At 37.3% G+C, this 288,358-nt stretch overlaps 4 protein-coding genes, 1 long non-coding RNA gene, 1 other non-coding gene and 1 pseudogene across 8 annotated transcripts; 3 read left to right on the top strand and 4 right to left on the bottom strand.

Annotated features, from left to right (window-relative positions):
• Window positions 1-70,451: 70,451 nt before the first annotated feature.
• On the top strand, window positions 70,452-145,935 carry LOC123238765 (serine/threonine-protein kinase Sgk3). Of its 2 annotated transcripts, XM_044665972.1 has the most exons (16): window positions 70,452-70,554; window positions 76,473-76,556; window positions 88,134-88,206; window positions 93,676-93,751; window positions 102,576-102,663; window positions 109,259-109,308; window positions 116,686-116,743; window positions 121,593-121,676; window positions 121,769-121,900; window positions 122,243-122,355; window positions 122,445-122,481; window positions 122,591-122,677; window positions 128,395-128,490; window positions 131,567-131,722; window positions 138,823-138,912; window positions 144,919-145,935. In XM_044665972.1, the coding sequence occupies exons 1-16, from the start codon at window positions 70,477-70,479 to the stop codon at window positions 145,087-145,089; spliced, it is 1,473 nt and encodes a 490-aa protein (XP_044521907.1). In that variant the 5' UTR covers window positions 70,452-70,476; the 3' UTR covers window positions 145,090-145,935. The 2 variants fall into 2 exon arrangements, with proteins under 2 accessions (XP_044521907.1, XP_044521916.1); XM_044665981.1 differs by lacking the exon at window positions 128,395-128,490.
• Window positions 145,936-152,867: 6,932 nt separating this feature from the next.
• MCMDC2 (minichromosome maintenance domain containing 2) lies at window positions 152,868-184,730 on the top strand. Its single transcript, XM_044657978.1, has 14 exons — window positions 152,868-152,961; window positions 153,062-153,192; window positions 153,259-153,318; window positions 153,550-153,745; window positions 155,525-155,647; window positions 155,776-155,880; window positions 156,762-156,890; window positions 168,986-169,223; window positions 171,901-172,106; window positions 176,540-176,700; window positions 178,650-178,829; window positions 180,598-180,740; window positions 182,364-182,473; window positions 183,660-184,730. The coding sequence occupies exons 1-14, from the start codon at window positions 152,868-152,870 to the stop codon at window positions 183,818-183,820; spliced, it is 2,037 nt and encodes a 678-aa protein (XP_044513913.1). The 3' UTR covers window positions 183,821-184,730.
• A 2,464-nt stretch (window positions 184,731-187,194) lies between these two features.
• On the bottom strand, window positions 187,195-193,087 carry LOC123231679. 2 transcript variants are annotated; one of them, XR_006505117.1, is made up of 6 exons: window positions 192,954-193,087; window positions 190,542-190,604; window positions 189,554-189,641; window positions 189,199-189,271; window positions 188,701-188,795; window positions 187,195-187,541 (listed from the first exon to the last, which is right to left on the bottom strand). It is a non-coding gene; the product is annotated as an uncharacterized LOC123231679 (long non-coding RNA). The 2 variants fall into 2 exon arrangements; XR_006505118.1 differs by having other exon boundaries at window positions 188,701-188,792.
• Window positions 189,346-189,435, bottom strand: LOC123232802. The gene has a single exon (XR_006505305.1). It is a non-coding gene; the product is annotated as a small nucleolar RNA SNORD87 (small nucleolar RNA).
• A 19,504-nt stretch (window positions 193,088-212,591) lies between the features above and the next one.
• TCF24 (transcription factor 24) lies at window positions 212,592-221,197 on the bottom strand. Its single transcript, XM_044682566.1, has 2 exons — window positions 220,808-221,197; window positions 212,592-212,766 (listed from the first exon to the last, which is right to left on the bottom strand). The coding sequence occupies exons 1-2, from the start codon at window positions 221,195-221,197 to the stop codon at window positions 212,653-212,655; spliced, it is 504 nt and encodes a 167-aa protein (XP_044538501.1). The 3' UTR covers window positions 212,592-212,652.
• An 8,920-nt stretch (window positions 221,198-230,117) lies between these two features.
• Window positions 230,118-272,602, bottom strand: PPP1R42 (protein phosphatase 1 regulatory subunit 42). Its single transcript, XM_044657977.1, has 8 exons — window positions 272,466-272,602; window positions 269,216-269,382; window positions 258,090-258,228; window positions 253,364-253,480; window positions 247,444-247,561; window positions 241,759-241,886; window positions 240,727-240,779; window positions 230,118-230,236 (listed from the first exon to the last, which is right to left on the bottom strand). The coding sequence occupies exons 1-7, from the start codon at window positions 272,592-272,594 to the stop codon at window positions 240,753-240,755; spliced, it is 825 nt and encodes a 274-aa protein (XP_044513912.1). The 5' UTR covers window positions 272,595-272,602; the 3' UTR covers window positions 230,118-230,236; window positions 240,727-240,752.
• A 2,705-nt stretch (window positions 272,603-275,307) lies between these two features.
• Window positions 275,308-276,093, top strand: LOC123253358 (annotated as a pseudogene).
• Window positions 276,094-288,358: the final 12,265 nt, after the last annotated feature.

Genomic DNA, 288,358 nt, shown 5'->3' with positions numbered 1-288,358 from the left:
CCGTAGGAGAGAGATGATGGGAGCTTGAATTAAGGTGGTAACTATGAGAATACAGAAAAGGAGTCAGTTTGGTATTGCAGAGATAGAAATGGCTAAAATTTGTCAACTAATTGGATTGTGGGGTGAGGAAGAGTAAGGAGTCAAGGATAATACCAAGTTATGAACCTGGGAGAATTTAAAAGTAGTGGTGCCTTGAACAGAAATAAGAGTTTGGGGGGAAAGATAATGGGTTCAATTTTGGACATGATGAATTTGAGGCATCTCCTGGACATCTAGTTTGAAATTTTCAACAGGTAATTGGTAACAATGTGGATTGAAATTCAGGTAAGAATGCTGGAATATATGTATGTGTGTGTGTGTGTGTATATTTCTATATGTATGTATGTAAACAATTATTTGTGAATCATCTGCATAAAGGTGATAAACTCCAAAGAGATATCAATCAATTAGTATTTATTAAACATCTATTATGTACAAAGAATTGTGCTAGGTATGGGAATTACAAGTACAAAAGGTGAAATGATCCCTACTCACAATGAACTTTATTCTAATAACAAGAGAAAAGAGAGCCTAGGACAGAACCCTCCAAACTCTCAAGATATTCTCTTCAGTGAAAATGACCTAGGCAACTTTTCCCAGCTTGTTTTCCCAGATGCTTAGACTTAAAGAACTCCAGGAATAAAGCCAGGATGGGGAACCTATACCAACTTCCTAGCTCATCCCTATCCATTGATTCTTTAAGTTTTCCACCCACGGACCTAATATTGGAAATAGTCAGTCAATAAGCATCTATTAAACACTTACTATGTGCCAGACACTGTACTAAGTGCTGCAATGAGGATACAAAGAAAGACAAAAGGTAGTCTCTAATATAAACCAGTGCCTGGGCAAAAGAGCTTCATACTAGACATTAATGCATTGCTGGTGGAGCTGTGAACTAATCCAACCATTCTGGCTGGCAATTTGGAATCATGCTCAAAGGACTATAAAAGAATGCCTGCCCTTTGATCCAGCCATACCACTGCTGGGTTTGTACTCCAAAGAGATCATAGATAAACAGACTTGTACGAAAATATTCATAGCTGCGCTTTTTGTGGTGGCAACAAATTGGAAAAAGAGGGTATGTCCTTCAATTGGGGAATGGCTGAACAAACTGTGGTATATGCGGGTGATGGAATACTACTGTGCTAAAAGGAATAATAAACTGGAGGAGTTCCAGGCGAACTGGAGAGACCTCCGGGAACTGATGCAGAGCGAAAGGAGCAGAGGCAGAAGAACTCTGTACACAGAGACTGATATACTGTGGTAAAATTGAATGTAATGGACCTCTGTACCAGCAGCAATACAATGACCCAGGACAATTCTGAGGGATTTATGGTAAAGAATGCTACCCACATTCAGAGGAAGGACTGCAGGAGAGGAAACATATAAGAAAAACAACTGCTTGAACGCATGGGTCCGGGTGGACATGATTGAGGGTGTGGACTCGAAACTACCACACCAATGCAACTACCAACAATTTGGAAATTGGTCTTGATCAAGGACATATGACAAAACTAGTGGAAATGTGCGTCGGCCATGGGTGGGGGGAATGCGGGGGGTAAAGGGGAAAGGAGGAGCATGAATCATGTAACCATGTTAAAAATGAATATTAATAAATGTTTGGAAAAAAAAAGAAAAAAAAGAGCTTCATACTTAAGAGCATTAATTAATTGAGGGGTTACTGTTACTGTATAGAATTGAGGGGAAAACTGAACACAAGAAAAAATAAATATATATATATGCTTTTTTTTAAAAACCCTTACCTTCCATCTTCGAATCAATACTGTGTATTGGTTCGAAGGCAGAAGAGTGGTAAGGGCTAGTCAATGCAGGTTAAGTGACTTGCCCAGAGTCACACCTCTAGGAAGTTTCTGAGGCTAAATTTGAACCTAGGACCTCATATCTCTAGGCCTAGTTCTCAATCTACTAAGCCACCTAGCTGCCCCCACAAGAATATTTGTAAAAGCACATATATTTGTATCCATTTCAATAAGACATTTCTGCTGCTCCTGTGTTCATTTCAAGTTGTCCATATTAAAATTGTAATGCTTTTTTAGAAAATCCTTTTCAAATGTGCATCTTAGGGTGTTAGCCTGATTTGTAGAGAAGTGAAATATTAAAGTTGTCTTATGCCACACTTTCCATGGTTTACAAGCAATAGAATTTGAGAAGAGATAAGTCAGTCAGCTGTAACTCTCATCATTGGTAAGGGAATGTTTTCCTGCTTATCCCTAGTCACATGGCTAGAAGCTATCCATTGTATACAGGAAGAGCGGTCCCTCTTTCTCTTCCTCCAACCCATCTTTTCTTCTCCAAATTTGTTCCCAAAGCCAACATGGCAATAAAGGGAGATGTTCAATAAAAAGCAACTCCAGTACCAAAAATATTATAACCCAAATCACTATAGAACATTTAATAAGCTTGATTGGAAGACTAGTATTTTCAAATGATATCTGGTGTGACAGAATTTAGGTTCTGGAGTTTTCTATGATAGGACTTGACCTAAAAATTCCTGATAAGGAGGTTAAGATCAGTGTTCTTACTCCTTAAACCATTTCTTTTTTCCTAGTCCTCAGAATATTTTGGTTTAATATGTGCTTTTGGTATCTATATTCACAGCTTGCCTTTCTTTCTACCTTCTCTGACTTTCTCATCAACAACTTTAAAGACTGCAGATTCATTCTGTGCAAATGACTTCATCCAAGCACTTAATATTAACTAATCAAGTTCAAACAAACACAATTGCCACAATCACTTTTAATTTAAAAATCAAGTGATTACCATGTGCTTATAATGTACAAGTCAGTCTCCAAGGTATTGGGGTTAGTTTTCACAAAGGAAAAAAAATAATCTGAATACTTCCAGTATGACTCTGTATCCCCAAATGTATGTTCTTTGGACAGGTAGCCTATGATTAGACAGGAAAATTAGACAAGTAGGGGTGTTATTGTGAAGGAAGGGAGAGGAGGGAGAATCAGAGTTAGGGAAGCATTTCCCATGAGATGTGTTATGTGGTATAAAAGTCTTAATGAAGCCTGAACATGAATCATCTCCTTGTCAAAGTTCTGCTTTGAGGGGGTGGAACAAAAATGCTTTTGAAACTTGCTTTGTTTCAGAAAACATTTTACCTCTGCTTCATCCAATCTACGTGTCTAAAAAAAATTTTCATATTGCTGCTGAAACTGCTGATTCATGAAATACAAGTTATATAACATATTGTTCCTGCCAGAAATTATCCCCCCACACACACCTCAGTTTCACACCCATTATTCTAAGTTGCTCATTGCTCATTTCTCCTTGACTTTTCTCTCCCAGACCATTCCTTCTTGTAAAGGACTTTGTTCTCCTATGTTTGACTTTTTTTAGTATATAATATAGAAGATAAAGGTAAATACCAAGTACAAGCAATGATGCACCTTTCACTCTAAAAAATAAATAGAAAATATACTTTTGTTAGGATTCTTTTTGTTTGTTTGTCTGTTTTTAAACCCTTACCTTTAATCTTAGAATCAATACTGTGTATTGGTTCTAAGGCAGAAGAGTAGAAAGGGCTAGACCAGTGATGGTGAACCTATGGCACATATGCCAAAGATAGCACTTAGAGTGCTCTTTGTGGGCATGTGGCCACCCTCCCCCACTCCTCAAGAGTTCATTACTAGAAAGGCAGAGGGTCTTGGATAGAGCTGCTCCCCTCCTCCTCTCCACAGCACCTGATGACATTTTTTTCACATCACCCACCCCTCTGCCCAGCAGCCAAATGGGAGTGCACAGGGGTAAGGTGGTTGGCTCACAGGTGGCAGAGCTGGAGGGGAGCAGAGTGCTTGGGTCACTCCCTACCCCCTCACTACATTCACCGAGGACATTTTTTCATCCACCTAGCAGCCCAGTGGGAGTTCTTTTTTCCTCCCCTCTGTGAAATAAAGGGTGGAGGGCAGGACTCGGTGGGAGGGGGGCCAGAGCACATGGTCTCTGGAGGGGTGGGCATGGCACTCAGCCTGGGGGGTGAGATGAGAGAGGAGCCCAGCACTCCATCTCTAAAAGATTTGCCATCACTGGGGTTAGGCAATGTGGGTTGTGACACACTCAGAGTCACAAAGCTAGGAAATGTCTGAGGCCACATTTGAAGCCAGAACCTCCTGTTTCTAGGCCTGGATCTCATTGCACTGAGACACCTAACTGCCCCTTGTTAGATTTCATTTTTAAGGAAGAAAATCTTGATGTCAAATGTCAAAGCCTTCATCTGATGGGTTCAGTGCAAAAATTCTTCCTTTCCTATACACAGAGCTGAGCTCAGATGAAAAAAGTAACTTCTAGAGGAATATAAAAAACATCTAGGATGCTGCCATGGTATGAGACTGCAGAATTCCTCTATGCCATGCAAGTGGAGAAGTATTGTAAACAGGTCTTTCTTTAATCCGTGTGGGAAAGTACATTGCCTGTAAACAATTAAAAAATGAAAAAAGTCTGTCTATTAGTATAGAAAATGTGCGAATAGAGTATCTCATTGTTTTTATTGTTAATTTGATGATTCTGAAGAAAATATATTTGAATTTCCAAGAAACTCATATTGAGAAAATACATATGAAAGCCTGGATTGGTAGGAAGGGCACTGTATTTTAGTGTGAGAACTTTTGGATTCTAGCCCTGTCTCCAATTCTTTCTCTTTGACTATGGGCAAATAGCTTGGTTTCTTTGAACCTCAGAGGTTTCTTCTTCAGTAAAATGTAAAGATGAAGCAAAGTAGACTTTCCATTTGCAGCTGCTAAGCAGTAGACTAGCCTACTTGACCCAGCCTGGTAGCAATTGCCCAGAGGAAAAGTAATCTGCCTGCCCAGTCCCAGAAGTAGCCAAACCTAGTGCCTGAGAAGGCTTCCCAGTCTAGCCTAAGAAATCTTCTTGGACCAAAATGATAACTCTTCAAATGAGACACCATGTCCATAAGGAGCAAGCCCAGCTGAACTGCTTTTCTGTTAGAGATGCAATGCACTTTGAGTAAATAGCAGCTGAGCAGGGTAGCAACCTGGCCATCACCAATACCACAGCTCACGATGAACTTCATGAGGAACTTCTGAGGGAAAAAAGGACATCATGGCCCTGAATTTCTGGAGCTGCAAATTGCCTTTGCCACTTGTGTCTTCCACATATATAGGGAAGCATTATGCTTTAAATTTGTGCTCATCTTCTACTCCTACCTCCATGGACTTTGTGAATGTGTGGGAGAGGGACCTCCCCATTTTGGAGAAAATATTTTGTAACTATTGTTCTTATTACTCCATTTGAGTAAATGCCTTTACTAAAGAGTTGAATCTGTATGTTAAACCCAGTGGAATTGCTCATTAGCTATGGGGGGAAGGGGTTAGTGTAATAGTGTTATAGGAAAGATGATTGACAGGGAGGTAGATTCCAGAACTTTGGTGGGAGACGGGCAAAGTGTCAGTTAGATTTTCCCTGATCCCCTTTATGGAGAGAGAGCTGTATTTCCCTCTGTGAGGATCCTGATTTACTTGGAAACCATCTACAATCAAGAGACCCTAGGAATGAGTTTGGTTGATTTGGAGGTTAGGGCTCAATGGCTGGATACTGGTCTAAATCCTCACTCCCTCTCCTAAATTGGATGTACTAGCAGATCATCTGGATTTCAGTGGAACTAGCATTTGAAGATCATCTAGCTTTGGACACATGCGTGAGAAACCCCATCCTATACAGCTGGATCTGTCTACCTTCCAGTTTCTGGATAGGTTAGACTCAAGGCAGCTGTTAGGGGTTAGTCTGTTAGTGTAGTTTTATCCTCCTGAACTTTGGGGAGGGGACCCTAGTACTATAAGGCAGATTTTCCCATTCCCTTCCCTACCTGACTCAATTGTTATTAAACCTTAAAATAACTACTAGTCTCTCCTTTTAAGTTCCTTTCCCAAATCAGGTGATTGGCACCTCATCACCAGAAAGGACCCACTGTGTAATCCCAGCAGATACCAACCCCACTGAGTTTATTTATTATTTCAGTCCTCCGGGAGTTCACTTTTACCACTTTCAGTTGGCACCCCATTTAAGGCATTTATACCCATCTAAACCAGTCCCTGAGTTAGCTATTTACTTCAGTAGGAGGGGAGGGAAAGAACACGAATCATGTAACCATGAAAAAATATTCTAAATCAATTAATTAAAAAAAAATTTTCAAATCTGATAAAGAGTTGAGTCTGCTGGCTGATTTTTAAATGGAAGTATACCAGTAGGGACTCCTGTGCTAGTATTAGGACAATATCTGTCCACAGGGTTATCCTTATAACTGAAAGCAGTAATAACTGCTCTTCTAGGGACCCAGTGCCAGTGCAAGGTGGAGGAGTGAGCACAGAAAGAGTGCACCATTATTTGTAAGTTGGTGCCAAAAATAAGTTCCTAATGATCAAATGAGTGAACATATGTATTTTGCAAACCTTAAAGCACCATATAAATGCTAACTACTTGTTATTATTCAGAAGATAGGAATGGTTAACCTACAGAAGAGAAAAGTTGGAGGTGATACAATAAATGTTTTTCAAGTGCATCAAGGTTGTAGTAGAAGACAATTAGACTTATTTTGACTGGTCCCAGATAGCGGAATAAGAAGAAATCATTACAAATAGCAGAAAGCAGATTTTGGCTTATATAAAGAAAAATTTCATAGTCCATAAAATTCCCCAAAAGGAATAGTGTGCTTTGAATTTATTTATTTAGACTTTTTTTTTCCCATGGTTACACGATTCATGTTCTTCCCCTTCCCCCTCCAAGAACTGACAAGTAATTCCACTGGGTTATACATGTCTGCTTTGAGAGGTAAAGAGCTTCCCTTTCCTTGAAGTCCAGGGGAGGCTAGTTGACCTTTTATTGGGGATGTTGTAATTCTGTTTCAGACAAGTTGAACTAAAAGGTTTCTAACATCGCCTCCAACATTGAGATTCTATTTTATAAAAGACTTGCTTACAAATGGGCCAACTGGTCTGAAATGATTATTGAATGAATGAATTGACTCACTGAAAGATCATGTACTCAAGCCCATTCATTTTGCAGAAGAAGAAACCATAGAGGTTTGCTCATAGTAGCTTACTCACACAGCTAGTCAAAGGAAGAGTCAAGATCATCACGTTGTTCTCCTGGAACCTCATTTTGTGCTCAGATAACTGAATTTCCCCAACACTGACTGGCTCTATTCTTTAGCACAATAGTCTTAAACCTGTGAGATAAGGACTGGTAGAGGAGTTGCAGTTAATGTGAGATATCTGAAAATCAGTATTGACCATTGAATAACACCTCTATGTAGAGTATTACTATTTTTCACATGTATGTAGATGCTGCCGTGATGAACAAAATACAAATTCATTTAAATATTAGAGAATTTGTAGGAGCTCTTTGTCATCATGTATTTTTCTTAATCAGTGTACACTAATTGTTGTTATAAGGAGGGTTTTCATGTTATAGAGTCCCTACATATAACCAAAGACTAAGAGCATTGAGCTAAAGAGATCAATTTCACGGGTTCCATTTCTTTGATCATTTGTTTTTTTCTCTACTCCAAGGCCATAGATTGTATTCTAATCTCCTAGCAAATGGTTTGGCAAACATATATCAATGGTCATAAAAAGAACTGGGTGATACAGAGTGGGTAAATTAAAAAACCTATCACTATTACTAAAAACAAAACAAAAAAACTCCTTAAAAATGTATGTTCTACTAATGGTTGGTCACTGAATCTTTGTAGAACAATAATGAACTTTATGTGATATTTGCAAAGGCTCTTTACATAAATGATCTCATTTGAGCCTTATGACAACCTTGTGAAGTAATTGGAGAACTCCTGGCATTATTTGGCTTCCTTTGCTTCTAGGACCTTCTTTAGGCAAAAAGCCTTTTAGAAACCCCAAAAGAAAGCCTCCTGTCATAAGAGGAAATCTACCTTATTTCTTTTAATACCCTCATTTTATAGCTGAGAAAGCTGAGACTTAGAGAAATTAAGCAACTTTTCCAAGGTAAGCCAGCTAGTAAGTATCAAAAGATTTCGAACCTGGTCTCCACTACAAATCTTTCACTCTATACCAGTGATGGTGAACTTTTTAGGGACTGAGTGCCATACTGGAACCCTCACATCTCATGTGAGCCCGCACTCCACTCACCTACCTTCCCCACAGGGGAGGGAGGAAGCACTCCCACTGGGCTGCTGGACAGAGGGGCAGATGATGTCCTCAGGCAAGTGTAGAGAGGGGAAGGGAGCAACCTCCTTCAGTATGCATGTCATAGGCTCGCTGACACAGCTCTATATATTATGCCACATATTACCTATTTTAATTTTTTTTATTTGAAAATATTTATCTAATTAATTAATTTAGAATATTTTTCCATAGTTACATGATTCATGTGCTTTTCCTCCCCTCCTTCTACTCCCCTTCCATAGCCAATGAGCAATTCCACTGGGTTTTATATGTGTCATTGATCAAGACCTATTTCCATGTTATTAATATTTACATTAGGGTGATAACTTAGAATCTACATCCCCAATCATATCTCCATTGACCCATGTGATCAAGCAATTATTTTTCTTCTGTGTTTGCTCCCACAGTTCTTTCTGGATGTGGATAGCGTTCTTTCTCATAAGTCCCTCAGAATTGTTCTGGGTCATTGCATTGCTATTAGTAGAGAAGTCCCATTACATTCAATTGTGCCACAGTGTATCCATCTCTGTGTATAAGGTTCTCCTGGTTCTGTTCCTTTCACTCTACATCAATTCCTGGAGGTCGTTCCAATTCACATAGAATTCCTCCATACTACCTATTTTATATACACATATACCATGAAATTAATTCTAATTGAAATATTTTTGAATGAATGAAAATATGCTTTTGAGATAGGCAATAAAATGTTTATTAAGTACTTTGTGTTAGGCACTGTGCTAAGATTACAAAATACAAGGAAGCCAGACAGCCCTATCCCTCAGGAAATTTATATTCTAGTGAAGAATAACAACATATAATGAGAAATGAGAAAGGAAAAATATCCGTTGTGACATAGTATGGGGTGGGAAGAAAAGGGGTATGGAGAAATACTCCCTGATCCCCACAAAAAAAAGCAAAAGTTGACAAATCAGAGCTGAGGATCTCAATGAGAAAAGGAAATAATGGTTCTACTAGAGGCTCCTTGACTGTAAGAGTACTTACTAAATGCCAAGTATCATGCCAAGCACTAGGAATACAAATAGAAAAAATGAGGTAGTCCTTGCCATCAAGGAACCTGTCCTTTTTTTTTTTAAACCCTTACCTTCCATCTTGGAATCAATACTGTGTATTGGTTCCAAGGCAGAAGAGTGGTAAGGGCTGGGCAATGGGAGTTAAATGACTTGCCTAGGGTCACATAGCTAGGAAGTGTCTGAGGTCAGATTTGAACCCAGGACCTCCCTCTCTGAACCTGGCTCTCAATCCACTGAGCCACCCAGCTATCCCCAAGAGAACTTGCCTTCTAAAAGGAGGAGTTAGATTAGTCTGGGGAATTAAGAGATAAGTTGAAATGTCCTTTCCAAAAAGGATGGAACTAGATAGAAGGATGGCCAAAGTGGCAACTGGATAGAGTAAATTATTTGAGAAGACAGCTAACTACCAAATGAGAGGAGCAAATATACCTGAAGTAGCTTCTAGTCCTAATAATCTAGGATAAGCAATTCCTTTCTGAGAAGCACACAATTACAAATGTTATTCAGTTGTTTTTTCAATTGTGTCTAACTCTTCTCAAAACCATTTGGGGTTTTCTTGGCAAAGATACTGGAGTGGTTTGCCAATTCCTTCTCCAAATTTACAAATATTCTATACCTAAAAACAGCCATTATGTATCTTTCATCACCACATTTTGGGGACACTTTCCTTCATTTCCATTAATTTACCAGACAGTAACCAAACAGTTTGTCACAAGAACTGACTGACTCAGTGTTTACTTTTTGGACCAGACCTGTGATTTCACTGTAAGAAGCTCTCAGTAAGGAACTTCCTCTATTCATGAAGATCTGTACCCTCTCATCTGAAAGGGCAGCTTGAAGCATAAAGTGGTTAAATAACTTTCCTAGGATTAGGGGATCACATTCTCCTGAGGCAGGGCCTAAACCTTGGACTTCCTGTCTCTGGAACAGGCTTGCTGACCATTATGCCACGTTGCCATCTTGACTCATTGTTTTCTAAGAATCAAAGATCTAAGGCTGAACAGGACTAAAAAGAAAGCTCAGAAGCTCTCTGGTCCAATCTCCACTTATTTTACAGATGAGGAAACTGAGTTCCTATGAAATTTGCCCCAAGATCTCACAGGTAGTAAATGATAAGAGGTGGGATTTTCTAACTCCAGAGCCACCTTTTCCCACTGTTCCACAAAGACTTACTTCTCTCTGAGAAAGATGGAATGTATGTTATGTCACTGCCCCAGCCCAACCCCATCAACCCCCACTTTTTTTCCTCTTTCACAACTCTTGGTTTAGCCAATTCCACCTCAGACAATTAGCTTCTCTGGCTTATTCAACAATCCTTCCTTTTCTTATTCTTGCCCAGTTAACTCAAGAATATCTCTTTCCCTTTCCCCTTATTTCCTGGCTTTTTAACTCCCATTAGTATTTTCACTTGGGCGTAAATGTGTGGGCACACACACACACACAATCCCTTTTCACAGTTGATAAACATATTACATCTAATCATAGACTGTTACCAATGAAAAGCAAAGGCTTAAGTTTTGAAGCAATCAATCAACCAGAAAGCTTGCTAAGTGCCAGGCATTGTGTTAGATACAAAGGAATTTTTTAAAAAATGAAATTGACCCTGAGAGATACATACACATAAAGATATGTACAAAAGAGGAACAAAGTGGTTTGGGTAGGAAAGAACTAGCGGCTCTGGGAAGGTGGGAATCAAGAAAGGTTTCATATGATAGAAGGTGGTGCTTGAGCTGAGCCTAGAAGGAAACTAGGGACTAGGGACTCTGGGAAGGGGAAGGGAGGAGAGAGACCTGGGAGAAATCAGGATTGTAAGATTATTCATGAGAAGTATAGTAAGAAGGCCAATTTGTATGAACAATGATGCCCATGTAGCAGATTAATGGATGTATAAGAAGACTGAAAAGGTGAGCAGGGTTGTGAAAGGCATTAAATGCCAAACAAGGAGTTTATATTTAATCTGAGAGGTAACAGTGAGCCACTGTCCTTTATTGAGAAAGGGAGTGATGGAGTCATTCCTGTGCTTTAGGAAAATAATTTTGGCAGTTTTATGGAGGAAGAACTGTGGTAGAGAGAGACTCAAGACTGGCAGACCAATTAGGAGGCTGTTGCATAGCCTGCACAAGAGGTGCCAAGATCCTGACTAGCATGGTGGCCATGTGAATAAACACAAAGGGAGCAATGAGAGCAATATTGAGAAGGTAGAAAAAACAGACTTGGATATTTGAGGGGTAAGTGAGAATAAGACGTTGAGGATAACTCTAGGGTTGCAAACCTGAATGACTAAAAGGAGATGGAGGCACCATCAAAAGAAATAGAAATGGGTTTTGGGAGGAAAGATAATGAGTTCTAGGGTTTGTTTTTGTTCTTTTGTCTGTCCCTACCAGCTACTATCCTTCTTCTCTCCTTTGGCATTGTTATCATGCTGATGGAACCCCTGATCACATCATGCTTAAATGATTGCAATGGCCTGCTGGTGGGTTTGCCATCTTTAATTCTACTTACTTGAGCCTATCCTCCACTTAGCTGTCAAACTGAATTTCCTAAAATGCAAATCTGACCCTATCATTCCCTTCTTTCATAAATTCCAGTGGCTCTCTATTGTTTCTAGGATCAAATATGAAATCTTATGGCATTCAAAATCCATTATAACTCAGCCCCTGCCTACCTTTCCAATCTTATTAAACCTTACTCTCTTCAAATACTCTTCAAGTGATCCAATGATATTGGCTTCTTTGTCTTTCCTTAAACACGATATTCCATCTTCTTACTGCTTATTTTCACTCACTATCCCTTATGCTTATAATTCTCTTCCTCCTCATCTCCATCTCCTAGTTTCTTTGGCTTCCTTTAAGTTTCAGCTAAAGTCTTACTTTTTACAAGAAGCCTTTCTCTATCCTCCTTAATCTTAATGCCTTCCCTCTAGGATTACTCCCAAAGTGTCCTGTTTTTATCTTGTTTGTACAGTCGTGTTCCTGTTGTCTCTAACTGAGAGCTCTCTGAGAGTCAGGATTGTTTCTTGCCTTTCTTGCTATCCTCAGTGCACAGTGTATAATAGAAGGTAATTAATAAATGCTAGTTGGCTGATTTCTATTTTGGATATGAGTTTGAGATTCCTATGGCATATCCAATATCAAATGTCCAGTTGGCAGTTTGAGATGCAGGACTGGAGTTCCAGAGAGAGACGTTTTGATATATAGATTTCATATTTGCTAGCCTAGAGATGATCATTACAACCATGGGAAATGATGAAGTAGCTGAAAGAGGGAAGAAAAGGCACTCAGGACAGAACCTTGGGGTATACTCTTTTTTTTTAAACTCTTATCTTCCATCTTGGAGTCAATACTGTGTATTGGCTCCTAGGCAGAAGAGTGGTAAGGGTAGGCAATGGGGGTCAAGTGACTTGCTCAGGGTCACGCAGCTGGGAAGTGTCTGAGGCCAGATTTAAACCTAGGACCTCCCATCTGTAGGCCTGGCTCTCAATCCACTGAGCTACCCAGCTACCCCCTATACTCTTAAATAAAGGACATGATACAGCAAATAACACTGAGGTAGACTAGTATGACAACAGACAATGGTGTCACAGACACCCAAAGGGGAGAAATTATCCAGGAAATTCCAGTGATCAATAGCCCCAAATGCTACCAAGAGAAAGATAACGAATGAGAAAAGGCTATTAGATCTGACAAATAAAAGATCAGTAATGACCTTTGAAAGATGAATTTCAGTTGAATTATGACGTGTAAGCCAGATTGCAAAAGATTGAGAAGTAAATGAGAGGGAAGCAAGTGGGGACAATAAGTGTCAACAACTTTTTTTAGGAGTTTAGCAGAGAAACTGAGGAAGAGATAATGGGATGATACCTTGAAGGTATGGTAGGATCAAGTTAGAGTTTTTTAAGGATGGAGGAGACTTGGGCATGTTTTTAAACTTTAAAGTCCTAAATCAGGCAAAGAACAAGTACATGTGGAAAGATGAAAGATTAGGAGGGAGGACAGGTCAGCAGGAGCAATATACTGGAGATTAGAGGGAATGGGATGACTTTTAGAGCTGAGGTTACTAAGAAAACCCTGAAACAAAACATGCCATCAAAGGATTTATATTCTAGCAGACATAATAAAACTAGCCCCCTCTAAGGCTCTTGAAACCATTTGGAAATCTTCATAATCTCCAGTTTTTATTTTAGCCAGGAAACAGCTTTTTTTAAAAAATAAATTTTGTTGATCTCTTCTGTTTCTTATATCATCATAGTTATCCCTAGTATCTTTCACTCTGCCCTTCCCAGAAAACCGTCCTATGTAGCAAATAGTATTTTTAAGAGAAAAAAAGTCAGCACAACCAATCAATATATTGAAAAAGTTAAAAAAAAAAGTGCAATACTTGTGGATCTCTGAGCTCCTTAAATGGGTGGGTTGGGGCTATTTTCTTATATCTCTTCATTAGAGTCATGCTTTATACTTTTGTTACTTTCACTTTTCAATTTTTGGTGTTCCCTCTCCCCCCCCCCCCCATTTTCACTAATGTAGTTACTTTGTATATTGTTTTCTTGGTTCTGCTTAACTTTAATTTACACCAATTCATATAAATCTTTACATGCTTTTCTGTATTCATCACAAACATTTAAGAGAGTAGTAATATTTCATTACATTCATGTACTGCCATTTCTTTAGTCATTCATTACTAATGGTTTGGCCTCTTTGTTTCTAATTCTTCGTTCTCACAAAGAGTGCTGCTCGAAATATTTTGGTGTATATTGAGGCTTTCTTTTTTTCAGTATTTTTCTTGGGGAATAAGTTCAAAGGATATGAACATATTAGCCAATTCATTTGCATGATTCCAAATTAGTTTCCAAAATGATTCTGCCACTAACTATGTATTAGCATGCTTATCATTCCACAATCTTTTCAGTACTGAATATTGCCATTTTTGACATCTTTGCCAGTTTTCAGAGTGTGAGGTAAAACCTCAAGGTTGTTCTGCAAGTTTCTTATTATTAGCAGTTTGGAGCATTCTTTTATGTAGTTATGAACATTATGCAATTCTTTATTTGAGAGTTGTTTGTTCTTTTCCTTTGGACATTTATTTATTGGGAATGGCTATTAGTTAAATGTAATTATTATTTGCTTACATATCTTGGATAATAAAACCATATCAGAGAAATTTGATACAAAGATATAAACCTAATAACCTAATTTCTGCCAGACAGCTTTCTCATTTTCTGAGCAGTTTTATCAAATCTGGAATCACCCCTCCAAGTAATTTTCTGTTTTCCATTTTATCAAGTATTAGGCTATCAAATTCTATTATTTTTCACCCTTAGATAAGCTGTTCCACTGAGCTATCTTTTCATTTTAAAAACAATACAGATAGTTTTTATGACTTTCATAAAACAGCTCAAGGTCTAGACATTCTATTCCCTTGCTTCATCTCTACTTCTTTTTGTCATTTCCCTTTGATTTTAGATTTTTTTAAAAAGAATTTTGTTACTATTTTATCAAGTGCTACAAAGTATCCTCTTAGTAATTTTATCAGCACAGTATTAAAAGTGTAATTTTGGAAGTATTGTTATTTTTATTTATTGTCATAACCTAGGTATGAACACTGTCTATTCCTTCAGATATTTAAATTGCCCATGTGTTTGCTTTGCTAAATAAATTCTCAAGCATTATATGTATTTTGTAGTTATTTGGAATGAGACTTTTCCTTTCAATTTTTGCTTCTTGGGTTTTGATATTATCATATGGAAATGCTGTTGATTTTTGAAAGTGTACTTGTAGCCTGAAACTTTACTGAAGCTATTGTCAAAATTAATATTTTTGCTCATTCCTTAGGAATATTCTGAATATATACTCCAAAATTTATTATTAGTAAATAGGGATATTTTTATCTCCTCTTTACCTGTCTTTATGTCCTTAATTTCTTTCTCTTGTCTTAATGCTGTTTCTAGCATTTCCAGAACTGTTTTAAATAGTAGGGAAAGTGGGCATCCTTGTTTTATCCTTGAATCTGATGTCTAATAGACATTCTAAACTCAAATAAGTCTAAAACCAAACTCATCATCTTTTCCCCTAAACCTTCCCTCCATTTTTCCCTATTACTGTAAAGGATGTACACCATCCTATTAGTCCTTCAGACTCTAAACCTAGAGCCATTCTGGACTACCCACTATCTCTCATCCCCATATTCAATCTGGTGCTAAGGCTTGTGGATTTCACCTTTGCAACATCTCTCAGCTGGGTTGCTCAGTGGATGGACTGACGAAAACTCCCTCACAGCAATGTCTTAATTTTGTTATTTTCAGTCATGTTCAACTTTTAGTGATCCCATTTGGGGTTTCTTGGCAGAAAGACTGGAGTGGTTGGTTTGCCATTTCCTTCTCCAGTTCATTTTACTGATAAGGAAATTGAGACAAACAGGATTAAATGACTTGACCAAAGTCACACAAATAGTAAGTGAAGCCAAATTTAATCTCAGAGAGATGAGTCTTTCTGATTCCAAGTCCACTGCTCTACCCACTGTGCCACCTAACTATCCAAATATCTGAACGCAAATCTGCTTTTGACATTAGAATGTACTCTCTATAAAAAGTAATTGATATAATATAAAATTGATATTTATACATGTACTATATATTGATATAATATGGAACTGATATGGGAATGAGATATTTCCTTTAACTTGTGAAGATATTGCTGTGAGGGAGTTTTGGTCAGTCATTCCTATAGTGGCATTTAATGTTTTCATCATTTTTATTTATATGATAGAAGAGGAACTATGTGTGTAAAAATTTATAAATTTTACCAAATTTGATGGAATGATTCTATTTAGTAATAAACTGGAAACCCAGCCTTTGATACTTCAGTTTTGTCCACTTCCTCTAATCCAACCTTCCCCAATCAACATTTGTATTTCCCTTCTCAGAGCTCATTTCAGGCTTTCTAAGACGGGTTCCATTGCTAGTCTAGGGTAGTGATTTAAGGAAGAAAACATATTATTAGTTTAAAACAAAAGAGTAACACCCTGAAGCTCTGACTAACCTTCTTTATCCAGACAAGGAATGCTACAGGCTTCTTTTCGCTTTTCTCTACCTCTTACACTCCCCAGGTTGCAATTTTGTGAATTTCTCTTGGAGACTCCCTTTTGCTAGAGGGAATTACTTAAGCAAAGAAGATAAAAGGGAGGAACAAAAACAAAAAAACAAGAGGAGCTACCCACTCCCACCACCAATCCAAATTCTCACAAACAAATCCTATAGTCTGTCCTAAAAGGTTTAGATGTGACTAGGAGCATGGTTTTTTTTTTGTTGTTGTTTTTTTAATCATGCAAAACCTACTTCCATATTGGTCATTGTTGTAGGAGCACACTCATAATTTTAAATTAAAAATAAAGTAAAATAATACTGTAAACACACTATTTAGGTAAAAAATAAAACCATAAATATAGTGATGTGAAGGATATAGTATGCTTTGATCAGCATCTATCAGTTCTTTCCAACAGTTCTTTCATCTCAGAGGATCACTACATTGCAGAGAGTAGCCAAGTTTTCCCAGTTGATCATTGTCCAGTATTGCTGTTACTGTGTATCTTCCAGTTCTACTTATTTTTCTCTGCATCAGTTCCCACAGATCTTTCCAGCTTTTTCTGAAATCATCTTATCATTTCTTATAGCACAATAGTATTCCATCACCAACATGTAGCACAGTTTGTTTAGCCATTCCCCACTTGTTGGGCATCCCTCAGTTCAGGATCATGTTTGAAAAAAAGTTATTCTAAGTGTATAGTTTTTAGTTCAGTATAAGATGCACAGGAGCTGAGGGAAGCAGGTGGTAGTTTCTTCTCTGCCACAAGGCCAACCAAGTCACCTGCAACAACTTCAAAGGGTTTCTGGGAAAATCAAAAGCTGCGAAATATTATTTTTAATTTTTTTAAATTATTTTGTTTATTTTATTATTTTTCTTTTTCAGATTACATATAGATACCATTTTAAATAATTGTTTTCTGATATTTTGTGATACATGTTCTCTTCCCCCCTCCCTCTCCTTCCCATTCCCCAAGATGGCAAATGATATGATACAGGCTATTCACTTGCAGTTGCAATGTATGTATGTAATGTATTCATGCAATACAGATTTCCATGTTCATCATGTTGTGAAAAAGACATGTCATTTACATGAGAAAAGAAAATAAAGTGAAGAATTGTACACTTCAGTCTGCAATCTAGGGGACAGCTAGGTGGTTCAGTGGATAGAGATGGGAGGTCTTGGGTTCAAAGCTGACCTCTGACCCTTTCTAGCAGTGTGACCCTGGGCAAGTCACTTAACCTTCATTGCCCAACCCTTCCCAAGATTGGAACCCATACACAGTATTGATTCTATGACAGAAGGCAAGAGTGGTTGGGTTTTGGGGGTTTCTTGGTTTGGTTTTTAAAATTTGCATTGACTCTACCCATCCCTTCTATGGCAGGGTGGATAGGCTTTTTTTTTTGGCTTGAGTCTCTTGAAGTTGCAGTAAAGTATCATTAAACATTTTAGGTTTCAGGTGTCTCCTTCACAAATTAGATTGCCTCCTTCAGGGCAGGAACTTTTTGCCTTTCTTTGATTTACAGTGCTTAGCACAACCCTGTGTCTGGCTCATAGTAGGTTCTTTTTTTTTTTTTTTTTTTAAACCCTTAACTTCTGTGTATTGCCTCCTTGGTGGAAGAGTGGTAAGGGCAGGCAATGGGGGTCAAGTGACTTGCCCAGGGTCACACAGCTGGGAAATGTCCGAGGCCAGATTTGAACCTATGACCTCCTGTCTCTAGGCCTGACTCTCAATCCACTGAGCTACCCAGCTGCCCCCTCCCATAATAGGATCTTAATAAATGCTTCTTGATTGACTAGAGTGAAAAAAAAACAAACCACTGGACTTGGAGATTGGACAGATGAGCTTCGTTTGCATATCCAATTCTTATTACAGCTTAAAAGTGCATTAAGATTTTTGGGACACCCTGTAATTTTAAGCACTTTATAATTCTACAAGCATGGAGCCAGTGTTGATGGGGATGGGGATGGAGATGATAAAGATAAAACTGAAATTTAAGTTACTTGCCCAAGGTTCCCCCACAGCCACTAAGTGACATTGCCAAGATCCAAACCCAGGTTACTTGATGCCATATGATGCTGTTATTTTTGTGAGTGGTTGGTTTTTTTGTTGTTGTTTTTTTGCTGTCTGGCTCCTAATGTCTTAAATTAATAAGGTTATATTACTCTTCTGTTAGCTTTATTATGCTTGAGGAATTCATTTCTTAGTCTTCATAAAAATAATTGATTTCAGTAAACATATTAATTACATAAAATCAATCTAAGAAATTAAAATTTCCAAAAATTTCAGTATATTTCAAATACATTTTTTCCTCTTAGCCTCCTGCTATAGTTTATTATTTAGCTTGTAAACTGTGTTATCTTGTGTAGAGCTTAGGTAAAAAGCTGACCATTATCAAAGCTACTTTGTCAAAGATAACAAGCCATTCTAAAACAGAAACATTCCATGCTCCCATGAGTGAGTAGTATAACTGCGTTTGGAAAGAGATTGGTTAAGATTTTGTATCTCTATTTTGTAAGCTAGAAAAGTTTAAAGAAACAAATGTATTCTTCTAGAAGACAGATGATTATGAACTTCAAAATAAAAGATTCTTTTGAATCACTAGTTTCTATGCTCTTTTGGTATCTTTTCCTTAATAGAAATTGATTTTACAGAATTGGAAATTGAGGAAGTGGTTAACTAGGTAGCATAGTATTTTGAGTACATATCTGAAGTCATGTTGTGAAAGAAGCTACATGTCACTTCTATGAGAAAACAAGAAGGAAATAAAGTGAAGAACTAAATTCTTCATATTTAAAGTTCAGATCTGAATTCAAATCTGGATTCAGAAACTGACTAGTGTGCGGCTCTAGCCAAGTCACTCAATCTGTTTGCCTCAGTTTCCTTAATTGTAAAATAGGTATAATAAAAGCACCCACCTCCCACTGTTCTTTTAATTAACCCTTGAAGTCCTAATAGCTAAAAGACTTGTTTTAGGCCTGGTTGTAAGCTTTTGGTCTTAATTTGATCTTGATCAGGTCAGGAAGTACTTAAATTGTAGTCTCAGGCTTAGGTATAAGTTTTTGGTCTTACTGTGTATTTGTTCTAAGTGGGCACACCATTGATTGCCCTGTCCTGGAGCTCTGCCCTGAGCTTTAGGCAAAAATATCCAGGTCTCCTTTAATACTATTAGCCACCTCAAACTGGGATCTCCATCCTCAATATAGGCCCAGACTGGGACTCCTGGGTTCATTCTGGACCCACATGGATCAGTCCATCTCAGCCCAGAATGCCCTGGGCTGGGACTCTGGACTTCTCCACAGGTTTGAAATTTCAAGGGGTGTGGGTTGGCTTGTACCTCTGTTTGCCCAGGCAGGGTTTCAGGATCAGAATGTTGGTTTGAGCTTGGGTTCCCAACCTGGGACAGCAGTTGTGGGGTGTGGGTGTGACTTGCTCTTCCCTCTTTGCTACAGCCTCTTGCTGACTCTGCTTCCCTCTTGCCCCAATGCCCCAGATGTTCTCTGCCTACCTTTTGGGTTTTTCTTTTTTTGAAAATTATTTCACTATGTCTCCTTATTGGCTCTTTCACTCCTTTATTTGTTTTGCAGGAGTATCTTAATATTGGTTGGAAAAGATTCTCATGGTGACTCAGAGCTTCTCTGCTCTACTCCTCCATCTTGCCTCTGCCCTTTCCCCCCTTCTTATGAGGGTCAAATTGCGCATAGACATTATAGAAATATGAAGTATTGGGATGATAATAATAATGAAATATCAGTTCACTGTATGGGGCAGTAACCCCAGAAGACCTGATTTCAAATCCCGAGTCTGACACTTTCTATCTGTGTGACCTCAGGTTAATTATTTTACCTTTAGAGCACTCCATTCCTCCTCTATAAAGTGGGATTGCACTAAATATCCCTTTTTTTTTTTTTTTTTTTATTGTAAGCAAAAATTAGTAGAGGTCCCTGTAGAGGGCAGATAGATGCTTATTTTTCATCCTCCCTCTGGAGTATAATTGACCATACATATCTTCACCCCCTAAGGGCCTATGACCTTCTCTGTCACCTGTGGGAAGGTGTGGGGGAGAGGAGCAGCAAAGGGGGTGGGATAGAGTCAGAGGGGAAAAGCCTACATCCCCTCCTCTCCTTCCCTGCTGCAAAGCAACCAATGTTCTTAAAAGATGAGATTAGTTAGCTCTAGAGAGTTTGGATCTAGGGCAAAAGTCTTGGTTTCACTTATCTTCCCTTCTCTACAAAGCTCAAAAAGTTGAACAGTGCAGACTGTAAATAAAATTCACAAATGCTCCAAGCCCTGTCAGTCTTTTCATTAAGAAGGTGGTCTCCCAGTCAACTGAAATTGATGAGATCGGTTTTCCATAGGGTTCACCTCCATCTTTATCATACTGTATAGCAAATACATAAATTCAGGATGCAATTTAATTTTTTAATTATTTAGTAAACTATTGTTTTAAAGGGGAAAAAAGTAAAGAACCAGTAAGCAAAATTCAAAATAGCAAAGAAATAGTTAAAATTATTAAAAATAAAACTGAGTAGAGTAAATTCCCTAGAACAGTAATGGCGAACCAATGGAAAGGGTGCCAAAGATGGCATGCAGAGAGCTCTCTTTCGGCATATGGCTATCACCCTCCCCAGAGCTCATTACTAGAAAGGCAGAGTAATTAGGGCTTCCTTTTCCCCCTCCACAGTGCCTGATGACATTTTTTCACATCCCCTGCCCCTCCGCCCAGCAGCCCAATGGAAGAACTTCCTCCCTCCCTGGTGTGGGGTAAGGGGGGGTGGCATGACATGTAGTCTGGGGGTGGCAGCATGGCACTTGGTCTTGGGGGTGGTGGCAGAGGTGGGGTCCTGCACTCCATCTCTGAAAGGTTTGCCATCACTGCCCTAGAACAAATGGTTCCAGTTCTTCCTCTAAAGAGGCATAATTCAATCACTCCCTGATAGAAAGAAAAAGGCTTTAAAAGCTCCAAGTCTGAGAGTCAGTCTCCTGGAAAGTGTCCTCCATCTGCCATTGCTGTAGTTCTCTGCCCAATTTTATCTCTACCACACTCTTTCCTCATGTCCCTTTCCAGAGAGATTGAAAATTGCCACTCAGTGGAAACTAGTTACTCTTTTTCCTGATCTGGGAATGATACAGCCCTCCAAGGGTCTTTATTAACTTGGTCCCAAAGTCTAGTCTAAGCAGTGCCAAAAAGACTATTGCATGACTAACTGTTTCAAGTTCTCTGTAAACCATTTAAGTTCAATTTGAATAAATATAATAGTCTGGACAATTGTGACTGGGCAAAGATTTTTGGAAAGAACTCAGTAAATTCAAATGATCAGGAAATTTAAAATAGCTGAAGAATTATCGTAAATAGAAAGTTAAATGTGATGATGAGATAATGAAAGTGGTTTAAAAAAATAACCAAATTGCTAAAGTGTTGATTGCTATCTCTACAGTAGCAACATCATGTGAGTTATGCAATATTACCAGAAAATTAGCTACTCTCTTATTGTCATTTGAATATTTTTATCTTGAAACATTTTCAGTGTGGGCCAGTACTGTTATGTGGCTCTCTCATGTCTTCTGCATTCAAATCTTTTGATCCCCATCAACTGAACCCGCAGGGGCCATACTTGGGAGGAGCTAAGTCATTGATTGGGCTCTTCTCTGCCATAATTCCAAATCTTCACCAAGTCTTTTTTTTTTTTTTTTTTGCCTCTCTGTCCCCTATACCACCCCTGGTCACTCCTCTCTTTCCATTTCTTGCTAGGAGAATTGTAATCAAATAAACACTCTTATACCTGGAAAGGGCATGTTAATGTGACACCCCTAAAGTTCCCCTCTCCATCTTTCTGACTTCCCAAATTAAAATTCCTTCCCTGACCATGGCACTTGTATATATTTGGTTCTGTGAGGGCAGGATCTGTCTGGCCATTTACTTCTGTGTCTTTAGCACTTAGCAAAGTGCCCAGTGTATGTTAAGTACTTTATAAATGCTTTTCATGATTGATTCATTCATTGACAAAAATATAGAGAGCCTGCTATTCAGATTTCTGATGAATTTAAAGCAAGATATAAATTGCCACAACATGAAGTAGTGCATTTCTCATTACCAAAAGTGTTCAGGGGCAGCTAAGTGGCTCAGTGGATAAAGAGCCAAGCCTGGAGATGGGAGGTTCTAGATTCAAATGTGGTCTCAGACACCTCCTAACTGTGTGACCCTGGGCAAGTCTTTAATAAACCCCAAATGCCTGGCCCTTTCCATTTTTTTGCCTTGGAACCAATATTTGGTATCATTTCTATAAATAGTATCTCATCTGATCCCCACAACAACCTTAAGATGCAGGTGCTATTCATATCCATATTTTTCAAAAGAGGAAACTGAGGTAAACTGAGGTTAAGTGACTTGCCAGGCCACACAGCTAGTGTTTGATGCTGGATTTGAATTCAGGTCTTCTGGACTCCAGGGCCAATACTATGCTATCTCACTGCCTAAAAATGAACAAAGGTAATGCTGAATTAGAATTTATTTGGTAACAACACTGGAAAGACAAACACCTTTGAAAGACTGAAAGACCATGATCAAGGGGCAGCTAGGTGGCCCGGAGATGAGAGGTTCTAGGTTCAAATCTGACCTTATATACTTTCTAGCTGAGTCACTTACCCCCAGTTGCCTAGCCTGTTCCACTCTTCTGCCTTAGAACCAATACACATTATTTATTCTAAGACAGAAAAGTGAGCTTTAAAAAAAAAAAAAACTGATCAATCACAATTCTAGAAGACCAGTGATAAACCATGTTCTCCATCTTCTGTCAGAGAGGTGAATTTAGGAGTACATATACTTTTTGGACATAGGCAGTATAGGAATTTGTTTTGCTTGGCTATCTATATTTGTTACAGGGATTTAGTTATTGGGTTTTTTTCCCCAATCAAGTAGAGAGAGGTAGCAAAGAGAGAAAAATTAATTAATTTTAAAAAAAGAAAGGAAAGGCCCTAGCATTTAGGGTGATTCTCTGTGGTGCCTTTGTGGGAGGATATGGTATTAATAGATTGTGATCAGAATCATTGGCATGAACTCCCAAAAGAATGAAATCAAAGATTCATTTGAGTATTTTTCAGTTACCTTAAGCAAATCACTTATCTTCTTGGGCTTCAGTTTCCTTATATGAAAAATAAAAGGGTTGTAGGAGATTGTCACTAACTCTAAAATTCTTTGATTTTATGAAACACATAGGGAAAAAATCTTTTAAATAAAGATTATCCTTTTGATAGGGATGTGGATTTTTTAAAAATTTCATCATTTCAAGTAGGCTTCATGAATAGGATTCTTTATAGAATTATCCAAAGCCAAGCATTGATTTATTTGAAAACAAAGGGTTTCTTTTGAGTGTAGTTTAGCCTGGCAATGCCATGAATCCAAGAATTATTCTACATTAATTAGAGAACAGTCATGCAGTTGTGCCTACATTTAGAGCCCCAAATAAGCTTTTCACCCGAGATTCAATCTGGGGAAAGAAGTACTTCTAATTTAACGCACAAAAGCTCCAAAGCTTTCTGAGGTTTTTCCTTCCTGGAATCAGTGTGAAAAGTAGATGTGAAATATGATCTAGAGGATACCAAGCTATTAGAGAAACAGGCTGATTTTTGAAATATCAGCTTTCATATCTGCATCCCACTGATTGTGAGTTGAAAACTGATTTAAATTTTAGATCATGCCTTATAGCTTGAATTTAATCCAAATATTTATTAAGTATCCACTATGTCAAACGCAATATTACATTTACCCACTTACGTGTTTTATGTGTTGTAAGATCACCAAAATTATAGTGGGAGATCTGAATGTCAAAGGAATGAATAAATCATTTAACTGTGTGATCATTGGTCAATCATATCCTGGCAATTAGGTAGCTCAGTGTATAGCGCACTGGGCCTGGAGTCTGAGATTTGAGTTCAAATTTAGCCTCAGACAGCTATTAGCTGTGTGACCCTGGACAAGTCACTTATCTTCTATCTGCCTCAGTTTCCTCAACTATAAAATGAAGATCATAGTAGTAGCTACTTCCCAGGACTGTGTAAGGATCAAATGAGATAATATTTGTAAAACCCTTTGTACAGTTCCTGGCGTATAATAAGGGTTTGATAAACGCTTATCCCCTTTCTGTTCTCTGTTATATAACATATATTGGCTTAAAGTTTTCTGAGATCAAGAGGGAAGTCTAAATTTCCTGGTTCCCTCCCCAATCATTTTATTTTTTTTTTAATTTTTAAAAACATGTATTAATATTTATTTTTTAGAAAAGTTAACATGGTTATATAATTCATGCTCTTACTTTCCCCTTCACCCCCCCATGGCTGATGCATATTTCCACTGGTTTTAACATGTGTCATTGATCAAGACCTATTTCCAAATTGTTGATAGTTTATTGGTGTGGTAGTTTTGAGTCTACATCCCCAATCATGTCCACCTCAACCCATGTGTTCAAGCAGTTGTTTTTCTTCTGTTTCCACTCCTGTAGTTCTTCCTCTGAATGTGGGTAGCGTTCTTTTCCATAAGTCCCTCAGAATTGTCCTGGATCATTGCATTGCTGCTAGTACAGAAGTCCATTACATTCTATTTTACCACAGTGTATTGGTCTCTGTGTACATTGTTCTTCTGGCTCTGCTCCTTTCACTCTGCATCAATTCCTGGAGGTCTTTCCAGTTCACATGAAATTCCTCCAGTTTATTATTCCTTTGAGCACAATAGTATTCCATCACCAGCATATACCACTATTTGTTCAGCCATTCCCCAATTGAAGGACATACCCTCATTTTCCAGTTTTTTGCCATCACAAAAAGTGCGGCTATAAATATTTTGGTACAATTCTGTTTATCTATGATCTCTTTGGGGTACAAACCCAACAATGCTATGGCTGGATCAAAGGGCAGGCATTCTTTTATAGCCCTTTGAGCATAGTTCCAAATTGCCAGCCAGAATAGTTGGATCAGTTCACAACTCCACCAGCAATGCATTAATGTCCCAGTTTTGCCACATCCCCTCCAGCATTCATTACTCTCCCCTTCTTTCATTTTAGCCAATCTACTAGGTGTGAGGTGATACCTCAGAGTTGTTTTGATTTGCATTTCTCTAATTATTAGAGATTTAGAACACTTTCTCATGTGCTTATTAATACTTTTGATTTCTTTATCTGAAAATTGCCTATTCATGTCTCTTGCCCATTTATCAATTGGGGAATGGTTTGATTTTTATACAAATGGTTTAACTCCTTGTATATTTGAGTAATTAGATCCCTGTCAGAGTTTTTTGTTATAAAGATTTTTTCCCAATTTGTTGTTTCCCTTCTGATTTTGGCTACATTGTTTTTGTTTGTACAAAAGCTTTTTAGTTTGATATAATCAAAATCATTTATTTTACATTTTGTAATTTTCTCTAACTCTTGCTTGGTTTTAAAATCTTTCCTTTCCCAGAGATCTGACAAGTAAACTATTCTATGTTCACTTAACTTATTTATAGTTTCCCTCTTTATATTTAAGTCATTCACCCATTCTGAATTTATCTTGGTGTAGGGTGTGAGATGTTGATTTAAACCTAATATCTCCCATATTGTTTTCCAAATTTCCCAACAGTTTTTGTCAAATAGTGGATTTTTTTGTCCCAAAAGTTGCTGATGTCACTTACCCCAAGTCTATTCCACTGATCCTCCCTTCTGTCTCTTAGCTAGTACCATAACGTTTTGATGACTGCTGCTTTATAGTACAGTTTAATATTTGGTACTACTAGGCCACCTTCTTTCACATTGATATTCTTGATCTTTTGTTATTCCAGATGAACTTTGTTATAGTTTTTCCTAATTCAGTAAAAAAGTTTTTTGGTAGATTGATAGGTATGGTGCTAAATAGGTAAATTAATTTGGGTAGAATGGTCATTTTTATTATGTTAGCTCGTCCTACCCATGAGCAATCAATGTTTTTCCAGTTGTTTAGATTTAATTTTAATTGTTTGGGAAGTGTTTTGTAGTTGTTTTCGTATAATTCCTGTGTTTGTTTTGGTAGATAGATTCCTAAGTATTTTATATTGTCTAGCGTGATTTTAAATGGTGTTTCTCTTTCTACCTCTTGCTGCTGTGATGTGTTGGAAATATATAGAAATGCTGATGATTTATGTGCATTTATTTTGTATCCTGCAACTTTGTTAAAGTTGTCGATTATTTCTACAAGCTTCTTAGTTGATTCTCTAGGATTTTTTAAGTAGACCATCATATCATCTGCAAAGAGTGATAGCTTAGTCTCCTCATTGCTTATTTTGATACCTTCAATTTCTTTTTCTTCTCTAATTGTTACTGCTAGTGTTTCTAGTACAATGTTAAATAATAGAGGTGATAATGGGCATCCTTGTTTCACTCCTGATCTTATTAGAAAGGCTTCTAATTTATCCCCATTGCATATGATGCTTGTTGATGGTTTTAGGAATATGCTGTTTATTATTTTTAGGAAAGGTCCTTCTATTCCTATACTTTCCAGGGTTTTCAATAGGAATGGGTGCTGTATTTTGTCAAAGGCTTTTTCAGCATCTATTGAGATAATCATGTGATTTTTGTTTGTTATATTGTTGATTCCCCCTTCATTTTAAACCAGATTATTAATGTCCTTTTAGCACAGTTCTGGGTAGTTCTTATTAAATTTCAGTTTTAGAAGAAGGGAAAAGTGGAAAACATGTTGCGAAACACCAATTTAGGTAATAGATGGTGTCTATGAGTCATTATGGTTTCTTATGTGAATAGAAGTCATACTCAAGCCTGAACACTTCTCAAAAATGACAGATTCCCCAAATCCTCAGTGGAAAAAAATCTCTTTACTGTAATATCTTTGCCTCATATATATTTTCTATAACTCAATCTTTATCATTTCTAGTTGATCTGCTCATCTTAAGTTTCTAATGACTTATCTTAATTTAAAGTCATATTTTTTAAAAAATCTTAATTTTAAGTAAAGAGAAATATAGATCATCTTTTTTTTTATGGGCATTGAAATGGAATAACAGGAAAATAAAGCTTGTGAAGAAGATCACCAGGATAGTCCTCATGGACTAGAGAAACTTTCTTTTCTTTTCTTTTCTTTTTTTTTTTAAACGTTTATCTTCTTGTCTTATATCAGTTCCAAGGTAGAAGGATGGTAAGGGCTAGGCAATTGGGGCTATGTGACTTGCCCAGTGTTTGCCCAGGGTCACACAACTAGAAAGTATGCCAGGACAGAATTGAACTCAGGAAGAGATGCCTTGCTGACTTCAGGTCTGGTGTGCCTTCTGGCTGCCTTGATGTAAAGACAACCCCCAAATTTAAAATTATAATCAGCCACCCAGGGAAGTTAATAGGTTCCCCATCCCTGGAAGTGTTTAAGCAGAGCCTGGGTGATCACTTATTGTCATAGAGAGGATCCTTGGACAGGGAAGGAATGGACTAGGAGACTTCAAATGTCTCTTCCACATCTGGAATTTCATGAAATGGAACATGTGTGCTACCTTCTTTTAGGTTCAGTTAATTATTCATTTACCAGCAGCCCACCTTAGTAGATTGCTGATGGTTTTGACTGGCATTCTTTTGAAATAACTTTCCTGACCCTCTGGTCACAATAGAAGACTTTATATAAAAGATAAGTTTTCTTAAGGGACTAACATGGGTGCTAGGGAGGTGCCATGGACCTGTGCCAATCTAAGAGCAGTATTTACTACCATGTCATTATCTACTTCACTCAGTTTCCTCTCTGATTTCTAAGACTTGGTTTATCTTTAGAAATTGTCGACAGGATAATGGAGCAATAGCTATGATTTCTCATTTGGACACTGGCATGGGGAACTACTAAGAGACTAGGTCCTTTTCACACATTCAATTGATAGCTACAGGAACAACTCTATTAGTTTGTGTTGGAACCTGAAAGTCCAATTCTTCTCACAGACCTATAATTATATTCTGATTTGTTTTGATTTGTTAATGTCAAAATAATTCCTTAGTTTGTAAAATTTATCTGGAGTCACTATCTAAAAAAACTGGTTTCATGCGGATAGTGTGACGTGCTTTAAAATGAAGGTTTCAGGGGGCAACTGGGTAGCTCAGTGGATTGAGGGCCAGGCCTAGAGATGGGAAGTCCTAGGTTCAAATCTGGCCTCAGACACTTCCCAGCTGTGTGACCCTGGGCAAGTCACTTGACCCCCATTGCCTACCCTTACCACTCTTCTGCCTTGGAGTCAATACACAGTATTAACTCCAAGATGGAAGGTAAGGGTTTAAAAATTAAAATTAAAATTTAAAATTAAAATTAAAAAAAATTAAAAAAAGATTTCAGAGATTCTAAGAATAAGTCATTGGGGAAAGGCCACCAAGGGGCAGAGCTCAAGAGTCTTAGATCTATTTCAAGTTTAGGAACTAACATGTTCTCAGCTGATGTGCTTAATGACCTTCCCCTTTCTCTTTTTCAGTTTGATGGTGACCTATTTTATAGGACTTTTACACAGATTCATTACTCTTAAGGCACTTCTTTAATATGACACACTATATATAACAGTGTGTGGATAACAGTGTTAATGAGCATAAGTGGTATTAGTGATTCATATCAAACTCTTGCCTAGAGATATAAAGGTCAAGAAAACTATGAAACAATGAAAAGAGGTTTATGTAAGTTTTTTTTCTTGTTTCTTTGATTTATTTCCTAGAGGTAAAAAAAAAACACTTTTAAAATCCTCAAAACAAGTATTATCTTCTTCGGATATTTCCATCTTCTCTTCTTTTATCCTCCACCTCTTAGGCCTTCATATCATCATTGTTAATAAATGGGAATGGTCCTTGTAGATAAGTGCCATGAGGAGGGTGATCTGAGCAGGTCTGAATTTTGATATATTGCTATAGAATACATTATAATGTTTTCTTCAAAGTCCATTCTGAGATGTCATTCTAAGGATGAGATTGGAGATGTCTTTTTAGAACGGTAAATGTTTTCATGTGAAACACAGATTAAATCTGTTGATAACATTTAAGAAAGGACAGACAATTTACTTAAAGAGACAAAGTATATACATGTTGAAAGTGCTAGAGGAAAAGTATATAGCATAGTTAGTTACAATCTATGTTATTTAGCATCTTACTAGAAAGTTTAGGAACTAGCATTTCAAGTATCTCCATCTGAAATTTAATTGTTAAATATATTATAAATATTGTCATCTTTATTTTACCATTAGAGAATAATAAACCAATCAACCAAGGCACTTGCCAAGTGCCTTCTTATATATACCAGAAACTAGGGAATAGAAGGACAAAAAATGAAATAATCCCCACTCCCAAGGAGAATGGAGCTTCAATTCCATAGACAGTATATAGTCATTTAGTATAATCAGTCAATAAACAACTAGATGATTCAATGGATTAGAGCATTGGCCCTAGAGTCAGAAAGACCCAAGTTCAAATACAACCTCAGACAGGTGTATGATCTTGGGCAAGTCACTTAACCTCTGTTTGTTTCAATTTCCTCAGCTATAAAATTAGAATAATAATAAGTTACCTCACAGGGTTGCTAAGATGATCAAATGAGATATTTGTAAAGTGCTTAGCTCAACATCCAACACATAGTAGACATTTAATGCATGTTACTCCCTTTCCACTATGTGATAGGTACTGTACACATATAAATGTGGGATAGGGACTAGAAGTGATTTAATCAGTAAAGGAAACTGTAGGGTGAGAAAATGCCTTCTACCAATACAGGCGTACATCTACCTTGTAATTTAGAGTCATCTGCAGTTGCTTAGAGCTAAACTTGTCCAGAGTCACACAGCTAGTATGTAATTGGGGCAGTACTTGATCCCAGGTTCTCCCAGTTTTAAGGTGAGGTTTCCATACCCTATACCATTGTTGCCTCTCAATATCATCAAAATAAATTCAAGATAATTTGGAGGGAAGACACCAGCTTGGAAGAGATGAGGTGGTGGTAATCAGGAAAAGTCTTATGTGGTAGATGATTTGAACTGAGCTTTGAAAGAAAGTAGGGATTCTAAGAGGGTAGCCAGGGGTGCCCCTTCTTTGGGGAATGGCTGAACAAGCTATCATATATGGTTGTAATGAATATTATTGAACCATAATAAATGATGAACAGGATGAGTTCAGAACTGATGCAAAGTGATGTTTGCAGAACCAGAAGAACAGTGTATGCAGTAACAGAAGAGATGTACAATGATGTACAAATGATGTATATTCAAAGAAGGAACTGTTGGAATCTGATTGCAGATCAAAGTATGCTAACTCTCACTTTATTTCCTTGATGAGTTTTTTTTTAATGTATGTCTGATATCTGTCTTCTGTCACAACATGGGGAATATGGAAATATATATTGCATGAAAGCATTGGTATATCCTATTTCAGATATATTTACTGCCTTGAGAATGTGGGAGGGTCAGGGAAGAATCTGAATTGAAAAATGTCAGTGGTTGCAGCTAAGTGACTCAATGGATTGAGAGCCAAACCTAGAGAAGGGAGATCCTGGGTTCAAATCAAGTCACTTATCCCCCATTGCCTAGCCCTTACCACTCGTTTGCCTTGGAACCAATACTCAGTATTGATTCTAAGATGGAAGGTAAGGGTTTAAAGAAAATATTGTCAAAAATTATTTCTTCGTGTAGTCAAGAAAAAAATTTTAACAGTTTAAAAAAATTGAAAATTAAAAAGAGGGTAGTTATGTAGTACAATATTACTTAAATTAGTGCTGACTTAAAATCAGAAAAATGAGCTTCATGAATTCAAATCTAGCTTCAGACATTTACTAGTGCTGTTACCCTGTACAACTAGTGCTGTTGCCTCTGTTTCTTCATATGTAAAATGAGCTGGAGAAGGAATGGCAAACCTCTCCAACACCTTTGCCAAGAAAATCCCAAATGGGGAGAGAAAGAGTTGGAAATGACACAACAACACAGGGATTCTAAGAGGTCAAGTTGCTTAGGGAAAGTATGTTCTAGGCTCAGGGTACAGACTGTCTAAAGGATGTGAGCCTCCTTTTGGAGAAATAGCAGCAAGTTCATCATCTAGGAACATTCAGAAAAAGCTCCTTATGGTTGAGTAGTTAGAGAAAAGGATTGTTTGAGTCTTTGCTGTGCTGATGTCCTCATCGAGTGTTTTGGAACTAAAGAAGAAGTTGCTGGAAATATGGGCACAATTTAACCTTCAGGACTAGTTGCTGCAGTTCCCACAGTGGCAGCTTGTGATGAAATGCCCCTGGGGAGGATGGAAACAGTTTTCCCTACTAAACTCCACTACTTTACACATGAAGTAATTACAAAGACAGTTTCCATCCATAATTTAAAAAAAAAAATCATTTCATCACTTGGGCTCCACCCCTGAAGCAATCCTCTTAAGCAAGCCAGTTAACTTTTAGTTAACCAGAATAGCTGGCAACCAGTCATTTCCCACTCTCCTAAGGAGTGGTAGCATGATTTAGTGAATAGAGCCCAGATTAGGAAATCCTGAAGACCTCACTGGGTTTAAATCCAGCCTCTAACATTCAGTGAAAGCATATAATCCTAGTCAAAAATACTTAATGTTTCTGTGCCCTAGGTGATTCTCCAAAACTATAGGCTACAGAGTAGGCAATGGTCTGCATTGGCTTACGGACTTTTCTTTAGGAAATCAAAGGTCCCTTTCCTTCTACCCTCAAACCCCCTACAAGCCATATAAAAAACAATTTTTTTTGTTTTTGCTATTTATTTACTCTATCTGTGTTTTAAAAGTACAGAGCAACAGATTGTCAGAGTGGAAGTATCTAATTGAATATTGGAAAAATACCTGTGGAAAAAAGCATTGTGGTACAGGAAGTACCAGGCTTTGAGTCGATAGAGCTGGGTTTCATCTGGCCCTAATATTTATTTTTTTTAAATAATTTTTATTTTTTAGAAAAGTTATCCATGGTTACATGATTCATGCTCTTACTTTCCCCTTCACCCCACCCCCACCCCCATAGCTGATGCACATTTCCACTGGTCCTAATATTTAACACTCTCCACCTTCTAAAAGTTTTCCACCTCTGCTTCAAGAGTCCTCCTTAGCAAGACCAGCACTCCTGTAGTTGCTTCCTCTGATTGGTTCCTCCCTGGAACCTCCATTTGCAAAAGCACCCACAACAACCATACCAGTCTTGCATTCTTGTATTCTAATTATATGCTTCAAACCTAGCCCATCTAAAGACTTCTTACACTACATACTTCTTCACCTTGTTCTTGTGTGGGTACCTTGCCTACCACAACCATATCTTTTTTTCTGTTCCCATTTGTGTGTTATCTTCCTCCATTAGAATGTAAGCCCTTTGAGGGCAGAGGGTATCATTCATTTTTTGGTTGTATTTGTATCCAGTGCTTAATACAGTGCCAGGTATATAGTAAGTGTTTAAGAATGCTTTATCAGTTTTAATGACTGCATAATCATAGACCAAAAACTCTGAACCCTATTCTAAATTTGAAGATGATAATGCTAGTGACTAAGATTTATATAGTTGGCCCTCATAATAATTGTATGAGATAGGTACTATTATTAGCTTCACTTTGAAGGCTAGGAAACTGAGACAGGGAGGTTAAATGACTTGTTCATAATCATACAACTCTTGTCTGAGGAAGGCTTTGAACCCAGGTTTTGCTGACCTCAGGCCTAGTCCTCTATATACTATATCTTATCTAGCAGTACACTTGCACCACCTGCCTCACATTATTGTGAGGAAAAAACATCTTGTAGCCTTTAAAGCATGGTATTAAATGTAATTTGTTTTTATTAATGACAGAAAAGAGATGGAGTATTTCATTCACAGAAAAGAGAAGGGAATTATCTTTTATTAAGAGTCTGCTATGTGCCAGGCACTCAGCTAAGCACTTTTTACAAATATTATCTTATTTGGTCTTCACAATAGCCCTAGTAGACTGGTGCTATTATTATCCCCATTTTACAGTGAGGGCCTCATTGAAGTTGTGTAGCATAAATTTGTAGTGGATCCATTTGGAACAGTTGGGTAATTTTTCGACACAGTAGCATGTATGTAGGAGCAAAGGAAGTGGATGGTGAGAATGATCAAAGGCTGAAGCACAACCAGCAAAGTAATGGGGTTAGAGATTCAAAAGAAGAGGACAAAGTATAGTCGAATTCATTCACCAAGGGATCAAGGTGGAAAAAAAAGAAGGGAGCAGTTAATGCAGGGGAACTGGTCAGGGAGAGAATTGAGGGGTCAAAAAATTGAAGACCATGGTGTGGATGAAGATTTGGTAAGGGAAGACAAAGAGAAAGGTGTAATATCAGTAGACAGATTATGGTCAAATAAGGATTTATCTGAATTCTTGAATATGGAATGGAGATAGTACATTTGTAGGTGACAGCAAGATAAAGAGTATGACCATCTTTGTGTGTGGCTGAGCTGAGATGGAGGAATAAATCATGGAAAGTCAGTTCATAAAGGAACTAAGTGGTTAGGGTGTTTAATGGAGAGTTAATATGTATATTTAAGTCCCCTAACGTGAGGGCAGGAGTTAAAGAGGAGAGAAAAATTGTAAGAGATGTCCCAAACATTGAAAAAGAAGAGAGTAAGCTCTCAAGACCCATAGATACTAACCATCAGGATTTTGATTGCGCAGTAGAGATCAACCTCAAAGGAGGAAAGGTGACTGACTGATGAAGATAGGGAGAGAACCTGGAAGTGGCTATGGAGATCAAGGAGTATTCTAACTTCCCTGCCTCAATTGGTGAGCTAAATTAGTAAAGGTGCAGCAGTACTGGAAAGACTGTCCAGGGAGGATGTATCAGATACAAAGGAGCCCAAGTGGTAACTAGAGGATGGAAGGAATGAGAGAGGAAAAGGTTTAGAATAAAAGGGAAGTTTGTTTAGGCATTTCAGAGGGCACAATGGAAGGACAAGGTGTATTTAGTTTGAACTTTGGAGTAGAAAGGTTGAAGAGGGTGGGACTAAGGAATCGGGCAATGGGAATAGGGAATGGGTTTTGGATGGTGACTTACATCAGAATCACTAGGTTGCATAGGGTTATGACCTAGATTACCAACATTGATGGAATAACAGACTAGCCTGGAGGAATGGTGTTTTACTGTGCCAAGCAAGCAGGATAGTCACTCCTTATTTGCTTCAACTCCTAAGTAAGAGGCAGTAATCCTTTTAGCCAACTCCCTCAGCTTCTACCCTTAGGTATGACTTTCTCTAAAGCCACTCCCTTGGCTTCTCTTCTCCTGGAGAGGGATTTTCCTTTCATACTGGCCCAGGATAGTAGCCAAGCCTCCTTGCTTCCTGGTACTAGCCAGCAAGTCACAGCATTCCTTAGCCAAATTGCCAACTCATTCGCCTAGAAATACATGAGTCCAAGTTTTTCTCTTTGCCCTTAGGAATTGTACACATAAACCACTAACTATATATACAGCTTGAGCACCCCAACCAGAGTAATTATTCTGCCTAAGTACTGTTATGAAAATCTAGGGAGTTGTGATGGAACTAATTAGAAATGGTTGAGATAATAATTAAGGGATATAAGATCCTAATGGGTCACCTAGATAGAGTAGTGATCCCAAAAGGTCAACCCCAAATATAGTTGGTACTGTAGGAGAATGTGTGGAATCTCCTTACTCCAATCCCAAGATATCAAAACAGTAAACGCAATCTGAACTGAGGAATTAGCTGACTGGGGAACACAACTGACTCTTGTTCTTAACTGACCCTAATAAGTTGATGAAAATGGCTATAAGCTAATAGACCTGGATGTTAGGTCTATCAAGACTAATTAGTTAATCAACTTGTTCTGATTGCGGATTAAACCTTAAATCTTGATTGAAGGAAATACTGAAAGTAAAACCCTTTCCCTGGCTGTCAGAGGCCTCTGACAACTGAAGCCTCCCACTGGAACTTTGAGAATAGTAGGCAAGCAAAGCTGGCTTCTTGAAAGATGATTTAATTGTTGTAGAGTTTAGGGAAAAGGGAAACTGGGTAGATAATGGAAAGTGGGAAATGGGATTTCCTATGTTAATCTAAGTTGATAGCTAGTTGTTGGATCTTTAGATGATGATATTAATCAAGGATCTTTGTATGGCTTGGCCAGGCCTGAGTGGCCCAGCACTAGGTCAAGGCTTAGTCCTGCTGATGATGGATTTTCTTTGTGTAGATATTCTTATTGATAATAAGTCAGAGAACTGAGGTTGATGAATACAGTTGGATGAGTCTGTAGTTGAAGTTGGTTTGTGGGTAATGAGAGAATTAGCTCTGCCTAAGTCCCTATTCCTCCTTTGCCCAATAGCTCCAGACTGGAACCCAGAGTAGTTCAGGTCTATTCCTTATATAGGCAATTTCCAACTGCCCCTGGCTCATGCCAGGTTTACGCCACCTCAGTTCATTCTGCATTCTAAGCAGGTAACTGGCTATTACTCCTGACCTAACATGGCTGCCATTAAATTTCTTTACAGAACTGGAACTATAACTATTTATGTCTCTTTGAGCATATTCTTATGGCCATTTTGGAGGCATTTGTTCAAGGATACACAGAGACTGGCAATGCAGTAGTTAACTATGTTTGTTATATTTAAAAGACAAAGTAAACTGAAAGAAACATTCCTAAGAAATGGAAATTCATGGATCAGGTACTGCAGCTTTGTGGGGAAAGAGAGGAAGAAACAGAGAGAAAGACAGAGACAGAGGGTCAAAGAAGAATTTTTCTGAATTATATTTAGATTTATTTTTATATATGGAAGGAGGGAGGAAGAGAGAGACAGAGACAGAGACAGAGACAGAGAAAGAGAAAGAGAGAGAGAGAGAGAGAGAGAGAGAGAGAGAGAGAGAGAGAGAGAGAGAGAGAATGGAAAATTGCAGAAATCATTGATGAAACTGTAGATTGAGTAATGAAGGAGTTCAGCAATATAGCCTCCATCCCCAATATACATCCTGTTCCATTTACCCAGTTTCAAACGTGGATCTTAGCACTGAATATCTCATGGCTACATCAGCTTCCTTGCAACTTCTTCAAACCTGGTTGTTGGTACAGAACCCAGTTAAGTTAGCAGCCCCTCCACTGCATCTACTGTAAATCACAGGTTCAGGTTTGCTCCCTAAGGTATCCAGGTATGGTAGGAGCAATATCTTAACCCTTCCCCTCATATAATTTTGGCCCATTTTCCCTTAAAAGTTATTGAAACATTCTCCTAAATAAGTTTCTTTGACTCAGAGGACCTAGAGCTTATTGACATCACTTTCTCATAACCTGATTACGTAGTAGCCAGGAGAAGCTAGTGTAGCAATCAAATGCCTGGCTGGTGAACTGCCCAGCTGAATCAACTTAAGAGGGTTTGAATGCCTTCCTTGTTGAATAGCTTTCTCCTGCTATGGCTAAGTAGATATTTTTTGTTAACTTTAAGTGACTTAGGAGTGTCTCCTTTGATTCCAGTATTGAACCTGAACTAATAGAGGGCTAGCCTAAATTAGGCTTAGCCTAGAGCACTAGTATAGAACCACTAGGTGATTTCTTTCCTGATCAGCTGGTATTCATATCTCATTAGCAACACAAAGGGGTACTACAATAGAATCATCATATATATGTCCTCTGAATAGATACATGTGCATCTATTCAGAGGCCATTTTATAAAAGAAGAAACTGATGCCCAGGGAATTTTTAGTGACTTGCCCAAGGTTACACAAGTAAAATGATAAACAGGATTTGAACCCAGGCCCTCTAACTTACACAATTCCTCATGTCTTATTTTAAAATTTAGATTGTAAACATTTTGCGGATAGCAATAGTAATATTGCTTTTATGACTGCTCATTGTCGTTCGGCTACTTAAGTCATGTCCAACCTGTGATTCTGGGGTTTTCTTTGCAAAGACACTAGAATAGTTTGCCATTTCCCTCTCTAGATTATTTTACAGATGAGGAAACTGTGGCAAACAGGGTTAAGTGACTTGTTTAGGGTCACATAGCTTGGAAGTGTCTGAGGCCAAGATTTGAACTCAAGTTTTCTTGATTCCAGATCCAGTGCTCTATCCACTGCAATGCCTAGCTGCCCAGTTTTATGCACATAATCCTATATGTTGGAATTAAACAAATTCTTGTTACTTGCTTGAGGACTTACCTGAAGCAAATTTTATCTTTATAATTCTAGAGTTGAACACAAAATACAGATTTTTTTTTTCATTATTACTAAGTGAAAATGTCACTGTATTTTTAAAAATAGATATCTGTATTATGGCCGAGCAGGACAAAAACTAAAGGTGATTTATACCTTCCCACAAATGATGGAATTATTCCTTTCACTGAATCAAAGCAAATAATTTCATATTCTAGACTTCTCCTCCTTCTTTCTCTCTCTCTGAATTTAACATAATACATAGTAGGACTCTTATCACTCTCATGCTGGCAGTTGGGATTATAAATGTTGCCTATTTAAATAAATTAATGCTGCTCAAGTCAAATTAAATCTGGAATTCATATAATTCTCAGGGGAAAACATCAGTGTGAGTAAAAATGTCCCTTCACTGATTCATCCAGCTTCATATTTAGCAGCACACTGGGTTTTTTATTTTATTTATGAGATTTAATTTTGTGAAGCAAAAATCAAATCCAGAACACAACTCAATCAAATTGAATCTATTCAGAGAGAGGTACAGTGTCAAACAGAGAGGTGTGTTTTCCCAACTCTAAGATGAGAAAACTAGAAATATTTCTGATAACCAAAATATGTAAGGAAATAACACATATGTAAAAGCAAGAACTGTTCCCCAGTGGAAAACTGGCTAACAGATATGATCAGGCACTTATGAAAAGGATTGAAAATTATTAACAACCATATGAAAATGTTCCTAAAGCATTAATAATAAGAGAAATTCAAATCAAAACAACCTTAAGGTTTTACCTCATTCCCAGCAAGTTTGCAAAGACAAAAGATGGAAATGGCTGTTGTTAAAGGGGTGTATAAGGACTAGCCCACTAATGCAATGTTGGAGCTATGAATTGGTCCAGCTATTCTGGAAAGCAATTTGGAATTGTGCTAAGGAAGTGACTAAAATTTCCCTATCCTTTGATCTAAAGATTCCACTGTTGGACAATTATTCCAAGAAGGTCAAATATAAATATATATATACATAGATAGATAGATAGATAGATATGTCTCAGATATGCCAAGATATTTATAGCAAAAGAAAGAAGTGGAAACAAAATAGATGTTCATCAACTTAGGAATAACTTAAACTCTTGCATGTGAATGTAACAGATTATTATTGCACCATAAGAAATCAAACTAGAAGTTTCAGAGTAGTTGCTTATCTTTCATTGTTAGAGGGAGTTTTCTCACTGAGAGTTCATTGTACCAATGAAATCACAGTCCCTCAAAAAAAATTGAAATCAATTGGACATTAGGAAAACATGTGTTAAATTTCTGCTATGTGCCTCCAAGGTACCATGCTAGGTACTAGAGAAACAAAGACAAACATGATGCAACCTAAGAGAGAAGCATGGGGAGACTAATGTGAATTGATGCCATGTGAAGTAATGAGAACCAGGAAGAGAACATATACACAATAAAAATGAAGAAAGTAACAACATCCCATTCCCCAAAGGGAATGCCAAGTAATTATAATGGCCAACCAATTATAACGATCCACAAAAATGTGAGAAAAGGCTCCTCTCACTGTTCTTTGCAGAGAACTGGGGAGCGTGGTGGGAGAACTTTGTTAAGCCCTATCAAACTAGATTGATGTGTTGGGTAGCTTTGCTGAACCATTTTTCCACTCTCTTTCCCAGGGTCTATTCCTTCTTGCTGAGAATGGCTTTCTAGAAGGAGGAGGGAGGAATATATTTGGAAAGGAAGGTGATAGAAAAGCAAAAGCTATAAAAATTATTATTTTTTTAAATGAATAGTTTGTACTAAATGATTGCTAACATCACAGTTCTGAAATGATCCCCTGCCAACCTCAAACCCATCAAAATCATGCTTATTGTTCAAAGTCAAGTTGAGATCTTGCTATCTTCATGAAGCCTTCTCTGATCATTCTAACTCAATGGAATTATCTTCCTTTGGATTCAGTTTGTATTTATTGTCTTGACACTTTATTTTCCCCATTTTTGTGTACTCTATATTATACTAGATGATAATAATAATAAAAGATAACATTCATATATAAACTACTATATTGCCGGCCACTAAACTAAATGCTTTATAATTGCTATCTCAGTTGATCCTCAGTACAATGAGAAGGCACAAAACAAAATCAGCTCCATTGGGAATTAGCCTTTACTATTAACCATTTCAAAAGTAATTCTCCTTCTAGCTGAAAGAAATTTTAAGAGATCATCTACTCCAGTGGTTCCATTTAGGGGTTTCTCAATGATGCTCCAGGGGATTCATGCTTAAAAAAATTTTAAGGGCGCCTTAAGCAATAAACAATTGGAGAACATTATAAGTTTTATATTCAGTAAGCATGAGAATTCACAACACATTTTTTGATTATTGTTACAAAGGGATTTGCCAAACAAAAAACACTGGGAATTACTAATCTAATTCACTCTCCTCTTCTCAAAGATGAAGAAACTAAGGCCCAGAAAATTAAATAAATTACTCTTCAGTGGCAGGACTGGAACTAGAACTCAAATTTCTTGACTCTCAGTTCCATACTTCTGTTACTATTCTCATGCTGTTTCCCTCAAAACCAGTATATAGATAATAGAGAAAATCATCAGTAAGTGTTTAATTAATAATGTTTTTAGGTCCCTTTGGATGATCTAAGTTACCAAGATTGGAATTTAAGTATTTTTATATGCTTAAGTTAAATAATTTAAAGTCAAAAGAACTGGGTTCCTTTTCTTTCTCTTCATTCTCCTCCCCTTTGTGATAAAATATCATCTACTTATAATTATTACTCTGTTTATGGAAGGAGAGGACTTCATAAGTTGCAAATTCTGCCTGAATAACTAGCATTAAAAATTATTCCTATTGTCCTGATTACAAAGGAGAACTGAAATGTTTTAAAATTAGATAACTGAACCAAAAGTCAAATATTAAGAAAGACATTGTTATGAACCAACATATTAATGCTGAACCCGTGACCCAAAGTAAAAAGATTGTACGTATTTATGACGTTGTAGTTCTTTGTTTTACAAAAACATACTGGCAAATTCTCAAAGCTCTTAATACGTTAGACAAATGTGGTATGTTTACATTTGTACTCTTAAAGTGTACATTAGTGTAACTTGAATAGGTACTATTCTAATTTGAGTAAGATTAGCTGTGGATAAAAAATTACTTTTGTTGTTCAGTTGTTTTTGGTCATGTCTGACTCTTTCTGACTCCATTTGGGGTTTTCTTGGCAGACACTAGTTTGCCACTTCCTTCTTTAGCTGATTTTACACATGAGGAAAACAGAGACAAACAGGATTAAATGACTTGCCCAGGGTCACACAGCTAGTAAATGTCTGAAGCCAGCTTTGAATTTAAAAAGATGCATTCCTGACTCCAGGCCCAGCACTTTACCTAGCTGCCCCTCCAAAATTGCGTAGCCTGCCATATACATCTTTATAGCATCATAAAACTCAAAGGCTGTGTTGTTTGGGTTTTTTGAGGGCAAAATCTTTTTAATTCCATGTAATCTGAAGTGTTCATTTAACCTTCTCTGATTTGCTCTATCTCATGTTCAGTCATGAACTCTTCCCCAAGCCATAGGTTGAGGTGTTATTTTTTTTTTTTTTTAAACCCTTAACTTCTGTGTATTGACTTATAGGTGGAAGATTGGCAAGGGTAGGCAATGGGGGTCAAGTGACTTGCCCAGGGTCACACAGCTGGGAAGTGTCTGAGGCCGGATTTGAACCTAGGACCTCGTGTCTCTAGGCCTGGCTCTCAATCCACTGAGCTACCCAGCTGTCCCCCCAAGCCATAGGTTGAAAAGTTAATTTCTTCTTTGCTCCTGTAATTTCCCGATGTTTCTTTTTCCTTTCTTCTTCCCTCCCTCCCTTCCTTTCTTTCTTTCCTCATATCTTTCATTTTGGAACCAATTCACACAAAAGAGCAGTAAGGGTTAAGCAATGGAGGTTAAGTGACCAGGATCACACAGCTATGAAGTGTCCAAGGTCACATTTGAACCCAGGACCTCCTGTTCCTAGGCTTGGCTCTCCTCTACTTATTTTCAATGTCTTTTTTTTTTTTCCAAAGTATTTTAGCATTAGAATGTGAGGTCCTTGAGGATAGGGACTGTTTTTTTACTTTTTCTTTGAGTCTTCAATGCTTAGCACAGAATCTGGTCCAATGTAAATGCTTAGTAAACGTTTGCAGTTTGATTAATTACCAGAACGTTGTCATTTTCTTTTCATATGTTTCTTTTCACATGTTTTTTTTTTAAATCCTTAACTTCTGTGTATTGGCTCCTAGGTGTCTTTTCGTATGTTTTTTAATTAAATTAGAACCTAGAAGACTTCTATTGTAGTCTCTGTTGTCATTTTTCTTTTACAAATCATTAAAACTTTCTGCAAAATCAAGATAGCACTTGTTTTTTCTAATTTTACAGGATTGTGAGGATCAAATGAAAAAAGCATGTAAAAATATTTTGCAAACTGATAAATATTACACAAATTTAAAGTGCCTTTTAAAAAAATATTGCATATTAGGGTCAAATATCCTCTTACCTCTTCAAAAAAAGCCCAGTCAAAACAACCACAGCTTCAATTTTACAATGAGAAGGGGAAGAAGACAACATCAATTTATGTTACAGAAATTCACTTTTTATTTATATGTACATTTTCATGGCATCAATTCCCAAAAATGACAGATGTCTATTTACTAATAGTAATAGACAGATGTCTATTTAATAAAATAATACTTTTCTTCATGTAACACTTGACAGTTTTAAGTTACTTTTACATACACTATAATTTGAACCTTACAGCAGTTCTATAAGATTGGTACAGCAAGTGGGTGTTTGTTGTTTTGCTGAGGAGGAAATTGAAGCTTAAAACATTAAGTGATTTATTTGTCTAAGGTCACTCAACTCTCAAGTGGTAGAAGTCAGAAGACTTTATCTGGAAGGGACTTTATTACCTAAACCAGTGTTTACAAACTCAAATAGAAATGAGCCGCCAAATTGTAGATACAGATCCCTGTGGGTTGCATACTGACTTAGTTTTGAAATGTAATATCTATGTTTTATTGTATTTTTATTTATTTTGCTAAATAGTTCCCAATTTCATTTTAATATGATTTAGGAGCCCTCAGGAAATGTTGTGGGCCCATTATGGCTTTGGAGTTTGATATCTCTAATGTAAACCAATTCCTCATTTAGATAGGAGAAAACTGAGGCCCAGATGGTTAAACATGGTACCCAAGGGCATACTAGTTAGGAGCAAGACCAGAATGAGAGACCAGGTTTAGGCAGCTCTCTGATTCTCTCTTGAGATTTTTGAAGAGCAGTCATGGGAAAGAGGGATTGGACTTCTGCTTTGCCTGGTAACAGAGAGCAGAACTGAGAGCAAAGGGTGGAAGTTGAAAGGGTCTGATAGAGAAAGCTTCCTAAAAATTAGAACTATCCATATGTGGTATGGGCTGCTTTGAGAGGTCTTGGGTTCCCCCTTACTAAAGGTCTTTTAAAAAATTGTTATTAAAGTTCTTCAAAACATAGGTTGAATGACCCCTCCAGAAGAGAATTTTGTTCAAGAATGGGTCAGGCTAAATGACCTTTGAGAGCACTTTCTATTGTACTTTCCTTAAGTCCCAGGTCTCAGTTCGTTGCTCTTTCCAGTATACTGTGATATTTCTATGATCTTGTCACTTTCTTCTGTAGGTTTTGTGGTTAGAGTTTTGAGAGATGGTTTCAACCAAAACTTCAAAGAATTGTGGAGCTCTCTTAAAGTACAAGAGAAAGTTCATTGGTGGGTCTATTAGGTGGGATTCTACTATTACTGATACCTTAAACTGAATTTATAATGGGCCAATTGTTTCTAGGTATAGCAAATTGTAAGAATGTCCTAAATTTGCCTTATAGCACTAATGGTATTATAGGATATTTTTTAAAGTGAAGAGACTCAATGAATTATTTACCCAGGAACTTTTTTTTTTTTTTTAAACCTTCCTGTTTGTGGTCTGGTTCAGTTTACTGAGAACTTATCTGAATAACAGTGAGGAAAGTCCCATTGTCACTTATATGACTGTATTAAGCATGAAAAAGATCATTATTTTAAATGAAGCAAGGAGGAAAAGTATTTTTAAAAGCTGAAAATGAGGGTCAGTGGTGGCAAAAAGCCTGTAAAACTAATGACTCCTGTTCTGGACTGTTTGCAAACTTTAAAGTACTATATAAATGTTACTACTGTTATTACTAAATATATATGGCTTCAAGACCCAACTAAAATTCCTCTTCCTATAGGAAGTCTTCTCCAGCTTTTCTTGATTCCAGGGCTTTCCTCTTTATTATGTCCTACTTATCTTGTATATAGTTTATGTTGTATGTATTTGATTTCGTGTTGTCTGTCTGACAGATCATGAGTTCTTTGAGGGCAGGAAATGTCTGTTGCCTCTTTTTTTTTTTTTTTTTAATACTAATAGTGCTTAACACAGAGTCTACTAAATAATAGGCTCTTAATAAATGTTTATTGAATTGAAATTATAACATGCGTTAAAATACAGAATTTTAACAGGGACTATAATATATTGTCATAGATAATAATATTCAATTATTACTAATAATTATCCTTTTTTCTACACTTTCTTCTGTGATTGGTGCACATGGAAACTTGAAGCATTGGGTGACTGGTTTTCTAGCTTCTTTTTATGCCATATCTTCCTCCTTTAGATTGTCAGCTTCTTGAGGGCAGGGAAGGTCGTTAGCCATTTTTTTTTTTTTTTTTTTTTTTTTTTGCATCCCCAAGCTCTGGTTTTTAAAAAGCGTTTGCTTACAGACTGGTGAACAATTACAAACAAATGATAAGATTTATTTTTGAGGGTTTTTTCTATAGTCTTTAAGTTAAGGCTTAGGCTTCCACTTCCTCTTGACTCTCTTCCTTTTGCCCCTGTGCTTGCCCCCCTCCCTCCGCCCCTTTATTTACTTGGTTGCTCTTCAGGTTGTACCCGGCCCGGGCCCCTCTCCTGGGCCGGGCTGCGGGGAAGTAGCAAGCTGGGGGAGGGGAGGTAAGGAGTGGGCGGGGAGATAATAAAGCCTCTCCCTCTGGGCGGGTGGGGCATGCCACCAAAAGCCTCTACTGATTGGTCCAGGGTCGCGCATTGGTAGGCGTGTCCCTCATCGGGCCCCACCCCGCCCGGATGGGGCGGCTGGCTGGAGCGCTGCTGGGGGCGAAGGGCGCGCGGTGGGACCGCAGCGCAGCCGGCCTTGGGCTGGTTATGCTCAGGTGCCGCAATTCTGCTATCCTGGGACTGGAGTGGGAAGCAGCGCTGCTGCCTCAGGCGCCCGCAGGTACGTGTCTGGAGCCGGGCCCAGCCTCTGAGCCTCCCCGACAGGCGGGGCTGGGGAGGGAGTTCTGAAAAGAGGCAAAGCGGGTCGGGGCTACAGGTGGCCGCTGTCCGAGCGCTGCGCAGCGGAGTGGACGGGAGGGAGAGTTCAGAGAGAGCGCTGTCCTTTCGCGCTGCTTGGGAAGCTCCCCTGCCGTGCTCGCAAACTTTGGCGCCACAGCTGCGGACTGTGGAGTAGAGGGAGGCAAGAAGCCCCAGCGGACCGGTCCGGGCGGAGCCGGGGCGGGGTCTGCAGCCCCCACCTCCCCGATGGGGAGGAGAGGGAAGGAGAGAGTGAGTAGCTGCTGAGGCGGGGTTAGGGACACCGGGAGAAGTAACTGCTCGAGCGTCCTCGGCTCTAACTCTTGTCCCCGGGCACCCAGTAGCACGGATTCTACTGTAAATTCATATGCAAGAGACCCTCCTGATGGATGAAACATTAGGTTTGATCCAGAAATCTTTTCTTTAGAGCTTTTTTCTTAAAATGAAACGTCTTTTTTTTTTTTTTTTTTTTTTTTTTTTTTTTTTTTTGTCACATTCATTTCCAAATATATCATTCAATACCTACTCCCATACCCAGCCTTTCATCCCCGAGTCAACTAAAATGTCAAAGTGATATATCTTTGGAACCTGGAGTCAGAAAGTCCTAAATTCAAGTCTGTCCACCTTGGACATGTCACTTAACTATTTTCTGCCTCATTCTCATCTGTAAAATGATATCTATCTCCTACCTCCCAGGGTAGTTGTGATTATAAAATGAAAATATATTCATAAAGCATTTGGCAAACATTATAATATATTATACAATATATAGTCTATTACACAAATTTAAATACATAACTATACACATTTATCTGTAAAAATGCATGTATTTATTATATGTTGCAAACAATATTATACAGATGCTTTAAAAAAGGCTTCTCTGCCTTTTAGATCAAGGGAGAGTAATGATACTACTACTAATAAAAGCAACAATCCGATCTTAACACTGTGGACTTTACCCATTCCACCTCTTCAAAGACATAATTTTCCTTAGTTTGTGATCCGGGGATGCAGAAAAAGATCTATGCAGAATTTGCAGTACGTTGTTGTCTATTTCCAGGCTGTAAAAGAGATTTTATTTTCTCTTTGACTTTTTTAAAAAGACAAACATATTTCTAATAGGATAAAGGATCCTTGTTTTGGAAGTGTCACCTTGGCAGAATACACATGTTTTTGGGAGTTATGCTGACCAAGAATTCTACAAATATTTTCATGAAGAGCTACCTTCTCTCTATCCTACTTTCCTCTCCCCCCTTGTCCACTGAGAAAAAAAGGGAAGAAAACCAAAACCCATTACAGACTTGTATAAACAGAACAAATTCCTGTATCTGGCCCCCCACCCCCCACCCCCAAATGCCTGAATCTGCATTCTTGAGTCTTATCACTTACTATCAGGAGATGAGTAGCATATTTCATTATGAGTCCTCAGGAATTGTGGTTGGTCGATGTGTGGTTCAAAGGTCCTACATTATTCAAAGTTGTTGTTATTAAATGAATTGTTCTTGGGGTTCTTCTGCTCCCCTTTGCTTCACTTCAATTCATATGTCTTCCCAAGTTTCTTGAAAACCATCCCCTTCATCATTTCTTACAGTATGATAGGATTCTGTCACATTCTTATACATTAACTTGTCTAGCCTTTTCCCTTTTGATCACCCTCTCAGAATCCAATTCTTTGTGTCCCCCCCCCCAAAAAAAAGATGAGCAAGCATTTATTAAGCACCTTCTGTGTTCCAGGCACTGTGCCTGGGATTCAGAAAAAGGAAAAAAAACAATCAACCAACTAGGAGCACGAGGAGTTCAGTTCTAATGGGTGAGATAACATTCAAACATCTATGTAAATATAAGATACATATAGGAGTGTGAGTGTGTTGAGGAATCATCTAAGATATTTATAATTCAGGGCTCAATATAGTGGTACATAGTAGGTGCTGTTTATTGTATGGAATTGAATTGAATTATTTGGACAGTGTCTAAGAGCCTTGTTGACTGGCATAAATACTCCCTTACTAGCGTGGAATCCCAACTTTTTTTTTTAATTTTTATTTAATTTATTAATTTATAACATTTCTCCATGGTTATAGGATTCATGTTCTATCCCTTCCCTCCTCCCACCCCCTCCCATAGCCCACACGCAATTCCACTGGGTTTTATATGTGTCATTGATCAAGACCAATTTCTATATTATTGATATTTGCATTGGAGTGTTCATTTTGAGTCAATATCCCTGATTATATCCCCATCCACCCATATGATCAAGCAGTTGTTTTTCTTCTGTGTTTCTACTTCCACAGTTCTTCCTCTGAATGCAAATAGCATTCTTTCTCATAATTCCCTCACAGTGGCCCTGGATTATTGCATTACTGCTAGTAGAGAAGTACATTATATTTGATTTTTACCACAGTGTATCCATCTCTGTGTACAAGGTTCTCCTGGTTCTGCTCCTTTCGCTCTGCATCAATTCCTGGAGGTTATTCCAATTCACATGAAATTCCTCCAGTTCATTATGGAATCCCAACTTTTAAGAGAAATCTGAGGTTTTAAACCTTTCTAATGGGCTTCTAGAGCAGGAAGTTCTAAAACTTATGCCAATGGGCCTCTGGTAGTCTGAAGAAGCCTCTGGATCCCATCTCTAAATATTATTTTTTAAATGTATAAAATACTTAAGACTAAGAAGGAGAACCATTGTCAAAATATTTCAAAGTTCTCTAAGCCCAGATTAAAAGCCCTTGTTTTCTGATTGTAAGCAATTGGTTACAATTCTACATTAAAGTTGAAAAATCACAACAGATTAAAAAATTTTTTAATAGATTCATGAAGATTGATTTATAGTGTTAGACAGATCAGTAAGATATAGTGGCCAATCTATTTCAGAGATGTTTCTGTTACTAAAAACAGGAAATTTCTCTATTAGAATTGCCCTTAGATCCAGACTGAGTTATGAAGAAACATCCCTGGATGATTGGAAACAGCCTACCTGGATTTTCAAAATCTAAATCTTTCTGGATTTTTCCTTTTGACACTCCTTCCTTTAGATTGATTTTTAAAGTTTTACTAGCGAATTAAGGAGAAAAATAAAATAAGACAAGACAAAAAGCATGACTTGTCTTTATTTACAATCTTCATTTGTTAGTTAGTATTAAATACCTACTATGTGCTGTACTTGTGCCTTAAGGGGGCGGGGATTGCAAAGAAAGATCAAACAAACAAAAGCAAATCTTAGTCCCTGTTCTTAAAGAGTTTACAGTTTAATTTGATTTGAGAGTTTCCCCCCTACTGTATCCCTTAAATAGTTTCTAATGCCTGAAACTCCTATCAGATGTAGTAGCTACTACTTTAGAAATCTAGTCTAGTTTGCTAATTTTACAGAAGAGAAAACTGAATGCCTAAGAGATGTGACTGATTAAGTCAATAAACAATTATAGAAACCGGTCTAGACCTCTGGTCTTTAGCAGCAAATATCTTGTAAAAGAAGATTTTGATCTGCCCTTAATTTTAAAGATAATACTATTTTTAATTACGACAGTCTTAGGGTGCTGTGAATGATTTTCTTCTCAGCCACATCCTGCTTGGTAACTTAATTATATGATTCATAATTATTCTTCAACATCTATGATTTAAATCACAACTCCAAAAAATTGCCACATAATAATTACTTTGAGAACAAGATAAGTCTTTTTTCTAGTTTTATAGAACCACAGCGACTCGGTTATGCTATTATCAAATTACAACCTTTTTTATACCTTGTAGAGAATTATGAGCACCTGACAAATTAAATGATATTAGAAACTATTTGGTCATCATTGGGTTATCTGTGTTCAGTTTTTATTCTTTAATATTTTGCAAATTTTGCAATATTTAACATTTTGCAATTTTGCAAATTTGTGATCAAGTTAGAAGAAACAATTTTCCTAAGTTGCTACAACCTCAGTAGCATAATGTGTGTTCTCATTGGTTATTAAAACTTATTAAAATAAGATTTGGAGCACTTGGGTTCAAATCCTCACTCTTATTTAATAGTTGTGTTGATAGTAGGCAAATCAGTGCTCTGTTCCTCATTTTTCCTCTTTTTAAAATGAGGGGGTTGAACTAGATGTTTCCTCCAGTTCCAAATCTATGATCCTCTGTACCTATTTTTGTCTCCATTTTGTTTTCCCAATCCATTATCCTGTCTTTTGCCTCTCACCTTTCTTAGAGTCTTGATATTGTTGTTTGGGAGTATCAGACTCTATGACCCCATTTAGGGTTTTCATGGCAAAGATGTTGAAATAGTTTGCCATTTCCTTTCCAGTGAATTAAGGCAAGGTTGTGCAGCTAGTGAGTGTGAAGATGGATTTGAACTCTGGTCTTCCTGACTGGAAAGCCCTGTGTCCACTAAGCCACCTAGCTCTAGCCTCAGTCTTGATTTTATAGTTATCCATTTCAACTTTATGCTGCCCTCTACTCTAAAATTCTTTGTTTTTCTTGTCTTATCAGTGCTCATTCCCTTCCAAACCTTACACAGTGGATTGCATCCATCATTTGCCTTCTCTACAGATTTGGCATCTATTTTCAGTAGAACCTCACTGATGAATGGCAATACTATTACTATTCCCTGATTGACTTTCTATCTAAACTACTCCTTATCTGACTCCAGCAGAGTACTTTGATTCATACTTTACAGAGAACATTGAGATCATCCATCAGGAGTTTTCACCAGTTCCACACGTCAGAGATCCTCAATATCTTTTCCTATGCTCCTTTCCTTTGTTCCAGTCTTAGAAGAAAAGGTGGTTCTTCTTCCAGCCAAGTACTCTTGATCTCATCTCTTCTCTCTGTAATTTTCAATTTCTTCTTATCCACTCTTCTTTACTGCTTACAAAGGTGCCTGGTCCTCCCCTATCCTTAAAAATCCTTCACTTGAGTCTGCCATACCTTCAAAGCCAAACTCCTAGGGAAAAAAATATCTACTGTTGGTGCCTCTATTGCTTACACCCTACCAAATTCCCAAGCTCTTGAATCCCAGAAACCATTCCTTCCCTTGTCTTTGGCAATAGCAATTTCAGGCACCATCTTTAATTGTTACAACTAATGGCGGTTTTCCCATTTATCCTTCTTGACCTTTTTTCTAACTCTTGAAAAAAATGGCCATTTACTATTCTTGGATACTCTCTTTTTCTTGGATTTTTCTGGCATTGCTCTCTTCCTGTTCTCTTCCTGTGTCTTGAATGTTCATCGTCCATGTCTTCCCTTTTACATTTGAGTATATCCTGTGACTGACTCTTGTGCTCTTTTTTCCCCCCGCTACTTTCAGTCTTATCAACTTTCATGGGTTCATTTATCATGGTATACTTAATAGTTGTGTAACAGAACTATAGATAATTCTCAAATCTGTATTCCCCATCTCCTTCCAGAGGTCAGTCCTGCTGTGCATCTCAAATTCAACATGCCACAAATTGAAACCAGGGTTTTTCCTCAAAATCCACCCTTTTTCCCTAGCTTCTCTATTTTTATTTTATTTTAATTTTTTTAAACCAATTACATGTAATAACAAATTTCCATACAAGTTTTCCTAAGTTATATGATTGAACTTATCTCCCTCCCTCTTCCTGGTGCTGACAGGCGATTTGGTCTGGTTTATACATGTATTATCAAGCAAAACACATTTCCATATTTTTCATTTTTGTGAGTAATCTAATAAAACCAGGACCCCAAAACATAAACCCAAATAAACAATTGAAAGATTGTATGCTTTTATCTGCATTCTGACTCCAACAGTTCTTTTTCTGGAGGTGGGTAGCATTTTTTGTCATAAGTCCCTCAGAATTGTCCTGGATCCATTGTATTGATGATAATTAGCTTCTCTGTTTTTGTTGAGTCAGATTAACAGGAATTTATTAATAAGTGTGCTATGTGCACCATCCTCCTAGTTGTTGAGGTCTTCAACTTTAAAGCCATCCTCCAGCTCTTCCCTCTCTCCCTACCATATGGAAGTAGTTGCTAGGTTCTTCTTCATCAATATCTCTTGAAGCTATCCCCATCTCTTTACTCATAAAACCACCTCTCAACTGCCTTTTAATGGATCTTTACCCTCCCACCCTGTCTTTTCTCTACCCAGCTGCCACATTGATATTCCTAAAGTTCAGGTCACTCCTCTCTTCAAGAAGCTTAATTGTCTCCCTTTTGCCTCTAGAATAAAATTTAAACTCCTCTGTTTGGCATTTAGTCCTTTCCTGTCTGCTTCTGATTCAATGTTGATTTCATCTTCTTCCTATGAACTTGCTGTTCCAAACAAGTTGACCTATTTCAGCATACATAGCATACCATTTTCCACCATTCTTTTGTAGTAGCTGTCCTCCATGCCCGAATGCTTTCCTTCCTTATTTGCACCTTTTAGATTGTCTACTCTGGCTCCTTCACAATTCAGCTGCAGTCCTACCTTTTAAAGGATGCTTTTTCCCAGACCCTTAGTACTACCCATCCCCCTCAATTCACCCAGTACATATTTTGCCTACTTGCGTTATTAGTTTCCCTTTCAGTAAAATGTAAGTTTCTGGAAAGTAAAGACTATTTAATTAACCAGTAAATATTTATTAAATGACATCTATGGGCCAAGTATTGTGCTAGGAACTAAGGATATAAATTTTGTCCTTGTATCCCCAGTGTCTGTGACACAAAGTAAGGGTTTAATAAGTAGTGGTTTATAGATCTAGAACTGGAAGGGACTTCAGGGGCCATCTAGCCCAACCTCTGCCTTTTATGGATGAAGAAACTGAGGCAGTACTAGAGAGGTGAAATAACTGCATAAGTGGTATAAATATCAGAGGCAAATTTTGCCTTTTGATTAGTTGTGTTTTTGGTAACATCTTAAAGATATCCTGGATAGGGATGAAGTTTCTTCTATTAGGGAAGAGCCAATAAAGTATATATGATGTTTTTATTTTTATTTTTATTTTTTAGAAAAAATTTTCCCATGGTTATATGATTCATGTTTTTTCTTTCTCTCCCTCCACCCCTCAATCCCCCACAGCCAACATGCATTTCCACTGGTTTCTTCAAGTGTCATCGATCAAGACCTATTTCCATATTATTAGTAATTGTTCTAGGGTGGTCATTTAGAGTCTATGTCCCAAATTGTGTCTGCATCAACCCATGTGTTCAAGCAGTTGATTTTCTTCTGTGTTTCCACTCCTGTAGTTCTTCCTTTGAATGTGGGTAGCGTTCTTTTCCATATATCCCTCAGAATTGTCCTGTGTCATTGCATTGCTGCTAGTACAGAAGTCCATTACATTCTATTTTACCACAGTGTGTCAGTCTCTGTATACAATGTTCTTCTGGCTCTGCTCCTTTCATTCTGCATCAGTTCCTGGAGGTCATTCCAGTTCACATGGAATTCCTCCAGTTCATTATAACTTTGAGCACAATAGTATTCCATCACCAGCATATACCACAATTTGTTCAGCTGTTCCCCAATTGACGGGCACACCCTCGTTTTCCAGTTTTTTGCCACCACAAAGAGCGCAGCTCTAAATATTTTTGTACATGAAAAAAAATGTGAAGGAAGGTGGCCTAGCAGTACCAGATATTAAACTATACTATAAAGTGGCGGTCATCAAAACAATATGGTACTGGCTAAGAGACAGATGGGAGGATCAGTGGAATAGACTTGGGGTAAGTGATGTCAGCAAGACTGTCTATGATAAATCCAAAGAGCCCAACTTTTGGAACAGAAATCCACTATTTGACAAAAACTGCTGTGAAAATTGGAAAACAATATGGGAGAGATTAGGTTTAGATCAACATCTCACACCCTACACCAAGATAAATTCAGAGTGCGTGAATGACTTGAATATAAAGAAGGAAATTATAAGAAAATTAGGCAAGCATAGAATAGTATACTTGTCAGTTCTCTGGGAAAGGAAAGATTTTAAAACCAAGCAAAAATTAGAAAAAATTACAAAATGTAAAATAAATCATTTTGATTACATTAAATTAAAATTTGTACAAACAAAAACAATGCAACTAAAATCAGAAGGGAAACAACAAACTGGGAGAAAATCTTTATAACAAAAAACTCAGGCAAAGGGCTAATTACTCAAATATACAAGGAGCTAAATCAATTGTACAAAAAATCAAGCCATTCTCCAGTCGATAAATGGGCAAGGGACATGAATAGGCAATTTTCAGATGTTTTTATTTTTAAAAAATTACAAGAACCTAGACTTTTTATTCTAATAGAATCAGAGGTGGTAAAATACAATGGTCTCTACATTTTTTTGATCCTACAGTCCTATCAGTAAAGCTTTTGAACATGCACCTTCAATATGTGTATGTTTATTTATAAAGTAGATACATGCTCTATTGTACTACTATATTGTGAACATTATAAAATTTATATAAAATAGGAATGAAAAGGATGAAATATGGGTAAAATAATATTTTAAAATATTTTAATTTATTTTAATTTCATTCTTTGGCAATGAGAATGAATATGCTAATTTAAATTTTAAAAATTTAAAAATCTGTGCATGTCTTGGGAGGATAGGGTAGACTTATAAATAACAATTAGGCAGAGTTGGGAAGCACTGCTTTGTTTCTGTCATTCATTATCATAGTTTCATTCTCGAGCAGTGATCCTAGTTAGTAATTAATCGCTGAGTTAATTTGGTCAATACATTTAGTCATTTTATTTAAGATAGGCACAACAATTAAATAAGTCATAGTTAATATAACAGCTTTTCAGCATGAGTCATGTTTCTCTATGATTAGTATTTACCTCATGCAAAGCAAAAACAACCGGGAAAAGTAAATTTACTTTGATTCCAACTCATCAGAAAATTTTTGATATTCCATTCTTCTGAATTTAGGGGACTTTTTGGTACCTAACAAAAGATGCTATTTTTATGGTATTCTAATGTTTATAAAATGCTATAATACATTATATAATACATATCAGAGTACCCAAAGAACTACCATGTGGGATCATCCCAGTCATTGGTGATACTTGTAAAATTAGGACAGGAGAAAGATACTATAGAACTGGTGAAAAACATATCTTAATTTTCAGAGAGGAACTGGGGGAGGAATCTTCAAAGTATAGGTCTGTGAGTTTGACTTCAATTTCTGGCAAAATTCTAACATATGTAATTAAAGGATGGTTAGAGACCATTTTAGGGGCAGCAAGGCAACACATTGGATAGAGCCCTGGGCCTGGATTCAGGAAGACCTGAATTCAAAAAACAGCCTTAGACATTTAAAGCTGTTGTGACCCTGGGCAAGTCAACTAACCCTGTTTGCCTCAGTTTTCTCAATTGTAAAATGAGTTGGAGAAGGAAGTGGTAGACTCCAGTATCTTGCCTAGAAAACACCAGATGGGGTCATGAAGAATTGGACACAACTAAAATGACTTGGCAAGAATAGCAGCAACAAATAGAGATTATTTAGCAAGGAAACAATGATCACAAAAAGTCAGCATGACTTCATTGACTGACTTACCTCATTTCCATTCTTGACATTCTTTATCCACTGATAAATAGAAATACTCCATCTTTAGTTTTAGCCATGCATTTGCTAAAAAAGTTTCTCATTTTATTCTTGTGGAAAAAGTAGAGATAAGTGAACCTTCATCTTAACTGATGATTAAATAACAATATTCCCTGTGTAGTCAATAATATTTCATTGTCAGCTTGGAAGGAGGATCTGGTCTCTAGTGGAATGCCCTAGTGATCTTAGGCTTGTTCTGGTTAATATTTTTTATTAGCAATTTGGACAAAGACAGCCATTGGCATTGATATGTTCATTAAATTTACATGTGGCACAAAACTACTAAGTGTAGCAAATGCTTGGAATAACAATTAGTTTTTAAAAAGGTCTTGGCAGGCTATAGAATGTTGAACTGAATGCGAGGATGAAATTTAATAATGATGCATCTAGACTTATAGGTTCAAGAAATCAACTCCATAAGGTATAAGAAGAGAGAACAATTTGACTACACAAACATTTGTTAGAAAAATGTTCTGGGGATTTTAGTGAATGATATTCCTAATGAGTCAGTAGTATAAAATGGGAGCCAAAAAAGGAAATGTGATTTTGGGTACATTAAGATGTATAGCTTCTGAGAGCAAGCTGTTGGTAACCTGTACTGAGAGTCCTCTCTACTCTGCCTAGGTCAGAACTCATTTGGAATAATGTGTTCAGTTCAGGATGCCACATTGGAGGAAGGACATGATAATATGGAGAACATTCATAGGAAGGGGCTGACAGAGGGCTTTGAGATGATTTGAGCATCATTTGAGAAACTAAGTTTGTTTAGTCTGGAGAGGAATGGGGGTACAAGTAAGAGGGAATGATATCCAGTGTCAAGGGGAAGAGGGATTAGATTTGTTCTCTTTGGTCTCTGAGAAAAGAGAGAAGAAAGTGGCAAAGAGGCAGATTCGAATATGATATAAGGAGAAACTTCCTAATAAGTAGAACCACCCAGAAATTAGATGGGCTGCTCTGGCAAACCCCATTGGAAGTCTTCAATCAGTGGCTTAATGACCAGTTGTCCAGTATATTGCAGAATGGATCCTTGTTAAGCAATGGCTTGGAGTTAATAATCTTGGAGGTACCTTCTTCCTCTGAAGTGCTTTGGTTTTGTGAGTCAAGAACATGGGTTGGAATACCAGCTCAAATGCTAGTTGCCTGAGAATGGATGGGTCTTCATCTCTATGAGTCTCTTCCTTTATCTTTTAAATTCTGGATAATATTTGTTGTCTCATGGGTTATTAGGTAGAAGTACTTTGTTCACCTTAAAATGGTAATTTTGGTAATAATGGTAATACTAAGTTATTTCATGATACATATTTCAATTTAAATATATAATTCTCCTCTTAACCTATGCTCTGAAAAACTTTTTATGTTGTGTACCAACCTGTATGTTTTACTGACAGAAAAAAATCTTGTAAGAAAATATTTGTTTTGGAAGGATCCTTCCCTGCATTTATGACCTTCATATTTTAATAATTACATATTACAGAAGAGCAAAAACTGTATATATGTGTGTTTAACCTTCTGGGCTTTCCAGCACATGTTATCATGTACATTTTCCAGCTTTACCAGCTTATTTTAATAGAGTGATACCTGCATGGCAGAAATTACAACTTGGAAACATCTGAAGTACTCTCTCTTTGTAAATATTATTATTGCTTCTGGTTTTTAGACTTCATGAAAATTAGATGGTACTGAAATTTTCCAATCTACATGGGAAAGACTCATTTTTACAACCATTTGTCAGACTGGATTTAAAAAGCCAAATGTTATTTCTGAGTAATATTCAGTGGTACTGAAGGTTAGCATAGCATTTGCCCTCTTGCTTATTTTGTTGTGCCACTGGAAATGAAGGCAATCCTTATTTTCTTTTTTCAGTTCTTGTGATTGTATATTCCCACTTGATGAAATCTCAGGTCCTTGTAAGTATCAAAATAAAGAAGATAATTGAAAAAAAGATACAGTTCTAAGCATTCCATCTAAGTCTTTGTGATCAATCATCTTATAAAATTTTTTGGAGGAAAAGGAGCCTGCTATTTCTTCACTGATAAAAATGAATTAGAAAACAATATGCCTGATCTAAGAAGAATACTTTTCTATATTTGAGTGACAAGCTCCCTTACAATACCATTTAACCAGAATTTTCATATGCACTCCAGTAGTAGCTAAAAATTGTCACATGACTAAAAGTCTCATCCATTTTCTTCCTTCAATATAACAAATAAGGAACTGTGTATTTCATGGTTTTGGTTTTTTTTTTTTTCAAAATTAACCTTTTGACTAAAATTGCAGGTTTTTTTTTCTTTTGCTGTGTGACTAGCAGGAAGTTTCAAACCTAAAATTATTTTGGTTCTTTGGTAGCTTTGTGATTTCATTGGTGTTGTTGGATGACCACTCTCTTCACCTATCCAGATAAGATAGCAAACCCTGTCCTTGGTTTCTCACCATATAGAACTCTTTGTTCATGGCTTCTTGTAAATTCTTCCAATGCCCTAGAGCAGGGGTCGGCAACCTTTTTGGCCGTGAGAGCTGTAAATGCCACATTTTTTAAAATGTAACTTCATGAGAGCCGTATAGTGCTCACAGTGCGCGCTCCTGTAACAGCGCCTGAAAAAAAAATGGACTTTATGGCTCCTGCAGAAAGAGCCATACGTTGCCGACCCCTGTCCTAGAGCCTTTCCTCTTGTTATTTTAGTATCTTAGAGTGCCAGTATGCTACTTGAGCTGCCCATAAATATTTTGGTATTCATTCTCAATATGGTAACTTGCCAACTTACTTTTTTAGTGACGAGTATCCAAAGTATTATCTTTTATGCTACCAGGTATTTATTATAGCTCTAGAATTAAAAGGGAATAATCTAAGGGCCATCTAGTCCAACTTCTTCATTTGCAGATGAGGAAAACAAGGTCCAGAGAGACCGTATGACTAGCCCAGGATTTCAGCTAGTAAATGGCAAAGGTAGAATTTGAACTTAGATCCTTTATTCTCAGGCTGAATGCGTGCAGGTTATTGTTAGTAATATGCTACATCTATTTATGTATTTTTCCCATTGCCCTTTGGGTATTTGCAATTTTATATGGATAGGGATTAGACCAATGTTACCCTTGGCTTAGGGAACTCTCTGGTGAGAAAATTCCTTACCCCAATGCAGGTCATTACCTTCTGCAACTTAACAGTTTTAAGACAGTTGCCTAGAGCACTAGGGTCATACAGCCAGTATATATCAGAGGTGAGACTTGAAATCCAGGTCATCTGTTAAGCCATATTGCCTTTTGTGATTTTAATTATCCTTAAAACTTTTAATATAGTTAGAATCCGTCACCTTGGTAGAATGGAAAAAGTACTTAGTGGGAGAGACAATGTTTGAATCTACCTCTGATACTCTTTTGTTGCCTTTGAGCAAGTCACTTAACCTCAATTTCCTTATCTGTAAAATGGGCAGGTACCTGCTTCACAGGTAATGTGAGGATATGGTATGTATATAAGAAAGGGTTTTTACAAACTTTAAAACACTACAAATTTCAGTTATTTAGTTAAGGGTATACATTTAATTATGGATGCCAGGTGTCATTTCTCTGATTGGTAAATAACTGTCACTGTTGAAACAAAGGAAAGCATTGCCTTGTGGAGAAACTGAAAAGACCCCAGAGGCACAAATGAGATGATATTTGTAAGGTGCTTAGGATAGTGTCTGGCACATAGTTGGTGCTTCATAGAAGGTGCTCCTTTCCATATTAGAGAAATAAGAAATAAGGTAAAAATAATAAATTAAAAAGTAAATAATAATAACAACAGGTTATATTAATTTATATAGAAATGGTTTCTATAAAAATATTATAAATTATAATAAAATGAACACAAAAAGTAAATAATAAAAATAATTTGTAAAAAGGAATGCCAGAATATTCTGACCATGTTCTTCAGCTAAACTTAATTTGAGAATTTTTGTCTTGTCCCTTTCAGTTTTATTTTGGTATTTATTCCTAACCATAAAGCTTGCTCTTCTTTTAAGTGAATTCCATCATCTTCACTTGTGGGTTGTACTTGACTAAACTCAGTTTAGTCCATGCGTCTCTAAAGGATGCACCAGTTTAAGCCTGCAAGATTCTCATTACTGTGCAAAAGACCTATCTCCCCCCAATCCCCTCAGCTTCAGAGTTGTAAATCTCTGCTGTGGACACCCCCCTCCCACTGGTAAAGCCAGGAAGGTGGATGCCAATAGAGCTCAAATATGTTTCCTGGTCCCACCACTGACTCCACTGCTTTTCTCTGGTCACATCATGATTCTCACAGTGCCAGTAATCTGTTAGAACCCTGTCTTACAGCTTATTCATTACTTAAAAGATAGCATAGCATAGTATATGGTTCCCTCCCACAATAATGGAAGAGTTGTTTTATCACCCCACCTGTGGCTACTATAGTTATTATCATTCCCTGGTTCTCTGTGTGGAAGTCTTCTATCCTTTTTTTATTATGATCAACAGTAATTTTTTTCCAAAGCCTTTCCCACCGTTTTTTTAGATACTGTCCAATATTAATTTTTGTTGATGAAAATGGGGCAATTTCTTACTTGTATATTTTCTCCCTGACTTCTTTGAGAAGGTGCACCTTGAATATTGCTGGGGTTTTTTTAGGCATGTCAAGGAAGGGGAAAGGTTGGAGAATACTGCCTTAGGCTCTACTTTTTCTTACTATTATGTCCAAATCCCCATAACAAGCCTGGATTGCCTAGCAAAGGTATTGAGGACCTGGCGTTTGGATTCCACTGTAGACAGAAAATTGGGTGTTGGGTGAAGGGCACCTCACTGAGCAAAGTTCACTTGACAGAATCAGGGTAAAGACTTAATTATTGTTGCCATTCTTACCATTCCTACCTATGAATTTTGGAATTTGATGGGGGGGGGGAACCCTGTAATTAGTTGAGGTAAGTTTCGAGAAGCCATCCTTTGCATCCCAGGAAGTTTAAACCCTGATGTGGTGGAGAAAAAGCTACTATTATCTCATCCTCCCTAACCCAGTTCTCATATAATCTATAATAGGATGCATATGGGTGCAGGGAAATGCATTAGAAAGTTTTGATGCAGTTTTGTTAAGACTCCTAAATTCTAGGACATCAAATATTTATGATATTGTTAGTCTTACTTTAATGTAAAACATTTGTTGTATAAACTTATTTTTCTGGAATGATAAATTTGGAGCTAGAAGAAAAGTTAGAGGTAATTTAGTCTGAATGCTGGTTTGTTTTTTTTTGTTTTTTGTTTTTTGTTTTTTTACAGATAGGTAACTGAAGCCTGGAGAGACTAAGTAACTGGTTGCCTAAAGTGGTGACAGAGCCAGGATTTGATCTCAAGTCTTCTGACTCCAAATTCATACTCTTTCTATTCTTTTTGTGCTATCTATAATTCCTATAACCTTTTTCTTCTCTCCTTCCCTTCTCTCTCTTTGTCCCTTTCTTTCTCTTCCCTTCCTTTCCCTTCCCTTCCCTTCTCCTCAGAGTAAGGAATACTTGGGTTCTAATCCTGCTTCTGACCTGTTCCAGAAGACAGCTCCAGGACAAGATACTTTATCTCTTGGTCTCAAGCAAGTCTTAAAACTAAGTTGCAAAACATGTACTGACCTGCAGTGGTAAAAGGAATATTTTACCTGGGGTTCAAATGCATTTAAAGAAGACTTCTATTAACATTAAGTAGGAGAAAAAATGGTAACAGATTTAGGAGTGTTCTGGGATTACATTGACTTTGAGAGATCAGAGTACAGTGTGTATTGTTGGGGGGAGGGGGAAGGGCAGGGGAAGGAATTTAAGAGGAAGATGATAGTGAGAAAGGAAAAACAGGAAAAGTTGTTACTGATTCACCATGTGATATCCTGGAAAAACACACACACCACAGTTCATTATGTGTATCCTGCACTGGCAAGCCCGGTGAGGTTTTCTTGGCTCATTTTACAATGGAACTAATTTATAGATGTGACAGGGTATGCTTTGTTTCCTTTGAAAATGTTTTCCTTACTTAAGATGTTTCTTGGAGTACTTACACATGTGTACATAAAGAATTCAGCAAATCATATTATATTACAAGCATAAAGCAGTTTGTGTCACATACTGTTTCAACAAAAATCTATGCAGGTTTATTGGAATGTATGTAGAAGTACCCAGAGAGGGCCCTCTTGCCTTGATTAAGATGAGTCCCACCTCTAGCCAGTTACTTGCTTTGTGGCCTCTTGGAAAGATCACTAGTCAGAAAATCTTTGCTAGCTGTACAAGCCAAACTGGATCATTTAATCTGCTTCAGTTTCAGTTTCCCCTGGAATGATATTTTTAACATCTTGCTCAGAGGGAGGTTATGAAGAAATTGCTTTATAAACTACAGAGAATGGTATAAAGGTCAAATTATTGTCCTCAACTGCTTGGACCCTTATTCCCTGCCCTCTTTCCTTATGGGTGACGACAGCCTTTTTCTGCCTGCCTGAACAAGTTTCACTTCTCAAACCCAGCCTCACTTCTTTCCCTATACTCCTGTGCTCCTGCTTTTCATCATGGTAGTCTGATGGAGAAAACAGACCCAGAAAATGTCCCCAAATGCCTGTGATGAAAATTAGGCCTATTAGGACAAAGCAACAGTCCCTTGCTATAAAGACTAGAATATATGTAGTAATGCTGGAAAAAATATTGGCATATTCACCTTTTCATTGGCAAGAAAGGGGACCTTTTAAACATATTCTACTACTATTTTTTTCACTGTTAAAAGTATACATGTTTATCAAAATGGATAGTTTTAAGGTTTAAGAGTCATACCAAAGAAAAGTAAAGCAACTGCTAAAGATGTTTGCATGTGGCTAATGGGACCCATTGACAAGAATAAATACTAATTGTGAAAATCCTAACCTACATTCCTCCAGGTCTTCCTCCTATATTTTATAATTGGAATTCACTTATATAAAAATAATGGGAATCCAATAGCCACCACAGAGATGCACCCCAAAGTACAAGCATCTATAAATAATAATGCACTTTGCCTGTTGTGAATAGAGAAGATGATTTAGCCTGAGGTGCCTAAGAAGCACAGCCATTCGCATTATATATACAGTAATGGTAAAACTTTTATAGTCAGTTTTGTAGCCCAGGCATTGTCTTCTTGTTGCTCTCTCTGGGATGAAAGGAGCTCCATGTCATCCAATTCTTCAATCTATGACAAATTAGTTTTCTTGTGAAGAGGAGTTTTGACTTTTATCCAAATCACAAAAGAGAAAATGGAGTCATTCAGGCGGAAGACTTGAAACTGGTCTACTGTGAGGCATAGTAGATGCTTAATAAATATTGATCGATTGGTTGATGTGCTATGCCCCCTTCTAGTATGGATGCTTTCCTAGGTGCCTTTGAATCTGGTGTTCCTTGCTCTGGAATGTGTAAATCTTTTGAAAACCTATACATCCTTTTTTTTTTTTTTTTAAACCCTTAACTTCTATGTATTGGCTCCCAGGTGGAAGAGTGGTAAGGGTGGGCAGTGGGGGTCAAGTGACTTGCCCAGGGTCACACAGCTGAGAAGTGTCTGAGGCCAGATTTGAACCTAGGACCTCCCGTCTCTAGGTCTGGCTCTCAATCCACTGAGCTACCCAGCTGCCCCTATATATCCTTATTATAATACTTCTAAGAGTATTATAAGTGTGACTACTCAATAAAACCTTTCCTGCTTTCCCTACCAACTGCTATAGTCTTTCCCTTCCTTTGAAACCTTCATAGCACTTGAATGAATGGAACAAGCACTTAGTAAACACTCTAGATACTACAGTGCTTGGCATATGAACTAGAGTCAGCCAAATGTCTACATGGTGTCATGGTTTGGACATGTCTGGGAGGTACTGATCATCTGGTTCTGGGCAAGATACTATGAAAGCTTACTATTGGGATGTAATAATCTAGGAACAGTTTTGGGCTTCTGTGATTTGCCTTATTTTTCCCCTTGTATTATTATAGTTATTTATATATGATCTCTCCCTTATTAAGATCATAAACTCCTTGAGGTAAACCATCAGTCATCATTCCAACTCCCCCTTTCCACATAATTTCTTGCAAATGATTAGCAGTTGGCAAATATTTGCTCTTTTTAACTATAAATAAGAGTTTAGTGAGAAAGATTTTTATAAATATGTGCTAAGAAATTCAGCTTTATTTAGTTGGAGACAGCCACACAGTTTTTAAAGAATAACTTCTATCTGTAAAGGACAGCTTGGAGAGTCTGGTTACCAGGTTTTTATTGTAGACTGAGCAAGGCGATTAGGGACTGACTAAAGTAGTTACTGTGACATTGGAAAGAATTTTACAGTTACATAATGTAATTAAAAAATACTTCATTGCTGGTGTAACTTGTCCTTAAATGTTACTCTATGAAGCTGAAACTTAATGCAAGTGGGTAGGATTAGCAAGAAATTGATCTTTTCCTAGTAATTTGAAGGAGAGGGAATGATTTATGTTAATCTGAGAAAAAACTTTTAAAAGAATGCAGTAGAAAAACGAAGTTAGTTTTTTTAATGCAGTTAAGATGATTACATAAAATATTTGATATTTTTGTCAATGAAAAAATATCCTTTCACCCAATCATCAACTATTTTTTAAGTGTAAGATACTAGGACAAAAATAAAAGTCTATTATATAGTCTAATAGGAGGAGATGGCATGAACCTATACAAGGTAATTTCATGAAGGAGAAGATCAAGAAAGGCCTTAAATAGGAGGAATTTGTCCTAAGCTTTGTCAAAGGAAATGAGGGAAAGATGCAGAAGTAATGGGAATGAACCCTACCCTATCCATACTTCTTCCCTCTTTTCTCATTTTCTCTACAGTTGGATCAATGGAATAGTAAAAAGAACTCCAGAGTAGGGTTCAAGATTTAGGGAATGGGGTTTGGATCTTGACTCTACCACTTACAGATGGTATGACCTTGGGCAAGTCAATATACTTCCAGTGACTTATTTGATAATTAATCTTGAAGGTCTTCTTCAGGTCTAATATTCTGTGACTCTATGAATTAGATGATTTTTATTGTAGACATAAGATAGTTATCCATTTGCTATAGTAGCAATGCAACAATCCAGGACACTCCTGACAAACTAATTAGAAAGAATGCTATCCACATTAAGAGAAAGAACTGTGGGAGTAGAAAACACTAAAGAAAAATTTATGACTTATCACTTATCATATGTATATATGGGTATGTGATTTGGGGTTTAGGCTTTAAAGGATCGCCCTATAGCAAAGATGAATAATATGGAAATAGGTATCAAGTGATAACATTTGCACAAACCAGTGGAATTGCTTGTTGGCTCTGGGAGGGGAGGAAAGAAAGAAAATTAATCATATAAACATGGAAAAATATTTTTAAAATTATAAATAAAAATAGTTGTCCAGTAGTATTGTAGTTGACATTGCTCAAACAAGCATTTATTAAATATAACATATTATATTTAATAACATAAAGAGAAAAATAAGACAGTTTATATTTTTAATAGGAATCTAGATTATACCACATAAAGAGAGTATAATTTCCCAGTCTAGACTGTCAGAGAGATTATAAATAGAGTCATGAAGCAAGTAGATGGTCATATCCTTTCCAATAGCTATTGGTTTGATGATTAATCCCAAAACAAGAGGAAGAAAGGTTGGGACTAGGGATTGGTGGTATGTAGTGGAATAGCAGATGACAAGGGTACCCATGGTGAGTAAATCCTTGTAACTTGGATGGTGAATTAGTATGTGAGCCTTGATTGATCTGGTTCTGGACAAATATTGTGTTGGGTTATTTTTACTCAGACACTGGCCAGTCAATATAGCTCAGCCCCAAAGTGCAAGTCTTAGAATTGAGTGAATCATCTTACCCATTTGAGGTTAAGGTTTGGTCCTGGGAAAGCCCCTGTTCCTAAAGAGAAGAATTGGGACCAGTGATAAGGTAGATTTATTTTATTTTTACTTCTGTCTTTATTTTTAATTAGATATATCAAAATTCCCAATTAACTCCCATTCTCTCACCTTGTCCTAGAAAAAGCACCATTTGACAAAAAGATGTGTCTATATAAAACTGTGTTGCTGTTTCTCCTGTATCAGTTCTTTCACTGGAGTTGTTCATACACAAGTCATTCTTGAGACAGTATTTCTGTTGCTGTATATGTTCTTTTAGTTCTGCTTGTTTCACTTTCATGTAAGTCTTTCCATGTTTTTTAAAGATTACTCTGCTGGTTGTTTCTTTTTTTTAACTTTTTTTTTTTTAAATTATTTTAAACCCTTAACTTCTGTGTATTGACCTATAGGTGGAAGAGTGGTAAGGGTAGGCAATGGGGGTCAAGTGACTTGCCCAGGGTCACACAGCTGGGAAGTGTCTGAGGCCAGATTTGAACCTAGGACCTCCCGCCTCTGGTTGTTTCTTAATTCCAAATCAGTATGCCTTTTTTCCTGCATCCCCTCCAACATTTATTATTTTCATCTGATGAGTGTGAAATAGAATTTTAATTGCTTTCATCTGAATGTCTTCAACACCATCACAATCTTATACCACAACTTGTTCAGCCATTCCCCAACCGATGGGCATCCCCTCAATTTCCAGTTTTTTGCCACCACAAAGAGAGCTGCTATAAATATTTTAGAATATAGAGGTTTTTTCTTACTAATAAGCATTTGTTTTCTTTTTCCATTCCACAAACCTCTCCACAATTGAGCAATTACGAAATCTTTCATAACAAATATGCTTAGTCAGACCACATTCATTATCTCCAAACATTATCTTGTTCTACATTTTAATTCCATAATATTTCTGTTAGGAGGTGAGTAGGTAACATCTTCATTATCAGTCCTTTAAAAGTGTGGTTTGTCATTGCATTAATCAGTTCTAAACATTTTCAAAGTTGTTTTTCTTTATAATGAAATTTTATAAATTGTTCTAGTTCTCATTTCCATCTTCATAATTCATAGACATCTATAGTTTTCTCTGAAACTGCTCATTTTTTTCATCCTTATGGTATAATAGTGTTCTATTATACTCATGTACCATATTTATTTAGCCATTCTTCAATCTATATGGGTTCTTTTTCTTTGATCTGTTTTAGGATGTGGGCCTAGTTCTGGAATCACTAGAATAAAGGGCTATTTGCCACAGTTTCGTATAGTTTTAGATCTGGTATTGCTAGGCCTCCTTTCCCATTGTTTTTCATTACTTCTTTTGAAATTTTTAAACATTTTGTTCTTCCAGATGAATCTTCTTATTTATTCTGGGCGTCTAAAACAATCCTTTGGTAGTTTGATTGGTATGGCACTGAAATAAATAATTTATTTATTATAGTTAAAAATGCACATTTTTACTTGATTGGTTTAACCTACCCATGAAAGTTAATGTTTCCCCTGATGATTTAGGTCTCTTTCTATAAAGACTGTTTTTTAGTTGCATTGTTTCTGGGAATGTCTTAGTAGGTAGACTCCCAAACATTTTATACTTTCTGTAGTTATTTTGAATGGGATTTCTTTTTGTATCACTTTCTGTTGAGTTTTATTGCTAATATGTAGGAATGACAGTGATTTGTGTGGGTTTATTTTGAATCCTGGAACATACTTATAGTTTCAGTTAATGTTTTATTTAGCTCTAGTTTTCTATGTAAATTATAATATTTAGAAGAAAGATATAATTTTGTTTCTTCTTCACCTTTGCTGATTTTCCAGATTTCTCTTTCTTGTCTTATTGCTATAGCTAGCATTTCTAGTACTGTATTAAATAGTTCTGGTGATAATAGGCATCCTTGCTTGATCTTACTGGAAAGGCTTCTTGTTATATGTATTACATATGGATTACATATAAAATTTGCTCTTGATTTCAAATAAACATTATTTACTATCTTAAGAAAAAGTTCATTTATTACTGTGCTTTTTGTGTTTTTTTTTTAATATTTTCTTTTTTTCTAATTATATGCAAAAACAAATTTTAACATTCATTATTTAAATTTCAGTTCCAAATTCTCTCCTTCCCTCCATGACCTGTCCCCTTAATGAGAAGGCAAGTAATTTTGTAAAAATTAATGCATATGTAGCAGTCATACAAAATAAATTTCCATGTTAATCATGTTGTAAAAGAAAACACCAAAGTAGAGGAACTGAAAAAAAAAATCATATGTTTCCATCTTCATTCACATTTGTTTTTGTTGTTCTTTCTTTGGAGGCAGATAGCATTTTTCATTGTAAACCCTTCAGAATTGTCTTGAATCTTTGTTTTGCTGAGAAGAGCTAAATAATTCACAGTTGATCATTATACAGTATTGCAGTTGCTGTGTACAATGTTCTGGTTCTGCTCAGTTCACCTTGCTTCAGTTCATGTAAGTCGTTCCAGGTTTTTTTGAAAACATTCTGCTCATTCATCATTTCTTATAATACTATAGTTTTCCTTCACAATCCTACCACATCTTATTCAGCCATCCCTTAACTGATTGACATCTCTTCAATTTCTAGTTCTTTGCCACCACAAAAAGAATGTCTATAAATAATTTTGTATGTATTGGGTCCTTTTCCCTTCTCTCTCTCTTTTTTTTTTACTCTCTTTGCTACATAGACCTAGTAGTGGTATTGCTGAGTTAAATAGTATGCACAGTTTTTATGACTCTTTGGGCTGACTTCCAATTTGTTCACCAGAATAGTTGTTCAGTTCACAACTCCATCAGCAGTTCATTTGTATTCCAGTTTTGCCACAACCCCTTCGACATTCGTTGTTTTCCTTTTCTGTCATATTAGCTAATCTGATTAATGTGAAATGGTATTTCAGAGCTATTTTAATTTGCATTTTTCTAATCAGTAGTGATTTAGAGCATTTTTATATGATTATAGATAGTTTTGATTTCTGAAAACTGCGTGTTCATGTCCTTTGCCCTTTTATCAACTGGGTAATACTTGTATTCTCATAAATTTGACTCAGTTCTCTACAGATTTGAGAAATGAGGCCTTTGTCAAAGAAACTTGCTATAAAGTTATTTTTTTTTCCAGTTTTCTGCTTTCCTTTTAATCTTGGTTACACTGGTTTTGTTTGGGCAAAACCTTTTTAATTTGATGTAAAAATAATTACTCATTTTGCACTCGGATGCTCTCTCTCTCTCTCTCTCTCTCTCTCTCTCTCTCTCTCTCTTTCTCTCTCTCTCTCTCTCTCTTTCTCGTTTGGTCATAAATTCTTCCCTTATTCTTAGATCTAATTTGCTTAAGATATCACCCATTATGTTTAAGTCATGTACTTGATTTTCATAAGGTGTGAAATGTTGGTCTACACCTAGCTTCTGCCAGAGTGATTTCTAGTTTTACAGCAGTTGTCAAATGTGAATTCTTGTCCCAAAGGCTAAGATCTGTGGGTTAATCAAATTACTAGATTACTATGCTTATTACTATGTGTTGTGAACCTGATCTAGCCCACTGATCCACTACTCTATTTCTTAGGTAGTACCGGATTGTTTTTGATGATTATTATCTTATAATATAGTTTGAGATCTGGTACAACTAGGTCACCTTCCTTCATATTTTTTCCATTAATTTCCTTGATATTATTGACCTTTTGTTCTTTCAAATGAATTTTGTTATTTTTTCTAGCTTTATAAAAGAGTTTTTGATGGTTTGATTTGTATGGCACTGAATAAGCAAATTAAGTTAGATAGAACTGTCATTTTGATTCTATTCATTCAGCCTATCCATGAAGGATTAATATTTTTTTCAGGTGTTCAGATCTGACTTTATTAGTCTGAAAAGTGTTTTGTAATTGTATTCATATAATTCCTAGGTTTGTCTTGACTGCTAGACTCCAAGTGTTTTATGTTGTCTCCAGTTAATTTTCAGCGAAATTTCTCTTTCTGTCCCTTGTTGTTGGATTTCGTCAGCAATATATAGAAATGCTGATGATTTAGGTGGATTTATTTTATATCCTGCATCTTTGCTAAAGCCTTTTTTGTGTCTTTAAGAGAAAATGGAAGTTGGATCTTGTGAAAAGTCTCTAGTGTCTCTATAATCATGTGGTTTTTATTATTTGGGTCATTAATGTGGTTTATTGTGGTTACACTATTGAACCAGCTCTGCACTAAGCCAATATGTTACTGTAACCTATTTGCTAATACTTCATTAAATATTTTTGAATTGGTATTCATTAAGAATATTGGTCTATATACTTTTCATTTTGGCTGGGTTTTTTGTTTGTTTGTTTGATTGATTTTTCTTCTTTGTGTCTTATCAGGACAAATTTAACAAAGATTTATGCAATTCCTACTGTGGAAAGAACAACATGTAAGATAGGGGACAGAGTTTAGATAAGAAATAGTCCCCTCTTCTCCTGGAACTAGGGTAATAAGATGCCGAGATAACTATAATATACCACATGACTTGATAAGTGCCTTAACAAATCAAAGGGCTACATAAATACCAAGTAGGAATGTCAAAACCAAATGAAATGTCCAAGGGTTATTATTAACAGGTATAATTGATTTGTCAGCATAGGCTTGTGAGACATTCAAGCTTTAAGAACCTGATTTTTTTGAGTTATACAGGGGCAGAATTCATTGTCTTGGCCAAGAGTTTTTCTTCTTGTTTCTGTTTTGTAAGTTGGAATCAGCAATCCTTAGGGATTTAATTAGTCCTGAGCTTTCTTAACTTGGAGTTAGGTGAATCTCTGGCTGTATACCAGTTCTAGCTTGGGGATCATAGTGTACAATTTGTACTGCCACCTTGGAGAGTGCCCTAACTACAGAGCCCCCATATGGAGAGTAAGGTGCAGTAGTTTTCCCGATTATGTTGACAACCGTCATGATTAACTATGGTTTCATATTGATTTTTCAATCCAGGTACATTCACTTACCAATTAACCTGATGATATTTTTTTTCAGACTACTGAGGGATTTTGTTCCCTCACTAATTCTTCTTTTTCTTTCTCTCCCTCCCTACTGATTTATTCCCTTCAGTGCTCATATATGCCCAGATTTTGTCCCCATCTTAGAAAACTTTATATTGATCCTGTTGGCATAACTACTGTCCTATTTCTCTTCTTCACTACACAGTGGTACCTGCTGTTTACATAACCTTACTCTATTCTCTTTGGCAATCTGGCTTCCAAAATTTCTGTTGAATTGCAGTTTTAAAAGGCTGATGCCATGTTGATGTCTTATTTGAACTTGATTTCTTTGTTGTCTATATCATTTGGCACCCCCTTTTCAAAACTCTTGATTTCATTTTCTTGATGCATCTCTAACCATTTTATGTTAGCTTGATTTTCTGGTTCTTTTTTCCCCTCTATGTCCCATCTTTACCTAAAACTCAGTTCTTGGCTCTTTCTTCTTCTTACTCTATATTCATTCCTTTGGTTCAATAATTCTATCTCCTCTAACTAGATTTTAATAATTACTGTTCTATATTGATAGCTAAAATTGAGATTTTTCAAATCTCTGCTCCTGTGTTTTTCAACAGAGGATGTTTCTAATCGAGTGATGCAAAATCACATCAAACTCAGTGTAAGCAAACCCAAGTTATTCCCCAGTACCTTCCTCAACTATCAAAAAGATCCTAAGTGGACTATTTTCACTGATATACTTCTTCTAGTCTGCTCAGATTTGGGAATAATAGTCTTTCTTTGACTCTTCCCTCAAAACTATCTGTTTAACCAGTTGTCACGTTCTGTGGAAATATCTTTGGAATAGCTCTCTTATTTGTTCCTAACTTTCCCTTACATCTTTCATACCTGACTATTTCTTGCTTTTAGTCTCTTTCATCTCAAGACTCTTCTGCAGATTAAACCAATCTCAAAACCAATTTCATCAGGTTAATCCCTCCTTAGAAATAACTAATTGCTACAGAAAATCTATTAATTTCTCCACTTGGCATTGAAGGCTTTTTAATATGACCTCAGTCCAATTTCATGGTCCCCTAAAAGAACCTTACACACCTTTGGAAGACAGTATAAAAGTATTTTCTTTAATGTTGCTAAATTCTTTTTTTTTTCTTTTTGTTAAAGGTTGCATGATGGAATTTGAATGTTTTCCCAAGAGACTTTATGTTTTGGATCAGTATTATTGAATTTGTGTAATATTGGAAACCTCTTCAAACTCTTTTTTGTGGTTTCCATTTGAGACATTTAACCCAAAGAGGCTGTACCATGGACTGCAAAGAAAGCTGCCCAAGTGTTAGCATCCCAAGCTCTGATGAACACAGGGAGAAAAAAAAGAGGTTCACCGTAAGTATATATATTAACTTGAAGAATATGGGAAAAATTGAATGGAGAAAAGTTTGGAAAAGTATGGTTTTATAGTTCAAATATCATCTTTTTTTCAAGGAAATGATCCTTTCCTAATTTGTCTAATGGAACATAAAACACTGAATTCAGTCCCAGTAGTTCTCAGAATGTGCAGTGGAAATTTGATAGTATAAGCTAAAGGATGAAGCCTTTAAAAGTCATTCAAAGCTCAACTCCGTATATTTGTAGCTCCCTTGATAATAATAAAAATGGAACATCTCCCATTTTCCATTTCTGTTAAACAGGGATTTGCTAGGCAAAGTTGTAAGGTCAACAGTAGCTCTTTTCCCAGCCTGTCTTTTCCACTTCAGTGGTAATCTTGGGACTTGGAATAGACATTGTTCACATCTTCTCAGTTAAAATAAGAAAGTATCTGGGGGGTATTCATTCACTGATTTGTGGTTGGAAAATTTACACTTTCTTGTTTAACCAGCATTTGTTTTTGGCATCTTTTTTCTACTGTTGTTCTTCATTCTGAAACTTTATGTCATCTTCAGCTTGACCTTAGCTATCAAATCTTTTTTGTTTCTTCCTTGGCAGTGAGCCTGGCATCCATCATCTCCTTTCCTTTCATTCATAATGCTGTTATAAAATTTTTTTTCAAAGGATCCAAATCATAAAGACCCAGTCAGCTTTCTGGGCTAAGAGCTCTTTCTTGGAATCTGTCTGGGACTTTCACCCTGTTACTTCTTATTAAAACTACTTGATCTCAGTGGAGCTTTCTGGCTTTTGCTTGTGGATTCAGAGAACTGTCATGCCAGATTCCTAAAAACCTTCTTCAGTTTCTTCCCTTATATCCTTTTCCCTTTTTTATTTCTTTTTTCCATTCTGCCTTATTTCTAACTACTGCATTGTATAAGGGCTTACTATATGCAGCCACTGTGCTGCCATGGATACAAATAAGTTGCATTCTCTTATATTTTAATGAGGAGACAGTGTGTAAATAAGTAGTAATACATATGTTCCATAATGTATCCATGGGTAGTAATCTTACAAAGTAAGATGTCAGGAGGTGGGCAGACCAGGAAAGGCCCAAAGAAAGTGACTTTTGAGCTAAGTTTTGAAGGAAGAAGTGAGGGATTCTGAAAGGCATAGGTGAGAAGAGAGAGCTCCCTTGTAGCCTGTGTCCAGGCACAAAGGACAGCCAGTGCAAAGGGAGATGAAGGGAGAGATGGGAGCATTTGTGGGGGAATAGAAAATAGGCCAGTGGAGCTTACCAGTTTGTGAAGAACTTTATAAGGGAAAAGAAAATACGATTTCAGAAAAAGTAAGAAAGATGAGATATTTAGAATTGCTAATTTTTCTAGGCTTGGCCTGAGGGGCAACTCAACTTGTGCTAGCTTAATCCTTAACTTGAGCATGGCTGGCATAGCCTTGTTTATGATTCTCTTTAGGCTAATTACATCTGCTGACCTTTTGTCATAGAGGAGAATGTAATTTTTTCTTCAGATTTTTGTTTTACCTACTCCATTTCTTTGGATTGAGTTCACTGGCTGCTTCTTCCTATCCCTAACTCACTCTCAGACAATCAAAACAAAATCTCCTCATAATATGATTGGCTTGCTTGTGATGCTTCATCCATATGACTTAATATTTAGCTAACTAATTTTCCCCTCCCTGCTTCCGGGAGGAAACCAGGAAAATACCTACTAGGTATAGTGTATCCATCAGCTCAAAAGATCAGAAATCAGTTTGTAATTTCATAGACTAATTGGCCTCTCTTCCTCCATTCCTTCTCTCTGTAGCCACTTTCACACTGAGCAGAATCACAGAATTTGACTGCTATACAAAAACACATGAAGGGGAGAGGGGTGTAGAATCATCAGTGTTAAAAAAACACCAACAACTTGTATTTTCCAATAGCCTTGGCAGTTTTCATGGTCTCCACAGCTACAATCTGTGATTTTTATCTCCTCTTCCTCTTTTTTTCATGTAGCCAGATTCTGTGATTCTGCATCTCTGTGAAGGAAAGGCCCAAGTAGGGAGAAAATGGGAGGAAATGGACCAATTAGGAGACTATCCAGGACCATCTTTTGTAAACTTGGGGGTTGCCCTAGCCAAATAATTTGCTTGCTCTTCCCCTACTCTCTTCTGCCACAGCACATTTGTACATGGCATCCTGCACATCTCTGCCTGTTGAAATCCTTCTCTTTCAAGACCCAGATAAAGCGTAACTACTCCATAATGCCTTCTGTAACTGTCTCCACTCTTTCCCCCAGGTAGAGGCGATCTTTTTGCCTCTTGCAATCTCTCATGTCACTTTGTCCAGTCATTTAATCCTGCTCTAACTTGCATTATGATTATTTGTATTTATTTTATCTCCCCCATTACCCCCAACTAGATGATAAATTCTTAAATGTTATACTTTTTTGTGGCTCTGATGCTTAGCACAGTATAGTAGGTGCTGAGAAAGGGTTTTTTCAACTTAATTTATGAAAGGCTTTGTTTACAATGAAAGGAATTTTAGACATGAACAAGTAGGGAAGAGTTTTCTCCCAAAGGTACTTTGTCCAAGTCCAGATGCCCTCCTGCCCATGTTTTTGGAGGGATGTGTTTCTTCCTTATTGAGGAAGTTCATTATGGTGGAAAAAATGATGAAATTGGATTCAGAGGAGGTCGTGGCTTGAATTTCAGCTCTCACAGTAGTTTTATGACTGGCCAAATTTTTTAGCATCTCTGAACCAACCTTTATTTCTTCATCTACATAATAAGGTTATGAATATTGAGATGCCCACCTCATAAGAGTGTGAGAAAAACAATCTATAAGCATTGAAATGTTATATAAATGAGAATAGTAGTAGTTCTATTTCAGGATCCTAGAGTCCTTGCTGCTCTTAAATGTGTAGCTTGTATTTTAGGACACACGACATTATGGGTATACCCTAGATCTTCTTCTCCCTTTACACTTTCTCCCAAATGTTTTAATGATTATCTCTATGCTATTGAGTCTTAGAGCTATTTATCTAGCCCTACTCTCTCTCCTCAACTCAAGTTCTGCGCCACCAGCTAGCTGCCTTTTGGACATTTTGAATTGGCCTGTAAGAATCTCAAACTCAGCATGTCCCAAATTGAACTCGTTATCTTTTCCCCAAAACTTACCCATTTGCCCAACTTCCTTGTTTCTTTCTGGCCCTTCTGGTGACTTAGGTTTACAGCCTCTGTGTCAGTTTCAACTCCTCTTTATTACTTATTCCTTATTGTTGTTCATTAGTTGCTCAATCTTGTTGATTCTGTCTCTACACAGTTCTTGGTATCTCTCTCTGCTTGCTAGATTGTCAGCTCCTGGAAGGCAGGGACTAGTTCACCTGTGTCTTTATAGCCCCACCACCTAGAACTGGTACTGGAACTCAAGGCTGGCAGAGTAGTATGTTATTGCATGTTATATGTTATGGCATATTGTTATATGCTACATAATTATATCTTATGAGATATTATGTATTATAGTATATCATTAGAGGCAACTAGATGGCACAGTGGACACAGCACTAGATCTGGATTCAGGAAGATCTCAGTTCAAATTTGGCCTTAATACATTCTAGCTGTGTGAAGCTGTCTTAAAAGCTGAAGCTGCTTAACCTCTGTTTTCCTCAGTTTCCTCAACTGCAAAATGAATATAATGCCACCTGCTGCCCAGGGTTGGTTTGTTGTGAGGATAACATGAGATATACTTAGCACAGTACCTGGCAAGTAATAGGCACTATATAAATGCTACTGCTGTTTTTATTATTAAAATGTAATTGTATATAATTTTGAGTAGAACTCTTCCTGAGTCACCCAAAAACATTCCCAGAAAGGAAAAAGACCAAGAGTTTTGGATTCTAACTTCTTTTGGAGGCTGTATCATTTCCCCAAATATCTTAATTAATATCTGGTAATACTATGTGCTACATATAATGCAGTGAATTTGTGTTTATATGTGTTTTTGAATGTAAACTCTTTAAAGGCCTTGTCTTCTGCTTGTTGACATAGAATGGTTCCCTGGAGGATGTGGTGGTGGTGTTGGTGCTGATTTTTTTATGAAGTTGTTGATGATATTGGTGCATGGAGGAAATCAAGACATGTGGATTCCAGGGTTTCTACTTAATTAGCATCTGATCTTATGCACTTATCCTTTCTGAGCCTGGCTTTATAGACTATGGAAATAGTCTCATAAAGTCTAAGCATTTTTTGGGTATTATATGTATCTCTTTAATCTCAAAAAAATCTTAATAAAAATTTGTTGGATTGAACCATTGAATTATTCTTTATCTGTAGATATACTACTTACTTTATAGGGTAAGGATCAAATGAGATAATTAATGCATGCACATGTGCCTTGTAGATTATTACATATATGCAGATAGAAGATAACTATTATTAAGAAGGATATGGGGTATTTATTTCAACTTCAGCTCAAGAGGAGGTTTTATTTTATTTTATTTTTATTTTCATGGAAAACACTTTCATATTGGTCATTGTTGTAAGAGCACACTCATATAAAACCAAAACCCCAAAATAAAACCATGAATATACTAATGTGAAAGACAGTATGCTTTATCTATGTTCATCCGACTCCAACACTTTTTTCTCTGGAAATAATAGCACTTCCCATCATAATGGAGTTTTCCTTATAATTTTCCCATATCTATCAAGTCACACCATCCCCAAGTATCTTTACCCATTCTATAAAGTTTTGAGTGTAGGATTGCCAATATGAGGAGTGGAATAATGGAGATTTTTAGCCTTTCAGCTGGAGAGGACTAGGGTATTTAAGATGAAGTATCCTGGAAAACCCATCAGTCAAGATGGTTATTCTGAATTTTTATAGTGCTTTCATTGATGGTAAAGATTTACCAGAGATATGTCCAAGTCAGTTCTCCACCTTCCTTGATTTTCTGGGATTCTCATGTGATAGAGGAATGTAATCAATAATTCCCCCAACTCTTCCTTTCTGAAACTTTACTAATTACTCATTGAAGGAGTGGTGCTAACCTCCCCTCTACTGCTTAGGGATTAAAGCATAGTATTATAATATATACTGTTGACCTTCCTCTTCCAAACCTCAAACCTAGTCCCAGTCAAAACTTTGGAGAAGGGAAAAGTAGTTCCACTTTTTAAAAAAGCATTTGTAACCTTTTGCCTTGAAGATGATTTTGGGACAGCTAGGTGACTCAGTGGGTAGAGTGCCCGACCTGGAGATGACAAGTCCTAAGTTCAAATCAGTCCCTTCCTAGCTGAGTGGCCCTGGGCAAATCCCTTAACACCCATTGCCTAACTCTTACCGTTATTCTGCCTTGGAAACAATATTAAATATTGATTGTAAGACAAAAGGTCTTTTTAAAAAAAGAAGATAATTTTAATTTGTGCACAATCAGGTTTTTTTTATTTATTTGTTTGTTTGTTTTATAAAACCCTTACCTTCTGTCTTGGAGCCAATATTGTGTATTGGCTCCAAGGAAGAAGAGTGGTAAGGGTAGGCAATGGGGGGGTCAAGTGACTTGCCCAGGGTCACACAGCTAGGAAGTGTCTAAAGCCAGATTTGAACCTAGGACCTCCTGTCTCTAGGCCTGACTCTCAATCCACTGAGCTACCCAGCTGCCTCCCACAATCAGTTTTATTGAGAATACTTTTCTCTTGATTCACAAGTATCTTTTTAAAGTGAATAGTGTTACTGTATTTAAAACTTTGAGGTTTTTATAAACCTATATCCACTGCATTTTAAAGCTTATGAAAGTTTACTATTCTTATATCATTTTATTTGAATTTGTGCATAATTTTTAAAAAATTAAAGTGGTTTAATGTTTTTGTATCCTGATAAATCAGATATACTTGGCACTTTTTATTTGCAGTCAAATTTGATTTTCCTTTTATTTTTACAGGTTTATAAAGTATTAGTTTCAGTTGGAAGGAATGAATGGTTTGTCTTCAGGAGATATGCTGAATTTGATAAGCTTTATAACACAGTGAGTAAGATTCTGTCTACAAAATTCAATCAAATAAAAAATCATCCTAGAAAAATCCAACAACAAAGAGTATTTAATGTAATGATCATTAATCTCATTAATAAAAGACAGGTGCTTTATAAAAAATAGCATCTTGATAATTTTTTTAAAGCATGAATTATCCTGAATTAGTCACTACATCTTTTAAAGTATATTTCAGAAGCTTAAAACATTTAAAATACCCATCAGAGGCTTAAAGGGGACTGCATTCCATCTTCCTGGTAACTTTTACTAATGTTCCTTGGTGAATCCAACAGTTGTTTAGTTTTTATAGCCTGTTTAATGAGTCTAACCATCCTTTGTGAGGCCAGGTTTTCTTCTCTGAGACGACTTTTACAAGCACTTGCAGATATCTCATTTTCCCTAAGCATAAAGAATTCGACACATCTGAAATAAGTAGCTGACCCTTAGAAGTTCCCTTCCACCTCTGGTAATGAGGATTTTTGCTATTTAAACTCTGGAAATGTGTTTTTCTATGTTTATGTTCATTCAGAATTAATCATAACCCACCTGATTAACAGTTGCAGATATCTTTTAAAATGGGGTTCCAGAATATAACCTTACTAACACTAAAGGAATAACCCAAAAGATAAAGTTATTTTTATTTTTTCCTTTTAAATTGAAGGCTGGGATAAATGATTAAGCTTAACATTATGATTTGTCTGACAAGTCAGAGTTCTTGGTTTGGAATTTTTTTCATTCAAGGGTAAGAAAACAATCCTTATGTTTCTAGTCCTCAATTTTATTTCATTATAATTAAAATGCAGTGTGGTATGGAGGAAAGACCAATAGATTTACCCTCAGGAGATACTTGGGTTTTAAAGCCACATGGCATTTACTAATAACTAATAATACCTATCTACCATTGTAGTTACAAAGAAAAAATAAGATAATGTTTGTAAAGCACCTTGTAAATTTTAAAAGCACATCAGTGCCTGCTAGTATGGGGGGAGGGGGAGGTTTTATGGTTTGGTTTTGGTTTTTTGGTGACACCTTCAGATGGAAAGGCTTCTAGTATTGGCCTGGGAAAGGCTGCAGTCTACAAACGAACCAAGCTAAGTATAGACAGACTTAAAATCAGAAATTAAAAAATTGGATTATTTTATTCCTTAATGGTGAAGTTCTGAAACTGACAGAAATACCCTTAGTCTAATGAAACCCTCTTCTTACTTTTTATTAGAATTAGAGAAGGGACTCTGAATTTGTATACCAGCATATGGCACATAGTGGGGTGCTTAATAAATTTTTTTTTAATTTTAAACCCTTAACTTCTGTGTATTGACTTATAGGTGGAAGAGTGGTAAGGGTAGGCAATGGGGGTCAAGTGACTTGCCTAGGTCACACAGCTGGGAAGTGTCTGAGGCCGGATTTGAACCTAGGACCTCCCATCTCTAGGCCTGACTCTCAATCCACTGAGCTACCCAGCTGCCCTGCTTAATAAATTTTTATTGATTGATGGATTATTCTTAGAGAGAAGCTATCAAGAATCACAGTTTTTAGATTATTAAACATTAATTTAACTGATGGTACTCTTAATGTGCAATCTTTGGCCAAAAATTGATGAATTATATACATGGAGAGACCCTAAGCCATATCTGACCTAATAATCTTGATATAAATGAAACTGGAAAATATTTTGGAGCTAACTGGAAAGATGGCTCCCAGGTTCTCCTTGGAGAGGTGAATAAATAATTTGATAGAGTTGATCCTGTGCTTCCCAAAATGAGGGCTATAATTTTATGGAGCACTTGCTCTTTTCACTATACACATAATAGTCTAAACAACTCGACTACTCTGAAGACAGTGACAGTTTATATTTTTCAATCTGATGCAGAGGGTGATGAAGTAAAGGAATTCTATAAGGAACTTGAAAAGATACTAAGAAACAAATGACTTGATGATAACCTATTTATCCAACCAAGCACAGAGTGGGTGGGTACTGGGGAACACCAACAATATAGGACAGTACGATTCATTATCAAGAATATAAAGGGCTTTCTGTCTGCTTGGGTGACTCATGCTTATACATCATAAAGTCTTCAGGTGCAATTAGAATGTACCAGAAAGGTGCAGGCAGAAGAAAAAAGTTGTAGGGGATAGAGAAAAGATGAGTACCAGGTCTGAAGTCAGGAAAATCTGATTTCAAATCTAGCCTCAGACACTTACCAGCTGTATGACCCTGGGAAAAAGTCACTCAGACCCATTTGCCTCAGTTCCTCATCTGTAAAACGAATTGGAGAAGGAAATAGCAAACCACTCTTTGTCAACAAAGCCCCAAATGGGGTCATGAAACATTGTACTCAACTGACAAGATTCAGTAATAATACCTTTAAAGATAGGAATAACTGTTACAGACCTAGTACTGGCTTCAGAATTAGGTGGATGGTCAGATCATTGACTAGGTCAAGGATAAAGCCTAAATGGGAATAAAAGTTTATGTCCAGTTATAGCAGGTTCATTTCCCCTTTTTTAAAGTTGTTGATTCTAAAAATTAGTAATGGACAATTTATCTGATGCCATGTCTACTTACTGTAGTTGTCCCACAAGGTTCTGTCTTTGGCCCTCTTCTCTTTTCTCTCATCCTGTCTCACTTTTCTCTGTTCTTGTGGCTTCAGTTATCAATATCTAAATGATTCACAAATGTGTGTATCTGTCTATAGAGTCCCCAGTAGCAGTTTCTCTCCTGAACTCCTCTCCCATATCACCAACTTCCTGTTGGACATTTTATACCAGATATGCCATAGACATTCCAAACTCACATGTCCAAAATAGTACTCATTATCTCTCTTTCCCAACCTGCCTTTCTATGAACTTCCCTTCGAGGGTTCAAGGGTACCACCATCCATCCTCTCAGTTCACCTAGATTTCAAGCCTTGGGGTCATCCTTGGCTCTTCCCTGTCCCTGAACTTCATCCAGGCACAGGTGAGAATTGGGTGACAGGTGGATGAGCAGTCCTGAAAAGGGCTTGACAAGCCCTCTTCCTAGAGATCCTGAACACCTCCTCCACTCCTCTAAGAAGAGCAGGGCCTACCACACCACCAGCCCTGCTTCTAGTCCAGTGCTGCAGCGGTCACCTGGGGTATCAACCTTGCATAGATGTGATCTGGAAACTGTTTCTCCAGGTGCTGCAGCCTCTGCCTCCTTAGCATCCATAGATTCAGCTCATGGTTACTAAAGTCTTAGAAAAGAAAAAAGTTTACATCATGAAAGTCTTTTGCACATATTCTAATGATTCAGCATCAGTAGAGTGTAAGTAACATTAAAGAGGATACATCTGACTTGGCAGCTGAAATTTCCTGTGTGTGCTATCCTTTAGAGCAGGAGTTGTCTTGCTTTTTAATTAGGAAGTACTTAATAAATAACTTTGCACTCCTTTTTAGAATTCCTGGCTTCCTTCAGTAGCTCCAGCGCCACCTTCTAAAGCAGAAGCTTTTCCTGGGACTTTGACTTCTAGAACCTTCCCCCTCTCAGATTACCTTCTATCTATTCTATATGTGTTTTTTCTGTATATATACTGTATGCCTTTTTAGAATGAGAGCTCCTTTAGGACAGGGACTGCTTATGCCTTTCTTTGTGTCATCATTGCTTATCACAGTGCCTGGCGTGAAAATATGCTATTGATTGATATAAAAAAGTCATCATAGGGGGGCAGCTGGGTAGCTCAGTGGATTGAAAGCCAGGCCTAGAGACGGGAGGTCCTAGGTTCAAATCCGGCCTCAGACACTTCCCAGCTGTGTGACCCTGGGCAAGTCACTTGACCCCCATTGCTTACCCTTACCACTCTTCCACCTATAAGTCAATACACAGAAGTTAAGGGTTTAAAAATTAAAAAAAAAAAAAAAGTCATCATGAAAGAAGCTCAGAGACCAAAAGCTACCTTAGCCAGCAAGCCCTTCATCTTTTTGTCAGGTAAAAGAAGCACTATTTCCCCTCTCCTCATCACCCCCCAAGAGTAACATTGTTTATTATGCAATTTCCATTAAAAAAGAATGGATCTTTTTTCCAGCCTCCTTCCCTGAAATAGAGCCCTTGAGTGAGTCCTACCTCTTGCTTATAAAAAGAATTATCTTGATTGGCCTGACATTTTGACCTTAGCACCATCCCTGACAGTTTCCATTGGTGGATATTTCAAAAAATGGAGAACTTGGAGACCTCAACTCCTCCTCCTCTTATTTCATTACCAGGAAAACAGGTCTTTTTTCATACTAGGAAGATGCCAGCTCAAGCTTTCCCCTTTTGGAAACCATTTTACTTTTAAATGAATCAAAGTTCAATAGCTGGAGCTTGCCTACTTCCCTTACTGGGAAAAGGTCTTGTTTACTGATAAATAGGGAGCCAATCTCCACCCTGCCTTTAACAAAAGACAAAAGGATCCAACCCTATAAGACTGTAGGAGAAGCTGGCTGACCTTCAAAACCTGAGGTTTAAGCAAGGTTTCATATAGAAATATTACAATTCAACCTTAGTTTTCCTCATTCTCCCACTCTGATTCATTGGGAGAATCGTTCCATTATTCCAGATGTAACATCTCTCCATTTCAGGATTGGCTCACCAGGATATATAAAGACCTGAAGGTACATGGAGAGTGTTTAACTATGATGTATGGGCATTTTTTTAACATGATGTTAAAAAATGATTGATAAAAAGAGTTGACAGATTAGGGGGACAATCCTCTTTTTGGCACAAGGGTCTTACAAAGTAAAATAACAACACATAGGGAAAACATGAAAGGGATAGGTGACCCCACCCCCACTGTGCAGTCCATTATATCCAAGGACTCAGAGTCTCATGATGCAACAGTCTGATTCCTGGGGACGTCCAGTGCTGTCATCTTCCCCTTCTTAGGCTTTCTGGAATCGTGCTGGAACAGCACTATTTTCAGTTGTTGTAATTTACTATTTGACCTTTGCTCTCCCTGCACTGCATTGATCTGCCTGCACAGTATACATCTGATACCATGGACAGTGGTAATTCAAGTATGAACTCATTTGCCAAATATCACAGAAGAAATCTGAAAGCCTAAGCAAAGCTGCCTTAGAGAACTTCAAAAAGCAGTTGAGTAGTAATTATACAATCTAGTTTAAGCCAGAAATTGATATAATTTGTAGATGAAATGAAAAAGTGGAACAAGAAGAAAATGTGAAATAAAACAGATCCTTGGTATTTTAGAGTGGTTTACTTTTTTTTTTTTTTTTTAAACCCTTACCTTCTGACTTGGAGTCAATACTGTATATTGGCTCCAAGGCAGAAGAGTGGTAAGGGTAGGCAATGGGGGTCAAGTGACTTGCCCAGGGTCACACAGCTGGGAAGTGTCTGAGGCCAGATTTGAACCTAGGACCTCCCATCTCTAGGCCTGGCTCTCAATCCACTGAGCTACCCAGCTGCCCCCAGTGGTTTATTTTTAATGGCAATGAAAGTAGAACTTTACAATATTTGGACTCCAACATCTTTTCATACCTAACTTACTGTGAAGTGACAACATTTTAAAAGGTGAAAGGTAGAGCAGCTGAACCTGACCAAATACATACAGAAATAATCCATGCTAATGGACACAACAATTTTCAAAGTACTCAGGAATCACTTTGAAAGATAGCTTAAGGAAGATTACAAAATCATGGAAATTATCGTTATGTTTTAGCCACCCTCCCAGAAAAATAGTGTCCAAGAAGTCCCCTGCAATTATAAGCCCATATATCTGCTTTTTTATCTCTATAAAAGCTTTGTGATGGTGGTCTTGTGATGTGTCAGTAGTAACCTTAATGACAACATGAGAAGAGAATAGGCTTTTGCTGCTCTTTTTCTATAACAATTCAACATCATTACACATCCTGCTATGTTTGTTTATCAATGTTTTGTTTCCAAGCATATGACAGATTAGAACTAAATGCTGCCTTGAAAAGGCTTGCTTCAAATACAACATCTCAAATATTCATCAAAATTATACAAGATTCTAACAGGGTTATGAGGAGGCCTTTTGTTCAGTAATGTCTTGAGTATTGATATCAAACCAGGTATAAAACGAGGAGAAATAGATTTATCTTTGTGGTTTGTTAGTAAGGTATTCTGTGCAGTCAAATTAAAAGAAAGAGGGCTTACTACTTGCACGTGATATTGTATTGCTTACATAGCATACTAGAAAGTGAAATCTACAGCTTTAAAAAATGTATTCTAGGGATGCTATATGGTTGTCAGTTTTGGAACACCATGATGATCCTGGAAGAACCAGAATTACAAATAACCTAAAAGGGAATGGAATGATAAATGGCAGGTATAACATTTCATCTTGTTACTAATGATGATCTATGTTAGTGGCATAGAAAAACAAAAAAGTCACCTGACTGCAAAAGGAAGTGAGCTAGACATGTGAGAGAATATGAGAGAAGAGAGAGGTATTCCCAAAAAATATTAAAAAGATTAGCAGAAACTTACTTGCTTTGGGTTGGTCCTTTATGGTGGGACTTTTGGAAAAACTCAAAAGTACCAAAGTAAATATAATCATTGGCACTTGATTATTGGCATTAATTAGTAATTGGTACTAATCATTGGCACTTAATTATATGGGAAATAACACCTCTGCAGAGCAGCTAAGCTTGGTTGCAGAGAAAATATAATTTTTTTCTACCTTTTTTGTCTATAATTTTTAAAGAAAATTTTAGGGTAACTGTCTAAAATTTCTTAAATGGTATACTGGGAAGAGTGGCTCATGCCGATGTGATTAAGATACTTGCTTTTAATGAATGCAATTTTCCCACTTCTCAGTAATCCCAGCCACATAATCTTTTTTTTCTTTTTAAACCTTTACCTTCTTTCTTAGAATCAATATTAAGTATCCGTTCCAAGGCAAAAGGCTAGGTAGTTGGGGTTTAAGTGACTTGCCCAGGGTCACACAGTTTGGAAGTGTCTGAGATCAGATTTGATCTATCCACTGAGCCACCTAGCTGCCCTTCCTACAGTCTTTCTATCAAATCTATCATGGGTGAAACTGGAAAGTGAAAAAATAAATGTGGATACTTTGTTTGATGTTTACAGAGTATCTGTAGGTTTTGAGGGAAAATCCAAATGTGAATTTCCCTCAGGCCTCAGTGCAAGGATTCGCTTTTTAGTCTTTATGTATAAAAATAGATGATTTATTGTAAATATAAAAGGATATAAAAAATATAAGGATAAAAAGGATTACCATGCTACAGAGATCTTTCTCCACCTAAATCAACTGGATCCACAGGGAACCTCTTCTTTCCTGTTTTCACAGGCTACACTAGTCTCCTTGATATCTAAATAACCCTAAAATGTCCTTATTCTATACCTATCACTATATCCTTATAAATTATACACAGTAATTATAATTTATAAAGAGCAGAAATGTAAAATGGCTGAGCTTTGATGTTCATTCAGAGTCTGGAGCCAAACAGGATTTCTGTGGTCTTCTTAAGTTGAAACCAATAAACAGCCTCAGTTGATTTATAAGTAGATTTAATTCTAGTGTTTCCCTAGACTGGTAACAGGGAAACACCAAAATCTTTCAGGATCTATTTTCTTCTTCCTCCAACTCCAGGCAAAACCAGAAAAAGATCAGAAACAGCAGCAGGTCCCTTTGACTCAAGGGAACCAAGCCAAACTGTCCCTCTCAGTCAAGAAACAAACCAAACCTGTCCCTCTCACTCAAGGGAACAAGCCAAACTGTCACAGACTTAAGTTGGTCCTGTAAATATTCTCTCTCTCAGCATTCCAGAGAACCTTGGCTAGGATCTCTTCCAAAAATCTAATTTTTTTTTTTTTTTGCTGCAAAGATTTATTCTGCTCTTTACTCTGAAACTAATGCTATAAGATTTAATTTCTCAATATCATTCTTATAATTCCCTGCTTTGAGCATATGAAGAGATTTAAAGAATCTCTTCCATATGCTCGCTCATAATTATATGCTTTTTTTTTTTTAAGTCAATACTGTGTATTGGCTCCAAGGCAGAAGAGTGGTAAGGGTAGGCAATGGGGGTCAAGTGACTTGCCCAGGGTCACACAGCTGGGAAGTGTCTGAGGCCAGATTTGAACCCAGGACCTCCTGTCTCTAGGCCTGGCTCTCAATCCACTGAGTTACCCAGCTGACCCCTATAACTATATATTTCTAAAGCTATACCTAACCTTATTCTTAAATTTTCTCAAAATATCTTACCCTTACACTTATCTTACTCTAATCTTATTCTAAATCTTATCTACTCTAAGCTACACTAGGGATATCAATCAAAGAAAAACTTTAAAAACAGAAATAAAAAGCAAAGCAAAGAAAACATACTTGTATATATACAAGTGCAACCATTACAAATAAAGAAATCCAAAATGCCAAATGCAGACTTTTTGAAAAACAGTTACAGAGGGGCAGCTGGGTAGCTCAGTGGAGTGAGAGTCAGGCCTAGAGACAGGAGGTCCTAGGTTCAAATCCGGCCTCAGACACTTCCCAGCTGTGTGACCCTGGGCAAGTCACTTGACCCCCATTGCCCACCCTTACCACTCTTCCACCTATGAGACAATACACAGAAGTACAAGGGTTTTAAAAAAAAAACAGTTACAGAATACCAAAATAGCCTAAGCTTTACAAAAAACAAAGTCTATCTAAATAATAACTGCAAAATTCAGGCAAATTGCATCTTACAAATCCTATTTGAACAATTCAAACCAAAACTTTTTAACTATGCTAAAACGTTATCCTATCACTAATACAGAAAACCAAACTCTACATTAAACTCCAAATCAACCTGCTATACTAAGAAAATCAAAACCTTGGAACAATTTAACTATATCCCTATGTACACTTTTTTTTTTTTAAACCCTTACCTTCCGTCTTGGAGTCAATACTCTGTATTGGCTCCAAGGCAGAAGAGTGGTAAGGGTAGGCAATGGGGGTCAAGTGGCTTGCCCAGGGTCACATGGCTGGGAAGTGTCTGAGGCCAGATTTGAACCTAGGACCTCCTGTCTCTAGGCCTGACTCTCAATCCACTGAGCTAACCAGCTGCACCCCCCCATGTACACTTTTTACACACATTTACAAATATATACAAATCTGTACAAAATTTTACACTATATACACACTTTTTTTACATACTATGTATATGATATACATACATATATATATATATATATTATGTACAAATTGTATACAACTATTTACATTATGTATCAGGAAGATAAACTACCCCTTCACATTTGGACTTTCCTCAAAGGTCAGCCCCTAAAGATTCCCTCTCTGATAAGCTCCTTCTTGACAGGTGGTTACCCAAAGGGTCAATGCTGGTACCTACTCATATGAGTTTGGCCAGTTTTGTTTGGGACCAAATTCCAATTACTTAAGTTACCTTTTACAAAATTTTTATGAAAAGTTAATTGTTAGGTTAGTAAGTAATGTAGAATAGTTTGACTTGATGAAAAACAACAGGAGCAAAGATATTTTTTCCTGTTACTTAGACTATCAATAAAGCTATTTGAATTGGGGAATAAAAGTAAATATGTAGTGATTTAAATTTATAAAATATTTTCTGTTTTGTGGTTGTCAGGTGTCCCTTTCTTCAGATATAGATTACTGTGTACAGGAGGTCAGGGATTTAAAAACTGTCATGGCACAAAAAACATTCCAATAAATGTTGGAAGTTGGATCATGATTTACTATTGCTCTATGTTTTGCATATCTGTACTCCTCTCTACTTAGTTTTTGAAGGAGTTGGCTTATTTTTATTAAATTTAATAAAGTTCAAAAAGGTAAAATATGTGGTTCAAGCCACCTTCTTGAAACAACGGAAGGCGTGAAACAAATGGTCATATTTTCTGTACTTTTTAGTTCATTTAAATTAAACTTGAAATATATTTGCATATATTTGTTAGAGATTGTGTTTTTGCATGTATTCTCAGAACCTTTAAAGATTTAAAAAAATTTGTCTTCCCATTGGATATGAAACAGATTTGGAAGGGATAAGTCTCTAGGTTTTGTTTTCAGGAGAAAGAAATATAAGAATCCAAGAAATTAAAATTTAAAAATCTATAACAATTAAGCATTTTATATTTGTATACACACAACTATCTGCGTGCATGTGTAGATACACACATTTGAACCTGTGATTTCTTTGATGTAGAGAATTCTTGGTGTGGAAACATTCTCATATAGTAAAAAACATTTCATATATAGTACCAAGTTTTAAAGTGCTACCATTGAGGTTAAGTTATCTTATCTCTCATGTTTTAATTTATGAGAGGCAAGTTCATTGCTATTCATTACTCCTTTCCCTATCCCTCTTTTCTCCTTCCTTTGTGTATTTTTCTTGCTGTCTGCTCTTTTACATTTTTCTCTACCTTGCTTTCTTTTTAGCTCCTTCCCTCCCTTTACCCTTTGGATTTTTTCTTTCTTTAAGATGAGTTACAAAGAGGGGAAAATGAAAAAGTGACATCAAGGTAGTAGTCATTAGTGGGAAAAAAACAGGCCAAATCTGACCAAGATTTCCCTGAGCCAGAAAATAATGTTCAGAGGTGAAACAAAAGCTAAAAGTAAAAACGCCATATTCACATTTTAGTTGCCAACTGTAACTTAGTTCTCTTCCCTTCTTAAATTGTATGCTTAATCTCCTTTGTACTGCAAAAACTTTTATCTTTGCTTTACAACAGCTCATATTTACATAGAACTTTATAGTTTACTTAACAGTTAACATTCATGATACTTTATCTTTACAAGTAATATTATCCCCACTTTATAGATGAGGGAATTGAGACCAAAATTTGTGTTTCACTTCAGGATCATGCTCTCTATGCCTTGGTGAGATAAAAAATAACGTGATTTGATACATTTATAAATGTGCTAATGGGTGAGGAGGCAACCAAGATGAAAGACATCATAATTAGTCAGTAAATATTTATTAAGCATCACCTTGTGCCAAGCTGTACTAAGCACTGGAAAATGCTTCAATGGAAAGCCACTGTTATTTATATGAAGAAAACACAGGTGATATGTTTTTCTCAATGGATTAAAATGAATCATCATTAGTATCTACTAAAGTTTATACATATTCTAAAAACTATATGATTCCTAATACTGGTCCCATCCTCTTATCTGCCATTCAGTCACTGCAAAATTGAGAAGGCTCCAAATAAGACTGGTGTACCATTTTGTATTTTCCTTTGTTTTATGGATTGTTGTGGCCAAAGAAAACTTCCCCAAGTAGCAAGCCCAATTGTTCTTGTCAGCTCAGCTAGCTTTGTAAACTTCAGATAGCACCTTGGTCTGTTGTCAGGGCTCATAGTAGGACCTGATAGAACTAACATTCTGCTGGCACAGCCCTCAAGAATCCAGAGCCATCTCTATGTCAGTTTGAGGCATCAGAGAAGGACTTTAGTATTAATGCAAGTTAATACTGTATGCCGAATGATCATATGCAATCATCTGTATAAGAAAGGACATCTTAGGATGAAGCTTTTGAAAAATCAGATACTATATTTGGTTTCTGTGAATTAATATTTTATTTGTAAAACTGTTAGTGCATGTAATTTTATTTTTAAAATTTTAGCTAAAGAAACAGTTTCCTTCTATGACAATGAAGATTCCCGCCAAAAGAATATTTGGTGATAATTTTGATCCAGGTAAGTAGTAGCTTAATTAAAAATACTTTGCCAGAAGCAAGCTCAATTGTTAACTAATAATCGTATGTTCAAGGACTAGTTAATATAATCATACAGCATAATAATATTTTAACAATATAATCATATGACTTGTGAGAGAAACAATAGAAGAATTTTGTTATATTTCTGAGTACTAGAACCATACCAGAAACTTTAATGTGCATATCTTTCTTTACCTTTTTGGGTAAACATGTTGAATAGCACTAAATCAGCATTTTTTGAGATGCTTATTTTGTTTACATATGTGATTATATATATATGCACATATACATGTATGTAGATAATAGTTTTCTTTGTGAACTATAAGGCAAATTGGAAATAGACATCCTAATTATTAAACTACATGTTATATGCATATTAACAAATGGTATTTGTGATGCTGAGAGAGATAAACAGTGGAGTAATTATTTTAATAAAACTTTGGCTCCAAGAGTTGGAGGGACCACCAAAAAAAAAAAAAAAGACAGTAAATAGATAGGAAGAGGAAGAGATGAGTGATGTGTTTCTCCCTCCCTAAGATAAAAATCTATCGCTTTATGGAGCTAGATCTGACCTTAGTAGGGTTCATGATGAAACTAGATTAGGTTAGGAGTTTAGCCCTGTTTAGTTATTTTGAAAACTTAAGTTTATTTGTACCCTTTGTTTATAATGTTAAGTTCACCCTAGTAAAGTGTTTAGGAACTGAAGCCTTCCAGTATTGAAAACTGGGGGATAGATTAAGGATCTAAGTGGAGGTAAAAGCATTAAACTACTTGGTATTTTGACCAGATCAATAGAATTAAAGACAAGGAGTGAGTTAGGTCTGGTTATAACTCTGCCTCTTAGGAGCCAAGGATTCGGTTGGTTCTCCTGTGTTTTCTGAGGGCCTAAAGAAAATTTAAAAAATAATAAACCAATTGTTACTGTAAGCCTAATATCTTCTAGAAATATAAGACATAAAGAAAAGGTATTTGTGGTTTTTTTGTTTTTTTGTTTTTTTGTTTTGCTAGGTGGGATAGCTTTTGGTATAGGAAACTACCTCTGCCTTCAACTCTTCTTCAACTTAAGGTTTCAGAGTTGCTTATATATGTATGTGTGCTTCTGTATGCAAATATACATATTCAAACAATTAGATAACAATGTAAGACAATATATGATGAAATGTCAGAAAAAGTAATATAGGTAAACTCCATAAGAAATCAAAGAAAGGAGAGATCTGAATGGGCACATAGCTTGAAGGAAGGTTGAGGAAGTTGGATTTGAGCTGGACCCTGGAAAATCAATAGGATTGAAATGGATAGAGGAGGGAAGAAAAAGGTTTTGAAGAATAGATGGCAGCTTGAATTCAAAGACCTAGAGTTAGAAATGAACATTATTTATTAAGGCTGCAGAAAGGGTATTAATCTAGCCAGAAGGCAATGATTATATGAGGCATAGAAGGGAATAAGATTCAGTAGACCGAGTGATGCTGCATCATGAAAAGCTTTGAATATTTGTTTGAGGAGTTTGGATTTTATTCTGTAAGTATTGGGATTTTTGGAATATTTAAGTAGGGAAGTGTCATGACAAACTTGAGATTTGAGAAAGATCAGTCTGGAGGTGGTATGTAGGTTGGATTGGAGCAAAGAAGAAGGTGGCAAAGAGACTAGATAATAAAATGCAACAATTGTGTGATAAAGGTCTTTACTAGGGTGGTTTCAGTGGGAATAGAATAAAAGGGAGCAATTTGAAAATTTTCTAAGAAGAATTGACAGAATTTGGTATCTAAATATAGGTAATGCAGAGAAAAGAGTCAGATAATTAATTCTGAGTTTTGAAGTCTGTTGAAAGAAATAAAAAAGTTGTTTCAAGGAGAGAAAGGTTAATGAATATAATTTTGGAATACCAAATTTGAAGTAAAAGATCCCAAGATCAATGCCCTGTAAGAAATTTGAAATTCAGAAATTCCAAGGACTGGACTAAAGATAAAATATTTCATAGATCATAACACAGAGATGTTTAATCTGTGCCATGAGATCAGTTCACCAGAAAATGTAAAGAGACCATTGGCAATTATGCCTTTCCCTTTATTAATTACATCATATGTGAACTGTGTGCAACTTATTGTATTGAGTGCTGGAGAAGATATAAAATTGTGCCTATTCTCAGGGAGCTTACAGTCTAGTAGGGATAACATATACAAAGAAAACAAAAGTTAGAATATTATAAGAGCAGAAAGGAAATAAATGCTACAAGATCAAATAAGGGAAAGATCCTGCTTGGGCATTTTGTACTGGGATATCTCACTGGCATTTCAGATTCAACATATTGAAGCAGAACTCATCATTTTCCCCTAGAGTCCACTTTTCTTCTAAATTTCCTCATTATTGTTGAGAGTGTTACTGTCATCCTTCCTTTCAGTCAAGTTTGAAACATTGGTGTCTTCCTCAGCTCCTCTGTCTTTAAACCATTGCCAAGTCTTATCTTTTCTATCTCCACAGTATCTCTTGTATGCCTTCCTTCTTGTCACTCAAGACACTTCTCTAGTTCAGGTTCTCATCATGTTTTGCCTGGACTATTGCAGTAGCCTTCTAATTGATCCTGCCTCAAGGCTCATTCCAATCCATCCTCTACAGAGCTGCCAAAGTGATTTTCTTAAAGCCCAGAACTGAATACAGAGTGTCCCCAAAGTCTTCATGCAGTTGTAAGTCATTAAAACTTATGTGTAATTGAATCTTTATTTATTTTAAGCCCTTATCTTCCACCTTAGAATCAATACTATGTATTGGTTCTAAGGCAGAAGAGTGATAAGGGCTAGGCAATGGGGGTTAAGTGACTTGCCCAGGGTCACACAGCTAGGAAGTGTTTGAAGCCAGATTTGAACTCAGGACCTCTCATCTCTGTGCCTGACTCTTAGTCCACTGAGCCACCTCACCATGCCCTGTCTCTAAGACTGGTTCTCAATCCACTTAGCTATCTAGCTGCCCCTTAATTGAATTTTTATTGTATATACCCATGTATGTTTCCTTTTAAAATCTTATTTAGGGGTAAATTTGGGGACATCAGCCTAATTTCAGAGAAATACTGTTAAATAGCCATTTTGTATACTAATGGTCCCTCTTTTACCTGAGTCCTTAAGACATTAATAAATTCAGGATTGTTTACTACTAGAAAGTAGCATATACATCAGAACAAAAATGAACTGTGTTTTTCATCTGTAGCATTAAGCATTCTCTCCAATTTTATTTGAAGGCATGAATCATGGCAAGTACTGCATCTTTCATTTTTTTCAGACTCAGTTAAATAAATACTTAGTTATTAGGCAGTCAGTTAAAAAGTATTTATTAAGCACCTAAGTGCCAGGCACTAGAGATATACATTCAAAAAAATTAAACAATCCCTGCTTTAAAAGAGCTTACATTTTAATAGGAAGGACAAGAAGTTGTAAAAAGATAGACAAAATAAATAAAATATAGGCAAAGAAGGCAGAATCGGGGAAGGTCTTGGACTCAACTCTGGCCTGAGACACTTCTAGCTGTGTGACCCTGGGCAAGTCACTTAAACCCCCATTGCCTAGCTCTTACCCCTCTACTGCCTTGGAACCAGTATTCATATTGATTCTAAGACAGAAGTAAAAGTTTAAATCTAAAAAAGACAAGTTGGGCTCAGGTTGTTTAGGAGTTCATATTTTATTCTAGAGGCAACAGGAAGCCTTTGGTTAGAATGAGTGAGTGAGAAGTGAGAAATGACTTTGACAGTAGTGGGAAAGCCGGAGGCACTGGAGAGACAAGACACAGCTGAGCCTCGGAATGGGAGGCTGGTAACCTGGACAAGTGGGGAGAGGGTTGACTGTCCATGGGAAGTGGAGGCTGGATTTGATAGATGTGGTGAGAGTGGAAAGCGCAAGTTCTGGTAACTGCACAGATGTGGGCGAGGGAGAGCCTGTATAGGGTTAGAAATAAGAGAGAGGGGGGAAAGGGTGCTGTTGCCTTCTCTAGAGCCAGGCTGGGGGAAGAAAGGGAACATTCAGCCCAGGCCAGCTGGGCATGTCTGCAGGAAATGTGGGATGGGCGGTTGGTGGTGCAGGACAGAAGGTCCAGGGAGGACAGGGCCAGGCTGTCCCTGAGGCATGTGCAGAGATGATGGCAATCCCCCACCCCCGGGGGTTCATTAGATAGGCACTAGGGAGAAAAGAGAAGAGGGACCCAGGATGGAGTCTTTGAGAACAAGCAGCCCTGAAAGGCTTTAATAAGGAGGATGACACAGGAAAAGGGGTTGAGAAGCAAACAGAGAAGTAGGACATAAACCAAGAGAAGAGTGTCACAAAAACTCAGAGTGGTGAGGGTCCATGAAGATAAGTTGATTAACAGTGTCCAGTGCAGCAGAGCTGATAATTAAATGATTATTGTGACTTCTGGGTAATGTGACCAATAAGATAGAGGACTAGACATTTTTTCCAGTCCTCAAGAATTTTTAAAACTCCCTCAAAAAAGGATTCTCCACAAAAGCTATAGTAATTACAGCTGTCTCCTCAAGGAAAGACAGCAAGAACCCTAACAAGATAACATTCTAATGAATTAAAAAGCTAATCCAGCTGGGTGACCCATTGAATCACAATCTTGGCTTAGAGTCAGGAAGAACGGAGTTCAAATTTGACCACAGACTATTTTGTATGATTTCAAGCAAGCCACTTGACTTCTGTTTATCTTAGTTTACTTGTCAAGAAACTCCCAAAGGAAAAATACAGTCCTGGTCCTGATGGATTCACAGTAGAATTATTTTAAATAAACAATTAGTTTCCATGCTACATAAATTATTCTTTTAAAAAAAGACTTCTTTTATGAGATGAATCTGTTCCTTATACTTAAACCAAGGAAGGGTAAGGCACAGAAGAAGTAACACCACAAGTCAAGAAAAAATATCACAAGTGCAGACCAAAAACAAACTATTTCCTAAGGCAATCAACAAGAAGGAATGAGACAAATTTTTTATTAATTACTCAGTTTGATACAAATTTCAGTAATTACAATTATCTATTCTACATGTATTTTTTATTCATTGAACTTTTTAACTCTCATCACTATTAACATAAAGCCAATTCATGTTTAGGTGATCAACAGGCTATCAGAGGTTAGGAGGCAAGAAGTACAATGTCTCTCTTCTGAGAGGCAGCCTATTTTAGACTCTTACATGGTAATTTTGTGGAAATTAAATTTGAGGAACATATTCACATCAAGTATTGTATTTCACTATCTTAAAACATACATGTGTCTATGTGTATGTGTATATGTGGGGTGGAGGGGACTGGAGCTCCTCTTACATGCAAAATAACCTGATATAGCAACAAGAATTATATGTCATAACTTCCTAAACAGAATGTACTTATTGTTTGTCTTTGTCTTAATAATTCCAATTAAGATATCTATGATCTGACATGAATAATCCTACTAGCATCTGTCTCTTTTTTAACAGATTTTATTAAACAGAGAAGAGCAGGACTGAATGAATTCATTCAGAATTTAGTTAGACATCCAGATCTATGCAACCAGTAAGTAATTTTCTCTTGTGTTCTAAAAGATTTTATTAATAAAGACTTTTTGCATTTTATATACATTGTAGAACCAAATGTCATTAACTATCATTTTGGTGTGATTCTAATCCTGGTATGTATACCTCAGAGTAGAGTCTATTTAAGGAGGTGTTTTCTTTGATCACAAATAGCTATCACAAATCTAAGTTTATTTTTGTTTTAAATAGGACATTAGTAGGATTATAATCTTGTTTTCTCAATGTTTTTCCACACTATAACCATTCTTGCAACCATTTTAAATTCAAAGTATTACTTTTTCTTAACTAATTTTCAGAAAAAAAAACTTTCTAATATAAGAGAAAGTTAAATAAGAGAAAAATTTTGCTAGTCATTCAACCAGTAGAAAAAAAGCTTTTAGAACTTATCTTTAGAGCAACTTGAATTGATTGAAAAGTAAAATATTGGAGCCATTTTTTAATAATTCACTTAAAAAATCTTAAGAGAAAAACATTTCAAAAATTATTTCTCCATCTACAAATCAAACCTTTTAAAAACAATATTAGCTCTTCTCTGTATCTCTTTATTTTCCTTTACTCAAGAAATGTAAATGTATACTTAAATTTAAAAATCGTAGATCTATTTTAACTTCTAAGATTAAATTAGAGGATGACTTAGCAGCATGAATTTACAATTTCATCTACTTTTATCACTTTAGCCATTATATTTGAAGGTTGAGAATTTTCACACGTCTCAATTTTTATCCAACAACAAATGCTTTACATTATGGTCTTTTTAGATTAGTTACCTCTTAGGCAAAACAGTAAATGGAACCAATTATATGTTTTTACTTGGTAAGCAAAGCATTGAGGCAGCTATTCAAAATGGATCCAGGGTCAGACTGAGCTTAGAGTCAGGGAGACATGGGCTCAGATTCCTTCTCACTACTTCATGGTCGTGTGGACAGGGGCAAGTCACAGGCTCAGTGAACGTTACTTTTCTCATCAGTAAAATGGGACTAACAATACCTACCTCCTAGGGTTGTTAGGAGGTGTCAGAGAGATCATCCAGGAAAAGTGATTTGTAGCCTTTAGAATACTGTGTGAATGTCAGTTATTGCTGTTATTCAGAAATGTAACCAACGTAGAGGCCATGCTGATTATTTCAAAGAAAATTTACCATATAGCAATATTTAGAAAAATGAAATAGGTTTTACTTTTGACTATAATTTTGGTGGTAGAGGTTGTGAATGACCCAAGTCACTCATTGGTTGTGGCTTCTGGTAAATCAAATCTCTTAGCCTCTGTTTGTGCAGCTGTAGAATGGGAATAATACTACTTCCACAATGAGGATCAAATGAGGTATTTAAATAAAGCACTTTTAAACTGGGTAAGCTCCTATACAGATGTGAGTTAGTAGTGTTTGCTACATGGTAGTGACCATTGGCGCCCCACGCCTATATAATATTTATTTCCTAGTTATTTATATAGCTGGTTTACTAAAGTTATATAGCTGGTTTACTAAAGATAGGCATTATTTAAATTATACATTTAATATTATGAATAATTAATTAGAAAATTTTGTCCAAAGCTTTTTAATTCCTATTTTACGTTCCTAAAAAGTCTCCCAATAAAGTTGTAATAAGAGCCAGTTACATTTTTAGAAAATTTTCATATTATTTCATTTGATCCTCCCAACAGCTATTCATAGTAGATAGTGCAGTGGCCCTGCTCTTTTGTGGGTGTAGAATCTGAAGCTCAGGAGATTGACTTCCTCAGGGTGACCCAGATGGTGAGTGGCAAAGCTGGGACTTCAGCCCATGACTTCTGGCTGGGAGTTTTCTACCCTCTCTGCCATGCCGCCGTGCCACCGTGCCCAGGAGCGACAGGGATAAGTGCTGGCCCAGCTTTAGAGTGCTGACAAAATTATCATGGAGACAGACTTGAAGTTTTCCTGCCCCAAAATGGCCATGAATTGAGGTTCTTTGATGAGAGAGTGCAGAGTTTGCTTGAATCCCAGTTCAGCTGCTTTCTCCATGCTTGAGAGCAGAGGTAGAATTGGGTACCAGGAAACTCTGGTCCTATTTACGTCATACTCCCTTGCTTTAATTAAGTTAGGGAGTCTGCTCCTTCTGAGAGCTACTTCCTTCCTAGTCCATTACAGGTGATCTTGTAATTAGGAAGATTCTCCATCACCATCTTCTGCATATGTGCTGCTGCTTCTTACATCCAATTTACTTTATTACTTTTACCATGCTTAATGACAGTTCAGCTTGCCTTCCTTCTCGGCTATAGCATTTTGTGAAAAATATTGTCCATAAATTAGCAACTGTAATATTTTCTAAATTGGTTGAAGTAAAAAATTAATAAACTATGCTTTGAAGAAAATGTAATACAGAAATATTTGAAGTGGGACAACTAGGTGGCTCAGGCCTAGACATAAGTTCTGAGTTCAGATCTGGCCTTGGGCACTTCTTAACTGTGTGACCCTGGGCAAGTCACTTAACCATAATTACCTAGACTTGGTATTAATTCCAAGACAAAAGGTAAAAAGTTAAAAAGATTTTTTAAAAATGCTTCAAGCGTTAACATTGTTCAAAAGCAGGGCATTATTATAATTTCCCTAACCCAGTGATGGGCAAACTTTTTAAAGAGGGGGCCAAAGGAAAGAAATGCTCATCTGTTAGTCTGTTTCTAAGGCAACTCTTTCCAAGTTTCATTGTATTGTATCCTACTCCTTGTATTTGTCAGATTAGGAATAATGTCACACAGTGGGATAGAACATTTTAGGGGGCTTCATCTGGCCTGCCAGCTATAGTTTGCCCATCACTGCCCTAATCAATAATTAGAATAGAATAATTGGAAGAATCACTGGCATTCCAAAAGTTGAAGATATATTTTTGTAAGATGTTACTTTTTCAAGTTTCTTCTGTTGATTCTAATTGCCTTCTTTTTTCTTTGTTAATACAAGAATATGATTTTTTACATAAATTATACTTTTTCATTTTAGCACATTCTCGAAAAATGCATAATGCCTTAAAACTCATATTGCCAAAAATATGATATTTAAACTCATACATACAAAATTGCCATCTTTAGTTGGGTACACTTAACTGTAAATGTGTATTTTCCCTATCGTGTATTAATGAGAGGAACTCATATTGTTGTGTAAGAAAGATGAAAATATATGAACTGGTACGAAATGAAGTAAGTAGAAACGGGAATTTATTATGTGCAATGATTACAACAGTGTAATGGAAAAAGAATAGCAATATATTTGAAACTGAAACTATGAAATTACAGTATCCAAATTTGAATCTAAGAAAGGATATGAGAATGCATCTCATTTTGTTTTTTTCATTGGTGTAATGCTATGAATTTGGAATACTAAATGAAAGATATTAAATTTTAAAATCCTCAATCCTGTGAAGTCTCCATTTTTTTCCCCTTCATCATCAGCGGAAGAAGTAGGGCAGAAGATGTTCATTTTCCCAGTTTTAGGCTATATGTAAATGTTAACTGGTATTTTAAATGTGAACTCTTTGTTTATTGAAAACTGAGTCAACATACTAATGGAGTCATACATAATATAAATAAAACCAGAAGACCAAAGAGAAAGATAGCCAAATGGGAAAAAGAGCTTTTAGAAGCAAATGAAGGAGTTGATTTCACCTTGAAAACAAGAAGTCAGCTGGAAACATTCATGCTTTGGTCACCTTGTCTTTACAATGTTGTCATTGTGATGAAAAGGGCATAATGAAGACATTAGCTCAAGTGTCAAAGGCTGTCCTCTAAGAAGGTGTCTCCATGCTTGTGTCAAAATAAATGCAAGTTTCCTTTAAATATGTAATAAAAGATAACTGAGGATTTCTGATAAAGAGGACATGCAAGATTTAAAACAAGATGGAAATGTTTGCCAGTATCATGGAAGACATGGATTTGAAATCAAAGAGGGAATTTCCTACAGATGATGACATCTTTTTTGTCAAATGGAAAGATGTAGCCCCTAAGGGTAAGACCAATTTAGAATTAAAATAACAACTGCAAAATGTTACAAAGGAAGAGAATAAGTGCTCTGAAGCATTATTGCTGAAGAAAATAATACAGATTGGTTGAGGGGCAAACATCTATAGAAATATTGGTATGATACCCAACTAAGCCAGTTCATTTCAATTTATGGAAGAAACTGGAAGGAAAATAGCCCAGTCAGTTAATAAATGGAGCAGATTTGCCAACACTTCTTCATCATAGCTATTGTTTGAACTACCTCTTGGAGACAATAAAACAGAAATGGGAATCAAGAAAATGTAGTTAAAAGGAAAACTTGAATTGGATTGACAATGCACAGATGAAATCTGTGCTGGAAAGAACAAGTGTTTTTTAAATAATTTATTATTTTTTAGAAAAGTTATCCATGGTTACATGACTCATATTCTTACTTTCCCCTTCACCCCCCCCCCCCCGACCTTTCCACTGGTTTTAACATGTGTCATTGATCAAGACCTATTTCCAAATTGTTGATAGGATAGTTGCATTGGTGTGGTACTTTCAAGTCTACACCCCCAATCATGTCTACCTCAACCCATGTGTTCAAGCAGTTGTTTTTCTTCTGTGTTTCCACTCCTGTAGGAAAGAACATTTTTTAAAGCTTCATGAGAATGTCTTAAGATATCTTAAAGGTCAGGATCCAAAATGATTTGAAAAAAATCATAGATAGTAATATTACTTCCAAAATACAATTAAAAAGAGATCAGTATCTGTTGATAACACATCTTCTATTGTTTCTAAAAAATAATGATAATCATTGACACATGTATCAAATATGTCCTTGAAGAAAAAAAAGAAATAGAGAGAATAGAAAACACTCCTATACTGGATTGTAAAAAAAAGTATTTGACTCCATGGAGCAGAACCCAGCTCTCTTCTTCAACAAAATGCCTCCCATGCAGCAGCTGTCTAATAACAGTACTTCACAGCCCCAATTCAATCTATAAAAACACTCTGTTGACATTTAAAAATGGAAGAGACATTGGTTAATGATTATCCCCATTTCCTAAGACATTTCACTGATTATCCTAAGACATATATTATAAGACAAGTTTTCACAAATCGGAATTTTTGCATTTGTTAAGATATACAATTATATAAAAATAGGGAGCTGTATGTTTAATAAAGGTATCCATTCTGTCACAGAAAGTTATCCTGCACAGATTCCAAATTGAAATTGTCTGTAGATCAGTAGTTCCCAACTTTTTTGGCCTACCACCCCCTTTCCAGAAAAAATATTACTTAGCCCCCTGGAAATTAATTTTTTTTTAATTTTAATAGCAATTAATAGGAAAGATAAATGCACCTGTGGCCATCACTGCCTCCCTGGATCACTGCAGCACCCACCAGGGGGCGGTAGTGCCCACTTTGGGAATCACTGCTATAGATATTGAAGGCCTCCAGATGCTTCTATTCATAAATTATATTGTGCTGCTAGGTGGCACAGTGGATAGAACACTGGACCTGGAGTTGGGAAGACCCAAGTTCAGATGCAGCCTCAGACATTAGCTGTGTGACCTGGCTACTTAACTTGTGTTTAACCTCAGTTTCTTCTACTATAAAATGGAGATAATAGCGGATCAAATCATATAATATTTGTCAAGTGCTTAATGCAGTGCTAGGCACATAGTGTTAGTCTGTTAGTACATTTGTATTGGACAGTGTGTCGGACTAGTAGGGGAGAGCAGGCCACACTGTATTTTAACAAGTTTCTGAGTCCTCTCCAGGGTTCCAAACAGCCCCCTAAACCTGCTCCCTGTCTCCCCACCACAGCCATCCTTTTATCACCAGCATTCTGATCATCTCTTTCTATAAATCATGAAACATCATGATATCTAATGAATTAAAAATCAAGTTGCTCTAAAAAGCAACTAAGCAAGGAAGGATTTATAAAGAATATAAACAAGGAGCACCCAGGACAATAATCAGTCCCTGAGAGGCTGGTGATCCCTTTTAAAGAAAGGTATGTGCACATACATTTGCAGCACAAATACTTTATATTATTTCATTTGATTTTTCACAGAATTTGTTTTTGGGACCGCTAACTCTAGGCTGAATGAGAATACCCCCTCACTGTATTCCTAGTACATCATTTAGTCATTTGCTTCAAGACTTCTTTGTGAGGAATCCAGCTGCCTTCTTAAGGAGCCAAGTCTGCATTGGGGTTGCTCTAATTGATTGTGAGTCCACAAGCCTTTTAGTGAGGGCTTACTATATGTCAGGCACTGAGTGTAACAAAGAAACATGGCCTCGTGCTCAGGAAAGCTTTTTCCTTTTATTAGCCTACCTTATCTCTGCAATTTCCGCTTGTACCTCCTGTTCTTCCCTTTTGTTCTAAAGCAGAGCAAATCAAATCCCTTTTCCATGTGACTGCCCTTCATACCTTTAAAGACCATGACCTTCATCAGTCCTCTCTTCTCCAAGCTGAGTGTCCTCATAAGGTTTGACCTCAAGCCCCATCATCATCTTGGTGGTACCCCTGTCTGTGTCAGCCTGTCCCAGACACTATCTCAGTCTCCCTCCTAAATGCTGAACATTCTGTTCTGTGTATTGATTGACTCAGGCAAATAGAACAGCCTTCTCACATCCCTTGTTCTGGATGCTATTGGACTTTTCAGTGCAGCCTAAGATGATTTATAAACCTCTTTTGACTGCCATATTGCAGTGTTGTCTTTTGTTGTTTGTAGTACAATAAAACCACGGATTTACATTCAGATGAATTGCTGTCTAGCCATACTTCCCCTTATACTGATGGAAATATCTGAAGCTCAGAGAGCTCAAGTGGTTTGTCCAAGGTGACACATAGCTAGTGAGTAGCAAAGCTAGAGCCCCAAATGAATCCATATACTTTAAAATTCAGCGTTCTTTCTGTTGTACACTGAATTAATAAGTGTAAATATAGATATGACCTATACTTGTATAGCACTTACTGGTTCCTAAAGCACTCTCACATATTTGTATCTTTTTAATAGGAAGGTGTTAAGTAAGGTAGATATTGTATCATTTTTTTTTTCTGAAAACTGATTGGTGTAGTAGAAGTGACAAATACCTTGAGATAGAATGGCCATGCCATTTTAGAGTTTGTAATATAGGCAAGGAAAGGAAATCCCTGCATAGTTTGACAAGCACCCTAGACATTAGGGAAGCTGTTAAAAAATCCAGAGAAAAAATGGGTATGATCCTATCACTAAAGATTCTAAAAAGGGTAGATTATTCAAGAAAAATGAGGTTTTTTAAATTGAAATTTTTATATTACAATCCCATATATCCCAGTGGGAAGAAAATTTTCCAAAAATTATGCTGCCCAATGCAATGATTCAGGACAATTCTGAGAGATTTATGAGAAAGAACGCTATTGGGGGCAGGAGGGTAGCTCAGTGGATTTAGAGCCTGGAGGTCCTAGGTTTAAATCTGGCCTCAGATACTTCCCAGCTGTGTGACCCTGGGCAAGTCACTTTACCCCACTGCCTAGCCCTTACCACTCTTCTGCTTTGGAACCAATTCACAATATTGATTCCAGGGTGTAAGGTAAGGGTTTATTTTTTAAAGAAAGAAAAAATGTTATCCACATCCAGAGAAAGAAATGTGGGAGTGGAAACACAGAAGAAAAACATATGATTGATCACATGGTTCAATGGGGATATGATTGGGGATGTTGACTCTAAATGATCATTCTATTGCAAATAGTAATAATATGGAAATAGGTTTTGAACAATGATACATGTAAAAACCCGGTGGAATTGCTCCTTGGAGTGCGGAGGGAAAGGGGGAAAGAAAGAACATGAATCATGTGACCATGGAAAAATATTCTAAATTAATTAATTTAATTTAATTTTAAAAAATTATGCTTACTAGGGAGCCTTTTGGCAACCTCATTTTAAAAGTGTATTGTGCAAAAAATACTAAAGGAAACCTTAAAATAATTAACATAGCAGCATGACCACAAGCCTGCAAGAATAAGGTCAGGAAGTTTAAAGCCCAGAGCAAGCTATTGTTTGTGACAAATGCTAAGGATAATTTTTAAAGGATGTTTTTGAAGTATGTTCAGAAATAGAAGAAAAACAAGGTCAATTGCTTTTCACAGCTGGTATAATGTTTAACAGTCAATAACTACCCAGTTCTACCTTTTCCAAAAAGAAAGATGCTAAAACTGGAAAGAGTAGAATAAACAGGGTTTAGGAATTCAATCTGACATTAATTGAAGATAAAAGAGAGCATTTAGCTGCTTTAAGTGAGATAAGTTCTCTAGACCTCAGTTTCATGCCAGGGTAGTACTGTAAAGATTTACAGGTATGATTCCTGAACACTTGGTCAGTCATTCCTGAAAAAGATGTTATCTTTTATAAATATGTTACAGTCTAAAAAGATACCATGGTACAAGCTTTCTGCTAATTGAAAGGCAGCATGACATTACTATGTGCCGGGCACTATGCTAAACTCTTTACAATTATTATCTCATTGGGTCCTCACAATATCCCAACAAAGTAGGTGCTATTCTTATCCCCACTTTACAAATGAGGAAACTAAATTCTTATCCCACTAATAATGTATTTTTAAAAGTTTAAATGCAAATACAACTTATTTGTGATAGTAAATCACCACATTTTTCATTAAAATTATTTCATATAATTTTTCAGCTAGAAAATAAGATGATTTTTACACATTTGAACCACAAGTTTTGTCTCATGATAAAGATTAGTGCAACAGGTTATCATTTTATTATTATTAATTTTTATGTATAATTGGAAAAATAAAATATTAATAAAAATAAAACATAATGAAGCTGATTTTGTTTCTAGTCCAGATGTCAGAGCATTTCTTCAAATGGACAGCCCAAGACATCAGTCAGATCCATCTGAAGATGAAGATGAAAGAAGTATTCAGAAGGTAATAAAATGGACTAGTATTTGGGAAAGCCTTAACATATTTAGACAGCTGTCTTGGCCCCTGAAATACACCCAGCATATGTCAGTAGTTCTTACTTAATTGTAAAAATCAAGATCATCTGCCATGAGCACCCTCATTTCCCCTGTGCCTTAGAAACTCATCATCTCCACAGATCCTCTCTTCCTTTGTTTTAGTATCTAATGAGATTCTATTTCTTGCCAAAGCCATCCACTATACTGTGTCCTTGATTCCATTTCCTCAGTTATCTTGCCCCACTGCACATTCTACTTTGTCCCCAGCCCCTGTCTTTGTTATCTCTTTATTTTCTGGCTCCTTCCCTGTTGCCTGCTACAAACATGCTGTGATCCATAGTTCTTTCAAGCAAACAAGCCTGTTACTAGACATGACCTGGATCCCTTCATTGATATATCTAATGGCTTTTTCTCAGTTCTCATCACTTTTGATCTCTGATCACTTTTGAGGTCTTTTGGCTATCTCTCACTCAGCCTAGTTCCTGGTGTATCACAGGTGCTTGGTAAATGCCTGTTACATGACTGGATTAATTAAGCCTCTGTCTCTCTTCTCTTTTACCCAGTCTGCTAGAATGAGGGATCTGTACTTGGATTTAACATTTCCTTCTTATTCAGTCACTTGCAGTATGTCTTCAAAGCCCTTCTGCTCTATTGAAACCACTCTCCAACTATTAACAGGGTTCTCTGAACTGCTAAGTCCAGCCACCCTCTCTCAGCTTCCCAGATGCCCGACACCACTGGCAGCGGCCTTCCTCGTGGGCCCTCTGGTCTCCAGGCTTCTCTGGCGTCACTCTCTCTTGGCTTTGCCATGATCCAGGCTCTTCGTACCCCGTATACTTCCTGCTCCTTTGGCTGGAGTATTCCTCCGAGGTCTGTGATGGGCTCTCTTCTCTTCAGGGTACTCTGTGATTTGGAGATTAGCCCCGGTGGATAATCCTCATTTATACAGCCCTAATCTCTCTCTCCTGAGCCGCAGTCCTAGCCTTGCCTCCTGACGGCAGCACATTTTTAAAACAACCTGACTAACTCCCACACACACCTGTTGCTCCAGAGTTCTGTTTAGTCCCCACAGAGTCCTTCAGGCACGTGGCCGTTGATCACCTGCCAGGTCTTATTTATACTACGTTTATAACCTCTTTCCTGGCATTCGCCGTGCCTGGCGAGCGCCCTTTCCTCCTGGCCCTTACTGCTCTTCTCTGGACTCGGGAAATCTCTTCCCAGTTAGCATTCCCTTTTTCCTTTACTTCCCCATTTTAACCTCTCCTCTCTGCAGCTGCCAGAATAATATCTTCTTGCATCCCTGCTTTGGCTCTGTACTTCCTTCCTGGGAGTGCTCAGGGTTTCCCCATCATCTGCATAGAGGTGAAACTGCAGAATTCTCCGTCCAGCCTTAGAGCCCTCCTGGGGGTGGCTGTTGCAGGCTCTTTGTTCCCTTTCATTCATGCCTAAATGGAATATTCCCCAGGTACCCCCCCCCCCTTCTGCCTTCATGCACTGACTTAGAATTCCTTCTGCCTAAATGGGCCTCCTGCCCTTAGTTCTTTTTTATTCTAAGTGACTCTTCCTCCTTCAATCCTTTCTTGATTCTCACCACTCAAATTACCTGGTATTTGCATATATGTTATTGTTAAGTGTGTATATTATGTATTGGGGGCATCTAGGAGGTGCAGCAGATAAGAGTACCCAGGACAGGAGTCAAGAAGTCCTGAATTCAAATTCGGTCTCACACTTCCTTGTGAGATCGTCATGTAACCCTGTTTGCCTCAGTTTCCTCATCTGTAAAATGAGCCAGGAAAGCAAACGGCAAACCCCTCAGTATCTTTGTCAAGAAAACTCCAAATGGGGTCGTGAAGAGTTGGTTATGACTGAACTGACTAAACAACATATTGTGCACCCATATATTATTTACACATATATTTTATGTGTTTATTATAGCATATATATTGTATATATGTACATGTTATTTCACTCCATCTATTCCCCTGCCCCCAATCCAGTAGGATTAGTTTCATGAAGGCTGTTTTGGTTTTGTTTTGGTTTTGTATCCCCAGGGTCTAGTGCAGTGCCCTACACCTGTTAGACATTTACTTTGTTGAATTACATTAATGGGAAGATAATTGTGACAAAAATTTAAATTAATGTCAGCTTTAAAGGAATAGTAACTTAAAATTAAATAGTCAAATCATAGTCCATGAGCAAATTTCCTATCTTATGGTTTATTCCTGGGGAAACTTTTTAAACACTTACCTTCTATCTTAGAATCAATACTAAATATTGGTTCCAAGGCAGAAGAGCAGTAAGGGCTAGGCAGTTGGGGTTAAGTGACTTGCTCAGGTTCACCCAGCCAGGAAATGACTGAGGCCATATTTGAACTCAGTACCACCTGGGCTCCATGCTTTGAGCTACCTACTTGCCCTGTGGGAAATTTTTTTTAATTTTGGTTGATAACTATGGCTCATCTCAGTCTCCAACCCATGCTGAATTTTGAACTGTTCTTTTTAATAACAACCACAGCCCTGCTGCCAGGAAAGCCTCTTCAATAAAAAACCCTTCATTACTTCCTCCCTGGCCTTGCCAAGTAAGGTACAAATGAGGGACATAGCTAAGGAGCTCTGGTTTGAAAGTAACACTTATTTTCAGTCTTATAGATTTGCTATTTAATAAATTGTGCTAAAATGTCACAGAGGTGCCTACCACTCTGATAATACTAATTCTCTAGGTGAACATCAATTATTTTATTTAGTAGGAATAAGCTTTTAGTAACTTAGCTATAGATAGAAGCTTCTTTGAAAATTTACTTCTAAAAGTTTCAAGAAATAGTAACAAGTACTACCCTAAATATGCACTTTCCTAATTTTTTAAGGTAGTACTATTGTTGTTGGAATGACTTATTTATTTAATTTTTATAAAACTCCTGTATGAGAGTCATTGTAACATAGTGGATTGACTATCAAACCTAAACTTTGAAAGAAGTGGACTCCAATTCCACCCATCATACACCCTGGCTGTATAACCCTCTGCAAATCCTTTGATTTCTTAGTGCCCAGGACAGCTTTCAGAGACTATCCAGATCCCTTTTACAAGTGTACTGAGGAAATGTCTTTACCAAGAAGAGTTCACGCCATCACAGGTCTAGCTTCTCCCACCATGCCCCCCCAAAAATCCCTTCCCCAGGATAAGGAACAGGGCCAGTGGTGATCATAGCACATAGAGATGGCAGGCAGTGATAGAGCATCTGGATGGTCCTAGTTGAGGTAGAATAGTCTTTAGAATCCTAGAGGCTCAACTCTGCCACTAACTCTGGAACCATGAGCAAGTTGCCTGTCTTTGACAAAGAAGCCTGTTGATTGTAAAATCATCATTTTTTTCCTAAATTCTTTTATTCTATACTAATTTCAAAGTTGTCAAATATTCCAAGTAAGAATTACCTCATTAAATGAAGAGCTATGCTATTTTTTCTGTAATTTTATAGATGTTTTTACACATTTATTTCCATCCATATTACCTTACCCAAAAAACCATTTTTTGTAATAAGGATTGCAAAAGGGAACTACCAAACACATAGACCAAATCTGACATTTCTGATTCTACATATGTGTATACATATATTCATACACATATGTGTAAAGAAAATAATTCGCATGCATAGTTCCCCACAGCTCAGCTCTTCCTGAAGCTAAGTGTGGTGGTTATAATTACAAGCTCTACCTATTCTTCCAGGAACACTTTAATGTCATGATATTAGGCTACTAAACTAACTACAACTGGAAGAAACTTTATCAGTGATCTAGCCAAATCTTCCTTTTTTTTTTTTTAAAGCAGATGAGAAAACTTTAACCAGAGAGGTTAAGTGACACAATTTCATGTCACTCATTCATTTAATAAGTTACAACTTGACCTAACTTTACTAATGAGATGCATTCCTGAAAAGTTATAATAGCTTACTTTATATAGCTCCTTATGGTTCCAAAGGTACTTGTTAGGGCCTCACAATGTGCCTCGTGGTGGGTAGTATAAGTATTATCCCTGTTGTACAGGTGAAGAAACTAAGACTCAGAGAAATTGTGACTTGCCCAAGGTCAAGTGATATTGTTAATGGTGCGGTGACATGGGCAAACTGAAATTTTCTAATTTCCAACTCCAGTGTTCTTTCTAGGTCACCAGGAGTAGAGACAAAAGATGATGGATCTGATTTTATTTTCTAATTGATTTCCCTTGTAATTCTTTACAATTACAGAGATGTCTTCCTGTAGAACAAAATTCTCAAACAGCAGTAATAATAAATTACATTTAATCCTAAATTATAAGACTATGTTGCCTTTGTCATTATAAGAGCATGTAAAAGTCCTTGAGAACACAGACTATTTTTTTCCTGGATCCTTAGCCCAGTGCCTAGCACATAGTAGGTGTTTAATATACTGAACAGACTCTTCCATCAAGACAAAGCTGGTGTATTATAACACCTACAGAGAAGTCTTTCTCTGATTCCCACTGCCCCAACTGCTAGAACCCTGCTTTCCCAAGATACTTTGTATTTAACTACTTCATATTTATCTCTTTTTATTCTGCATATACTTCCATGTGGTACTGGACTCTCTTGTTAGAATATAAGTTTCTTATGTGTAGACACTGAAAATTTAATTGAATGTTTAATTCATTTTATTTGTATATTCAGTGCCTAGCACAAACGACTGCCAAATAATAGACAATTTATGTTTCTTGATTAATCACTTCATAGTCTAGGTCTGCTTATTTCTCCTATATAATTCAGTGGAGAAAAGTTAGATGAAGGAACAGTTGATTTATTAAGTCTCCACTTTGTCATTAAAAACACCGCCATATTAAAATAGGAAATGTACTCAATTGAGGCTTGTAGCTCCATTTCTGTAGCACTTCTGGGTTTCCAAAATACATCCTTCATATATTGTACAGGGTTTCTGATTTCCATTTTATGGATCAGCAAAGTGAACTTCAGCAATAAAGTGATTTGCCCAAGGTCTGTGAGAGCTGAGACTTAAACCCAAATTTCCAAAAGTCTATTGTGTGTTCTACCCCATCTCAGACTCTGTGGGACTTGAATGTTTAAAGCATAAAAAGATTATGCTGTTTCTTCAGGTATTCTTTAGAACTATAATACTATAGTGTTAATCACAGTCAACAAATATTTATTGTAACCCATTATGTGTATAATAACACATTGTGGGATACGTCAAAATGGAGATGAATACATTTGTCCAATTATTTTTTTACCTGAATTTTGTAGCATCACAAAAAATTTGTGATATATCACAAAATTGTGTTTTAGGCCAAAACAAATTCTGGGGATTTGGAATTTAAAAATATTTATTGGATTGGAAATTGAACGCTGTTAAAACCAGTTCTTTCTTTAAAAAAAAATTTTTTTTTTTAAACCCTTATCTTCCGTCTTAGAGTCAATACTGTGTATTGGCTCCAAGGCAGAAGAGTGGTAAGGGTAGGCAATGAGGATCAAGTGACTTGCCCAGGGTCACACAGCTGGGAAGTGTCTGAGGTCAGATTTGAACCCAGGACCTCCCATCTCTAGGCCTGGCTCTCAATCCACTGAGCTACCCAGCTTCTCCCTTTAAATTTTATTTATTTATTTTGTGTATTTGCCCATTGGTTACATGATTCATGATTTTTCCCTCCCCTCTTCCAGAGCTGACAAGCAATTCCACTGGGTTATACATATATTATTGTCCAAAATCCATTTCCATATAATTCATATTTGTAATAGAGTGATCTTTTAAAGCCCAAACCCCAAACATATCCCCATCAAACCACGAGGTCAATCACTGTTTTTCTTCTGTGCAAAACCTGTTCTTTCTTAAAAGGGAGCTCATTTAACAGTGAATAAAAAGGGTACTTGTCTCCTTTTACTTTAAAAATTAAAATCCCGTCATTTTCATTAGAACTTGAGCATAATAGACATTACATAAATACCCTCTAAGTAATTGTTTGGCCAAATATTTCTAGGAGCTAACAATTAATGACAAAGATGGGAGTTTTTGAAGTTTACTCTATTTCCGTAGGTTTTAATTTTTTATTTCCTTGTGCCTTTGAAAAAGCTCAGAATACAAACTGAATTACTGTTTTTATCTATTTGATATATAAAGAATTTGTAAATTCAGTATATTTGAAGCAAGATTGACCTTCTTTGGCTTCTTTAAGAGTCATTTCCCCAAAGCCTCATTTTGACTGCGTGTTAGTTTCCTACATATTTAGTGGACCAGAATTGTCAATTTCATAAACAAATCTGTACAATGTTGGTGAATCTTTTCAAAAATGTTTGACCTAAAAGAATGTTCTAAGTTATTACCAGAAACTTTTTTTACTATATTAACTCGTATCTACCTGCCTCTTGGAGAGAAAGTTATTTACCAGAAACTGAACTATTGAGTCAGCAATAAAAGATTTCTGACAGGCTGAGTCTTAGTAATGCCAGATTTATACCCAGGAAAGCATTTAAAATGTATTCTCTCAGTGAATAGTTATTGATTTGAAGCTTACTAATTTAAAATATTATTGTTCCCTCCCCCAAACAGCTACACTCTACCTCACAGAACATCAACCTGGGACCATCTGGAAATCCTCAGTAGGTTTAATTTATTTCATACTATCCTTTTATTGTTAATTGTGTGTGGGGAACATCTTAATTTTTAAATTATACAGTATTATACATATTTTATAACCACTAGTTGAACTGGAAATCTCAGAAATAATACTTGAGTGAGTATAGTGAATACTTAAGCATACATTGTTTTTGTACTCCATGAATTATTTAATGTTATGCCAAGTTTTAATCCCTGTAGTAATTTTATAGTCTTAACAAATTGGAATTAAACAGAATGTGATTGGCAACATTCTTGTTTCTCTATTTGGAATGGGATAAAATAGCTTAGACTATAATTACACTTTTAGGCTGAATAAAAAGTGCTTTTTCCCTAGGAAACAATGCTCCTCTCTTACCATGAAACTAATAGGTTCATGCTGGGATAATTGGTTGGTTACTTTGGAAGTATTTGTTTAAAAAATAATAAGAGATTTTAATTTTTTTAAACAGAATTTATTAAATTATTTTGGTTATATCGGGGGAAAGGAATAAGCAGTTCTATAGGACCTACTTTGTTCCAGGCAACATACTAAGCAACTTACAAATGTCTTATTTGATCCTCACAACCACCTTAGGAGAGAGGTGCTGTTGTTATCCCCTTTTACAGTTGAGAAAACTGAGGTAAGCAGAGATTAAATGATTTGCCCAGGGTCACAAAGCTAGTATCTGAGGCTATATTTGTACTCAGATCTTCCTGACTCCAGGCCCAGGGCCCTATGGACTATGGTACCACCTAGCTATCTTAGCAACACATTTCCGATTATGTACCTCTACCCTCCCTAAAATTTTTAAAGAAATGGGGGTAGAAAAGCAGACCAGCAAAACCAACTAGCAGATCAGTCATGTTTGACAATGTATCTGGTATCCATGCCCATGGTCCCCCATTTCAGTAACAAAAGGGAAAAATGGATATTCTCAATTCTCACTTGGAGCCAAAAAGTTTGGCCGTTATAATCATACAGTGTTTAGTTTGGTTCTATTGTTTTTTCCATTTACATTGTATTATAGCTATTGTGTATGTTTTTATGGTTCTGCTTACTTCAGTCTTCCTCAGTTCATGTCTCCCTTTCTCTTAATTTTCATTCTTTTTTAATTTCCTCTTTTAATCTACTAATATTTTATTTTTTAATCCAATTAAATGAAAAAACAATTTTTAACTTTTATTTTCTTTAAGTTTGAGCCAAATTGTCACCCTGCCCCCCAAGACTGCAAACTATCTGATATAGATTTTCATGGTTAATAATGTAAATCATCTTTCCATATTAGTCCTTTTTGTGAAAGAAAATTCATAGAAATGAAAGAAAAGAAATAAAATGAAATATACTAGGTCTTGGTTTGCATTCAAATTCCTTCAGTTCTTTCTCTGGAAGCAGATGGCATTTTTCATCATGAACCCTTGAGGATTTTCTTGGATCACCGTTGCTGGGTATAATGAAGTTATTCATATATGTTCATCACACATAATATTGCTGTGGTTGTGTCAGTGATCTCCTGGTTCTGTTCGCCTCACTTTGCTTCTGTTCCTGGAAGTCTTTCTAGGTCTTTCTTAAATTATCCTTCCCTTCATTTCTTATAGCACAGTAGTATTCCATTACATTCCTGTACCACAACTTGTTCAGCCATTCCCCAATTGATGGACATCCCCTCAAGTTTCCAGTTCTTTTCCACCACAAAAAGAGCTGCTATAGGTATTTTTACACAAACAGGTCCTTTCCCCTCTTTTTTAATCTTCTTAGGATTGTGTAAATAGAAATTAGCTCTATCCCATTAATAGTCAAAAATCTACTCAACCCAGGCGTGCTAATGATGTCACTCCCACCTCCCTTAGTGGGGAGGGGAGACGAGTTACCCACACGTGACAATAAGTAACAAATCAAGAATAAGGGACTGCCCTTTGGGCAGTCCAAATCAATGTAGAAACTGCCATTTGTCCATTTGAATTAGAGGTGGACCACAGGAAGTGATGAAAGACACATTCTCTTTAAGTAAGTGAGTGAACTTCCTGTGAGGGCAGTTGTCCTCTGGAACTAGAGGAAGAAGCATCTCCTGAGACCACAGACAGCTTATGCTCTGTATTGTCACGTGGGTAAGTTAGGCTGGCTTCCTTGGCCTAGCTGGGCCAATTCTAAACTCTGCCTATCCGGCTGTTGGGCCTTGCGGCTTACAGCTTCATTTATTTAGACCTCTAACCTCCCTCTTCTCTTTATCCCTACTTACCTTCCTGATTGTAATAAACTCTTCAACCCGATGCTGACTTGGGTCTGATTTAATTACGGAATCAACTTGAATTGTTGATTCCTGGCGGCCACATAATTTTAATATATAGCTAATAACTAAATTTTAATTCTTATTGCTGAGTCAATAGTTATGCATAGTTTTAGAGCTCTTTGGGCATAGTTCCAAATTGCCCTCCAGAATGGTTGGATCAGTTTACAACTCCACCAGCAATGCATTAATGTCCCAATTTTGTCACATCTTCTCCAACATTTTTTTTTTTCTGTCATATTAGCCAATCTGATTGGTGTGAGGTACCTCGGGGTTTTAATCTTCATTTCTCTAATCAAGAGCAATTTAGAGTATTTTTAATGTGATTATATATAGCCGTAATTTCTTCATCTCTTACTCCCTTTTAAAAAATAGTACAATACATTTATAGCCTGTTCTGTTATATAACACTATCATTTGGCATCTACATGGTTTCTGATATGTTGCTACCACAAAATGTACCACCATGAAGGTTTTATATGCCTGGTAGCAGGAGGGTCAAAGAGCATGGCAGTCTTGATGGGTAGAATGTACAGCTTTATCAGCAATGTATGAAAAGATGCTTGATGAGTTAAGTGAACTCCAGCATTACAGTTAAGGGCTTCTCAAATCTTTATTATTTTATTCATAACTATCTATATTACTTTACCCAGTAATGCTATATCATGCTGGGGTAAGAGGGAAGAGAGAAATTTAAAGGAAAAATATTATTTTAAATGGTCATTTTTGTCTGCATATTCATAATTAGATGTTTGAAGAATTACTGATGCATAAATGGTGGGAATTTCCATTCTATGAATTTCCTACACAGATGAAATCATAATTCTGCATCCTCCCAAAGGATTATGAGCCAAAAAAATTTTAAAGTATTATTTGTTTTTTTTTAAATAAATAATCAGTTTAAAGATGTATTCCTCATATCTTTCTTGGGGAACGTAGTTAAATTTTATCTGTCTTCACTTAGTTGTCAAATTGATCCATAAGCACTATGTCAGTCACACACACACACACACACACACACACACACACACACACACACACACCCTACCCATTCAGTAAACTCCAATAGTTCCCCATTATCTTCACAGCCAATTATAAAATTCTCTATTTGCCTTTTAAAGTGCTTCATAACCTGGTCTCTTCCTCACTTTCTAGTCTTCTTATGTCTTACTCTCCTACCACATATTCCATCGTCCAGTGATACTGGACATCTTCTTGTTTCTCGAACAAGATATTATATCTTTTGACTCTTTTTACTGGCTAGAATTTTCTCCCTCCTAATCGCCATCTCCTAGCTTTCTTGGCTTCCTTCAGGCCTCAGCTAAAGTCCCATCTTTTGTAAGAAGTGTTTCTCAGTCTTCTTTAATCTTAGTGCCTCCTTTCTGTCTTCAGTTTGTCTTGTAAATATCTTATTTGCACATAATTCTCCACAATATAGTAGAATTCTCCCTCCTTAGACTGTGAGTACCTTGAGAAAGAGAATTGTGTTTTTTGGGGTTTGGTCGTTTTTGTTTTTTTTTTTCTGTGTTTTTCCTCCGGATCCTGCATACTTAACATGGCTTGGTATACAGTAGGCACTAAATAAATTCTTGATTGATTGCCTTTTTATCTTGAAGTAAGCATCTTCCTAGTATAACTTCAGACCAGGAGGGCTTATAGTTTTGACATTATTCCGGACTCCTCTCTCTTCCTCATCCTATATATTCATTCAGTTGCTCAATTATTGCCATTTCTACCTTCACAATATTAATGGAATCTGATCTCTTCTTTCCACTTAACCAGATACTAGTCACCCAGACCCTCCTACATTGCTGGCAGATTCTCCTATTCATTCAACTACAGTGACTCCTCATTTTCTCTGGGATAAAATTAAAACTCTTCTGTTTAGCTATTTTTTCCATTTAAAATTTTTTTCACATTATTTAATTTTTTCTTTTAGAATATTTTCCATGGTTATGTGATTCATGTTCTCTCCCTCCTCTCTTCCCTTCCCTTCCCCATCCCAGAGCTGACAAGCAATTCCACTGGTTTATACATATCTTATTACTCAAAACCTATTTCCGTGTTATTCATATTTGTTATAAAGTAAACTTTTAAAAACCACAACCCCAAATCATATACCCATATAACCGAATGATAAATCACATATTTCTCTTATGCATTTATCCTCCCATAGTTCTTTGTCTAGATGTGGATAGCATTCTTTTTTCTAAGTTCCATGGGATGGTTCTTGATTATTGCATTGCTATTAGTAGCAGAGTCTGTTAACATCTGTTTAGCTTCCTATGCAGCCCTGTCACAACCTGTCTTTCCAGCCTCACAGGACCTTCTTCCTCATCCCACACTCATGAAGGAACCAGCTCTATGCAAGCGCCTTTCTGCTGGCCATTCTGCACATCTTAAATACATTGTTTTCTTCCTTCCTCTTCATAGGATCCTTCTCTCTCTCTCTCTCTCTCTCTCTCTCTCTCTCTCTNAATTTCCCCCCTCACATCCTCAACCCTATTCAGGTATTTCCAAAGAAATCTGATCTGACTGCGGATCTTGCAAAAGGGGTGGTTTATTGTATCAGGTTCAAGGAAGGGTTAGGATAATGGGATCAGGAAACCCTATTCTAACACACAGGAAGTTTGGAGTCTCTTTGGTCCAGCCAAGCCGATGGCTGTGGCTTCAAACATTCTTCTTTCTTCCTCTATTCTGACAACTAACCTAATCTAATGATGGGTTGCAAGTGTCTCTCTTTAGTAGGCAAAGGGAGGGAAAAATGTCTTCAGGCTGTCTCAGCGAGCTTTCTGGGTTGAAACCCCTCTAGCTGCTATAGATGTTTAGTCAGCCTCTTTGTGGTTATTTTTTTTTTTTAATTTTAAACCCTTAACTTCTGTGTATTGACTTATAGGTGGAAGAGTGGTAAGGGTAGGCAATGGAGGTCAAGTGACTTTCCCAGGGTCACACAGCTGGGAAGTGGCTGAGACCAGATTTGAACCTAGGACCTCCCGTCTCTAGGCCTGGTTCTCAATCCACTGAGCTACCCAGCTGCCCCCCTTCTCTCTTTTTAAGATCAGCTCAAGCACCATCTTCTACGTGATGCCTTTCCTGTCCTCCCTCTTAACTACCTTGTGTTTAACTACTTTGTATAATTACAGTTTTATGTATTAACTTTATATCTATTATATATGTGTTTCTGATGTATCTGCTATCTTTTGTATTAGAACATACGCTCCTTGCTTGTAAAGATTTCATTCTTTATACATGTATCCACTATCTGGTAGAGTGCCATACTATAGTACATAGTAAGTGTAGGCAAAGCTTGGCACAAGGAGGAGATTTTTGGAATGTTGCAAGGAAGCTTGAAGGGCAGGAGTGACAGTAGGAAGGAGCAACAGAAGCTTGTGGGAAATAAAACTGGAGGAGGGACTTGGTCTCTAGACTCGGTGCTAGATGGAGGACTTATAATCACCTCGGGATTTAATATTCGGATACCTGAGGCTTTCCCAGTCTTTCCCTTGTGCCTTGAAGACCTGAATGTGTTCCTGTTTTCTCCTCAATAACCACAAAGAGGGGGGCAGCTGGGTAGCTCAGTGGATTGAGAACCAGGCCTAGAGACGGGAGGTCCTAGGTTCAAATCTGGTCTCAGCCACTTCCCAGCTGTGTGACCCTGGGAAAGTCACTTGACCTCCATTGCCTACCCTTACCACTCTTCCACCTATAAGTCAATACACAGAAGTTAAGGGTTTAAAATTAAAAAAAAAAATAACCACAAAGAGGCTGACTAAACATCTATAGCAGCTAGAGGGGTTTCAACCCAGAAAGCTCGCTGAGACAGCCTGAAGACATTTTTCCCTCCCTTTGCCTACTAAAGAGAGACACTTGCAACCCATCATTAGATTAGGTTAGTTGTCAGAATAGAGGAAGAAAGAAGAATGTTTGAAGCCACAGCCATCGGCTTGGCTGGACCAAAGAGACTCCAAACTTCCTGTGTGTTAGAATAGGGTTTCCTGATCCCATTATCCTAACCCTTCCTTGAACCTGATACAATAAACCACCCCTTTTGCAAGATCCGCAGTCAGATCAGATTTCTTTGGAAATACCTGAATAGGGTTGAGGATGTGAGGGGGGAAATTTGGGGAGACAACCCTCATAAGCTTCGGTTAAGTCAAACCTGAAGCTGTCCACCATTATTGTCTCCCTGACAGTGAGCTGGGTTCAGTGGGGACTTTTAGGGGGCCAGGCCTTTCGTTAAGCCCCAGCAAACCATCTAATACCACACCCCTGAAAAGTCCTTTATCTGAATACTGTTCTTGTCCATCCCTGTTCTCAATACCATCACAGAGATAATCCCCTTGAAGTCCTCAGAGTAAAAGAGCAGGGTAACCCAACTAGTCTTAACACACAATAACATCTTTGTGGGTTCTCCCTCAATCATTTTTAACATAAGAAATACTTGATTAGAGGACTGGTTGGTATCTTTTCATTCTTCATGATATATTTTAAAATAAATGTAAATACATGTTTACTTTTTGTTTTGTTTTTATATCGCCTCAGTTTCTCTGTTTTCCTCTCTCCCTCACTCCCAGCCCAGAGTGCCATCTCTTGTATAACAAGGCAATTTTTTTAAAGATAGAGAAAAAAATTTTAGACAACAAATAAATGCACTGAAAAATTTTGGACAACAAATAAATGCACTGAAAAAATTTGGCATTACATGCAATGTTCTGTACTCATGTACCCTCATATCTCTGCAAAAAAAAGCAGGAGATGGGGGCATCTCTCCCCATATTCTTATTTGGGAACAGACTTTTTCTTTTTAACTTTACATTTGATTTCTATTGTTTTGTGGTTGTTCTTCCCATTTATGTCACGTAATAAAGTGAAATTTCACATTTTTCCAAGGGACAGGGCATTTTAGCAATTCTAAAATTTTCTGGGTTTTGTCAATTGAGAGACATTCTTACCTGTTTTATAAATAGTTGAAACCATTAAGCTGTAATATTCAGTGCTAGTATGCTACTCACAAAACAAAGAAACTAGAACAGTCTTAGCATTATTCTTAATGATATTAATAATCTAGTTTACCTGTGTCTTTATTTGTTTCAGTGCCAAACCAACAGATTTTGATTTCCTTAAAGTTATTGGAAAAGGCAGCTTTGGTAAGGTAAGTGTCTCTATTTTCTTAATCAGTACATTTATTTAACAAAAATTTAAATGAGTAACTTCTTGGTGTTGTTTTTTTTTAATTTTGTGGGACATGGAATTTTATAAGATACAGGTTGTTTGTTTTTTTTTTTCTTGCAAGATACAGTTTAATAGGAAAGATAAGATATAGGCCAATATCTCTGACATAAGGCACTGTGTCACTGTGCTATAGAACAGTAGAGGTTCTTAGAAAGAAAGTAAAAGAAAATACTTCTAACAAGGCTGATTAGGGGAAATCATTGCTGAAGAGGTACTCCTTGAAAAAAAGAAAAGTGGTTAAGACAAGCTTCAAATGACTACATGATTTAAACATAAAAGATGACATCATAGACAAACTAGAGAACATGGAAGAAATTACCTGTCAGATCTGCAGATTAGGAAGAGAACATAAAAAAGCATGAGCAAGAAAAAAATCAGGGCGACAGGAAGTAAAAGGTACAATCTTGATTACATAAAATTTTTAAAGTTCATGCTTAGGCAAAACCAATACATCTGATATTAGAAGAGAAATAAAATCAGGGGTGAAATCTTGCAGCAAGTTTCTCTGATAAAAGTCTCATTTTTTTAAGTCATATGGGGAAAAAATATTTAAAAGACATATGAAGAACTGACTCAAATTTATACAAATAAGAGTAGACCTAGAGACGGGAGGTCCTAGGTTCAAATCTGGCCTCAGACACTTTCTAGTGTGAACCTGAGCTAGTCACTTAACTAATGCCCATTGCCTAGCCCTTATCACTCTTCTCCCTTGGAGCCAATACACAATATTGACTCCAAGATGGAAGGTAAGGGTTTAAAAAAAAAAAATAAGAGCCATTCCCTAATGGATAAATAGTCAAAGAATGTTAGTAGACAGTTTTCAGAGAACAAAACCCAAGTTTTGAAAAGCCATATTAAAAAAAAAAAATTCTAAATCACTAATAATTCTTAAAATGCAAATGAAACAACTCTGAAGTACCACTTCACACTCATCATTGGCAAAGTTGACAGAAAGGGAAAATGACAAATGTTAAAGGGGCCGTGGGAAAACAGGTACATTAATGCATTGGCAGTAGAACTGTAAACTCGTCCAACTATTCTAAAGAGCAGTTTGGAAATATGCCCAACAGACTATTAAACTGTACATACTGCTTTGATCTAGCAATTCTGCCACTGGGTCTGTTCCCCTAAAGAGATCAAAGAAAGACAAAAAGGATCCATCTGAACAAAGATAATTATAGCAGTTCTTTTTGTAGTGGCAAAGGAATTGGAAATTGAGTTGGTGTCTGTCAATTGGGTAAAGACCAAACAAACTATAATATATGAATATATTGGAAAACTCTTGGGCCATAGGGAAATGATGAAGGGGATGGTTTCAGAAAAACTTAGGGAAATGTATCAACTGATATATTGAGTGAAGGGAGCATTATCAAGGGAACAATTTATACAATTACAATATTGTAAGGACAGATAGCTTTGAAAGACTTGGGAATGCTGATCAACACAAAGACTAGTCACAATTCCAGAGGACTCATAATGAAGTTTACTCCCTACCTCAGAGAGGTGATGAATTCCCAGTGCAGAGGCTTTTTTGTGGGGAGGAGACAAATATGACCAATGGAAGGGTTTGTTTTCCTTAAATCTATGAGGTTGTAAAAACAGTTTTGTTTTTCTTATTTTCCCATGCAGGGTAGGGTTAGGGAAAGAGGGAAAGAAGAGAATGTGGACCTGAAAATAAAACAAAATGAAGTTGAATTGAATTAAATTTAGATCAAATTTTTAAAAAAGATGAGTTTACATTAGAAAACCTGAATTTTCATTCCAGTTGTTAGTATCAACATAAAAATAAAATTTCATACATATATGTAGTATTCTACTTAAATATGTTTGAAACAAGATAAAATGGTCCTGGATCTCTGACATTTAGGATATTTATATACTAGACTGTACTACTGACAACATGCATATACAATTAGACACAATTGACCATATTTACCTTTGGCATTTGGATGGAACTTAAATTGAGAAGTGCTTAGAAACTAATGAAACGGAAGGAAAAAAATACTACCAAATGTGGATGAAAAGAAAACTATATAAAGAAAAACAAACACAAAAATAAAAGAATTTGGTTAAAGAACATAAAATAAAAATCTGAGTCATCATAATCTGATATTGAATAAGTAACAAAGTGTTAATTCTAAATTTTGCTTCATTGCTCAACTTGGCCAGTGAATATACACACATGCCTCAGTTTACTGACCAATTAATTCCTTTTGTAATTAGATGCATTCTACTTTCTGCTTCTAGTTCTATTGAATTTACTCATCCAATGAAGTTTTATTTTCATTCTTGTTCTTCTTGACACATCTGACATTGCAATTTATTCTTTCTTCTTTTTTGACTTTCATCACAAATACTATCCTGGTTCCTTTTCCTAGATCCTATTTCCTTTTTTACTATCTCCTTCCCTGGCTTCTGATTTTCATAAACAAAAAGTAAAGAGAACATAGTCTACAACTCCAGATAAATAAGTTTGACCCAAATTCCTGGCCACATTCTAAAAGGTATTACCAAAGAAATCAAGTAAAGGAAGTTGTAATCACAAAAAGTTAACTTGATTTCATCAAGACTCAGTTTGCTATGGACATCTTGGTTGCACAGTGGTTAGAATGCTAGGTCTAGAGTCAGAAAGACTTATCCCAACTCTGTGACCTTGGGCAAGTCACTTAACCCTGTTGCCCTCAGTTTTCTCATCTGGAAGATGAGCTAGAGAAGGAAATGACAAACCACTCTATTATCTTTGCCAGAAAAACCCCAAATGGGGTCACAAAGAGTTGGACATGACTAAACAGACAGGTATGCTTCTATTAAACCTTTTTTCCTAATTTCCTTATTTTCTTTTCTAAATTTTAGCAAAGCAGTTAATAAAGTCACTCATGTTTTCTTACAGAAAAGGAGAGGTTTAGGCTAATCATTAACAAGTTAGATGAATTTAGAAGTGGTCGAATGGCCAGATCCAGTATAGTTATTAAGAGTTTAATGTTAACTTGGAAGGAGGTCTCCATTAGCGTGCCTCAGGGATCTAAGGCTGGCACTGTTTTTTAACATTTTGATCAAAGACTTGGAAAAGGATTAAATTTTCAGATGTCACAAAACTAGATGCCCTAGAAGACAGAGTCAGAACTCAAAAATATCTTGGCGGGCTAGAACACTGGACCAAATTGAATGAGATGAAAGGTAATAACGAACTATATGTTTTTATGGCATAGCTTTGGAACATAACCATTATTTCTAGCATTGTTTTCATGGGGAAATTGGTTCCAAGTTCCAAAAACCCAACATGCAAATGAGCTTTTAAGATATTTTCTCTTTTTATTATCAATTTAACAAACATGAACTTTACCATGTATAAAGAACAGAAAAAGTGTGCCTGTGAAACTGAATTTTTATTATGTATGTGTTGGGGTTTTTTTATTTGTTTTTTTTTTCCTAGATTGTATCACCTACTATCCTGTTTGTTTGTATCTCTTTCTAAACTTCTTTCTGACCTCTTGGGGAGTTTAAAAATCTTCGTTGATGATCCTTCTTCCTTTTTTTTCCATTACTATTACTATGTCTCACTGCACTGCCACCATGAGAACTCTCTCTCCCCCAAAATAAAAGCCCTCATTTATATAAAGATATAATTTAGATATAATAAAGATATAATTTATATAAAGGTATAATCGAGCAAAAACAATTCACAGATTGGTCACATCTGAAAATGTTTATCTCAGTTTATACCTCTAGCCCAACACCATTCTGCCAAGAAGAGGGAAGTATGCTTTCCCCATCAGTCTTCTAGAGTCATATTTGGTCATTGCACTGATCAGAGCCCTTACAAATGAGCTTTTGAAGTATTCCAGGATTGATGGTAGAGGAAAGATCACTGTTCCCTTTACCACTAATTAGCTCTGTAACCTTATTCTCTAAGAGACAAAGGGCAAACTGAAAAACACATTTGTTCTCAAGGAGCTCACATAAAGGTGAATAAAAAACTGAAAAATAATAATTAGGGTTTATAGAAGGGGAAACTAAAACCCAGAGAGATTAGAAGTGGTTCATCTAATAAAGGTCACTTAGCTAGGCACCGGGGCAGAATTGGGGCTTGGGTTCCATCCTCTTCCTCGGTTGCCAGCATTCTCCCACAGGCCAGTGCTGCCTCTACTCCTCCTTTCTTTCTGTTTGCCTCTCTTTGCCCTCCTCCAGCCAAGGGTGTGTAGTGTGGTTAAATACTATGCTGTGCCACTACCTGCAGCAGAATGCTGCTCCTGGGTGAGGTGCTGAAGCCGCAAACGCAAGCTTGAAAGAAAAACCTTGTAAAAGATATGTTTATATCTTTTACATGTTCATCATCTCCCTCTCCATGTCTCTCAAATACAAATCCTCAATAAGGCTTTTAGAAGCTTCAGTATAGTTCTAAAAGGTGCTTTTAGGAATTCGCTAAAGGAAAGAATTTGCTAAATTTGCTAAAGGAAAGAAAAATTTTAGGTATTCTAAGTTCTAGTTAACTTTGTCATTTATTTTTAGTAAGTGAAGGTAAGATTGTGCTATATTTACAAATAGAAAAGTCATGTAGTCCCTGACCACTGACTAGGAGCTCACATTCTAATGGTGGAAACAACACATGGAAGATCTCAGTTGCCTGTCAAATACAAAAGGTCCAGACCATGGAACCTTAGGGTACATTGACAAAGCAGATATTAATGCCTCATGTCCACCAGTAAGATTAATTGTTATTAACAAAATATTAAATATTATAATTATTCTTTTATTTTGAAATGTGACAGGTTCTTCTTGCAAAAAGGAAACTAGATGGAAAATTTTATGCTGTCAAAGTGTTGCAGAAAAAAATTGTTCTGAAGAGGAAAGAGGTAAATTAAAAGACCAGGATGTTGTCATTTTCAACTAACTGAAATAGGTTTCTTCGTGTATGTTATAAGTTGATGCTTTCCATTTTTTCCAGCAAAAACATATTATGGCTGAACGTAATGTGCTCTTGAAAAATGTGAAGCATCCATTTTTGGTTGGATTACATTATTCATTCCAGACAACTGAAAAGCTTTATTTTGTTCTGGATTTTGTAAATGGAGGGGAGGTAAGTTTTGCATTTGTTCTTTACTCTTTTGGTAGCATTCCTAAACACTATGCTCTAAATAAAAAGTGTGTTTTTCTATGTATTATCTACATTCTTGTTTCTAGGTTATCTTTATCAATTATTATTATTAAGTTTGTAAAAAGAGAGAAAAACAGTTCAACAAAGCCAACCAACCATATCTACAAAGGGAGGGAGGAACGTTTTTTCGTATCTTCTTTCTGGAGCCAAGTTTGGCCAAGATAACTTTCTTGTAAAAATAATACCAATAGGCAGCCCTTGTAATTATAAAATGTATATTACTTTCCACTTTGATCTTAACATGGATTTTTTTTAAATTGACAGCTATTCTTTCACTTGCAAAGAGAACGGTCCTTTCCAGAACACAGAGCCAGATTTTATGCTGCAGAAATTGCCAGTGCTTTGGGCTACTTGCATTCTATAAAAATAGTATATAGGTAAATTTCATAAATGTTGCTAATAATTAATATCATTTGACATCTGATATCTTAGTTAACTTAAGGGTCTCCTTTATCTTTTGGTACAGAGACTTGAAACCAGAAAACATTCTTTTGGACTCAATAGTAAGGGTTTTTTTTTTATCTTCTCATAAGTAAATTTTCAAAATTCTGTTAAAATGTATTTGTGTTCTTTATATGTGCATCATTATAACTAATGTTCTATACTTGACAGGGACATGTTGTTTTAACAGATTTTGGGTTATGTAAAGAAGGGATTGCTATATCTGACACAACTACAACATTTTGTGGGACACCAGAGGTAAGAAAAATGTGTAGTGATATTTTAATCCTTAGTGTATAAAATGCTACTAATATGAAATCACAAGTTGCATATGAAAAACCCCATGTGAAAGAAATAAAATGTAGTAAAAACTATTTATCTGACTAGAAGTCGTTTTTCTTTTAGATTTTAATTGATTCCCTTTGTTAAAAGTATAAACTATATTTCCTATTATATTCCATTCCCCTCCCAGTAACAAAGAATAAAACAGAGAAGTAGCTTAGCAAAACTAACCAACAACACATCCAAAAAGTCTATAGTATTCTGTACTCATAGTGCCTTTGTGCTTTCCATTTACCTTGTCGTAGTCATTGTCTGTGTGGCTATCCTCCTCCTGTTCACTTCCCTTTGCATCAATTAGCAGTCACTGCTGTTAACCAGCCCTTCTAGTGTTGTAGTAGTTCCATCATAATGATGATCCTGGATGAATGAATAGATCAGTAATAAAGCATTTATTAAGCTCTTAATGTATATTCTAGGGCTGTTGGGGAGGCTCAGATGATTGACATTTGCAAAACCTTAAGCCCTGGGGATACAAGTACAACAAGCTGAAAATACACTTTCCTATATACAATTCTTTATAACAAAACATTAATTCTGGCCATGTATACATTTTCTAATACAGTAATCATGAAATAATCCATAAAATGCAGTCCACAAAAGAAAATCGACACCGGTAAAACATTTGTTCTCTCTAGTAATTCCCTAGAATTGTGACCTTTGGTTTCAGACAATATTAACTTTTTATAGCGTATGAAATCTCTAGTAATATAAACTCGTTCAATCATTTCAGTCATGTCTGACTCTCATTGCTCCATTTGGAGTTTTCTGGGCAAAGATACTGAAGTGGTTTGCCATTTCCTTCTCCAGCTCATTTTATAAATGAAAATGAAACAAACAGGATAAGTGACTTGCCCAAGGTCACACAACTAGTGTCTGAGGCCAGATTTGAACTTGGTCTTCCTGGCTCTAGGCCCAACACTCTGTCCACCAAGCCATGTAGCTGCCCTGTACACAACTATAAATACAGCAAATAAAATTCTTAAAACGTAAACATTTTTTGTCCTGAATCTTACCTTCCCCCATGTCAGACAGTGGTGTGAGGGCATTGTACCTCTGATACCTGAAGGCCTCTGCTTCATAGCTACCACACAAGCCCAGTTCTGATGAAAATGGGCCTCAGGCGGACGGGGAGCCCTTTCCTTCAGGGGCTACCAAAAGTGAAGCACAGAACTGTCGAGGATGGGCTGGGTAAAGCAAGTAAGACAGGGAAAGCTTTAGAACTCCACAGAGGAGAACAAGATAGGGTGGTCTGCAGCGGGCCGGAGCCCTGACTCCAGGGGAAGTCTCTGGGGAAGGACTCCCCAGAGCGGGGCGGCCTCAGCTTGGCAGGGCTCAACCAGAGCAGAGACAGGCTGTGCACAGAGCCCTTAGGAAGCTGTTGCACTGATAAGATGAGAGGTTTTGAGGGCTTGAGCTCAGGGAGAGCCAAGGAAGGCCTGGAGGCTCCGCTCCCTCGGGGCAGACCGTGGGTGTCTACCCCAGTGCAGCATGAAGGAGGGCAGCCAGGGATCTCAGATACTTCCCAGCTGGTTGGCCCTCAGCAAGTCATTTCACCCTGTTTGCCTCAGTTTCCTCATCTATGAAATGATCAGGAGAAGGAAATGGCAGACCACTCCAGGATCTTTGCCAAGAAAGCCCCAAACAGGGTCACAAAGAGTCAGACGTGACTGAAACAGCTGAACAACAGCACGCACGTGGTAAGTCTAACAATTTAGTCAGGACCCCCATGGCAGGGGGATCAGGAAAGGCTCCATGGAGGAGAGAGCAGTTGAATCGAGCTTAGAAGGCCAGGGATTCTAACAGAGCAAAAAAAGAGCAGAAGCTACTACGGAGCCCGTATAAGTGCTTATTGACCGATGTACATAAATATTGTATGAGGGGAAAACAGTGTATATGATGAAGAAAAGCCAAGAAAAATGTCATGAGAAATCTGAAAAGATCATTTTTACCTGAGGGGCAAAGGGAGAAGCAGGGGAAATGTCACAGAAGCAGGAAACAGTTTTAGGGCCGCCTGAAGTTGGGCATTGAGGAAAAGATTATCAACAGATTGCAATCAGGAGGGGAAATATTCCAAACATAGATGGCAGCAGCCATCAGAACTGTAAAGGGCAAGGACCTGCATCATTTTCTATAGCTATCACATTGACTACAGAAGCAAAGCTAGATTGTATGTTGGAGAGGATCTTGTGTTTATTTTGTTAGTAAAGGGAGCCACTTAGAGTAGAGAAATGTGAATATAATAGTATGTTAAGAAGATTACTCAGCATATGGAAGACAAATTGGAAAAAGGAGAGGCTAGAATTACAAAGATGAATTAGGGAAGCTATTATATTTTTTTAAGTTTAATCAATGTGTTTTGTTTTAAAATTCTACAAACATTTTTAGATTACCCCTACTCCATAAGAAATCTCTTATAACAAAGTAAAATTTAATAGTATAATAACAAATCTATTATTTTCCCTTCCACCTCCCAACCCACTGAAAAAAAGAGAAAAGAAAAAAATTCCTTGCACCAAATATACACAGTCAAGCAAAACAGATTCTTTCATTTCCTATATACAAACAAAACATATATATGTCTTGTTCTGTCCCAGATCTTAACTTCTGATTGAAGAGATAAAGAGCATGGCTCATCTTTGGTCCTTTGGAATCACGGATGTTCATTTCATTTATCATAGTTCTTGCATCTTTCAAAGTTTGTTTGTCATTACAGTATTGTCATCAAGATAAATTAATCACCTGGTCCTTCACATTTCATTTTTCATCAGTTTTTAAGTTTTAAAAATTATTGTTTTATAACATTGATGTTATAATATAATTTATTATTCTGGTTTTTCTTACTTCACTCTGCATCAGATCATATGTGTCTTTCCATGTCTCTTTGAAATCATCTGTTTTCTCAGAGCACAGCACAGGAATGTTTAATCATATTCATATACCACAACTTATTCAAACATTTCTCAATTGAAGATATTATAGTAATGTAGTTCCTGGCACATAGTCAACTTAATATAATACTTTTTCAGTCATTCATTCTTACTTTCTCTTGAGAAAGAGGTATCAGTAAAATAATTAGAATTAAGAGCCAGAATCCAAGAGTTTGAGAAGTAAAGTGAATATTAAGGGAAGGAAGAACATAGGCAGAACACCAGTAGCTTCATAACAGGGTTGGGTAAGGGGTTATGGGTGTCTGTATTTTAGGCAAGTCTGAAGTGGTAGAATCAACAGGATTTGGCAACCAACTGAATTTGAAGAATAAAGAGAAAAGCTAATGATGACTCTTTGTAGACAGTTGTAACCCAAATCAGTAATGTCTTCCAGAATTACTGTAGCTAAAATGATGAAAACGTGGTGAATAAAATAGAATCTACAGCTCTATAGACTAAAATACAGTCTTTATCACTGTTGTAACACATATTTAAATACTTAAAGTAGAAAGTAATGACTCCACAAGATAAAAAGAAACAACAAACCAAACTCCAAAGCCTTAAAAAAAAGAAAAAGAAAATGTGCAGTATCTCATAGGAAAAACAACTAACCTAGAAGGTAGATTGAAGAAAGATAATTTAAGAAATTTTGGATTACCTGAAAGCCATGATTAAAAAAAAAAAAGAACCTAGACATCATATTTCAAGAAATTATAATGGAAAACTACCCAGATATTTTAGATCTAAAGAACAAGTAGAAAATCAAAAGGATTCACTACCAATCATCTCCCAAAAGCAATCTCAAAATGAAAACTGCCAGTGCTTGAACCCTAGTCTTCTTGACTTAAAGACTTTTTATACACTATTCCCATTTTAGCTATAATTGATAGTTAATACATGTTTGAACTGAGTTAAATTTAAACTTCTAATCTGTCACCTAATTCTTGAGAATATAATAAGCCATTCTTGCTAGATTTATCCATGAGAGAATAACTTATCTGTAGATTCCCAGAATAGCAATATTGTTCTCTCAAAACAATTTTTGGAAGGGTAAAACTTTTTTATCCCTTTGAAACCTACATTAATTTTGTGATCAGAAATTATTAAATATTATTTTTAGTATCACATAGCACTAGTTGAAATATTTTGAGGTTTAAAAAAAGACACATGTAACATTGTACTGAAAAAACCCCATTCTACTATCTGATTCCTAAGAAACTAATTTGTTTCACTCTTTTGATATTTTAAATGTAAGTAATGGGTAATGTAATGAATAATTGAACTCTAAGTATTATTTTTGTAAAGTAACTACTGTTCATTCCTACTTAAGTATCAAAGATTTGGTTGATTTTACCTTTTTGAAAAGAAAAGATGGATTATAGTTGCCTGCTAAAGTCTTCCAGTGCCTTATGTAAAAATAACTATACTAGCAGAACCCAAGCTCAGATTGATCCAGGTATAAACTTGACACAATACTATTTGTCCGAAGGAGTAGCCTTTATACGTTCAGGGAATCTCTTTATCAAAAACTTGGTGATGAATTCTTTTTAGCAGAGATAATCAATAAAACCAACAATTAAGGCTTGAATAGGATGCAGTCTGCTTTAGTAGAGAAGGGAGTATTCATGTTGAAATCAGAGATCATTGATGTTTAGTTGCTAAATTAAAACCATTCTTTCACCAAGGAAGATTAATTCTCAGCATCTAGATTTGAGTAAAATAAGAAAAAAGTATCCTCTAAAACCTTCCCCAAAAATGTTTTTTCATTGCTTACTTTTTTAATGTAATTTTTGTGGTGTTCTGAACTTTACAATCACGAATGTTTCTTTGAACAAAGAATAGGAAAAAAAGGATTATATGTAACCACAGATCTCAGTTAAATACAGCTCCCATTAATTTTTTAAAAATAGGTAATAAATTCAACATGTGTTACACAGTTTTCCTGTTTATATGTGCCTCCCTACACATGCACACACGCACACATATTCACTCTTAAAAACACACATTGTAACAATTAAACATAGATAAGCAACTTTACTTAACGGCTTACTGTCTTCTGAGTATGTTATCTAATAATTGATTATGATCCTATTACATTCACTTAAACTATCAGATAGTCTTAAGCTTCATGTGAAATTCATTAGATGATGAGCCTAAAGATGTCATGTAAGGCTTTTCCAACTGGTGAGTCACATGTCCTGGTTGATTTTTGAAGTCCTGGTAGACCTTTAGGACAATAACCTTTCTTCTTGAAGTTCAAGGACATTTCCCATGGAGAAAGAAAAAAGGTACCAGATCCAACTTAATTCCCCTTTTCTCGCATTACTCCTTAAAATTGTTGTGTCAAATCTTCTCAACCTCATCTCCACACCAGATTCCTTCTCACTGTTAAATATTAGCAGCCTTTAAACACTCATTATCACCATACTTCCTACAATACATACACACTCTGATAATCACAAGGCTTCCAAAAATTGAAAAATAGCTCATATGAATTCCAGCAAAAATTTGTGTCTTCTATAATGGTATAAATTTCTAAACGTTGAAAGAAGTAGATTGGTTATGATGGAGTAGCAAAGCCTATGTGTTTTTTTAATGATAGAATAATCAAGCCATACTATTTTAATTTCTAAAGCATTTTTACTAACTTTGCATTAACAATATTTGTTTCAGTAATTAACCTCTACTATTGAATTTTCTATGTAGTACCTTGCACCAGAAGTGATCAGAAAACAGCCTTATGACAATACTGTAGATTGGTGGTGCCTTGGTGCTGTTCTGTATGAAATGCTGTATGGGTTGGTATGTATTCATTATTCTTCTGTGTTTATTTTAAATTATTATAGCTATTTTTTTGGTTGTTTCGTTTTGGGGGGAGTTTTTTTGGTTGTAAACTGCCAGTATTTTTGGCAAGTATTGGTTTGGGTTTTTTGGGCAGCCAGACTGAATGACAAAGTAAAGACAAATAACACCATAGTTTTCCAACCTCTCTAAAACCTGGGGTCTTGTTACAATTAAAATCTTGAATATAAAAATATAAGTAATCTAAATATTCATTGTATATGTCATAGGATTATCAGGTATGCTTGGGACATTGTACCAGCAAAGTAACAGAAGGGTTATAATCTTTTCTACCCAACCTAGATAGGCCTACTCACTGGGAATGTGGAAGTCTTTTTCTTAGAAAGAAATTGCTAAATGTTCTTAAATGTCATGTCTAAAGAAAGAAATTGGTGGGATATCAGAAAGGGTGAGATCAGACAAGAACTTAGATTCCAAGAGATATCCAATAACTTAAGGAAGATTCTTTTCAGACATTCTTGTAAATAGCTTCAGTATCTTTTTTTTTACTTCTTTCCCTGAATATAGACTCTGATTTTGAAGATTCAATAGGATTTTACCAAATTGCTAAAAGAGGGTAATAGGCCTGATGTTTTTATCTTTTATAGACTTCCCCAGTATTTTCCTTAAAAAATGGTCAACCTGGGGGCAGCTGGATGGCTCAGTGGATTGAGAGCCAGGCCTACAGACAGGAGGTCCTAGGTTCGAATCTGGCTTCAGACACTTCCTAGCTGTGTGACCCTGGGCAAGTCACTTAACCCCCATTGCCTAGTCCTGTAACAAAATTAAAAATTTAATATAGAAGGATATATATAAAAGATATTAGGGTTTAAAAAAATTTTTTTAAATGTCAACCTATCCTCACAAATGATACCTGGAAGTTTATTGTGAAGGTGTTTTGCACTCCCCCCACCCAGATATACCCCATAGGCAACTTGCAATAATACCAAAAAGATGTGAACAAGTATCTTTCAGCATAAATGTTTCTGATGCTGAAGAACCAGAAGGATAATATTATGTCACTCTTCTGTCTCTGACCATGTTGAATAATCATTAGCTACATAATCAGTGCTTTTGTAATGAGTAAAGGTACTCATCTGATGCCGCTGGACAAAGGCCTCCTCTTCTAGAAGCACTACTACCATCTCTACTTGATAGTACAATTGATGATACTAGCTCCTGCTTCTGCCGTGGATTTTTTTCTTTTATTTTATTGCTAAGTATTTCCCTTTTTATCTTTTTTAACACTTGTTACTTCCTAGTGGCTCATAGTTTATACACAACCCCATACAATGAAGCAAAACAAATTAATACATTGACAGTGCCTGAAAATGTATGCCTGGTTCTGTTCCTGTGACCACCATCTCTGCCAAGAAACATTAAATCATCAAGACCTCTGAAGTCATAATTGTCCCCATGCCCTGCCACCACCATGGGCACTGACATCCTTGCCTGGCTGAGGACTGAACTACTTTTTTACTCCTTCAGTGCCTGAAGTTGGAATAAGCTGAGTCAGACCTATTAATTCATGTGATGAGGTTTACAATAATTATTAATAAATACTTTAAAATACCAAGTTTCTAATCTGAGAGAATATGCTCATAAGGAAGAGAGTCTTGCCCTAACTTTGTTCTACTTAAGGGGTGACCGTGCCCACTAGTTACAATCTTGTACCACTAATTTACATAGACTGATAAAGAACTTAATTCTTTTCTACCTCAGTTTCCCCATTACTAATATTTTATAATATGAAATATTTTAAAGGTCTTTGAAGGAAAAAAGATTATGAAGTATATAAAATAATACTGCTGACTATAAAATAAGATACATACAATAGAATTCATAAGTGGGGGGGATATATATGATAACATAATCACCCAAATTAAGATATATAGGCAGGTTTGTGAGAACAATGTACATAAAATACCAAGAAATCAAACTTGGAAATTAATTTCAGTTAAATGGTGAAATTCAAAGAAATTCCTATAATTTTTAGCTCTTATTTTTTCCTTTTTGAACTAATTAATTCCTTAAATATTGACTATTAAAGGACACGTTGGCCTTTAACATAATAGTTTTTTGCTGATTAACCCCATTTAATTCCTTTATCTGAATTGGTATTATCACTGCTCTCAGAAGAGGTCAGAAATTCTATCCTCACTTCACTTCTGCTAGAAATGTATTAAACTTTTTTTAATAGGGTCCATGTTTTGTAGAAATGGTTAGCACTTTAATTCTTCAATTTCTGTATTCAATGATCTTATTGATACAACTAACCAAAAGAACAGGTAGTTTGATATTAGGAAATACTTTGTCCTTTTGGTTTTTCTTTATAGATTTCTTATTGTATATCTTTCTATCTTATTAATAATAATCACATTATTAATAAAAATGACTCTTAGTTATTCAACTGTGAAACTTTAAGCTAGGGCCAAAATAAGGTAGTCTTTCTTCCTTGCTTTAGGTACATAATTTATAAGATAGTAATATTGAAGTTAATTTTCTGAAAACAAAACAGTATTTTTACACATGTGAAATGAATACACTTTATAAATTTTTAAGTTTCTTCCTTTTTATACTATTCCATTTCTCTTTAAAATGTTTAATGCTGGCAGTTATGCATTAACAACTAAATTACTATAACTCTAAAATCAGTTCTTTTGAATGACTGTTATCAAAAAGAATATTGTATTTAAAGAGTAATGAAGTCAAAATTTGTTGTAAAATGTGTTTTTATTTGCCTATTATTATTCTAGAATTTAACACCATTAGTGAGACAAGAATAAATAAGTGATTAGCTGTGTTATCAAGATGCTTTACTGCAGTTCTGTGGCTAAATTTTCAGATGTCCAGAAAGCCCTGTAGTTTGTGAATAGGTTAGGTGGATATAAGAAATAGAATAGGTGAGAGCTCAGGTACAAGCTCTCAACTTCAAAGTGAGATGGTTGAGGCCCAGGCATTTTTAGGTCCAGGATTTTAGTCCACTTTTCGTAGTCTCGGTTACCACTTAAATTTTTTTCTTTTTGTTTTCACATAGCCTCCATTTTACTGCCGGGATGTTGCTGAGATGTATGAAAACATACTCCATAAACCTTTAAATTTGAGGCCAGGAGTGAGCCTCACTGCCTGGTCCATTCTGGAAGAACTTCTGGAAAAAAACAGACAAAATCGACTTGGTGCCAAAGAAGACTTTGTATGTTATATTTTCAATAATAACTTGATGTTTAAGAACACTATTTTTAAAACTTAAATTCATATTTTTGATACCTTATTATTGGTGATGTCCAGGGGGCATTTTCATACACAAATTATAAGGATGATATTAGAAGCTGGTTTGAGAAAGAATTGGAATTTAAAAAGATCTGAGACAGTGTCAGTTTCAAATGTTGACAGTGTGTGGAGGAGGGGTAACAGTTTTTCTGTGACAGTTGGTCTCTGAATATGGTATTCTGAGGGGGAGCAGTTACACACAATCTCTTTCTCAGTGCTGAGAGGAGGTGACATCTTCTTTTCTCTTTTTTGTCTGAGGTAGAAGGAAAGGAGGGAAAAACCTGAGAAGCTAAGTGATTTACTTTTCCAACTTGGAAAACACTAGTGACTATCTATTGCTGGTTCATAAATCATTTTTAGATCTGAGAAGACCAAAGAAGGGCCTGGTCTTTGTTTGGACTTGAATCTTCAAGGGCTCAAAATCCTAATTTGGTTCTTGCTGAGGCTCAGCCAGCTGGTCTTTGTTATTTTTATAACTTCATATAAGGATAATAGTATTAGTTTTATTATAGAATGGGGAAAATTTGGGTTAGTCAGATCAGGAAGGATCAGTGTAGCCTGTAGAAACAGGAGAAGCAGTTCCTTATGGAACCAGGGAGTTTTATTTGGGTGGAGTTAGAATCCCTTAGAGTTAGAAATCCTTTTTTTATCCTTATATTCTCAATAAATATTTTATTTTTATATAACAAGAGTCTCCTTAGCATTCTTGCCCTGAAGAGAAGTTCACTTTTGAGTTTCACTTCAATTACATAAACTGAAGATACTTTGGAAACACAGCAAACAGAGCATCTAATCAGTTTATAATCAATAATCATTTACATTTATTTTTGCAGTTTTATTGTTATTTTTATAATACACACATATAAAATATATATACATGTATACACATATAATACATATTTTAATATGTAATATACACAAGTAATAAGTATATAAAGATAATATATACTTAAATGTGTACAAATAATGTCTGTATAGAAAATTGAAATTTCAAATTTCAAAAATTGATACCTTGAAATCTTCCATTCAAGAATTATAGTTAGAAAAGAAAGCAGAAGTTTCTAAAATGTTAAATGTCCTCTCAAAAATTTTTTAAATTAAAATTTGGGGGTGGGGGTTGGGTTTTTTTCAAACAAAAAATTCACTTTAACTCCCTCCACCTCCATTTCCCTCCCCTACAACTACTGAGAAAGAAAGGAAAACTCCACATTGCAAATTTGTAGAGTTAAGAAAAACAAATTCCCACATTATGCCCAAGAAAAGTATGTCTCTTTATCAGGAAATCTCTTCAACATTTTTTTGGATGATACTATTCTAAAGGGATTCAAGAACTTGGGAGTTAGGGGAGTTGTTATTTTTCAGTCAAGTCTGACTCTTCATGACCCCATTGGCAAAGATACTGAAGTGGTTTGCCATTTCCTTCTCCGGTACAAATGAGGAAACGGAGACAAACAGGATTAAGTGACTTGTCCAGGACCACAACAGCTAGTCAGTGTCTGAGGCCAGATTTGAGTTTAGTTCTTCCCAACTATAGGCTTAGCACTCTGCCCACTATGCTGCCCAACTCTTCTAGTTAGAAAAGACCTAAGCACAGATCTGTTGTTGATCAGTCATGTCCAACACTTTGTAACTTAATGGACCATACCATGTAGTGCCTTCTATCCACACAGCCTCTCCTATATCTTTCATGACACTCACTGATCTCGCCTCTGCTGTCCTCTTTCTCTTTGCCTTCGATCTTTCCCAACATTGGGACCTTTTCCAAGTCCTATCTTCTCATTATTGGCCAGAGGACTTATGCTTCAGGATTCATCCTTCCAGGGAGTAGTGGGAACTGACCAATGTGATCTCCTTACTGTCCAAAGACCTCTCTCTCAGAGGTCTCCCTCAGCATCAATTCTGCATGCTCAGCCCTCCTTACAGGCCAGCTAAAGGAGCCCAGGCTTCCTGTTGGAAAAACCTCAGCTCTGCCTAGCCAGACCTTTGTCCATGAGAAGAGGCCTCTGCTTTTACTGTGTGGTCCAGATTTGCCCACAGTGGCTTTCCTTCCTTTGGCGGGAAAAAATGTCTGCTGGGACTCTTGAGTTATCTGGACAAAACTGTAGCAGTCTCTGCCCTCTTCATTTTGTCCTCCAAGGCCAAACTCACTTGCTCTTCCACTTATCTTTTGAGTTCCTACTTGAGCATTCAGTCTCCTGGGATGAAGGTGATCTTTTTTTTTGTTATTTGTAGAAGCTATTGTAGGTCATTATAGATGGAGAAGCTCAGGCTTCTTGGTTGAACCAGTGGTTGGAACGCATGTCTGTATTACTTTGATATTGAATGGTTAGCCTTAGATTCAAGCAGATCTCATTCTGTCATTTTTGAAATTATACCCCAGGATGACTTTTCTTACCCTTTCGTCGACTCTCAGGGCTGCTCCATTCTTCTAAGGGGTTCTCTTGCCCATGGTGGTAGATGTCATGATTGCCTGAATTCCCAGGCACTTAAATTCACTAATACAAGCTGTTTACACTTTCTCTCTCTCCCATTTGAGCACGTCCTGTTTCCTGAGGTTTGTAGATCTTACCATCCAGGTTCCTGGGCAGTACTGACCCTTGCAGCATGGAACTTGCCTTTGTCACCAGACACAGCCACCACTAAGCTTCCTTTTGGCCCTGGCCCAGCAACGTCATTCTTTCTAGAGCTCTTTATAGCTGTCCTCCCTCATAATGTAGTGGACCACTTCTGACCTGAGAGATTCATCTCCCTGTGTCATATCTTTTATCATTTTAATACTTTCTATGGGGTTTTCTTGCCAAAGTAGTGAAGTATTTTGTTATTTCCTTCTCCAGTGGACAAATCCTAGTTCTCCTGATTGTGTTATCTTGGTCAAGTCATGGAGCCTCAGTTTTCTCATGTAAAAAGGGAAATGTTAATATCTGTATAGTCTATAACCTCTCAGGGTTGCTGTGAGAATCAAATGAAAAAAAAGTTTATATTGTACTGTACGGATCTTAAAAGTGCTACATAATTGTTAGTTATTATCATTATTATGAGATGAATTAATTTTATTTCATTGAAGGAAATGATAATATGAAAAAGATGCTTTTTACACTGAGAAAAAAACATTTAAATGTAATTTTTCTAAATAGATGAGAGGGCCAGTAGATACTTGAAACATTAATCACTTACAGTAACAGATTAAGATTCTCTCAGAAAACACATTACAAGTAATTACACCAACCACAAGATAATGGTTATATTAAGGAATTTAAGTCTGTTTGTTTCCCAGTGTTTTGATTTAGTCATGCCCCACATCAAAGGTTAGTGACTGCTAAAATATAAGTAATGGTTGTGGAGCTTCTATAATTAGGAGGCACTTTTGAAAGTTGTTATCCCATACTTTCTTTAACCATAACAGATGGGAAAATGCTTATAACAGTAAGTTTCATTTGTTATATAGCTGGGACAGAAATATCTTATAAAGTTTCTGTCACTTGTCCAGGATAGTATGTTTTCTGGTTTGGAGAGTTAAGACGGACTTGTTTTCCATTCATTTTACCATTATATATTCTTTTTGGACTTTCCTTAAGCTGAATTGGGGGAAATAGTCATTGAAATTACATTAGCAAGTCACAGATTTTAGAATTCTAGCTCCTTATTTCTTTATTTTAGTGCTCCCTATAAAATTTTTTCTCTAATGAGATTAAGATTTCACAGCATAACATCAGTATTACAATATACAAAGAACAGGGAAGAAACATAAAAAACTATAAATCTTTTATGTAGTTTGGGTTTTTTAATTATATATTAAATTTAACATTATAATAATAAAATTGCCCTTTTTTCCCCCTTCTGATATTTTTTCTGTTTTCTTCATTCTTTATCTTCTAAAAATGTATCACTGGTGCCCATTACTCTCACTCTTTTTTTCTTAAAAGTCTCTGTTAAAGAACCAGGCCTAGAGACAGGAGGTCTTGGGTTCAAATTTGGCCTCAGACATTTCCTGGCTGTGTGATCCTGGGCAAATCACTTAACTCCAGTTGTCTAAGCCTTACTGCTCTTCTGCCTTGGAACCAATATGTAATATTGAATCTAAGACCTAGTGCTTTATTAAATGCCTAGCACTGACTTGTAGTAACTTGGGCTTTGATAAAATTAATTCTGTTTTGAAAACCAGGGTCAGGAATAAATAGGACAATGTTATATTATTATGCAGTTAACTAATTAGTAATGGTGAGTTATTTTTAATAACTTGTAGGGAATCTTTAAGCAATTGGGAAATTAGGCTTTGAGTACTTGCATTTTTTTTAGATGTTTGGTCTGATACCTAGCAAGAAGTCAGGGTCCCAATCCTAGGGATACAACTTCTAGGCTAGTTCATGCCATTTGGAAGCTATAGACATAAGAATTTCTAGCTCTATCCCTAAGTATTACTATAACAAAAGGGGGGCCTAAGGAGATATAAGTATACAATGATGTGACTGTATCTATGTATTCTCCCTAGTTGCAGATGATGGAGGAACACCAACCCCGATCACCCTTGATGATGGTTATAATTTCCCTTTTCTCTAACAGTTGCCCAGGGAGGACCCTGAAAGGTTAGGTGGATGGGTAACCCTTTCAGGTCCAACCTGAGGTTGGATAAATTATTATAGAGCTTTGATTTGCTGTGGATCATGTTTGAAATCTGACTGCATTGACTCCCTTCCCAATGGTCGTGATAGACCACTCAGGAAGGTACTTGTTAAACATTCTTTATCTATAATCTATAATCAGGGAAAGGACAAACAGGATAAGGAATGTGGATTGGAGACCCTGTCAATCTAATATCTATAACTAGTTGACAATCAGGACTGGAGGCTATTGATTTAGTAAAAGCTGGAGCTTTGTTCTCTACTACCCTTCTGGCCCAGCCTGGCCATAGCCAAGACAGAGAATAGGAACTGCTGTTGATGCAGCTGTGTTGGTGATGTTATTCTCTCAGCTTTTCACTATCAGTGTTTGGTGATGTACTAGCTCTCACAGTCTTCAGGAACTATATTCAGATTCTTCTACCCTCTTCTTCATAGACCTCCCAGCCTCCCTTCACCACACAGAGACCCAGAAACCTAAAGAGCTAGAAAGATTCAGAGACCTAAAGACCTAAAGAGCCCACACTCCCAACACCAAAGGTCAGACCAAAGACCCCTTCAAGTGGCTGTCAGGAGAATTTATACTGCCAGGCCAATTGACATTTGCCCCTGGCTCATGGCATCTGGGAACATTCTATGCCTTCCAACTGCCTCCCCTGTCATTCAAAGGTGGCATCCATCATTTCCCAGCATGTGAACATAACAGTATATAGTGCCTTTCAAACTGAGTGATGTTACTTCAACGTGGGAAAGTAATCGTTTTGTACTTCTTTTTCATTGATGCCATTTGTTTTCATACCACAGTCATTTCTGGATGCACTATCTACTCCCCACCCCTCATTAAAGCTTCCCTTGTAAGAAAGAACAATTAAGCAAAAAATAACTGCTACAGTGCCAATGTCTGACAATATATTCAAAATTCTTCCTCTAGGAGCCTCTCCCTCTGTGGACAGAGTAGAGGGAGATATTTTTCATTTTCTGTTCTCCACATAAATATTTTTATAAATGAATATTTCTCCAAGTTTGGCCTTTTAGTATTCTTTTTATTGACACTGTTGTAGTCATTATGTATATATTTTTTCTGGTTCTTTTTATTTCAGTATGCATCAATTGATAGATCTTCCTATGCCTTTCTAAATATTCATCATTGCTTACTCTTGATTCTGTCTGATGCCACAGTTAGTTCAACCCTTCTTCCCCAGTGGGTGGGCACCCACTTTGTTTCTAGGCCCTTATTCCAATAACAATGCTATAGAGGCATATTGGACTAAGCTCTGGGCTTGGAAATAGGAAACGTAAATTCATATTCAGTCTTTAACATTTAATAGCTGTTTGACCCTCAGAAAGTCACCCAACTTCTCAGCCTCAATTCCCTTACCTGTAAAGTAAAGGGGATTGTAGTCTGTGGCTTTCAAGGCCTCTTCCAGTTATAAATATGTGATCTTCTGAATTAATGAACTGATAAAGAATTAAGCACTTAATGTATGCAAAGCATAGTGCTAAGTGTTGGGAATATAAAGAAAGAAGCCAGGCTCAGCTCTTGAGGAGCTCACATTCTAATGGAAAAGAAAACGTGCAGAAGATTTTAGCTATGTGACAGATGGGAAAATCCCATGGTCCTTAGGGTGAATTTTTTTTTCACTTTTCCTATAAATGTTAGTATATATTGGACCTTTTCTTTCTCTTTTGACCTTCTTAGGAGGTATATGCCCAGAAGGAGAATTACTAGGTGGGAATATTTAAACAGTTTAGTCATTCCAGAACATTTGGACAAGTCACAGCTCTGCCAGTGATACATGAGTGTGCTTTTCTTCCTAAAGCCTTTCCACATTGACTTTTTGCCTTTTTTATATCATCTTTGCTGGTTTACTTGGTATAAGTGAAGTCATCAATGCTATTTAAATTTACATTTCTTTTGGTTATTTGGAGCATGTTTTCCAGTAATCACTGACAGTTTGTAATTCTTCTTTTGAACTCTCTTCCTTTGTTTTCCCTATTTATCTATTGGGGAATATATATATGTCAGCTTCCTCTGTCTCTTGCATTATCCAACTTTTATCAGTAATATTTGAAGCGAAGATTTTTTTTCACATTTGACTTTTAGTTTAGTTTTTCTTCCTAGTACCACAAAAGTTTTAACTATAATCAGCTAAAGACAAAAAGGTATAGATACCTTAGTGCCTCAACTTACAAGATACTGATGTAAATAGTTTTGTTTACAATAAGAGTTTGATGATACCATTTTTACACTTGCGTCCTTCTTTGTAGACTTTCCTCTTATCCTGTCTTCTAGGAAGTTTGAAGAAAAGAAATGGATAATCTAGTGAATTTGGGAATAGTTTATTTAGAATTAGTTCAGTAACTGCTTATGTTTTACAGAATTAACAAAATTTCCTTTTTATTTCAGCTTGAAATTCAAAATCATCCTTTCTTTGAATCACTCAACTGGACTGACCTTGTTCAAAAAAAGATTCCACCACCATTTAATCCTAATGTGGTAAGTTTTATATATTCACATATCTTCTTTTATCAGTTTAGAAGCAGAGCTCTATTTTATTCCTGCTTTAAGTCCACCAGATCTTTAAGTCTATGTTTAATGAAATGGAATTAGTAACTAAATCTTTAAAAAATACTTATATAATTCAGCCACTTATCACAGTCAAGCTACAGCAATGTTCTCCCTTGATGAGAGTCTCTTTTAGCAGGTAGGGGGTACAGTGAATAGAGCATCCACCCTAGAGTCATAAAGACTCTACTTCCATGTTCAAATCTGACCCCAACTGCTTACTAGCTATACCTTGGGCAAATCACTTACATGTTTGCCTCAGTTTCCTCATCTGGAAAACGAACTAGAAAAGGAAATGGCAAACCACTCTAGTATCTTTGCCATGAAAACCCCAAAGGGGGTCATAAAAAGTGGGACATGATGGACAGCAATGGTGTCAAGTGTGTCCCTCTGGTTCTATTCATTTTATTAAAGAACTTCAAGTTTGATTCCCTAATACCCTTTTGAATTTGGCTATTTACAAATCTATTTCTTTCAGTTGGTGCAGAGTCTGGCAGATAAGCTTATGGGGACATTCCTAGTGTCCAATGATTAGCTGTTAGGGAGAACATAGCTGGGAAACTAGATGTTCTCTTGTAACATTAGAGAGAGAGAAAAGAGATTAAAGAATATTACTAACTTTGCTAAATTAAGTACTTCTTCATTTCTGCATCTAGATCCTGCTGCACTATAGGGGCTATGAGAGGAAGTCATAATTTAGCAAATGTTTCATTCTATGAGCAAGGCATTTACAGGTACAAATAATAATATAAAACAGTTCTATATAATTGGCAAGGCAGCATATAATTAATTTTATCTCTGATGGATCAGAAAGGAAGAAGCTGACTACTCTTTCTCCTGTATTATTTTGAACAGATTTTATCAATGCCAGAGTTACTGGTGAGGAACTTCCTCTCCCAGTGCACATCAGCACCCTCTCTGCTCCATAATCTTTTTTTTTTTTTTTATTCTTAAACCCTTACCTGCCTTTTGGCCTAGAGCCAGTACTGTGTATGGGTTCCAAGGAAGAAGAGCGATAAGGGCTAGGCATTGAGGGTTAAGTGGCTTGCCTGGAATCAAACAGGTAGAAAGTATTTTGAACCTAAGACCTCCCACCTCCAGGCCTGACTCTATCCACTGAACCACCTAGCTGCCCCATATAGAATCTTTAAAAGTTGTTGTAGGTTGTAATAAAGTAATCTTTTAAAACTAAAACTTATTAGGTCTTGATCAATGACACATATAAAACCCAGTGGAATTGTGCATTGGCTATAGGAGGGAGATGGGCAGAGGGAGGAAAAGAACTTGAATCCTGTAACCAGGGAAAATGCTCTAAATCAATTAATTAAATAAAATTTTCAAAAAGAATAAACTAAACTAAAACCTATTTGAGGTTTTCTTGACATATACTAGAGTGGTTTGCCATTTCCTTCTCTCTCTTATTTCCCAGATGAGGGAAACCAAGGCAAAAAAGAATTAAGTGACTTGCCCAGCGTCACACGACTAGTGTCTGAGGTCAGATTTAAATTCAGGTCTTTCTGACTTCCTCCCAAAGCCACCTAGCTGCCCTCTTTATTATCCTTAACATCAAACTATAGCAGATCAGCACTCATCAAAATCCTGTTGGAGCTCTCTGCTTGAAATACATTTTTCAAAATGTATTTTCCATGTTTAACGTCTCAGTGAGTCAATGAGTCACTGTGTTAATTAACCCTGATGGCCTCCTAGTTTATTTTTCTTTTTAAAGTAGACCTTGGATTTCCTTGTTAGGGGGCACTCCCAGTGAGGAGCTTCCTCTCTTGCAGCAGATCCGCACCTTCTCTGTGGCTCATGGCCTGAAACAGTTTCCTGAGGCCTCAAGAAGGATTTGGCGCAGTCACAAAGCAGCACCTGAACCCAAGGCTTTGAATTCCAAAGCTAGTTCTCTCATTGCCTCTCAGCCTTTTATTAACCCTTTTACACCAAAAACATTTTTTGTATTGCGTTTATGTATATTTAAAGAGTCATTAGTGTTATACTAGAACAAGAAAAAAAACTAAGTCCCTTTAAGTAAATCACATTGATGTAGCTAAGATCTGGGCTACCCTCATGGGACTATAGTGACTATAGATAGGAGACTGGCTTGTTTTTCTACCTTTTGCTTCAGTTTTCCCTTTTAAGGAAAATGGCCTTTGAACTGAAGGGGGCCGGGAAGAGGACTGGCTAATAGGAAGATGATTACCAAAAAAAGAAAGGATATTTAATACAAGAGCATCTCAATGCCCTCTCTGTGGCATTTGAAAATAAGAAGGGTATTTACTAGATCTGGAATCAGATTTGTTACCTATGTGGCCTCAGACAAATAACTTCATCTTTGTGGTACTCAGTTTCCACATTGGTAAAAATGAGGCATTCAGAAGTCCCAACCAGTTCCAAATTATGAGCTCTGATAACATATTTCCATATATTATGTATATATATTTCATAGAGGCGAAATTACTTTGGGAGTGAAGAAAACAAATGTCCCAATGTTCAAAACAGAAGAGAATGGCATCTGCAAATTATAGGCCAGTACTCCTGGCAAAATTTTTTTTAATATATCTAGAATATTTTTCCATAGTTATATGATTCATGATTTCCCACTCCTCTTTATCTCCCCCCCTTCTGGAGCTGACAAACAATTCCCCTGGCTTATACATGTATCATTGTTCAAAACCCATTTCCATATTATTCATATTTGTAGTAGAAGGATCTTTTAACATTAAAACCCTAATCATATTCCCATCAAACTACATGATCGATCATAAGTTTTTCTTCTGCATTTCTGTTTCCACAATTCTTTCTCTGGATGTGAATAGCATTCTTTCTCATAAGTTCTCCAGGATGCATTATTAAAGGTCTTGTTTATTGGTGAACACCAGAAAAAAAAGCAATGTTTACAAAGATCCAGCATGGCTTTACCTAGAATAGCTCCTACCAGATTAATCTTTTTTTCCCCTTTATTTCCTTTTATTTTTTTGGACAAAGTTAATGGACTGATAGATGAAGAGAACTCTGTAGACATAACATTTACTTAGATTTTAGCAAAGTTATCTAAATCTTTTATGCTAATCTATGGACAAGATAGATATGGGCTATATGATAGCACACAAGGAAGTGTAGGTTTAAAGGCCAGATTCAAAAAGCAGTCATTAATTGCTTTTATGTCAACCGGAAAGGAATTCTCTAGAAGTCTGAGCTTTGTCATGTGCTGTTTACTATTTTTATCAATTATCAATTTGGTTAATGGCATGACTATATCAGGCAGTTTATTAAGCTGGGCACTAGGCACTGTGCTAAGGCCTGAGGATAGTAAGGAAAGGTGAAAGAGACCTTGTTCTCAGAGAGCGCACAGTCTACTTCTAGAGACAGCATGCCAACAAGACATATAGAGGATAAATTGGAAATAATCAAGAAAGGGAAGGCATCTAGTGTTAGGGGGTAACAGGAAAGGCTTTCGGTAAAAGAAGGAATTTTTGCTGAGACTTGAAAGAAACCAGGGTAGGTAGGAGATGGAGAGAAGGAGAAAGAAAATTCTAGGCATAAGAGACAGCCAGTAAAAATGCCCAGAGTTGGGAGTAGCAAACATATCAGATCTGTAGATGGCCTGGTTCTGGTAGGAACAGGAAACTCACTCTATGACAGACTGTTTCAAAAAGATCTTGACTGGCTTAGAATGCTGAGCCAAAACAAATTAAATGGCATTTAATAGACAAGGAAGAAGGAAGATTGACAAGATGTCAGAATAACCTGATTTTAGGGTCCTTGTTGAAATTATAAGTTGAGCTTCTTCCTCCAAAAAAATTTCAGATAAACCTCCAAACAAAAATATCATTGACTTCTTTGCAAATGGAAGCTATTGGGAAAGCAAGAGTCTTTTTTTGTCCACAAAAACAAAAATGACATGGTCTGTCAGGAATGGGAATGGAGTTGGATAGTCTTTATATCATCCACACCTTGCAAAAAATCAGGACTAAATAAAGCTTGGTTAGGAGATAGAGAGGATTAGGATGGGACAGGCCTAGGAGTTAATGGCCAGCATGGAATTGGGAATCTGGAAATGGAGAACATTCTAACCTAAAAATCAAACTCACTCAAAGAATCAACTATTTCAGCAGAGAAAGAATGAAATGAAAATAAATTTTAGAAAGGGTTTAATAATTTTTTACTTCCCCCTGAAAAACTACAATTTTAACATAAGTAAAAGCTTGTTTTTCTAAGTTTGTTATTAAAATAAATGCATAGTTTTTTGTTGTTCATGAAGAGATCTAGAGAATTAAAAACATGTTTTTAGAAACTTCTTTTCATTTTTTTTGATCTGTAATAATCCTTATTGCCAAATTTGGAAAGTCCGGTAGGTCATGTTTTCTTTTCTCAGAAAGCCATTCTTTGGGGTGTAGCTGGTTGGCTCGGTGGACTGGAGCGTGGCCTAGGCGAAGGACTTGGGTTCCAATCTGTACTCGAACACTCCTTAGCGATGTGACCCTGGGCAAGTCACTTAATTCCCATTTCCTAGTCCTTGCGGCCCTTCTGCCTGGGAACCAATTGATTCTAAGACAAAAAGAAAAGTCTTTTAAAAAGAAAGGAAGGTTGGGGGCAGCTGGGTAGCTCAGTGGATTGAGAGCCAGGCCTGGAGACAGGAGGTCCTAGGTTCAAATCTGGCCTCAGACACTTCCCAGCTGTGTGACCCTGGGCAAGTCACTTGACCCCCATTGCCTACCCTTGCCAATCTTCCACCTATAAGTAAATACACAGAAGTTAAGGGTTTAAAATAAAAATAAAAATAAAAAAATAAAAAAAGGAAGGAAGGAAGCCATCCTTGATTCTTAGAGCTAGCTTTTGTCTGAGATTGAGTGAAGGAGGATTAGAAGGAGGCAGAGGGCCATAGGCATGTATAGACTCCCCCCCAGCAGCCCCGCGAAGTGCCTGCTCTTGTTATCCCCATTTTACAATTAAGAAAACCAAAGCTAACAAATTCAGTGACTTAGCCAGGATCCCACATTGTGAACTCGGGCCTGCAGGGGCCCGGGCGGCTCTTATTCCCGCCTGATGTGAGAGGGGCTTGGGGAGCAGTCGGGTAAGGAATCGCTGTCCCCGGCCCAGGTCCCTCCTCATCATTATTCACCCTCAGGCGGCTCTGGGCAGAAGAAGCGGCGCGGCGCCCTCTAGTGTCGGCGGTGAGAATGGTCCGGGGGAGGCTTGCGCCTGGGCTTCGCAGGGGTGGCTTCCTCACCCAGCGGTCTCGGAGGAAATCTCTCCTTTCCCCTTTCCTGTTGTAGCTCCAGGGCAGAGACCGTTGTTGTATTTTCTAACCTTCGCTGCTTTCCTTACAACGACTCTTTTCACGTGTTCTTTCCTCCCCACCTATTTTTTGAACTGCCTAAGGAAGGAAATATTCCATTTCAGTAATAAAAATAGTCATTTCCGTGTCCCCCCCCCCTTGCGCTCTGTAGTGTATCCTGCAGGAAGTGGTACGCCTCAGTTCTGGCATAAGTGTTGCTATTGAAAGCAGATATGCTTATCAAACGGCAAAAAAAAGCAGACAAAGGACCTGATGATACAGAAGAGCAATGCAGAGCGGCTAAAAAAAGGAGGGAAGCATTTATTTATTTGTTTTTGAGCCCTTGCATCCAACAGAGGCCTCATGCTTAACAATAATATTATACTAGTAATGACAATAAACATTTATATAGTGCCTACTATGCACTAGTCAATGGGTTAAACAGCTCTAAGAAGAGCAAAGACTAGTCAGTCAGGGTTAAGTGACTTGCCCAGGGTCACGCAGCTAAGAGGTGTCTGAGGTCACATTCGGTCCCAGGACCTCCTCTCTCTAGGCCTGGTGCTTTACCACCCCAGAAGCATTTTTTATCAATCGATATCTAGTGAAATAACTAGCACAATGAGTACTAAACCAATAACAGTGTATTTTTCATATTTTAGGTTGGACCAGATGATATCAGGAACTTTGATGCAGCCTTTACTGAGGAAATGGTTCCATATTCTGTTTGCATATCTTCTGACTATTCCATAGTGAACGCCAGTGTTTTGGAGGCAGATGATGCATTCGTGGGTTTCTCTTATGCGCCTCCTTCCGAAGATTTGTTTTTATAAGAGTCAACAATCAGAAAACACCAGGAAGTACAAACCTAAGGATCAAAGTGAAATTTTTCTATGTGGGAAAATATTCCAAAATGCGTCTTAACTAGTGCCTCATTTTTATATGTAAAGTTGGAATCTTTGAAAACTTTTTTTCTGCTGTACATGAAAAAAAAATAGGGCATTTCAGAAAGCTGAAAGCTTTGTTACTCTTATTAAGATTATTTTTAAAGAAATACTTTTGTATTACAAACAATAGTTTGTAAACTATTCTTTACATTGACCTGTTTTTAAGCAAAAAATAAAAAGTTTGCTGTTGACTGTTGTTTTTCCTTATAGGTTTACACTAGTATCTCTCCAGAATTAGCTGTTTTCAACAGCTCCAGCAGTTCAGTATAATGCTTTTCAATTCTGCGCTTCATCCCCATCGTGATTTTGAGTGAAATGTTATAACTATGCAATTATCTTTTGTATTTGTTATTGGAAAGGAAATGACACATTGCCATATTAAATCACTGTTTGAGATCTGGAGTACTTTTCAGTATTAAAATGGAAATGCATTAGTTAACAAAACATGTTGGTCTATAGCTAATTTTGATGACCTTTCATTCTGCAGATCTCTAAGGATTAAAAACAGAAAATCCCTTGTCTCAAACACACTGGCGTTCAAATTGGCATGTGATTTTTTTTTTTCCCATACAAGAAACAGAAAATAAATTGCTCATATTTCTCGAGCATTCCAAAGATGTCAAGGGTAGGACAAGTATTATAGACTTTGTGTATGTGATACTGAAACAATCTTTTTTTCTCTGCACTATATCATGCATTTAAAATTTGTATTTCTGTTTTCAGATTGTTAAGTGTTTTGTCTTCCGCATATTTAGTACAGTATACATTCATTCTGAACTTTGGCATTTGCTTTGCAAATATGTAAATAACTTTTCAAAGTCATTGTCTTAATATTATTTGTTACATACTAGTATTAAAAGTCTTAAAATATTCATGTAAGGACAGCAGGTGGCTCAGTGGATAAAAAGCCAGGCCTAGAGACGGGACCTGGGTTCAAATCTCATCTCGGACACTTCCTCGCTGTGTGACCCTGGGCAAGTCACTTAACCGCAATTGCCTAGCCTTTTCCACTCTTTTGCCTTGGAACTGATATGTAGTATCATTCTGAGACAGAAAGTAAGGCTTTAAAAAAAATCATACCAACCAATTTGTAAAGCAAACATAAATACTCATGTAATTATAAATTTCAGTTTTTTTCTGTAGCTTACTGGATCAATTCCAAAAACATTTTTAGAGTAATGTAATCATGTACAACTTAATAATTGTGAAAAATACAAGCTAATTTAGTCTTCATTTATTTTAGAAAAGCATAGAGAATTTAATCTTTATTCTATGGCTACTGATTTTTGATCACTTGTGATTCTAGCACAAACTTAGTACAGATCCAGAAAAACTAGAAAATACTGCTTAGAAGCTTGAAATCTCATCAGTCAGGAAGAAAACTCTTTAAATCTTGCAAAAAATTGCTCAAAGTCTATGAGAAACATTTACGAAAGCTAACAGCACACCAGTTTAGATGCTCTAATTGAACATTTTTTTTCCAAATTTTTTTCTTTGAAACAGTAATCACAAAAATATTATTAACATTCATTTAAAAAGCAGTTCTGCAGAATGAAAAGGAGAAAATTTTTCATTCAAAGTAATGGTATAAGCATTCCCAAAAACTAACTGCTTTTGAACACTGTATTTTCCTGTAGGAGTAATAATTTAGTTACTACACTGTCTGTAAATATTTATTTTGTTTGGCACTATTGTAAATTCTGCTTTTACAGGAGAATTTTTTGTTTATTATAGATCAAAATGAAAACTGCAACATTTTGCAGAATTTGTTTTGATTTGGCCACTCTTTACAAACTAAACTGCCCAAAATGAAAGTGCAATATTATGTATTTTTAATAAAAGGTAATAAAAGGTAGAATTCTGTTTTTCCAATTACAAGTAATACAATTAGTGTGTAATGTAAAATGAAATAAAATTATTGTTAACCTTGTGGCCTGTTATTAACTTAAGCTGAAATTAAATATAAATATTATGTCTTTTTGTTGTTGTTCAGTTGTATCCAACTATCCTTCACCCCATTTGGGGGTTTTCTTGGCAAAGATACTGAAATGGTTTGCCATTTCCTTCTCCAGCTCATTTTACATATGAGGAACTGAAGCAAATGGGATTAAGTGACTTGCCCAGGGTCACACAGCTATCAGTGAGACCAGGTTTAAACTCAAGGATGTGAATCTTCTGACTCCAGACCTGCCATTCTATCCATTGTACCGTCAAGTGCTCAGGATAATAAGCATAATATAATATAATAATAATATAATAATGCATAATTGCAAAATATGTTTTCTTGGAGAAATTATTAGATTCTTAGAATCAGGTTACTCAAAGACAAAAAGTTTAATATGAGATCTTCATTTCTGTCTTAGGGGTCTGGTTTCATGTTTTTATGTTTCTTGAGATGTTTGCACTTTTTGAATTGGAAAATATTTTCATAATTGCATGAAAGTATTTTTAGAATAATTTTTTCTAGGTCATATATAATAGGATGTCAGATTAGAGTAAAGTAAGGATAGGTTTATGTTTATGACTAGAAACACCTTTGGATCATATTTGATAAATCAATCAACTCAAATCTGCTCATTCAGTTCTTCATACTTGCCATTAGGAGGAGCTATGCCATGTAAAGCAGTATTCTCAGAAGCCAAAGATCTTACCATTCTCACTCTTCTGGAAGGTGGGAGAGTTGGTAAATAAGAAATCTAATTCTTTCCTCCTCATGGGTAAGATATAAAGATCAGTTCATTAGTAAAACTACTTTAAGTACATGACATTGTTCTTGAGGGTATGAAATGCCTCTAGAATAAAAAGGAATTAAGGAAATATTGGAGCAAGACCACCAAGTAATTTTTAAGGTGTGCCTTCTATCCACTGTGGCTTATTAAATTTATCTACAGAAAATTAGCCCAATCAAATGACTGTGTGCCTTGGGAGGCTTTTTGGTTTTTTTGTATACAGAAGATGATGTCTAAGAACTGTGTGCTTAGATTTTTCTCTGTGCCCTAGTCCAAATAAATAGTAGTATGAAACATGAAACCAGCTTCATAACCATGCATTAACATTTCATTCTAACGTGTCAAATTTTTGTTTTGCTTCTGGGATTCTTGATAATCAATTATTAATATGCATTCATTAGATAAAAAATGAAATGTTGGGTTAGATAAAAATTTCCTACCAATAAAAAAAGACTTGTTAAATTTAGTTTAACATAGTTAAATATTCTACTTTGTTATTCAATACAATAAATAATTATGAGATGTAGAAAATAAAATATTTACTTATAAAAGAATATATTATTGTGAGAAGTATGACATAAAAATATATTATTTGCAAGAAGCAAATGCCTTCTTTTTATGTGCTTTGATAGGAAAATGATGAAGTATCAGTGTTACTGGGTGTACTGAATATTCAAGTGGATGTGATCCACAAGTATAGCTCATAGGGGCAGGTTGGCACCTTGGTGGTTTGAGAGCCAGGCTTAGAGATGGGACATTCTCAGTTCAAATCTGGTCTCACTTCCTAACTGTGACCCTGGGCAAATCACTTAACTCCTGTTGCCTAGCCCTTACCACTCTTGCCTTGGAATCAATACACAGGATGGTAAAGGTTTTAAAAATAAAGAGCATTGTACAATTACCCAAATGTCATCCAGCCTAAGATCTTCCTCCAGTTCTGGGTCTAGTATATTGCCTATTTACAATGTCTATCTTATATAACGTATTCTGATATACTCATTCAATAAGACATTATTCATATTGTAAAAATAATATGTGAATGAACTGATTATGATATAAATTAATTAGACATTCTGCTAGCTGTGCTTACAAAGTATCTTCAGTTTACATAAGTGAAGTGAAGCTCATAAGTGAACTTCTCTTCAGGGCCAGCCACAAGGACACTAAGGAGACTCTTGTTATACAAAAATAAACTATTAAGAATATAAGAAGATTTCTAAATCCACCCAAAATAAAACTCCCTGGTTCAGCAAGGAATGCTTCTCCTGTTTCCACAGGCTACACTGATCCTTCCTGATCTGACTAACCCAAATTTTCCCTATTCTACAGTAAACTAACACTATTATCCTTATAAGAAGTATGTAATTCTTAACCTTGTCTCCAAGTTATGAAAATAACATAAAAATAATATAAAAATAACAAAACAAAACAAAAACAACTCAGCAAGAACCAAGTTAGGACTCTGAGCCTTAGCAGACTCAGAGTCCAAACCAAAGACCAGGTCTTTCTTCAGTCTTCTCAAAGATAAAACAATCTATGAAACAGCAATAGACAGTCACTAGTGTTTCCCAAGTTGGAAAAGGAAATCACTTAGCTCCTTCAGGCTTTTTCCATCCTTTCCTTCTACGTCAGACAGTGAGGAGAGAAAAGAAGATGTCACCTACTCCCAGCACTCTTAGAGAGCCTAATTGCCAACTACCTCAGAGCAACAGCCACACCAAGAGAGAGTAACTGCCACAGAAAAACTGTTACACCTCCCACACACACTGTCAGCATTTGAAACTGACTCTGTCTCAGAACTGTTTCAAACTCCAATTCTTTCTCAGGCCAGCTTCTTCACTTCTTACCTCTAAACCAGTGGTTCCCAAACTTTTTTGGCCTACTGCCTCCTTTCCAGAAAAAATATTACTTCGCCTCCTGGAAATTAATTTTTTTTTTATTTTAATAGCAATTAATAGGAAAGATAAATGCACCTGTGGCCATCACCACTCCCTCCCTGGATCGCTGCAGTACCCACCAGGGGGTGGTAGCACCCACTTTGGGAATCACTGCTCTAAACTAATGTAACAAGACTTAATTTCTAATATCATCCTTATAATTTACACATAGGTGCAAAAAATAGACATTTTCTATCTAATTTAATTTTTCCCACAGGATTTATTATGCCAACTTCTTGAGTGATTATTAAGGCACCCCCATAATGTTCTAGGATTTGATGGAAGCAATATCTTATGATCTGCATATAGAATCTGTAGAGCCTTACCAAAACAAATCTTTCCTTCTGGACCTTGTGCAGGAAACCCAGTAGAATTATTAAAAAACTATTAACAGCTTTGGGCAAGTCATTTCACCTCTTAGGGCCACAATTTCCTCATCTGTAAAATAATTTCCTTCCCACTAAATCTATGATCTGATCTCACTGTTGTATGTTTCACGTGATACTGATAATCTAAAGGTCACCAATTTCTTTTGCTAAATTTGTCAAGGAATTCTATAGGCTTTTTAAAAACCTGGTTCACTGCCTAGTTAAAAGCTAATGTGTAATTCATAAAATGCCTGATATCCACACTTAAATCAATCAGGAGACTAGAGTTGTGGTCTGCAGAAAATAATTTGTTAAAGCTTGCCTGTTACCTTATATTTTCAATAAGGAAACCTTCAGCATGAATATGGAAGTTCTCATTAAGATTTTACAAAATGAGAAAGATATGAATCAATAGCTACTCTTCCTGACCATCTTTTTTTGAGTAATGTCTTTGGTTGTTTTTTTCCCCCAGTATTCTCCTTCCTGATATAACTGGCAAAACCATACCTCTGTGCTTTTGATATTTCTTTGGTGTTGATTGGTCCTACCATCCTTCCTAACTTTCTCAGATACTTGAAACTAAAATTTGAAAGTTAGGCCTTACTGTGTGCTTCTGAGTCATTTGGCTGAATGGAAAGTCTTTCTGTTGACAGAAAACAAGTTGATTTAAAGAGGAACCAAAATGGTGAGAGAACCTTAGGACCATGGGCCAAATTAAATAAATAAATTAATATATATATATATATATATATATGTATATATATATATTCTCTATCCAAAAAATTTTAGACCTTATTGGAGATGGAACAGTACAAGAAGCCATTGCCCTTAGGGAGCTTTGAGTTTGGTTTAGAAAACATGTTTAATGTGCAAAAACACATGAAATTATTTGTGATAAATGTACGTGTATATGAATAATTAATCCCATTGAGTTAGCATATCAGAATGTATATATTTAGGGTAGGCACTGTAAACTGATGATGAATCCTATGTGTTGTCCATCTAACTGCAACACTGACTTGGGAAGAGAGTAGCAGAGTCCAAGAAGCTGTCGAATTAGGCTGGGTGGGAGGTGACAAGGATCTTGCCCAAGAGGGTGTCATTAGGAATAAAAAATAAAGGGTTCATCGAGCCACCTTTACACCTGAAAACTATGTATAACCGAAAAATGTTCAGGCCTCAGCGAACGGTTCGGTCACTTAAAGCAAAATTCAATTGCACAAAAAATGCAGTACGAAAAAAAAGACGTTTCTGAATTAGTCTTTCTGGGTTTTGCTGAAGCCATTTGATTTGAACCTCAGAGTGATTTTCTTTTACGGAAGTCGTGGCAACGTGGATTTAACCTGAAGAAAAAGCCATTTTCAGGCTGTCACCGCAAGGGAGGAAGAGTGTCAGGGTGCCCCTCCCTCTCTCAGATCCCGTGACCTCTCCGATTCCACCCCAGAATCCGAGGTCTTCTGGACCCTCAGGTGACGAGAAGCGTGCGACCGCCAGCGAATATGCGCTCCGGACGGCCGGCACAGCCTCGCTCGTGCCAAGCTGGGGGGCGGAGTCTCGAACCCGGCTCGCGCTCGACCAAAGGGCAGCCACTCGCGCGGGGAGAGCTGGGAAAGAAGCGGGCTCGGGGGCGGGGCTGAGCTTTTGTCTGTCAATCAACCCATCAGCCGCTCGCTCTTTTTGTTTTAATTCGCGGTGCTCTGATCCTGACGTGGGGAAAAAGATCAAGGCCGAGGTTATTTGGTGACCCGAGTGTAATCAGTAAGCTGTGGGATCACAATGCCACAATTTTTATTTCCATTTATTATTTTTATTTTCATACTTCTCCTACGCTTTTTATTTAGTATTTTCCACAAAAATTCCGAAGCTTCGCGCAGTTTTCTGTATTCCACCCAAACTAAAATTACAGCTCACGTCACTGCTTTTAAATAATTCCTGCAACCTGTATCATTTTTTTAATACCCTCACTTTCTGTCATGGCATCAATTCTAAGACAGAAGAGTGGCAAGGACTAGATAGGAAATTGGGGTTAAGTGACTTGACCAGAGTCACACAGCTCGGAGGTTGAATTTGAACGGAGGGCCTCAGGTCCGGTTCTCAATGTTCTGAACCACGTAGCTGCCCCAACGCCTGTATCTTAATTAGTTAATTAATTAATTTTAGAATAGCCCTTGCAAAGATTACCCCCAAACTAGGCCTCCATCGTTCCAGATGTCGCCCTTCAGGAGCTTGTTTCAGGTTTTGCTCTAGTACTCCGGGTGTAGGAGGAGAAGCCCCTTTCTGAGCTTCACGGTATCAGTTACCTCCTCTCTAAAATAGATTGAACTTTGATAGAGATTGAGCCACATATCTTTTAAGGACCCTCCCAGAACATGATCTCATGAAAACATGCATTTTATATTTTAATTGGGGGAGATGGGGGAGGGGAATGTGACTTGTTTTCTAGATAAGAGGTTTTTGTGCAGCTTTTTGACTTGTGGTTTAAAAGGTTTACTAGTAGACTTGTCAATTAGGCTTTCTGATTTTATTACAAAATTTCTAGCTCTTCCTTACTTTACTCATTTCTTCTTTTTTAGTCTGTCACAGAAATTGTGGTTCTCTGTCTTAGCAATAAGAGAAAAATCAACTTAAGAATGTCTAATTTAAAGCTGAAAGAGGCAGCTCTTATCTACCTTGACAGGAGTGGAGGCCTTCAGACATTTATAGAAGATTGCAAGCACTATAATGGTATAGTCATCAAAATTAATTTTAATGGCTTTTAGGCAGTATACTTTAAAATATATTTTATGATTATGGTAAGAGTAAGTAAAATGATTTTTACTTACAGATTCAAAGCAAAGTTATGCTGTCTATCGGTTCAATATTTCAATAAATCCTTCTGACATTGTTGAACTGGATGCAGTTCTTGGAAATCATATTTTACATGAACCTTTGAAAGCTGCTCAACTTTTTCAATCAGTAAGTTAAACAAAATTTTTGCTGGATCAATTTTTTCTTTGTACAAATTTTTGTTTTTAATTGCAGGTTTGTTTTGTTGCTGTTAAAACTCTTTCCTTAATCGAACAGTTACAGACTGAAACTCAAGTAAGGTTTTTTCCTTAATATTTAACAGATATAAAACTAAAATACAATAGTTTTTAAAGAATACTTAGAGAAATGTTTTCCCATCTCCAAATTTTGTTAAAGTAGCTATTTTTCTGAAATCTCAATATATTTTATAATTATATATTTTATTATCTACTGACTCTTAAAAGTTTAATTCAAATACTTTTTAATCTGCAGTTTTTTTTAACCAGTTTTCATTTTTTTCATTAGATTAATATAGTGCTGAAATTAACACATTTACCTCTTCTACCAAGTTATGGGCTTGATCTTTGTGAGTTTCCATTTGATTACCTCTCTCAGAGGTTTTATATGGTACAAGGAATAATCATTGCAATGACAACAGTAACTAAATATACACAAGGAGCAAGATTCCTTTGTTCAGATGAAACATGCCCTCTTTCTGAAGGTAAGGTATTCAAAATAAGTAGCTAAAAACTTAAATAAGTTTAGATCATGCTAAGTGGTTAGCAGCAATATCTTATAGTAGAAATTATGTCACATCATTGTGATCTGGATTTAAAGCCAGGAGACCCGGGTTACACAGTAACCAGAAGCAAGTCACTAAATTCTTTGATCTTCCTTTTCCTCAACTATGAAACAGAAATAATGAAGATACTAACACATTTATTATTACCTAGCTCACAGGGTTATTTTAAATAGAATGCTTTATAAATTTTAAAGTGCTATATAAATGTGAATGTTTGGGTACTTTTGAACCATCTTTCTGGTTTCTTCAGTTATAGACAACTTCAAATGAAGAAAGACTGGTACTATGCAAACTGGCAATTCATCTGTAATTTATAATCTTAGTTACTAGAACATTGAGAAGTTAAGAACTTACCCATGGACCCACAGCTAGTATTTGTCAGAGGCAGAACTTGAACTTAGGTTTTCCTTACTCTAAGACTGTATGCTAATATGTGGTCCATCAACTAGGAGTTGTTTTTAGGAGTGAAGACAGTGAATTTCATCATCATGACCCAGCCACTCTCTGTCTCTCTCTGTCTCTCTCTCTTTCTCTGTCTCTCCTTCTGTCTCTGTCTCTCCCTCTCTCTCTCCCTCTCTCCCTCCTTCTATTCCTCTCTCTGTCTTCCTCCCTCCCTCTCTCTTTCTATTCCTCTCTCTCTCTCTGTCTCTCCCTCTCCCTCTCCCAGTCTCTCTCTCCCCCTCTCTCTTTCCCTCTGTCTCTCTCTCTGTGTCTATGTATATGTATGTCTCTCTCTCTCTGTTTCTTCCTCTCTCTCTCTCTCAATCTCTCTCTCTCTCTCTCTCAATCTCTCTCTCTCTCTCTCTCTCTCTCTCTCTCTCTCTCTCTCTCTGTCTCTCTGTCTCTGTCTCTCTCTCTCTCTCTCTCTCTCTCTCTCTCTCTCTTCTTCTCTCTCTCTCTGTCTCTGTCTCCCTTCCCACCCTTCTTTCTCTCCCCACCTCTCACTCTCATTCTCTCTCTTGCCTTTCCTCTCTCTCTCATTCTGTCTTTGTCTTGTCTGTCTGTCTGTCACACACACACACACACACACACACACACACACACACACACACACCCCACTCTGGATGAGTTAGGAAACAGGAAAGCAGACAGGATCACATTCTGACAAAATCTGATAATAATTTCATTTGTTCCTCGTTGCCAAAATCATATCCTCTTATTAATTTCTATAAATTTACTTTGCATGATCCTAAGATGCATTTTTACATGTTCAAAAAGCACTGAGTAGTATCCTGCTGACAAATAAATCATGATGTATAATAGAGGAAGATCATGGACCAGACCATATAGAAGACTTTCTAGATCAGAATCAACAGTTCTCCCCAAAAAACAGAAAACTATTTTTTAAAGTTTTATTCTCCTTTAGTACTCTCACTGGTTAATCTTAGAGGAAAGAATACTAGAGATTTAAAGGAAGAAGATCTTTCTATTTAGCTTTATGCCTATTATACACCAAAGAGGAAATATACCTCAATAGTAAACTAGCAAAATAGTAAACCTCTTTGCTACCTTAAAACTCAATGTAATACAAATAAGAATAATAGTTTTATTTTACATTGCATAATCCAGCACCTAGGATAGCAATGATTTTCTATGACTGTCAGTTTCCTACATGCAACAGGCAAATTTAACATAAAAATTTAAAGTTTATGGATAAATGGCTAAACTTAAAAATAAATTGTTCATGCTGTATTTCAGGATTTCAGTACATAAGAGTGCATGTGCCTGGTGCCACAGAATCTACAACAGTGAGAAATGACTTCTTGTGTAATCTGTGTACCTCCCCACTTCGAGAAGACAGGAAGTTTAGAGTACTTGGTGGTAAAAATTTTAATTTTCATTTTCATTAATAACATTAAAATATATTTCATGACTTTGAACTTATTGGTGTTAAAACTAAGTTTGAAATACATTTCAGTAACAACTTTTTTGTGTTTTTTTGTGAGAAGATAAACAGATAGCTGAAATAATTACAGCAAAGTCACTTACTGCTCTTCAAGGATGTCCCAACAATCAGCCAATAAGATTTCAGTCTCTTACAGTTTTCCTAAGAGGTCAGTAAGCATACTTTGAACTAAAAAAACTACAAAATAAAGTTGCTTAAAAATTCTTATATGCTTAGTATTTCTATTTTTAAAAACCTTATAAATGTAAGTTTTCTTGTGCTATTCATGAGTAGATTAATAAGTTATATTTCATTCATTTATATGATATGATTGATTCTCCCATTAAAGTTCTATAGGGTATACCACCGTGAATTCTGGAACCAAAAAGTGAAGAAACACTTCTGATGCTTCATTTGGGGAAGGTGGGGTCAAAACTGAATAAATCCAATTCAGCAAATGTTTACTAAGCACCTACTATGTGCAAAACATTGTGCTGACTGCAGTCTGAGATAAATTAAAGGAATCTACAGTGAAATATATGAGAAAGATAAATAAATGAATTACAAACTACAAACAAAAAAATTAATTAACTAATTAATCAAATAATTACAATAAAATGGTACAAAATAGAGTAGGACAAGTATATAAAAAATTATATTATGGAGTGTTTCAAGGAAAGAAAAATCATTGAATTCTCCAACTTCCTTGTAAACCTACATTGGACTTTGTTCTGAAAGTTTATAATCACCCAATCTTCTTGTAGAATGAAGAATCAGAGACACTATTTCACTTTTTGCCCTTGTGGATCAGAATTTTACTGAATATTCATTATTTTCTCCTTCAAATTAGTGCATCAGTGTTAATAAGTACTAAAGTTTATTAGCAAACTTTTTTTAACCTGCTCTCATTTATCTATAGTAAAATAAAATCATCATTCTTCATAACTAGTTCACCATGAATTGATATTGATTCTGAATTTCTTGGGCACATAATATTTACAAAGTTCATTTAATTAATAAATCTTTTCTTATTTACTTCATAATCTTTAGATGAATTAAGCAATAAAATCAAAATAGGAAGTGAATATATTATTGTTGGAATTCCAACTTGTGTTAAAAACTCCTCACAAACCACTATCTGTATAGAGGCCAACAGCATAAATTTGTACAGTCCAAAAGGTAAGGAAAAAAAATCATTGTCATAAAATTTTAAAATATTTTAGTGAATAAATATTTACTGATTTTTTTTTACTGTGGTAAAGGCATTAAATTCTGTTCTAATATTTCATCATGGCTTGGCAATAATATTCTCAGCAGAAATACTGAAAGAGCCCATTATAGGCCTTACTAAATTGAGAAGGCTTCCCATACTGCCTTGGTAGAAGATTCTGTAATTCTTCTCAAAGGACCAGCCTAATTAAATGCAGAGAGGCTCATCACCAGAGGGTCACCAAATGATTCATTTTTAGCTACAAAAACTCATGAAGGCACAGTCCATTAGGGTGTACAAGAGTTGCAATCTGCAAAATTTCTATGCTTTAGAATATTGCTATGAATTTAGGATACAGGTTTGGAATTAAAATACTAGGTACTCCACACAAATTAAATCATGGATGAAAGTATTAAAGAAACTAAAGCAATATAGACAAACTCCATTAATATATGAATTATATCATCAAATCTTTCAGGAAACAAAAAAACACGCACTTAAACATTTTTTACCTTATAAGTCTCACCACTAGAATTGAAAAATGTTATTATACTTTTTTTTGTTATCTGACCAAAAAGGTCAGAAAAAGTCAAGGAGGAAAGACTCTTGTGTAGGTGAATCATAGAAGCACTGCAAAAACTCATTGTCATTCAACAGAACTTTTCTAATTCAATCCAATCCAACCAATATTTATTAAGAACCTACTAAATTCAAGCAGTAGAGATACAAAAACAAAATAAAAAAACCTTTCACAAGTGATGAACTAGATGTACAGAAAGAGATATACTATGTTAGGCAGCTAATAGGTGAATTCATTTCACTTGACTATTACAAGAAAAGATTTGGGGAGGAGGGTAAGGATTGTTTGGGTAGAACTTGGTGGATAGTGACAGTGATGTAGAAAAAGAACATCAGTCTCACATTTTAAAAAATGGAGCAGGAGCAGAAAGATCAGACAGAAGGCAAAGATAAACAGAACAATTTTGTGACTGGTTTTTAATTTAATATATATTTTCTTTCCAATCAAACTATAAAAAGAAAAGTTCACAGTTTTATATATAATACTCTCTCTTCTTCGTATAGTGAAATGTACATGTTTGTTGATATTTATCAAAGTTTGTAATAAAAAAAAAGTAAAACAGAAAAATAGTCTCTGGCCTCCAGAAGCCTGCATTGTTCTGGAGCTATCAGTGTGATGGAATTCCCTACCCTCCCTATAGAAGCACTGGAACGTGGCCAGGTATTTGCCCTTCTGTAGCACACATCAGAAGTAAGTTAAGTTTCTTGCCTCGAGTACCTGAACACACAAGAGGATACTAGGTTAGGGAAGCAACACAGTGGGATCTGAAATCCAGCAGGGAGGAAATATAACCAATTAGGTTTAAATAAAGTCTTGCTGTTAATTAGATGTCTGCTTAAAACCTCTGGCTGACCACAGCTGAGAGTAGTTCTTTTTACATTCGGAATCTAATTTCCAGTCAAAGGAATCCGAGTGAGACAGAACATCACAAGGCAAGGAGGCATCCACTAGCATCAGTCAACCAGCATTTATTAAGCATTCACTCTGTGCCAAGCACCTGCACTACAAGCTTTCCTCCGAAGTTCCCAAAGCAGGAAGAAAGCAATCAGACCCTTGTCCACAGCAGAGCGCTACCATGAGGACCACGTGGATCTGAGTCTTGTTTCTAGCAAGTATGGCCAAGGGGAATTTTCCTGCCGTGATTTATGAGCTTCTTGCCAATGACAAGCAACAGCTATGTATGTACGTAGCACAAATCGGTGTTTTCTCCTAAAGGAAAAGCTAAAAGAGCTAAAGGAACACTTCTCCAGATTATTAGTGAAAATGAATCATTAGTTAAAAGATCACTAATGATATGAGAAATGCAAATAAAAATGAAACTGAGATTTTACTGTGCACTTTGCAAATTGGCAGAGAAAACAGAAGATGGGAATAGCCCATATTGGAGCTGTTGTCAAAAGTTAGGCACAAGGGTGGCTCAGTGGACAGAGAGCCAGGTCTGGAGTCAGGAGGATCTGGGTTCAAATGTGGCCTTAGATACTTCCTCACCATGTGACCCTGGGCAAGTCACTTATCCCTGATTACCCAGCCTTTTCCACTTTCTATCTTGGAATTGATACTTAGTATTTAGTACCAAGATACTTAGGATTGATTATAATATGGAATGTAAGGGCTTTTTAAAAAAAAAAAAAAAAAAAAAAGGAGAAGCATACTACTGTGTTTTTGGTGGAGCTGTGAATAAGTACAACCATTTTGGAAAGCATATAGGAAGGAGGCAAATAGTGACTAAAATGTCTATACCCTTTGACCTAGAAATCCCACTGCTAGGTATATACTCCAAAGAAGTCACTGACAAAAATAGGCTCTATGTGCACTAAAATATTAATAGCAGTACTTCCTAGCTCTGCCAAAGAACTGGATAAAGTTGATACCTATTGACTGGGGAATGGCTAAACAAATTGTGGTTCATGAATGGAATGGAATGTTACTACGCTATAAAAAATGATGACTCTGATAAATACAGATAAGTATGGTAAGATTTACATAAACTAAGTGAAATAAGCAGAGCCATGATCACAGTATAAACAATGATTACAACAATTTAAGTGGAAAGAGCAACCAGAAAAAAAATAAAAAGTCAAAGTTGGAAAATTACAAATAATAAGCAAGGCTTGAAAGAACATCCATGAAGACACTCCCAAACCCATTCTGCAGAGGTAAGAGGTCCAAACAGGATGTACATTGCATGTATTTTTAGACCTTTTGGTTGGTCAATTTCTTTTTTGTCTTCAAAAATGTTATAAGAGATGGCTCTTGGAAAGGAGGTAGAAGAGATATTGGGTAAACTATGGTGATTAGAAAAATAAAACATTCAAAAAATTTAAAAGAATAGGGGAAATATGTCAAAGAAAATAAGACAGAAAAAACATTCTCAATAGACAAATGGGAATCCTGTCTAGCATAAAGAAGTTGAAGGGTTGATGAATGTGACCAGAAAGACCACTGAACATTTGAAGCTCTATAATAGATATTTCTCTTCCTTTGGGTAATAAGGATTGCAGATTCAGAGGACAATTAATCTAACCCTCCATTTTTGCAGATGAGGAAACTTTGGCTCAGGGAGGTTAAGTGATTTACCCAAGGATTCACCATCAGTAAGCATCAGAGCTAAGACTTAAACCCAAATCCTCTGGCTCAATACCAATATCCTTTTTGCTGTACTATCCTACATCCCATAGTAGAGCTGGACCCTTTGTGGAAGAAATAACTCTTTATTATGAACAATTGGTATGAGTTTTTAGGGGTCACCAAAAGAAGTCATCCAATAATCAGAAGAAAACAATAGTACTGATGGTTGGTAACTTCCTCCTGAGGACTACCAAGGCAACTTTTATTTACACACACACATACAGAGTAATTGAGGAAGGAGCATTAACCACTTGTTATCAAGCAATAATTAGATAGGCACAGGAGCTCTGGGAGTGGTAGCACTTTCCAGACCAATAGTCCTATTTCCAACCCGGTCCTCAGTGCCATCATCTGGGAAAGCAACTCCTGTGAGAAGAGGCCAGCCATCCACATCAAGATCCTTCTTCCACATCCATAGCCATTTTCTGTTTGCCTTCGTCTCCTCTTCTCTCTTTTCCTCTTCCCTCTCCTCTTATTTCTTCCCTTCTCTTTCTCATTCCTCTTTTATTCTCTTATCTTCTTTTCTTCTTCCCCCTCCCTCCCAGAAGACCATACTCTCTTTTCTTCCAAGTTCTCACTAATTCCACCAATTATACTCGTGCAAAGAATTGAATGTCCACTAATGACAACAGTCTTATGCAAAGGGACTCTAAGCAATAGGTTTTATTTACTTTTTCCATTATCTATAAAAATGTGTGTGTGTATAATAGATATTTGCACTGTGTACATATGTATTTCTTGACTATATCTTTGCTTTGAAAGAAAATAGTTGAATTCTGTCAAATGATGTATTACTTCAAAGGACAGTTTCCATGTTTTTTCTCTTGTAACAAATGTAATACATGACCTGGTCCCAAAAAAGAGAGAAAACTATTTCATAATTCCAAGATGATCTAAGTAGCTAAGGCATGCCTATAAGTCTGTAGTTTGCACACCAAAAATGACACCAGGTTGAACCAGGTCCAATAGGTTTATTTTCAGAGATCAGAGAGGGGATTCATCTGCTTTATTCACCATCAACTGTTTAGTAGTAAGTGTTCTTTAAATGGATAGTTGTTTAGTTAAGCCTCCCAGTACAGCAAAGGAATGAAAGGCAGCCCATGTAGGTAAAATATTTTATGTCCTAGTGAAATTTATTGAAAGATATTGGGAGTCACTAAAAACCATGAATGCTGAGACTACAAATGTGGCTGCTTGCTCTCTGTACCTCTCTGTTTAAGGAGATATCCTTTATGATCTGTGAATTTTCCATGCCTATTCCAGTTGATGACTCAGTTGACCCCCTCATTACCATCTCCTCTTATCCCTTTATTACATTTGTAGGATGGCAGCGTGACTTCCCAGCTTTCCCCTCATCAGCAGAAAAAAAAATGACTTTTCTCTGGTATGTGTTAGTAATGCTTCACAATTTCACCGTTTTATAGAGATTCTAGGCAATGACCAATGAGGCAGTAAAGTGTTATGTGCTGATTCTCTTTCCAAGTCTGTCCTTTGAAATTTTGACGTTCTAGTGGACTGAGGGGTTTATGTGGGGAATGATTTTGTTCATCCTATAGTTGTTCTTGCATATGTATATTATAAATTATTTTAAATGGTGCCTATTCATGGCATTGAATCTATGAGATTGCTTTTCTTTATGATCCCAAAGCTGAGAGCATCAAATAGCAACATTTTTTTTAATATGACATTTAAATTTGCCCAGGGTCCAAATTTTTTAGTCTCAAGACAGTCTCTAAAATTTATGGCACGTCATCTATATAATAGGGTCAGCAAACAGGTTAAGAGTCTTTAATATATTAAAATGTATTACATCTGTCACCATCAAATCAAATATCGAGTCATCAAACTAGTATGGAAGAACTAAAAAGTGTTTCTGCTACATAAAGGGTAATATTTAACGACACAGTCTGCCAATACCAATCTGACCATTTCTGAGAGTCTTTGCTAGCAGCCCTTTAGAAGATCATTTCCTATTCCAACTCACCACTTCCTAGAATCAGTACAAGTTCCACATTCTTCTTTGTCCCACACATCAAAAGAAAAGGCAGCAGAACTTAACATTGCTATTTATAGGATGCTGACCCCAAAGATAAAGTAGGGGTTAGTGAAGTGCTGACTTGTGCTGGATACTGATATGAGTGACTTTTGTCTCTAGACTCTCCTGGCCACCCATCAGCCATTTCCAAATACTTTGAACAACATCAGCTTTAATGGCTTCATCCTCTGCCTTCTTTGAATCTTCATAAATGCAGTGTAAATAGCCATTGCCTCTCCACCATTGGAAACAAATGAAATATAGAAATATTATTAAGTTGCGTAGGAGTTTGAGCTGGAACAAACTCTACAGATCATCTAATACAACTTCCTCATTTTTAAAAACTAGAATACTGAGACTCAGAGAATATGTGACTTTCCTCAAGCCATACAGGTGGTACTAGAAGCAGGATTTGAACCCATCTACTCACGCTCTAAATGCCGTGAGTGTCTTTTCCACCATACCATGTTGCCTATTTTCTCCCTTTATTCTAATTATATGTATTGCTGACTCAGCAGAAAGAAACAGTAGTTTACTAAATAGTAAATAACTTGGAATAATTTTTCTTTATAAGTATATGACATTGACTTTCATACTAGGAAAGGAGTTTTCAAATTGAGTAGGATTTGATCATATGCATGTAAAGTAGTTTGATATGTTCTGATAAAAGATCTTTTAAGCTTTGGGTACTATGAATCAAAATATATATAAGGGTGAGGGCCTCCCCCTATTCCAATTAATCACAGAAGGCCTAGATATCTCAGCTGAATCAATCTATAAATCAAAAGTATGCTAGATATGAATAATCCCTTCATTAGGTTGAAAAGATTACCAGGGCTTTGGGTCACTTGATGAAAATAGGTAATGCCACGCAGAGAATAGTTTGTAATTGATTGAAGAGAATCAGCCATGTGGCAGGGAGGTGGTAACAGTGGATAGAATCAGGAAGAAAGAAGTGCAAATATGGTCTCAGAACCTTACTAGCTGTGTGACCCTGGACAAGCCACATAACCTCTGTCTGCCTCAATTTTCTCATTTGTAAAATGGGAATAATACCCATCTACCTCAGTCATTATGAGGATCAAATGAGATGATATTTGTAAAGTACTTAGCATGGTGCCTGGCATATAGCAGGTGCTTTACAAATTGCTTTCTTCCTTCTTTCTATGGCTTATGAGGCTATGTACAAGAACAGCAAGCTAGTTTGGAGTTAGTCAGTAAAATCATGGTCAAACCCCTGACAGGGAATTTAGAGTTGGGAAAGGATTTAAGTTTCCCTCCTCCCTCCACCAGGTGACAACTCTGTAAACTTTGAAAACTGGAAAGATCTTGCCCTAGTATCAGCCCTGGCAGGGAAGTCTGTGGAATGGTTGATGGGAGCACACGTATCAGGAACAGAAAGAGGTACCAAAGAAAGGTAGATGGAGGGTTCTCTAAGGGAACTGATCCTTTGAGCCCAGCACAGAGACACTCCTGGAGGAGCGTGGGGAGGACTTCACAAAGGACTGAGTCTGCACTTAGGGAGCTTATACTCTCTAAGTATGAGACTATGTCATTCCCCCCAGAGGATTTCAGAATAGCACACCCTCAGCTTGGGGGGAATGCTTCTGTGACACCTCTCCCCATGACTACTTAGTAAATAACATTTCTAAAAATTTATTGTCTGGCTGATAATCAATATAGAGTACACTAGTGGAACTCATGAGCAACAGGACTAGAAACTCCAGCAATCGTTGGGATTACTCCTAGAATCTTGAGTAGCAGGAGCAACCATCCTCTAGAGCCTTGGCTTATTAATACAAATGGGAGCTGTGGAAGTAAACTCCCAAGTGCAGCTGGTCAGGCACTAATGACCTTTGGGATCCAGCCAAGAGAGTGACTCACCTGTAGTCCCAGTGCTACCTAAAAATGGCGCTCATTCTGTGCTCACTTGCCCAGAGCCTGAGGTGGCATAAAGGAAAATGTGTGCAAATGGCACAACTCAATTTCCTCATCTTTTAAATTTGGAGGTTGGACTAGCCCCAAAGTTTTTTCTACCTTTAGCATCTATGGTCGTATTATGTATTTGTTGGTACCATATGTTAAGATTAAAATTCTCCAGAATTAAGATACAATCTCTAAAGAATTTTAATCTTAACAAATAGTAATATTTTTGAAATGTGTTATTTCATCAATCCCATGGTCTATTCTTTTATTTAATTTTTTACTGTAGGTGTGATATATATAGCACCCCATCCATACTCTAGTTTCTCATTTTTATAAAATCTTAATAAGAATGATTTAAATGTATGTCAAAGTTATTTCTGATGAAAATATGAAGAGGATAGGCTTTCTCAAACTATTTTCCAAGGGAAACCACGTCTTTATAATATTTGTTATATATAGATGTGCAGTCATCCTTTGACCTATTTCATTTCTTAAACCTGAACGATATTTTCCAATATAGTTTTGCCTTTCTTCTCTATGCCTACCTTCACTTGAAGTCATCAAGCATCCAAGTAGATGCTGACAATGCCCTAGGTGGCCCACCTTTTTGTTTTGTTTTTAGAGAAGACCTTTTACCAACTTTTATAACCATGACCTACTTCATGATTTGAGAAGCTACTCAATGAATTTCTAACTGTAAATATTAGGCTAATGGATGGACTAATCCCTTCATATGATTATATCTATTTATCACTTATTGCATATTGAAATCACAAGTGCAATCTTCATTTTGGGAGTTTCCTTTCTTGAATTAATATTTACATTAAGTGTAGTTTATTGTTATCCCTTTTGCTTTCATACTGACTTAATAGTTTTCTTTGAAGCGTCAACTATTGTAACCTTATAATCCACATGATAAAAACTTAATATGTTTGCTTTTTTCCCTTTTGAAATCTGACTGGACTTCCCCAACCTGCTTTCCCACTCTAATATAATAGCTTCTTCCAAGATCATTCTCAGAATAATTATTATTTCTGAACTGGGCAAGCTATTTAACCTGACATAACAACTACCCTGCTAGGTTACTAAATGTATGTCATCCCTAGGATAATTATGAGAAATGTCCCACTATGGATTTCCTCCTTTCCATTACCACCTCCCCAGATAACAACCAACTGTAGCTGAGGCTTCTGAGGGTATTGAATATGTGCCAAAAATGAGCAGTCCATATAATCTATCTTTAGATTTAGACTTTAGAAATCTAGAATTTAGAAAGACTGTTTATGAGCTCATCCAGGAGTATCCTAGCCAGTTATCACTCTCATATCCTAAACAACATATCATGAAGGGAGATTTTTTTTATTAATAATGATGTCAGAAGCAGATAACATTCTTCATAAAATTGTAGCAAGTACTCTTTGACTTTACTATCCCAGAACCAGGCTGGCTATCTCAGGGTTCTAGAGATGCCCTAAAATATTAAGAAGCCTCTTCTTTAATCCTATTAGATCAAGCCTTTCTCCATTGTGTTTCCCCTACTATTAGTCACCAGTGAGTATCTCCTTAATTCCTTTTAACTACAACATCAACTAACTTTTGTAAAAGGATGTTTACTTTAAAGATATAGTAAGAATGAAGCATTTTCCCTAATTCCTCCAGGATATGTCCTCCTTTATGTCAATTCAGTCTCTGGGCAAGTGAGCTCAGATTTAGCACCATTTTTACATAGCACTGGTCACATCAAGTTGCAGTGTGATTGCCAGATGAGTTCCTTTCTCAGCTGGATCCCAAAGGCTATTCTTTGTTCCTTGGAACATTAATGCTGGACTGTTTGCAAAAATAGAATAGACTCCCTCCTGGATAAGAAGATGCCTTGATGGCTTATTCTGATTTTTCTAAATTCATTCAAGATTAGTTCCTTCAAATTAATCTCGTTCACTGATTCCATCAGCAAAGGAATCAGACTAAGGAAAAAGATCCAATAGGAGAGATCTGTTAAATGAGAATGATTGAAGCTCAGTCACAGAATGGGTTTATATAAAGGACCAGCTCTATATCGACAAGGATTTGAATGGCCTGACGTGGCATTGGACGATAAGTACGAAGTAGAAACTTGAGAACAGTCGGCCAATGGTTAGCTCATGGCTGCTCCCTCAATCATGGAGCTTGGGGTTTATTTTATACAGTATTCAGGAGCTGTTTCTTACAAAGCACAATGGAGTTCACGGCTGCACAGACACACCAAGGTTACAGAATTACATCATGATTGACATATGACTTACAAAAATTTCTCCCATGAAGTTTATGCTCAAATGAGAAATTTTCCAAGGTTAAAAATGGACCTCATTTTATCTAAAAGTTATTTTAGTAAAAAGCTTCCATACTTCAAAAGATATCTTTAAAGAATGAGCCTCTAAGATTATGTGGGGTGGAAAGTACCTAGCTGAATATGAAGGGTGTCTGACTCTGCCTACTTTGACCATGGGCCATCTGGAAATAGATTCAGGGCCAGGGCAGCTTCTGCTAATTTCTTCTTTTTTCTTGGCTTGGAAAAATTGTTAACTCCTTAACTGCTGGTTTACTAAAAACTTAAAGCTATCCTAGAAAATTGGATTATAATGCTTTCCAATAAGAAAAGGTGTTGACCATAAAAGAAGCCATAGAGAGGAGTCCAAATTTTTATCTTAGATAAAATCATCCTGTCTGCGTCCTGACTTTCAGAGCAGAAAAATCAACGCATGGCCTTGCCTGGCTGTATCGCTCTTTTGATGGCATCCAGATAAAAAGGCTCTATTAAAGGACCCTGTTTCTCTCAGTGGCTTCTAACAGGCTTATTATTGAGTAACTCCAAAGAAAAATAAAATCAAGCTTCTAGTCTCAGAAAAGGTTGGTCCTTATAGCAGTCTCAGAGCATGTAAGACTCTTCACTGAGAAATTAGAGACCTGGGATTGACTAGAAGTCAACCCTCACCTTCAAATGAGAAACCAACTGTTCTGGTGAAAATACTTCCATGATTCCCTCATCACATAAGGCCATCCAACTAGAATTTGGACAAGTTTTTCTAAGTGTCCCTTTCTCTAAGGGGACAGCAAGATTTCTTTAGTGATCCATTTACCATAGGCAATCACCTTAGAAGTGCAAGCAAATTTTCTTTGAGTCCTTATTCCAAAAAGCATCTGAAATTTCCCCTATTTGGATCCCTGTCACTAAAGGGTATTCCATGTAGAATTCTAAATCCATGCAATTATAGGATAAAGACTTGGAGAAAACAACAAACAAGGTCAAATTAGCCTCAAAGATGAGCAATGATCCCCCCAAAAGAAATTGAGTACTATAGGTTAAATACTTTGGATTTCTAGCTATGCAGACAAATGTTATCCTATGGATTTATAAGTACATAAGAATCTCACAATAAGGTAAGCCATCTAGGTCTATTTAAAAAAACAGAAAAGAAAAATATTAACATTACTCAACTAGACACCAGTAATTAAGTGACACAAACTATGTTTCTGATATCAATATCAATCTTGTAGAGGATTCAGTTTAAGATAGCAAATAGCAATACTTGAACATCCAATGAATCAACAAATGCTTAAAAGGCTGAAAAATCATACTAACTGTTTTGTAGGGGCAGCTAGGTGGCCCAGTGAATAGAAGCCAGGACTAGAATCAGGAAGACTTGGGTTCAAATATGATGTCAGATACTTCCTAGCTGTCTGACCTTGGGCAAGTCATTTAATCCCTGAATGTCTAGCCCATACTTCTCTTCTACCTTAGAACCAATATTTAATATTGATTCTAAGACAGATGGTAAGGGTTTTTAAAAAATCATACCAACTGATTTGTGAAGGAAACACAAATTATAAAAAATGACTGTAAAATTACAAAGAAAAAAGAAAGAGAAAAAATTGTCAATTTTTCTTCACACGTACTAATCTTCTTTCACATAAATAAGAATGATTTTTCCTAAGACCCTGATGTTTGTGCTGGTACTTGTAGAAACATGTCACAACTGGCATAGGACCAGTAACTCTATAGGTCCAGAAGAACATACCCCTCATTTGCCAGGTCCCAGGAAGGTATCAGCAGCTTTCACATTCTCTGTATTTACTATCTATCAGAGATTCATCCAACTATACCATATTCTTTAGTAAACTCCATTGGAATAGACAGGAGTTATATTTTGTTTTCATCTTTTGGTGGCCAGAAGTGACACCCTGTAGCAATTCATTTTAAATATCATTTGCTGCTAAATTTTGAGGAATAGGTGAGAAAGTCAGTTTAGATCTCCAATCCTTGGAAATAGCCTCTCAAAACTAGGACATTGCTTTGGAAGACTTTACTTTGTAGTGTTATTTTTGCATAAGCTACAGACATCTTCATGCTGCTTTTTTTGTCTATGATCATCATGAATACTACTAGACAAGATGCCCAAGTGTGTCATGAAATGATGTTTCATAAAGACTTTGGATGGACAATGACATTCTAACTCCCTTGTTTGTCTTTCAAAGGAGAACCTGTGGGCCATTCTTCTATCTGGTTACCTTCCATTTGCCTTCTTTTGCCTTCTAGTTTCATCTTTTGTAAGAATATTGATATTGATGTGGTTCAGTTTCTCAGATTGTATATCAGGTTATTGGTCTTTTGATAAAAAACTTAAAGAGTACACAAAGGTAAGTTAATATTTATAGACTATATGAAAAACATGTGATCCTTCCCATCTTCTCTTTCCCTTTTCTGTTACTATATCATTTTTATTGTTTCATTTAATTTATTTAATATTTTAATATTTTAAATAATTAGTTTTAATTTAATGATTTTATATTTAATAATTTAATGTTTGGATATTTAATTTATTTAATTATTTAATGGTTCTTTTAATATTTTCTTTCAGTTCCTTCAGGTATTACTGACAACTTCAGGTATCTCCTAGCCTTGACTTCAGGCTCATGCTGGAAATTTACAGCTGTGCTTGCCAACATTTTTGCATCACAGATCATTCCTCCAAGGACTTACAACATGTTAAAACTTTGTTTGCTAATGAGTCTAGTACAGACAAATGATAGAAATAAGGAAGTTGGAGATTACCTGGACATTCTAATTGTAACAAGTGATACATTACTTGTAGATAGGTAAATATGCACAATATGTTTTTTTAACATTTATTAATATTTATTTTTTTGAAAAATTAACATGGTTACATAATTCATGCTCATACTTTCCCCTTTGCCCCCTGACTTCCCCCTCTCCCTATGGCTGATGTGTATTTCCACTGGTTTTAACATGTGTCATTGATCAAGACCTATTTCCATATTATTGATAGTTGCATTGGTGTGGTATTTTCGAGTCTACATCCCCAATCATGTCCACCTCAACCCATGTGTTCAAGCAGTTGTTTTTCTTTTGTTTCTACTACTGTAGTTCTTCCTCTGAATGTGGGTAGCATTCTTTATCATAAATCCCTCAGAATTGTCCTGGGTCGTTGCATTGCTGCTAGTACAGAAGTCCATTACATTCGATTTTACCACAGTGTATTGGTCTCTGTGTACAATGTTTCTCCTGGCTCTGCTCCTTTCACTCTGCATCAATTCCTATTTCGTTTACACACAGTTCACATGGAATTCCTCCAGTTTATTATTCCTTTGAGCACAATAGTATTCCATCACCAGCATATACCACAATTTGTTCAGCTATTCCCCAATTGAAGGCAATATGTTTTTTAAATTATAGTCTGATACTAAAACTATTTGTAAACTCATTCAATTAGGCTACATTATTCAATTAGGAACATTAGGATAAAATAACTTTAAATTACTTTAATATTAAAAGCATTCAAAATAGTTTTGTTTAATAGCATTAGAGAAAGTTGAGGGTTTTTTTTTTTTAATAAAGCTAAGATACAGGGAAATTGCCTTTAAATGTTTAAAGAATTCCATCACTTCATCCTTGCATACATCTACTCTCAACCTATTTTCCTACTCCCAGTCAAATATATATTGTTTAGGTTCTCTTTCCCCACTCCCTTTTCTCTTTCCTTCTAGTAAAAAAATGTTTTTAAATTGCTTTTACCTAAGAAATGAACTGCGAATTGGAAATCAGAATGGAAATAATAAATGAATTTCACAATTTAAAAGAATTTAGAGAGGTTCAGAGGGAATTCACAGAGATAGCTATAGGGATAGAAAGCAATATCTATAAAAAATAAAAAGGAAAATTGAAAGTATTTAGCTGGGAGAAAGGAAAGCTTGTGGATAACTTAACTGCTCTCTTTTTCACTGAAGATAGAACAAGAAAAAAGTATATCTAAATTTTAACATGGAGAAGGGTTGGGTTAGATGTAAAGAACAAAACAATGATAAATTGGTAAATATTGGAATCCCAAAGAAAATGTAGACTCTCCTGCCTAAGAGGTCTCTGAAACAGGGCAAAATTTCACCTGACAAGAATGGTTTAGGTAATTCTGCCTAAAGGATTAATTTATTACAAAACATCTAGGTGAAATGTTGGATAGAGTGATGGACCTCAAGTCGGAAAAACCTGACTTCAAATAATTTCTCAGACACTAGCTAATGTGATCCTGACCAACTCACTTACCTTCTCTTAGCTTCACTTTATCTGTAAGAATGAGAATAATAATAATAAGAGCACATATCTGGCAGGGTTTGTTGAAAGGAAGAAATGAGATCATATATAAAGTGCTTTAAAAATGTTAAGATGCTCTCTAAATGTCAGCTATTATGAGTAGAAATTGTATTCCTTCAACACATAAAGGACCTACTATGTATAATGAATTCATTGTGAAAGGCTTTGTAGGTGAGTGGAGGGGAAATAGGAAGATCAATGAGATGGCCCTTGTCTGGAAGGACCTTTGTTTTAATCAAGTTTGGAATTTTAAGGAAAATAGAGAGATCTTCACACTCTATTGATCTAACTAGATTTATAGAATATACAAGCCATAGGAACATAAAAGGAAATTGTCATGTACACTTCACTGCCACCAGCTGAATTCCCATCTTTGTTTAGCCTCAGGAAATGAGAGCGCACATCTGATGGCTTCCACTATGGTGGCTCTTTCTAGACCATAACAGCATGCCCATAGGATGGCCCACAGATTCTACAGTATGTGCAGTTTTATACTGAGGTAGATAAAGGATGCTGGAGCTTCTCAGAATGCTGAGGTGAGATAAGGCTAAATTAGGGAGTGGTAGAATTCTTGTGTAATCAGAGTCTGCACTTGGATCTTCATCCCTCACTCAGGCATGTCCTCTGTCCAGTAGGAAAGAAGGTTTTAATAGACTTGTATCAAAGACTTCCGATCTAATAGGATAGATAAGCTAAGTATGCCGATAATTATAAAATAAATTAAAATATAAGTTCATGAAAGGATAATCATAGATTACAGCAGGGAGGGATCTTAGAGGTTTCTACTGCAGCTCCCTCATTTCAAAGATAAAAAAAACCAAGTGAAGGGATTTGTTCAAGGTCATTCAGATAGTAAATGACAGAGCTGAGATTCATACAAGGGCCTTCTGTCTCCGAATGGACAACTGTTTCCACTGACATTCTCTCCCCCCTCCCCCCATACTATAATATCTGGCAAAAAAAAAAAAAAAAAAAAGAAAGAAAATTACCCCTTTTTATTCCTCTGACTTAATCAAGTCAACCATAATCCATAAACATTTTGATATATAAACTTTTGTATTAGCGTGGTATATGACAAAAGTACAGGGACAACATCTTCTAAAACATCATGATCACTGAATTAATATTGTTGCCAAAAATATTTTAAATAACATTTTTTCCCCTTAGGCTTTTGAACTTCGGTGTATGTCTTGTGCCTCGTGGTATCCGTCATCCAGCATCTAGTGAAATTTTCCCCACTCTGTCCAGAGATAAATATGGAACTGGAGTTCCTAGCATTCAGGCATGTAGTGCTTTGCTAGCCAAAGACAGCATCTGCTACATAGGAGACTTATTATCACATAAAAAGGAAAAACTTGAATTACTTCAATCCGGTAGGTCAATAGTTTTTTAAAGTAGTTGCTTCTTAGTCAATTAATGCATTCACATTCAGTGTCGAGAAGTGACATGGGATTTAAAGCAGAACTGCCATAATTTCTAAATTTTATGAATCAAAGTTATGAAATCATGAAAGGAGGAGCCCAAAGAGCTAATTTCCTAATACATAGTACAAACCCTCAGTGCTCAAAGGTATTAATAGATAAATTTGTGTTAAGTAGGATATTGTATTAAAAATGAAAAATATGTTACAGTAACAAAATTGACCTTTTAGGATTAGTGCTGGGTAAAATGGAAAAGTATGATGTGATTAGTTGGCCTTTTAGATTTAAAGAATTCTCTTTTGAATTCAGACAGTTTATTATGACAAAGAATGCTATCCACTTCCAGAGAAAGAACTGTTGGAGTCAGAATGCAGATCATAGCATGTGATTTTTCACTGTAGTTTATTTAGGTTTTTATTTGGGGGTTTTGGTAATATTCTCTTACAAAAATGAACAATATGGAAATATGTTATGCATGAAAATACATGCTATGTATAATAATAAAACATGTTATACATGGCAATACATGCTATATATGATAATAAACTAGATCAAATTGCTTACCAGCTTTAGGAAGAGAGAGGGAAGGAAGGGAGGAGATGATATGGAGCATGTAACTTCAGAACACTTATGAGGAAAATTTTTATTACACATAATTGATAAAATAAAGTATTTTTATAAATTCAGACAGGTTAGAGCCAGAATTGCACCCACTTTCTTTCTCTCTTGAGTAAGATTCCAACTTGATAGCCCAATTTTATTAAAACAACAATAAAAATCTTCTAATTACCTGGGTTCTAGTTCAACCAAAAATGTTGAGGAGTGGTCCAGCAGAAAGGAAGTGAACTGAGAGTGTCATAAAAACAGAGAGAGAAGGGAATATAGAGGAGAATGTGGTGTTTGATAGAGACAAAGACAACAAAGATGCCAAGATGGGTGAGGCATGAGAAAAGGCTATTCAATTCAATAATTAAAAGAATATTGGTAATTTTGGGGAGAGAAGTTTCAGTTGAATGATGAAATCAGAACCTCCCAGTGAGTTAAGAAGAGAATGTGAGGAAAGGAAATGTAGGCATTGATTGTAGACACTGTCTCAAAGACTTTAGCTTTAGGAGAGAACAGGCAGACTTCTTCAAGTGATATTCAACAATGAACCATATCTTTATCATTTCACTATTGTCTGAAAGAGATAGGAAATATAAAATACCACTGTGCTTATTTATTGTTTGTTGATTATGAAAAGCTTTTGATTCAGTAGAGCAAAGCTCCACCTTATAGAATCTTTTTTCCTCAGCTTTCTTTTTTAATATTCTTTTTTAATTATTTTAAACTCGATGACATCAGTAAATATTTTCCTTTGTAAAGAAAGGGAAAAAAGACTGCATACAATAATGTCAATTTCTTTTACCGATAGTTTATTTCTTAAAGTATATATGAATTTTAGCATGATTGTTCTAATACAGTTATGCTTGTCTTTGTCTCCTTCTGAACATCCTACCCTCTACTGATATTTTTGTTAATGCTTCATTGATGCTCCTTTTCTCTTTTTTGTTATCACTATCGCCAACTCCAGTCTCCCTACTCACAACTTTTCCCTACCCCCTCAGAAAAAAAGCATGAAAAACATTCAAGATTCTATTAAAAATAAAATAACAGAAACAACCCTGATCATAGACATAAAGCACAAGATAGGGAAATGCATGCTCACTGCTCTAAGGCAGGAGACCTAGCGTGAGGTCCTTCCGTTTGCAGATGGCATCATGTTAATTGCATCAATTCCTAAAATACCATAGAGCCTTGTGTAAGAAATCTGTAGTCACTCAAAAGAGTTCAGAATGATCATCCATGCAGGAAAAGTCCACGTAGATGAAGAACGTCCATTCCCTAGATTACAAAATGCACTTGCCTAGACAACCTATAGAATTCATCTTTAAGTCTACGTGTTGTAAGAGAAGCCTTGCACAGAAGGGGATTTGGGGATGTTACAGAGAGAGAGATTTGAAGGACAGGAGTGGCAGTTGGAAAGAACAGCAAGGAACTCTGGGAAACAACTGAAGAGGGGGAGTTCATCCTTGGACCCTGGACTGGATGGAGCTCATGCCTGATCTCAGGATTCAAATCCCTGAATACCTGAGGATTTCCCTGGAGCCTCAAACACCTGTGATTGAACCTGCTCTCCTGGAAAACAACTTAAGAGGGCTGGCTGAACATTTTCAGCGGCTTGAGGGGTCTTGCTCGGAAAGCACGCTGAGACATTCTGAAGACGAAGTTCTCTCTCTGTGCCACCTATAGAAAGACATTGCAACCTGTTATTTAGATTAGGTTAGCAGCCAGAAGGAAGAAGGAATCAAGAACGTTTTCTGGCTGGAGCTTTTTGGCTTTTGGCTTAGGCCAAAAGAGACTCCATACCATCCTTTGTGTTTAGACTAAGGCTTCCTGATCCCACTTTCCAAACCCTTCCTTCAACCTGCTCATTAAACCACCCTTTTGAGATAATAGTCAGATAAAATCCTTTGCGAGGGAAAAGGGCTTGTAGGGGGAGGAGTACTTAGGGGTGAAGGGCTCTCTGTAACCCCAAGCATTGTCAGAATCTCGGGATGTCTGTTATTGCTTTTCACCCTAGCTGGAGTTGACCAGGAGAGACATTGGGGAGAATCAGGCATAATCAAAGTCCTGACAAACCACCCAACCAATTTCCTTCAGTGTCCCTGCCCTGCTAGCCTCCTGCTTGCCTTTCACAACCACCATATCCAACACTGTCAGAGAGCAGCCATTTGTCTCTCTGTGAGGAAGGAAGGAGTTTCCTGCAGGGCCCTAGTCAATCCATCTCGACTAGGGCCAAACAACATCTACTAGGGGAAACTCCCTTTCAGTCCTTTTAATATTTCCATCCCTCCATCAGAGAACTCTCTGGGAGAGAGGGCAATCATGAGCGCTCTCCCCACTCGGGGAGGGATTTTCTCTGGAGGGGTTGTTTATTTGACTTTCTCTTACAACCCGCAAACCCATCACACCAGGGTTCTCCCTCTATCCTTTTAACAGTGTGTATATATTTATATATCTGTATATAAGTATTTATATCTCTAGGACCAACAATATAGGCACACAGGTTAGGTTCAGGGTTGAACAAGAGTAGAGGAGCAGGCTGGTTTGCCTTCAGTAATTGCAAACTCCTTTAAAGATTCTAAGATATCATCAAAGAATTGTAGGATGGGGGGAAGCTGGGTTGCTCAGTGGATTGAGAGCCAGGCCTAGAGATGGGAGGTCCTAGGTTCAAATCTGGCCTCAGACACTTCCCAGCTGTGTGACCCTGGGCAAGTCACTTGACCCCCATTGCCTACCCTTACCACTCTTCTGCCTTGGAGCCAATACACAGTATTGAGTCCAAGACTGAAGGTAATGGTTTAAATTAAAAAAAAAAAAAAAAAAAAAGAATTGTAGGATAGGAAGAGAAGATGGACCAGCCCTGTGGCAAAGATAAGGGATGACAAGTGAACCCTAGTACCCCCAAAATATTAGATGTGAGGAAGAGCTGAAGTACATTGATTAGACCCTCTAAGGCAAACGTGTGGGAACATGGACAAGAGTCACAACTGATGGGCAAATGTGAGCAGGTTGTTACTGTCATAGAAGGGACCATTATGTTGATAAGGTCACAGGTTCATTTGAGTATTAAAGAGATCATATTTTGTCCTTGACTTGGGAGAATATTGGTCTTTAAATGGTAGATATTAAACCTGTCTTCAAGCAGGAGATGAGAAAATGTACTGCCTTCCCTTATTTGCAGAGGTTAGGAATTGTGGATGTGCAACACCGCTGACCCTGTCAGACTCAGTCAACATGTTAATCTTACTAAGCTACATTTTTTCTTCTCTTTATTTTTTGGTACAAGGGATGATATGGTTCACTGGGGAGGAAGTAAGAAAGAAACTATATTCATAAATGAAGATGATGTCAAAAAGAAAAAATATAAATAATTCCAAGTGTTGTTTTCCTTTTGGGAGGAGTATCCTTGACCCCCTCATCCCTCCCAGCTAAAAAAAAAGATAAAAAGAACAAAACTTACCAATAAATGTGCATACGTCAAGCAAACTCCAGTGTAATTTCATTAATACATGTATATATTCCTTTACCTGATGCAGATTTTAGTCCCTGACTGTACCATAGGCGGTTGTCTTCCTGAGTTACTGTGGCTAAAAATATTGTTTATCAGTGGTAATCAACCCTCTTGTGACTTTTATAAATTTAGTAATCCCAGTACTTGGATTACAGAAACACAGTTCAAGAACCCAGGGGAACGTCTCTGTCACAGTGAGGTATGGGAACAGGATTTTAATGGATAAGTATTTCTCTCAAATAACAGTTATTAATATGCCTGGACTCAGTTTTAGAAAGCAGAAGCACTACAGTGTATATTCCTGGAAAGAAATACGGGGACGGTGTTGATCAGCAAGTTACCTTTTCAGTTCAGTCCAGTTTTTGGTCCTTTACTGATGTGGACTCATCCTCAAAAAGACATAGAAACTGCACTTTAATTGGACAAGTGGTAAGTATATCCTTTTTTTCTTAGAATGCTTTGCAGTGAATTTAGTTACTGCTTATAATAAATTAATATTAATTTTGATTTTGATAAAATTTGATATTGATAAATTAATAAACAAGTGTAAGCCTTTTTGATATAAAATTGCTCTATATTTTCAAAGCATTGCAGATGATAATGGTAAAATTGGGATTAAGAAAAATTTCAACTATTTCCAGCTTTATAAATAGCTGTGTGTCTACTTAGCCAGATAGCTATTATCAACAGGTAGTGAGAGGGACTGTCAAGGGTAAACGAGGTTTGAGGACTAGATCTGTGGTTTTGTTGGTATAGTTGCCTCCCTAGTGAAGTAATTGCCTTATCAATGCAAGTGGCAACTTACAGAGTTGCCAAGCACTGAAAGGCCAAGTGAGTCGCACAATTAGCAGGTATGTGTCAGAAGCAGAACTTAGATCTGGGTCTTACTGACTTTGAGCCCAATTCTCTGTCCTCCACGAAATACTGCTTCTTATAAGGTGATGCTCAACATTAATAAAGAGTGGAAAGAATTGAATATAAAATAAAAACTTTGCACCATTGAAACAAGTGAGTGTAAATAATTATTGGAAATTAGTTACCTTTAAGACTGGCCTTGGGCAAAATTGTGAAGCAGTTTTTCAGGGCTCTCCACCTCCATTTTAGCAGCCCCATCCTCCCTATTTAATGACCTCACACTGTCCCTGCTGCTGGCATTATTCCATCTTTTTTTTTTTTAAACATTCATTATTCCATCTTGACCTGCCACTCTCCATAATCCACTGTGACTCAGTCCTTCCTCCTTACCCACTTCCCCACCCCAAGCCCCATTCAAAACTGGCTCCTTCTCTAGAGCTGTGCCCAGTTCTTTGATAAGCTAATATTGGGTTCATATATCATCCCAACCTGGTAACATGATTAGAGGTTTTCTAAAGATAATGCTTTAACCTGTAATCTGTGAAATCTATGAATTTGGATATTCACCAAATATCGCTATTTTGATCTTTATTTTAATATCTGTTATCCTCAGTAAAAGGAAGATACTTTCTATGGACTAAGTAAAACATCTCACAATACATAGCACTATTTTTCAAATGTGTCAATGTTAAAATATAAAATAATTTTGAAGTATTTCTGAATTCCTAGCAGTTTATTGCATTTTCACAATTGACAGTTACAGTTAAGAATGTCCATGAACATTTTTGGTGAGCAGCAACAACAAAGTTGAGTTACTTCATCCCAAATATCTGTATCTAATGGGGAGATTTTTAGGCAGATCAATGGAGCAGAGATGGTGGGGGACATACCGAGGAAGGGCAGGCTTTAGGGGTCTTCCGGGTCATGCTACAGATTGCTGCCGACTCCACTTATTCACAGAGCTTCTCCTTATGCTATTGAAATTCTGAAATTTATGTGCAAGGCAACTTTAAGAGTTAATTAACACCTCAAAAATTCCCTTTATATAAGCTTGTCTTCTTAATAGAAAAATTAGACCAATTAAATACATTAAGGCTATTATTACTGAAAATATATAGGAAACATGGAATAGCAGATAGAAAGATGGCCTTGCAGCAGGAAGTGCTGCCTCTGACACATACAGTGGCCTTGGGCCAATCATTAGCCCTCTCAGTGCCTTGGGCAGTTGTAAATTACAGAGGAGCTGCTGATCTACATTAATGGCTCTCATTTATAAAGGGCTTTAATATTAGGCCTTCAATATTTACAAAACTATTTGCATATGTTATATCATTTGATCCTCACAGCAGCCTTTTAATTAGATGCCTTTGTTAGCCCCATATTACAGATGAAGAAACGGAGGTTGAGAGTTCAACCGTGCCTTGCTTAAACGTAATTTAGATTTCAGTAGTATCAAGTAGTGGCACAGTATGTTTCTAATTTGCAAATCTTGGACTTTCCTTTTTACTTGTTATTTGACATAGGATTTCAGTTTGATTCCCCCTAATCTTATGGATGCATTTGGACTGTTGGTTTATTGTAATGAATCATCTCCCTGCCACCCAATTCTTCCTTCTGTACAACACTGTTTAAAAAAAGCCATTGATCCTAAAAAGGTGCTCTATGAAGCATCTCAGAAGTTCACAGAACAAGATTATGAAAAGGTAACTAAGTATTAAGACTCTCACTAATGACCGTTAGATTTTGAAAATAGGCTTTCTTTAAAGATGTGTTTCTCTTCATTTAGGATCCCCATCCTCCTTTATTCTAGCATGTATTTCATTGATTTTTAGGGCTTGGCATAGAATCTATTTCCTAATCTCTGTTCTCAATTTGAGAATACTAATGTACTTTCTGTAATTAAAGTAATGAAATAATATTATCTGCATCAGAAAAATATTAACATGCTTGGGGGTGAATCTTTGTACATATATTCATTTTTTAAATTATAGAAATTATAAAAACATTAAATTATGTAATATATAATTAAAAATTTAAAGCACATAATCACCATATTTTGATGGTGTTTATAAAGATAAAAAGAGAACAAAACATCAAAAAAGCATAATCTCTTTATGATTGTTTTCTATTCTGATTCTAGGGAATGTCTAGCTTTCTGCAGGTCAAGGAATCTAATTGCTTCACAAATAGCCTATATATTGATGGCCAAAGACATAGGGAGAATTTTTTTTAATTATTAGGGTTGAAGAAATCTTATTTGATTAGCAAAATAAGTCAATTTTAAGCTCTGCTTCCAAAAATCATGCTCTGTACCCTGCCAAGCAAGTAGTTTACTTTTGAGAGGGGAATTGGCATAGATCTGGTAATGATTTTTATGGGTTCTGAAAGGGCTAAAAGATTTCACTATTAAGTTATATTGAAGGAAAATAGCCTCACATTGGGATAAACAAATCTGGCTGGAGTACAGGTGGACTTTGGGTTCAATGGGAAATGCCTTTTGACAAAATGTTGTGATAGGAAATAGTTCCATAGGAACAAAGGTGCACATGCAGGAGTGTGTGTGCAGCAAGGAGTGAGCCTCCCTGCCTGCACTGAAGGGGATGTGCTGACCAGTCATAGGAAAGAGGTGGCACAGGAGGCAGGGCTAGGCTGTGAAAGATGCTTGGAGCCAGACCAACAAATTTAGTCTTGATATCAGTATCAGGAACTGTCCCATTTTTTGCACCTGACAAAGAACTTGGAACATAATAAACACTTAATAATGCTCACTGAATTGAAGAGTGTGAGGTGATTGTCAATAAAAGTGGTTTGGGGAAAATTAGGCTGGCATGCAGATAGTAAGAGAGACAGATAGACAGAGGGAGAAAGACAGACAGAGATGGACATAGAGGGAGACACAGACAGACAGACAGACAGACAGAAGACAGAGTTAGCTAAAAGGCAGGCACAGAAATTCAGCTGTGAAGCTAGGATGGCAGGCCTGAGCCCCAGGGTTGAAGGGAATCCTGGAGACCATTTATTCCAGCCCTTACTTTTCTGATGCAGTCACTGAGGCCCGGAGAAGTGAAACAACTTGCCCAAGTCATTGTAGTGGCACCGTCTCTGACTCCGAACACACCACACTGATAAGAAGTGGGAATAATGAGGATGCTTGAAGCAGATTCCATACTGCCTTCATACTGCCTCTAGAAATTTATTTAAACTGTGTAAATAAGGGACAGCTAGGTGGCACAGAGGATAGAGTGCCAGACCTGGAGTCAGAAGGATGTGGGTTCAAATCTAATCTCAGACATTTCCCAGGGTACTCAAGGCAAGTCATTTAACCTCATTTATCTAGCCCTTGCCTTTCTGTCTTAGAGTGTTACAAAGTAAGGATTTATAAATAAACTGAATGAATTTATTAGAAATGACTACTTTGGATTTTATATGACTTAAAGAACTTCAGTCTTTTCAACTATTTTTAATTTTTAGCTCATTGCATTTGCAAAGAATCTACCTGTAGAGATCAGTGTGGAGGCAGAAAAAATGATTCATGGCTATTACCTAGCAAGTCGAAGAATCAGGACCGATTCTATACATGGCTCCAAGCTATCAGCATCAGCACTGAAATGCTTGTAGGTATTTTTCATATCTTAAAATCTTGATAACAGCAGGTATTTTATGTCACATTATAAAATGGTAAAAGATCTCTCATACTAGTGGATCCACCTAGGAAGCTTTACAAAAGGACAGTCAAAAACTGTATAGACTTGAAAAGGCCTAGAGAAGTTGTTGTCTACAAAGTAAGGGAGAACCCCCATGGAGGCCACAGATCCATGGAAATAGATTCTAAAGTCCTCTCAATTTTTGAGTTCTTCAGAAAGTACAGAAAATATGAAATCCTGCTGTTATGCTGTGTTGATTACAAAAAGCATTTGACATTAGAGCAAAGTGCAAACTCAAAAACATTTCTCCTGCACATTTAAGATGACAAGGTTTCTTGATGAATGCCACCACAAATAACTGTCTGACCACTTCCTGTTATTAATGTCAATTGTGCCATAAAATATTGAACCAAAGGAATTTGCCACTGTCATAAAAGATGTCCATTGCAGGGTTCAAATGAAAGGGGCATTCCCAATTGTAGAGGTGCTCCATGAGCTCCTTTTTGAAGCTATTGTGCTAATTTCATCACATCCCAGAACATTCTAGGACTCCCTCAACAATTCCATGACAACTGATCAGGAGATTCAGGAGAAATCTGAAGTGGCTAGCCCTTAACAATCTTCTGCCTTGGAGAAAGAGAGAAATAGAGATAAAGATAGAGACAGATAGAGGGGGAGAGAGAGAAAGGAAGAGATGGAGAGATGGAGAGAGAGAGAGAGAGAGAGAGAGAGAGAGAGAGAGAGAGAGAGAGAGAGAGAGAGAGAGAGAAAGAAAGAGAGAGAGAGAGAAAGAGAGAGAGAGAGAGAGAGAAAGTATTCCCTTTGAAAAAGGAGGAAAAAAAAGGTTTTGAAATTCTGAGATCCCATCTAATTGGCAAAAATAATTAAAAGTGAAAAAACAATGCTGGAGAGGTTGTTGAGAAACAGATATACTCATATTGCTGACAGATTTTCCAAATGGGAGAATTTTCTTAAAAGCAATCTGTTAGATTTACAAAATAATCATACCCTTTGACTCGAGAATTCTATTTCTGGAAATAAGTTTTGAAAGCATTGTTAAAAGGAAAAAGAACTGTCTGTTCAAATGTTCATATGAGCAGTATTATTTATAATTGTCTTTTTTAAAAAGGACAACTAGATGGTTTCATTATGGTATATCAATATGATGGAGTTCCATGGGATAATTAAGATTTATAAAGATGAAATTTTAAAAATCTAGAAAGACTGAAATAATGAGCATAAAAAACAGAATACATTAAGTACAACTATGTGAAAAAAATATAAAAAAGTTTGGTTATATATGAATAAAGAAAGTTGATGGAGAGTCAAAGTGACTCAGATTATTTTCATGTTGTATTATTTCATTTATTCAGTTATGTATAATTATAAGTTTCACTGGTTTATTGATGATTAGTTTTTTAGCATTGCTTTGAAATGATGCTAGAAATAAAGTTGAAAAAGATATTAAACTATGTTAGTCTTGAAGCCACTAACATCTACACCTTTGTGTTCTAATTTAATCTGTTCGAAATTTTCATTCCTATAAATGTTAAAGTACTTAGACTCTTGACTAAACATTTTTTTCTCTCTTAGAATTTCTTTATCTGAAGCACACGCTAGACTAAGTTTAAGGACTAAGGTGCTCAAAGAAGATGTCTTAATTGCAGTTTTATTATTTGAAACATCTCTGACACTGAAATATGGTAATCAGTTACTCCAAATTATATAATTTTCTTTATTAAAATTTTCCAGATAGTGGTATAAATATTCATAAGTGCACACTAAATGTTATCTAAAAACCAATGAAATAAAGCCATAAAATGATAAAGATTTATTATGACAATTTGAAACATCACTATCTGACTCTAAGGTCCTTATTATAAACAAAGTTTTATATTGCTACAAGTCTGTGAATTTGCTTAATAAAACATTTACATTTTTAAAAAATTTATTTAAATGTTTTGCATGATAATACATGTATAACCCAGACCGAATTACTTGCCAGCTCTGGGAGGGAGGAGGGAAGAAGGGAGGGAGACAATATGGATCATGTAATGTGGGAAAACTTATGTGGAAACTTATTAAAATAAAAAAATGTAATGTATTTAACACACATATGTAGGCCAAAAGTTAGACAAAGATAGTGAAATAACTTACAGTGCACCTAGTGTATACCACTTTCTGTGCTCTATTTGAGTGGCTACAGTATTGACTCTTTAACATGATTTACTATAAAAAATTCAAATAGAACAATGAGTAGATAAGCATTTCATCCTCATAAATTTCTCAGAGAAATATTTTGATAAAAGGCAATAGTTTATATTTAATCCATAATGGTAATTTGGAATTCTTTGGAGTTTGCATTAGTGCTACTACTACATCAAGTATAAATCTGTCCCTCCAACTTCCACCCACTGCTTCTAGTTTGCCCATCTGAGGTAAAGCAGAGCAAGTGACATGATCTTATATTATTTCGTGATTAATTTGCACCAAAAGTTGCCTCTCAACCCAAACTAAAACTTTCCTGTAATTTCCTTCACTATCCAATTTTTTTGGGTGTCAAGTAACAAATTTGGGTGAGGGGGGTCTAGATGCGACCTGATTTTACTGGTCTAAGTGAACATCCTGTAATTAAACTCCCTCAACCAGTGAAAATCGTGCTCTGTGCCCCTTATTACATGGAGCTGCCTCTGATACAGAAGAGGTGATTATTGGTATCGTCTATCCAAGGTCAAAGCTACTGATATACATTCCACCCACCCACCTCTGTCACATCACTACAATGAATAGTGTACTTGGAAAAGGGTATCTAGTTAAACAAATTTCCATTTAAGGAGCATCTTTATAACTCCCAAAAGCCTTACACTATCATTTCTTTTCTTTGTTTAGGGGCTGCTATATTTTGTCTACCTCCAAATGCAGTATTTCCATTTGAACTCTGTAGTGAAGAAGATTTAGAGCAAAGGGATGCTTACCTAACTCAGTGCCAGCAACAACTTCAAGAGTTTATCACAGCATATGGATCACCTACTGCTACAAGCAAAGAATAGTATTTATTGTTTGGGAAAAGTATTTTTGGCAAGTGGACTCAATTACTAGGATGGGAAACTCCACCCCGCCAACTATAAAAGGTGGTAGTTTGTAGTTGTAAAGAAAAATGTGTCACTAAAAAAATACTACAACGCATGCCCAGCTTTGAGAACAAAGTAAAAATTGTACTTCAAACGTTAGTTGACCAAATCCCAATTCTAAGGAGACCCAAAGATGGCATGGTATGACAAGAAAATTACAACTGGCAAAAGTCAAGGAATAATAGGGTTACTACGTTACCCTATAAGGGAAATATTTCTGGGTAGTATGCTTTGGTAGGGAATTAAATGGATGAAAATACAGTTAGTGTTTAATGCTGGGAAATGATTTTGTTTTAAAAAGTGTAATTTATGGTCTCTGCCACAAGATGGAAACATTAAAAAAATGAAATGACTCCACTTTATATTGGCATGAATTTCAAATTTATCTTCGAAATTATAAAATTGATGACAGGGCACAAATTCATGAAGCTTAAAATTGGTGGAATTTTCAGGCATGATTGCTAGCTGGAGTACTGAACAAATGGATTAAGATCTTAGTTCTAGGTGATGTCAGGTTCTCAAAAATCATTCAACAGGTAGATGAACCAGCAAAGACAAAAAAAAAAGTCATTATTAAAGCACTAGGGGATTTAATAAAGCTTTAAATTTACTAAAAAGGCCTTCAATAACTATATGACTCTGAATCTAATTATGGCTGTATTTAGAAAATTAAGCCAAATTATGGTAACCTTCTGTTTTTCTTATTTTCTGGGATTATTTGGAATCTAACCTGAGATTTCATTGCCAGAGAATTCCTAAAGATCTTCCCAGTTTCAAAGACTGGTTTCTATGTAGTTATTGATGTCTCTACATTTTCAGATTTTTTTTGTTTTGTTTTTTTTTTTCCATTTAGAATATTTTCCCATAGTTACATGATTCATGTTCTTTCCCTCTCCCCCACACCCCACGCCCTCCCCGTAGCCAATGCACAATTCCACTGGGTTTTACATGTATAATTGATCAAGACCTATTTCCATATTATTGATAGTTGGACTAGAGCAGTGATGGGCAAACTACAGCCTGTGGGCCAGATGAGGCCCCCTGAAATGTTCTATCCAGCTGTGTGATGTTATTCCTAATCTGACGAAGACAGTAAGATACAATGAAACTTGGAAAGAGTTGCCTTAGAAACAGACTGACAGATGAGCATTTCCTTTCCTTTGGCCCCCTCTTTAAAAAGTTTGCCCATCACTGCACTAGAGTTATGATTTAATATCTACATCCCCAATAATATCCCCATCAGCCCATGTGTTCAAGCAGTTGTTTTTCTTCTGTTTCCACTCCTGCAGTTCTTCCTCTGAATGTGGGTAGTGTTCTTTTCCATAAGTCCCTCAGAATTGTCCTGGGTCATTGCATTGCTGCTAGTAAAAAAGTCTATTACATTCGATTTTACCAGTGTTATCGGTCTCTGTGTACAATGTTCTTCTGGCTCTGCTCCTTTCGCTCTGCATCAATTCCTGGAGGACATTCCAGTTCACATGGAATTCCTCCAGTTCTTTATTCCTTTGAGCACAATAGTATTCCATCACCAGCATATACCAGTTTGTTCAGCCATTCCCCAATTGAAGGGCATACCCTGGTTTTCCAATTTTTGCCACCACAAAGAGTGCGGCTATAAATATTTTTGTACAAGTCTACTTATAATCTATGATCTCTTTGTTGTACAAATCCAACAATGGTATGGCTGGATCAAAGGGCAGGCATTCTTTTATAGCCCTTTGAGCATGATTCCAAATTGTCAGCCAGAATGGTTAGATCAGTTCACAACTCCACCAGCAATGCACTAATGTCCCAATCTTGCCACATCCCCTCCAGCATTCATTACTTTCCTTTGCTGTCATTTTAGCCAATCTGCTAGGTGAGGTGATACCTCAGAGTTGTTTGATTTGCATTTCTCCAATTATAAGAGATTTAGAACACTTTTTCATGTCTTTGTTGATAGTTTTGATTTATCTGAAAATTACCTATTCATGTCCCTTGCCCATTTATCAATTGGGGAATGGCTTGATTTTTTGTAAAATTGATTTAGCTTGAAATAGAGTAATAGGGGAATCTGGAATTCTTGATGACAGTTATACACTCAACTTAGCCAGGGAAACTAATTAAATATTTGTGAGTCCTTTGGGGTTATAATGAGACAGTAAGAAGCAACATAAAAGGATTTTAATAATTAAAGTAGGGCAAGTGGGAATGGGGCATGCTACTTTTAACCACTATAGGAGGGAAGATAGAGGGGTTTAGGTGGTCCAGGAAATCAGGGCAGGGAAGATAAAACTTACACTACACTACACTAAATACAAGTTTGACAGGGTTTGGGGATTTCACTAATTGCTCCCACGATGTTCTCTGCTGTCCCAGGGTCCAGAATGTTGGTACAGTCCACTAACTCCACTGGATCACTCCAATAGGCTGTTACAGACCTGGATGGAGGTCCACCCTCCAAAGCTGCTGATCCAGACTTATTTCATAGTTCAAGTGGGGTTTCTTCAGTGAGATCAGAGCACAAGCTCCTCTACCAGTGGCAAAACTCCCAACTGTCCCAGAGTTCAAAAGTTCTGTGCCCTTTCTGCCACATTCCAAAAGCCCTCGGAATGTTCAACTCGAGCTTGCATTTTCGAATATACTTTTCTAAATTTTACACTTACCTTGACTTATTCCTTATTACAAGCTCCTTATATATTTTAGTAATTAGACCTTTGTAAGCGTTTTGTTATATTTTTTTCCTGATTTGTTGCTTCCCTTCCAATTTTGGTTGCATTGGTTTTGTTTGTACAAAACCTTTTTAATGTAATAAAAAATATTTTACATTTCATAACTTTTTCTAAATCTTGCTTCATTTTAAAATCTTTCCTTTCCCAAAGATCTGACAAGTATACTATTCTGTGTTCACCTAATTTATAGTTTCCTTCTTTATATTCAAGTTATTCACCCATTCTGAATTTATCTTGGTATAGGGTGTGAGATGTTGATCTAAACCGAATCTCTCCCATACTGGCTTCCAATTTTCCCAGCAGTTTTTGTCAAATAGTGGATTCATGTCCCAAAAGTTCCAGAATAGCAAGAATATTGTTTTCTTAAATGAGCAATGCAAATAGAATGGGAGGCAGTTCAAGAAAACTGGGTAAGATTTAAACAAACAAAAAAAGAGGGACTTAATGAGATGAAAAACAGGTGGCTCAGGGGAGATATCCAGGCCTAAAGGTGGGAGGATGCCAAGTTCAAATCTGGTCAAGACACTTTAACTCCCATTGCTTACAAGCAAGTAAATTATTGGGAAAAGAACACAATAAGGCTATATATCATCACTTTATTTAACTTATATGCAGAGTACAGCATGTTAAATGCCAGGCTAGCTGAATCAAAAGCCAGAATTACAGTCAATGGGAGAACTATGGCCAAACTCAAACATGAAGATAATTCCGATGATAGCTGAGGATGAAATGGACAAGTGTTATATCACTAGGAACTTAGTAAGACAGAAAGGGGCTGGCCCAGAAGAGTAAGACACAACTGAACAGCAATAGCACAGTTGATTGAAGATAATAATGTGGTCTATCTACGTGATCACATTCAAGGTCAAAACTGAGTTTCTTTGTCTTCTTCCCACTGCATCTCTGTGGTTACATATTTTCCTCAAGAGCTGAAAAAGTTTGTGAGGGAAACATTAAATTGGCAATGAATTCTATAGTAGAAACATTTTCCAAGTTTAAAATGTATGTATCACATTAAAAAACCTACAAAACAATTTCAAACTACAAGGTATGTCAAATAGGGGAAGAGGATATAATAACTGGAACAGTCAAGGAAAACAATGGACAATCGCTTGAGAACAGCAAGAATGGAGGTGTTGCTATACTGGAGTATGCAGAAGCTACCAGGTTCTGAAAGCCAAACACAATTTATATTGGATCCTGGAAGCCATAGGGAGCCACTGGATTTGAAAAGGATATAGGGCAGGGGTCGGCAATGTATGGCTCGAGCCATATCTGGATCTTGAAGGCCAGATATGGCTCTTTCTGCAGAAGCCATAGTTTTTTTTCAGGCGCTGTTACAGGAGCGCACTGCACTGTGAGCACTGTATGGCTCAAGAAATTACATTTTAAAAAATGTTTATGGCTCACGGCCAAAGATTGCTGACCCCTGATATAGGGGAAAGGTGTGCCTCAATACTTTACCAAGGACCAAAGCTATTAAGAGTAGTCCAGGCATTAGGTGACAAAGACCTGCCCAAAGGTGGTGGCAGTGTCAAGCCTGGCCACTACAGATTCCCCATTTAACCCCATCCCTACTCCTCTAGGCCTGTATCTCAAAGGAATACTTTCCCATGTTATATCAGTAAAATTCTAGTCCAACAAGACCTTATAGATGAAAGGTTAAGAACCTAAAAATTGTTATCTTAACCACTGTGGACATGAAACAAAACTGCCATCAAGCCCTTCATTAAAATAGTCATACTGGTAAAGAAATGTGTCAAGTTATTAGATATGTATATAAAAAATTGGACAAATCATCAAAATGAACACTATAAAGACAATTACTGTTTGTGCTTTTGCTGGGATTCAGATTTATAGGTCATCAAAATGTTCAGTAGGGTAAACGGCAAAAACTTGTCAAATCATCATTAAACCAGCAAAGTTGCTTCTCTGAAATATTAATTTAAAAACCAATTCTATAACTTAAGTCAAAATTACCTCATGCTGTGTGACCCTGGGCAAGTCACTTGACCCCCATTTCCCCCCCCTTACTCTTCCACCAAGGAACCAATACACAGAAGTTAAGGGTTAAAAAAAAAAAATTACCTCATGAATTCTTGAACTGAACACTTGTACACCACACCCAAAGTGTTGATTCAGACCTGCACCCATTCAGGCACTGGCAGTTTCAGAAATTTCTGCTGGAATAAAAATGTTATGTCAATACTCCATAACACAACCCTTTCCTGCTAATTATAAAATGTCTCCAGTTTACAAATTGCATGTTTTACCCACAAGTTATCTGTTCTTTTTTATATACTAAAAAATTCACAAGGTCTATGGACCAGTACAACTCCCTCAGTTTGTAATGAGGAAATAAGCTCAAAATTCAGTTTGCTATGATGCAGTTAATTATCCAAAGACACTGATTGAAAGGTTTGCAAAGTACTCCAGACTATTATCCCATTTGGTCTTACAAGGTAATCCAAGGCAAGATTTTTTAAAGTGTCCTTTTCTATTATACCACCACACCACAACATTATATTGAATACAACATGATACACATAATCTAAAAATTCAAATTGTCTTTTACTTTTGACTTACCTGCTAAAATAAAACTGAAATCGGAATCTTGTCAACGTACAGATTTGGATATCCATCCAAAACTACCTATAGTCTCAGGAAAGAAAAAGTATACATATTTAGAAAATGTTATTTCTGCTATTTACATGTAGTAAATAATTTAAAGTTACTGGTAGCTCAGTCTTTAGATTTACATCAAAGTAAAATTCAGTTGGGTAAACGGCAATTAAGGTAGAATTAAGTCATCATAGTACCAGTCACTATTAAAACTATTTTTTGTTAGGCAGAATACAAAAAATTGAGGGATTACATTCCTACCAAAGTTAATACAAACAATAGCTACACCAAGAACAAAAAACAGAAGTATCCAACTTACTACTGGTTACCTTCCTTGTTCATCCATGACTCTTGCTTAAGACACTTGATTCTTCCTTAATATTTTCTCATTTTCATGCCTTTTAAACCTAGAAATTCAAATAAGATTTCCTTTTAAATTAGCATATCCTAGTTCATTTATTCTAGACATTTCCAATGTTATCACATTAAGTCTTAATTTGCTTAAAAAGTTTGTGGATCCCTAGGGGATATTGAAGGTTTGAGAAGGAAAATGCTAGTCAGATCTGTGGCTGGAGATCACTTTGGCTACAGTAAATAATGACTGGTGGCAGGAAGGGCCATAGTCTCAGTCCAAGGAGTACCAGAATAAATTGAGTCAAATAAGTATATTTACTCCAGAAGGCTCCAGACCTGTGATCCAGTGCTCAAGTCTGAAGTGCTACTATTATTACCGCATGCAGTTGGGAACAAGTAAGTCACATAAAAGGTATGATGGTGAAAGTATATGTGTATTAGATGCCTTCCAGATCTAAATTGTAGCAAAATTTGAAAGGGGAGTGATAAGGACTTGTTCTATTAACCCAGTTCCATGGCAAAACTAGAATGGAATTAAGGTAATTTAGGGTTACAGTTGTTAAGTGTTAAGAGATCCAGGTCATTTAATCTGTCTTTTCTCATTATACAGATGAGGGGTGGACAAATTAAGTTACCTCCTAAAGGAAAGGATATAGGATCTGACAATTAAGAGCTGAGTAGAATGGACTGTCTGAGTTGGGTGATGGGGTCTCCATTATAAGCCTTCATGGTCAGATATGGATTGGACAATGAAGTCTGGTGCAATTCAAATTCTGTATATGTAGTAGGAAAACCACTTTCTAATATATAGACAAGCTTGTTTCCTGTAGGGTACTGTTTAAATTGTCTAAGAAAAAAAATTTTATATATTAAGCCAAAGTATGATTAACAAAAGAAAATTCCAAATAGCTGTATATGGGAATAGACACGTGGCACAACAGAATTTTAATTACCTCAATAGATTTAACAGCATGCAGCATTTTTGGCTCAGATCCTGGGCAAAATCTCTTCATTTCCTTAAAAGGGGGGGAAAAATACCATTTTTAAAAGTTTGAATTGTCTTGAGTTGACAGTTTATTCAAGCTAATCACGGCACATCAGATTTTCAAGTTACCTCAATGATGCACTCAGTTGGGTAAACGGCATTTTTTTTAAAAAAATAAATCATCATTATGCCATGAGGGTTGAACCTTATTTGTTTAGATCTGAGATATTTAGTTTTATAACGGAAATGTCATTCTACCATAAGCAGGAAAGTGGTTGGAGTTCATAAAGAAATAAACTACATTCCTTAAGTATTGATTTTTTAAAGAACATGTTCCTAATGAGTAGCCAAGCTATTGCTTTTCTGTTCAAAGGATTGAGACTAACTTAAAGGCGGGATCTACAACGTTCAGTTTGTACACCTCAACATAACTAGTATCATTCCTGTATTTTCAGTTTAAGTTACATTGGGGTATACTTTCCCATGACTGACACACACAAACTCAGATGAAACCCTATAGAATTAAGTCCCAAACTGCTATTAAAAGCAGGATCAAATGGAGTAAAGGGCATGGTCAGAAGTGATCAAGTCCTCTATGCCCAATATAACGGGGAAAAGAAATTACTTGAATTAGAAGTAGTTATTGAAAATGATTTATTTATGAAACCATTCAGAATTGATTTCTAAGTATAACATTCTTATTTTTAAGACTTGAAAGATAGAAAGTAATTAAACACAATCAATATCATGCTGTGCTCTAATTAGAGAGCTTTAATTGAGTTCCTGAAATTGACTTGTTTGTGCTCATGTTTTATAAAACCTTTTTTTTTTTTTTAATCCTGGGACTCCATTCTAGGAGCATAGGGCCACAACCAGTAGGCAATGGGTCGCTCAGGGTCACCCAGCTGGGAAGTGTCTGAGCCTGGATTTGAACCTAGGACCCTTCATCTCTAGGCCTGGCTCTCAATCCACTGAGCTAGCCCAGCTGCCCCTACTTTAGGTTGCAGTTTCTTTAGCAGATGTAGTTTTTTTTTACAGGGTGGGGTTGCTAGCCCCACGCCCAATCCTCCTCCTTTTTCATGCGGGCTAGGGACAGTCCTTAACCCAGGAGTGGTAAGTTTTATAAAACTTTAGCAGACTGAAAATTACCAATGTAAATAGCACAAGGCAATCAGATTAATAGAAGATTTTGAGTCAAACAGCACAGACTAACTATAAATGGCAAATATTTGCACTGACTTGGTGGGTCAAGAGTGCCCGGTCTGGGGTCAGGAAGACTCATCTTCCCAAGTTCAAATCTGGCCTCAGATACATACTGTCTATGTGATCTTATGCAAATCATTTAAACCCTTTTTGCCTGAGTTTCTTCACCTGCAAGTAAGATGGAGAAGGAAATGGCAAACCATTTATATCTTGGCCAAGGGGATGATCAGTCTGACAAGATTTAAGATGTACAGAATCAAGTCAGTTTGCATCTAAAAGTGCAGAAAGCAGCTAGGTAAATAAACTTTTCCTACTGTAATATAACAATTTTTAAAATCTAAACTGAATTACATCAAGATGAATCTCACTAACACTCAACCTTCAGTGTCTTGTATTTGTGCCATCAAATATAATAGGCTATTGAATAAAGCCAAAACGAATGAAAACCCATGATTAACTAGGAAATTCAACATCGTCACATGTAACGTACAGTTCTGGCTCAAAATGCAGCGGATGGGAATGCAAAGAAAGATTAGCTTTCAATGGAGCCAGATTTACTTGAAAGACAAACTAGGCCTCAACGCTGGTAATTCCGCTTACTTAAACTAAGCCTCCCGCAAATTACTGTCATTTTTTAACCAACCATTATCTGGTGGGGCATGTATAATCACTTCCCTGCTTTTAAAGTTTAAATTTAAAAAGAGGACCCACTTGTAAGGTTGGTTGTAGCGAAGCCAACTAACTGCTCAATCCAGCAAACACACACCTAAGGACTGTGTAAGAATAAAAGATAACATGCCTTATGGTACAATACATACAGTTTTTAATGTGCATTAAGGAAAAAATGAATGAAAACAAATATAAAAATTTCAAGTAAAAGAATTTCTCAGTTTATGAAAATCTAAGTTGATCAAAGTCACCGGTGCCTTGCCGGGGCCCGGTGCAGCTGGACCATCCCCCTCTCAGGCCGCGGGGCCTGCCATTGCGCGGATTAAGGCGGACCATGCGCGGTCCCTTCCAGCCCAGGCCTCTGGCTAGTCGGGGGAAGTAGGGTATGGGCTCTGCCCTCCTTCCCTCTCTTCCCGGCGGTGCAACGCCAGCTCCGGCCCAAACCCTCGCGACAACCGCACACTCACGCTGCCACCCACTGTAGGAAAAGCCCCGAAGCATTACTCACTTAAAATACAGTTCCTGCACAGGGCCTAAGTGTGGCCGGAGCGCCCCGAACACTCCAGGGACTCCGCACCACGTGCTGTGTCCGAAGTCGAAAAGAAACATGATGACACGGAGACATCAACGGCGAGAAAGGAAAGAGCGAAGGAAGGACGCCTGCCTTTAAAAGGCGGCTGTGAGCAAGGTACAACCCTTTCCGCTTTTTCCGCTGACGAGGCTCCGCCTTTTCCGGTTGAAAGCGCCCTTTAGGAAAGCCCTTCCTTTTCTAGGCGGACTTTTAGTGGGGAGGGGAGCTGGGCCTGGCTTTGTCTGCGACCCCTAGTTCTGCGCAGGCGCCAACGTGTAATGGCGCGAGAGGCAAGGTATTTTTTAAATGCGGCTGTGCTTGCTTCACTCTTTCCTTTTTCGCTCCTTCCCTCCCTTTATTTTTTTAAACTCCTTCTGATACTGATAGCTTCTCATTTGTGATTCGTGAAGGCTACCAAACTAGTCCTTCCCCAACTCGTTTTAATTAATTGCCCAACATCGCTCTAATAATAGAATTTCATTTCTGCTTCTTACTAAGCTAATTCCTTTACCTCTGTCCTTGCTAACCTTATTCCATGAGTCATCCCCTCTCGCCGCAGAATCTTTGTTTTTTTCCTCTCCACAAAATTTAAATGGTCAGCTTACAAACATACTCGGGTTTCCCTGGTTCTAAAAAAGCCTTTTCTTGGCCCTTCTCCCCCCACAGCTACCAGCACATTTTTTACCCCAACACTACTAAGCTCCTTTTTCTTTCACATTATTCACATTTTTCTAGATTCGATGAGATCTGGCTTCCATTCTCACTGTTTAATTGAAAACTGTTCTCTCAAAATAGTTGACAATGATTTTTCTAAAATATATAGGGAAGGGGGCAGCTGGGTACTATACTATTTTAAGACAAAATAATTTATAACAAGAAGTTTGTTAATGTAAATCAAAAATGATTCAATAATTATCATGAAAAATTATGTTATTTCAAAACATCATATTTTAAAGGAAATGTGTGTTCAAGATTTAGCATCTCAGGGGGCAGCTGGGTAGCTCAGTGGATTGAGAGCCAGACCTAGAGACAGGAGGTCCTGGGTTCAAATCTGACCTCAGACACCTCCCAGCTGTGTGACCCTGGACAGGTCACTTGACCCCCATTGCCCACCCTTACCACTCTTCCACCAAGGAGCCAATACACAGAAGTTAAGGGTTTAAAAAAAATTTTTTTTTAAAGAATTAAAATATATAGGGAACTGGGGGCGGCTGGGTGGCTCAGTGGATTGAAAGCCAGGCCTAGAGATGGGGGGAGGGAAGCGGCCTGGGTTAAAATCTGGCCTCAGATACTTCCCAGCTATGTGACCCTGGGCAAGTCACTTAATCCCTATTGCCTAACCCTTACCACTCTTCTGCCTTGGAACCAATACAAATATACAGTATTGATTCTAAGACAGAAGGCAAGGGTTTAAAAAAAAAGAAAGAAAAATAAAATATAAAGGGAATTGAGTCAAACTTACAAGAATAAGAGCCCAACTGATAATTGGTCAAAGGATTTGTATAGGCAGTTTTCAGAGAAAGAACCAAAACTCTCAATAGCTACATGAACCATACTCTAAATCACTAATAGTTAAAGAAACACAAATTAAAACAACTCTGAGCTACCACCAGATAGCCATCAAATAGATACACTAATGCACTGCTGATAGAGTTATGAATTAGTCCTACATTCTGGAAAGAAATTTGGAGCTATGTTCAAAAAGCAACTATGCTATACTTGTCTAGTAATACCATCTGTACCACAAAGAGAGAAAAAGGAAAAGATTTATATGTTTATACAAAAATAATCATTAGCAGCTCTTTTTTGAAGTGACAAAGAATTCAAAACTAAGAGAATGTTTATCAAATGGGAAATGGTTGATAAATGTATGGTATATAAATAACTAGTTTCAGATAGGGATGGTTAAAAGGGTATGATTTGAGAAAAAAACTAGGAAGGCATATAAACAGATGCAAAGTGAAATGAGCAGAATTAAAAGAATTCATAATTAACAATATTGTTATGGTAATCAACTTTGAAAGACCTAGTAACTCTGATCAACAAAATGACCAACCATAGTTCCAGAGGAGTCATGAGCAAACAGGTTATTCTCCTTCAGAGAGAGAGAGCTGAGATTCAGAGTACAGAGTGAAGCATATTTTCTTCTATTTCTTTCTTTAAGAAACAAATAACCATATATGCAGAAATTGGTTTTGCGTAACTATACATATATATTTTTTAAACCCTTACCCTCCATCTTAGAATCAATAGCAGAAGAATAGTAAAGGCTAGGCCACATACAGAAGATGTACGGATACAGAGAAGTATCAGGCCGAATGCCAAGGATGAAACATTTGCTGTAGTGTAGTGTAGACACTCTGTGCATTATAGGTGACAATTCTATCTATATTAATTTACCCATTTTGGTTTATTAAATACAGTTATATATTACAATTATACATTTTTGTTATTTAAACTATAAATATCACAAAATTCTGTTGTTCGTTTCTCAAAGTGACACACCACCCAAGTTATGCTCAGTTTTTTGGCGCATTTTGGCACACCAGGCTCAAAAGGTTGCCCATCACTGGGCTAGGCAATGGGAATTAAGTGACTTGCTCAGGGTCACATAGCTAGGAAGTGTCTAAGGCAGATTTGAACCTAGGACCTCCCATCTCTAGGCCTGACTTTCAATTCAGTGAGCCACCCAGCTGCCCCCGTAATGGATTTTATTTCATTTTATTTTATTTTTTTGCCTTCTTAGTGAGGAAGGGGACTGAGGGAGAAAATTTGGAATTGAAAATAAAACTGAATCTTTTTTTAAAAAGGTTACCAGTAACTTCTGTTTCCTCCTACTTTTCCTCATCATTTACTATGGTTGTTCCCCAAGGATTTGTCCTTGACCTTCTTCTCTTGCTTCATTAAACTTTATCCCTTGATAATTTTACTTACTTCCACAGTTTGTACCACAATGATAAAAATGACTCCCAGGACCACATGTCCATTGCTTGCTGACCTTTCTTCTCTGACTGCCTACCTGATGTAGGATAATAGGATTTAGATTTGGAAGGGATTTAGAAGTCATCTTGCTATAAGGTAGAATTTTAATGGGGTTCACCGGAACCCCAAGAAGGCAGGGTCGGTTGAAGACCATTGGAGCCAAGATATAAAAGGGGACAAAACCCCAAGCTAAGGAGTTGGTTTTGGGGAGCTGAAAGGAGGAGGAGGTGTTAACCTGCTATCTCCTGGATCAAGCAAACTCAAACCATTACTGATCCTTGGCATCTGTTCTTGTGACCATCTTTGAGTTCCTGCCAAGTCTGACCCTGCACTCAAAGACTGCTGAGAGATATCAGAGACTCATTTAGGAACCAATTTCTCTATCTTTAACATCAACAGACACCTTCAATAATCCCACTTATCATCATTTAATTCATCTTAGAAACCATTAGGAAGGAAGGCCTAGTGGACAGAGGGGAAGATAAATTGAGGTTTGGGGCTTTTGCCCTGGCCAGATTCAAAGACTTATTAGACTTCAGTAGATATTCAATAGAGATCTCCCATATCCTCTTTCCTTCATCCTTCTTCCCTTCCCTCTATTTCCAGTCTGTTATTAAAACATTTATATCAGTTCAGATAGCATTTGATTCATCCAACCAAGAATTTAAGAGGAGAACAAGCCATAGACTTACCAGAGAAGCTCCCAACATTTTCAACTGAAATTCAGTTAGGCAGGGAAGGGTTGTGAATAAGTTTATCAGGCTATCTCAGTCTGTTTATATCACAGGCAAAAGACCTCTCTCTCTACTGGGAAACATTTCCCTCTTCCAATCCTGTGTATAAGGAGTGTATCAATCCACTCTATATAGGGAAGCCATTAGTATATATCCCCAAAAGTAATTCAGCAGGCTCTTGAGTTGATCTGTGAGGGGGTTCCAACTGGCTCTGCTTCACTTTCCTCACCCATCCCACACTCTAGGAGCCTGTTGTTTTTATATTACCCAAACCCTTATAAATGAGGAAACTTTAGCCTAGAGAAGTCCAATGATTTATTCTCATTACAAAGGTAATAGCAGTGCTGAGATTCCAACACCATGTCCTCTAACTCCAAACCCTTCTTTCTAATATGCAACGCTGCTTCTTTATGTGGAGATTGCCTAAATGGCGCTGTAGTGCATGGAGCATTGGTCCTGAGGACAAGAAAACTTAAATTCAAATCTAGCTTCAGACATCTACTTATGTGATCCAGGCTAAATCACACATCCTCTGCCTGCCACCACTTCTTCAAATGTAAAATAAGGATAATGATAGTAGCTACCTTCCAGAAATTTTTCAAAGATCTAATGATCTAATATTTGTAAAGCCCTTAGCACAGTGCCTGGCACTTAGTAAATGCCTAATAAAATCTTGTTCCCTTCTCCTTCATCACTTTATGTTCAACAAATGTGATAGACTGGAAAGGACTCTGAATTTGGAGATGAAGAGTTCAAATCCTAGCTCTGGAATTTATAAAACTTTGTGACTTTTGGCAAATCACTTCACTTCCTTGAGGCTCAGTTTTCTCATCCATAAAATTTAGGTGATGAGACTATGATCATATGTCCAAAAAATAGAATGATTTCCTTTCCTATTTTTCCTCCTTCCAGCTTCACTATTTCTGCATCTGGCATCACCATTCACTGAGACTTCCATGTTCAAACCTCAGTATTTTTTTTTATTCATCTATCTACTTCCCCTTTAATTTCCAAATAGATACCAAGCACTGTTATTTCTCACACCTGTGCCCTCTCTTCTCACTGCTGTGTCCCTGGTGCCTCATTACCACATGCCTTCAAATGGTTTTCCCTCCTTCACTTTCTCCTACTTCAATTCATCTTTCACAGTGCTAGAAGACCCATTTTGTGAATGTGTATATTAGTTTCTGAGATTCTACTACTCAAAACACCTCAGTACTTCCTCCTTGCCTTCAAGTCAAGTTCAAAACCCTTTATTATCCAGAATCCTTCACAACCTGGACACTGTATACCTTTTCATCCTCATCTCATATTTCTCTCCCGACATCATCTGTGTTTAAGGCAAACTGAACTACTTTCTCCTGAACTTGCTATGTTCCCTCTTGTTTCTGTGACTATGTTCACAATGTTCCCTGTGACTAGATCTCCACCTTTACATTATTATCTACCTTTTGTCCCTCTTGTCAGTTCTGACCCTCAGACTTCAGACAGTCCTTTGTTTTTCAATCTTCTGATACATTTGTGTTCTATAAATATTTGAATTTGTGTCTTATCCTTCTATAAGACTACAGATTATATGAAAGTAGGAACTCTGTCCCATTTCTTTGTTTACCTCTTCCAATATTTAATTATTTGTCCTCCACACAGTAGGCAATTAATAAATGTTTATCAATCTAAGTGGAATTGACTACGTATTTAGTTAAGTAAGTCAATACTTTGGTAGATATTGCTTTATAGATCAATCTAGGAGAAGGTTTCTCTGCCCCAATCATCAAACCCAGCTTCTATGAAACAAGCAAAACAGACCATTTCCAAGTTTTCAATGCTCCAAATGCCACCCTTTCCCTCTACTTAACAGTCTAATTGCTATTATAGTAATGGTCCACCATTTTGCATAAAGTGAGCTAGATTCTGTCACCCATACAGCTGAGCTGATATAATCATTTTTCTTTTTCACATATTTCTTTAGTTACATTTTGAGTTGTCTCAATCCCTCCCAACCCTACAGTAGAGAAGGTGGACATTTGATATAGATATAAGTGATATAGATATAAGATATAGATATATAGATATAAGAATCATAAAATACATCCTTCCATATATCTCAGTTCTTTCTCTGGGGATGGATAACATTTCCCTTCTAAAGTCCTACATGGTTGATTTGAATGATCATAATACTCATAATTGCTTAGTAATTCACAATTACTCTTTGAACAATTTTGTTATTGCTGTATACAACATTCTTTGGATTCTGCTCATTTTACTCTGCATTATTTTATGGAAGCCTTTCCATGTTTTTCTAAAACTAACCTGTTTATCATTTCTTACAATAGAGTATAATATTCTATAACAATCATATATCACAACTTATTCATGCATATCCCAGTTGGCGAATAGCCTCTTGATTTCCAATTCTTTGCCACCACAAAGAGATCTGCTATAAATATTTTTGAACATACAGGTTCTTTTTTTTTTTTCACCTGACAACTTTGGAAAATAGACCTAATAGTGGTATTGCTAGATCAAAGCATATACATAGTTTTATGACATTTGGGGCATAATTCTAAATTGCTCACCAAAATGATTGGATCAGTTCACAATTTCAACAACAGTACATTAGTGTCCCAATTTTTCCACATGCCTTTTTATCATTTTGTTTACTCTTTCTGTATTTTAGCTTATCTGATAGGGTGAGAGGATACCTCAGAGAATTATTTTTCTTTAAAGGGGCAAATGAAGTATTTTCCATCTTTTACATATTTATGTTTATCATCGCTGATTTTCCAAAAGTGGCTGGGGGGGATATATAGATATGTATATATGTATATGTATATGTGTATGTGTATATGTATACATATATACTGCATAAAGTGAGCGGACAAAGCTCTGGAAAGTAAAAATATATTAAACTCAATTTTATGTCAAAGAATTTTGTCTCTTCTTATCAATCTGTCTCTTGTGTTTGTCTGCTTCTGTTTGTTATTCTGTCTCTGTTGCTATCTGGCTCTCTGTCTTTGTCTCTGTCTTTCTGTCTGTGTCTTTGTGTCTCTCCTTCACAAACACACACCCCATTATATATAGTATTTATTTGTCTTGTGAACTGTTACAGTAGAAACTAGGAATTGTAATGACACATGTAAATCTCATTAGTAAATCAATACCTTTGGCCACCAAGAAAACAGTCTATTTTCATGTTGGTGAATGACTCAAAGAACTCCCTGGTCCCCTAGGTGCCCACAACAACAAGTTGAGCTGTAACTAGAAGGCAGCGGTGCATGATTACTATGGCCTGGTGTTTTCCCTAGTGTAGTATTAAGCATGTCAGAGCAGAGTTAGTAGTACAAGGGCAGAGAAGTGACCCCCAGGCGGAACTGCGTGGCATTTCCATTTAAGATCTTTTTACTTCAGGTGGGATTATTTTAAAACATAATATTGACTTTGAAACATTAATAGCTTTTAGACTTCTCTTCACGGTTAAGGTTTCAAGCCTGTTTAAGATACCTGGGTTTGTCATAAAACAAGGCACTGATTAGACCAAAAGTTAATCCCTAAACAGTCAAGGCACATGAACTTCATGGAGCTCATTTCTAGAAAAAATTACCCACAGGACTTGTGATTTCCAACTGGCCATAAAATTATGCCATTATGGCTTGTGTAGCCAATGTGACAGACAAACTTGAATGAACTCTACCTTTCCATTAAACTTTTACTTAAACAAGATTAACTTTACAGACAATTATTTAACACCAATAGAGCATACAAATGAAAGCTACTCAAGGAATATCAGTGATCTTGGGATCTCAGAAAGTGGAAGTAATTTGAAAACTAAACTTGGGAATTTTCCTCTTAGGATTAAATCTAGATCATGCTGAGAAATTATCAGCCCAGTAAATGTATCAAATCTCATAAAAATGATTCTTTTGGGGTAAATTTTTACCAGTCTTATACTTTAAAAGGACAATGAACATAGTGTTCTTAAAGGTCTCTGAGGGAAATATTGGTGATTGGCAGGGAATATATTAACTGAGAGGAATAGTTAACTCCAGGGCATAATATTGTAATTACAGCTGTGCAGTGGACTCATTTGAATATTTCCAATGTGCACATGTTTATACACATACCTTTATGTGTATGTATGTGCATGTGTAACCTTTTTGTCCAAGATCCCCCAACACAAGGGATCCCTTTTACCTTTCAAGGATATCATACTTCTCTTGAGTCAAACTCTTCCTCACTCAGAAACCAAGAAAAATCTTTCCACGGGACAGCCAAGTAGGCCAATCTGACTCCCTCCATTCAAACCTCCTAAAATGTAGGCTGCTATGGACCTAAGGGATGGTTTACTAAAAGAAAAGTAGTCTAATTATTGTTAGCTATAACTCGACAGTAGGATCAATGTAATCCAGAATCCCATGGCCCTGGAGTTAACCATCTCTAATTTATTCCACTTTTCACCCAGACCTTTCCCCCCTACAACAGCCTTTTGGGGAGTGATGTGGGCTCATAGGGTCTAGATCAGTGGTTCCCAAACTTTTTTGGCCTACCACCCCCTTTCCAGAAAAAATATTACTTAGTCCCCTGTAAATTTAATAGCAATTAATAGGAAAGATAAATGCACCTGTGGCCATCACTGCTTCCCTGGAGCACTGCAGCACCCACCAGGGGGCAGTAGTACCCACTTTGGGAATCACTCCTCTAGAGCGACACCTTCAGCTAACGGAAAGGGTTCCCTAAAAGTTGGCTGCTTCCCCTCCCTTGTACTGCTCTCCCTTTAGCTCTCACTAAAGAGTGCTTTCAAGCCAGCTAGGTGGCTGAGAAGATAGAGAGCCAGACCTGGAGATAGCCACCTGGGTTCAAGAGACTTCCAAGCTGTGTGACCCTGGGCGAGTCACTTAAACCCAATTGCCTAGCCCTTGCTGCTCTTCTGTCTTAGAACCAATTTACAGTATTGATTCTGAGACAGAAGATAAAGGTTGTTGGTTTTTTTTTAAATGTATATCAAGTGCTTTAAGGATCTTAAAATGCTATATAAATGTCATGTATTATCACTAATAACAACCATTTGGCTCAACCCCTCAGTACTTTCTGACTCTTTCTTCTTCCTTCTGCTATCCACAGTCACCAAGACCTATAGATTATTCCTTTTAATATGTCTTACATCGGACATTTCCTTTTCATTAATATCAGTTGAGTTCAGACTCTTCCCACCTTGTGCCTAAACTGCCGTGATACATTTCTCACTGCCCTCCTTGCCTTCTGTACTGACCAGTCCTTCTTGCACCTCATCAGATCAGTTTTCCTAAAAGACTTTTCCTTGTGGCACTTTTCTACTCACAACTCTCTTTGCTTACAAGATAAGTGGCCTCTGCCAGATAACATTTAAAGCATTCTGTCATTCCATTCTTTTTTTTTTTTTTTACTAGCATATTGTCTGATCTGTGCTTCAGAGGGTGGATATCACAGCTGACATTCTTCATGAATAGAGTGCCTGTCATTTGTCCCAGGAACCCAGAATGGGGAATACTTAACTCCAACCATCAGGAATGAGTTGCTTCTCAAAAATCATATCTTCAAACTCATCAGCATTGAACTTGGTGGTACCCAGATTCTTGGAGATGTGGATTTTCTGGAATCCAGGGAATCTGAACATGGCCTTGCACAAAGCATAAATGTGAAATGGGGAAATTGAAGGGAATAAGCATTTATATAGCACTTGCGTGTTCCCGGCACTGTGCTAAGTGCTTTACAAATATAATTTCACATGAGTGCTTTAGAAATGTTAGTTTTTATTGTTATTACATTTGATTCTCAAAACAACCACCTAAGGTAATTAACCAATTGGTAAATATTTATTAAGTGACCACAAAGTGCTGGGTACCATAGGGATAGAAAAAAGAGGCAAAAGACAGTCTCTGCCCTCAAGGTGCTTATAATCTAATGGAAGTTGGTGCTATTATCATCCCCATTTTACAGTTGAGGAAACTGGGACAAACAGGTTAAATGACTTGTCCAGGTTCACACAGCTAGTAAACATCAGAAGTCAGATTAGAATTCAGGTCTTCCTGACTCTATGTCCATCATTCTATCCACTTCAACACCTAGTTGCTCTAGGAATCTACATCACAAATAAATCACTTGTGGAGTTTTCCATTAGATAAACAGCTAAATGAAAAGGAATCATACAAAGAAGACAGAGCCAGAAAGGAAGGTCTAGTTTGTGGAAAGCTCATGTAATCCAGAACCCAAAAGACCATGGCTCAGCTCCTGACTCTGTTACTCACTAAGTGACCTTGGAAATCATTTAGCCTCATTAGGCTTATTTTTTCATCTATAAAATTGGGAATGGTGGTGGTGGTGAGTAGAGAGTTTATTTCATTGTCTAAGGTTTCTTTCAACTCTAAATTTTATGATAGGTGTGATTATGGCTAGTGTATAAGGGACTGAGAAGTCAAAGATCATCTCTTCTAAACCCTTTGATTTATATAAGAAGAAACTGAGGCTGAAAATTAAGTGACTTGCTCAAGATTAGGGAGTCAGTGTCAGAGCTAGGACTTGATACCAGTTTGATGCTCAGATCTCCTGACACTCTAGTCTCCTGTCTCCCAAGCCCCCCACATCCCCAATTTTGAGCAATTATATCATAGATTCCCTCATGGTAGCTATTCAATATGAATAATTTAGATCTGATTTTCCAGGAGATGGAAGAACAAGAGGTCATAGTGATGTTTAACTATTTACTACTCCCCTCAAAAGCAACAAGGAAAATGAAAAAAAAAAAAAGATTAATGGATTCTATGATTCTAATTCTGCCTTCCCTTGGAAGATAAATGAACTTGGGACTGCCTCTTTAGGGACTCTCTCTGACATTGCAGTGTTCCACCTCTATGTCAGGGACCCATACCCTCCTCTAGCCCCATAATGCCATTCTGTGGCTTAGATTCCACTTTGGAGAGAAACAAACTAGGGATTATTAGGGAGGAAACTCCTCACATTCTGGTGAAGGTCTCTTCAATCTAAGGACCTATACTGGGCAGCTTTCCACCACTGACTTAAGTAATGATCTTGGGATTCCTAGAGAAGCAACTTCCTTTCCTGCATTCCAGTGAGTTCCTTACTTATTCTGGGATCCCATAAAGGCTTCCATCAAAACTGAATTCTCTGAATAACCCAAGGTAACTAGGGGAGGCAAATCCAGTTTTTGTTGTTGTTGTTTTTGCTCTTTCCACATTGTGACTCAGTTCTCTACTGTTTAGGAGGCCACATACATGATTTTTTTCCCTAAAAGTCTGGCATAACCTATAAACTCTCCTCTTTCTCTCTAGAAAGCTATGTGGTAACTTTTCAGAAATTTGACATCCAGAAAGTACTCCCTTTTCTATCCAGAAGTCTAATTATATGGCTCTGACTGTACTACAGCCATATGTTTGAGAGACCCCTCCACTGCCTCTTTTCAGTCCTGGTAGATGAGTGCAATCTTCCTTTCTATAGTTTGATCCAGACACTCAGACTCAAGATCTGGTAACTCCACCATTACTCCTAATTATTGTTATCTCTTGGGCCAAGAGGTTCTGCCATTTCTCCCTGGTGACAACTATGGTGGCAATAGGGAGAATCCCATGCCAATGCAGAGACCAAAATTTGGTCTCCAGTTTCTGTTTTTATGAAGTCAAATGACTCATAGTCTTTCACAATTATTCTGTATAAAAATTTAAAAACAAGTTGATATTCTCAGTCACCATTGCCCTTGGCTGTCATGTCCCACTGCTTATCAAGAAGACAGAGTGTTTGATGATTTAGGTGAGTTCTCCCAGAGAGGGAACAGAGCATAGAAATCTGTGCCTACTGTCAATCATTAAGTATAAAAGCTAATCAATAGGAAACATTCTAGCTACATATTAACACTACACAGCATTCCTGTATATAAAGCAAATCCCTACATTCAGTTTCTTCCTTCAGCTAACAAATCAAGCAAAAGCAATAGATGTCGCTATCATTTCTCTGGCGAAGCTTTTGACTTTGTTCCAAACTTGTCGGTTAAATAAGGAAATAGAAAGTTACCATAATTGTATTTTCATAGAGGTTGGGAGATGGATTAGCCAGTTTATTTAGATGCCTGGTAGATGACTGCAAAATATCTTTATATGTCTAAAAGTCTTGATTGGGTTAAGAAACTCTCCAAATAGTCTGTAAATATCACCAAGAGTGACTTGAATATAAGAAATGGTATAAAAGATATTGTCAAGCTTAGTTATCCCTAGCAATACAGTGATCCAAGAAAATCCTCAAGGACTGGTGATAAAAAATGTCATCTGCTTCCAGAGAAAGAACTGATGGAGTCTGAATACAGACTGAGACATACTATGTTTCATTTATTTATTTTTCTTTTGTTTGAGTTCTCTTTTACAATATGCCTAATACAGAAAGATATTTTACACTATTTACACATATAACATCTATATCAGATTGCTTGCCATATCAGGGAATGGGAAGGGAAGGGGAAAATTTGGTTCAAACTTAAAAAGAAACATGAATTAAATTTTTTTCATGTAGTTAAGGAAGAAAAGAAATTATTTTTTAAAATATTGTTAAGGAAGTGAAAGAGGAGGTAGACTAGTCATAAAGCAAGAACATAGGATAATAGGACAATATCCTGAAGGATATCCCAGTTTTCAGGAAGTGGTTAAAGACTCAGAGGTGGGCTTTTAGAGCATTGGAGTAGATTCTTTAAGGAGGATGACATGGACAAGAATTATATACAATAAGAGGGAATAGAATGATAATGATCAGTACCAGGGGAAGGAATAGCCATGCTGATAACTACCTGGCTGCATTAGAATATTAAAAGATATTTTAGGGAGCAGCTAGGTGGCTCAGAGGATAGAGTACCAGGTCTATAGAAGGAAAATCCTGGGTTTAAATATGACCTGAGATACTTTCTAGATGTGTGACCCTGGGCAAGTTATTTAACCCCCACTGCCAAGCCCTTAATTCTCTTCTGCTTTGAAACCAATACACAGTATTGATTCTAAGATGGAAGGTAAGTGTTTTTTTAAAAAAAAAAAGGCACTTAAAATGGTAGTGCATCTGTTTTGTTCTCTGCAGAAATAACTTGGTAAATATGTGTGAAGAATATGAATATTTTCATTCCTGTGAAATCTGGCATCCACAAATTTCTAAATTAAATTCAATGGTACTTTAAAATTTCAACATAGCTTAGCATAATGGAAAGAACTTGGATTTAGAGTCAGGAGGTTCAAAGCCTGGCTCTGACATTTACTAGTTGTATAGCTATGGAATGGTATTTCTCTCTGAGATTCAGTTTCTCAGTCTGTAAAATGGGAGCACTCGTACTAGTTTACCTTCTAGATATCAGTCTGAAAAATCACAGAACCACAAAAACAGTTACAAAAAAACAAGTTTTTAATCAGGACAAAGAAGACAATGCTCTTATGGCCACCATATTGAGTCATACACACACCATACAGAGCCTAGCTTTGAGACTCTGAGATCAATGTCTCTGGGGAAAAAACACCAGGAATGGGAATTTCCATCCAACTGAAGGACTTGGAGTTTTATATATACTTTAGAGAGTATAGGAAAGGAAGGACCACTGATTGGCTTATGTGTAGGCTAGGGAAAAAGGATTCTCGACTACCTGGGAAAGGCCTAGATACAATAAGAGAAACTAAGAAGGCAAGAAGGTTAAGATTTGATTATATCTGCTAATCCTATCTAGGGGGATCAGTGGGTATGTGAAGATTTATAGTTCAGTCTAGGACAAACCTAATAATTCTACTTAGGGTGATCCAGGGGTGTTTGAGGTTTTCATAAAATAAGGTTATTGGGTGATTGTAGGGAAAGCCCTCACAACCCCTCACAAAGAGGGGCTTGTTTTTTGCAGGACTCCTAGGACTATAAGTGGTAGCTTTTCTGGAGTTAATGAGACCTGTGCTTTCAGAAGACACAATTTGTAGTTCATGGAGATACTAGCGTGGTTAACTATGTATATGTGTTGTAAGGATTTTGTCTTTTTTGGGGTGGAAGGGCAATAGATAGATAGGGGGGGGGCAGGAGGGAAAGAAAATTTATTTTTGTTGACTGAAAAATGCTAAATCAAATTTAAAAATAAAGCAAGGTTTGAAAATTGACCATAAATGATGGGAAATGGGAGGAGGGAATGAGTGATTAGGAGTAAAGAGTAAAAGATTCCTGCTTGATTGAAACCTTATAAAAGACTAGAAGACCAGTAGTGCCCTTGGCAGAAATAGGAAAGATTTGAGAAAGAAGTAGGTTTAGGAGGAAAGGTAACAAACCTCATTTGGGGCATGTTGAAATTTCAGTTGCCTATAAGTCAGCCCAATTGGAGTTCAAAGTAGATTGTATAAGTGGGGCCTGGAACTCAAGAGATATGTATATTTTTTTTAAATTTCCTTTAAGCCTAATTTGGTTATGAATTCCCCTGTAGCTATAGTTGTGAAAAGTTTCTCTTCTGGTTCTCTCTTCATTACTTTACAAATTCTCAACATTTAAAAATGGCAAATATTAAGAAAATAATTAGGCAAAATTCAGAAAGATGTCTCTCAGAGACAGCATGCCTAAATTCCCTTTGTTTCCTCAGAAATATACAAGTAACATGATAAGCATTAGCTTGTATTTTACGGGCATTAGAGAAAGCACATGTGTGTTGTGACAGTCTTTCAAAATAAACATTTAACATAAATATTCAAACTGGACACTGCTGTTTGATTTGCTATTGATCTTCCCACCAGTTTGAAGTAGGGACAGTATTTTTCAGCAGACAAATTCATTTCTCTCCTTAATGAGACAAAATATTATTGAATATGCTGATATCTAGGAGAAATTTGAGTTGGTCATCATTCCTAATGACACTTGGTTGCTTGCTCAGGCTATCATCCCATAATAAACAAACCAACACCAAAGAAATTCTAAATAATAAAAATACTGAGCTATTATCAGTTCTCTCTGAGTTCAAGGATCATTTCTTTCACTTTATTTTGTACTTCCCACAGCTTATCACAGTGCCTGGGACAGAGTAGGCAATTAATATATATTTCTTAAATGAATACATCAAAATAGGTGCCATGCAGGATTTTCGGTGAATAATAATCTCAGTGGGAAATGGACATTGATTACCCATTCTGGTAATGAACAGTCTTTGCATGAATGCAAAATGAAGTTCTTTTTGTTATTCTGGTCTGACCTTGTGTTTTCACCAGTGTGGACTCTTTGCTAATCTAAATCAATAGCTAGTCTACTGTAAGAGATAACTTAAGCTGTTGTAATGAGGATATAGACATTGTTCATTAATATTTTATATATGCATAACTTCTGCATGTAGTCCTCTTAAATGGCCAATATTAAAATAATAAATTGTAATCAAAATAGAATTAATGATAGGGAATAACCTCAATTCTTAATTAATTGGGTAATTGTATATGAGAATCAGTACTCAAAAGTCATGTAGTGAGTAAAAAAAAAACATAAAGAAAATCTTCTAAAAAGCCTTGGCAAGATATCCTTGCCAAGGGAAACTGTGTGCATGGACCCAACATCCTGGAAGGCATCTCTCCCTTGGCTTTGAAGCTACAAGGAAGGACTCCGCTTTTACCATTATGAAATTGAGGAGACCTCTGCTTATCCGTCGAAGCAGAGGTGTTCCAAAGACCATTCCCCTTTTAAGGGAGGGAGGAATCTGTGTGATTTGTGTGATTTTCCCAGGGACACACTGTGAAGATGGGATTAACTCTCCCCTGCCTATTTAGATTTTAGCCACCAGAAATGTATATAGCCCCACTTAATCCTTAAGGGGATGGGGAGGTCTTTGACCCACATATGCGATAGTGGGTGATGAATCAGAATCAACTGAATGCCCCCTGGACAGTCCTAAGCAAAGCTTTAGCTGTAATTGGTCCACATAAAGTGGAAGGAAGACACAGGAAGTGACAAAAGGAATGGTCTTTAAAATGGCAAGAACTGCCCGTAAGGAGGTCTTTTGCCTTCAACTTGAACTTGAAGGAACTCCAGCTTAGGACCTTGAACTCTTGGATTTTTCCTTTAGAACTACCATGTGAGTGAGAGAAAAAGACTGACTCCCTTTCCTGGCTTTTCTGGAGGTCCTAGTCTCTGGAGAGGCCCCTTGTCTTGGAGGAGGCCTTGTGGCCAAAACGCTAGTGATATTTACCTCTGGGCCCCCTTTGATGGAGCCTCTGAAGCCCTGTCTGGTTTGGACCAGGCCAGAGTAATTATCTTCTCTCTGATTTCCTTACTTTAACTCTTTCCCTTTATTTTATAAATAAATTGCTAAAAAGCCATTCTGACTTGAATAATAATTACGGTGACCACATTCCTCATACATTTAGTCCAGCTCTTTAATATTTTACCCCTTACAACACCTAGGAAGGGTGTGAACCCAGGACCTTCTGCATCCAGGTCTGGGTGCTGCCTAGCTACCCCAGATGGTATGATATATATTTTTTTAAATCTAGAGCTGAGATTAAAAAAAAAAACAACATAACAAATTGATTATCATCAGTTAAAGCTGTCTTTGGTGGTCGATGTTTGGTTTTTAGGTGAGTAGCTTTAGAAAAGTAAGTGCTTTGACAGAAACATACAATGAGCCAACTAGTCATTATAATTACATGGTCTTTAATACACTGAATTGTTTTAAATAAAAAGCAGACTCTTCCTGGCACTTTTATAATAAGTTTTCCAATTGAAAAGTTAAACCACATTCAACTACTTTTTAATTCCAATGCTACAGACAATGTATAGGTGTATATATCCACGTGCAATCTTCAAATATACAAACATATATTATCACTACATTTAATTATCTAGGAAGCCTTTTATTATATGCTATATATTTTTTTACAAGACAAGATTTTGGTCACTTTATAAGTAACATACATTCACATTTACAAATATAAAATCACAAGGAAATTTAGGCGCTGCAAACCAGTGAAGCAATATGTACGATCAGTCTTTTGCTCCAGGTGACCTTTAACTGCCTTCATATTCACATGCCTGGGCTGTTTAAAGAAGATGAAGGAAGGAACAAAACAGATGATGTGTGTGTGTGTGTGTACTTAGAATATTTCTATATCGGTGCAATGAAAGCCAGTAGTTTAAAAGCCCAAGATTGTCAACAAACACAAGGTCTTTATAGATATGAAAAGGAACAGGAAAGACTTTGTGTAGGAAAATGAGAATCTGGTTGTTTAGTCATTTCATGTCTGACCCTTCTTGACCCCATTTGGTGTTTTCTTGTCAAAGATCCTGGAGTGGTTTGTTGTTTCCTTCTGTACCTCATATTATAGATGAGGAAACTGAGGCCAGCAGGGTTAAGTGACTTGCCCAGGGTCACATCAGTTAGTAAGTAACCCAGGCAAACCATAAACTCAAATCTTCCTGATTCTCTTCTCCCCATACCTGCTGTATCTTTAGCTGTCCCCAGGAAAATGAGGATAAGAATTCCCTAAACACATTCCTGTTGTTTTTTTCCCAGTGAAATCCCCCATTAAATCATTATATTTTTCCTATTATCTAAGGTCTTTTCTGGTTATAAGACTTCTTGTTTTCTGGTTCTGTTCTTTCCCTTGGTCCTAGTAGAAAACTGAAACCAGTGACCAGATTGGCACAGACCTGCTACACCAAAGCACAATAGCTCCCACCATCCCACTGACTCCATTCCAGAAGCAGGTTGGCCATTGACACCTCAGAGGCCATTTCATGTGGTTAGACTCATATCATGGTGGATTATTCTGGCCTAGATAGCTCCCAAGAGTTTTTGTCCTGAGCCTGTAAAGCAGATCATGGAAAAACAGAATCTGGGAAGTTACAAGTACAAAAAACCCCAATAGGTGATGGAAAACTGTATGGTGGAATGTAACAAATTCTATTACTCACAGCCACTTGGTGTATAAAAGACACTATGGAGGCTATGCATGAATGGAGAAGGAGGTGGATGGGTCATGTACAGGAAATTACACACAAGAGGTGATCAGCCTGAGTGGGCAGTATTGGTACCCTCTGTGCCCTACTCCTACCTCTCAGACGTCTTACTCCACAAAGATCCAGCAGCCTTTCTACCTAGGAAGAACATCCTCCCCCTCTCTATGGCCCCTTCATTTGATCATTCAATTCTTTGAGGAAACTTCTTGTCAAAGAAAGTGTCCAACTGGTCAAATTCACACTTTAATTCCTTTCTAGGTCCTGCCTTGGACTCCCAGGGCTTCATTCTGTGCTACTCCTCAGAGGACCTCCTCTCTCTCTCTCTCTCTCTCTCTCTCTCTCTCTCTCTCTCTCTCTCTCTCTCTCTCTCCCCCCCTCATACCTACTTTATAGTTTACTTTTCTGTGCTGTCTTCTGTTTTAATATAAGCTCACTGAGGGCAGGGACTGTTTTTTGGGTTGTATTTATTTATATGTCCAGTTTGGTGCAGTATTTAGTGACTAGTAAGCACTTAAAAATGCTTATTGACTTGGTACAGAATTCTGCGACCATATTTGCTGAATTTGAATACTAAAAACTATCAACAATCTAGCCTATTGGGCTGATATCATGTGGAAAATTAATATGACATTATGGATAAAATTTCACAGGATGAAAAGACTAGATGAATTTTGACTTACAAAATTGGCAGAAGAATTCACAGATTAAAAACTGGGGATCCACCAAGAAATTAAATTAATCAGTTTAAATTATTAAATTAAGCTTAGTTAATTAAAATAAATCACTATGATTAAGTACTTACTATGTGGTAGGAAAGCAGTGCTTTAAGAAGTTCACAGCACCCTCAAAGGAGTGGGTCATGTCTAGGGTTTTCCTACCCAGACCAGACAATCACCTAAACAGAACTTGCCTGCCTCATTATAAGTGACTTAGGGATCTTTTGCTAATTATGATTTAAGAGGTTCTCACGACTACCGTTTTCTCCAAACATCTTTCCTTCTATTGCTTGACATCCTAATATTAAAGTATTATTTTTGGGTGGTTGAGGAGGGAGTTAAATGCCAAAGACAAGTTTTACCTATTTCACAATTTTGCCCAGGGCCCTTTTATTCCAAGAGTGAAAATCTCATGATTTGTTAGAGCTGGCCTCTCCAGAAATTCTGAACTGGAGGTCCCCAGGCAGGGCCTCCTGTATCCCAAACCTCTTTCTGTAGGAGTAACTTGGGGGAAAAGGACCAGGAGATTTGTAACTACCCAGGTTGGTTCTTGGGAACATTTAATACCAAAGAGGAAAGAGGGAAGAAATGTTACATAGCCAGTGCCACAAAGTAGAATTCCTGTTGTATGGCACTTTGACCACTGGAAAAGACAGGAAATTATTCAAGAAGTCACTAGGAGCTTTGCCTATACAGCGTGCTGTCAAAGTAGGTTTTCGCTGGGAGAAAACAGCTAAAGATGGATATCTTTGTTTCCTCATTAATTTTTTCCTTTTAAATATATTTGAAATAACTGATTTCCATAGCACATTTGATTGAAATGTTTCTCTGGATCACTCACAACTCATAACCATTCTTCATAAAAATTGGAATGTCGGTGAACTGTGGACACAGTTTGTTATCAAGTAAACATACCAGATTTTCATTTGTCATATAAAATGCAGTTAGCGGAATGTGTGTATATGTACATACACATACAAATATTTACATATTGATGCTATGTAGTGTACATGCTAGGTAGCATACAAGACTATGCTAGCGATGAACAGAAGACTATTAGAATAATGATTTAACTTCACATCTACTTAGTTTGGACACATAAAATTGAGCATCGGCATGTGGCATCACTCACAAACCTTTAGAACTTATCTTTATTATTGTGGGCAGATATGGATTGGGTACATATTTCTAATAAATATAAGTTTCTTGCTACATTACAGAGCAGGAAGGAGCCTACGGTTGTGAGTCTGCTGAAGCATCTCCGGGGTTGGATTTTTCTTCTAACATAGAATGACTCAGAAACTGGCCTGTGGCACCAATGTACAATCTTGATCGCATGGGCCATTTCTAAAAAAAAGAATATTCAAATGAGATTCAGGATGTTAGCATTTATAGCATATATTTAATTTGCATACTGATTACTGAAATAAACAGACCAATTCAATAACTTTGAAAGAACAAAGTCAAGTTTGGAAAACTTTCTCAGCACAAATATTTATCATTTTAAAAAAGCAACCTAACTATAGTAGATACAAATGTACCTATGGATGTGTGCCAAGATATATTCATTTAAAATCTCATTATATTTGCTATTGGTCTGAGAGACAGCATGGAGTAGTAGATAAAGAACTGGCTTTATCCCCAGGAAGATCTCCCCTCATGTCTTGCTTCTGCATTGGCTGTATGACCTTTGGTATAGACGTGTAACTCCTTGGTGCTCTCCTCAGCTCTCAAAGCTTATACATTGCAGTGAAAGTGCCAGCCTGCATTGATAGAGGTACTTTCCTCCTCTGAGAAGTCTTTATGCCAATGAAACCACAGATCCAGGTCCTATCCCTATATCTGGTCTAAAACTTCAGTTCAGACATTGCTTTAAAAACAACTGTCTAGGACTCGGGGGTAGCCCATGCCTGTAATCCCTTCTGCTTTAGAGTCTGAGGCTGGTGGATTGCTTGAATTTGGTAGGAACAAAGTGATTAAGTGCCCACACCAAGTCTGGCACCAATATGGTGGTCTTCTAGAAGTAGGGGGGCCACCAGGCTGCCCCAAAAGAGGCAAAACAGTTCAGGTCAGAAACTGAGCAGGTCAAAACTCTGTGCTGATCAGCACTGGGGTCTGGCCAATGAGTGGTCGCCATACTTCCAGCCAAGACTAGATAGAGACAAACAACAACAAAACCCAACAAAACACCAACTCTTTTTTTAAAACTATGCATTGAGGACAGCTAGGTGGCTCAGTGGATTGAGAGCCAGGACCAGAGACAGGAGTTCCTGGGTTTAAATCTGGCCTCAGACACTTTGTGACCCTGGACAAGTCACTTAAACCCCTTGCCTAACCCATTCCACTCTTCTGCCTCGGAATGAATATGTAATATTGATTCTAAGATGAAAGGTAAGGGTTTTTAATTTAAAAAAAAAACTGTACATGATGATATCTCCACAATGCCAACCCATCATAACAAGAAATTAAATCGTTTAGATTTTTTTACCTACTTGATAGCAAACATCTGTATAATTGGACAGGTCAGAATGTCTGTTGTTGAGTTTATACCCACCTGAGTGATTAATTTTCTATCTTTTGGCAAATATGTCAGAATTATTCAGATATTGCCTATATGTTATTCCGATACCTATATTGATTTCTATTAATGCTATTTTAAAAATACATTCAAACCATATCATTTAATCCTTCTCATCCTGAAGAGGCTTAAAAGTGAAGTAAAAAGCTTAAGCTACAAGGCCCACATAGACTATATAATGAGGTAGCATGATCCAGTAGAGGGCTATCCTTAGAGTCAGAAAGACCTAGATTTGAGTTCTAGTTCAAACACTCATTGGTCTTAATTATTAGAAAGTCACCTAAATTCCCTGAGTCTCAGTTTCCTTATCTATTCAAGTCTGATTTTTTGGGTTGTTTTTCGTAAAAGCAATCAATTAAATGATTATCCAAGTTTACACAGCTTGTAAGTGTCTGAAGCTAGATTCGAATTCAGATCTTCTTAAATATTTTGCCCACAATGTAATGCAACCTGAAATAATCTACACCTTTAGTATCTTTCACAACTATAATCTTTGGAGTTTTCTGGGTATGTTATTTTTTCATGTCACCTAAAAATAGAATGATAAATATAGTAATAGGGATCACTGAGCAGAAGTAAGATGCTTATGGTCAATAAAAATTTGTCAATGAATGAGCACCGCAAAGTTCATTCAATTATTATTTCTCCATTTATGACACAAAACTATCATGGAAAGGTGTCCTCAACTTCCATGATTTTACTACAGTGTAAAAACATACATGAAAATACGAAAATTAATTCCATATGGAGCAACAAATGGTACTACACATTTCCAGATATAATATATATATAATAGACTACTGTGATGATAAGATTTTTTTTTTGCTTTAAGGAAGTAGTTTAGGGTAGCATATATAGGTGCTGAAAAAAGAATCAGAAAGACCTTTATTTTTATACAAATCCTGATTCAAATATTTTACTAGCTGTCTGACCATGGAAAAGTAAGTCACTTGGTCTCTATCAACTTCTCTTTCCTTACCTGTAAAAAATTGAGATGGGGCAGTTAGGTGGTACAGTGGATACAATGTGGAGTCTTGGGTCAGAAAGACTCGTTTTCTTGAGTCCAAATGTGGCCCCAGACATTTACTAGTTATGTGCTTCTGGGCAAATCACTTAACTCTTTTTTCCTCAATTCCTTCATCTGTAAAATCAGTGGTTCCCAAACTTTTTTGGCTTACCACCCCCTTTCCAGAAAAAATATTCCTTAGCCCCCTGGAAATTAATTTTTTAAAATTTTAATAGCAATTAATAGGAAAGATAAAATGCACTTGCGGCCATCACTGCTTTCCTGGATCACAGCAGCACCCACCAGGGGGCGGTAGTGCCCACTTTGGGAATCACTGTGTAAAATGAACCAGAGAAGGAAGTGGCAAACCACTCCAGTATCTTTGCCAAAAAAAAAAAAAAAAAAACAACTGAGTGGACATGACCAAAGAACAACAGTGTCTCCCAACATGAGGGCTAGGATTGTTTTTTAATTTTCTTTGTAACTCTAGTACTTAGCAAAGTGATTGGTATATAGTAAATGCTTAATAAATCTTTTTCTTTTTTTTTAGTTGATTGAACTGATAATAAGGCAGAAAAGTGGAGACTTCAAACCAGACATTTATGAATTGGCTACTTTAGCAAACGAAGTTAAAACCAACACCAAGTTAAAATAACCAGGTGGTTTCACTCTTAAAATAATTATTTAGCATCATTTTAAGCAGCAGCAGAAAAATGTGGAATCATGAAAAGAAAAGTGCCCTTGAAGACAGAAAATCTGAGCTCATGTCTTATCAGTTGCACTTCACAACTACAAATGACAACTTCTGCAAGCCTTGGTTGCCTCATCTGTACAGTGGAGATATTTGTTTTACCTTTCTTAAAGGGCTATTGTGATATTCAAATGATATAAAGTAAATAGGCATGGGGGGGAGCTGGGTGACTCATTGGATTGAAAGCCAGGCCTAGAGATGGGAGGTTCTGGGTTCAAATTTGACCTCAGACACTTCCTAGCTGTGGGACCCTGGGCAAACTGCTTCACTCCTATTGCCTTGAGTATTCTAGCTAATGGCTTGGGCTGTGTATTTAAAGATATTTGAAAACCAAAACTCACAGCAGTTCATTTTGAATATGTCTGTCAAATTTCCCTGCTCTGAACTTCTGTAATTTGGTTTGTTTCCATCTTTGTATTACAGCTATTGAGCTATTTATCTTCTCTTCCCAGATGTATCAATCGCTTTTTGAGGAAAGAGACTTGTATCATTCCTTTCTTTACTTCTGGAAGACCCAACACAGTATAAATACAAAATAAGTCTCAGTAAATGGTTATTGAATGGGTGAACCTATTTCAAAATTAATTGCCAGGTTAGTAACAATAAACTATTGCTAACCAGCAAACCTCAGCAGTCTCCTTACTAAAACAATACAAATGAATTAAGGAAAGGAAAACCAACTCCTTTCTGCCATATATCAAGGATGACTGTTAAAGGGCCACAAAAACTATTTGACACATAGATCAAAAGTGAAAACAATTTGAGTTTTTTCTAAAATTAATTACAAGGCATGGGAAAGTAGGTGACCCAGTGGATGGAGCACCAGAAAGATTCATCTTCCTGAATTCAAATGTGACCCCCAGACACTTCCTAGCTGTGTGGCCCTGAGCAAGTCACTTAACTCTGTTTACCTCAGTTTCTTAAAAATCACTCCAGTATCTCTGCTAAGAATTTCCCAAATGGGGTCATGAAGAGTCAGACGTGTGAAAAATGACTGAAAATAACAAAGCAATGAGATAGTGCATGAATATCAACTGATTATTATATGAGGAAAGAAATCACAACCAAAGCCATCTAAAAAACATTTATTTGCTAAGTGCCTCACTGTGCTAGATCCTGGGTATACAAATACAAAGAATGAAACAGTCTCAAGAACTTAACATTCTTTTGTTGAAGATGAGCAGGACATACCCAAGTACACTCCTCACTCCACGTCTTTTAAGAGGCAGCTTGTCCACTGGTGGAAAGCAGAAAGTACAGAACCTGGAGTTTGGAGACCTGTTAGATTCCTGGCTCTGGCACTACTTTAGTCATTTGAGAGTCATTTAAGTTCTCCATCTTCAGACTACTCACTTTTAAAATGGAGATAATGGGTGGTGACCCAAAAATCTTAGTGCCATTTTTTGCTATTAGAACTTAAAACTGCACTAAAGATTTTGGGGACATTCTGTACTTAAGAGAGTGGCAGCTTCTAGTTCTGATTTGGGTTCAAGGACTGCCTCTTCAAGTTCTGACACATACTTGCTGTGTAGCCACTGAAAGTCACTTTTCAGAATCTTTCTTAAGTCACTTATTTATTAAGTCACTTAACTTCTCAGAATCACAGACATCTCAGATTCTATTATGAGAAGATTTGCAGACTTCTGACAGTGGAAGAAAGATCTCATAATGAAGTCCCCAGTTTAGACTATCTTACTACACTTCCTACCTCACAGGACTGTTTGGAAGAAAGCATTAGAGAAATGTTTGTCATCACAGTGAATGAATCTATGCACAGGGTAATGCTTAGTGGATACGTTTTGATTGTTATTTAAATGTACTTGATATTAAAATTAACTTTGTTTTAGAGCATATGGTAAATGCCATTTCCATTTGTCTAACAGTAAAATATGGAAACAGTTCAATGTAATGTTATAATTCCTTTATGAATAACTTAATGACTTTTTAATTTGTACTCTCCTGGAAGGCTTGTGCCTGGTACAAGCCTCCCTTCCCCTTCCCCTTGTGTAATTAGAATCTGCTCCCCAGGACTCCCATTCCCAGCATCCCACATGTAGGGAGGAAAGTGGGATGCTGGGAATGGGAGTCCTGGGGAGCAGATTCTAATTACACACCCTTAAACAAACAATATATCTCAAGTTTCTATACTTAAAAACTGAAATGGCTTGAGTTTATCAACCTCTTAGAGCATTTCATTTGCATGTTGAGCTTTGTCAAAATTCAGCAATACCAGAAGATCTCCATTCCTGTTGGAGGCTCTCCTTTTGTAATGTTGTAATGATTACTAAATTGTTGTAATGATTTTCATTAAAGGTTCAGTCATTACTTATTTCTGGTGGAACTCTGCTAATGGACTTGGTGTTAAACAGACCACAGAGGAAGATTAAGTTCCTGTTCACTGATTGTAAAATCTCATTATGAATCATTTATTGGTTCCCTTGTCCCTGTACACATGGAACCAAATCATAAACTGAAAAATATAGAATATTCTAAAAATTACTGGCTAAAAACCATGAATTTAATTTAAAATGGGAAAACTGAAATTTTAAAAATTAGGCTTTGGTAAAAATCTATGAAGAAGATATATTTTTGAGAAATAACCAGGTAAAGGCTTAAAAAAACAAAAAACCCTTACCTTACATCTTAGAATTAATATTGTGTATTGGTTCCAAGGTCAGTCAATGAGGATAAAAGCATTTTTAAAAATTGAATTAATAAGAGAAAGAGTACTAATCAGTGTCTGAATATAATAAGTTAGTCACAACTTACAGAAAAGCTGTGGTCTTTTTTGGATATGTAATTAGAGTACTTAAAGAATTATTTTGGCTGGTTTTGCAAGGGAATGCAATTGTACTATAGAAAGTTTGAAATGAGGAAAAAGACTGGTCCCATATGTCTAGGATATGTTCCAGTTTGTCCAGTGATGTCATAAATAAACATCACAATTCTTCCAAATTATTAACTCATTTCCCCCCTATATTAGTAGAAGACTAGTGGTCTGGAGTAAATGACTTTTAGAATTTCTACTTTGTGAAAATATTTTTTTTTTTAAGCTACAGGCCTGCTTAGAAAAATGAAAATGATAGGATCTGAATTTTACTAATGTATTTTATTGTAGACTCCAAAAAGCTTTTTGTTTGTGTGGATTTTATCTAGTAAAATTTGCCTTAGTAAAAATTAAAACTTTTTAGTATGATTGTGAAAATAATTTTGACCTCAGAGACCCTCTAAGAAGATCTTGAGGAAGCCAGAGAGTCCCTGGACCATATTTTGAGGACAACTGATTTATACTTTAACATCTTTATTATAAAAATGAAAAATTTGGAGGATCTTTATAAACTGATCAACAAAAAGTTGTAAAATCTATGATCAATATAATGATCTTGTGATTCCATGCAAAGTGATAGATCTTGGATGCAGAATGAGACATATATGTTATATGACACACGCTTATATACTTATATGTATGTATTTTGAATATACACAGTATGGGAATTTGTTTTTTGTTTCACTGCATTTGTTGCCAGGAATTTGTTTTCCTTTCCTTTTTTTGAAATAGGGTGTGGAATGATGGATAAAACATATTTCTAGTCATTAAAAGCAGTTGTTTTTTTTTTTAAGTGGAAAGAGAAGTGCTAGACTTGGATTGTTAATGTACACTTTCTGAGGAAGTCACTATATTTTAGTTTTGTTTTGTTTTTTCGTTTTTACTTTGCAACCAGACCTCTTATGGGGTGGAGAATCTGTACATGTTTAAAATGTAAAAACAAAACACATCAATGAAACTTTTTAAAGAAAAAAAGATAGGGACTTCTGGTGTAGGTGTTCTCTCTCCCACAAAATCTCAACTTCTCATTCTTAAATAACTGACAATTTCTCACCCGGAAACCCTGGGATAGTTTTTCATCTGTTCTAGTAGTTTTCCTAATTTGTCGCAGAGATCGACTGAAATACTAATTTTCAAAAGAACTGTGTGTTTTCTGGATTCTAAAGTGCTTAACGAGATAAAGGAACTTTTCTCAGGTAGCTAGGATTTTGCGAACAGTAATATTCCCATTTAACTATTGGAAAGACATCCTAACCGAAGCAATCTGGAAATGCTGTGATGCAAATAATGCTGATGGGTAAAAACAAAAACAAAATAAGTGTGGAGGTTAGAAACCTCCAATAAATTCACTTGTGGGTCATCGCGGAAGCATATTGGAAACCAAAGTCAACAACAACAACAAAAAAATCGGAATCAGAGATGGGAGAACTGCTCGAAAACAAGTGTTATTAGCCTCTTCCAAAGCCAAACATCTTTGAGGCTGGGGCAGGGTACCCAACTACACTTTCTTTAACAAAAACAAAGTAAACAAATCCCCCATTAAGTGACCGGATGGGATTGGGTGATGAGAAAGAGACGAGCTGGGCAAGTCTCCAGTGAGTGTCGGGAAGACATCTTTCAAGCAGCTGGAGATGTTTGAACGCAAAGGCATAAGCTCCAAGAGGCCACCTTAGGGAGCATCGAGTCCAAAAATTTCCCTGTCCTCCCCTCATTTTACAGAGGAAGAAACTGAAACACTGAGAAGTTATGGCTCAGCTATGGTCACACAGTTTCTAGGTAGCCGGTAGAATTCGAACCCTCTGTCCATCGAGAGGCTCAAATTCATCACTTCCTAGGAACACCGAGTTAACAAACTATCCCTAATCCCAGAAGCAACAGCAGTTTCCTTGTATGTTGACAGCCAAGAGCTGACCGTAAACAGGATTACTCGTGACCAAGGGGAGGGAAAGGGACCCAGGGGCCCCCGGCTCTGAAAATACAGAAAGCACATATGCAAGAAGCCTGGCAAACAAGTTTTAACTTTGCCCCTTTCTACTACAGTCAAATGTTTCATTTCGGCAGGTTGCGAGACCAAGACTTAGGGGCAACATCTTGTATAAACTTTGCCTCTCCCCCAGCTCAGGGCACGGGGCTCTGCATTCAGCACATGTTTAAGAAATGTTTCTCGGTCCGAACTGGGTTAGATTAGACTGGGCTTGGATGGGCCCCGGGACTGCGGGAGCCTACCTTGACCGGGTGCAGGTAGCCATCGCCGCGCAGAGCGCCCAGCCCCGCGTCTGAGGGCGCGTCCTCCTCGTCCTGAAGGCTGCGGGTGAGGTGGGCGATGTAGGTGGTGGCCAGGAGGAGCACATCGAGCTTGGAGAGCTTGGTGTCTGGAGGCACCGAGGGCAGGGTCCTCTGAAGCTCCAGGAAGGCGTGCCGCAAAGTCTGCACCCGGCTGCGCTCCCGGGCAGCATTTGCAGCCGCTGGTCTCCCACTCCCTGCCCGGGGCCCCGGCCCAGGCGTGGCCGGAGAACTGCCAGCGTCCCTGGAAGTGACTGTGGTGGGGAGCGGAGGGTCGGGCTCCGGGCTGGCGCCGGTCTGGATGCTCCCAGAGCCGCTGCTGCCGCAGTCCATGGGCGTTTTCTCAGGCACTGAGCTTACCTGACTGACTTACAACCTGCAAGCAGACAGAAACAGCAATGAGCTCCGCTTGGGGCCAGTGCCCCGTCTGCCTGTCAGCCTCCAGGGGAGCAGGACCTGGGGTGGCAACGCGACTGGAACGGAGACAGGCTGCTGGAGCCCCCATCCCCGCCCCTAGATGGACATCCATCTATTTCCCAGCCTCGAGCGAACTAGTAGCAGGCAGCAGTTCAGAAACGGTTTCTGAATTCGCCAATTTCCTGGTAAACCCAGGAACCATCTTATACCCTAAAACACAACCCTTAAATACGTAGCCTGGGCATCCCGAGAAAAGTCGAATTGCACATTGAATTTAAAATTCTACCCAGGCACGAGAAAACCGCCCAACATCTCAGGTTATATTTCTCACTGAAGCTTTAAAGGATAAATGTAGACAATTTAGTTTGGATCTTTTGGCGAGAGGCAAACTTTTGGTGAAAACGTTGAGTCTAGAACATTTCCTCTCCCCCTTAGGGTAAAAGTAATCAGGAGCTTGGGGTTGCTCAACGGCTCGGGGAGGTCATTGAACTTGCCCTTCCCTTTACCTGAGATAAGGAGCTCCGCGATGTACGGGGCTGAAGAAGACACAAGAAACTACCCGGCATTTAAGTCAGGCCTCGGAATAGCTGGGTTTGGCTACACGCCTTAAGTGGAGGTGTGGATATTATTCCCAGAACGACGTGTCATAAACGAACTGTCAAGAAGTGTCTTGAATACTACTTTGCTCATCTAATTTGACGCACAATCCCACGCCACTGATACATAATCAATCATCGTCCCTGACAGTGATCATAACCCTGTCACTGCAATTACCACAGAACTTTGGGATCTTTTTTAAAAGCTTTTAAAAATATAATTAAGTGAGAATATTTTTCCAAGGTTACATGATTCATGTTCTTTCCCTCCTCTCCTACCCTTCCCTCCTCCTCCCCGAGCCGATGAGCAACTCCACTAGGTTTTACAGAACTTCGTGATCTTAAATATGTTGAAGCTGCCTCTTCCTTTGATTCTTTCACACCTGCCTCCCTTCTCGTGACTGCTGGCTGGTTTTCCTGACTTTGAACTAGCGCCTCAAACTAAGCAATTCTACCTATATGAAAGAATACTGAAATCCAATTTATTTGCAGTGCTTCCACAGCTCGCTCTTACCCGCAGCCTAATTTGTCGCTCCCGCTAGTTCTGAGGGACCGAATGAGCGCGAGTGCTTATGCCCATTTTTTAAATAGATGAAACAATCTCAGATATGTGAAGTAATTTCCTCGAGTTCACATTTACAGCTAACAAGGGGCAGATCCAATCTGAAAACCAGTTGCTTCATTCCAGGTCCCTGCTTTATCACTTGCTTTACCGGGAAAAGCTGGACTCAGTGCATTAAAAACAAAACAAAACCGATCTAATCTCGGAATTAGGATGGAGTCAAAGAGGACCTGGACTGGTAATGCAGATTTATTTGTTTAAGTACTTGTGTGACCTTGAGCAAACCACTGCGATCCTCAGTTTCCTTATCTGTAAAAGGATGGGACTAGACTAAATGGCGTATAAGGTCCCTTCTAACTCTGCGCCTGGGACCCTACGGTTCCATGTCCCCGATACCCTGCGCCTGTCTGCCAAAAGGGAGAGCAAGGAAAGGGCAGGGGTGTGGGAAGTCCTTTTTTATTTCTCCCACTGAGGTAGTATTTGCATGCAAGGCTCAGTGAGAATGGAGAGGGTCTAAGACGACTTCTCTGCATCTGCTTAGCTGGGCAGCCCCCCTGCTCCTCACCTGCGGACTAGGGCGCTGGAGCCAATTCCAGCAGGGCTGGCGCGATAAGTAGGGAGTGGGTTGGAAGGGAGCAGGCTGCCAAAAGGCAAGGATAAGAGCGTGGTCTTCAGAACTCGTTGGACTGCTCTTTGCCAGGCTGCTCACCCTTCTTCCCGGAGCCTCCGGGTGCGCCGCTTCCCCAGGAGGGAGCAGAGAGGGCGCAGCTTAGGCTCAGGCTGACCGTCCTAGGTCGCGAGTACTCCGCGTGGGTCAGGCCAGTCAGCTGGCCCCTCACATTGCCGCGCTTTCTGCCGGAGCCTCAGGTTTTGACCGCACACGGAAGATATGCTGCGTTTGTACATACAAGGGCTCTCGAGGTCCGCCTGCGGTTAGCAGATGACTGGGAAATCCTCAACCGACTACCTGAGGGTCCCCTTCTCAGGGTTGCCGCCTCTTTCCTGCCCGGAGAGTCATTAATCAAACTGCCTTTGGATGGGAGGAGGGAGCAAGGGGGAGAACCCGGGGCTCCCAGGGCAGTCTGACAGCCTATACCTCCCTCCCTCTCCCTCCCGAAGTTAAGCGGAGGGAAGAGGGAGGGGCCACTAGCTCTGGTTGTGACCGGAAGGGACCACAGTTACTGCCCGGCAGGTTCTCTGCGGGAGTTCCGGTGACCCTGTAGCCACACTAGCACAGAGGGGAGCCTGCTCAGCTGTATCAGGCTGCTTCCTGTCACCCCGGTAAAGTCCATTCACATTCTTAAACCCCTAGAAAATTTATTGGAGGCCAGAAACTTACATGTATAGATCCTAATCAGACAGTTTTTTCAGCTACAGGAAGGACATTCACACTCCTGGTTCAGCCCCTCTTAGAAAAAAAGAATAAAAAATATATATTTCATATATCTATCTATCTATCTATCTATATCTATATCTATATCTATATATCTATATATCTATATCTATATCTATATCTATATATATATATACACAGAGACCCAACATTATACATGGACGTCTCATTATTTTAAAGCATATAAAGAACAGAAAAAGGATTGTATATGAAACTGTTAACTTTTAGTATTCAGTTAAAAAAATTAAATTGCTAAGCAGAGTGCTGAAGTAGACAGCTGACTTCAGTCCTGGAAGATCCGCGTTTTAGTTTTGCCTCTGAGACATATTGGCAGTGTAACCCCAGGACAAACCACTAGACCCCTCTCTGCCCTAGACAACTCTAGGCAACTCTAAATTGAGAAGCTTCTGACCTACATCAAAAGAGAAAATTTCCTCATTGGGATGAATCTTATGGACAATCCCTATTAAACTGGCACGATGATACCAACTTGCCTTGCTTCTTTAAAACCGTGTGTTCTCTTCTCTGGTTTGCCATTTTAAGCTTGTGACAAATTGGCCCCTTTCTCCTGCGGTCAAAGCCACTCTTACACCATCTTTTCAGCCTTACGACAGCTATTCCCTTCCAAGCACTTGGGCCAATCTTCCCAATCTTCTCTCCTTTCTTCCTTCAAGCTCCATCTTCCTTCTTTATACCTCTGCCTGGCTTCCTTTCAAATTCAGTTCAAGGACCACCTTCTGTAGGAGGTCTTCTAATTCCCAAGTCAGTTCCCAACCTTCTAAGCCTACTTTATTCTTTATTCTGTAGATCACACACATATATACATACACATAACACACACATATGTGTATGTATTCCCCTTTACAGTGTATGCAGAAAATTGAGGACCGTTTCCTATTTTTGCTTTTTCTTTGTATCCCAAGTACTTAGCATGAATATTCAATAAATGCTTCCCTTTGCCCTTTTTTTTTTTTTTAAAAACCCTTAACTTCTGTGTATTGGTTCCTTGGTGGAAGATTGGTAAGGGTGGGCAATGGGGGTCAAGTGACTTGCCCAGCGTCACACAGCTGGGAAGTGTCTGAGGCCGGATTTGAACCTAGGACCTCCGGTCCTAGCTTGGCTCTCAATCCACTGAGCTACCCAGCTGCCCCTCCCTTTGCCTTTTTTTAGCATCACTGTAGATAGCCACACATTTATTTCCACAACTCATCCCACTCCCTAAAAAAAAAAGTCCCTTTGTAACAAATGTGTAATCAAACAAAGCAGATTTTTTTTTGAGAGATATATCATTCTGCCTCTGGTCTGGCTCATCAAAAGTGAAAAACATGTTTCATTAAAAGTCTTCTGGAATCATAAATGAACATATCATGGATCAGAATTGTTAAGTCTTTCAAAGTTGTTTTCCTTTACATTTAGTCTTTAAAAATTTTTTTAATTATCATGAAAAACATACTTCCATATTGGTCATTGTTGTAAGAGCACACTTGTACAAAAGCAAAACTCCAAAATAAAACCATAAATACGCTGTGATGTATATTTGTGATGTATATTCACTGTGAGGTGAAAGATGACTCCAGCAGTTCTTTCTCTGAATGTGGATAGTATTTCTCATCATTAGTCTTTCAGGATTGTCCCAAATCAGTGCATTGCTGAAATTAGTCAAGTTTTCACAGATAATCATCATCCATTATTGCTGTTATTGTATACAATGTTCTCCTAGCTCTGCTTTTTGCTCTGCATCAGTTTCCACAGAGCTTTTTCTGAAATCATCTTGCTTGTCATTTCTTATAGCACATATTTAGTCTTTATAGAATTTTTTCTAGTTCTCCTTGCTACCTCAGTTCATACAAGTCTTCCCAGGATCCTTTGAATCTGTAATATTCTATCATATGCATACAGTATCACAATTTGCTCAGACATTTCCTAAATTGATGGGAGCTCACTTTGCTTCCTGTTATTTGCTTCTACAAAAGTGCTGCTATAACTATTTTTGTACATATGGGTCCTTTCATGTTGTCTGACTACTTAGGGAGTATGTACCTAGTACAAGCGGGTCAAAGTTAAATGATTTATTTTCATGTAATTCCAAATTGCTTTCCAGAAGGAACGGAACAGTTCACAGCCTCACCAACAAAGCATCATTATGTCTACCTTCCCAAAACTAACCACTGCCATTTTCTACCTTTGTTATCTTTGCCAATCTGATGGGTATGAGGTAAAACTTCAGTTGTTTAAATCTGCTTTTCTCTATTAGTTATTAGAAGTGCTTTAAAATATTTGTTGATAACTTGCATTTCTTTTGAAAACTACCTATGTCCTTTGACCTTTTACTTATTGGAGAATTGCTAGTTATGTATCTGTATTAATTCCCTTTGGATATCACACTTAAGTACATCTTCCTTCCTTTTTTTCCTTTTTCCACATGGACTATGTGGAACTTTACTCTCCCTCCCTCTTCTCCTGACTGATGAATCCAAAGTTGATCTAGGGCCTTTATGGGTTATGTTTCAGTTTGAATTCCTCAGAAAATAAGCCAAGTTATCTCCATCAGGCAATCTAATTATATTTAAAGGGAAAGGCCAAGAAAGGAAACTATTGATAGAAATCTTACTATAAAGTTGTGTTCTTATCTATGCTTAAGGACCCTTGGTACGGTGAAAAGGATTCTGAATTTGGTTTCAGAGGATAAAGTTCAAAGCTAGCTCTGTCACTCAATATCTGATGTCCTTGGGGATTTCTTAATCTTTTGTACCTCAGTTGCCTCATCTATAAAATGAAAGCCTGTGCTAAATGACTGCTGAGAGAAGCTTCCAGCTTTGAGATCATTTTTTTTAGCTGTCTGCAAGTGAAACCCTCTGAAAACTATTTTTTCTCATTTAATATTTATTGTGGGACTTGTATATACAAGACTTCATATGGAATAATGGAATATCATTTTCTCAAAGTAGTATGTTTTTCCCCATTGTTAAGTGATATTATTCTGTTTTTGCCCCCAACCCCTTCCCATCATAAAAAATTGTATGCAACATAATCTATTCTAAAACACATAGTGCTATGATTTGTGTGTAGAACCTCTTCTGGACTCACTTTCTCAATTCCCATTTTCATTGGCAGCCAGGGTTTCAGAAGGAACAGTTAACTACTTCTCCCCTAAGTGTGCTAGGAGTAACTGAAAGGGATTGGTATTCTGATCTTGTATTCTTCCCCAAACAGATTGACCAGATAACATTTCCTCAGTATTTTTTTATGTTTTATGTTTAACAAATTTCCACATAAGTTTTCCAAAGTTATATGATCCAAATTGTCTCCCTTCTTCCCTCCCCCCTCCCAGAGTTGACAAGCAATTTAGTATGGGTTATACATGTATTATCATGCACAACATATTTCCATATTATTCATTTTTGTAAATGAATTGTCTTATAAGACCAAACCCCCAAACATATAATCAAATAAACAAGTGATAAATCATGTTTTCATCTACAATTATACTCCAACAGTTCTTTCTGTAGTAGTAGATAGCATTCTTTTTCATAAGTTCCTCAGAATTATTCTAGAATAGATCATTGCATTGTTTTTAGTAGCAAAATCTATCATAATCATCCTATAATATTTCGGTTACTATGTACAATGTCCTCTTGGTTCTCCTTATTTCACTCTGCATCAGTTCACATAGGACTTTCCAGCTCTTTCTGAAATGTTCCTGTTCATCATTCCTTATAGCACAATAGTATTCCATCACCATCCTATACCACAATTTGATCAGTCATTCCCCAATGGAAAGCCATCCATTTAGTTTTCAATTCTTTGCCACCCCAGAAAGAGTAGCTAGAAATATTTTTGTACAAATGAGTCCTTTCCCATTATCTCCCCAGTATTAATCAACCATTTCATATTAGCTTTTACAGATTAAGTGTAGGAAGGATAGAGGTACAGAAGTCTCCCAGACTGGGAGTGCACTTTCCTGTGGGGAGAATGGACACAAGTTCAAAGTGGCTGGTAGAAAGCATCCCTCCATCAGTGGCGTGCTGGCTCTCCTGCACACAGACAAGGCCCTTGGGAAGAGTGGGCTCAAAATGAAGGCACAAAGGTCCTAAAACACATATGTGGACATTCTTTTTCTTCCTTCAAAGTTCCCCACCAACTTCATTTCTGGGGGTGCCATGGATGAGTGAGTCATACTGGCTGTGTCTCAGTCACCAAGTTGATTCACTAGTAGGTTAAGCCAAGCTGCACAGTTTTCAGGGCTGGGTCCTCTCCAGACTTGGCTGCTGTAGCTACCAGCACCCTCTGCAATCAGCCCCAGTTGCTTGATCTCTTATGGTTTTTCTGAACTTTTGAAGCTAACGAGGTTGTAACCTAGACGGTTCCATCTCTGGGTAGCCATCTGCTTAAAATTAGAGAAGAAATAAACCCAAAAGGCTAAAGAAACAGAGGTACCATGTGCTTACATTCTAGTAGCTCTGTAGGGGGATATGGCAGGGGCTCCCACTGACCCTCCCTCAGCCCTACATCACCAGAAGGCTCACAGAAATTCTTGCTTTGCAAAGGGCCAGGAAGGAAAAGTGCAAAAAAAAGGCAGAGCAGCAGGAGCATATCTTTTTTCATTCAAACAATTTTAGCTAGATATTTTCTGGCTCTGAAGCCAGTTAGAATGCTTCTCATCAAATGGCACCAGCCTAATAGGTGGCACAGTGGATGGAGTGCTGGGCCTGGACAACTCATCTTCTCGAGTTTTAATCTAGCCTCAGACACTGGCTGTGTGATCCTGGGCAAGTCATTTAATACTGTTTGCCTCAGTCTCCTCATCTATAAAATGAGCAGGAGAAGAAAAATGGCAAACCATTCCAGTGTCTCTGCCAAGAAAATCCCAAATGGGATCAGGAAGATTCAGATATGACTGGAAGTAGGCTTGCCCAGATTTAATTATAGGTTTCACAAGTTTACACAGCATGAGACAGAAGCAGGACTTGAACCCATGAGTTCCCTGCTCCAAGGCCAGCTTTCACTACTTCTTACAGTTGACTCCATATTATATGAATTTAATACAAGAAAATTTGTCTAGGGTTAGGCCATGGAGTGATTTTCAAGAAGAAATCCTCATTCCTAGACTTCTTAAGAAAGGGGTTTGGCCCAGTGGAACTGCTTGTTGGCTACAGGAGAGGGGTGGGAGGAGGGGAAGGAAAGAATCATGTAACCATGGAAAAATATTCTAAATCAGTGATTCCCAAAGTGGGCGCTACCGCCCCTTGGTGGGTGCTACAGTGATGCGGGGAGGTGGTGATGGCCACACTTTTTTTGTATTACAATCTATTCTGTGTTCAATAAATAGTTTCATGATTTCCAGGGGGTGCTAAGTAATATTTTTTTCTGGAAAGGGGGTGGTACGCCAAAAAAGTTTGGGAACCACTGCACTAAATCAATTAGTTAAATAAAAATTTTCAAATAAAAAAAAAAAAGAAAGGGGTTTGGGATAGGAAGCAGAAGATAATCTACAAATCCAAGACAGTAAATAAATAAAAGGAAAAAAAATCGGACATAGTAAGAGCCTCTGTTTGCGTTCTTTGTTTTCTTCGTTACTAATTAACAAACAAAAGTAGCTTCTTACTTTTTTAACGTTCCAGTTTCTTAAATAACTGGGGAGAAAAGTATTTGGTTCAGTAAGGGGTACTAAAACAAGCCTGGATTAAGAGTCCAAAGACCTAAGGTGAGATCCTATTTCTGAGGCTCACAAACTCTGTGACTGCAAGTGCTTTCTTGGATGACATATTTCTCTCCTGCCAAATGAAGGGCATTTGATCAGACTGGATGATGTCTCAGGCCTCTTTCTAGCTCTTAACACTTATCATTCTGTGAAGCATTTTAATGACTGAATTATGATCCTAGGTATCAGAGAGTATTTGGTTCTAGGCATGAACATAATTCTCATTCATCAGTACTTAAAATAGAGAGGTTTTTATTTATAAATAAACACAAAACTTGTCGTCTCAAAATGTTTAATTTCTTTTGGAGACTGTGTATGAGCTCTTTATTTTTCATAGTAAATAACAAACGACAAAGAAATAAACTAGTATGACTATGCAACAGTCAGACTTTGAAATTAAACTGAAAGGCAATGATATTAAATAGAACTTACTTTCAGGCTCTAAAAAGAAAGTAGAAAAGGGTAAGCAATAATTTTTTCCTCATAATGATAAAATCATTAAGCTATACAACTGCGGGAGATAGAATTGTCATAAATTAAGAATCTAGATGTGCAAAGCTATAGGTAACTTTATAGCCTATAGTTTAGATTTTTTATCAAAAAGACTTATTACTAAATATAACTGTTATTTTAGGGGTAGAGGTGCTTTGGGAAGGTTCAGGTACATCATTGTGGGCAACAGGTTTTGGTTATCCTTCATGATCTGTATTAAAAAAGACAAAACAAAAGCACATTTCAATGTTAAATCAAAGAGTTTTTCAAAAATTACAAAACATAAGAGGAAGCTAGGTGACTCAGTAGATTGGGAGCCAGGTCTAGACATGGGAGGTGCTGGGTTCAAATGTGATCTCAGACACTTCCTACCTGTGTGACCCTGGCCAAGTCACTTAATTCCCATTGCCCAGCCCTTACTGATCTCCCTTGGAACCAATATATAGTATCGATTCTAAGATGGAAGGTAAGGGTTTAAAAAAATTATGATATTCTCTGTTGTACCACATATGCATTTGAGTATAGAATTTTTAAACTCAGCAAACAAAAGAGATTCTGGATTCACATACAAGTTCTTTTGAGCTATGTGATTAAAGAGGTATATAACTAAAAACATTCAGTTTTCAAAAGTCTCAAATAAAATGGGAAACTATTTGTTAAGACTGTTAGAACATAATATTAAAACAAAGTACCTTTTAATAGTATTTCATTTCATAGCATTAGATTTTGATTAACTTCACAACTCAAAAAGCTCTAGTAGGAGATATCGAATATTTTAGAAATGCTCAAATAATAATGTAACGTAATGCAAATCATGTGCCCCAGAGATTTCTTAGGTATGTCTGAAACCAAGTATGTTAGAATCTCACTAACTGGAGTTATTATTTTCACATTAACAAAAAGATGGATTGACTCTATTAACCATGCTTGGGTTTTAATCAAACAGTTAAAATAAATCAAGCAACAATTAGCCTTTTTCATTTTACTGGCAATACATAATTCTCAGTGGATCTTGTGTGCATGAAATGCATAAAGGTATTTAATGCCTATTTTAAAATTACCAAGGCTCGACCATGTCCTATGACATTTAAAGAGAGAGGAAACATCTGTCAAAACTATTTACTGTGATAAACACAGAAAGGAAAAATACTGAATATTTTCTTTGCTTAATTCCACATATTATTTTTAATCAAACAGTGAGGGCATTTGTTCAGAATCAGCTTTTAAATAAAAAACGGCTTTAGCCTAATCTTTAATTAAAATGTACATTGATAATATCAAGTTCAGTTTGAGGTTCAAAAAAACCCAAGGAGCCCAACTTTCTTTTCTGGGTAGGAGACGAAGGCTTTTCTAAAATTACATGAGCGTAGACTAGGAACAATTTTTAAGGAGGGGGAAATGCTTCCTTCTTTATGCACACTTGCTGCTGGCAAATGTTCCCGAGGAGCCCTAGGGCACAGATCCCAGGGTGCAGAGCTCAGGAATGTTGGAGCATCCATTTCCTGGTCCAGAGGGGTGAATTAATTAACTATTTAGAAAACTTCTGATTCTAGACTTGAGCTTGCAGAGTACTAGATTAGAAAGTTAGTAATGTATTGTTCTTGGATGTTTATAAATTATTCTTTTGGCCATGGTGAATTACTTGCTTCATGACTATGTTATTCCTGTAATATTAGTAAATTAGGACTATAAAGTGTACAGTCTATGTGAGGAATATGCAAAGATTCTACTTAAAATGTTGAGTCATCCTTTGTTGTGTAAATGAGTAACAGAAATTAGATTATCATTGTGATTCCAGGCAAAAGACCATCTTTTTATTATTTTGTAAGGTCTAATTTAAGGAATTGAAAACACTTCCTGGGTAAATATTTCTCTCACATTTTGTGGGACATGTCAGTGAAGCATTACTTGATATGGTTATTTGTATTCTGTCAGAGACAGAATTGGAATAAAATGTATAATGGTTTCTTTCACTTTAAGAGTAACCAATCTGTTACACCAACCCTAATCAGGATGAATTGAAAGTAGAATAGAGAGAAAGATGCTCATTCATGAAAAGGAGCCAATATTCAGGAAGGGTAAGCTTGAAGGCTGGAAAGGTTTTGTTTTTGTCTTTGTAATCCTGGCACATAGCACCATGTCTGGCACTGCATACATGACACAGGATCCAGGTTTTCCCCCGGACACTCCCACCTCCAAAACTCCAAAGTATCCCAGGTTAAAGAGTACAGAAGGAATTCCTTTTTCCTTACAGTGCTGGCCAAAGGAAGGTGACTTTGAGCATCATAAGATAAGAAATTTGAGAGAGACAGAGAGAGACAGAGAGAGAGAGAGAGAGACAAAGAGAGAGAGAGACAGAGAGAGAGAGAGAGAGAGAGATACAGACAGACAGAGAGAGAGACAGAGAGAGAGAGACAGAGAGAGACAGACAGACAGACAGACTCCCTGCTGGCGTCTCCTTTTAGTTTCTTGATGAGCACAGAGAGGTTCCTCCCAGGTCTGCTCTGATGAGCATCGGGCTGTAGCTAAGACAACTAAGCACCCCCTGAACTGCTCAGGTCACCCCTTCTGTCTTTGGGGCACAAAGCATCACCTCATCCCTGTCACACGGTAACATCACCGATCAGCTCATCTCTGGCCATGTAGCCCCATCTCAAAAGGGTATAAGAAGGCCAATCCCCATCTCCTCTGGGAGGCAGCACTGCCCCCTCACTGCCTCCTGGCCATTCAGCTTGTATTCACCGGGCATCTTGAGAAGGCGGTCCTTTGGCCCAGGCTTTCTCTCCAGCTCTCCCACAACATAGATTAGTCTCTATTTATACAACTTTAGACTGAGAGGGGCAGTTATCCTGTTCATCAATCAACAAGCAAGCATTTAAGAGTCTTAAGTGCCAGGAACGGTGGTAAGCCCTGGGGGACACAAAGACAAAAAAGAGGCACTCCCTGGCTCAGTGGGCTGCTAGGCCTGCTGTCAGGAAGACCTGAATTCAAATGCAGACTCAGTCACTTACTAGCTGTGGGATCTAGGCCACTCATGTAACCTTTATCGATCTCAGTTTCTTCTTCCATAAAATGGGGAGAATAAAAACACCATGTCCAGTCTCTCTCCTCCTTCTCCCTTCCCCCGCCACCCTCTCCTTCTCTCTCCCCTGTATCCCCCTCACTTTCTCTCTGCCCCTCCATCTCTTCTCTTCTCTCTCTCCTTCCTCTCTCCCGGTCTGTCTCTGTCTGTCCCCCTCTCTCTATCTCTCTTTCTTCCTCCCAACTCCCTCCCCATGGGGTGGAGGAGGGTTTTGTATTTGATCCTGGAGCTGGCAGGGAGTGTACTAAATAGGGAGGTGAGGTGGTCTGATCTGTGCTGAATGGAGGATGGAGTGGGGAAAGGCTCGAGGCAGGCAGACGCAGGAGTGGCAAGAGCTGGAGAGAACCTGCATCAGGGTGGTGACAGGACCCAGAGGGAGAAGACTGAAAGATGTTGCAGGGCACTGAGGTATCACAGTGGATGGAGCACCAGGCCTGGCATCCAGAGGTCCTTTGTTCAAATCTGACCTCAGACACTGCCTCGATGTATGCCCTGGGCAAGCCATTTAACCCCCATGGTCTAGCCTGTGCCCTTCTGTCTTGGAGTGGCAACTCGGATGAAAGTAAGGGTTTAAGAAAAAAGAAAGAAAGATGTTGCAGACTTGAAGTCTACAGGCCTTAGGAGCAGATTGGATATGGGGGGGGGGGGAGGGTAAGAGATAACAAGTGGGGGAGGAGGACACTTGGGATTGGGAAGATGGTGTTCCTCTGCAGCAATAGCAAAGCCGGGAAGGGAAGGCATTGGGGAAAGAGGAGCTTGTTTTTGGCCACGTCGAATTTCAGATGTCTCCTGGGCACTGGGCCGACACACACGTACGAAAGAGTGTGCTCTATACGGCACTTACACACGTGTCTGTGTGTGCATATAGGAGAGAGAAAATGAATACAAGTAGTTTGGAAAGGAAGTGTATTAGCAGCTGGAAGACTAGGAAAAGCTTCCTAGAAAGGAGGAACTCCAACGGAGTCTTGAGCCAGGGATGCTGAGAGGAAGGCGCAGGGGAGAGCCAGGGCAAAGGCTAGAAGGCGAGAATTCTGGGGCAAAGAGGGTATGGGGGCAGCGATCCACGCTACTGTCTATATAGTACAAGCATGGAGTAAGTTGTGAAGAAAATGAAACTCAGAGGAGTATATTTGATCTTAGAATAGGGAGCCACTTAGTTTATTGAATAGGGTGGTAACATGGTCACACATTCATGTTAAAAATTATTCTGACAGGTGTGTGTGCATGTGTGTGCATGTGTGTGCATGTGCCTTGTGTATGTGTGTGTGTAGGGTGAGGGACAGGAGTATGAGGAGGTTTTGAGGACTACAAAGCAATTGTAGGGAGGCAGCTGTGTGAGAAGTGCATGTAGGCGAGAGATGATGAAGTAACATCTGCCTCCTGACTGGATATTGGGGGGTTGAGGAGGCCTGCACTGAAGCTTTCAAACAGAGCTCCTGGTGGCTGACGGTTGATAACTTCTCCTTTTGGGATGTCTGTGGCATGTGATTAAACTTATTAGCTATGTGATCATGGATAAACTTCTTAATCTTTCTACATCTCAGAAGAATAACATCCTCTGAAGCTACCTTTCAGGCCTCCTGAGAGGCAGGCAAAGGAGAGAATGCAGACAGACCTCCTGGCAAACCTGGAAGCGCTCTGTAAACAACTATTATCATTGCTTCGATGTCCTTTGGGGCATTTGCAATATTGACTCTGCTGAGTTGAGTAAAATCCTAGAGTGTAACATTAAGTGGATAATTTGTGAGTATTTAGAAAGGTATCATGAATGAATTGTGCCAAATTATTCTTAGTTCTTTTCTTTTTTTTTACTAAATTACTAGAAATAAGCAATAAGGAGAATCCTATATGGGGTGCTAGACATTGTGTATCTGGATTTCATGAAGACATCTGACAAAGTCTCTCATATTGTCCTTCTAGATAAAAAGGAGAAATGTTGAATAAGATAGTATATTTAGGTGTTTTGGGACATGGTTGAATTGCCTGACATGAGTAACTTATTCATGACTCAGTGTCACTTTAGAGAAAAGGTCTCTAGTGGGGTTCTCCCCAGATATGTCTTTGTGCCAAACATTTTTATCAAAACTTTAACATTTTTTATGAATTCTCTAATGAAGGCACAAATGGCACATCTATCAATTTTGAAGACAATACAAAGCTGAGAAGAGTGATTTATAATTCAAAAAGATGTTGATGGGTTAAATGATGGGCTAAATCTAAAAAGATGAAATTTAATGGTGATAAATGTAAAGTACTACACATTGGTTGAAAAAAACTGCATAAAGATAGAATGAAAAAGATTTGGCTAAACATCAGTTGTATTAAAAAACCCAAACAACTTTTGATGAACTACAAGTTCATCATATCAATAATCTTATGTTGAATTCACAAATTTGCTCATGTAATCTTGAGCTAAATTGATATTGTCCAGAAAAAAGGAAATTATGATCCACTCTGTCCTAATAGACCATACTTGGAATATAATTTTCAATTCTGAGCACAACATTTAAAAAAGGACATTGACAAGCTGATGTTGAAGGAACTTGGTATGTTTACCCTAGAGAAGAAAGAGGGAGAAATATGATAGCTGTCTTCAAGTCTTTGAAGGGCTGTCATTTGGAAGAAGGATTGCTTTATTTGGTCCCAGAGTACAGAACTAGGGACGATAGGTGGAAGTAGCAGAGAGAGATTTCAGCTCAGTTATAGCTACCCAAAATTTAATGGGCTGCCTCAGGATTCAGTGAATTCTCCTTCATTATAAAACAAGTGGAGGGAGGCTGGAAGACCACTTGTCACCGGGATGTTATAGAAAGGATATCTATTTACGTAAACTAAATGAATTCTTATTCAACTTTTTCAATTACGTGATTTTTCTCAGATCTTGTCCAGTTTTTCCTTTTTTCTTTTGCCTTAAAGATAATGAAACTTTTTGAAATGTTGGGCTAGGAAAACAAATAACTTAAGAACAATACTTTTCCCCATATTTACGCCTTGGTAAACCACTTCTACTGTATACCATCCCCTTCTCATTAGTCTCTTGCCCCCTTATCCTTGCCAAAGAAAACTCTACATGTGCTTGAGATCCAATTCCTTCAATCTTCTCAGGCAAATAATGCTCCTTCTATCATCTCCATGCCCTCCCTAATTTTCATTCTCTCCCTGTCTACTGGCTGCTTTCTAGCTACCTACAAATATACCTACTATGTCTATCCCATCCTCTCCCCTCATTCTCTCTTGATCTATCCCTTTCCCCCTCCCCCCAGTTATTGTCCTGTATCTCTCCTCTTTTTTGTGGCTAAATTCCTAGAGAAGGCCCCCTATAATAGATACCGTCATTTGCTGTACTTTCACTGTCTTCATAAATCATTGCAGTCTGTCTTTGAATCTCATTATTTGATCATTCAACTTAAATTGTTCTTTACAAAGTTGCCAATGATTTCTTAATTACCAAATCCAATAGACTTTTCTCAGTCCTCAACTTTCTTCACCTTTCTGAACACTTTACCTTGTTAATCATCCCCTTCTCTCTGATACTGTCTTCTCTCTAGTTTGGGTTTGTTTTTTTTTTTTTTTTAATTACATTACTCTCTCCTGGTTCTCCTTCTACTTCTCTGACCATTCTTTTCAGTCTCTTTTGAGGGATCTTCATCCAGGTTGTACCTACTAACAATGGATGCCAAATGAAGAAGCTTTCTTCTTAGTGAATTCATCGTGGATTCAGTTATCATCACTATGCAGATGATTCTTAGACTTATTTATCTAGCCCTGAACTTAGTCCTCCCCTCCTATCTCACACCTCCAAACTCCTGTTGAATATTTTGAACTGTATTTTCTTTAGACACCCAAAACTAAATGTGTCCAAAACAGAGTTCATTCTTTCCCTTCGTACCCTCCCCTCCTACTAATTTTACTATTACTGTCAGTAATATCCTTCCAATCGCTCAGGCTCACAGCTTACATATAATACTTAACTCTTCACTCTCTCTCATTCCCCATATCCAATTCATTGCCAAGGCCTGTTGATTTTACCTTCATGATCTCTCTTCTACACCAACTTTCCTGACACTGCCACTATTTTGGTGTAGGTCCTCATCACTTGGACTACTGTGATAACCTTCTGGTTGGTCTTCCTGCTTCAAGTCTCTTCTAATTCCAGTCCATCCACTTTTCAGCTGTCAAATTGATCTTCTTAAAGCAAAGGCATGACCGCATCACTTTGCTATCCAGGAAACTCCAATGATCTCTGTAACATCCTGGATCAAATATAAAATCCTCTGGCTTTTAAAGTCTCTTGTAATAAATTTTCATAATAATTACCCATCTTCATCTATAAGATGAGGAAACTGCAGCTGAGTGAGATTAAGTAACTTGCCCCAGGGTTACATAGCTACCCTAATTCTATCTGAAGGAAGATTATATTCCTAGCTTCAAGTAACACATTCTCTGTCCCCTATTCCACTTTTACTGAGATTTTTAATCTATTTGATTAAAAGGAATTTTGGAACTCATACAATTGGATTATATTTACTCACATTTAAATATTGTTAAATCAAAATTTGAAATATTTTTTCATTTTGATTAATAAATTACAAATACTTCAAATATATTATTTCTAAATAACCATATTAATCTCCAACTACTTTATTATATAATATAAATATAACTTATCTTACAATATAAGGTGATTTAATTGAAATAAATTCTAAAATCCTGATGTTTCTGAAATTCTAGTCCAATTAGCAAAGCTATTTTTCCACAATAGCAATAGATCAATTTTAATACAAAATTTAAAATGGATAAAATTATTATTAAAATATGTTAATTGTATTATTAAATTATATTTAAAATTATAAATTCTTGTTCATGTTTTTTATTTATTCCTGTCTGATTTAGATCATATGCCTTCTGGTCAAGAGACCATGTTAAATTTCCATTTTACTTAAACTTTTGGGGCTTTTAAAAAGAGTCTGTCATTTATTTTCATACCTTAACTGTTTTTCTGAATCTTTGCATTTAAAGGTGACTGAAGGCCCTAATGAATTTTACATTTTACACACTGCCATTTCCCTGTTACTGCAGTGATATGTATAAAAATAATGACTATATTTTCAACTAAAAATTGGGCCACAGTCTGACAAAGGAATTTTCTTTTTATCATCCCTGGATTTATTTTGGGAAAGATCGGAAGAACATCTGGACAGACAAAAGATTTACAACGAAGGTGACAGAGATTTTTAGGACAATGAGGAGTCAATTCTCAAGATATCTCAAAGAGGGGAGGAAACCAAAAGACTGGAAAACATCATGGACATTATTATGAGCAAGAGAAGATGCCAAATATTAGAAAGTTTAATTCACATGTAGAAGGCATCTTTAATGAAAATATAAGATGGAAAGAACAGGTTCTCATAAATGATTTTCTAAGATAAGCCATGTTTTATAATAACATGATTGACCCAAAGGTACCAGAATACAAGATTCTGTTGTGCTTATTGTGTTCATAAGATTCCTTGAAAGATGTAATAACAGAGATAATTTTTTTCCTCTGTCCCTTTGCCTATTAGTATCAATGGAGGTAAAAGCAGGGAGGCATGTCTTACTAAAGATAAGTGCAAATTAAAAAGGTATTCTCTGTCTAGGTATGAGGTCCTCCAGATGCTGTTTGTAGCTGATAATATGCCAATTTCAGAACACTGGAATGACTCTAAATGAAATCTTTAAACATTCAACACACTCAAAACATTTTGTTCTAGCTTTCACATAAGAAAAACCCAGGGGATAAAAATATCCGCTCTCTAGAATATGTTATTTAGTTGGATGAATAGATAGCCTTTGCCGTGGTGGCAAGTCTATGGCATGTGTGCCAGATGGGGCACTCAGAGCTCTCTCTGTGGTCACACATGCCACTGCCCCAGTCACCCCAGCACAGTTTGTTACTAGAAAGGCAGGGGGAGGCGGGGCCAGGCTGCTCCCCTCCTCCCCCTCACCACGGGTGCCTGAGGACATTTCTCACATCCTCCACCCACCTGGTTTATAGAGTGGATTCATCTTTACATATATCTCAGACAGACAAAGTAAATGGACATTTAGCTAGAGCCAGAATGGAACAAGAGGAAGACGGACATTTGTATTGCATTTGGGAAATGTGGGCCCTCAGAACAGCTACCCCACATCCAATGATTCAAAGATTTTCCTTGAAACAAGAACCCATTTTTTAAATATCAGTATTCTTTTGGTGAGGCTACTTGCCTGTGAATCATGAAATCATACAGTCTCCACTGTTTCAAAACTTCAGGTTGTAAAAGGACTATGGAGAGGCACATGGTGGTCATAAATAGTCTGTAGAATATTATCGATAACTAACTGCACTCAAAAAATGGCATAAAGGATATTATCAAAGAGACATATGATCAGAAAGGGAGGTGGGATAGTGCTGTTGGGAGAGGAGAGGATGGACACCTTGTAGGTTGCATTTGTAATTCAGGCAAGGCCCAGAGTATGGAGATGTACCCTTTGGAGGACATGAACAAACATCCCTCCAGTTGAGAAGGTAGAGTTGATTTGTAGGGAATACACACATCTGTGGAGTCACAGAGTCATTGAAATAAATTTATTTTACAACTTCACCTCAGCTAAATGCCTTCATCATAATTTGGACATGGTAAATGGGTTCTCACTGGTTATGTCATTGGAGCACAAGCTCTTATAGTTCCAGGGTGTAAAGGCTTCCCCTGTGAGTTCTAACCTGGCAATGGACCATATGTTTGTGATCAGAAAACCTAGCTAGTGATGAAAGGCTCAGCACCAAAAGGTTGACCAGCAGATTTTTTTTTTTTTTTTGAGTCTGTGATTCACAAATACTGTTTCAGCAAAAAGTGATTGTAATCTGCGTAGGCTAAAAGAATGCTGGTAAAATAATGGTTCCTCAAACTAAGTAAATTTATTTATGAGAAGAATCAACTAGGAAAATATTTGAAATCAAGACTAGACTAACCCTGGAAATTCAGTACAGATAGTCACTCTATAAGTAGGTCATGAGAATGATCTGTATTGTGATAATGGTATATTTTTATTTTATTGAATTTTAGTGTATATAGGTTTACAATAAATATATAATATAATATATATAATATAACATGTAACATATTAAAACCTATACCTTCTATCTTAGAACCAATAGTGGTTCTAAGGCAGAAGAGTGGTAAGGACTAGGTAATAGGGTTAAGTGACTTGCTCAGGGTCACACTGCTAGGGAGTGTCTGAGGTCAGATTTGAACCCAGGACCTCCTTTCTCTAGACTTGGCACTCAATCTAGTGAGTCATCTAGCTGCCCCTAAATTTTAGCATATTTTTGCTTGATCGCTTTGAGTTCATTCCTTTAGTCATGTTGAATAAAAAGAACAAGAGGTATTTCAGGGATACTAAAGGTCTTAGAAAAAGGGAATGTGAACCCTGCATCCTCTCAGTCTTTTTTAAAAAGCACTTGGGCATTTGAAGGAAACATACCTGATCTCTTCATAAAATTTACTATTATCTTCCTTTGTCACTTCTGGAAATTCTCTGTGGTTTTCAGGATATCTTTGTATATAAAAGGAAAAGATTAGGTTTGATTTACCCACCTGTGGGGCACTGTAATAAGCAGGAATTAGTTGATGGGTTGATTCATAGATACCTGTGTATATAATGATTTAAAAATGTATATTTGCAAATGAAAAAAGCATATGTAACTTCAGTATATGCCAGGTCATTTGAATATTTACAGTTATACTTTAAAAGAAGATTTATGCTTAGTAAAACTGAGAATAATATATGAATAGCAGATATCTATATGGTACAAGAACTTTACATACATTATTTCATTTGATTCTTATGAAGTAAAAACTACAGGGAAAATAAAATGAAAAAGGGTTTCAAAGGTGGAAAAAATATAGGAAAAAAATCTTAACAGGCAGATGGGAAAGTTGGCTTTTAGGCAAAAGTTGGAGAGAGTGGAAGAATGCCACAATTGGAGATAAAAAAGAAAATTTGAGTTTCTTCCTAAAAAGGAGAGAGATGGATATTTTGAAAATAAAGCTACTGATTATTCTCCAAACAATTATAAGTTAGATTCACAGGTGCTGTCAGATAATCATCCAGTAAAAGTCAGAGTAAGTAAAAACAATAGTGAAGTTGGTTTGAGTTCCTGTTGAGGACTATCGAGATAGCTATTTGTCAGCATGTCATCGCAGATAAAATAGAGAACCTCTTGAGATTTAGAAAAAATGGATAACTATGCCCCACTTCTGGTGATTCACATGGGCACAAATACTACTACCAGAAGAAACCTGGAAAACACTGTCAAAGATTAAAAAATATTGGGCAAGAAACTAAAGACCATACGGGAACATGTAGTGTTTTTAATCACTGTTATCCACTGAAGGCAAAAGATGAGGAAGAGAAAGCAAAATCAGAAGATGAACATGAGATTAGCATCTATTAGTTACTAAAAATGCAATTGTTGCTACTAGACATCTAGAAATATGACCATCCTACAAGGCTTTCGCTTGATATCCAATGAACTTATATGCAATTGACTAAGTGACTTTTACATTTCTTGATATTTTCTTTAAGTAAAAGTATATAAGCTTTTGTATAGTAATTAGAAGGCTTACATATGGAAGGGTTGAAGCATCATTCATCATATTCTTTTTCTTCATGTTTTTCTTGGCTTCTTTGGATGCTTTCCAGTTCATTAGGAACTGTCTTTCTATTTGTTTTATGTCTCTACCATCAAGATTTTCTGGAGAAAAAAACTTATATTTTAAAAACTAGATATTAAATTTAAAAGAGCTTTATAATGATTAAATTTATGTTTATGAAATTTTGCTCAATATTTATTGTATTTTTAAAGGAAAATCCTATATTATTCATGATAAATTAACATCTTATTCATATGTAATAAATAGTGATTTTAATGGGTAAGAAGCTATTGAGCATTTTATCTATAAGAGAAACAGAAACAAATCACTTAACCTTTTTGGATCTCAGTTTTGTCTTCTGTAAGATTCCATAATTCTAAGGAAAATCCTATATAGTGGTAGAAATAGAAACAAAACAATATATACTTACCCCAAATTTCTACCACTAATTTTTTCTCTCTGGGTAGAGACATTAGGTTACAGGAATTAAGATCATCTGTACATCAAGGAAAACTGTAGAGGGCTCATTTGCCATTTTTGCAGTAACTGCATCCTACCAAATAATTTAACTTAATGGCCAAAGACTTCAATATCTACTGGCCAAAATCCTAGTGATAAATCTCTTTCTACTTATTTTGGCTGGTCCTCAGCAGCCAATAGATGTGGACTATTCTTGGGACCATATTTGAAACTTTTCTGTTTGGTATCCATGAAATATTAGAAGACTGAGCAAGACCTCCAGAAAGTTAAGTAGATCCTCCATGGAAAACTTGTGGAAAGACATGGACAAAAATGCACATAATGTAAATATATGGATGATTGTGTTTTCTTCTGGAATATGCAAGAGGAAATACCTACAAAAGACATATCACAGATACATAACTTATTTGTAGATATGTCTGAGCATCAATGATGAAGATATAAATCATTGATTATAAAAACTATTTAATAATGATCTTTTAATTTTCCTTATATAATTTCTGCTTTTGAATCTTCTAAGAGTAGCACACATGGTATGGTATATAGCAGTAAATGGTTTAATTTATGATTAATGTTAATCATCATAACAAATCATCACCATAACAAAAACTAGATGCGTTTGCCAGCACAATGGAGACCTTTCAATAGTGACTCATTTGGTAAGAATGATAACAAAGGTATGTTCTTTGGGAGTCAATGTGAAGCACTCTAAGCATAGTATTATGAAAAGAACATGACTCAAAAATAGATTGCTCTGGGCAAAAATGGAGGATTGAAAGCTCTCTCTGTCTTTTTGTATATTAAATTGCTCCATAGAGAGCTACAGAGTTTCAAGACTAAGGGACATTTAGATAAAGTCATCTGTTACTAAAAATAAATCTTAGTTTAAAGGTTATATCTGATTCCTATTTATTTCTTTGGTAGCTGAGATAGATTTTGGTGTATTCTTTTTTTTTTTTTTTTAAACCCTTCCCTTCCGTCTTGGAGCCAATATTGTGTATTGGCTTCAAGGCAGAAGAGTGGTAAGGGCTAGGCAATGGGGGTAAGTGACTTGTCCAGGGTCACACAGCTAGGAAGTGTCTGAGGTCAAATTTGAACCCAGGACCTCCCATCTCTAGGCCTGGCTCTCAATCCACCGAGCCACCCAGCTGCCTCCAATTTTGCTGTATTCTTAAAGATCCCCAAAAGGCAATGCTCACATTTGTTATGTATTATGTATTATATATTATATTGTATACATATTATATANCTCCATAGAGAGCTACAGAGTTTCAAGACTAAGGGACATTTAGATAAAGTCATCTGTTACTAAAAATAAATCTTAGTTTAAAGGTTATATCTGATTCCTATTTATTTCTTTGGTAGCTGAGATAGATTTTGGTGTATTCTTTTTTTTTTTTTTTTAAACCCTTCCCTTCCGTCTTGGAGCCAATATTGTGTATTGGCTTCAAGGCAGAAGAGTGGTAAGGGCTAGGCAATGGGGGTAAGTGACTTGTCCAGGGTCACACAGCTAGGAAGTGTCTGAGGTCAAATTTGAACCCAGGACCTCCCATCTCTAGGCCTGGCTCTCAATCCACCGAGCCACCCAGCTGCCTCCAATTTTGCTGTATTCTTAAAGATCCCCAAAAGGCAATGCTCACATTTGTTATGTATTATGTATTATATATTATATTGTATACATATTATATATAAATTATATTATATATATTATACTTATAGTTATACTATTGTATGCTGTAAGATGCTGGTATAATCCCATATTATGCTAAACATTTATCCAGTTTTCTAAGCACTTTTGTTAAATAGCAAACACTTTCCATGTTCTTTTGTGTTATTTGGCATACTAAATATAACACTACTGTATTTTTAGTTCTAAATCTCACTTATATTTTCTGTTCTTATCTAATTTTCTATTTTCTTATCCAATACTAGAAAAATATATGTCTGTTAATATAACTTTCCTCCCTTTTTCATTGTTTTTCTTGATATTATTAACCTTTTGAGATTTCATACGAATTTTAGTATTATTTTATCTAATTCTATGAATATCATGTGGATATTTTAATTGGTACTGTGTTAAATGTATAGATTTACATAATATCATCATTTTTTTACCATATTATCAGTAGTGAATTGTTTCATTTCCCCTTTATTTTTTATTTTTATTATTATTTTTATTATTAAACCCTTAACTTCTGTGTATTGTCTCCTAGGTGGAAGAGTGGTAAGGGTGTGCAATGGGGGTCAAGTGACTTGCCCAGGGCCACCCAGCTGGGAAGTGTCTGAGGCCGGATTTGAACCTAGGACCTCCCGTCTCTAGGCCTGACTCTCAATCCACTGAGCTACCCAGCTGCCCCCTTCCCCTTTATTTTTGTAAAATTTGTTTCGTTAATCATATATAGATCCTATGTGTTCTTGGTAGATTAATTCCCAGATGTTCTTTCCATTATACTATTCTTTCCATTATACTATTATGCTAAATGAAATTTGTAATTTTCCCCCTGATTTGTTAGTGACATATAGAAATGCTGATGGTTTCTGATTTGTAAACTTATGTAACTTGTAAAGTCTTGGGAGGGTGGTAGAGCAGCATTCCTGTTCTATATGTAAGGAAACTGAGGCTCAGAGAGATTAATTTGCCCAGAGTTGTACTGCTAGTAAGTGTTAGAGTCAGTACTCAAAAATCAGATTTCTATGTCCAAGTTCAATGGCACTCTTTCTATTATACTTTGCTGTCCTTCCCAACTACATGTTCTTTTCCCAATACAGAAACCTCTTACTTAACATATAGGCGGCTCCTAGTAAAAATGAATTTCTACTGTGAATGTTTTTCTGTTGACTTCCGTTATCCAATAGGAAATGAGTGCCACTGGAAAATATGTGTATGTATATATGTACATGTAAACAAATAAGGTTAACTTACTCAAATGCAATAAAACACACTAAATCCCATCCTTACGTGGAAAGTAAAACTGTATGATAAAACATTAATAACAAAATTAATTGGGGTGCTTAAGCATTATTAAGCACTAATACTATTTTTACTTTTTTTAAAGTCACATCAATTTCTGAAAGTGAAGTAGAGTTTAGAACCAAAAGTTCTGATAGTAGTGATTTCCTCATTTACATTGACTCCTATTATTCTTTTAATTTGAAAGACAGTATATTCAAAAATATAACTTGGTATATTTGGCCAAGTGTCTCACAAAACAAATCCTCAACATTCAACTTTGCTCAATATTCAAACATGTTGTATTGTCACTCTTCCAATCACTTTTGATTATTGTCCTTTTCCTAGATCCTAATCCAGTAAGAAATACAGTTTATTAAAGTGTTCTTGGATAAAAGGAAGTAGTAATACAAAAATGTAAGGTCATATTTACTGAGTTAAATAAGGAATGAAACATCTATTCCTTGCCCAATTATTGGCTAATTAATTAGTAGTTTACTGAATTCTGGCTCCATTGACTTTTTTTATCTCATTTTGGAGGGGATGGTCTGACCTCTTGAAGGTTTACTAATATAATAGAAAGGGATTATTACCCCAGGCAAAATATTGCTACCCTTAGCTGGGGTATGAGTGTCAAGTGTACTGAGCAAAGATCAAGGACTCAGAATATTAATTCAGTCTTTAAATGAACTGCATTCTCAATACTGAATTTCAAGCTTATAGCAGAAAAATCAAGTCACCGACTGATATTTTACATGATGAGCTCTATACCAATTTTAAGAAAGTGGTTCTCAAATAATAATGTATCACAGAAGATCTGTATTCCCTTGCTTAGTTGGAAACAAGCTGATCAAGTGAGGACTTTTCTCTACCTGCTACAGTTAGAATATAACATTTGAAGGTTTGCTATAAGGAATGAAGGATCTTGAATAGAAATCCTCCTTCAAATAGAGATCAGTATAATGATTTCAGAGTGTTTGAGTCGTTAAGAGTTCATTTAGTACAACTGTCTTATTTCGTAAAGAAGAGATCTCTGAGAGTTTACGTGACCACAGACAGTAAGGAGCAGAGCCATATTCAAACTGAGGTTTTATAACTACTCTCAAGAATGGACTACATTTATCCAGTTTTTTACCTATTTTTATCTTATTTGATTCTCACCATATCCCTGTGAGGAAGGTGTTATTATTATTACTCCTATTCATTTTATTATTATATTTTTAAACCTTTACCTTCTGTCTTGGAATCAATATTTTGTATTGATTCCAAAGCAGAAGAGCAGTTAAGGCTAGACAATGGGGGTTAAGGGACTTGCCCAGGGTCACATAGCTAGGAAGTGTCTGAGGCCAGTTTTGAATCTAGGCTCTCTCATCTCTAGGTCTGGATTTCAATCCAGCCACCTTGCTGCCCCTCCTATTCAATCTACAACTGAGGAAACTGAGGCCCTGAGAGGTGAAGCGACTTGCCCAGGGTCACATAGCTAGGAAACGTCAGAGACTAGATTTGAACCAGGTCTTTCTGACTCTAGCACCAACACTCTTCTACATGAGGTTGTTCTTTCCACGGAGGAGCACTGCTTCTCTTAAAAAGCTAGTAAGGGTTGAAGTAACATGGAGTTCAATTTATCATTTGTCTATAAATATCTCATAGTGTGATCTTCAGCTGTCATTTTCATTCAATCATTTTTCAATCGTGTCTGACTCTTTGAGACCCTATTTGAGGTTATCTTGGCAAAGACACTAGAGTGGTTTGCCATTCCCTTCTCCAGCTTGTTTTGCAGATGTGGAAACTGAGACAAACAGGGTTAAGTCACTTGCCCAGAGTCTCACAGATAAAAAGTGTCTGAATTCAGGTTTTCCTATCTCTAGGCCAGGCACTCTATCCACAGCACCACCTAGTTGTTCCATGATTTTCAGAGTAAACCAATAAGTGGTTGTCAAAATGTGAGGAAGTTCTCAAGTGCTTATGACTGGTAACTTTACTCTGAGAGATCTTTTTGAAAGCAAAACGGTCTATTGTTATGTCAGAAAATATTTCATACCCCATTTCTCCTTTTTAATTATTAGGGTCACAACTTGCTAAGAATACTAAATGTTTAAAAGGAGATAATACACAGATGTGAATGTCATGCTCATAGTCATATATGAAAGCTGATAAGCTATTAATGAACCCCCAAATTTTCTTATTTTTGAAAGGAAATGTAGTAGATGAAATATAAATTATTTTACCTAGAGATGAGGATATTACTATCAGCCTGTCCCTGTATTTTGGCTTCAGGCAGACAGGATTTCCGTTCAGATTCATTTTCCACAGTTTGGTCAACTTCTTCAGCAAAAGCTCCAATTCCTGTAATTATGAAAGGAAAAGGACATGGCATTCTATAACTACTAAAATGACTTTAGTTAACGGTATCCTAATAGTTACTTTAGCAGCATTTTAATATATATTAATACCTTTTAAAGATATTTAATATTTGATTGCCATGAGTTCATTGCCACAAAAGCTCATCTCTCTGACATACTCATGTTATTAATGACTTTAATGACTGATACACGGAACACCATAGTTGTACTCGAGCACTCCAATGGGGGCTGTGTTCTCATTGATGTGGACGCTCCCACTAACAATACAGATTGCCACCCAGTGGGACCCCTCATCCTTATCTTCTGTAAGACTTAAATTAATATCTGGGTTTTAATTATACATTTCCCATAGGTTTATAGCACTAATGTTGGGGGCCCTTTCCCTTTCACACTTTCACCTGCCATCATGAGGACCCCAGTAGAGCAGACAGGCTATCCACAAGTGATTCTGGGGATCCTTTGCTCTTATGTGATCAGTCCATCTTTTTTTAGCCATATATTGCTTGGTGGTATTCTTCTCTCCAATTCTTCTTTACAGTTCTGTTACATGGAGCAGCCTGCTCACATGCACTAAGGACCTCTCCTTGGCTCTGAGTGACACTCATTTTTATTTTATGACTTGTTGCCATGTACCCAAACTCAATATATATAATTCTAATACTAAGCATCAATTAATTCTAAGACAGAAAAAAGGCTTAAAATTATATATGTAGTATTTTTAGTATTGGAATTAGGGCTTATTAATGGCTAGACAATTGGGATTAAGTGAATTGCCTAGGGTCCCACAGAGTCTCAGAGATAGGAAAGTCTAAGGTCAAATTTGAACCCAAGACTTCCTTTTTCTAAGCCTGGCTCTCAATCCACTGAGCCACCTAACTGCCCCTGTGACAGTTTTTTAACTGGCCCTCCTTTCTGCCTTAATCTTTGTGTTAACCAAATCAACTGCCCATGTATTATTGCTTTCCTTTTTTGCTTCCCCTTTCATGTCTAAATCTTTTTTTTGCAAAGAGAATGTTTTAGTAAGGCTCTTCCTTTCCCCCCTCCAAGTTCTGCTTGGAAAAAATTGCTTCAATGGTAGTCTTCTTTCTCACCTAAAAACATTTATTAAATACAGGTATCAAATATTGAAACTTCAGCTGGATCTACTTGTTTAAATTCTGTTAAGATTTTGATCCTCTGTAATCTTGGTCCATATACAGGACAAAAAAAGGCATTACCAATAAAGAAAGGCTAGATATCTAACTAATAAGTCAGTAGGTTTTATCCTCTCTTCCTTTTTTTAACTTATAATTTTTAAAAATTACATGTAGAAACAATTTTTGACAATTATTTTCTGACATCCTGCAATTTTCTCCCTCCCATCATCCTCCCCACTTTCCCTTCCTCTTTTTCAGGAAAATTCAGTCTGCCTCAGAAAACATTTTTGAAAGGAAATTTTGGTGAGGGGGTTCTCAGTCCTATAAATTATTAATTCATTCCCTATCTAATTTCACATCTAAGCACTTGGATGTTTGCTCTGTTAACACATCTGTCTGATTCTGAGTAACTGTCATAAAGGCTTTTCCTCATATATTTTACATATAAATTATACTGTTATCCTTAGATCGGAAACCTTTTTGTCCAAAGGCAAGAAGAGTATATCGTACTTTTGGACAATGCTAAAGACAATGCACCACTAACTAAAAATTAGCTAATAATAGTGAATTAAAATACATACAAAAAACCTATGATTGCTGCAACAGGCCTTTAGATTTTTGTTAACTTTTTCACATTTGACAAATGGCCCTGAATATATTCCCTCCAGTGTATATTTATCTAAGACTATACTAACCTTGTGCTGAAATATAATTATGTTTTGGATTTTCTCTGGTTGTTCATTGCCTTTCGGTCTCAAATAAAATGTTTTCACTTTCTAGTCTTTCAATAAAGCTATACTAAAGGGACCAGACACACAAAGCAGTCGGTTTGATAAATGATCATGTCATGCTATCACTTAGAGGTCTGCTGCAAAATACTGAAGAGCAAATTATATTTCACATGCAGGAGCGAGTGCTTTAGTGCCTCTGTAGACATCTGCAACAAGGGCAATCGAATTCTGCACAATTAAGGATGGCCCTTTATAACCTGTATTTGACCAGTTTGTTCTCAACTTTATTGGAAACGTCTAGCTCCACTGCCCTAACTGTATCAACAGACAGCAATTTGTCACCACTGTGACTGCCTGTCATAATCTTCCTGAGAAAATCTATAATTTTTCCCTTGTTCCTGACTAAACTGTGAAGAGTGTGAATTTATCTTTTGGACAATATTCTTGCCATAATCAATAACGGGCAAAGGCCAAATAAACTGAGACCTCAGAAAACATGACAAGATTAGAACAGTCTATTCATTTATGTTTTATAAATTAAATATTTAATTTAGTGAACAAGGATGCTAATTTTTAAAATATCTACTATCTATTCTAAAGGTAATATGTTATACAATATTATGGTGACCTTAAAACCAATAAAACAAATTCAATAAAACAACTAAAATCCTACTGTGGAATAAACTTGCAATTTATTTAAACTATATTGAGATACTAAATGTTGCAAGAATAAAATTAACAAACACATTTTCCAGCTTACTAGTTTTTGTATGTTTTTACTAAGACTGGCTGGATCCATTTGATTAAAATAATTAGACAAATGTAATTCCAGCCCTAATGTAGATTTTTTTTGGCCTAAGTTTCATCGATCAAATTACTTGAAAAAATGTCCAAATTCTCACTTTTTGTTATATAGAGAATTACAATATTAGTTTTTTGCACAAATAAAATTTTAATAAAATTATACACAGAAGTCCAAAGCTAATTCTACTTAACAAATCATATATTGTCCTTAACCCGCAATGATTATACTGGGTAGGTATAGGATTCATCTGTCAAAATGAAATGCTCACTGAATTAGGGAAACTCTAGAGTATCTTCCAGCTCTAAGACTATGTTCTGGGCCAGACTGGAGGCAACTAATTGCTGTTGTCAAAACTATTACTTTTTCTGCTCTTCCTTATTCCTTCTAAAATGATAGCTGAGTCAGGATGGCAACATAATCAGGTATGGTTCATTAATAAAGGTTTTTTTAGTATAAAACCCTCTTTTCAATAGGGCATAATATATGCTATTTAAAAATTGGTGTTTTGGGAAGAAGAACTAATTCTCAGAAAGACTTGAATTCAAATTCTGCCTCATATATTTAATGGTTGTTTAACTCTAAGCAATTCACTGACTTTTGGTGGCCTCAGTTTCCTTATATGAAAATGGAGGTAATAATATCACCTACAGGGTTGTCATGAGGAAAAAGTGAGATATTAGCATGCAAACTGTACTGAAAACCTTAAAGTCTCGTAGGTTAGCTATTACTATTTCTTTCTTTCCATATTTAGATATCTATTATGGCACTGTAGACTCTGTAAATGAAAATATTTAATTTTATTTACAATAGTCTATTTACATGGCTTTTCATGGACTGGACTTCAGGATCAATTGGTCTTATTTTTGGACCTTTGTTATCACCAAATTAGAATCTCATGTAGTTTGGAAGGCCCTGCCACCAAAGTTATACAGCTAGAAGTCTCCCTTTCTTCCAACCCTCCTTTTCTTCTCTCCCTCTCTCTGTCTCTCTGTCTGTCTCTCCCTGTTTCTCTGACTCTTTCTCTCCTTACCTTCTACCTTAGAATCAATATTATATATTGGTTCCAAGGCAGAAGAGCAGTAAGAGCGAGGCAATGGGGTTAAGTGACTTGTTCAGGGTCCCACAGTGTAAGGATGGCACAAGGATTCTGTGATGCCAGGTCATTGTTCTGCCAAATCCTAAAAAGGGACCTGGAAACCATCAAATTCAAAGAAAGCAAATTGTTACGCTATGTCGATGATATACTTTTAACGTCCCACCAGAGTCACCAAAGGGATGAGAGAGGAGAAACTTAGGAATGGGAGCCATTAAGGTTCCTACCTAAGCGACGGACTCCATAGGAATAGCAAAGAGGGCACCCCAAAATCCCTCTGCCCTTCACCCCTTTCCCCAGTCCCTGAATTGCAAATAATAAAAAGCCATTCATCAGTCAGATAGTGTTCCAGAGTGCCTGAGGGACAACAAGGGAGAGGGGAACCACAGCTTGGTCTGGCTGCCTCCATCTTGAAGCCAGACCACCCGCTGTGAAATTAACTGATCAGGGGGAGGTTTGTGTGAACCCGTCCTTATTCAGAATCGGATTGGGGTACCACATGCTTCATCTTATAGGGAAGCCTCGCCCCCAACTCCCATGGGGCAGCACAACCATCCAGGTCAACCCAGTTTTGGAGTGACACTTCCTTTAAGTCTCCCAGTGTATATTCATGTTCCCAGGGGAGAGCTGGAAGAGACTCACCATATAGACTCTCTCTCTCTCCCTTCTATCAAACATTGGTTACTGGCTCCTCTTTATAATTACAACAGCTAGGAGTGTCTGAGGCCAGCTTTGAAACCAGGACCTTTCATCTCTGGGCCTGGCCCTCAATCCAGAGCCACCTAGCTGCCCCCTGCATTTTATTTTCCTCACAAATACATTTACCATCAAGTAGATAAGACTTGAATATAAATATTAATATAATTATATAATATTAATGAATATGAATGGAAGAAAGAACCACGTTACTTTTTTGGGGCAAGAGCTAGAACTGTGACTTAGTCAGCACAGGGTCCTAACTCTCAATGAAGAGGCTCCTCTGAACAAGTTGGATCATTCATCCCTTCCCAAAAGAGCTGCCAATGGGACACTAATTGGGGAACCTTCCCAAGGTTCATCCAGCAAGATGGGTCCAAGTTTGCCCTTGAATCCAGCCTTGGAGGGCCCTCTGTGCACTACATATCACAACAGCTCTCCTACCACCCCACAGTCTCATTTGCACTTCTTACACTGACCCTTTTCCTTTTTGTTCTGGAGTATGCTTCAACTACTGAAAAAAAACGCAAAGAAAACTCAATAGTTTCTCTTGTATTAATTCAAACTTTCATATTACATCTTTTGTAGGTATATGGCTCTACCATAACACAGAATCGAAAATCTGCAAATTTTTGAAATATAAGATGTTCTAAGTTGCTTTTTTGATTAGAAACCTAATTTTCCCATGGTGGTTCAGTTTCCAGGCCAGCCACCCTTTTGAGTCCATAATATACATGAAAGAAATAGCTTGGGGAAGTATTTATTCACGGTGATCTCTGAGTCAGCAAGACCTGAAGTCAAATCCTGCCTCTGATGCTTAATGGCTGTGTGATCCTGGGAGAGTCCCAACTTTTCAGTGCCTTAAGATTTTAAATTGCACTCCAACATTTCCTAGCTGTGTGACTCTGGTGGAGTCACTTAACCACCCATTGCCTGGTCCTTACCATTCTTCTGCCTTGGAACTGATACTCAGTATGGATTCTAAGTCAGAAGGTAAGGATTTAAAAACAAACCAAAAAAAAAAAAAAAAAGGCCTAGAGATGGGAGGTCCTGGGTTCAAATTTGGCCCTTACCTTCTGTCTTAGAATCAATGTGTATTGGTTCCAAGGCAGAAGAGCGGTAAGGGCTAGGCAATGGGGGTTAAGTGACTTGTCCAGGATCACACAGCTAGGAGGGGTCTGAGGCCAAATTTGAACCCAGGACCTTCCATCTCTAGACCTGGATCTCAATCCATGGAGCCACTTGGCTTTTTGGATAGGTTTTTAAAGTGGAAAATTTAGTAAATTAAAAGTCAAAACTTTTCTACCAAAATTTCCTTTAATACCTTCACATGAAGAAGTTGGTTGTCAACTGCTATAAGCTGAGTGAGATTCTCCAGTACTTCTAATTCTCTTATTTCATCAATATTGTTATTGCTGATATTTAATATAGAGAGGGAATTCTGTAAGAAAATAAGGTCAAATACAGGTTAGGAAACTGCTCATTTAAATATCAAGCATAATAACTTTTTGATACCTACTCTTCCTTGATCAACAATTCTAAATCATTTACATAATCTTACTTTCGTTATTACCATACAACACTTAAATAGTCTGTAATATTGTGAGTCTAAGTCATCCCTCCACAGACAATTTGCTACCCTTCTATGGCTTACAATAAAATTCGTAAACATGTTGCCAGACTGAGAATGAGTCTCTCTGGATTTGGCTGAACTGCTTCTTGGACAACCAAAGTACAGACTGTCTTTCACTAGGTATGTCTCTTCTCCAGGTGGAAGCCCTTCTGGTTGGGAGGATCTAACTCCCCAGACAGCCTTCAAGAATCTGGGGTCACTCTTGAGCCACAGGGAGACAAAAATAAGGCCGTTTATATAGCTGTCTTTAAGTTCATTATATATACAAAATAAATGTTATTTTTTTTGCTATGTATGATCAGAGAATTTTAGAGTTGAAGACTTTCATGATCATCTAATCCAAATGGCTCATTTTAAAGATAAGCTAAGATCCAAGAGAGGTGGGGGGATGTGCTCAAGGTCATACAACTTTGGTTTCCTGACTCCCAAGTCAAAACTTATTTTACTATAGCTGTATTGGAGGAGACTTCAGGAATTAGGAATAATTAATGCCTCCAATAAATCTCACTCTCCTCTCCAGTGCAGCTTAAAGTCTTTTTTCCTTGGGATAGAATCTGGCCCATGGTAAGTGGCAAATACATATCGAAGGTAATGAATACATAAGAAAATCAGTCTTTCCAGATAGGGCCAGAATTCATATAAGGGGAGGAGGGTTAAGGTGGCTACCAATACTGCCTTCCCAACCCCCCCAGATCAGGTAGTACACCAAGTGAAACTGCTTGCTTTTTAAGTTTGCCTCAACCTTATCTTATTTCTGGTATTTATAGGAAATTTAGAAGAGTTGAATAGTTGAAATACAAAGAATGATAAAAGATATTGCTCTATTATAATGAATGCATGATAATGGAAACTAGAGAAAATGGTCTCTTTTGAATGAGTGGTAATTTGGGGACCAAGAATTTGGATTTGGGGGCAGCTGGGTGGCTCAGTGGATTGAGAGCCAGGCCTAGAGATGGCAGGTCTAGGTTCAAATATGACCTCAGACACTTCCTAGTTGTATGACCCTGGGCAAGTCACTTAACTCCCACTGCCTAGCCCTTACCACTCTTCTGCCTTGGATAAGGCAGAAGGCAAGGGTTTAAAAAAAAAAGAATTTGGATTCACACAAGAGGAAGTAAAGTTTTATAGAAAAGAAGTGTTGTGAGGAAAAAGTAAAAAAGGATTTTTCTGCCCATTTGATCATCTCTCGTTCTTTGCATAGTAATCTCTTTATCATTCATAGGATATTGGGTCTATTCTTGTTTTCTAGGTTGCCTCTCTCAAGCCAATTTTTATGGGACATTATAAGGTAGTGTATTTGAAGTACTAAATTATGCCATCTGAAAAATCTAGGTGTCCAAATTGTAAACAATTTAAGCAATAATTAAATAAAGAATGGCAAAGAGAAATAATGCATACAGGTCAAATTTCACCTCAGGGCTTCATGACCCCTTATCTAGTCCTTTATTTACTGTACCACACTTCACTGCTTCCAATATTTGTTGATTTGTTGAAGTGAAACTTTTACGAATGTTTTGCAAAGAAATTGGTGGCTGCACCTACCTGGTTCAGGCCCTCATTTGGGGCCCTCACACTTGAACTATTGCAGTAGCCTGCTTGATGGTTTTCTTGTTTTATGTCTCTCTCCACTCCAATCCAATTTCCATTCAGCTATCAAAGTGATCTTCCTAAAGTATAGATTTAAGCCTAATATTGTCTCTCAGCAATTTCAATCTGTGGCTCTTACTTCTGCCCTCTGGGACCAAAACAGAACAAGCCTAGGTAGGACAACCCCTTGAATACTTGAATACAACTCTTGTCCAGGCTAAATATCCCCAGATCCTTTAACTGACTTTCATGTGTCATGGACTCAAGGTACTTTATCATCCTGATTACCTTTTTTTAAACCCTCACCTTCCATCTTAGAATCAGTACTGTGTATTGGTCCCAAAGCAGAAGAGTGGTAAGGGCTAGGCAATGGGGGTTAAGTGACTTGCCCAAGGTCACACAGCTGGGAAGTGTCTGAGGCCAGATTTGAACAAAGAACCTCCTCTCTCTAGACCTGGCTCTCAATTCACTTAGCCACCTAGCCGCCCCACCCTCCCTGATTGTCTTTCTCCAGGCTCTTCTATATTATCAATATTTATTCCCAAATGATACATATATAACTGAAAGCATCATCTCAGATGTCTTCTGCCTAAGGTAGAATATATAGTAGAACTGTTTTATTTCTGGAAGCTATGACTTTTTAAATTTAGTATAAGAGGGGGCAGCTGGGTAGCTCAGTGGATTGAGAGCCAGGCCTAGAGACGGGAGGTCCTAGGTTCAAATCTGGCCTCAGACACTTCCCAGCTGTGTGACCCTGGGCAAGTCACTTGACCCCCATTGCCCACCCTTACCACTCTTCTACCTAGGAGCCAATACACAGAAGTTAAGGGTTTAAAAAAAATGAATTTAGTATAAGACTTTGTGACTTTATACAGTTGTCTTATCTTATCTTATTGTTAATTAACAATGACTTACAGGTCCATTAATACCCTCAGATCAATTTTTATGAATAGTGGCCCAACCATGCCTCCCCTATCTTCTATGTGTGAAATGGATTGCATGAACTTATTTAGTCTTATTAAATTTTGTCTTACTTAGTTAACCTGTTCTAAATCCAGTCTCTGTCATCCAATATATTAGCTATCCCTCTCAACTTTTTGTCAATTGAAGATCTGTTAAGTTTCATCTCTAACTTTATCCAAGTCATTGATAAGGTTTCTGACGGTTCACAAAGGCAGAAAAAAACCCTTATTTTCAGCAGCTTTAAAGATTTAGTCTAAGGATTTTTTGCAATTTTAAATAATAGTAATAATGGTAAGCACTAAGGTAATCTCCGCTTAAATTACAAGGAAAGTTAGCCTATGTAAAAATGAATAAATGCTCTTTACAGGAAATATATACATATATGTACACATTTACATAGATATATGCTTATAACATTTTTATATATAAATACAGTTAAGAACTGCATTTATGTGTATGTATATTTACAGATATATGTATGTATTCAAATCAATAAATGTTTATTATTGTCTGCTCTGTGCAAAACTAGATACTGTGGCAGGTTACAAAGATGAGTAAGAAACCCTTCCTGACTTTATGGGGCTTATTACATACACATACATACTAACATACACACTTATGCTAACATGTCACAGGAGTCAATAGTGACGTCACTCCAAAATAATTTTCTACCTGTGAATGTGAGATCTCATTCCCTTTATGATTCTGTAATGATTCGGTAATTTACACTGGGCTGAGTGTAGGCCACAGGACGGAGTCCAGGACATCTGTTAGACTAATCCTTATGTTGTAATTGCTCTAAGAACCCCTGCAGGTGTCCAAGACCCTCTGCATGGGAATATGCATGCTGACTGCGACGGTCAAATGACCTACTTGCATCACTGGTATGGGCCAAGGGACACTGGCCATGGCATGGCCAAGTGAATAATATCGGTCAAACGTGCATTTCTGACCTTAGTTCTGCTCTGTTTTGCTATCAGCCCCCCATGATTTAAACTTTTGACTTCATTCTTCTTAGGCTGACTAAGCTGTACATCCTCTCCTATGATAAGTGTGTGTGCCTTGACATAGGTCAGAGTTGCCAACTCTGTACACTGAACCCTGGGCCAACTCTAGGTCAAAGAACTTCAACTGTGTTTCTTACAGCATTTCTGTAAATTATTCTGCATAAGGGGGCCACTCTCAAGGCTCGAGGTCTTCAGTTGCTAACCAGAGTCCGGCTTTAATGTGAGACTGGCCCTCTCTCTATAAACCTATGTATTTTTGGCTTGGAGACTTTGTTTTATTTTTGGTGTCTTGGCTACTAAATTTTTGCAACATACCTGTCTTGCATTGGGGCTGAAATGTCAACATTATTGATTCTTTTGGGTGAAGGTCTTGGAGGACCACTATTAAAAATGCAAATATTATTTGAAATGGGTGCTATGTAAAGATATTATAAGTCTATTCTATGTCTATATAGATAGGCATTATTTTTAGGTGGCTAGGTGGTACAGTGGATAAAGTGCTAGATCTGGAGTCAGGAAGATCTGAGCTCAAACAAAGTCTCAGACACTAGCTCTGTGACAGCTGGCTGGGAAAATAATTTAACCTTTGTTTACCTCAGTTTCTTCATCTTTAAAATGAACATAATAATATAATATAGTACTTACCTTATTGTGAGGATTCTGAGAGATGATATTTGTAAAATATTCTGCAAACTCTAGATGCTATATAAACATTAACTATCTGTTATGCAGCTGATTCCTACTATTGATTTCTAATGCATGCAATGCCAATCTATATTTTCCCTGAACCTCCTTAACTAATGTAAGTTATATGTCAATAACTAACTTGCTTCTCAGAAAACTAAGAGCTAGTCTCTTACTGCCAAGGACTGAAGAGTTCTTGGGTCAAAAAGAAGCTTTTCACCAAGAGGAAGTCTTTGACTTTCAAGGTGTAGCTCTCGGAGTTCATCTAGTCCTTCTAAACACTCTACTACGGCAATGAGATTGCCACCCAGATACCTGCAGAAGAAAATAAAAATATACATTTTAGAAATATAATTCTATGGAAACTAGCATTGAAAATTATCAATGAAAATTCCAAATAAACTAATTACAGTAATCCCTTAGTCTTCTATTTCTAATATTCTATTATTTTACAGATATTTATGACTCATAGTCATAGTGCTGACAGGGACCCTCATGATACCATTTAATGTTTTCTGCATTAGGAAGAACTTTGTCCTTTATAAACTTGCTCTGTTTAGCTGGAATGGGCATCTTCCCCCCAAAATCATCATCACTTTTAAGTAACTTGCCTCAGGGTCTAATAACTTTTACAGACCATAAGTGGTTTTTAAAAATCTTAATCCATATCACTCTTGTGGCAACTTGAGTTTCTCTCTTCTAAATAAGGGTATACTCAACAAATGAGTTACAATTTACCTCTTTTCTAGAAAATTCAAATACTAAATCAGATTAGATTCTGCTTTTTCACATTCTGTACATACTTAACAAGGCAGAAATACCTCTTCTGCTTGCTTATCAATATTCAGAGTAACTCTTCCAGTTCACTTAATTAATAGCCATATGAAAAACATGGCTTCCTTCAAATTTTTTTTGAACCTAGAACTTCTCTAACTTGCCTTTTTTCCCCAAGGAAAACTCAAGACAAGAATCCTTTTATGAGGTTTATGAGGTTAACATGATCTGAACAAAGGCCCCAAAATATTAAGGTGAAATGTTTGTGTTACACCTACTAAAATTTGGGCATTGTTGTTTACTTTTAAGAGATTCTGCAATTTTCATGTTGTGTATAATTCTAGACCAAGTGCCAGGAAGTATGGGATCTACTCCTAGATCTGCCTTGACTATATCACTCTCTGATTCAATGCCTCATATTAATACATGTTAAAAGTTGACAAATGGTAGCTGAAAAAAACAATCTTCTTTACCAGTTGTCCTATGAGAGCTCATTTTAGTTTAGACTTTTTCTTTCTTAAATCATATTTTATTTCAATGAACAAAAAACCCACTTTCTCTTTCTTTCACCCCAATTACCACCTGCACTTCTCCAACACAATTGAGAATGAAAAAAAAACAAAATCCCAATTATAAGCATGTATAGCCAAGCAAAATAAATTCCCCCATTGATCATACTTTAAAAAAAAGTCTTTTTCTGTACTCCTTAGCCCTTCATCTCTCTATTTGGAATCATGGTTGGTCACTATTTTTAGAATCTTTAATTCTCTCAAAGTCGTTTGTCTTTACTCTCATTGTATAAATTGTTCACTTGGTGCTTTTGATTTTACATTGCATCATTTCATATACTTCATTCTTGTCAAGTTTCCTTGAAATCATTCCCTTCATTATTTCTTATGGCACAGTAGCATTCCATTTATATGCCATAACTTGTTATTTCCCAATTTATTAGTATCCCTCAGATTCCTCTTCATTACCACCTCAAAAAGAGCTCTATTTATATATCCTTAGTCTTTTTTTTAAACCCTTACCTTCTGTCTTAGAATCAATACTGTGTATTGACTCTCAATCCTAGCTCTCAATCCACTGAGCCACCCAGCTGCCCCCTATCCTTAGTCTTTCTTAAGAATGATCCTTCCATTTATCTATCCTCCCTATAATTCCCCTTTCCCTTCCCTTTCTCTTTAAATGAAATGTATCTCTCTAGCTGAGAGAGAGACAGAGACAGAGACAGAGACAGACAGAGAGAGTGTGTGTGTGTTTTCTCCTTTGATCAATTCAGATGAGGGTGAGGAGGGTGAGAGGTTCAAATGTCAGCCTGCCCCCTCCTCCTTCCTTGTTTGTATAGATGTCTACTTGTTCATCCTGATTATATGAGATAAATTTCCCTCACCAGCTTTTCCCTTCCTTAGCTCTTCCTGTCCCAACATCTCCCTCCCCATTATGCATTCATCCTCTCTTCTTTTCATTCTTCTCTTAAAATCATTAGGCCATAAGAGAGCCACTTCTAGGCCGTGTCTAATTAGACTCTCTCTGTGATCCCTGATGATAATAAGACTCAGACAACATAGGTATCTTCCTATATTTGAATGTAAGCACTTTATCCTTGTTTGGTCCCTTATGATTATTCATTTGTGTTTACCTTTATGTTTCCCTTAACTCCTGTGTTTTAACTATAAAATTTCTATGTGGCTCTGGTCTTTTCATTAGAAATGCTTAGAAGTTCTCTACTTCATTAAAGACTAATTTCCCCCTGTAAGATTATACTCAGTTTTGCTGGGTAAATTATTCTTGGCTTATAAAACCATATCTTTTGAGGCAGCTAAGTGTTCCTTGGCCTGGTGTTAGGAAGACCTGAGTTCAAGAGTAGCCTCTGACATTTACCAGCTGTGTGACCCCTGGGCTAGTGACTTAACTTCTTAACAAACTTAACTTAACAAATTAGTTTGCCTTAATCCATTGGAGAAGGAAGTGGTAAGCCATTCCAATTATCTTTGCCCAAAATACCCCATGGACAGTCTGGTCTTTGAGGTAATGAAAAGTAGGCCAGGACTGAAGAACAACAATAACAAGCAGGATTGTTGTGAGGATCAAATAAGATAACTGTAAAGCGCTTAGTGCAGTGCCTGGTACATAGTAAACTCTATATAGATGCTTATGCCCTTCCCTTTCCTCTTCTGAAACACTGTATTCTAAGCTCTCAAGGAATCTGAGTCACTCAGTGGCTCCTGGCTTCTGAACTTGCTCCCCTCAGTACAGCTCTGCTCTCCTTGGTCTGTCTGGCCCTGTGCTCCAGAATGGGGTAGTGAGTGACAAAGCTGTCAGATGGCAGCTGTTCCCATTGAGGCACCCTACTTTGGGGTTCCAGGATCCCTCTTTCCCAGGTACATAGCCTCCCCTTGCGCTGGAATGCTCAGCACGGCCACTCCTGGCCAGACTCCCAGGGGCACAGACTGCTGTCTCTCTCCCTGTTCTGATCTACGCTGGAAAAATGACTTGTGACTTTTTTGTGAACTTCCCCATTAGGATTTAGTCTGGTCCCTTTTCTAGATTTGTTTGGAGCAATTTTGCACTGCTTCCTGCTTTTCCATATTGAATCTCTTCTTCAGATCTGATATTTGAGACATTTATTTCATAATATATCAGACTACTTAAATTCCAGGCATCCATAAATCACATCATTATGTTCCATTAAGAAAGCACTTGGGAAGGATATTAACACAAAGCTTTTAGAGCCATTTTTACAGAAGCTGAGGTGCGAAGCAACTGGCCCCAACTCACATTTGTGGTAAGCGATGGGGCCAGGATTGGAAGCCGACTCTTTCAACTCCACCTTTGGCACAGCAGATGCCTTATTTGCTCATCCAATCTTCATTCATCCATCTGGCTAAATGTTCATTTTAGTAGCTTTAGGTATAGGATCATAAGACCACAGATTTAGGCCTGGAAGGGAATCTCAGGAGCCATCTAGTTCAATATTTTTATTGTACATAAGAGAATTGAAGTCAAAGAGAAGAAATTAGCAGGGCCAGAATCTGCACCCAGGTCCTCTGACTCGCTAAATCCAATGTTCTTCCTGAAGGACTTATGAGAAAGAATGCTATCCACATTGAGAGAAAGAACTATGGGAGTAGAAATGCAAAAGAAAAACTTATGACATCACTTATCACTTGTTTACATGGACATATGATTTGGGGGTTTGGCTCTATGGTAAAAATAAGTAATATGGAAATAGGTATCAAGTGACAACGTTTGTACAACCTAGTGGAATTGCTTATATGTTCTGGGAGGGGGGAGGGAAGAGAGGAGGGAAAGAAAATGAATCATGTAAACAAGGAAAAATATTTTAAAAATAAAATTAAAAAAAATAAAGCCAATTTTTTATCCAAAAAACCCTAAATAAAATAAATCCAATATTCTTTTCTATTTTGCTACAATACTGTGGTTATTTATTTACTTTCTATACAACTTACCAAGTGGTTTCTTTTCTTTTTTAAAAAAACTCAACTTTTGTCTTAGAATCTATACTGTGTATTGGTTCCAAGGCAGAACAGTAAGGGCTAGGCAATGGGGTCAAGTGACTTGCTCAGGCGCATACAACTAGGAAGTGTCTGAGGCCAGATTTAAGGACCTCCCATCTCTAGGTCTGGCTTTCAATCCACTGAGCCACCCAGCTGCCCTCTTACCAAATGGTTTTACTTTAAATAATTATTAAAGTGGTTTCATTATATTTTTGAGAGGTAGTCCAGGGATCTGAAGACTTAGATTTATGTCCTGCTTTTGAAACATTACTGGCTGTGTGACCTTAGGGAAGTCATTTAACCTCCAGGGCCCCAGTCAACACCCTAAGACTATAAATTTCAGGGCTCTTGTTGATCTTCATTAGTAAAGGGTTTTCCTCATCAGGAGTCCCATAAACTGAGAAAATTACAGGAAGAAAAGAAAGGAAGAAAATGAATCATTTTTACAAGGGGAAAAAGTTTTATCAATTGCTTTTAAAGATGAGAAACTGGAACAGCATTAGGAAGATGGAGACTCTAGAGTTGGGAATTAAAGCCTTGGGAACAGATGAGATTACTAAGAGAGAAAGTATAGAGAATGAAGAAGAGATGGCAGGTGCCAGAGAATCGCAAAGGCCCCCATACTTGGAGTGAGTAGAGATGGGAAGAAAACCACTGAAAGGAACTGAGGATGAAGACGCTGAACGATCACCCTAGTGCAATTATTGATAATATGGAAATAGGTCTTGATCAAGGATACATCTAAAACTCAGTGGAATTGCATGTCAACTACAGGGGGTGGGGTGGGAGGAGGTTGGGGGAGAGGGAAAGAACATGAATCATGTAACCATGGAAAAATAGTCCAAATAAAAAAAGAATTAAAAAGAAAGAAAGGAACTGAGAAGGAGTAGTCAGATGCAAAAGAATCATGAAAACGGAAGGCAAGAGAGGAAGAAAATTCTTGAGGAAGAGGTGATTAGCTATAGGCCATTCGGCTTAGTAAAGTAAGTGGTCATTGGTGACCATGGAGAGTTTCAGTAGCAACTGTAGAAACAATGGCAAAAACTTCGTCCCTGCCTTTGAGCAGCTGACATCCGATTGAATGAGATAATGTGTAAATATAACCATATACAAAATAAATACAAAGTCATATCTGGGGGGAGGATGGAGATGGGAAGGTATGTGCTTGACATCACCTTTGAGGGAAAGTAGGGATACAAAGAGGCAGAAGTGAGGGACGGTGCAGTAGAATCTCAGTATCCTGTGAAAAGGCACAGAGTGTAGACAACCTGTGAGGAGTGCTAAAAAAGGTCATTGAGGATGGATCCTGGTATGAGTGGGGAGGAGTATTGTATAATAAAGCTGAAGAATTAGGTTGGAACTAGGGTAAGCACTTTAAATGCTAAATGGACGGGGGCAGCTAGGTGGATTGAGAGCCAGGTCTAGAGATGGGAGCTCCTGGGTTCAAATTTGACTTCAGACACTACCCGTGTCACCTTGGGAAAGTCACTTAACCCCATTGGCTACCACTCTTCTGCCTTGGAACCAATAGATAGTATTGATTTTAAGATGGAAGGTAAGGCTTTTTTGCTTGTTTGTTTTGTTTTGTTGTTTAAGAAAAATGAAGGAGTTCGCAGAGCTACTGGAGTTGATTGAGTAGAGAGGTGACTTGGTCAGATTCATGATTTAGGAAAATTACTTTTGCTAGATATAGAAGATATATAGGAGATGAAGGAGGAAAGGCCTGAAGCAAAGAAATTAGCTTTTACAACAATTCAGGAGAGAGGTGATAAGAAACTGAACTAGAATGGTGGTTGTATGAATGAAGGACATTTGTTTTCTTCCAGTAAAGATAACATGAAAGGCTGCAGGCAAATCTGTCTAAGAAAATCTCTAGAAAAGGGAAAGTGGTACCAGAGAAAGCAGTAATAATATTAAAGTAAAGGGAAACATTAGAGAGCACCTTTATCCAATGTAGGACCATATAAGAAGATAGTCAGGAGTTTGTGAGAGTCCTGAAGAGTGGCTTATCAGGGTTCTCTGAAGCCAGCAGGATCTTGGCCCTCACTTGTCCCACTCACCACGGAAGTTCTTCTAAACTTCTTCATCTCACTCAGACCTTTCATGGCTCCCCTCTTCCCATCCTATTAACTGAGGACCTTGCCTCATATTTTATTGAAAATTGAAGTCATTTCTATTCCTCACCCCACTCAGATACCTTCTGCCACTATTTCCTCCTCTTATTCTTGTTTCCCATGCAGAGCTGGCCCTTCTCCTTGCCAAATAAGGCAGTGAGTAGGGAGGTGTACAAGATTGCCTTGCTGCGGTGAATGTTCAATTGAAATTATGTACAGTAATATATATTTGGAGTGAACTCAGTCATTGTGGTTTCATGATTTTCTCTAGCTTCATTCAACACCATGTGGCTGGGAACAATGGCAGCAAATGGTGGGAGTGATCCAAGGGTAAGATCAGCAATGTGCTATAGAGGCACAGGATTCAAGAGGACAGTATAGAGTTGAACTGGTTTCCCAACGGAGCAAGATGGGGAAAGGAGAAGAGTATAGCTGCAGCCTTTGTTATTACTTAGTCATTTCAGTTGTGTCTGACTTAATGATTTCATTTGGGGTTTTCTTGGCAAAGATACTGAAGAGGTTTGCCATTTCCTTCTCTAGCTCCAGGGTTGCTGGCCTGGGAGAGAAAAGAAGGGTCATGTAGTGGTGGATGGGGAATAAGATTTTGATGACTACCAGAGTTACAGAATCATTAGGATGGGGAGCCATATTACCAGGTGAAAAAGTTTAGATTTCATTCTCTATAGGATTTTTGTCTCATGGTAGAGTCCTTTCAGGGCTTTGGGTAATTCAGATAAGAGAACAAGTACTTAGAGATGAAGCATTGGCACTATTCTCCTCCAAGGCAAGAGACCAGGCTGGAGACTTGATTGCAATTTCATTGTGATGATGCCATGGAAGGGAGGAGATTTGTGCAAGATGGAATGGTGTTTCTCCTCTTTCGGCAGGAGGCACGAGACCTGGGACTTAAAATGGCATTTTCTCACTTTACCTCAAAGGCAAGAGATTGTTATGTAATAGAAGGATGTTTCTCCTATTTTCCTGGGAAGCTAAAGACCAGGCAAGAGACATGATGGAATGGTGCCCTCTCCTTGCACAACACAGGAGCCTGGTCTTGGGAATGGAGCTTCTCCTTTTCTAGCTGAAGGCTGGGGACCAGATAGAAGATCGTAGTGATATCTTTCTTCCCTCACTACAAAGGCAAGAGACTAGTCCTACAGAATAGCTTTCTTCCTCCTCCTGGATGAGTTTGGAGACCACAGGAGACATCGGGCAAAGGAATAGGGGCTTTTCTTTTCAACTGAAAGGTAGAAGACTAGTGTAATTGTTCACTGACCACATCTTTAATGATCCATTTGAGATTTTCTCAAGGCATCGAAGTTAAATTCATTGGCTTTGTTTTGGTGTCCACTAAATATGTCTATTGGGCAGCTAAGTGGCATACTGGATAGAATGCTTGGCCTGGAGTCAAATCTGACCTTGGACCCTTATTAACAGTGTGACCCCGGGCAAGTCACTTAATCCTGTTTGCCTCAGTTTCTCATCTGTAAGGGTGAGCTGGAGAAGGAAACGACAAACCTCTTCAATGTCTTTGCCAAGAAAACTCCAAATGCAGTCAGACACAACTGAAATGACTAAGCAATAAAAAAATAGTAGGCCTACTATAATAAATTCTATATCTGCTTGTAGTGTCGAAAACTCTCCACTTGACCCCTTTAGTTAGCTCGCTTCTCTCCTATTTTTAGCTCATCTCTTGAGAAAGCTGTCTATAACAGAACAGTCAACTAGTATTTTATTAAGTATCTATTATGTGTTTGGAACAATTCTGAAGTCTGGAGATGCAAAGCAAGACAAAATACAGTTCTTGCTCTCAAGAAGCTACAGTGTACTAGGGGAGACAATGTCCAAACAACTACATACACAGAGGACATATACAGAAGATACTCCTAAACTAGTGGTTCCCAAACTTTTTTGGCCTACTGCCCCCTTTCCAGAAAAAAAAATTACTTAGCGCCCCTGGAAATTAATTTTTAAAAAATTTTAATAGCTATTAGGAAAGATAAATGCACCTGTGACCATCGCCACTCCCTAGATCACTGCAGCACCCACTAGGGGGTGGTGGTGCCCACTTTGGGAATCACTGTCCTAAAGGGAAAGCACTAAGATTAAGGAGGTCTGGGTAAAGTTTCTTGCAAAACATGGAATTTTAACTGATGCTTGAAGGAAACCAGAAAAGTTAGGAGGAAGAAATAGGGAGGAAGAGCACTTTAAGCATTCAGGACAGCAGTTAAAATGTTCAGAGTCAGGAGATGAAGTGTCTTGTGTAAAGATTTATGTAGTGCTTTAATATAACTTACATTTATATAGTATTTGGTATGTGCCAAGAACTGTGAAATGCTTTATAGTTATTTCATTTGATCTCACAACTCCAGGAAGTAGGTGCTATTATCACAGGTGGGGAAACTGAGGCAAATAGGTTAAGGGACTTGCCCAGGGTCACACTTCCAGTGAATTTCAAATGCTGAATTTGAACTTAGGGCTTCTTGATTTCTGGCCTGGTACTCTACACCCAGCCTCAGTTAGCTGCCCTTCATAACAGACAAGGAGGTTGTTCCCTTTGTCATTTGATCAAAGAGAACATGGTGGGGAAAGTAAGGTGTAAAGAGGCCTGGAAAGTAGGAAAGAGCCAAGTTATGTTTTTTAGTTATTTCAGTCATGCCTCACTATTTGTGACCCCATTTGGGATTTTCTTGGCCAAGATACCGAGTGGTTTGCCATTTCCTTCTCTAGCTCATTTTACAGATGAGAAAACTGAGGCAAAGAGGGTTAAGTGACTTGACCATAGTCAATGTCTGAGACCAGAGTTGAATTCAGGAAGAGTATTCTTCCTGACTCCAGGGCAGTAACTCTAGCCTCTGCACCACCTAGCTGCCCTAGAGCCAGGTTATGAAGGGTTTCAAAACTCCAACAGAGGCTTCCACTTTTGACCTTGTAGGTAATAGGAAGACACTGGAGTTTACTGGGTGCAGAGAACGCCTCCCCTCAAGAAACATGTTTATGCCTATAGATAATTAAAAACCTGTGGGATTCTTGGATTTCTCCTGGTCTGTCCATCCCCCTTTGGCCATTTTGACATTGCCCCTGCACTTCAATATGTCTGAGAGTAGTTGGAGATCAGAGGAAGCAGAATAGGAAGAGGCCACTTAGGTCTCTCCAACTCTGTAATTCAGGAATTGTCCTTACTGAGCCTTGCACAAGACAGTCAGTACCTCCATTCTCTCTTGAATGGAATGCTTTCCCTTCCGACTTCTTGAGATTCCTTCAGATCTCAGCTAAAATCCTACCTTCTGCAAGCAGCTTTTCCTGCTCCCTTTCAATGTCTTTCCTCTTACTGGAGGGATTATTTCCAATTTTTCCTGACTATATCTATTTTGTTGGTACATAGTTGCCTGGATATCATCTTCCCCATTACATTGTGAGTTCCTTGAGAAGAGGGATTATGTTTTGCCATTCTTTCTATCACCAATAATTAGCACAATGCCTGGAACATAATGCCGTTTAGTTGTTTTCAGTTGTATCTGACTCTTTTGAGCCCCCTTTTGGGGTTTTCTTGGTAAAGATATTAATGTTGTTTGCCATTTCCTTCTCCACCTCATTTTACAGATTAATTTACTGAAGCAAACAGCTATCAGGTTTCCCTAGCCAAGTAATGTCATTTAGCGGCTAGCCTACTGGTGCAGAGTATCTCCTTCCCGATGTAGTATCTCCAGAAATAGTCTATTCCTGAGTCATGAACCCATTTTAGCATATGGTAAAACCTGCCAGAGCTGGTGTTCCAATGGCATAGGCTTCCAGTACCCAGGGTTACCTGCACATTACAAGGAACTATTAGAGGAAGGTTTGTGCATGTCTTTGATGTCATATTATGCTTGTTGAACTTCTCACCATGTAAGTAAGCAGATTCATAATGGCAGTGCGACATAAAGGAGAGTGTTCTGGAATTGGGAGTTTGAAAGATCAGGCAAGGTTCAAATCCCACAGTAACATTAACTGGCCAGATGACTCTCGGCAAATCATATTATTCTTTTGGGTTTTAGTTTCTTTGTTTATATAAAATGAAGATAGTAACACATAGCTCATAAAATTGAAGGAGGTAAAAGAGGTAAAGTGCCTCCAACCCTCAGACAATGATAGAAATATCAAGTAGAACCTGTTATTTCATTAGTATAGTGAATTCCTGGGTACAAAAAACTATTTTCAGTGCAGGTTAAGAGCCAGTAACCAAGGGAGTTTGCTTTTTTGTCATTTAGGGTCAACACATGACAGATGACAACTAGGGGAAGGCATTTCCTCCACTGAAATGGAGAGGAATAAAACTTAAAGTTTTAGAAAGATGTTTAAAGGACTGAGAGGTTAAGTGAATCGCCTAGGGTCATACACTTAAATCAGAGGCAAAATTCAAACCTCAGACTCCAAGGATGACTCTATCTCATGCTGCATCTAATTTGCAGACTTTAGAACCATATAAAAGTTGTGAGCTACTTAGTCTAGTGATGGTGAACCATTTAGAGACCATGTGCCACTCCCAAGAGCTAGATGTGCTCCTCCCCCCCTCACTTACCCCACATGGGGGAGGGAGGAAGCTCTTCCATTGACTGCTGGGCAGAGGGGCGGGGGATGTGAAAAATTGTCATCAGGCATAGTGGAGAGGGGAGGGGGGCAGCTCTGCCCAAGTCCCTCCAACTTTCTAGTAAGGAACTTGTGGAGGGGGGGGGAAGGTGGCCGCATGCCCACAGAGAGTGCTCTGCATGCCATCTTTGGCACCCGTGCCATAGGTTTGCCATCACTGCCTTAGATGTATGTTTAGGAATTGGGGAAATTCTATTAACTGTTTCAAGTCACTATACATACATAAATGGAAATTTGCAGTAAGAGAACAAAATCAGTACTTACAATTTCTCAAGTTTCCTCAATGATCTGAGGTTCTCCATACATGATATGCTGTTGTTCTGTAGATATAGATGTGTAAGATTTGTTGCAAAACTCAAATTATCGATTTGGCTAATGTTGTTATCATACAAATATAAAACATTGAGGTTTTTGCACACAGAGAGGTCTTCCTAAAAGAGAAAAAAAAATTTAGATTTTCCGTGATCAGAAATTTTATTTAAAAAGTTCTTTATTTAAATCTTTAAAAATACTTTAAATGTTTAAAGTATTTTTAAAAATAGAGTACTTACTCATTTTAAAGATTTCTACCATATCTTTCATCCAGAAGCACATTCAAGTTAGTTTTTAAAACAGACTATAACATATTGAAACATTATCATTAAGCTTATATATTATATATGTTTGTTTGTTTTTTTAAACCCGTACCTTCCATCTTGGAGTCAATACTGTGTATTGGCTCCAAGGCAGAAGAGTGGTAAGGGTAGGCAATGGGGGTCAAGTGACTTGCCCAGTGTCACATGGCTGGGAAGTGTCTGAGGCCAGATTTGAACCTAGGACCTCCCGTCTCCAGGCCTGGCTCTCAATCCACTGAGCTACCCAGCTGCCCCTATTGTATATGTTAAACTAGATTTTCTTAGCACCAACACTACTCACACATTTTAAGTTCTGTTTCTTCTGGAAGTATGTCTTGCCTTCCTCTTCAGAGTTTCTCAGGGGAAGTAATGGCAATTTTGGAGGGGAAAGAGGTTTTAATAAGGAAAATGGATGTTGTGATTTGGGAGAATAAGGTATTTGGGGATGAAGCATATCTGTGTTGAGGTCCCATTGAGGACATTGGATGTCTGAGAAGGCAGGAAGAGGAGAGGGTAGAGAAGGGCAACTAGGTCAGAGCCAAAGACAAAATTCCCATTCTTTAAAATTCTGTAGGGCTGTAAAACTAGCAACCCAATCCAACCAAAAATTATCTCATATATACCTTTTGGCACCTTGCAAAAGGTTGTCCTTGGCTATATTAAACAGCATTTTAGAAACCTAGAAGCATTTAGTAAAAAAGGCAGAAACACTGAGAAAATCTAAAACCCTTAAATACATGGTAATGTCTTCAGATCATGATTTAACCAATCCAACCTATTCTTTAAACATACCTCAATTAAATTATATGCAAAAGGATTGGATATCAGGATATTTTTATGTATGGCCAAGCCACTCAATTTAGACATCTTTAACATCATTGCTCTAAATCAATGATGGCAAACTCAAATAGGAATGGAACTTAGCCTTAGAAAACCATAAATTAACATTATATATGTTGTATTTTTATTTATTTTGTTAAATATTTCCCAATTATTTGGGAGTTTTGTGGACTCTGGTGTTTTCCCAAACTTGTCCACAAGTATGATACCTCTACTCTAAATCTTAGAATATTAAAGCTTATAAAATCTGCTATAGTAGAGATAGAGCCCAGACCTGGAGTCCATAAGACCCCCTTTTCCTGAGTTCAAATCTAGCCTCAGACGCTTGATGTGTGATCTTGGGCAAGCCACTTAACTGTTTGCCTCAGTTTCCTCCCTAGAAAATGAGCTAGAGAAAGAAATGGCCAGTCATTCCAGTTTCTTTGCCAAGAAAAGCCCAAATAGGGTCATGAAGAGTCAGTTGCAACTCAACAACAAAAGGTTTCAGAGATAAACACTGAGGCCCAGGTAAGTATTATTTATTTTCAATTCACTTTGTCAACAAATAGAATACTTTTATAGACATTACCATGTAGATTTAAAAAAAGATTTCTTTACAAATATGTCTGTAATAATTTTAATAAATTTGGACTGTAAACTGAAAGGTTTTACAATCTAAAATGCAATATATTATTTCCTGGGAGACTGTCCTTTCCTGCCCACTAGCCATTTGCTGCATTTGCTTATTTTGTGTAAATGACTCAGCAGTAACTATTTTAGGGAGGCAAGGATGATTCTGCACTAGGAATAACCTGAGAAATAAAAAAAAAAACCAATAGCTAAATGGAATAATGTCGACACTCATTTTTCAATATGAGTGGGAAAAAGAGGATGGTTTTTTTTCCTCCAGTTTCTGTAAGAAAGTACAAGTGGCCTTTGGACCTCTGCTCCTCAACCAATGGAACACTCTCTAGGCCTCTACATTTGTCAATTATGTACCTATAGGCTCAGGATTGGCCAGATCCAAAGAGGAACAGAAGCAGACAAAGAACAAAAATTTCAAAAAGCACCTTAGTTTCAAACTGAAATCTCTGCAGAGCTGTGGACTTTGATCTAATTTGACCTTTGGACTTGATATCCCAAATCCCTGATTCCTGAACATGAATGTAAAATCTGATATTAGAGTTAGGAGGGACTCCAAGAGGCCATCTAGTCCAAACCCATAAAGTGGAGAGGTTTTAAATGACTCATCCAAGGTCAAAAAGGTAAGAAATAACAGATTATGTAATAGTTCTAGGTCTCTCCCTCCAGAACCAGTGCTCCTTCGTTCTTATCAGTAGGTGAAGACTCCAGCTCCAGAAAGAGGGAAGAAGCCTGCTGTACAGTTTGGAGGGTCGGTGTGGGAAGGAGATAGGGATTAGTAGTAATGGAGGGAGCTTGTTTTTTCACCTTTTAGGGGCAACATGACAACATCCAGGGGAAGATTCTTCTTACTGAGATAAAGAATAAAAGTCATTGTTATGACTACAAAACCTAACAAATGGGTAAGATAGCCTATCTAAGGAAAAATGGGGAACTAGAAGGAAAAATGCATGAACTGAGCCAAGCCAGGGCCTGCAATGAGACATGCAACCCAACTGGCTGAAAATAATGAACACAGGGTAAGCAATAAGGGAAGCAGATAATTCTAGACCAGGCCCTTTATTGAAATCATCAGCTACTGGTGCCCTTCCTATATAGTACAGTCTGCCTAGAGAGTTTGTATTCATACCTTTACTATTCCATTTATAAGCCTGGAAGAATTTGAGTTCCAAAGTACTTTTTTGGCAGGGGAGAGTAGGAGGATATTATACCATGCTCAGTCAGAAATGTGGATATTGTTACTTCCATGCTTTATTTTTAATTTCTATACCAATTAAATGTTTTATCATTTCAAAAAATAAAACAGGAAATTGTTAATTCATTTATGTAGATACAGTAATTTAAAAAAATGTGACCTATAACAACAATTCTTAAATCCTACACTGGATACATCAAAAGGGAGACTTCTACTTCATGTAAAAAAAAAACAGAGTTCTTACAATTAGATCTATGTTTCTATTTGAAAAGTTTAGGTGAGTTATTTTCTTCAAGAACTGTGTAATGCTCTCCTCTTTACGATTTCTTTGGTTGACGTTCTTGGCAACTAGATCCAATGTGAGTCGAACCATAATTTCTCCGTAAAGTTCAATTCCAAGGTATAATTAATTTGATATCATTTCAAAAAAGGAATTTGAAATTTTTCTTATAACTGGTTGCCTAAAACTTAAAGAAAAAAACAATATTACTATGGTATTTAATAAAGCAATCATAAGCAAATTTAATGTTTACATACTCTTTAATATTTCTTTCAATAAAATTTATATGCCAATATTTATACTGTTGGAGGAAAAAATAAAAAAAGATTATCACTTTTAAAATCTAGTTTTCTTTAACCTGCATCATCTAATATAATATGAGAACAATATTCATTTTAATTTTAGTGTGGTGAATAGGATCTTTAAAATATCTATTTGGAACAACTCCCCTGTTTTTATTTTTGGCTTGAGAAAAATGAGGTCCATTTTGCCACATTTTTATCTTATAAGGGGGATTAGAATAATCCAACTGCTTTTGTATGTTGCTTTAATTTATAAAACAATTTAACATATTATCTCATTTAAGTCTCATCATACCCTAGAGTTGGGCTAAGTAACACAGCTACTGAATGTAAGCACAGTTTTATGGATTGGGAAACTATCACAAAAGTGACATGCCTAAAGTCACACAACTAATAAAGATATCCTGAAAAGTGTTTTGGATCTGAAGTCAAAGGACACAGTTCAAAATCTAGCTCTGCTACTTATTCCCTAATTAACTTTAGGTAAATTACTTCATCTTTCTAGAAAGGTCTCATTTTCAATAAAGTATAAAATAAGGGGAGTAGATTAGCTGACTTTTAACATCCAACTCTAAATTGTAAGTGGTATGGCTGAGACTATAGCCTAGATTAGGGCTTCTAACACAATCTAATAAATACCCTTTTCATTAAATCCCTGGTTCCTTTATTTAATCTATACTCTATGTGAGGTATACACACACCAATGAAATTGTAAATTAAAATACTACTAATAAAGTCCCCTATCTTCTTAAAATTTGAGTTTAGGTTCCACGGCAGAAAATATGTAGGAGCCAGACAATGGGAGTGAGGGTGAGGGTGGGGAATGGAGTGTTAAGTGACTTGTCCAGGGTCACACAGCTAGCAAGTACCTGAGGCAAGAATTGAACCCAGGACTTCTTGCCTCCAGGCCTTGGCTCTCTATCCATTGAGATACCTTGCTGTCTCTGAAATCATGAATTTTACATAGTATGAAAGTATAGATTAAGCAGTAGATATTTTGAATTATATTCATTGTGTTACTTGGAACAGATAAAGTCTGCTTAATATGGAAAAGCTAATGATGAAAAGTTTTTTTAGATAGGATATCCAGATGTGCATTAATTTTTGAGAAAACCAGTTGCTGTCAACCACCCAAGAAGAATGGCTATTTAGGTAATGAGGATCCTATATGGTTTCCTTAAGTACTTTATAATATTCTTACTAAAACTGTAACAAAATATATAGGTTACAGTTGTGTAACATATTCCAGTCCTTGTTATCACAGAAGAAATAGGGACCTGGAATATTCATTAGCTGAATCTATAGAGGTCAATTTGTGATCTCAAGTTATGGTGTTTTCTAGAATGAAACTCAACTTGGTTCAATAAACACTGTGAAACAGAGTTCAGAACAGAAAATAAACATTTCACATATGGCCTAGAAACATATATGTATGTGTACATATGTATATACATTATATATATAAAATCTGTTTAATAAACCCACCTAGATATCACCCATATCATTAGAATAATTAGAATGCCAAATTTAACCCCAGTGAAGTACAATTATGAACAAATCTTTTCAGATAATATCCACATTGTAGACCTATGAGGATTTTTAAAGCAAAATGTTTGTGTTGAATCCTAGAAAATAAATCTGGCTCTAATTTGTGAGGCCTTTAGTACAGCAAACCCTGGAAAGGCTCTCTTTTTAAGGGGAAGAACTCATTAAAGGTTATAAAACATATGGTGAACTTTCTCATCAATAGGGCACTTTTCAGAGTTTCTCATTGATGGATCTGCTAGTGGCATACAGGTAGTTCACCGAGTGTTCAAACCCCTCACTTTACAGATGAGGAAACTAAGGCCCGGCGCGGGTGTACAAATTTTCTTGGCCCAAAGCTACCAAGCAAGTTAGGGGCCTGGCCTGGACTTGAAGCCGGGTCTCCCTGGCTCTTTCCTGGGCACCTCCTTCCCTAGTTTCCGCGGGTTTGGGGAGCAGAGGGAGGGTCAGAGTCCTGGCGATGTGTGTGCGAACAAGTACCCCTTTTATCTCTCTCCTGAACCACAAGGCCCCAGATCCTCGGTCCGGCCCCTCCCCCAACACCCGCCCCCTCAGCTCTAACCATCTTGTCTTCGCTAGAGGCTCCCTTTCGCTGGAGGCTTCACTTCTTTTCCGTCTAGACAAAAGCTTCCTTGAAGACGCTTCTTCCGTCCTGGACCAGAAGACCTTGGAGGCTCACAAAATAGGTTTGTGTTTGCTTTTTCCCTTACAGACCATAGGTCCGGCGAGTCGCCATGGAGACAGGACGCTAACCTGCAGCCAGAGGTCTCGCCGGGCCTGAGCGGATATCGCGGTGCCTGGATGTTTGTGTCCCGCTCTCACGCCTCGGGGCTCCGTGTCCCAGAGGTCTCTCGAGGCTGGGGGAGGGTGGAAGGGGGTGAGGGGGAGGAGGGGATCGGCGGCTAACCGGCGGGATTCTCGCTCTCTGCTCGCGGCTAGGAACGCCCAGGAATGTAGCTATGAGGTTTTCGAAGCACTTTGTCATTGTCCGGATGAAGAAACGGAGGCCCACGGAGTGTCCGAGCCAGGATCCCGGGGCCCAGGACCCCAGAGTCCTTGTTTATAAATGACAAATTGAATGTCTCAACAATTTAGAGCTCTTTCCACTGCCGTTAAGTCTCTTTTTCAGTCATGTCGGACACCTCTTGACCCCGTTTGGAATTTTCTTGCCAAAGATAGTGGAGCAGTTTGTCATTTCCTTCACCAGTTCATTTTACAGATGAGAAAACAGAGGTATATAGGATTAAGTGACTTGCCCATGATCACATAACTAGTAAGTGATGGAGGCTCCATTTGGATTTCAACTTGAATGTTCTTGATTCCAGGCCCAGAGTTCTATGGAGCCATAACCGCAACCTGTTGGCCAAGTCCTCGGTGCTCTTCTACCTTCATCCTGCTGGCCATCCCCATCTGGCTCTATTGGCAACTATGGCACATTGACCTTTTGTAGTCTGCTATCTTCTACAGCATCTTCTACAGCATCTTCTACAGCTGACCCTGGCCAGCACCTCCCTGGTAGCTTTTGCGTACAAGAACGTCCTTTGTTCTGAAACACAAAGTAGCCCAGAAGAGGGAGGACGCCATTTCCTTAGAGGTGCCTCCGAAAGTTTCCGAGACCAACACCAGGAAGATGTTTGGGAAAGAGAAAGACGAAAGGAGCCACGACCTTCTCCATCTTCTCCAACACCTTGTTCCCTGTCTTTGTCATCATAGCTTCCTTCTTCATCCCAAGAACTTCAACTTGACCTGAAACAGTAGCTTGCCTAGTTGCTGTCTGCCAGTTCCAAATAGAAGAAGCAGATGCTTTGAGGGGTGGCCTGTAGCAGTCAAAGGAGGTGGGAGACGTGCAAGAACTGTGTTTTGTTTTTTATTTAAAACATTTACTTTCCATCTTAGAATCAATACTATGTATTGGTTACAAGGCAGTGTTAAAATGGAGAAAGGGAAACCCTTGGGATGAGGTTATAATAGTTAGTTGGTTTGTGCTAGTGAACCAAGCCCCAAGGGTATTTCCCCGCCCCCCCCCACGCCCCCTCAGGCCAGAGGACTAACGGCTGCCCTCTTTGCCTAACTGAATATGGTGATGGTAGAGGAAAATGCAGAGGTATGAATCAGATTAAGGAACATTGAAGGAATGGAAATTGTCTGTAGGTTAGGAACTTTTGCTCAATCTAACCTTCCCCAATGTCCTTTTTGAACACACCCCTACCAGAAGGAAACCAGTATCCCACCACTTGGGGTTTAGTTTAACCTAAGTCAGAAGAAAGGTTTCCCCTCCAAATAAAACTTTTGTTCTTAAGCCTCTACTACCTTCTTCTTCAATTATCTGACTGCTAACTTGTAATCAACAACCATTTATTTAGGATAGGATAACAAGGGATGAAATAAAGAAAGAGGTCAAACAGAAGTTCCCTAAGCAAAAGTCACAGAGAGAAATGCAGGCTCCTCTCAGCTTTGGCCAACAGCCAAAAGGACCAGCCTGGAAGCTGTCTCAATCTTGTTTCAGTAAGGCAAAGTGAGGATGGGGAGATTTGGGGGTCTGCTTCCAGTCAGAGTCCTGACTCCCCAAATGATCAAGAGATCTTCGTCTTGGTAGTGGCAATGGCTACTGACAGAGAAACAGGCTCTTAGAATTCACTCCAGTTCAGGAAGACGCTCAGGTTGGCTCTGGGGTTGTCTTGAGCAAGCTTGTCTCCTTCCTTCCACCTCGAGCTCTCAAAACCAAAAGCCCCTAGCTTCAGGAATCTCTCCCAGAATTCCCTGCTGTTTCCAACTGCCGCTCCTGGCTCATGCTCCCCAGCATGCAACATTCTGTGCAGAAAATTCTTTTCTCACACTCTTGCTCTTACAATCTCCACTCTGTGTCAAAATCCTTTCCTTCATTTGTCCCCTTTCATGTTAATGACCTTACCAAGGTCATATGACATGAATCTTAATACTTATCACTGTGTTAACCTATGCTTTTTTCTATCTACTCCCCCCAAAATAATAAAAAACTCTTTCCTACACTATGCTATGCTATGCTAAATCTCTACCTACTCTAAGAGATTTTCTAGGAAAGGTATGGGTAAGGGAATTTTGAGGTTTACAAAATAATTACAGAAAATAAAAACAAATATTGCAACACAAACAGATCAATAAACCTACTATTAATATTACCATCCTCACTAATACAAATGTATACCAAATCTTAGCACTATACCAAAATAATTCAACTATAAACTTCCATTAACACAACTTTCAGCTGATGCTAACAAAGAACTTCCTTAAAGAAAAACTGTTTTGCTAATACATTTTAAATCCTATCACTAACCAATCTATCAACTTATGAATTTACTACAGTAACTTTTAACCTTAAGGCTAACCTGTTACAAGATATTATGCTAACTTTTCTAAGCTACCCTATTCGTGTTCTATATACATTATCTACAAACTATGTTATGCTGTTCACAAATATCTAGCTATAATTGCTAAACCTATGTTACAAATATTTATAATATTTATAGATGTAATAATAAAAGGGACCAAGTAATGGATGTTGGTAGAAGGGAGAGTGAGAGAGAGAGAGAGAGGGTCTGTGTGGTGATTCTCTCCTCGCAACTCCCCTGAGGCCAAAACACTGGGAGATTTAAAGGGAGTGTCACCCACAAACTGGGTAACCTAGATGGTCATGGTGCCCCTCAAGTGTTGAGGGCAAGGCTTAGCTACAAGAGGAGGTAGGTGGTACTCCAATCTGATCCTGAATAAGGATGGGGTTCACTTGAGTCTCCTCTGAGGTCAACTAACTGCATAGCAAATGGTCTGGCTCAAAGATGGAGGCTGCCAGTCCAAGCTGGGTTCCCTTCTCCCTTGTTGTCTCTCAGGCACTCAAGAATGCTATCTGGCTGCTAAATGGCTTTTATTATACACAAATCAGTTATTGAGGAAAGGGGTGAAGGGCAGAGGGATTTTGGGGGTGCCCTCTTCACTAATCCTATGTATAGAGATCGATACTCTATAACCAGAGACTAATCTGAGTGGCCTGGGTGGTTGGACGCAAAGAATGAAACAGATTGACTTGTTAGCTCATTGTACTTCAAGAAATACTGAAGTAGCCACTTTATTATAAAGGAAATTAAAGATCCCCTTCCCCCAAAAGCCAAGAAAGTGTCCCACAGTTACAGAGAGCAAGATTTTTACTATAGTCAAAACAAAAGCCTTAGAAGCCTCCAAGGCGTAGACAAAAACCTATGCTAAACTATCAACTACATGTGTTATCTTTAAGTGGAGCCTGGGACATCTCAGTTAGGTCGGAAAGCCCCGTCAGTTTCTCGGCCTTGATGGTATTAAACAATTTTTTGAGCCTCATTATTTTACTTTAATTCTGGGCAAAATGCCCTGCCAAGGGTTTGACCTTGGCTGTACCAGCCATCTGTGTTCTTGGGCAAAGGGGAACAGAGTTAACCCCCCTCCTGCTGGAGTGCTGAGAGCCCAAAGCTTTTTCAATAAGACTATAATGTATTTTGAAGGAAGGTGAGAATTATGAAAGGAATCAAAAGAGGAATCTCAGATTTTTATCTTAGATATCCCACACCTGTCTCGTCCCGTAAATAGGGGCGGAAAGATAATACACGGCTCTGCTGGTCTGTATTGATCTTTTGAGCGGGTCCAGATAAAAATATCTACTTGAGATTCTAATTTCTCTTAATAGCTCCCGACATATCCCCCTTTTCTTCAAAATAACATGATTTTTTAGACAGGAAAACTTTGAATAATGAAAGAAGTTAAAATTGGTTATAATCATCAGTTATAGTTGGATCTGATAAGAATTACAGATCAAATTGCTTGTTTATGGCTCTCTACACCTATGGGGTCCATCACTTAGGCAGGAACCTATGCAGTTCCAACTCCTAAGCTTCTCCCCCCTTCCCCTTCTATTTCTATTTCTATCCTTTCCTATAATTGCAAGTTTTTGACTGAGAAGGGTCTCTCAGCAAGGACAGGTAATGAGTAAGGGAGTCTTAAGAGATTGCTCTCAGTGGAGTCCAAAATTTTAGTTGACTGGATGGTTGTAGTTTCAAAGGATGAGTTGTCTTGTAATGGCTGTGATCAGGGAATCAGGGTTTCAATTTCCAAGAGCAAGATCCTCAGGAAGGACTCTGGACCCGATCAGAGCTAGGTTTTCTCCCTCTTCACTCCTTCTAGCCCTCAGCCCGAAGACCCCTCTTTCTCCCTCCTCCTGGGAGAAATTCCCAGCATCCCCTGCTGTCTCAACTGTCAGCAACTGTCTCCTCCCTTTGGTTCCATCTCCTCTCCACAAAATTCAATCCTTACACAGCGAATTATGTACAAGAACATATAAACAATGATTCAATTGCCTATTCCTTGATGTTAGTCAAACAGAATACTTATTGCTTTTCTATTTAAGACCTTATGCATCTAGCTATTTATTTACATATTTTGCATTGTTGCAAATATAGACTCTTGTTTATCTACATGAGGTCAAAAATCATATCAGTTTGTGAATTGTGTATGTGTCTTTTTGTGTGGTGTTGCATGAAATACATCTTCTCCAGATCTCCTCTTTTTATACATGTTGCCTGAAGTTTCTCTTCTTACTTGCAAGTTATGTAAGTGTTGTGTGTCTCTAAAATGAAATTAATGTGTTTTTGCTAATGCCGCAGTTTATCTTACATCAGTTCCTGTTTTCTGTCTGTCCACTTTTTATATACAATATTTACAAAGTTCAGAGAGATTTTACTGTCTCTGTTAAGTGTTCAAAGTTTTCCTGTCTTGTTGCTTTTGTTCTTTCTTTTCTTTTCCTCTGGGCTGATAATTCTTCTCTTTTGCATCCTTTCATCCCCTTTCCTGAATATTCTTGACTGTTGTCTATTGTCTTATCTGTTGTCTTATGATTGACAGTTGGGATCATCCTCTTCTTGAAAGAATTCATTTTGATCTATTTCTACTGTTACTTGTTGAATTTTATTCTCAGCACATTTTTATTATGTTTGTTTCTATTTTGATCTTCTGTATTGGTGTAAGATTTTTCAATTTTTACATGGGAACAGTGGATCCAAGCATTCTTTCCTGCAACTTTTATTGAACTTGGTGTAGTCGGTAATACTTCAAATGGACCAATCTACTTTGTTTCTGTAGCTGATTTTCTGTTAAAGTTTCTTTATCTCTCTTTGATTTGATTCTATTGTTTTTGATGGATTTCTATTTTGAATACTGTTTTCTTCATGTATGTTCTTACTTTGATCTTCTTTGTCAGTGTGAGGATTTGTAATTTTGACATTGGAACTTTTACAGATGATTGATTCTAAGTTCTTAACATATAACAAGTCTAAAAATCTTTACAATATCTTGGCTGGTTCATTTGGATCAATATCCACATGCAATTTTGTTGTTTCAGGAGATGTGCCAATCTCTTGTCTTACTAACTCAATCTTATTTATATCCCATTCATCTTCTGTATTTGCGTTCTGTTGTGAGGAAGATAAGTTAGTAATTAATTAAGAATTAAGGTTCATCTAGCAGGAACAGCTGGAGTTGGAGAATTCCAAGATGGAATGAAGGAGCAGGAAGGAGTGGCTTGTACCCTGAGAGAGACTCCATTAGTGGTGGGCACAAACTGTTGTTAGCCCTGGGAGATCTCAGAGTAAAGGATACCATGCATCCTGATTTCCCTGGGATCCTGAGTGGTGGTGGCTTCTCAGCAAGAGGACAAGACCTACAGAGAAGTACCAAGAAGAGGAGAAGTTTGGGATCTGGTGGACAGCATCTCAAGCACACTCTTTCTTCTTGGATATCTTGGACCACCTAAGCTTTTGGCATCCTGATCATCTGTGGATAACATTGAGAAACCCCAAAGCCACCCTCAGCCCATAGCTGTGCTGGTCAAACCCTGGCTGGAACCAGGTCTGATGCAGCTTCCCAGAGACTCCATTACTGCTCCTTTGGCCCTGTCTGCTAGATCACTAAGATTAGAGTAGAGAAGTCCTCCCTTTGCCTTGTGGTTTTGCCCTTTAGGTTTTAAGTATAGAAATCCCTTTCCCACCTTTATTTTAGTTGTACATAATTAAAACCATTAAAACTTTTACCTTGCCTGTTGGTCTCAAAGTCTCTGACGTAGGGAGAGCCGGGTGACAGTTGAGACCAACTGCCATTCCTGTGTTAACCCAGTGAACTCTGATCTATCCTGGTCCTGTCTCTCCTACAACCCAGTGTGTGTACCCACAACCATTTAGATTTTGTTGTAACATCCCTGGTACTTCCATTACTTATTTTCACAATTCATGTCTGAACATTGGAGTTGCAAGGAATCTTTAGCTTTCCAGTATATACCCTGCTGACCGGTCAATCTGAGGAGCTTACATGACTGGCCTCATGTGAACCTGAGATATATAGGAGAGGTATTGGGGACTATACATTTCATTAGGGTTTGGTTTCAGCATTGGGATTGAAGGAGTTGAAGGAGTCCAGGAACCTGGGGAAATTATGATGCTGGTTGATCTGTTCACAGATCACAGAGTTTCTGAAGGATTGAACTCTGCAGCTTGCCATTTTATGTTTCCCAGCTCCCAAGCTCTCTCTTCTGCTGCTATGTGATATTTATCAGCTACTTCTATATCTTTTTGTAAGCCTTCATTCTGCAACCCACCTGCAACTGCAATGGGATGGCATGAGTATGGAGCCTTGGGGAGATTGGAATACTGACATTATTCCTACAGATGTTACTGGATTGAACTCCTTGACATTAGGGCTCAATGTTGATTTAGTTAGTATGTCATTGATATGCCCCTTTGGAGTATCATCCCTATTAGTATGTTTCCAGGAGGTCTGTTCATTTGAATATTTGGAGATATTGATTGTTCCACCCCATTGGTCCATTCTACTGTTTGTTTAGCTATTGCTTCCTCCAATTCAGTTGCAGTTTTTGCTTTAAATTCCCTAGAGCACCATAAGATTTGTGAATCATTTGCTTTTGCTATTTCTATTTCCTTTTGTCCTATACTTTCAGTACCCAAAGTATAGTTTTCCCCTTCTGTTTTGTTACTTTCGTTTTGTGCTGAGAAATCCTTCAGTTCACTACTACCAGAAACTGCTTCTTTGTATTTTTTGCTAGCTAAATCATTGTTTACTAACAAATGTATGTGCTCTAATTTCATCAACAATATCTCCATTCTCTTCTTCTTTCTTTGTATTTTTTCCCACTGTTCCAAAAATCTTACACCTGATTTCCTCAACATCAGTTTGCATTTGCACTTCCTCATCCTCCTGTTCTTTAGTTTTGAGTTTCTTTTTTTGCACCCACTAATTCTATGTCAATGCATTTTTCCTCAACCTCATTTTTTCCATTTCCATTCCCATCATTATTTATTTCTGCTAGATCTAGTACATGGCTTCACAACTGAGTGTTTCTTGCAGCCCCTAAAACTATGGACAGATAATTTGGTTTCTCACCCTTTTGAATGAATTTCTGCATTGATTGTGTCCAAGTCTGGCATGTGCATGGAACTTTTGCAATTATGATTACAACACTGTGTAGTATTTTGTTTGTTGTTGTTGTTCCATGATTTCTTCTTATTCGTTAAGTCTAATTGTTTTTTCAGATTGCAATTTCTAACTGTGTCCTAATTTGCCACATAAGAAACACCTTGGTAAATTGCTTCTCTGCCTATTTCGTGTAAAATCCCTGGTGGGTTTGTATGCTTGCAGAGTTGCTAAATTTTTTATCTCATCAAATCTCTTGTTTAATTGTGCTATTTGCCTCTTTTAGGTGTGTTTTAAGCTCCTTTATTATCTCATGTTTTTCATTTAAATTTTCCTTATGTCCTGTAAAAATGTATGTAACTATTCCTTAAATCTTCCTGACCTAGCGATTCCCAATCTGGGCAATGGAGTTTAAAGTAGGCTTTAATTGGTGTGCTATTCCCTTTCACAAATTGTATCCTTATATGCTAGAGATTTTGCTTATTAAGATCCACAAACCCTAGCACATCTTCTGCAACTTAATAACTCTTTCGAGAAACTTTGATGGATGTTCCTCCTACTCTTGTCTTAATTTTTCAAACTGACCCCAGGAATCAGCCCTTTCTGAAAAAATTTTCATTGCCTCAATTAGATCTTCCCTGGCCCTTCTCAGATAAATTAAATTCTGTTGGATAGATAATTCCAAGTCTGTCCCTTCCTTTGGCCATGATGTCAAATTTGGGTTGTTTCTAGTCTCCCCAATAAACTGCTCTTTTTCCCTCTTGGAAAATAATTCTGAAAGAAGAATTTCTGTGTCCTCGAAGGTGAGATCGTACAAACAAATTGCTCCTTTGAACTCCTTTATACAATGGACAGGCTCGGAGAACCAGGATGGCATCCCTTTTTCCAGGCTTTCAATGAGGTCTCTAGCTGAAAATGGTCTACGTGTTTTAATATATATGATGCCTTGATCTCCTTGGAGACTTGTGTGATCTCTCAATGGCAGAATTGGTATTGCCCCCTCAGCCTTATCTTTCTTTCCCTCCTCTGCTACATTATCTGTTTTTGGATTCTCTATTTGTTTGTTATTTATTTTGTTATTATCCCTTTCCTCAGTTAGTTGTTTAACCATTTGCTTTAATTGGGAAATCTCTTCTTTTATTGCCAACATAATTATTGCCATGTCACTGTCCTCTGCTTTTTTCCCCAGTATCATCCTCACACACTTTATTTTATTTTATTTTATTTTTGTAAACCCTTACCTTCCATCTTGAAGTTAATACTGTGTATTGGCTCCAAGGCAGAAGAGTGGTAAGGGCTAGGCAATGGGGGTTAAGTGACTTGCCCAGTGACACACAGCTGGGAAGTGTCTGAGGTCAGATTTGAACCCAGGACCTCCCGTCTCTAGGCCTGGCTCTCAATCCACTGAGCTACCCAGCTCCTCCCCTCACACACTTTCTTAAAGCATAATAAAACTGTATTATGGGAAAAATCACCCCTAGCACCCCTGGAATGTAAGAAATAACCCTGTCTATTCAGATCTCTAACCATTTTAAACTATCATAGAGATTTAAAAATAAATAAATATAGTCTGGTATCATTATAAAGAAAAATGTATAACACATATATAAGAATTGTCCCATAAGAGCCAGGTAATCCATGGCTACTAACAGCTTTCTCTTCGTTTTGCTTCTTGAAAACCTCTTGCCCAAAGCAAAAAATGTGTTTAAGTCTATGACTTTAAGATCTTGGCTGCCTGAGAACTAGTTTTGTTCTGATTGGCTGCTGTGGTTGCTGGGCTGATCAGCACTGACGAGAAAACTTCTTCCAAGATGGCTCTGTTCTACTCCCTTACTGGTTCTTCAGATGCACACAGGCCTCAACCACCCTGTGACTACCCTCTTCCATCTTCTTCCCCAACTTTTAAATTAAACAGGCCAGAAATTTAGACTCGTCTCAGCTTTGGCCAACAGCCAAAAGGACCAGCCTGGAAGCTGTCTCAATCTTCTTGACTTCCTATTGTTGGCTAATCTAATCTATTAATACAGAGATACAAATGGGTTTTAGATGTGGCAGGCACAGAGGAAGATGTTTCTCTCTTTGGGACTGACACAGTCTGCCCCGCAGGATAACATCCTCTTGGGCAGCTGAATGTCCTGTCAGTCCACTCAGGTCTCCAGATACCTATAAACAAGGCCACTTTATAGTCAATATGGGCACTGGTAAAGATTGGGGAATCCTCTGGAAATGATGGCGATTCAATCCTGAGGTTGGCTTTGGAGCTGCTCTCAGTCCAGGGTTCAAAACTGAACTCCCCCAGTCATTCCTTCTCCCAGAAGTCCTCGCTTCCCCCAACCTTCTAATTGCCACTGACTGTCACTCTTGCTTCATCAGCATTCCATCTCCACTCTGTCAAAATCCTTTTCTTCAGCAGAAGAGTGGTAAGAGCTAGGCAAGAGGAGTTAGGTGACTTACCCAGGTTCACACAGCTGGGAAGTGTCTTAGGTTAAATTTGAACCTAGGACCTCCTGTCTCTAGGCCTGGTTCTCAATCCACTGAGCCACCCCGCTGCCCCGAAGAACTGTTTTTTATAATTAAACAGTTTGTATATATGTGTGCGTTTTTTAAACTAAGAAAATGTAAAATAACCTTTTTTGAGGGGTGAGAGGCTTCTTTGTTGAAATAAATGATAAAGATGAAATAAAATAAGTTGATTTTGTGTGTGTATCTGAGGCAATGCACTCTGTGGGCTCCTCTCATTTTAGGAATAAGTGTGTGCTCTTATCCTTCCTGTGGAAGAGTGTGCTCCCTCCCTAAGGGAAAAGGCCTATTACAGTTTAGGGCTCATTGGTCTGGGGATGTTCTCCCTAATCAATACAAAAGACATTCACCAGGGCCCTCAGGCACTGGTTAACCCAGCCAGGACTGCCTTCTCTCTTCATTCCCATCTCAAACAATTTGGACCCCAAATCCCTTTTGGGGTGATGAGGGATGAAGATCTCATCTTCTATAACTATTTTAGGCTGATGAGGGGCATCACTGTCCCAGCTTGAGATGGATCAAGTCTCAAGAAAGTGTGTGTGTGTGTGTGTGTGTGTGTGATGGGGATGAGAGGAAACTTAAGTGATGCCCAGCACACAAGAAGACTGGATGGGCAGATAGCCTTCCCGAGCTATCATTCGAAGCTTAAAGGTTTCAAGTCTGGAAGAGATAAACCCAAGGAGTGTCTTCATGGCTCATCCAGGGAGTCCCTCTGGGCCTTCCTGAAGAGCTATTTAAGGTCCTCACAGGTGTGTGTTTCTCTGACCAGGATGTCTTTCAAAATGGAGATAATATGGGGCAGCTGGGTAGCTCAGTGGATTGAGAGTCAGGCCTACAGACAGGAGGTTCTAGGTTCAAATCTGTCCTCAGACACTTCCCAGCTGTGTGACCCTAGGCAAGTCACTTGATCCCCATTGCCCACCCTTACTACTCTTCTGCCTTGGAGCTAATACACAGTATTGACTCCAAGATGGATGGTAAGGGTTTAAATAAAAATGGAGATAATATATACAATGAATCTATACTCTATAGGATATATTGAGCTAAACTCAAATCAAGGCATTAAGAAATCCCTACATGTTGCAAAAGAATGAAATGATACCAAAGGACATGTATGACCAATAAAAGAAGTGATCATTCATGTAGTGAAAATAAGAATACACAGTCCAAGTGGTTCATTTGTATCTCTAAAATAGTAAAAGGAACTGGATATACCCTGCACTGTGGATTTATGGAAAGAAATAAGAATTTCATAGAAGGAGGAGACACAGAGGAGTTATGATCTGTAGATCACTTTGGAGGAGATGGTGCTTCCACCAATGAGATTATGGGTCCATCAAAGTTACATTGAAATTCAGGTTTTTTAGGAGGACTTATCAGAAAGATTTCACTTTTTTTTTATATCAATACTAGATTATGAATCTGGAGTCTTGGGTTCCAAAGGCAGTAATTAAGTTTGTCTGAATTTCAGCTTCCTCATCCATAAAATGTAGGGTTTGGACTAGATGATATTTAAGGTCTATTTTGCTTCTAAAGTTCTATGATTATACTTTGGAAATTAATTTTGGACTTGGATCTTTCTTAGACACAACGACCTCTCCATGATCGCAGGTGTTTAGAGAGGCTTAAGTTACTAATTTAGCTAAAAAAAAATGAGGCAAGCTTGAGAGAAAATATTTGCTCATCATGAGATGAAATATGATTCCTGCCTTTTGGGACACAGTCTGTTAAGAAATCATCTGCTTATTCTCCAGTGTGACAAAAATTTGGCAGACTATAATAGATTATTCTGTACAATATTAGGAAAAATGACAAACTGTACTGAAATTACCATAAATACTGGACATGTGTATTTGAAGAATGCTACATAAACTTACTGAGAAATTCTTTTTCCAACGATGTTTTTTTTGGAAAGGATATTTCTAAAGATCTTATCACAACTTGAATTATCAATGCAGTGTTAGAAATTTATCTTAAATGATTTGTATACATATAGCTAGACTACAGATATTTGCTGACAAATTGCCTAAGGCTGTCTTAAGCACTTGAGCTCCATCTGACTTCAGTGCTTCAAAATGGGTGGGTGCCTAGCAAAGTTCATGGTCATTGTGAATTATTGTGGCTGGAAAGAATCCCCAGTTATTTGTCCCCTCTCTGGTGATCAGGATTTCTGAATTTAGAGAGGAAAGCCTGTACTTAAAAGCCTTTCTTAGCCTAATAGGATCTGCTAGAGCTTTGTGCTATGTTGGTATGGTAGTTATTTTTGGAGGATCAAATGAGATATTTTATTTTTATTATTTTTTATTTTATTAAATTTCCACATAAGTTTTCTGAAGTTATATGATCCAAATTGTCTCCCTCTCTTCTTCCCTCCCCCACTCCAGAGCTGGCAAGCAATTTGACCTGGATTATGCATGTATTATCAATTACTATATTGGGACGCCAATATAGTAATTGATAATACATGCAATAAACTGAGTCTCTCTACTATTTTATAGTAGAGAGTATATGCAATAATAAACTGAGTCTCTCTACTAGTAGAGAGACTCAGTTTATTATTGCATATGATAAATTTATAATTTAATGGGAAGGGGAGATATAGCTTCAGTTCTTGGTCCCATTGTTGATTTTTGTTGCCATAATGGCTTTGTTTCATAGGCAAACATATAGGAGAATATGGACAAGAGTCTCAAAGAATGGGCAGGTGGGTGGACATGAATGGGTTTTGATATGCATCACTGGAAGAAATTTTCATATCAGTAAGATCACAATTTGAATGTTTGAGTTGAGGGCTTGCATTTGTGATATGCCTCATGTGGTAACTCAATAATAAAGATGCTCTTTGGTCTACAATTTAGTAGATAAATCTTTTTTTTTTTTTATTCAGGGAACTTTATTTGATAAAATGTCACAAAAGTGGATTTGTCGACTCTTGCCATTTTTAACAGGAGTGATTCTTCAGTGGAGACATGGAGAAAGTTTTCATTTGAATGATCCATAAAACAAAGTTGA

The sequence above is a fragment of the Gracilinanus agilis genome, chromosome 1, assembly GCF_016433145.1.
Source record: "Gracilinanus agilis isolate LMUSP501 chromosome 1, AgileGrace, whole genome shotgun sequence".
Taxonomy (NCBI): domain Eukaryota; kingdom Metazoa; phylum Chordata; class Mammalia; order Didelphimorphia; family Didelphidae; genus Gracilinanus; species Gracilinanus agilis.
This window is presented reverse-complemented; position numbering and strand designations above follow the sequence as displayed.

Bases quoted from the DNA above. Each gene is read 5' to 3' on its own strand.
- LOC123238765 (XM_044665972.1), top strand. From the start codon at position 70,477: ATGGACTGCAAAGAAAGCTGCCCAAGTGTTAGCATCCCAAGCTCTGAT. The intron at 76,557-88,133 runs GTGAGTAAGATT...TTAAAATTTTAG, and splicing joins TTGATAAGCTTTATAACACA to CTAAAGAAACAGTTTCCTTC. The intron at 88,207-93,675 runs GTAAGTAGTAGC...CTTTTTTAACAG, and splicing joins TGGTGATAATTTTGATCCAG to ATTTTATTAAACAGAGAAGA.
- MCMDC2 (XM_044657978.1), top strand. From the start codon at position 152,868: ATGTCTAATTTAAAGCTGAAAGAGGCAGCTCTTATCTACCTTGACAGG. The intron at 155,881-156,761 runs GTCAGTAAGCAT...CATAATCTTTAG, and splicing joins TCTTACAGTTTTCCTAAGAG to ATGAATTAAGCAATAAAATC. The intron at 178,830-180,597 runs GTAACTAAGTAT...TTTAATTTTTAG, and splicing joins CAGAACAAGATTATGAAAAG to CTCATTGCATTTGCAAAGAA.
- TCF24 (XM_044682566.1), bottom strand. From the start codon at position 221,197: ATGGACTGCGGCAGCAGCGGCTCTGGGAGCATCCAGACCGGCGCCAGC. The intron at 212,767-220,807 runs GTAGGCTCCCGC...TCTTTTTTTTAG, and splicing joins GCTACCTGCACCCGGTCAAG to AAATGGCCCATGCGATCAAG.
- PPP1R42 (XM_044657977.1), bottom strand. From the start codon at position 272,594: ATGGTTCGACTCACATTGGATCTAGTTGCCAAGAACGTCAACCAAAGA. The intron at 269,383-272,465 runs GTAAGAACTCTG...TTTCTCTTTTAG, and splicing joins ATAGAAACATAGATCTAATT to GAAGACCTCTCTGTGTGCAA. The intron at 253,481-258,089 runs GTAAGAGACTAG...ATTTTCTTACAG, and splicing joins GAACTCTTCAGTCCTTGGCA to AATTCCCTCTCTATATTAAA.